Below are 267,500 nucleotides of genomic sequence, written 5' to 3'. Positions count from 1 at the left end.
GTTCTGACCTTTATTTCCTTTGTTTTGTATTTATTTAGTATGGTCAGGGCGTGAGTTGGGTGGGCAGTCTATGTTGGTTTTTCTATGTTTTGGGGCATTTCTATGTTTTCGGCCTAGTATGGTTCTCAATCAGAGGCAGGTGTCATTGGTTGTCTCTGATTGAGAATCATACTTAGGTAGCCTGGGTTTCACTGTGTGTTTGTGGGTGATTGTTCCTGTCACTGTGTTTGTTGTCACAGGATAGGCTGTATAGGTTTTCACGGTCCGTTTGTTGTTTTGTAGATTTTAGTTATTTCATGTATTGTTCAGTTTTCCATTAAAGAACATGAATAACCACCACGCTGCTTTTTGGTCCGCTTCTCCTCCTACAGACGAACGTCGTTACAGAAACCCAAGTATGATTCTCAATCAGAGACAACTAATGACACCTGCCTCTGATTGAGAACCATACTAGGCCGAAACATAGAAATCCCCAAATCATAGAAAAACAAACATAGACTGCCCACCCCGACTCACGCCCTGACCATACTAAATAATGATAAAACAAAGGAAATAAAGGTCAGAACGTGACACAAGGACAACAACCTCTCCCTCAACTTGATCAAGACAAAGGAGATGATTGTGGACTACAGGAAAAGGAGGACCGAGGGGCTGGAGCAGGTTGAGAGCTTCAAGTTCCTTGGTGTCCACATCACCAACAAACTAACATGGTCCAAGCACACCAAATAAGTTGCGAAGAGGGCACGACAAAACCTATTCCCCCTCAAGAGACTGAAAATATTTGGCATGGGTCCTCAGATCCTCAAAATGTTCTACAGCTGCACCATTGAGAGCATCCTAACTGGTTGCATCACTGCCTGGTATGGCAACTGCTCGGCCTCCGACCGCAAGGCACTACAGAGGGTAGTGTGTACGGCCCAGTATATCACTGGGGCCTTCCTGCCATCCAGAGCCTCTATACCAGGCGGAGTCAGAGGAAGGCCCATAAAAATTGTCAAAGACTCCAGCCACCCTAGTCATAGACTGTTCTCTCTGCTATCGCATGGCAAGCAGGACCGTAGCGCCAAGTCTAGGTCCAAGAGGCTTCTAAACAGCTTCTACCCCAAAGCCATAAGACTCCTGAACATCTAATCAAATGGCAACCCAGACTGTTAGTATTGCAACCCCCCTCTTTTACGCCGCTGCTGCTCTCTGTTATTATCTATGCATAGTTACTTTAATAACTCTACCTACATGTACATATTACCTCAATTACCTCGACTAACCGGTGCCCCCTCACATTGGCTCTGTACCGGTACCTCCTGTATATAGTCTTGCTATTGTTATTTTACTACTGCTCTTTAATTATTTGTTACGTTTATTTCTTATTCATACTTTTTCAATTGCATTGTTGGTTAGGGACTTGTGGTATTCAGCATTTCACTGTAAGGTCTACCTACACCTGTGGTATTCGGCACGTGTGACTAATACGATTTGATTTGATACGACTGAACCTCTTTAGCTGTACTCTTGATCATTTAAAAAGAACTCCTCTCCTGTCTGTGAGTTCTCTCAATATTCATCAAGGGGAGAGGGACTTGGGGCTTAGGGGGAGAGGAGGACTGGGGGTCTGGGCAAGAGGGGGACTAGAGGTTGGATAAGGCTTGAGATGGGAAGGGTTCCGGGCCTGGGAGAATATGGTGGACTGGATGGCCTGGTGCAGTCGAGGGGCTTATGGGGAGAGGGGGTCTGGGGGTGCGGATTGGGATGGGGCTTGGGATGTGGTTTAGGATTAGAGGGCCATGGCAGTAAATCACAGTGTGGTAAGGCCTGGACATGTGACAGGATATACACTCTTAGAAAAATGGGTTCCAAAAGGGGTTTTCGGCTGTCCCCATAGGATAATCCTTTTTGGCTCCAGGTAGAATTATTTTGGGTTCCATGTAGAACCCTCTGGGGAAGGGATTCTAAGAGTAACCCAATAGGGTTCTACCTGGAGCCAAAAATGTTTCTCCTATAGGGGACTCTGTGTGAGGGGAGGTCTGGAGGCTTATAGGTGGTTCTGAGAGGGAAAAGGGTCCTAGATGTGTGACGTGATTTGGTAATTAACAGGTTGGACTGATGCTTGGTCTTAATGTGACAGGGGGACTCCGGCTAGGGCCTGGGGTTTACTGGGAGAGGGGGACTGGAGGCTGGGGGAGGGCAGGGAGGGATGGACTGGAAGGTGGGAATGGGACTGATAGAGAGACTACTTGGGTAGATAGGCCTGTGTCTTAATGTAAGTGTATGAGAGGGTCTGGTGGTTGGATGGGGCTGTATGGGTCTAAGTGTGAGAGAGTGTTTAAAGAGTTTATAGCTGAGGAGAAAAAAAATAGCACTCTTTCCTCAAATAGCACCTAACCAAAGCTTCATGTCCACATCCTGGTTAAACTCTAACCCTCTATCACAACCCTTATCCTAACTTTAATCCTTACCATGTCCACATTCCTTAGTCTGAATCTTCTACAACCACAGCACTAACCCTATCCTTAGCCTGAATCTTCTACAACCACAGCACTAACCCTATCCTTAGCCTGAATCTTCTACAACCACAGCACTAACCCTATCCTTAGCCTGAATCTTCTACAACCACAGCACTAACCCTATCCTTAGCCTGAATCTTCTACAACCACAGCACTAACCCTATCCTTAGCCTGAATCTTCTACAACCACAACACTAACCCTATCCTTAGCCTGAATCTTCTACAACCACGGCACTAACCCTATCCTTAGCCTGAATCTTCTACAACCACAGCACTAACCCTATCCTTAGCCTGAATCTTCTACAACAACAGCACTAACTCTAACCTTAGCCTGAATCTCCTACAACCACAGCACTAACCCTATCCTTAGCCTGAATCTTCTACAACCACAACACTAACCCTAACCTTAGCCTGAATCTTCTACAACCACAGCACTAACCCTAACCTTAGCCTGAATCTTCTACAACTCCAGCACTAACCTTAACCTTAGCCTGCATCTTCTACAACCACAGCAATAACCCTAACCTTAGCCTGAATCTTCTACAACCACAGTATTAACCCTAAACTTAGCCTGAATCTTCTACAACAACAGCAATAACACTAACCTTAGCCTGAATCTTCAACAACCACAGCACTAACACCACCCTTAGCCTGAATCTTCTACAACCACAGAAATAACCCTAACCTTAGCCTGAATCTTCTACAGCCACAGCACTAACCCTAACTTGAGCCTGAATCTTCTACAACCACAGCACTAACCCTATCCTTAGCCTGAATCTTCTACAACCACAGCACTAACCCTAACCTTAGCCTGAATCTCCTACAACCACAGCACTAACCCTAACCTTAGCCTGAATCTTCTACAACCACAGCACTAACCCTAACCTTAGCCTGAATCTTCTACAACCACAGCACTAACCCTAACCTTAGCCTGACTCTTCTACAACCACAGCACTAACCCTAACCTTAACCTGAATCTTCTATAACCACAGCACTAACCCTAACCTTAGCCTGAATCTTCTACAACCACAGCACTAACCCTAACCTTAGCCTGAATCTTCTACAACCACAGCACTAACCCTATCCTTAGCCTGAATCTTCAACAACCACAGCACTAACACTATCCTTAGCCTGAATCTTCTACAACCACAGCAATAACCCTAACCTTAGCCTGAATATTCTACAACCACAGCACTAACCCTAACCTTAGCCTGAATCTCCTACAACCACAGCACTAACCCTAACCTTAGCCTGAATCTTCTACAACCACAGCACTAACCCTAACCTTAGCCTGAATCTTCTACAACCACAGCACTAACCTTAACCTTAGCCTGAATCTTCTACAACCACAGCACTAACCCTAACCTTAGCCTGAATCTTCTACAACCACAGCACTAACCTTAACCTTAGCCTGAATCTTCTACAACCACAGCACTAACCTTAACCTTAGCCTGAATCTTCTACAACCACAGAACTAACCATATCTTCATGTCTACATTATGGTTCAACCTTAATCCTAGCTTCAAAAGTAGTGCACTATACAGGGAATATAGAGTGCCATTTGGGACGTAAACGAAGAGGGAGATATTAATCAGCAAATGCTATGTCTGTTGGCTGTGTGGATGCTTCATCACATCTGGCCTGCTGCAGTGATTTACAGGAACACCTGCAGGTGCTGTTCTGCTTCACTCTGCTCCTCACAGCATTCTGGGGAAGAGGGAGAGAGGAGGAGAGAGAAGGCAGGCCCTCCATTCTGTGGCAGACAAAGGTTACATCCTAAGTGGCACCCTGTTCCCTATTTAGTGCACTACTTTTGACTAGAGCCCTATGGGACCTGGTCAAAAGTAATGCACTATATAGGGAATAGGGTGCTATTTGGGATGCAAACGAGAGAGGCAGTCCCCTTCTACAGTAAAGTGTGCCATATTTTTCCACATGATAAGGAAGGGAAAGAGGGAAAGGCAGGTCAGACACAGTGCTGGAGTCAACAGGCCCCTCTCTTCCTCTCTTTCCTCATCCCCCTCTCCTCCATGTAGATTTATGTGGGTATCTAAGGGGAGCAGAGGGGGTCTGAGGGGGACTCTGTCTGGGAACTGTGTCTGGGAACTGTGTCTGGGAACTGTGTCTGGGGACTGTGTCTGGGGACTGTGTCTGGGGACTGGGGTGCCTGGTCCAGGAGGATGTTATTCTAAACAGTATCTCAGGGAACTAGAGAAATAATGAACAGGACATCACATAGAAACAACTTCCTCTTTGGCTTTGTCCCAAATGGCACCCCATTTATTCTTTACACAGTGCTCTACTTATGACCAGAACTCTATGGGCCCTGGTCAAAAGTAATGCACTATACTGGGAATATGGTGCCATTTTGGATACAGTGTGAGTGTTTCAGCAGCACAGTATAAATTAGTCTGCTGATTGCAATCTACAAGGCAGTATATGTATAGTATACTGTGTGTTAGAGTAACATTACAGGAATCATCATCTCCCACAGGGTGCTCAGGGACTAGGGAGTGTGAATGTTGGGATTCCCCAGTAGAGTCATTAGCAGTGATGTAGTATTTAGGCTGCTGTTAAGAAGGGCAAGATCACTGGTTAGGAGCCTACCTGATATCATCTCTCTGATATGACAGTTATTTCCTACTGTACACTATGCATCAAAAATGGCACCCTATTCCCTATATTGTACACTACTTTTGGCCAAAGTTCATAGGGAATGAAGGGGAAAGGGTGCCATTAGAGACGCAGTGTATCACTGAATCTGTGGGCTCTCCATTGGAAAGTCTCCAAACTTGGTGTCAAAATAGCCACAAGTGTTAAGCACCAATGTACTCAACTGCAACACAACTCTACTTACCAAAACAGTGATGACTGAATTCCAAACTGCAATGTAAATGTTAATGTACAGTAGGACCATATTGTATGTTGTACATAAAAACATGTGCTGTACAAAAGTTTTTACTTGCCTCTGAGAAGTTGTTAAAAAGAACATGAGAAAACCTACTGTTATGGAGCAGCTGTAGCTATACAGTACTGTGCCTCAGACTTCTGCACATTCTATAAGAAATCAACTGGAAATCGACTGATTTATCCAAAATTCCCAGCTTGAATTGTTCAAAAAGTTTTGTTTTAATTCCATCAAATGAGATTCCAGGGTCTTTCATTTTCTGTTTCCCATTGGCAGTCCAAAGCTTCTATGGTTTTATCCACACTACTTTTTTTGCATTCCTCAGTCCAAGCAACACTACTACAGTATCAGTGGCTCGCAGTAAACACATTGCCATTGCTTCACTTCATTGAGATCCGTCTGTCAAAATACTTAAATTAACAGCGAGGTTTAGGTCTGTATTTGAACTCAGGAGAGGTTTGAGTGTGTTGTTTGTTATCCTCCTGAGGCCAGTAGCAATGCACAGTACAGCTGGTTCAATATTACTACTGGTACAATCCCTCTGACAGCTACTGTCTAATTGTAAGACCTCTGCCATGTTCTCGATCTCGGTTCCCAAACCAACTGCATGTCATATTGCTCTCCTTTTGAAACATGTATGTTCTCTGAGGAGCAGAACAACAGAAACAGAGCATATTTTTTCCCCAGACATTTCTATCAGAAGGATTTCAAGGAGAGTCTATCACTTCAGGTGGATCCTCATAGCTCAGATCTGTCTAAGGGGGTTCTGTCTAGTTTTCAATGAATATTCCACTGACAGTATTTCATAATAACTATCTTTCTTACAGGGATTTATGGAGAAGATAAAAAAAATACAATAATAGTCAAATGAATGTATTTTACCCAAATAGGATAGCATACACTCTAGCGTCCTTAGTTGGGCTAAATGAAACATGGTCCTTAAAGACTACGTTTGTAGCTTACACAGCACTGTGAAATAAGAATATCTGGGGGATCAGAGAGTGAAAACAGTGATAAACTTAACGTTAGAAAACACATAAAAGAACTAAAAGATCTACCTCTGCTGCTGCTGCTACGTGCATGCAGGGCCCCTGTTCACAACCCTCTGTGTGCCAACCACTGGTAGCTAGCTAGAGCTCACAAAAAAAACAAATTAAAAAGGGTTTTAACGCTTCAGTGAAAATGCCAACAGGCCCCTTGTGGGATTTACGACATCTAAATTGCTCAGTGTGTTTACTTGCGGCCGGCTTCTGACTAGTCATGGATCTGATGGTCTATTGCTGCAGGTGAATTTAATGGGTGTATCAAGGGGGGGAGGGGGGATGCTGGGGCAGCTGCTCTCCTACTGGTTGGTGAATTTCCTGGTTGGGTTTTATAGGCAGCAGGCTCGCACGGCATCCACAAGGTCAGACTGGCAGACTGACACAGAAAGCAGCCTGTGAACCACAGCAACACTCCTGTGAATGAGGAGGAACGGAGAGGAATTACACCGTATACCCTATATAGTGCTCTAATTTTGCCCTGGTCAAAACTAGTGCACTACATAAGGAATAGGGTGCCATCAGGGACGCATATAAAGTCTATGTATCCATAAGTTATTTTTGTCCTCCGAAGAGAATGGGTTAATAAAACATACTAAATAAATGTAAAATAGTCTTTATGCCCATTCTCTTTGGACCCACTCTCCAGCTCAGGCCTTCTCTGAGGTCCCAAAGAGGCCTGAAAAGATTCTGATGGTAAGAAGGAAGAAAAAAAATAGAGTGTGAAAAAGAGTGTGAAAGGCAGCACTTGGATTCCAACACTTTGGAGAGAGAAGATTTTTGCTTTTCATCCATATGATCTGTTTTCTGATTTTCTCACTTGTCAGGGAACTTAGGAAAGTGAAAACTCCCAGTTCCTCTTAACAGTTTTTTAATGGTTCTGGGCCTACACTGGAAAGAAGAAACCTTGAGAGAGGAGAGGATGAAAGGGAGAGAGAGAGAGAGAGAGAGCGAGAGAGAGAGAGAGCGAGAGAGAGACAGAGAGAGAGAGAGAGAGGATAAACAAACTTGAGTAAATACTGTTTCATATTTTCTCCTCTGCCAAAAGCAATTTTATTGCAATCTAAATAAACCAAAACAAAAACACCATATATTCCTTAAGGATGAGGTCTAGATTAACGAGTGCCCCACGTTGATATGCAAAGTACTAATACATTGGGTAGAATATGTTAAAATCTGTTCCCCTATCCAGTTTCTACTGGAGAGGATAAACGATGATGACAGATCAGAAGTATTTCCGTTCTGTTGATGGCTTCTGTCCATATAGCTAAACTACTACCAATGGGAACAGCTGATGTATTTCATTGCTAAAAGGAATACTTGAGTAGTACATCTGCAATCTACAACAAACATCTTAGCATATGTTAACAGCCTATCAATCTCTCAACACTTTGAGATAAACATATATATTAAGCTTGATACCTCGCTCTATACTCTATATATCAACTATACTCACTACTACTCAATCTATGCAGTGTGGTCTCATTGCTCTATTTTCAACCAGGTCAAGCTACCGGACTGTTTTGTAGCACAGATTGGAATATGTTACGGGATTTATCCGGCAACATTGAGGAGTTTACCACATCAGTCACCGGCTTAGTTAATAAGTGCATTGACGACGCCGTCCTCACAGTGACCGTACATACATACCCCAACCAGAAGTCATGGATTACAGGCAGCATCCAGTCTGAGCTAAGGGCAAGAGCTGCCACTTTCAAGGAGTGGGACACTATTCTGGATGCTTATAAGAAATCCCGCTAAGACCTCCGACGAGCCATCAAACAGGAAAAGCAACAATACAGGACTAAGATCTAATCCTAGTACGCCAGCTCTGACGCTCGACAGATGTGGCATGGCTTGCAAACGATCACGGATTACAAAGGGAAATCCAGCCGTGAGCTGCACAGCAACACAAACCTACCAAATCAGCCAAATGCCTTCTAAGCTCGCTTTGAGGCAAGCAACACTGAACCATGCATGACAGCACCAGCTGTTCCGGATTACTGTGTGATCTCACTATCTGTAGCCGATGTGAGTAATACCTTTAAACAGGTTAACATTCGTAAGGTCGCGCACCAGATACCAGGATATGTACTCAGAGCATACGCTGACCAGCTGGCAAGCATCTTCACTGACATTTTCAGCCTGACCCGGTCTGTAATACCAACTTGTTTCAAGCAGATCACCATATAGTCCCGGTGCCCAAGAACGCCAAGGTAACCTGCCTAAATGACTATCGCCCTGTAGCACTCACATCTATGGCCATGAAATGCTTTGAAAGGCTGATCATGGTCCACATCAACACATCCCAGAAAACCTGGACCCACTGCAATTCGCATACCACCCCAACAGATCCACAGATGATGCAATCTCTATTGCGCTCCACACTGCCCTCACCGACCTGAACGAAAGGAATACCTACAGCATTTAACACCATAGTCCCCTCCAAGCTCATCACCAAGCTTGGGACCCTGGGACTAAACACCTCCTTCTGCAACTGGATCCTGGACTTCCTGACGGGCAGCCTATAGGGAGGAGGTCAGAGACAAGGCAAGGTGCCATGACAACAACCTCTCCCTCTATGTCAGCAAGACAAAGGAGCTGATCGTGGACAGCAGGAAACGGGCCGGCGAGCAAGCCCTTATCCACATCGATTAGGCTGTAGTGGAGCGGGTCGAGAGTCCACATCACCAAGGACTTTAGATGGTCCACACAGTTGTGAAGATGGCCCGACAGCTCCTCTTCCCCAATAGGATGCTGAAAAGATTTGGCATTGGCTCTCAGATCCTTAAAAAGTTCCACAGCTGCACCATTGAGAGCATATTGACTGGCTTGATCACCGCTTGGCACGGCAACTGCAAGGCACCCAACCACAAAGCGATACAGAGTGGGATGAGTACGGCAGAGTACATCCATTGGGTGGAGCTCCCTGCCATCCAGGACCTCTATACCAGAGGAAGGCCCCAAAAATGATCAGACTCCTGCCACCTAGCAACAAGGCTGATGAATAGCTAATCAAATGGCTACCCGGACAACCTGCATTGACCTTTTTTTTAAAAGTAACTCTCTTGCACTGACTCTATGCGCACACACTAGACTCTACACACACACTTGCATATACTTACAGTGACACCCCAACACACACATACTTATACTTTCATACCCACTATGTGTGCTGCTGCTACAGCTCAGTCTACTATCTATCCTGTTGCCTAGTCACTTTACCCCTACCTATGTGTACATAGCTACCTCAATTACGTTGTACCCCTGCACATTGACTCGGTACTGGTATAGCCATGTTATTTTTCCTCGTTATTTTGTTTCACTGTGTATTTCTTCCTTGCGTCACTATTTCTATTTTATATATTTTTATCTTTATCTTTAACTCTGCATTGTTGGAAAATGACCCATAATGAAGCATTTCACTGTTAGTCTACACCTGTTGTTTACAAAGCATGTGACAAACACAATTTGATTGACTGAGTGAGGTCAACCAGTCTTTGGTATTAAAGCAACCCAGCACAGCAGAAGCAAACTGAGTGCAATTTGCATGCCAGCCAGCAGTGGAGTGGACTGCAGCCCCAGAGGCAGATAGTGTGAGAATAGCAGCAGGCAGCAGCATGAGTATTTGATTTGATTTGATTTGAGTAAATGAAAGCGGCGTGGTCTCACTGCCGCTACACCCCTCTTCCTGTAATTGTTGTCCTGACTGGAACCTCAGGAATCCAGAGTGATTACTATGGAACGGAACGCTCTGCATCTTGTTGCCATGGCAACACCCACATCTTCTGTCCAGCAGCCTGGACCTCACCTCTCACACCAGTGATCCATTAGTTTAACCACTGCCACAACCCTGAACCAGGTCAAGAATGGGTTGTGTTGCAGACATGAGTCGGGCTCCTTTTGGTCTAACCATCAACACGTTGTTTTTTTCCCATGGGAGACCCGGATTCAGGTTCCGTCGTGACAGTTGCGTCCCAAATGGTACCCTTTTCCCTTTATAGTGCAGTACTTTTGACCTGGTCCCATATGGCTCTGGGTGCAATTCAAGATGCACACATGGTCAATGCAACTGTGGGCAATAGATAACAAAGCATACAGGATCAAAGAAAACAAATTTACAGTCTACAGTAAGAATTTGCAGGCTAAAGTTTGAGGGAGTGTTGTCATTCTGTTCAGGTAGCAGGAAGTGGATGATTGAAAAGCTTTTGTATTGACTCTGCATGTCACGTCTGCCGTGCTCCATCCTCTCTTTCCTTCATCTGCTGTTTTCAAACCCTTGAGAAAACCACAAGGCTTTGATGGATATAAACGAAAATGAAAGAGAATAAATAATTGTCATTCATTCTATTCCTATCGTTGTCTTTTCAGGGTTTTTAAAGCTGGATGTCTACTACAGTCACGCAGAATATAGATCCATGATGATGATGTACTTCTCCCTCCCAGATACAACACTGATTAAACCACTGGGTGGAAAAACCCTTGACAGCTTGTTTGAAATGGCACATTATAGATACTATAAAAGGATCATCTCCATATGCTATATACTATAAACACAGTGCAGTGTTTGTAATTGTTTTCCCAGAGAATAATGACATAGCAGGCAAGACATCCACAGTGTGGTGTATTGCCATGTTTTTCTAAGGTTCTCCCTCCCTCCCTCGCTCGCTCTCTCTCTCTCTCCCTCGCTCGCTCTCTCTCTCTCTCTCTCTCTCTCTCTCTTCTCTCTTCTCTCTTCTCTCTTCTCTCTCTCTTCTCTCTCTCCGGTGCTCTGATTGCTGCAGTAGGAACACACACACTCTCTCTCTCTCTCTCTCTCTCTCTCTCTCTCTCTCTCTCCGGTGCTGATTGCTGCAGTAGGAACATAGAGGTCTGTGTCAGGACGGGTCGCCTGCCAACATCTGGAAGCGCGCTTAATGACCATTAAAACACTAGACGAACCCTTCACTAAAATGTCAGGAGGTAGGAGGACAGGGGGGGGCGGTGGTCGAGGAAGTCTCACGCTCCCCTCACATGCACTCAGGCAGCGGCTCCGTCAGCTCTGTGACATTGGCCTTCGCCAGGGCTCCATACATGAAGCATTTAAATTTAATAGGACCTTGTTCTCTGTTAATGGCTGCCAGTGAAATTGCTTTTCTCCTGTGTGTGGCTTTTTGTGTACAAGGTTAGCCTCAGAGCCATAGAGCCTGATACTGTATTTACAATGGAGATCATTGAGGTGTTCTGACTGTTGACTTTTACATTGAGATTGTGTTCTCAGCCTGGCAATATAAGCATTAGATAAATTCAATTAATAAATAATTTAACAACCAGGACTGTACAGTGTATTACTCATAATAACCACTATCATGCAATGTGATAAAAGGACAATTGGGACTATATCAACAATGGACTAATGAAACAAATACCAAAATATAATTTTGGGGTGGAGTTTTCCTTTAATACAGCAATTGCACTGAAACACACAGGATGAAATTAACATGATCATAACAAAAAACATGATCATAACAGAAAGGCATTTTGCTCTGCAGTTCTGGGTTTTACAGTGACATGCCAGTACAGCTGAGCATTTCTAGTTTCCTCTGGTCTTGTGCAACTCAGGCCAGGAAGGTAGCTCCTGTCCTGATCTCCTCTCTTCCGCTTGGAGAAAGCAAAACAACTGGTTTATCAATTCAGAGCAGCGAGTCCTTGAGAAGACGACCGGCGAGCGCACCTCTTTGTGGACCGTGAATAATGCTGGAGGTCAAGGGTGAGGTTAGAGGATGTTGAGTCTGTCACTCTCTTCAAACACTAAGTAAAAACATTCTACATGCATTTTTCACTGGCTAACACGGACGGAACTACTGGCTCGCAGGCAGTCGGACCTTCTAAACTCTTCCAAACACTCAACACGTGAAATGGTTTTAACATCCAGGTTCAAAACAGCTAGAAAAGAGACATTGTTTCATAGGCTTTTATTTCAGACACTCCCCTCAGGCTCCTGGGTATCTGTTTGTAGGAGCATTGTATACTGTATACTGTAAATCAGGGGTGTCAGATGATCCGGCACAAGGGTGGTTTTTATTAAAAACAATATATATAGAGTAATTCCTTGGGGGGAGAACAAACTCAAGATACTTTAAAATAACTAAAACCAAATCGAAACTGTGAAGAAATTATAATGGATCTACATTTATTCAATTACTTGATTGTCCAGCTCGCTAATAATCACTAAACAGTCAGGGAGCATCGAAGATTCCAAAAACGATGGCTAGAGAACTATTTTTTGCTCATTTTGACAGCAAGGAAATATCACACATTTTCAGGGTGGCCCTCCCTCGTTGAAGACCAAGTGGCCCTCCCTCGTTGAAGACCAAATGCGGCCCCCGGGGCAAAAAGATTTTGACACTCCTGCTGTAAATGCATAGGCCTACTTCTAACTATGCTCTACATATCAAAACACATGATTGCTGATGAGTAGCGTATTTATTAAATGTAAAGTCTATGGCGTCTCTAGGTCCTTTGCTTATCTGCTTCATGTTTTCTCCAATGATAAACATCCTGGACCTGGTATGTAAGGGTTTGTATTCTCTCTCAATCAGCATCCCAGTTTAAAGTCTCTGCTGGGCGTTTGCCTTGAAAGATGAGCTTCAGAGAGAGAGAATATGAACAAAGGAGACCTAGTTTGAGTCCCAAATGGCACCCTATTCCCTTTATTGGATATTCCCCTATAGGTCCTGGTCAAAAGTAGTGCACTATATAGGGAATAGGTTGCCGTTTGGGCCGCACTCCCAGCTTCTCTCTTCAATTGATATTAATGCATTTCAGTTCTGTAGCTTGTTGCTTTATGATGTTATAGAGATGATAAGAGGTCATGTTCCGGAGGAAGGCACCAGCACCAGCCAACTGTATCATCTACATTCATGAACAGACTGACTCACAGCGCAAAGCATATATGTCCCAAATGGCACCCTATTCCCTATGTAGTGCACTTCTTTTGACCAGGTTGATGGGACTCCGGGCAATAGTAGTGCACTATGCATGGAATAGAGTGCCATTTGGGACGCACCCCTGATAAGTCTCACCGACTGGGACTGGGGTTTATTCTGGGGTCGTTGAGGTGCTCTTGTTTTGTGTACTTTTTTAGGGTCGCTCCGATTTCTCGTCTGCTTAAACAGAACATTTATATCTTCAGGTCATACTGTTAAGGGGATGTATCAAAGATTTATCAAAGACAAGCGGATCTGTCCCTTGACAGCAACTAGGCACTTTCTCTATAGTACAGTCTTTTTTTTACTATACTTCCAGCATAAACTCCCTTCTACTTGGTTTGTCCTAAATGGCACCTTGTTCCCTTTTGACAAGAGTCCTATGAGCCCTGGTCAAAATAAGTGCACTATATATGGAATAGGGTGCCATTTGGGATGCGTCCTTGCTTTCTTCTCTGTGATAAAAGTAGTTTGTCAAGGTTTTGACACGTTTTGAACAGCTTCTCTCCTGACAAAAAGGTTGTCTTCGAGACTACTAGAAGACAGATTTTTCAGTCTTAACACCAGCAGCCATACAGCCATTTCCTGTTATGGGAAGTTCTTGAATTTCTACTGGAATATCTTTGGGTTGGCTAACCCTCAGTCTTGCGTGTGGTGTAGGGCCTGCAGTATTACAAAGCTCCTGACCTGTCCTGTGTCACTTAGTTGGTAGAGCATGGCACTTACGATGCCAATGCTAGGATTGTGAGTTTGATTCTCGCTGGGGACACACTTAAAAAAATATATGCTCATAAGACTGGATAAAAGCATCTGCTAAATGGTATTTATTATTCAGATTCTTACACAGTTGAAAACTTGGTCACCTCCATGTACCTTTCCAGGTCGTGCAACGGTAGCCAGAGGCTTCTTCAAACCTCTCTGCTTCTTCTGTTCACATCTGTAAACTTCATGAACTAGAACATTCAACAATAGGCTATGCCAAAGATGGTTCTGTGGCTATACTCCAGTCCAGTCATGTAAACCTCACATCCGTGACGGTATCAGATTTAAAAAGACACATTTTCACTGTATTCCCCGTGCTTACAGTGACACCCTCTGGCAAAGTTTGGTACCTTACTTACTACATTATTATTATTTTTTAAATATGACAGAGAATGAGACAACATAGAGTTTAAAAAATAATAATGATAATTTAACCTTTACTTAACTAGGCAAGTCAGTTAAGAACAAATTCTAATTTACAATGGCGGCCTACTAAAAGGCAAAAAGGCCTCCTGCGGGGATTAACAATTGAAAATAAAATTAAAATATAGGACAAAACACACATCAAGAATTGACAAGAACATAAAACAAAAACAAAACAAAAACAGAAACATTAGTTATGACAGTATAAGATCATGTGACAATGACGCTTATTCCGAAAATAATTTGTTCTAATATTGGACTGTAGACAAGCTTTTCTTATTATTTAGTAATTTTAGAGACTCAATTAAAAACCTAAAGTCTATCAAAAACCCTTTAAAGCAGGGGGTTGATTTAAAAAGTTGGTTTTGTGGATATAAGATTTACCAACCAACCAAAATCATAACATTAGTTATACATTTCAAAGAGTTCAGAGTACTGTTAAACAAGGATATAACATCATTGCATTTAATATCAATAGAATGACAGGTTTTCCTTCATATCTATCCAAAATCAAATCATGTACAAACAACTGTAAAACAAATGTGTCAGCATTTCAGGTTCATCATTGCAGAAGGTAAACTTGTTGTCAATGTCTGTAAACCTTGACACCATCGTGTTGGAGGGATAAATGTTGTGTAAAATCTATAGGTCCACCTCTCTAATCTTATTAGAAATACATTTAAAAGGACAAAGCCAAAAGGATTTCTATCTTGGTGTGATATTTATTTTGCTATAAAAAATATTATCTTATGTGTTTATTTGTACACTTGGGACTTTTGATATCAAAACCATTAATAAATAGATTAGGTTCTATTCGAAGTGTATCTTGAAAGCACATGACTTTTCATTAGCTGGGAAATACCAGAGGGAAAATCATTCACCACCAGGGTTGGGGAGTAACAAATTACATGTAAGGGATTACAAAAATGGTAACTGTAATCCGTTACATTACCAGCAAAAATATTGCAATCAGATTACAGATACTTTTGAAAAACTAGATGATTACTTCGAGCATTACTTTTAAATGATGAAAGGAGGTTTGTGAAAAAAATATTTGACACTTCGCTGTTTCTCAATTACATTCAAATCAGCATTGAAAAAAGGCGCAAGTTTAAGTTTGTTCCACCTGTGCGAGTCTGAACACAAGTCAGAGACTTAAGACGTAGAGTAGGTGAACGAATGATCTCCGCATGTGTGGTTCACACCGTGAAGCATGGAGGAGGAGGTGTGATGGTGTGGGGGTGCTTTGCTGGTGACACTGTTGGTGGTTTATTTAAAGTTCAAGGCACACTTAACCAGCATGGCTACCACAGCATTCTGCAGCGATAAGCCACCCCATCTGGTTTGTGGAACTATCATTTGTTTTTCAGCAGGACATTGACCCAACACACCTCCAGGGCTATTTGACCAAGGAGAGTGATGGAGTGCTGCATCAGATGACCTGGCCTCCACAATCACCCAGCCTCAACCCAATTGAGATGGTTTGGGATGAGTTGGACCACAGAGTGAAGGAAGCAGCCAACAAGTGCTCAGCATATGTGGGAACTCCTTTGAGACTGTTGGAAAAGCATTCCTCGTGAAGCTGGTTGAGAGAATGCCAAGAGTGGGCAAAGCTGCCATCAAGGCAAAGGGTGTTTTTATATATATATATTTGTATTATTTAACATTTATTTAACTAGACAAGTCAGTTAAGAACAAATAATTATTTACAATGACGGCTTACCCCCGCCAAACCCGGTACTTTGAATAATCTAAAATATATTTATATTTGTTTAACACTTTTTTGGTTACTACATGATTCCATATGTGTTATTTCATAGTTTTGATGTCTTCGCTAATATTCTACAATGTAGAAAATTGTAAAAATAAGAAAAACCCTTGGATGAGTAGGTGTGTCCAAACTTTTGACTGGTACTGTAGATATATAATTTTTAAGTCCAAAAATGGGTGTACTGTAGCAACTACAGATTGCCCCTTTAAGTCTATCCAAAGTGTGTGAGTTTGAGCATGTGTCAATTAGGCCTATGGATTTAAAAAAAATAATCAGCATGAATTAGATTGAGCAATAAAAGCCTCCCTTTTATTTCATAGGCTCGGACCCGCACTATGCAGCTGTTGCAAGAGCTCATTTTTCACTGGCTGTCCACTGGTTTCAAAAACAATGATTGATAGGCAGTCTAAACTTCTTGAATTGAACCATTATTCTGTTCAAATACACATTTAGATTTTTGAACATCCATCCACAACAACCACAATCCGTAAGGCGCAAATAGCTAAATGAGAGAGTAGCAGTGTGATTCACATCAATGCGCTATGTAGATATCAATAATAAGCGATATCCGTATCGACGTAGATACTGCTGTCATCCTTACCTCCAAGCTTTATTCAAATTTGATTATTTTTGGATGCAGCAGTCGCACCATTGGAATACATAGCTTGGACTGTAGCCTACAAAAGCGTATTCCTGCTCTTTTTCCTCGATCCATCAAACACATTTGCTGTGTCATCATATTTGTCTCTGATTTATGGTCAGACTCGCTCACGTTGAACAAATTTAAAATAGCGAATGTTTTCAATGCTGATTTGAATGTCATTGAGAAAACAGAGACGTGTCAAACATTTTGTTTTCACAAACATCCTTTCTGAATTTAAAAATAACCCTCGAAATAATAATTTCGTTTTTCAAAAGTATCTGTTATCTGATTACAATATTGTCGCTGGTAATGTAACAGATTACAGTTACAGTTTTTGTAATCCTTTACATGTAACGGATTACTCCCCAACCCTGCTGAGAACCATAAAGATGCTGGAGTTCAACCATTTAATCGTAAAACTATTATTCATATCCACAAAATCCAATAACTCAAAACCTCCTTCTGCCCTAGTTGCAGAGAGAACTTCATTTTTAAGGTGGTGATGTTTGTTTTTCCACACAAACCAAACAATCCAAATCACTAAATGGTTGAGGGCAGAAGGGAGTTGATGTCGTCAGCTGTTCGACGTGGCGACTTGACGTAGTTTTACGCGTAGCGCCAGAGGAAGGAAGGAGGGAGGGACTGGGCTTCAGGGATTTTATCTGCATACTGTGTCCGGTTCTACCGGGGGATGCTAACGGAATAACGACCACAGTCATGCGTTCATCAACATACGAAAAATAAACATTGCAACGGTGTCATTCCGTTCATAATAGTAATATTTGATGAAATAACGTGTGGAATAAGCAGCTATATTTGACATTTTGGGAGATTTGACTACTGCACCTACACAGCAGGTAACGTTAGCTAGCTAACTGTGATCATCATCATTTTCAGCAGCACCACCAGTTTAGCCAGCTGGCTAGGGACGCAAGGTTGGAGCTAGCTAGCTATGTGTTGTATTGCTGGGACTAACAAGCTAACTAGATACAATACGAATGATGATCACGAATAGCTAGCTATGGCTGCTATATAATGTGTTGTGAAATGTGATTGCTTGTTGTGAGAGCAGGTTATCGTTGCTTTCAGCACTGTAACTGTACCAGTGGACAGATCAGCCAGCTGGCTAAGGAATATGGACACTGCATATTTACATATCACAGCTGGCTAAGGAATATGGACACTGCACATTTACATATCACAGCTGGCTAAGGAATATGGACACTGCATATTTACATATCACAGCTGGCTAGGCTGGATATTATCCTGAATTAGGCAGATTTTACTCATATTTACATTGAAACCATTCCTATCATTAATGTGAAAAGCTCAGTGTGTGATGATCATGCTCTCTCTCTCTTCATCACCTCTCTTTCTCCATCTCTCCATCTCCCATCTCTTTGTCTCTCTCCCAATGCTCTCTCTCCTGCAGACGACCACCATGGCAGACAGTTTTATGGGCAAGGCGGCTACCATGGAGATTCCTATCAACAGCAATGGAGAGACCCTGGCCGAGGATGACAGTTTGGAGCAGGTGGGTCATATGGTCTGTGTCCCATGGGAATAGGGTGCTATTTGGGATACAGTTACTATGTACAGTATTTATATGTATACTGTGTGTGGTGACCTCTCGTTACATCAACTATTTGTTTGTGTATTTTATTGTACTGTATTATGTCTCACTTCTGTGCAGGCTGCAAAGATTCAGTGGACCTTAGATGAGAAGGTAGGGATATGCAGTAGAAGGGATGAGAGAGAGTGTGTCACGTCGTGGTTGGGGAACTGTAGATTTAGATGTAGTGTACGTGTTAACATGGACGACTTTCAGACTATAACCACAATAAACCTTCATCAATAGGTTTTCTCCTAATTGTTTTTCACCTAATCTACTGAACCATTTTCATGTGTGTGAGTGTCTGTGTACAACAAAGATTAGGCCTATATGGAAGGTCTTCGTCAGATTATCAATATACTCTACAGGAGCGTTACGCATTAGTCAGTCCCTCCAGGATTCGCATTTGTTTTTTGGCGCAGCAAAATCAAGTGTTTTTGGCCGCAAATATCATAAATCTCTGCAAAATCTGTGAGGGACTGATTAGAGTTAGGCTATATCTATTCTATTGATGTGTTGTGGCTTCACCTTAGGACCTGCAGCAGGTGATGGTGTCTGGTCCCAACCTGAATGAGACCAGCATCGTGTCTGGAGGCTACGGAGGACCTGCAGGGGGCATCATACCCACCTCCTCCATCAAAGGTACACACAGCTCTACTGCTCTCACTAGCTCCATTAAAGGTACAGACAGCTCTCTCTCGCTCCGTACTGCTCTCATTGCTTTGCATTACTGGAATGTCCACTTAATTATGTCCACTTAGGCCTTATTAAATCAATGAATTGCCTAGTCCCTTAAGCAATGTCTGTGCTGCTTGCTTGGTTTGTTAGCATTAAGAATGGTGAAGACTACATTTTCAACTGCCCCAATGTGGTTTGTCCTGATGGAATTAAATTCAGTTTTTTGTTTATTTTAGGAGGTTGCCTGCATGCTGTTCTGCATCAGTGACTCTATTTTGACCTAACCTTCTTTCTGATCTTTCAGGAGTCTATGAGTAGCAAACAGTCTCTCTACTGTATTGGCTATTTTGATTTTAAGATCTACTTCCTACTCTCTCTTACTGACTATCTTAACCAACCCTGTCCTCCAGGCCCTGCTATCCACTTCAACCCTCAGTAATGTGGACAGGAGACGTCCCCCTGCCCTGAACTGTGCCCTTGTCCCTGGAGCCGAACCTCAGCCCACAGGTGGCTTTACACTGAGCTCAATTGTTTTTTGTGAAGTCACACAAAGTATCTGCGCATGTGTACGGGTTTGTTTCATGCTGTTCACAGCGTGGAGGCCAGGGCACCAAGACAGCGGAGAAGTTGAGTCTCGAGCTTCAACACTCTTAGTTGTTGTGGAAATTGACCCTCTGTGCTGTTTACTCTCTGCATCTACGTCATATTGCTGAGTCTGCCTGTTTACAATTTCAAGGGTGTTTTCATTAGTTACTCTTTCATTCTGTGGGAGAATGAGCCCTGCCTGTAGCCTGGGTTGCTGTTTAACCCCAGACACTGTTGAAGTCCCTCACTTCAAGAACACGGTGTACCTGTTGTCTACAGATGTCACGGGAAAGAAGGGCATGCTGCTGTACTGTCTAATGCATACTGAATGCATGTCGGTGGATGTTAACAAAAAACTGGATATGTTTACTAACCTGATTGACTTCATTGCAGAGCTGTTTGATTTACTGTGTTATGTTTGCATGAATGTTTCTAATGATGACAACTGCATCCCGAATGGATAGGGCACTACTTTTGACCAGAGCCCTATGGCTCCCCCATAGGGAATAGGGTGCCATTTTGGATGCATACTATGTATGCAAATGTCACATGAAGTGGTTAACGAATGAAATATTGAGGTTCATTAAATCATGACATGTACATCATTTCATACTCTACTACTACTTATGTTCTCCATGTTCATATTTCATATTTTTCTCCATCTGCTTTTTTATTCTGTTGTTTTTTTGACATGGAAAACCTGTGTGACTCACTATCACATCCTCTCTAACACCTTCACCAACCTTCATCTATTCTCTCCATCTCATATATCACATCTCTTCTCCCCATCTCCTCCCCCCCATGTCCATTCCAGACCTGCGAATGAAGTCCAGGGCACAGGGTGTAGGTCTGGTCCCCAGCCAGTCAGCAGCCAGCAGGATAGCCAACCAGAACCAGACCGACCAGCCATTCACAGGTACCAGACAAGTAGGGTTGCAAAATTCCAGGTTCACCAAAATTTCCAGGTTTTCTAGAAATCCTGGCTGGAAGATTTCCAGAATTGGAAGGTAATTCTAGAATTACTATAAGCACTACATTTTGAATTCTGCAACCAGGGTTTCTGGAAAAAGTGGACATTTTACCTGGGAATGCTACTGGAACTTTCCAGCCCTACACTGGACCCATACAGCACCACCCTCCTTTACTCCACTTCACCTTGTTCACTCATTCATTTCATTCACTCTCAACCGATCACTCAATCACTGTCATACTATTTGTCTCGAAGACATACTTGGTACATGAAATTAATATTTCAGGTCTTTGCTTTGAGGAGTAGTGATGAGGAGAGTGCCCAAGGAAGCACTGATCTGCCTTTCTGTGTATCGCAGCGCTACTGACTGAAGCTGGTTTTGTGACGGCGGTCATAGTAAATGAGATGAAAGGTCCATCTTATTTACTATAGACTTTATCAACTAGGTCTCAGCATCTAACCACTTTAAGGAATCCTCTAAGAGTGAGAAGGTTATTTATTATCCTTTGTGTCAGGGTCGGGGATGCACCACAGTAACAGCAACCAGAACATGTCAGTGGAGGAGGCTAATCGTGGTGTGGCTGTGGAGAAACTAGACAGCGTTAAGAAGTGGGGCATCAACACCTACAAGGTACAGAACGGAACCTTTCTCCTGGGGAAATGTGTTGAAGCCATCCTTCATTGAATCCTCACTGTGTTCTATGGGTGTGATTGCGACAGCACTGGTATGATCAGTTGTCTTCATACAAGACTGGGAATAATTTCCTCCTTGGAAAGCAAGTAACTCTTCTATTCAGTTCTATTCTGATCACATCTCTCCATGTCGTCTTTATCCCAGTGTGCCAAGCAGATGTTCTCATCTCCTGTTCTCTCCTTTATCCTAATCACATCTCTTCCTCTCCATCTTTACACCAGTGTACCAAGCAGATGTTCTCTGAGCGGTTCGGCCGTGGTTCTCGGACGGTGGACCTGGAGCTGGAGGCCCAGATAGACGTGCTCAGGGACACCAAGAGGAAGTACGAGTCTGTCCTGAGACTGACCAGCGCCCTGACCAGCCACTTCTACAACCTGGTCCAGACCCAGCAGGCCCTGGGAGACACCTTCGCGGACCTCAGCCAGAAATCACCTGAACTACGGGTAAGAAAGACCTCTAACTCCTGACCCCTGACCTTAACCCGTAGACCTCAGCCCAGCCAGAAATCAGCTGCAGATGGCACACTGTGTGAAATTGGCCTCCAGAAATGTAGCCTGAAAATCCAGCCTGTCAGTTTCACTTTGGAATCCACGCTACCTTACTGACTGTTCCTCTAAACGAGATATTTATTGAGGATGTAAACGCAAGTGTTTGTGTCCACAGGATGAGTTTGGCTACAACGCGGAGACCCAGAAGTTGTTGTGTAGGAATGGGGAGGCTCTTCTTGGAGCCATCAACTTTTTTGTGTCCAGCATCAATACACTGGTCAACAAGACAATGGAGGACACACTGATGACCATCAAACTGTACGAGGCTGCAAGGTAACAACGAAGATGGGGAAGGTTAAAAAGATGCAGGGCGGCCGCCCCACTGCATCGCAGTCCTAGCTGTGCCACAAGAGAATCTGAGTTCGAGTCCAGGCTCTGTCGCAACCGGCCGCGACCGGGAGACCCATAGGGCGGTGCACGATTGGCCCAGCGTCGCTCGGGTTAGGGGAGGGTTTGGCCGGCAGGGATATCATTGTCCCATCGCACGTTAGCGACTCCTGTGGCGGGCCGGGCGTAAGGCACGCTGACACAGTCGCCAGGTGTACGGTGTTTCCTCCGACACATTGGTGCGGCTGGCTTCCGGGTCAAGTGGGCATTGTGTCAAGAAGCAGTGCGGCTTGGTTGGGCTGTGTTTCGGAGGACGCACGGCTCTCGTCCTTCGCCTCTCCCGAGTCCGTACAGGAGTTGTAGCGATGAGACAAGACTGTCACTACCAATTGGATACTACGAAATTGGGGAGAAAAAAGGGTAAAACATAATACAAAAATAAAGGTGCAGGGCCTGGAGATTCTGTAGTAGTTTCCTCCTTATAACAGTTTCAAATGATCATACTGACAAATTATGAGGTTTACAGTCTTTTTTTACAGAGATCTGTGCTCCTTAACACCATGAAAATGTGGCCCTATATCTATGATTGCCAGAGACATTATATAGAGTGTGTTTGACATGACATCATAGTTCTGTGTGTCAGGCTGGAGTGTGATGTGTGCCATGCATACCTGGAGGAGTTGAACCTGGGTTTGAGGGTTATACGTTGTTACAGGGTGTTATGTGGGTGTTTTATAGGATTGGGTGGTATACCGTATACTCTGAGGTATTTTTTTCTAAAAGCCACAGGGTGTTTTTTTTAATAGTCAAAACTATTTATTTTAAGAAATTTGAATATTTCTAGCTACTTTTTAAGTTAATACCTGCAGTCAACTTGTGCAATATGTTAGGAGATAAAGCAGATTGTGTTCTTCATTTCACCTGTCAAATTATTTTACATTATGAAGCTGCAGTTACTTACTGCAGTTCCCCAGAACAGTTAAGCCAGTCACGTGTTGGTTTATAAATAGCACAACGGGAGACAGCAGAAGCTGGTGAGTTGATAGCGTTCTTTATCTATCGGAGAGTCTCTGCTGTGCGGTGCACATGAGGTGATGAAGTTACACTTGTATGCAATTCACTATTAAATGTTTGCCATCAGTCATCGTATAACGGCTTTCTGCCAAAGAGCTCTGGATGGGTTGTCTGTACAGCTGCCTTATGATCCCTGTGCTTCTTACTAGTGTTTTTCCCCTCCTTTCTTCTCCCCTCTGCTCCATTTACACATGCTGCTCTTCCTTCAGAAAAGCATGCATCACAACTTTCGTAATTTGCACAATTTCTCTCGTTCACCTTTACTTGTAAATGTCCACACTCACTGAAAATGACATTCGGTAGCAAGTAGCTATACTTGTATAACTTTATGCCTCTCTGCAATTAGTTTGTTTTTGCTCATTAGCATTTAGCTAACAGCATCTGTGTGATTTTTGTTTTTTTGTTTGTTTTGTTGTGTTTTTAGTTCCCCCCTGTGTACTATGCTGGTAATACCATAAACCCGGGATGGCAGAAGAACTAACGGTATGACTGGATACCGCCCAAGCCTATTTCTTTACGCTGCCTCTCTTCCCCTCTCTCTCCCAGGCTGGAGTTTGATGCGTACAGGGCCGACCTGGAGGAGTTGAGTCTGGGTCCTCGTGATGCTGCCACCATGGTGCGTATAGAGGTGTCCCAGCAGCAGTACCAGGTGCAGAGAGACAAGTACGAACGGCTGCGCTCAGACGTCACCATCAAACTCAAGTTCCTGGAAGAGAACAAGGTAGGTTAGTTAGTTAGTTAGTTATTAGTTAGTTAGTTAGTTATTTGGTTAGTTAGTTTACAATAATGCTACATCTCTCTCTTTTTCTGTGTGTGTAGGTGAAGGTGATGCACAAGCAGCTGCTGCTCTTCCATAATGCTATCTCAGCCTACTTCGCTGGGAACCAGCAGCAGTTGGAACAGACACTGAGACAGTTCAACGTCAAGTTAAAGCCCCCAGGGTCAGACAAGCCCTCCTGGCTGGAGGAGAGCTAGAGTGATCAGCTCCCAGTCTCCTGGGCTTGTATGTATCAAGCATCTCAGAGTACTAGTACTGATCTAGGATCAGTTTTGCCTTTTAGATAATTATGAATCAGATTATATGGATAGGCAGGACTTGATCCTAGATCAGCACTCCTACTCTGAGATGCTTGATACATTTGGCCCCAGGTCTCAGTCAGGTCTCTGGTATATTAGGGACACAGATGGAGAGACACACTGGGGTTGGAAGAAACAAGAGGAATGGATGGATGAGTAGACGGAAGAACAGATCTATGAAACCAACACAAAGTGTATATACAAACCAGAGCTGGGACAAGTAGAGACTAGTGATGATCATACTAAGGGGGAAAGAACACAGTTCTTACATTTAGTTTTGCCAATACATTGCTCATTCGTTTATAGAATGTCTATTTTATGTTGATTTGTTGTGTTAATAATTATTCTCAACAGAGCGTCATTATGTTGTTGCTATGTAGCGTAACTTTTAATTTATCATACTTTGAGAAGTTATTCTAAGATTATAGTTTACACATAAATGTTATCATTATTTTCAAATAGTTTTCACTCTTTTGTAAAGCGTAATGTAAAGCATTCCAGAGGTCATCATTTGAAAGGTCAGTAAACTAGAAGATATTAAGAATAGGCTATGTATCTGGACCAGTTACATTGTTTGTACCTGGTGACGATTAGAGGTATATTTATTAATGAGCAAAGGGAGAAAGAAGCCTACAGTCTGTGGTATACTATTGATGACAGAAGTTATGGGATAAAGGGGCAATCTTGGATTTGTAAAAACAAAAAGCAGTCAACAATCAATGGCTATATATCATGAATTTAAAAGTCAAAAAATGAATTTGTACCAATCCCAGATTGCCCCTTTGTCTACCAATAATTTTGAGGACAGGAAATACAACTTTTGCATTTACAATAATCTCCCTCTGATTAATCCTGCATATCATTTAATTACACATGTATTGTCTTTAACATATCCAATATCTCAATAATCAAATAGAGTTAACATTTGTTCAGAAAAATACCTAGACTTGGGCCTCCCGAGTGGCACTGCATCGCAGTGCTTGAGGTATCACTACAGACCCTGGTTCGTTCCCAGGCTGTGTCACAACCGGCCGTGACCAGGAGACCCATAGAGCGGCGCGCAATTGTCCTAACGTCGTCCGGGTTAGAGGAGGGTTTGGCCCAGCGTCGTCCGGGTAAGAGGAGGGTTTGGCCCAGCGTCGTCCGGGTTAGAGGAGGGTTTGGCCCAGCGTCGTCCGGGTTAGAGGAGGGTTTGGCCCAGCGTCGTCCGGGTTAGAGGAGGGTTTGGCCCAGCGTCGTCCGGGTTAGAGGAGGGTTTGGCCCAGCGTCGTCCGGGTTAGAGGAGGGTTTGGCCGGCACGAATGTCTGTCTCATCTCGCATTAGCGGCTCCTGTGGTGGACCGGGCGCAGTGCACGCTGACACGGTTGCCAGGTGCACAGTGTTTCCTCCGACACATTGGTGCGGCTGAGTTCCGGGTTAAGTGGGCATTGGGTCAAGAAGCAGTGCGGCTTGGTTGGGTTGTGTTTCGGCAGACGCACGGCTCTCGATCCTTCGCCTCTCCCGAGTCCGTTGGGGAGTTGCAGCGATGAGACAAGATCGCAATTGGATGTCACGAAACTGATTCCATTTAAATGTATATGTTCTTGTTAGGTTTTTATTTTGTTTTCTCTCACATTTCCACATCAATGTTGTCTTGTTTTAAAACAGATATGGACCTGGTGTACAGTATATTAAATGGAGGTTTACAGTATATGGTTTGATATTTCCAGAGACTTGATGTTTCCCCACAGAAGCTGTACAGTAATAACAATCCGTCCCCTGAATATGTTGTTGTAGTCATCATCTGTATAAGTACTGTACCATATTGTGTTCATACATTACATGGCAATACAATCCAAAACATGGCTGAAAAGTGATTGGTACTTCCATCTGTGATTGTCTTCTTTACTGTTAATCAGGCAACGGTCCAGGCGTGTGTCCCGAGTGGCACCTTATTGCCTAAGAAACACACTATGTTTAAGTAGTGCACTATATAGGGAATAGGCAAGTTCTGCCAACCCTGCTGTAAGGGTTAAGATCAAGCTGAGTTTTATCTGATTTGCATTTGGTGAAGTCAGAGTGAGAGCTGATAACTGTCTGGTCTATTAAACAGCTTGTGAAGTTATAGATCTTTCATCGGTCTGTGGACAAACCTACTGTAACTCTTCCACCAGGTAGATGAGGACAGTAGACAATATTTGACACACAGAAAAATGTAAATGACGTTTTAATTGGAAGAATCCCAATCCAACCGCTACAATGGTCAATTTCCCTATAAATACGTAGTTTTTCATTATATTCATGCTCACTGTGATTCAGGAATGTTTCCTTTAGAAAACAAAAGTTTGGAGTATGTGACGTTCTTTGTCTGAACCTTGCTGTGTCTTGTGATTCACCTCTATGACGTATTACTGTGTGACAGTGGCTAGAGTGGTCTGATTAGCAAACGGTATGAGGACTCAAATGTTTGTCCCAAATGGCGCCCTATTCCCTACATAGAGCACTACTTTTGACCAGAGCCCTATAGGCCCTGTTCAAAAGTAGTGCACTAATGGAATAGTGTGCAATTTGGGATGTGCGCCATGTTTAATCACACAATATTGCTATTTAATCATGTCATACATGTCAACACCATGATCAGTGATGTGATGAATTCCACTGTCTTTATGTTGACATGTTTCACCTAAAAGTCTAGGGTGCCTGAAATGTAATATCCCGAAAGGTGGTGGTCAGGCCCTGAACCCCTGAATGTGTTCAGTTAATGATACTGAAAATGTTGTATAAAAACTCTGTATTAACACAAACTAGAAAAGGACATTTGATATAAAAGAAAATGTGTGCTTGCTAGTCTTGAAGTATTATGGTTGGGAAATAGTAGCAGTAATGGTAGTGACTGCAGTAGTAATAGGGTTGTCATAATCTACGAGTTAGTTAGAGTGAGTTGTTTTGGGGTGGTTTGTACGTGTGGCGATATTATAGTGGCTTATAGTGGGCACTATAGAGCATAATGTCGCTGTCTGATGAAAGCCTCTCCAAAACAGAAACTTTTCAGGAAGTTGAAAAATAGCCATGTTTTCCCATTAACGAACATACAGTTATTACTTCAGAGGCTATTTGTAATACATTTTCTTAGTCCTAGAGGCATGAAATGTTCAGAGTACATTGAGGGGAGTTACAGCTTTCAAAAAAATTGGCAAAAATGGAGATGAGGTTTTCATCAGACAGCGACGATAGAGTAATATGGCACCATAATCTATCAAATGTGTTTGTTTGAACATTCTGAAAGTTCTGTGGCGGTTGTTCTGCCATTGAAATGAATGAGGATACAACAAGCTTTATAGTTTATACAATAGCCTATGAATGGTATCAAAAAGATGTGTTGAAGCAATCTAAGTTGAGTCTGACTGCACATGTCAATGTTGGCTTGGTGTTTGTAGCATAAACGGTTCAAGAGCAGCGCGGATCCAACATCGAAGGTTGAATGGCTGTATGAGCATTTGTGGTGGTGGTTATGGGTCTGTTAGCGGAAATACAAAGCTTTGTTAGTGTGTTTGAAGCTTTTGGAGGTAGAAAGAAACGCTATGCTATTATGCTAGGTGGATACAGTGAAGCAGCTCAGGTGGAATGTATGGACAAAACAAATGTTTCTATTTGCATTACCAGTTTCACAGCTCCTGGCAAGAACACACTCTAGGCCAGGTATGGAGATCGCTTTAGTCAGGTTTCTCCACTCCACAATGTACAAATACAATGGAGTTAAGTGGTGATGAGTGTGGGAGGACTGCACTTCCGACTCATCGAGTTGCCTTCCTTGTACGTATGTTTGTCCTGTGTAAATGCAAGCTTTTATTTGGTTGCTGAAATCTGTCGTTTTTGATAAATGTAGCATTTTACGTGACCTCTACCAAGGGAACCATTATTTGTTAAAGGAGAAGGAGCAGCCTGTCATTGCACACCATCTTTTTTTGTTTTTGGCAGGGGACGCATAAAATGCCAAAACGATGGATTCCAAATATAACAATCAGGACAAGCACAGGTACACAGTAAGCCTTAAAGAATGGATATTTATAAAATGATGAAGTGGTAGTGCATGCTTAAAGTTGAAACTCTCACCTGGACTAGAGGGGAAATAACTATGTGAGAATGCTGTTCATAGACTACAGCTCAGCGTTCAACACCGTAGTCCCCTCCAAACGTATCACCAAGCTTGGGACCCTGTGACTGAACACCTCCCTCTGCAACTGGATCCTGGATTTCCTGACGGGTTGTCGCCAGGTGGTGAGGGAAGGCAACAACACCTCTGCCACGCTGACCCTCAACACGGGGGCCCCTCATAGATCTGTGCTTAGTCCACTTCTGTACTCCCTGTTCACCTACGACTGCGTGGACACGCACGACTCCTACACCAACGTCAAGTTTGCTGACCAACAGCGATGACACAACCTACAGGGAGGTCAGAGACTTAGAAGTGTGTTTCCAGGATAAGAACCTCTCCCTCAACGTCAGTAAGACCAAGGAGCTGATCGTAGACTATAGGAGAAAGAGAGGAGAGCAAGCCCCCATACACATTGTATGGGGCTGTAGTGGAGCGGTTTGAGTGCTTTAGTTCCTTGGCGTCCACATCACTAAGGACTTAACATGGTCCACACACACTCGTTCAGCCCCTGTTCCCCCCTCAGGAGGCTTAAAAGTTTTGGCATGGGCCCTTGGATACTCCGAAAGTTCTACAGCTGCACCATTAAGAGCATCTTGACTGGCTGCATCACCCTCGGAATGGCGCACATACACAATCCATGTCTCAATTGTCTCAAGAAATATTGAGACAAAAATATTCTTTAACCTGTCTCCTCCCCTTCATCTAAACTGAATGAAGTGCATTTAACATAGCTTTCACCTGGATTCAACTCGTCAGTTTATGTCATGGAAAGAGCAGGTGTTCCTAATGTTTTGTACACTCAGTAGCTTAATTATTGTGTATTTTATTCCTGTTGTGTTACTATTTGTATTATATATATGTGTGTATATATATATATATATATATATTTAACTGCATTATTGGGAAGGGCTCTTAAGCAAGCATTTCAAAGTCTACAGCTTTGCATTTAGCACATTTGATTTGAACTTCCTACTCCATTGGAAAACAGTGGATTACGTGGCACAGTACTAGTCTGACAGACATCACATAAATTCCTACTTTTATCAAAAACTACCGATTTCAGAACCCAAAGAAAAAATTGCATTTACACAGGACAAACGTAGGTACAAGGAAAGTATTAACAAATTACATTTTTACATGTATCAGCTGACAGTGACAAGATGAAGTCGGAGGTGCACTCCGCCCACACTGGTTTCCACTCAACTCCATTGCAGCCTACTTGTACATCGCATATGACCAGTTTTACACTGTTTACATCTCACTGGATTATATCAAGTAAAACTTTGGTATAATTCAGTAAGAACACTAGGCCTACTGTAAACTGACACATTTGGGTGGCCAGACACAGTGCAGATTTTACAGTACTGCTGTCAAAATGGAACATGGCACTGGCAGTTAGGGGATTAACAGGGCATCTGGCTCAGTCATTAATGTATATATACACTAGATGACTAAGAGTGGGCACTGTGTTGAAGCCACCGTACCTCGATGGCTTCTGGAACTCCAATATTTTCGAAGGTATAGAAATGCATTTATTAATGTTTACATTCGTTTTTGCCACACACACAGACACCTTAATGCATGCTTTTAATTTATATTATATTAGCTAAACATATATATATATATATTTTAAGGAAATGTGAAATTAATGTAGGAGAATATAACACATTTCATCTGGTAAAAGATAAAACAAATAACACCCCCCCCCCCCCCCCCCCCCACTCCCATCTTCTTTCAAATGCAAGAGAAGTGCCACAATTTAGATTCTGGCCACTAGATGGCAGCAGTGTATGTGCAACGTTTTAGACTGATCCAAATGTGCCTAATTGATTTAAGTACATAACTGTGCACTCTCCTCAAACAATAGCATGGTATTCTTTAACTGTCATAGCTACTGTAAATTGGAGTTAGATTAACAATAATTTAAGCTTTCTGCCCATATGTCTATGTCCTGGGAAATGTTCTTGTTGCTTACACGTTAGCTCAACCGTCCTGTGTGTGTTTTTTTTTTTTTTTTTTACCTTTATTTAACTAGGCAAGTCAGTTAAGAACACAGAGAACAGATTTACCGCTTCTTAGACAATGAGAATGACAGACCTATAACACACATTTCTACCTGAATTTGGTGGGGTCGCCCAAAAAGTGACATAGTGCAGCTTTTATTGAAAAACTGTATAATTTCGATCATTCCTATGGAGGACTGCTCCTACTTGGGAGTGCCAATATGGCCGACCGGTCTCTCAATGGCCAAAATGTTGTACCAGCAATTCAGGGTTTATATACATATTTAGGCACGTAAAGTTGCGACATACTTTTACGTCTCCTCTAACACCTCGGTCGTCACTAGTTAACACAGCCACAAAGTCACAATTATCGCTAAACCCCGCCCATTTCTACAATTGATCTTCTTCAAATCTGATTTTAAACCTTAATCCTAACCTGAACTACACTGCTAAATTTATTCCTAACCCTAACCTTAAATGAAGACCAAAAAGCATATTATATATGTTTTGGAAATATGCGATGTAAATGTGGCTGTGAAACCTGACTTTGTGGCTGAGTTATCTAGTGGAAACCTGACAGCACTGGTAGCAGACCAACTCAATTCACACGTCCGATGTTGAAGTTTGAAGAGGAAGGCGGCGGACTAATAACTCATGGATTCAATTGAATTGTAGTTTTTGGTGTTTCAAAATTGTTTTCACTCTTGGTGGAACGTTGCATATCGAGCAGGTAAGGTAGGCTACAGAATCCTATTCCCTTACTTTGAATGTTATAACACATTAGTAGCTTAAAGAGAAAACCTGATCAAAATAGGTAGCTTACTGTATTCAGTTTTTCTGGTGGATGTATTGTTTTGATTTGTAAATTCATACACGTATTTTATCATTAGGCTGCTTTCAATGTCTTTCGAATTAAGCATTTGTTGATACGTTGTCTCATTTGAGCACTTCAGCAACAATTGTCATGAGGCTTGTTCGGTGCTGGGCAATACAGTAAGTTCTGCTGCATGCCTACCATTCTCTGTTAAAAGTTCACCAGTACCATTATTTCTTATTTTCTTCTCCTCTTCTCTTGATCCCTCTTTACAGGAGGGATCAATCAAGGAAAAGGATTATATCACCATCTTCAATAACTGATTTTCAACACTAATCAAAGAACATTTCCGTGACACCTTGCAGGTACAAAATGGAGGTAATGATGAAGCAATAATGATGAGACCATGATCAGTTCCTGATCCTTGGTCCATCTAATTCTTTTCCACTAAAGATGGAATCAGCAGTCACTCCACCACCTCCTCCTCCACCACCACCACCTTCCCTCGCCCCCCCACCTCCTCCTCCTCCACCACCTCCTCCTCCTCCACCACCACCTCCCCTTGCCCCCCCACCTCCTCCCCCTGGTCCCCCACCTCCCCCTGGCCCCCCTCCCCCTGACCTGGACTTTGGGCTATCTAGAGGCCTCCAGCGCAGCGGCTCCAAGATGCGTAACTTCAACTGGGATGCGATCCCCAAACACGTGGTGGTGGGCAAACACAACATCTGGACTGAAGAGAAGACCCTGGGAGAGTATGAGCTGGACACTCAGAGGATTGAGGAGCTGTTCAGTCACAGCCGACATCAGGGACAGGGACAGGTGCAGAAGGCTCTGAACAGACAGAGTCTCAGAGGCAAGCCAACCAACGGTCAGGGAACAGAAGTGGTGAGTTGACCTAACCTACTGTACCAGGAAGCACTTCTCTAGTTTTATACTGGCAGCTGGAGTTGAATAGGATAAGTCAAGAGGTACCACCACATCAGCTATTTTGCTCCTCGATCAGATACAGTATAGAAGTCTGCAAGGCATACATATCCTATCTGGTCCCAGCCAAGGCCTCTCCAATGTCATGCAAAATTCTGTCATTATTTTCTTGCTCATGATTTCTCACCTGAGAGTTTGTTTTGAGCAGCTATACTTTCTGGTGGTAGACAAGAGACCGAAACAGTGTATTGAATATGAATATTTGTTCTGTTTATGACCAGAGATATTGGATATGTTGACATGTGTTCTTTAGACCCTAATTGATTTTCTTAGGGAGTGTGTGTAGTGTAGTTGTGGTGTACATCATATCATCACAGGGTGATGTGTTGTTTTCCTACAGCCTTTCTGTTGTAACAGGCTCGGTCATGTAGTCATAGTGGCCAGGGTTAGGGTTACGGTTAAGGTGGCTCGGTGGAGGTTGGGAAATACATCAATTCCAGAAGCCCATGACTCTTGTTTATCTCCATGATGATACTGTTTTTTGGTCTGGGCCCTGGTCAAAAGTAGTGCACTCTTAAGGGAATAGGGTGCCATTTGGGAAGCTGTCTCTCTATTGGTGTGGCTCCATCATGATTCTATGTGTGCCTCACTGGGATCAAACTCAAGTACATCAGGAAGCAACGATGTATTAGTGAAAATGTTGAGTTCAAAACAAACCAATCAGTATGAGCAAAAGTTGGAGACGATTCTACCCTAATATTTTTTTATATGATTCATTATCAATCTGTGATTGGAAGGCTGTGTTTCCTTTCTGTCCACATACCTATGAAGTCTATAACATCATCTGAATGCCAACTGCCAGAGTGCTTGATTTAACTATACTCTCAGAGAATAGATTGATAATAAATATTTGCCCTCTACAAGTAGCATTAGTTCACCAGCAGAGGCTATCTAATCGGATTTATAGATAAGCACTAGTTCCCCATGCAAAACTACTGTGAATAAGCAACACAATTGGACTAAATGAATGACCATCATTTTGCTATGTATCCATTTCCCTTTTTCATGTGTGATATTGTGTGACTTATTGGAACTATGACATGTTCCTCTTAATGCTCCTCTGCTTAACAAACATAGGATGTTTATGGAGTGGGGTTTCATTTAGGAATGCTTTGATGTATAAGCTGAAGGGTGGAGTCAATATAGCCTAACTATTCTTCATCAGTTTACCCAGGGAGAGTCAATTAAGCACTAATATTTGCTAATTGTTTCCATACAGTTGATACTTTTATGTATTGGTTAATGCTACCTCTATAACAAAGAACTGGGCTGTGGGTTCAGTTAAGATACAGTACTTCCCTTTCTGTAGGTGTCGGTTGGGATTTTACAGAACTGTTGTGAATCATTGTCCTGGTTTACAATGCTATTGTCATATTGACAAAGCTATTTCTGATCCTCTACTTGTTGTTTGCTAGTGAAACCACCCTGCTATCACATTTAGGCTACCTTGGCAGTACAATAAAGGTCAAATGTGGAGCTATTGAAACTGACCTTTAGTCTCTTACCTGTCCTTGTTCCTAACTCAGTATAGAGGAGCAACTCTTAGGAATGTCAGTATGTTGACAGCTGTTGCAATGGCTTATCATGGGCTCTCAAAAACAAGTCAATCAAACCAGTAAAACCTTAACCGTCAGAATCAGTTGTTTTTGGGGGAACGAGGATGTATTTGTGATAAAGAAGAAGACTGTGTTTAAGGAAAACGCTAAGCACCTGATAAACTCAACGCTTGTTATTGACCTACTGATATCTTCACGTGTGTGTCTGTGTGAATCTGTGTGTTCTGGAATGACCGACTGATGTTGGTGCGTTTGTGTGTTCTATTTTTACTGACTAACTCATGTCTTCATGGCTATGTGTCCCACCACCACCAGGTCTCCATTCTGAACTCCAAGAGGAGCATGAACGTTGGGATCTTCCTGAAACAGTTCAAGAGGTGTGTCAGAGAGAGGCAAAGATATCCTGAATTCCAAATGGCACCCAATTCTCTAATTGTGCACTACTTTTGACCAGAGTCTGATCTAAAGTAGGGCACTAAATAGGGAATAGGGTGCCATTTGGGACGTAATATAAACTGGAAGTGTGCTAAAGGTGTGGAGCTGTGGGTTTGTCAGAGCCACGTGTTTCAGGATAAAGATCACACAGTGGTTGAGTCTCAAATTGCACTGTCTTGCTATAGTGCACTCCTTTTGACCACATCGGGCTCTGGTCAAAGGTAGTCCATTAAATAGGAAATAGGGTGTAATTTGGGACAGCAAGGCTTGGTAGTCCTGAGGCTAGGCTGCTTGACATTCCCAGCTCTGTGTACAGCAGCCTGTCCCAACAGGTCGACTCGACATGATAACTACTGCAGGAACAGTGCAAACAGGTCATTCCACAGATTAACTCTTGAAACATGGCATTAATGTGTTTCTAAATGGTTTTCTCTGTAGGCCCACAGTATTACTGTGTTATATATTACAAAATTACTACATGCCATGGGCTACAGTGTCTAATTTTCTGAAGATTCTCGCAGTACAGAAAACTCAAAAAGAAATAAGTATAAAGCAATAAGACATAGAAGTATTATTATCCAAATGTTTTGTCATTACATTTATTTTTCATGTCCATGTATGGATGCACTTTTCTATTTTCTGTTAAATGTATTTTTGTGTCAGGGTTTTTGTCCTTGTGCTTCTGAGGAAAGAAAACATTGTTCCAGTTCAGCTGTAGTAGGTGTATACACTATGTGTAGCAGGTAAGGGCTTGTCTATGGTTGGTTAGGTGGAAAAATGCCGTAAGAGGGTGTTCAACCAATGAGGTAAGAAGGAGCCTTGCTTACCAGGCTTAAAGAAACATGGCAACGAGGAAATGAGCAACACCTTTAGAGACCCAACCCTAGAACATGAGTAATTCAGGAAAATAACCACATTGTGTAGTTGGAGATGAATGAATCACAGCTATTCTCCTTGACTAGTCCCCTAGGAGATTGAATGAATATTGAATGAATCAGTCGATGAAGTTTCCAAAGTCACGTTGGTTTTAATACAGTAACTGATCAGTGTCTGTGTCTCTCCCCAGGCCAGTGGGAGACATGATCAACGACATCAGTTCAGGAAACGGCCTGAAATTTGGGACAGGTAAACTGAAGGAGCTGTGTAAGCTTCTGCCAGAGAAAGAAGAGGTACAGTACTTCACACAGTCTTTCCCAGTAGACAAGCATAGATCAGGCCGCTGTCGCTTTGGCACCTGTGTTCTGCATAGGGCAAACTCCAGTTCGACCACCATTGTGGGAGCTGAGGCTTGCCGCCAGCTTGCCGCCATTGTTGATGCTAACTACCACAGTGAACTGATCATATTTAGCTTGAGAGACGGTTATAACAGTGTTCTCCCAAGTTACAACCCTTACCGTAATGCTGTGTCTTCCTAAGATTGTTCCCTGTTGCGTGTGTGCAGGTGAAGCAGCTAGTTGGGTTCAAAGGGGACCAGTCAGCTCTTCCTGAAGCAGACCTGTTTATGATGCTACTTATCAAGGTTCCCAGGTGAGTGAGTGTGTGTGTGTTGACCATCTACAAATGTCTAATTCACAGTTTTGTACAATTTTGTGTTTTCTGTGTCTTGAATGCCAGTTGTGTTCCAGAATGTGAATCATTATTCGTGCCCTTTCTTTTAGTTATGAGGAGCGCCTCAACAGTTTGGTTCTCAAAGAAGAGTTTTTCCCATTCATGGATGAAATGAAACGATCCATCGCCACCATGATCACAGCTGGAAAAGGTGACCTGCATGTGATCGGGATCGTAATAAGGTAAATATGTATCTGTACTAAGCTCAACTGTCTCATTTGTCTGTCTGTCTGTCTCTCCAGAGCTGTTAGAGTGTGACGACCTACACTCTGTGATCCGCCTGGTGCTGAAGACTGGAAACTACATGAACGCTGTGAGTGGGGGGAAAAATGATATCATAGATGATATTATATACTGTATACCTTTATCTATGGTGTAAACTAAGTTGTTGGCATCCGACGCTTTGAGTAAGCCCAAGAAAAATAAGAACTCATTCTACAAGTTTTGATTAATCCTCAGGTTAATTTGTCAGCCTGTCTGACTGTCTCTCACTTGTCCTCTGTGTGTCCTTAGGGTGGCTATGCTGGCAGTGCCATTGGCTTCAGAATGGCATCGCTACTGAAACTAGTGGACACAAGGGCCAACAAACCAGGCATGAACCTCATGCACTATGTAGTCATGGTAATTATAACCCTTATTTAAAGCTCATCCTTCATCTAGAATCTTGTTTGTCTCCGATGCAGTAGTTGTTCATGTGTATGTCGATTGTAGCAAGCTCAGAAGGTTGATGTGGCCATGCTGAAATTCCCAGACAAACTCACACACATCGCCGATGCTGCAAGGTACAGATACACAATGTCTTACGCACTTCAACAAAATGTGTAATATTGCTGTTTGCCCCACAATAAGGCATTCTATTGTAGTGATTGTGCTTTTCTGTATTGAGTGATTGATATTGGTGTTCTGCCCCCCTGTAGGATCCATAAGGAGGACATAGAGAGTGAGTTTCAGAGAGAGGTGAAGAAAGTAAAGGAGGCGAAGGAGGAGGTGCAGAAACAGGAGGAGCTACGGGCTCAGATGGAGAACTTTCTCAAGGTGAGGTAGCCTGCCTGTGTATTCTCTATGCCTTTCAGATCTTGTATCGCTACCTTCCCCTATACTGTATACCTATGTCATGTTTCCAGGGCCACAGGTTTTGCCTGACCACTTAACCTGAACAGGAAAAACTCTGGGCCCTTTTTATAGCCTTAATAATCTTTGGTGGTGAATCTACATCTCTAGGGCCAGTGATGAGGTTGTTGATGTTTGTGGTCCCCTGTAGTTTCAGAAATGTAGTCCGAGACCCTAATGGCACCCTTTACCTTTTTACGTATAGTGCACTACTTTTGACAAGGGCCCATAGGGGTTTATTCAAAAGTACTGCACTATATGGGGAATAGGGTGCCATTTGGGAGACAGCCTTAGTTATTTCTGTTCTGTGTGTGGTCCCCTGTAGGAAGCAGAGTGTCGTCTGGCTGAGACTGAGCTCTCTCTGCAGTCGCTGGGCTCAGTCAGTGACTCAGTGGCTGAGTACTTCTGTGAAGACCCCAGCAAGTTCAGACTGGAGGAATGCTGTTCCATCTTCAGCTCTTTCTGTGCAAAGTTCCTGAGGGCCATCCAGGTAAAAAACGGTTTAGAAAGTAGTCTACATGCTCCTTTTACATACTATTATTTATTCTCTCTGTATTACGGACTTTCATCTTGGCCCCCTTGGGAGCATAGCTTTCCATGTCACTCTTTTCTGTGTGAGGACTTTTGGCTGGCTTTTGTCTTCATTGAGTTACTCTTTTCTCTTTAGCCTTCCCTGCTTTTTTGTTAGACTGTTGCACACTGTCTCTGGCGTGTGTTATTGTGTTATTGTATCTGTTTGTAGGAGAACCGCGATCGTGAGGTGGCGGAGGTGAAGAGGAGAACCAGAGACAGACTGCTGAGTGATGCTGCTAAACGCCGTTCCACCGCCACCTGCTCCATACAGGACAAGGATCTGGAGGGTGTGGCCCTGGAGTCCGTACTACAGAAGTTTGACATACTTTAATGAACATCACTCTTTTGAACCTGTCTTTTGGAAATATAATCTGTTATCTAGCAATTTTCCTTTTGTATTGTATTTTTGTGTTTTTCATTTTTTCTGTAAAAGTGTTGTGACATTCATGTTTACTTTGAATGTTTACTTTGAATAAAGTTTGATTTGATTTGATTTAGGTTCCTGACCAGTCATGGGTCCCAAAGGAGAAAAGGCAAGGGCACACCTTCCTGCACCAGTAGCAGCCTATCGAAGGCCCCCATTCAAGTAAACCTCCCCTCGGCAGAACAGGGAAACCAAGGTTCTGTTAAGGCCACAGAGGTGTGTAAGGAGAATGAGTGGAACTCTGCCAGAGACCTGACTGGGACCTCTCAGAGCAACCAGAAGGACCAGTCCCACAGCAAAAATAACTGGAAAGAGAACATGGTTCCAAATCCAGAGGAGACACAGCAAAACCCTAAGAAACCAGAGCAGAACCACAGAGGTTCTAGTTCTGGTTCTACACAGCCAACCAGGAGAACCGGTAGCAGCAGCTCCTCCTCTTGCTCCTCCACAGGTAGACCCATCTCAGTGATGAAGGACAAGGAGGAAGAGGAGGAGGAGGGAAATGAGGAAGAAGCCCAGACGTTGCGTGAAGTGTCCAGGAAGGTTCTGAGGTATCAGAGCAGCCGTGGTAGTCTTTCGTCTGGAGAGTACGGCCTGGAGCAGCAGAAGGCTCCTAATGCCACCGATAATACTAACACCTCCACAAGATCACCCAACGCTACGACCACTAATGCTACATCCTCCACCATCTCCACCATCACCTCCACCTCCCCTCACCAGAAGACCTTCCAAGAGGACAGACAGCGGCTGCTGGGAGATGCATGTAGAGGCAGCGAGAGTCTGGCTAGATACCTCCTCAACCCTCACCTCTCCCCCAAGGGAATACTCACCCGCAGACACACCTTCACCCTCCTCCCTAAAGCCCCTCCTACTGAGGAAGAGGAGGAGGATGATCTGTTCATTTTTCCTACTACTCCTACTCTGGGGGTCATAGGGAGGATGAAGTCAGTAGACACTGGTCTGATGTCCCCAAAACACAAAGCCTCTGGAGGACCTAACCTCACCAAACTCCCTGGCCACTCTGAGAAGTCTTGTGTCCGAGACCTGGTGTCTAAGAGTCCCTTGTCAAAACACAACGTCTTGACAACAAGTCTCAACATCCCCAGGGACTCTGAAAACAGAGGCTTGGTGGTACCCACCACCCCTCGCCACTGTGAGACATCTGGTGTCCAGCAGGACACGGTGTCCAACAGCTTGTCAGCAGCAGAGAGACCTACACATGTAGAGCTAAGAGAGCTGAATCAAGACAAGAGCTCCTCTATAGTCAAGACAAAACCTCCCCCCTTACACCTAGAGCTCAACCACAACCAGGATGAGGAGATAAAGGAGTTTTCTCCCACCCCTCTCCAGACACTCGTCTCCCAGAAACCCAAGCAGGCTGACCCTCCTCAGAGCCCCAAACACAATATGGATAACCCTTCTAAGAGCCCGAAGCCCAAACCTTCAGAGACCAATGGATTCATGTCTTTCTTTAAACGCCTGAGAGAGAAGAGCAGGCCAATGTGAGGAATCTGGTGTCCAAGACCAGGTGTCCAAGAGTGTTAGCAGAGAGACCTACACACATAGAGCTGAACCAGGAGAAATGGACAAAGGAGTCTGTCCTGGACAAGCCCTGAGCCCAAACCAGATGGCTATGGATTCATGTCTTTCTTTGAACAACTGGGAAAGAAGAGCAAGCTTTGCTAACAACAAGGATATAGACTCTTGAGGTGCCCTAGACTCGTGATTCATCTATTTATTCAGATTCAGACTACTCAGACAGATGTTACATTGCCCTATGGACTATTGAATATATTTATATCCATCCATTGATTTTATAAAGGCTTAATTCAAGGGAACTGTTGAAGTGGATTTTTAGTGGTAAATAATGATCTGTTGAGACTTGGAGAATGTGTCCAAAAGACAAATGTAACTTTATTCCACTAGGTGGCAGAGTGAGACAACAATTTTTTTTTTATTTTTTATTTTACCTTTATTTATTTACTTTACCTTTTTTTATTTTACCTTTATTTAACCAGGCAAGTCAGTTAAGAACAAATTCTTATTTTCAATGACGGCCTGGGAACAGTGGGTTAACTGCCTGTTCAGGGGCAGAACGACAGATTTGTACCTTGTCAGCTCGGGGGTTTGAACTCGCAACCTTCCGGTTACTAGTCCAACGCTCTAACCACTAGGCTACCCTGACGCCACATGTAGTGTGCTGTAGGCCACCAACAAATCACTGTTTATTCATTCTTCCACCTCATTCCCCCACAGAAGAGCATGACACTTACTGTAATATGTTTACCAATGTCTTTAATAATAGTGATATATTTACATCAGTATTCTTCTGACTAAATAAAACCACTGTTGATCTTTACCTTGGAAAATACTGGAACTATCTTTGCCATATCCAGTGCTATTAAATGATATTTGCCGGAAGATATACTTACAGAGCTGTAGAAATGACATTAAATGACAGGCGAGGGCCTGTAAAGAGAAATACACAGTATTAAGATCAAATCATTTCATAGACAAACCTGTTAAATAATAAAAGTGTTTTGCATTACATTTATCACGTCATTTCAAATTTGTATTAAAGTGCTCCTCTTCTTAAAGTGCTCCTCTTCTTTTACTCATTTCATATGTATACAGTGTATTCTATTCTACTGTATTTTGCCAATGCCACTCCGACATTGCTCGTCCTAATATTTATATATTTCTTAATTCCATTATTTTACTTTTAGATGTGTGTGTGTTGTTGTGAATTGTTAGATACTACCACACTGTTGGAGCTAGGAACACAGGCATTTTGCTACACCCGCAATAACTGCTAAATATGTGTATGGGACCAATAACATTTGATTTGATTTGACAAACAACCAAACACTATTGTATTGCTCTTATTGGGGTCAGTGTTACAAAGACAGCCAGTCTCTTAGCCAGGCTGAATGGCAGGCAGCTCCATGGTGGGGAGGACGTCACTAATCCCAAACCAAGTGGTTGAGGTCTCAGTCTCAGAAATGAAGAGAGCCAGGCCATGAGCCCTTGTCAAAAGTACTATATAGGGAATAGGGTGCCATTTGGGATGCAAGCCCAAGATACCAGCACCTGGTGGCATAGCACAATGGAGGGAGAGAGCAATGGACCCAGCAAGTACTCCCCAAACTGCTTCAGTGTGTGGCCCCCAGCATCCCAGCCTCCACCTGCCTCCCCAAGGATGTACCCCCTGCACTCCAGCCAGCCTGCCGCTCTGCCAGTCCCAGGGACCACCCTGCCTCTCCTGGCAGCCAGGGCCTCAGCATGAAGCCCCAGAATGTACACCATGCATCCCCCTCTGCACCATGTGCCCCCCTGCCCACTCATGCACCCCAGTCTGCCATTCTACCAGGCATAGGGGCCCCCTGCCTACCCCCAGCCTACCCCCAGCTAGGTCAGGCAGGCCTGATCCCAGGGGGTGGGTGAGGGATTAACTTGTTGTGTTGCAGAGATCTCTGGGAGAGAGGAGTGAACGTGGCACTGTTTGTGACTTGAGTCGTGATGTATTATTTTGATAAACCTTTGTGATGGTCCTCATGAAAAAACACCAAACGATACCAAAAACCACTATATTAAATCTTTAGCTTTCCAGAAAGACATTATATATTGAAAGCTGTCCTCCTGCTCTAAATCCTGTGCTTGATAAGCATACAAATAGACAGACAGATGCGTGGATAAGAGCTTCCATTATGTAAAATTATCAGAGACAGTTATTGCTTGAACATTATATGCTTGCATTCTAAATGGGATCCTATTTCCTATATAGTGTACTACTTTTGACCAGAGGTAGTACACTATATAGGAAATAGGGTGCCATTTGGGACACAGATGTTATGTATGTGTAGCGGTAGTCTGTCTCTGTTATCTACTGTACAGTCTGGTTTCTGCTATCTGCGGCTGCTGTTGAGTCTGCCTGTCTGTCTGGCTGCCATCTGGGCTGGATGCAGTCTCCATAGCAACCCCATCTCTTACAATGCAACCCTGACAGGGCCGTCTATGCCCACCCCCACCCCTCCTCCACCCCCTCCAAACCTGTGTCAGCATAAACACAACACCTCCTATTACCACCATGTACATTATCTCCCTCCTCTCTCTCTTTCTATCTCCTCCACCTAGATGCACCAGTTTTCTAAACCCATTAATGAAGAACTTTATGGCTGTGGAGGAGAACAAAAGAATCGTGAGGATCACAAAGCCTTTGTTGTTGAAACACTAGAGACGATCCTGGTCTGAGTCCCAAATGGCACTCTTTCCCTTAATAGGGCATCACTGTATAGTGAGTTACAGTACTTACCCTATGGGCCCTGGTCAGAAGTAGTGCACCATATAGGGAACAGGATGCCATTTGGGATGCCACCTCTGGTCTTATTGGGTGTGTATATTACAGTGTGTGGATCGAGGTATTTTTAAACACCTCTTCTGAAAGCATCGCCTTGCATGTTCCACTGCACCCCACAAGTACCCCCATCCCTACCCCCAAACCCTAGCACCACCCTGTCCTCTTGCCTTTCACCCTTCAGGATACAGAAGTCCCAGCTGGTCTGCTCTACTGTTTTCACATCCCTCCATCACTCCCTCCACGTCTCTTCTCATCCTGTACTAACTTTGCATAAAGATAAGCCATTTCTACTGTGGGTTTATCCAACCCTAGATCTATTATTTGGAATCTTGTTTGGAATCCTAGTCCGAGTTCTTTTCTATAAAGATCACCCCTCATCAGTTGCTCAATGGGTAGGCTACATTTATTCATGGTAAATACAGTTATTAGGGCTTGGCCATTGTCTTCTCTACAGCTTCTCTATGTGTTCCTTATGTCTTAAATAGCATCCTGATTCAGACCAGAGGAAGCAGTGAAAAGCGACCCTTGTCCTTTTATGGGCAGGGGGCGTGGTTAAAAAAGGTCACACCCTATTGCAGTAGACAGTCTGTATCCCTCCATCACATTCTGAGGATGCTCTACATCATTTATATCTCATTTACATACGATATATATCATTGGACAACTAAACTCCTCCCACTGCTCTCTAGCCAATCCTCAAACAGTCTTTGTATGGGTCCCGCCTCTCCCCCCTTCCTTTCTCTTCTCCTTCGTCTCCGGTCTCTCTCTCCTTCTCTTCCCAAACACAGCAGACCCTGCCCTTTTATTCCTTTCTCACCGTTCTCTCTGTGGAGTCTGTTTTAACAAAGTAGGACTTAGACAATGGACAGCTCTCTGTGTGGACTTGGATGCTGACACTTCTCTCTAAGACTGCCTGGAAATTCATGTGAGTACAATCCTCCCATTCAGCCTCTCTCTCTCGCTGTCTGTCTTTCTTGGCTTTCTCCCCAGCCAACCGTAGTGCAGTGCAGTGCCATGTCCAGGATTTTTCGCTACATATGGATGCAAGGAAGCGTTTGAATAATTGATTACAGTATCTCGTCTGGCATCTGCCTCAGTTCAATGAATCTCAGAACAGGAACAGCAGTGGTTACTGACCACTAGGCTTCTCCGGCCCTTCTATTCATAACAGGGGGGGTGGCACACACACACACACACACACACACTTCTCCATTTTGGGTCCTGGCTGCTTGCTCTTCTCGGTGGCAGGTGGGCATCAATACTGCAGTCTATGGGCAGGGCTTGTGGCTGGAAGAGGTTACAGTATTTTGGAGAATTGATCATATATGTCTATATATGTTTGTTATGTTGAAATGTTAAGCTCTTAGGGAAAAAAAGTACTAAAATGGTTATTCAGCTGTCCCCATAGTAGAACACTTTGAAGAACCCTTTTTGGTTCTAGGTAGAACTCCTTTTGGTTCCAGGTAGAACCCCCTTACACAGAGGGTTCTACATGGAACCCTAAAGGGTTCTTCTATGGGGACAGCCCAATACCCCTTTTTTCTAAGAGTGTATGTTAGGTAATGTTATGTTTCAGTGTTATGTAATATAATAATGTTATGTTTCAGTGTTAGGTAATAATGTTATGTTGTGTTTTGGTGTTATGTAACCTAATGAATGATGTTTTGTTGTTTCAGTGTTAGGTAATGTTAGGTAATGGTACTGTAAGCTCATACTGTCAGACAGGAACATGCGAATCAGCAGGTTAGATCTATGTTCAAGTCATTCTATGGCTCATCATTTGGCATTGTATTGTCACAGGGTTGGATGTCTAGGTACCTCCCCTATTCTGCATCCAACATTATAGATGTCCAGTAGTGTTCCACAATGTTGATTGCCTTTCTTAGTGAGATGTGTTTAAGTTTGTTGCAGTGCTAGGTTATGTTGGGTTGTAGAAGACTACTTTGGATGCCGTGCATGTTTGACTACTGGGTAGACTGTGTTTGATGCTGTTCCTACTGCCTAAGGGTTGCATGTCTGACTGAGGGTTGCAGTCAGGTCTTATTAACGGTGGGAGCTGACTACAGCGAACAGCGGTTCCCAGATCTGTTAATATATTACAGTGTGCACTATTAGGGCACTGAACACAGCTAACAACTGATCTCAGGTATGTGTGTAGGGGAGCTGCCCACAGCCCTGGTCTTGCTCAGAGTAAGCAGCCCTGCATGCGTAAGATCAGACAGACATCAGCAGCCATGACACAGGCTGTTCGCTGTAGTCAGCGCCCACCGTTAATAAGACCTGACTGCAACCCTCAGTCAGACATGCAACCCTTAGGCATGGTCTGAAGCTAAGCATGGTCTGACTGGTTACAGGATGCTGTCACTACTACTACTACTACACTATTAATATTACACTATTACTGTAGTTTTATAATGTAATGCTGTGTACTAATACATAATTGTGCTGTGCTGTATTAATAATGTCATTAGTATGAGTCTTTGCTGTAATTCCATGCTGCTTTATGGGAGATTAATAGACAATAGTGCATTGTGACTGTGAATGCTGTGGGTTTGTAGAATAGAGAGAGAGAGAGAGTCTGGAATCTTGTTTGGAATCCTAGTTCAACCCCCGTCCCCCCCAGTGGCCTCCATCATTCTTAAATGGAAGAAGTTTGGAACCACCAAGACTCTTCCTAGAGCTGGTCGCCCGGCCAAACTGAGCAATCAGGGGAGAAGGGCCTTGGTCAGGGAGGTGACCAAGAAATGATAGAGTTCCTCTGGAGATGGGAGAACCTTCCAGAAGGACAACCATCTCTGCAGCACTCCACCAATCAGGCCTTTATGGTAGTGTAGCCAGACGGAAGCCACTCTTCAGTAAAAGGCACATGACAGCCCACTTAGAGTTTGCCAAAAGGCGCCTAAGGACGCTCAGACCATGAGAAACAAGATTCTCTGGTCTGATGAAACCAAGATTGATCCCTTTGGCCTAAATGCCAAGCGTCACGTCTGGAGGAAACCTGGCAAAATCCCTATGGTGAAGCATGGTGGCAATATCGGAATCGGCCCAATGTCTAGTTTAACGCCGATGTCAAAGCTGACGTGCGTACCTATATAATGTAGGTAGATGACGTGCGTACCTATATAACGTAGGTAGATGACGTGCGTACCTATATAACGTAGGTAGATGACGTGCGTACCTATATAACGTAGGTAGATGACGTGCGTACCTATATAACGTAGGTAGATGACGTGCGCACCTATATAACGTAGGTAGATGATGTGCGTACCTATATAACGTAGGTAGATGACGTGCGTACCTATATAATGTAGGTAGATGACGTGCGTACCTATATAATGTAGGTAGATGACGTGCGTACCTATATAATGTAGGTAGATGACGTGCGTACCTATATAATGTAGGTAGATGACGTGCGTACCTATATAATGTAGGTAGATGACGTGCGTACCTATATAATGTAGGTAGATGACGTGCGCACCTATATAACGTAGGTAGATGACGTGCGTACCTATATAACGTAGGTAGATGACGTGCGTACCTATATAATGTAGGTAGATGACGTGCGTACCTATATAACGTAGGTAGATGACGTGCGTACCTATTTAATGTAGGTAGATGACTTGCGTACCTATATAACGTAGGTAGATGACGTGCGTACCTATATAATGTAGGTAGAAGACAATGACGCCACGAAAAATACAGTGCTACACAGAACAAAAGCAGAAAAATACTAAGCGCACACTTCCAACAACTAAACAAGTTCAAGTCCAGCAGTCATCTGAGAGAGTAAGAGAATTTCAGCGAGACAACTCAAAGGCGAAATCCATTAACTCCAAGATAATGGAATTAATTGCCCTCTCATACGGCTGCTGCCATTTCAATGGCATTTAAGGACATGTTTGAAACTTGGAAACATGAACACACTCCTAGCGCCATTTGAACAACTGACTGGAGAAATAAACTAATCAACTGCGCATGCAGCAGGCGTGATACCCTCTGTCGTGGCATTGAAACGCCTGCTCAACAAAACTGACGACAGACCGTGGGGTTAAAACTTGCAAAGTACTCGAGGCTGTGAACAAGTGAATCGGTGGAATTCTCTCTGAGCCGCTTTACTGTGTCGCCACCATGCTCGATGCTAGGTACAATAACCGCTACTTCGATGCGGACAAGAAACAGGGTTTACGTGAAATATTACAGACACAGCTGGACAAGATGGAAACAGACACAGTGACAGTGCACACCGAGGAAGAGAGGCCACGGACAGACAGAGCTGAAACTTCACTGCTTGACATGTATGATGAAATCCTGGATGAGACTGAACAAATGAACGAAACAGTACAGCAAGTAAGTGAAATAAATAGATATTGATTATGTTTTACTGGTAATGGGGACATATGTAAATGCCAACAAAATAACTTTTTGTGTGAGTGTTTCAACTATTTAACTGTACTAGAGTGCTTAAAATTCCGCTAAAATTGTATTGGGTTTTTTGCAAGGAAAATATCGGATATCGGTATTGGCCAAAAGTGTCATATCGGTGCATCCCTAAATTTTACCACTACAAACTGGGAAGAATAGCATTGTTCCCCTTGTCACCTATGTCTGTAAGCCACAGGAACAGCTGTGTTCATTTTACTATGAAGTGAGTTGATTGGTTTACAATACACTAAAATATATGGTTTGACTTGATGTGATTTGTTGGAATGTTATTAGATTGAGTCTTAAACACTCTGAGGGCAGCCAGTAGGACTCATTCTTCCTAACTGTATTTGACCCTTACCACTATTAGTATCAACACATCACAGTCCTCTTTCTCTAGTCTCCAAGCAGGAAGGCACAGGCATAACGTTCCCATTAATGAGATGTAACAATAGTTTTCTGATGTAGGTTTGTGATCATCCACAGTAGAATAGTCCTGCAATGCATAACATTATGAATGGCAGTTCTCAGAATCAGTATCTACAGTGGTTCAGCATTGGTCTGATTGGGTGAGTCTCAGTGAAAAGCAGCATTTAACCTCGTCATCTGACCACCTTGGAGCGATTTTGCGCCTATGTTGGCCATGCATTCAGCATTGGTGTAGTCTTAGAAATCCCAGACCTAGGGCAACAGTTTTATGTATGTCAGAACATTGTTAATGTGGGAGGCAACCAGTATGCCTAGGGAAACTAGCATTGGTCTGATTGGGTGAGTCTCAGTGAAAAGCAGCATTTAATAGGCTGTTTCCGAGAGAGTGATTTTAATTTCCTGTAGCGTCATAGCTGGCTGGTTAGTGAGGTACTTTGTGCTCCTCCTGACCCCTGGCTCTGAGATAATGGACTATGTTCGCATCCCAAAAGGTACCGTATCCACTACATAGTGCAATTATTTTGAGCAGAGCCCTGGTCAATAGTAGTGCACTATGGAATTAGATGCCATTTTGGACACAGACATGGACTTTATTAGCGTTCTGAATTCATATAGACAGAGACACTGAGCACCAGGTTCACTATCTGTCTATGACTGTGCCTGTGTTGTATACCAGAATGTTTCTTTGTGTATGGAGAGGAGAGATGAGCCTTTTCCATTTGAATGTGTTGAGGCTGATTTGCATCTAGCCAATTTCATCCCACATGAATCAATAAACTCGAGTCAGGACTACAGTATGGGCTATTTCAAATGGCACCCTATTCACTATGTATTAAACTACCTGTGGCCAGAGCTATACAACATATTGTTTATCATTTGAGACAAAGTGGGCCTCCTATGGGCCCTGGTCAAAAGTAGTCCACTATATAGGGAATAGGGTGTCATTTGGGATGCTGACAGGGCCTATGTGAGTGACAGTAGTTAGCAGCAGATTGCAGCCTGGCTTGACAGGAGTGTGTGTGTGTGGGGGCCTTTTTCAGATCTGCAGTGCAAGGTATGTGTGTTTATGGATGCTTGCGGTGTGTGTGCAGGCGGTAGCCTCTTTTTAATATGCCACATACATAGGTGTATGTATCCTAATGAGCTGCTATTGTGCTGAGTACTGTGTTTTGATGCTGAGTAGGATAGCATATTTTGGGAATATTCAGAGGTGGAAACTTTCTGTGGGAATTAACGGAAATAGATGCAAATGAATATGAATACCATTTTAAAATGTAGATGTTTTTTGCATTGGATATATTTGCCATATCATATGGAGACAGAAACATAAACCTTTTACCTTATCATAAGTAGACATAGTTGCAAATGATTAAATTCTTCCAATAGAAATTTTTAAAAACAATTTAGTTACAAATTGAACTTTAATTAAATTAGTTGACTCTTCACATCGGATGATTTTACTGAACAACAAAAGAAAGGGAACATTGAATGATTCCCAAAAAATGTTTTCAACATACATAAAATTATAGTCTAGAAACTAAAGCTTTGGTTGTCTTCCTCTCAGGCTTCCATGTCTTCTCCCTGGACCTCCTCAATGTCCTCCTCTAGAACATCAGACTCTGAGGCCTCATCTTCACTGTTACTTTCCAACCTTGTTGAGGATGGCTCATTGTCAGGCTCAAAAGCCTCAAATTTGCCCGGATGGCCACCAATTTTTCAACCCTTGTATTGGTCAGCCTGTTGCGTGCTTTGGTGTGTGTGTTCCCAAACAAGGACCAGTTGCGCTCTGAGGTGGCTGATGTTGGTGGAACTTGGAAGATGATGGAGGAAACAGTGGAAAGAGCCTCAGATCCACAAAGCCCCTTCCACCAGGTGGCTGATGAGATATGTTGGCACGACTGCCATATTGCATCTCCATCCCAAAGCCCTTGTTTGGAAGTGTACTTCGCCAGACTGCCAAGAAACTTGCCCTCATCCACGCCAAGGTGGCGAGACACAGTAGTGATGACATCATAGGCTTTGTTGATCTCTGCACCAGACAGGATGCTCTTGCCAGCATACTTGGGGTCCAACATGTACGCTGCGGCGTGCATGGGCTTCAGGCAGAAGTCTTCACGCTATTTGATGTATTTCAGAACTGCAATTTCCTCTGCTTGGAGCAACAGTGAAGTGAGCTGGGCAGTACAGATTTCTTCTCTTGCATCTGCAAGCAGAGTCTGAACATCAGACAGGATGGCATTGTCTCCCTTAATCAGTGCAATGGCTACAGCTATAGGTTTCAGGCTGCTTACCACCCTCTCCCACAAATACATCATCCAGGAGGATCCTCTTGATGGGGCTATCCATATCGGCAGACTGTGATATGGCCATTTCTTGGAGAGACTCCTTCCCCTCCAGGAGACTGTCAAACATGATGACAACAACACCCCAACAGGTGTTGCTGGACAGCTTCAATGTGGTGCTCTTATTCTTCTCACTTTTCTTGGTGAGGTAGATTGCTGCTTAACTTGATGACCCTTCACATACCTAACCATTTCCTTGGCTCTCTTGTAGTGAATCCATTGTTTTCAGTGCCATGATGTCCTTGAGGAGCAGATTCAGTGCATGAGCTGCACTGGCAATGGGTGTGATGTGAGGGTAGGACTCTTTAGACCAAGCATTGTATGTCACCTTTGCAAATACCTTCTGTGGTCCAAGGTCATTGACTGCCTTCAGCTCATCTGCAATGTAGAGAATGGTGTGTCTGTTGTCCCTTGTCTGTGCTGTTGTAGAATACTGGTTGAGGGGTGGAGATTATATAGTTAATTATTCCTTTCCCATGAACATTCGACCACCCATTAGAGCTGATTGCAATACAGTCTGCTTTCTCTATGATTTGCTTGACCTTCACTTGATCTCTGCATCCAGCAAATTAGTAGATAAAGCATGTCTGGTTGGAGGGGTGTATGTTGGGCGAAGAACATTCAGAAATCTCTTCCAATACACATTGCCTGTGAGCATCAGAAGTGAACGAGTTGCATATATATATATATATATATATATATATATTTGTAATAAGGACAATTACAGCAATACTGAATGAACTTTTTTTATTTTAACTAAATATAATACATAAATAAAAATCAATTTAGTCTCAAATAAATAATTAAATGTGCAATTTGGTTTAAATAATGCAAAAACACAGTGGTGGAGAAGAAAGTAAAAGTGCAATATGTGCCATTTAAAAAAAGCTAACGTTTAAGTTCCTTGCTCAGAACATGAGAAAAGGAACTGGAACTGGTGGTTCCTTTTAACATGAGTCTTTAATATTCCCATATTACAAGTTTTAGGTTGTAGTTATTATAGGACTATTTATCTCTTTTGTATTTGTATTTCATATACCTTTGACAATTGGATGTTCTTATAGGCACTATAGTATTGCCAGCCTAATCCTGGGAGTTGATAGGCTTGAAGTCATAAACAGCGCTGTGCTTCAAGCATTGTGAAGAGCTGCTGGCAAACGCAGGAAAGTGCTGTTTGAATGAATGCTTACGAGCCTGCTGCTGCCTACCACCGCTCAGTCAGACTGCTCTATCAAATCAAAGACTTAATTCTAATTTAATAAACTCAAAGAAATATGAGCCTTAGGTCATTAATATGGTCAAAACAATAATTTTGAAAACAAAACGTTTATTCTTTCAGTGAAATACAGAACCGTTCCATATTTTATCGAATGGGTGGCATCCATAAGTCTAAATATTGCTGTTACATTGCACAACCTTAAATTATGACATAACATTGATGTAAAATTCTGGCAAATGAATTATTGTCTTTGTTAGGAAGAAATGGTCTTCACACAGTTTGCAACGAGCTAGATGACCCAAACGGCTGCATATACCCTAACTCTGCTTGCACTGAAAGCAAGAGAAGTGGCGCAATTTTCCAAGTTAATATTGCCAGCTAACATGAATTTCCTTTAACTAAATATGCAGGTTTAAAAATATATACTTGTGTATTGATTTTAAGAAGGGCATTGATGTTCATGGTTAGGTACATTGATGCAACGACAGTGATTTTTTTTCCGCGAAGGCGCTTGTTAAATCATCACCCATTTGGCGAAGTAGGCTGTGATTCGATGATAAATTAACAGGCACCGCATTGATTATTTGCAGGACAAGCTAGTTAAACTAGTAATATCATAAACCATGTGTAGTTAACAAGTGATTATGTTAAGACTGATTGTTTTTATAAGACAAGTTTAATACTAGCTAGCAACTTACCTTGGCTCCTTGCTGCACTCTCGTAACAGGTGGTCAGCCTGCCACGCAGTCTCCTCGTGGAGTGAAATGTAATCGGCATCCAAAAATGCCGATTACCTATTGTTATGAAAACTTGAAATCGGCCCTAATTAATTGGCCATGCCGATGTCAACCTCTAGTTGCTTGTGAGCGCTGAGGGAACTTTATGCACTTGGCCAGAATATTCTGCATCTTTGTTGCATTCTTCACATATGATTTGGCATAGTATTTGCAAATGTACACAGCCTTCCTTCTACATTAGCTGCAGTGAAATGTCTCTACACATCAGATAGTGCCCGTGGCATTTTCCTGTGAAGATTAGAAAAAAAGGAAACACTTTCATGTTTGTGGAAATGTGAAATGAATGTAGGAGAATATAACACATTTAGATCTTGTAAAAGATAATACAAACAAAATAACATGCGTTTTCTAGTTTTCGTTTTGTTCCATCTTTGAAATGCAAGAGAAAGGCTATAATATAGTATTGCAATTTAGGTGCAATTTCAATTTTGGCCACTAAATGACAGCAGTGTGTGTGCAAAGTTTCAGATTGATCCAATGAAGCATTGCAATACTGGACAATATTTTGTATCAAATGTGCCGAATTGGTCAATTGATACATTTTCAAGTACATGACTATAGAGAACATACATTTGTATTACCATATCATTTTTGTAAGTTTACACTCAGGAATGTCATACATGATGGATCATTAGCTTGTACACTAACTTTCACACATCTAGATGGCCGGGCAGAGTGGGTGGGGAGCCAGAGACAGCAGGGATTCAAACTGTAGAACCCAGTTCCTAAATTTGAATCTAAAAAGGAATTTTATCAAACAAAACTATGCTACATTTTATCTCTGGGACCCTCAGGATGACAAATCAGAGCAAGATCTAAGTACATTATTTACCTTCAGAGGTGAATGTATCAAATCAGTTGCGGTGATAGAAGTGTTTTGTTGTTGTGCACTCTCCTCAAACAATAGAATGGTATTTTTCACTGTAGTAGCTACTGTAAATTCTGCCCATATAAGACATGTCTATATCCTGGAAAGTTTGCTGTTACTTATAACGTCATGCTATTCACATTAGCGCACGTTAGCTCAACCGTCCTGGTATAGGGACACCAATCCCGTAGAGGTTAAAGTACAAACAATCTCTTTTTTTAAATAAAAAAAACAATTATAAATATCTCACTAAACAGGAATGGCTGGTGTATCCTTGTCTCTTAGCTTTAATAAGTCTCAATTCCTCTTTTATTGTCATTTCTTCACCATAACTGGAGAGAGGACACTGGCTTTTGGAGTTTTATCTCTAAAAAGTATTTCAGTAAAATGCTATAGTCATACACATTTTTGAAGTGCAAAAATAAAAGTCCCAGATTGTTTTGGTAAAGCTCTTATTCCAGGTCTGTGTCCGTTGCACTTACAGTATAGTGCACTACTTTTGACCAGGGCTTTTGGGCTCTGGTCAAAGTAGTGCATTATATAGGGAATAGGGTGCCATTGGGGACTCCGCTTTGGTGCTGTGCCGGTGTGCTACAGTATGTCTGCTGTATGAATGATGATCAATGGGTCGACTGAGAGCCAAGGCCTTTTCTCTACGGTGAAATATGAATGGCCACCATGCTTGAGTTACTCTTGGCTATCAGCTGTACCTTCCAATGACTCTTTAACATGAGCATCCATGTACTTTAAACTTGGGGTCAGCTGTGTTGACGTATTTTCAGCCTCTACATTGGGCTATAGAACAGTCCTCCAGCTCTGTAAACTAGGGCCGATTTTAAATAATACAGGAATCCAAATACTCAATTAGTGTTCAGCCATGCATGACCCAAGTACTGCAGACTATAGTCTTGCCTATGTGTTCCCTGTGTATTTCCTATAGCCTGTACAATACATCAATTCTGTCCACTAATGTGACTGATGACCATATGTTGGATATTCTATATGCTTGATGTGCTCTCTATGTATCCCCATTCCACTACCTTGACCTGGGTCAGGGTACGACCCCAAGGCACTGGGTGGGGAGTGGAGAGTTCAAATGTATGGCTAGTTGTTTTGGCTTTTTACAGTATATCGCTTTTCAGGAGACAGACAAAGTTAGTTTAAAAGATTGTGGTTAAGGTGAAATATCTGTGTCTTGCCAAATTGATGCATTCTTGTTTTTTTTTTTTTTACAAATGAGGGGGGTGTCCTGATTTCTACCATAACTTGTACATGGTTAGCTATCTGGAGCCCTGCACTCTACTCTTTAGCAAATGTAGCTCACCTACTGTTACTCAAGTCTCTCTGCTGTCATTCTTCCTTTTAATGACACCGACATATCACTCCCAGTGACAAATAGGAGAAACCGACGGCCTTGCTGTCTTTCTCACAGTGTTGTGATCTAGATTACTGGATGATGACATGCCCACAGCAACAGATGTAGCTGGAAACATAAACCAGCGTCTATATTTAAACACACTTAGAGAGCACTGTAGACCTACAGTACACATCCCACATTAGGTCACTCAGACTGTCATCTGCAGCCCACCTTCCAGCTGACTGCTCTGTCAGACCTATGATGTACAGACAGTATATAAACTATACAGTATCTTTACTGTATGGCTACGTAGTGCGCTGGGGCTTTGGTAGAATGTAGTGCATGAGATGGGGAATGTGGTGTTATTTGAGCCCCACACCAGGAGTTGTGACTCCCCTAGAGGAAAGAGAGAGACTCTAAGTGGAGTCTTCTGCTCTGTGAAAATGTCTGTCTACAACGGATAACATAATTTGCTATGCATTAGTCAGGCAAACAGCAGTAGGCCTATATTCACTTCTTCATCCTGAAATATTTACACAGTGGTGAGTCACTCGGATGATGAAAAAACTAAATGTAATATCACAAATGGACATTTTTGCCATCAGGGTAGATCTTCCTAACCCTGTGGTTACAGGGCAGTGGTGGTGTGCGTTAGGGCTGATGTGAATGCACAGATAGAAATTAAACTAGCCTATGGCTAGTACTTTTAAGACCGGGCTAGTAGAACATTTGCAAAATTAGCCTGCCAGGGAGATTTTGTCTTTTCAAATATCACAGATTTTGGACACGCATATGCTACCTGTGCTAGTGAAAATCACTTTCTACTGGCAAAGCTGGTCAGTCCCCAAAATCCTTAAATTCCATCCCTGTACGTGTTGTGGAGTAAATCCCTGCAGGCAGATTAAACAGAATGGATGTTTTGTGTGAATCTAAGGCTGCAGCGTGAGGTAGCAGATTAAACAACGTCCTGCAGAGGACGGTCTGATGATGTCGGGACATTAGAGAGGAATGAGAATCCAACCAGACAACTAGTATTCACAACGCCTTCTAAATGTTGCAGCATTTAGAATAGGGATTTTACTGTATATATTTACAGGAGGTTAGTAACATCTTATAGGTTATTCACACACCAACTCAGTGGCCCTATGGTTTCCGTCCTGTGATAGGAAGGTTGGGAGTTTGGTCCCGGGTCGAGTTACCAAAGACTCTAAAAATGCATCTCTGCATTAAGGAGATGGGTTGGAGGTAAGGCCCTGTCTCTAGACTAGCTTTCTATCCAAGGGGTGGTACTTGTACAGTACATGCTTCACGCTACAGAAACAGCAGTTGGGCTCCTGCCCATTGGGCCAGTCTGGCTTGGACAAGATGCTAAAGCCTTTACCAATGCCCATGTCCTGGCCAGCTAGGGTGTGGATGTGGGGCCTCTATGGTGCAGCTTTAATTTACTGTAGATGAGAGGTGACTAGACGTGTTAGTTACTGAGCGTCTGGGATTGTGTCAGTGGAGTCTGAGAGGCTGCGATCCAGACGGTGGACATAGCCCAGCACTGCAGGAGTCCGTTAAGCCACTTAGTGGAGAAAGAGAGAGAGAGTGGGTGAGATACCATACATAGAACGTATGTCTGGGTCTCAAAAATCATTTGGGGCTCCCCTCCCGCTCCAAAGCATAACAAGAACCCCTCACACACAAATCTATACTGACATCATGCTGACATTAAGGGAAGTATGACAGGGTTCTTGGGTGAGAATTACTGTAGACATGCATCACTCCTCACTGGATCAATCAGAATTAAGAATCAGATCTGACTGTGGTTATTATCTGATATGGTTCTGTGTCCCTAATGGCTCCCTATTCCCTTCATCGTGCAATGCATGACATAGGGAATAGGGCGCCATTTGGGATGGAATCTGAGTCTTCATAGAAGAACAAAATCACTTTCTGTTGTTTTTCCTTTTCTTTCCATGTATCATCTGTCAATCACATGTTGGTAGTTTTATTATATGACTGAGGGTTACACACTGTACAGTGTTTGAAAAACCCCTTTCATGCTGAAACGGATTCACCTTTCTGCATGAGGTTACAATTCTGTGTAAACCTTGGCTTAAGAATCTCCTTTTCACACCCACCGTTATATCTGCCATTCAACCCTTCTCCACGGACTTGTCAGAGTGCATTATTGAACAAAGCTGCTGTCTGGTGAACACACTGTTTTTTAAAGAAAGATCCTCTTTCTGTGGCGAAGCGAGTGGGAGGAACTGGGAGGGGGCTGCCGGGTGAGTGTATGTGGAGGGAGGGGAGGTGAGGGGAGGGGAGGGGAGGACTGCCGCAGGACTAGCGTTTCGACTAGTGAACATACAGAGAGATGGAGGAGGGAAGGCTGCTGCAGGCTTAGTGTAGCAACTAGCCAGCACACACACAGAGCAAAGAGGGAGAGAAAGGAAGGAAGGCTGCTGCAGGCTTAGTGTAGCAACTAGCCAGCACACACACAGAGCAAAGAGGGAGAGAGAGGAGGGAAGGCTGCTGCAGGCTTAGTGTAGCAACTAGCCAGCACACACACAGAGCAAAGAGGGAGAGAGAGGAGGGAAGGCTGCTGCAGGCTTAGTGAAGCAACTAGCCAGCCTGAAGCGTTTGTCTTGGCATGCTCCCTTTTGATGTCACCGTTCAGCTGCTATCATTCAGCTGCTGAGAAGAGAGGGAGAGTGCTACAGAGGGAGAGAGGGAGGGGGCTATGGCGGGAGAGAGGCAGAGGGAGGAAGGGAGAGAGGGGGTGTGGGGGAAGAGGGAAAGGGATCTGCAGAGATTCTGTCACAGGGTCTTGTAATCACTGGGCAGGAAAAAACAATGGACCCTATAGCCTAGCCTGCTGCTTCTTCTGCTGCTGGCTGAGAACAACTCCAACTGTATGGTTGTGTACCAAATGCACCCTATTCCCTACATAGTGCACTACTTTTGACAAAAGTGGTTATTATCTAATATGGTTTGTGTCCCTAATGGCTCCCTATTCCCTCTATAGTGCTAGGCAAGTTGCTGAGATCCGACTGCTACTGTTTCTGCTGCTGGGATGGTTTAGATGGGAGAGGGAGGGAGGGAGAGCTCAGTGCTCTCATTGTATATGTGCTGAAAGCAGAAGGAATGTGATTGTTTTGAGCTGCTCCCTGCAGCAGAGACAGATGCCTCTGGATGCGCTGCCTATTGGTCTGAGGGAGACTACAGCAGGCTAGCTCACCCTACTCTATCTCTCTGTATAGAAGCGAGCTCCCTGTGTATTTCTGTGTCTAGAGCTAGTTCATCTACTACTCTCCAAGAGTGTATAGGCTAGAGGTTGACCGATTATGATTTTTCAATGCCGATACCGATTATTGGAGGACCACAAAAAGACTATACCGAATAATCGACCGATTTCTAAATGTGTATAGAAGCTTGCTCCCTGCTTCTCTCTCTCTCGCCCTCTCTCTGTGTATAGAAGCTAGCTCCCTGCTTCTCTCTCTCTCTCGCCCTCTCTCTCTGTATAGAAGCTAGCTCCCTGCTTCTCTCTCTGTGTGTATAGAAGCTTGCTCCCTGCTTCTCTCTCTCTCTCTGTGTATAGAAGCTTGCTCCCTGCTTCTCTCTCTCTCTCTCTGTGTATATAAAAGCTAGCTCCCTGCTTCATTCTGTGTGTATAGATGCTAACTCCCTCTCTCTTTCTCTGTGTGTGTATATAGAGGTTGACCGATTATGATTTTTCAACGCCAATACTGATTATTGGAGGACCAAAAAAGCCGATACTGATTAATCAGGCAATTTAAAAAATAAAAGTTTTGTATTTGTAATAATGACAATTACAACAATACTGAATGAACAGTTATTCTAACTTAATATAATACATCAATAAAATCCATTTAGCCTCAAATAAATAATGAAACATGTTCAATTTGGTTTAAATAATGCAAAAACAAAGTGTTGGAGAAGAAAGTAAAAGTGCAATATGTGCCGTGTAAAAAATCTAAGGTTTAAGTTCCTTGCTCAGAACATGAGAACATATGAAAGCTGGTGGTTCCTTTTAACATGAGTCTTCAATATTCCCAGGTAAGAAGTTTTAGGTTGTAGTTATTATAGGAATTATAGGACTATTTCTCTCTATACGATTTGTATTTCATATACCTTTGACTATTGGATGTTCTTATAGGCACTTTAGTGTCGCTCCTACCTGGGCTCGAACCAGGAACACATCGACAACAGCCACCCTCAAAGCAGCGTTACCCATCGCTCCACAAAAGCTGCAGCCCTTGCAGAGCAAGGGGAACACCTACTCCAAGTCTCAGAGCGTTTGAAACGCTATTAGCGCGCACCCCGCTAACTAGCAAGCCATTTCACATCGGTTACACAGCCATTTTCCAGCCAAAGAGAAGAGTCACAAAAAGCAGAAAGAGAGAGAAAATGAATCACTAACCTTTGATGATCTTCATCAGATGACACTCATAGGACTTCATGTTACACAATACATGTAAGTTTTGTTCGATAAAGTTCATATTTATATCCAAAAATCTCAGTTTACATTGCCGCGTTATGTTCAGTAATGTTTTGCTTCCAAAACATCCGGTGATTTTGCAGTGAGCCACATCAATTTACAGAAATACTCATAATAAACATTGATAAAAGATACAAGTGTTATGCATGGAATTATAGATAAACTTCTCCTTAATGCAACCGCTGTGTCCAATTTCATAAAAGCTTTACGGAAAAAGCACACCATGCAATAATCTGAGTACAGCGCTCAGGCACCAAAACAAGCCATACAGATACCCGCCATGTTGTGGAGTCAACACAAGTCAGAAATAGCATTATAAATATTCACTTACCTTTGATGATCTTCATCAGTATGCACTCCCAGGAATCCCAGTTCCACAATAAATGTTTGTTTTGTTCGATAAAGTCCATAATTTATGTCCAAATACCTCCTTTTTGTTTGCACGTTTACTTCACAAATCCAAATTCATGAGGCACGAGCACCAGACGAAAAGTCAAAAAGTTCCGTTACAGTTCGTAGAAACATGTCAAACAATGTATAGAATCAATCTTTAGGATGTTTTTAACATAAATCTTCAATAATGTTCCAACTGGACAATTCCTTTGTCTTTAGAAATGCAATGGAACGCAGGTCGCTCTCATGGCCACGCGCGTGACCAGCTCATGGCCTTCTGCCAGACACCTGATTGAAACAGCTCTCAAGCCTGAAACAAGGTCCTAAAGACTGTTGACATCTAGTGGAAGCCTTGGGAAGTGCAATCGGACCAAATGTACACCATCTTGGATAGGCAAAGAGTTGAAAAACTACAAACTAGAGGTCGACCGATTAATCGTAATGGCCGATTTAATTAGGGCCGATTTCAAGTTTTTATAACAATCGGAAATTGTTTTTTAATAAGATAAATTTAATGCTAGCTAGCAACTTACCTTGGCTTACTGCATTCGCGTAACAGGCAGTCTCCTTCGTGGAGTGCAATGTAAGGCAGGTGGTTAGAGCGTTGGACTAGTTAATTGTAAGGTTGCAAGATTGAATCCCCGAGCTGACAAGGTAAAACTCTGTCGTTCTGCCCCTGAACAGGCAGTTAACCCACCGTTCCTAGGCCGTCATTGAAAATAAGAATGTGTTCTTAATTGACTTGCCTAGTTAAATAAAGAAAAAAGAAAAAACAATCGGCCAAATCGGTGTCTAAAAATACAGATTTCCGATTGTTATGAAAACTTGAAATCGGCCATTCCGATGAATTGGTCGACCTCTAGTATAGAAGCTAGCTCCCTGCTTCTCTCTCTCTCTGTGTATAGAAGCTATATCCCTACCACCATACTACTGTTATGTACCTACTACTGCTCCCAGACAGACAGATGGACAGACAGGCATGCAGAGAGAGACAGACAGACAGATGGACAGACAGGCATGCAGAGAGAGAGAGAGAGAGGGAGAGACAGACAGATGGACAGACAGACAGGCATGCAGAGAGAGAGAGACAGACAGACAGATGGACAGACAGGCATGCAGAGAGAGAGAGAGAGACAGATATACAGACAGGTGGTCCTCTCAGAGCTACTGTTATTCAGCTCTCTAGGCCAGCTGGAAGTCAGGCAGGAGGAGGTACAGGGGAAGGAACCAGGGAGGAATTTGGGGAGTGACATTTTAAGGCTTCCTCTTTTTACTCCTTCCTCTTTCAGCACCAGAACAACACAACAGAGAAAGGAGCTAACTGCCTGGAGAGCTACACAGAGAAGAGCTCTTTGCTTTGTCTACTGTGCCAAGTGACTAATCTCAGTCTGGTGTGTAAATAAATAACCACCAGAGAGAGAAAATGACAGCCAGGAGGGAGAACAGAAAGATGGGGTAAAGAAGGAGGGAATCGCAGCATTCATTGTGGTCTGTTTGTGAGCAGAGCAGGAGAGCTTTAAGAAAGCCCCAAGGCCCAGCGGTCTGCGGGTCCGCTGCTCCATCAGAACAGAACAGAACTGGACAGAGCAGAGAAGTCAGACTGAGAGATCAGTTGAATTGACTTGTCTCTGCGGAGAGATTACTGACCGAGCCTCAGTCAAGCCCAGCACATGAAAGATGAGTCCAGACTACAGTCCTACACTACAGGCTGTGGTGGTGGTGAAGATGTGAAAGGTGAGTGGACGTTTCTCTCTAAGGGAAGACTTGCGTTAGCTCAGCAGACTAACACAGTCTTGTATTCACGTTCATTCTCTGGATTAGTTGCATCAGGGCAGTGGTGGTAAAGATGTGACGGGTGAGTCACTGGACATTTCTGTAGAAACAAGGTTGAAGCGATTGTATAATTCATTAGAGTGGAAATTGGCGTCTTAGCAACCTGACTAAAAATGCAGGTCTATGACATCATCCACTTTAGTGAATTGTAGGATATCTATGTGTGTATGTTTCTCACATATCAGGGAGTTCCCCCCTGTCCCTGTATTCCATTCCCTGGATTAGTTTCTATCTAGGTCACTCACAGGCATGGCCTGAAACTGTATAGCATAATATTACCACATGTCCTTTTTTAACACAACATTTTCTCCAAAATTGGCTGTTTGTGATACAGTATTTCCTGCACTCAGTGAATACGTTATTTTAGACAGTGTGGGCATTGTTCTCTTATCACGCCTGATTTAAGGCCCATAGATTTAAGGCCAGTTTGTTATTTTGTAGCATACCGCTTTCTATCCCTGGTAACCTTCCATGTTGTATCACCCAGTAATGCTGAGTCCCAAATGACACTCTATTCCCTATATAGTGCACTACTCGTGACTGGAGCCCTATGGGCCTTGGTCAAAATGAGTGCACTGTATATGGAATAGGGTGCCATTTGAGATGCAGACTATGAATACCTGCTTTGAGATCTTTGCAACACAAATATCATTTCAAAAGTCATTTCAACCTGCTCGTTTTAAACATGATCTATACATAATCCTAGGTGTTACTGACAAAAATGGATTTGTGTTCGTACTTTGCAGAGCAGACAACCATCACTACGTAACAGGTTGTCGTATAAGAGAGTACAGACTTAGAAAAAAAGGTTCCAAAAGCGTTCTTCAGCTGTCCCCATAGGAGAACAGTTTTGGTTCCAGGTGGAACCCTTTTCGGTTCTAGGTAAAGAGAAAGGTTTGCAGAAAGGGTGCGACATGGAACCCTAAAGGGTTCTACTTGCAACTAAAAAGGGTCCTCTTATGGGGACAGCCGAAGAACTCTTCGAGTGGCACCTTTTTTTTCTAAGAGTGTAGTGAGTCATAAAAGGACTGGCTATTTCATTTTAAAGTAGAATGTACTTATTTTTTTTGAATCAATGCTGTCTGAGAGTAGGACCTAAACGGGGATGACATTACTCTTTAACAAGGAGCTTATGACTGCTTCTGCATAAGGACATACTTATTACCAAGCCTAATATAGAAGAATAATAAAATAAATGTAGAAGAATAAGACAAGCTTTTACATATGAAGCTAAAATAAAGCGTCAAGGTTATGGAACGGTTGCAGCAAGTGGGCGGATGTGTTGAGGTAGGCGTGTGGCTTGTGGGAACACTGGGCTGTATCAATGGGCTGATATGTGGTATACTATTACTGTACAGTAGCACTGGGTCTGATATGTGGTATAATAGTACTGTACAGTAGCACTGGGTCTGATATGTGGTATACTATTACTGTACAGTAGCAATGGGTCTGATATGTGGTATAATAGTACTGTACAGTAGCACTGGGTCTGATATGTGGTATAATAGTACTGTACAGTAGCACTGGGTCTGATATGTGGTATACTATTACTGTACAGTAGCACTGGGTCTGATATGTGGTATAGTTTACTGTACAGTAGCACTGGGTCTGATATGTGGTATACTATTACTGTACAGTAGCACTGGGTCTGATATGTGGTAAAATAGTATTGTACAGTAGCACTGGGCTGATATGTGGTATAGTATTACTGTACAGTAGCACTGGGTCTGATATAAGGTATAATAGTACTGTACAGTAGCACTGGGTCTGATTAAGCTGTGGGTAGGACTGTGGGTAGGACTGTGGGTAGGACTGTGGGTAGGACTGTGGGTAGGACTGTGGGTGGTTGTACTAGTGTGGTGTAGCAGTGGTCTGATACTAGTAGACCTTCGTCTCTCATCTCCACAGCGTCTATAATAAGGCCTGTCTGTATCAGGACCTCAGAGTGGCATGTGGCTGGTGTCACAGTGATCTGCTCCAGGCCATGCTGTGGTTGTGGCTCAGGCTCTGCTCTGTCCTGCTGTGACAATACAATAGGCCTACCCCATAATGTCTTTATGACCTGGCTCTCAGAAGACAAAGACCATACAGCATCTATCAAGTAGTCAACCCAAAACATGTTTATATATATATATATATATGCTAATATGGTGTATTTACAGATTGTGAGAGAAACTGCTGCTTGATTCGTGAATGTGAATTGACCATGTTAGAGCAGTATGTCTATGTACAGTTGTCACTAATAGTTACCACTTCATGGTAGTATGTTGTTGGTGATGTAGGGGTTAATCTGTGTTGTACAGCATGTCATCATCATGGCATCTCCACACTGTTAATCTGTGTTCATATAGACAGTACAGCATGGCATCTCTACACTGTTAATCTGTGATCATATAGACAGTACAGCATGGCATCTCTACACTGTTAATCTGTGTTCATATAGACAGTACAGCATGGCATCTCTACACTGTTAATCTGTGATCATATAGACAGTACAGCATGGCATCTCTACACTGTTAATCTGTGTTCATATAGACAGTACAGCATGGCATCTCTACACTGTTAATCTGTGTTCATATAGACAGTACAGCATGGCATCTCTACACTGTTAATCTGTGTTCATATAGACAGTACAGCATGGCATCTCTACACTGTTAATCTGTGTTCATATAGACAGTACAGCATGGCATCTCTACACTGTTAATCTGTGTTCATATAGACAGTACAGCATGGCATCTCTACACTGTTAATCTGTGTTCATATAGACAGTACAGCATGGCATCTCTACACTGTTAATCTGTGTTCATATAGACAGTACAGCATGGCATCTCTACACTGTTAATCTGTGTTCATATAGACAGTAATCTGGAGTTGACCCACTGATAAAAATCATTGTAATGCCAGCTCTGGCTTTATGTGCAGATATCCTATCAACATCATTACTGTCTCTAGGCCTACTTCAAACCGCTGATTTGTCAATTTACTATACCCTAAAAACGTAATATATAAATCAGAGAAACAAATCCCAAAAATGTGTTAATGGGATGCGTCCGAAATAGTACCATATTCCCTACATAGGGCAATAGAACCTGATCAAAAGTAGTGCACTATAAAGGAAATAGGGTACCATTTTGGGCTCAGCCATGTTCTCTTGTTACCTCTGACAGCGATCATCAGTCCAGACTTCTATGTCTGTGGGTTTGAGTGAAATGGTTCATTTCCTCACACTGGGTGATGAATGTATGACTGCTGCTGGTGGTGTGGATAATTAGATTGCCTTTGAGCTGAGCCCTCTGGCCCTGTGGCCCTCTCTGGCCCTGTGGCCCTCTGGCCCTCTGGCCCTGTGGCCCTCTGGCCCTCTCTGGCCCTGTAATCGTAATCACATGGATCCATTTGTCTCCCCAGTCATTAAGTCATGAAGTCTCAAATCAAATTTTATTGGTCACATACACATACATATATAGCAGATGTTATTGTGGGTTTAGTGAAATGCTTGTGTTCCTAGCTTCAACAGTGCAGTAGTATCTAACAGTTCACAACGATACACACTAATATAAAAGTAAAATAATGGAATTAAGAAATATATAAATATTAGATTGAGCAATGTTGGAGTGTCATAGACTAGAATACAGTAGAATAGAATACAGTATAACATATGAAATGAGTAAAGCAGTATGTAAACATTATTTAAACATTATTAAAGTAACTAGTGTTCTGTTATTAAAGTGATTCCAAGTCTCTATGTATATAGGGCAGCAGCCTCTAAGGTGCAGGGTTGCGTAACCGGGTGGAAGCCGGCTAGTGATGGCTATTTAACAATCTGATGGCCTTGAAATTGAGATTGAAAAACAGCTTCTATCTCTCAAATCCAGTTTTGATGCACCTGTACTGACCTCACCTTCTGGATGATAACGGGGTGAACAGGTAGTGGCTCGGGTGGTTGTTGTCATTGATGATCTTTTTGGCCTTTCTGTGACACCGGGTGCTGTAGGTGTCCTGGAGGGCAGGTAGTTTGCCCCCGGTGATGCGTTGGTCAGATCGCACCACCCCCTGGAGAGCCCTGTGGTTGTGGGCGGCGTGGTTGCCGTACCAGGCGGTGATACAGCTTGACATCTGTAAAAGTTTGTGGGTTTTAGGGGCCAAGCCAAATTTCTTCAGCCTCCTGAGGTTGAAGAGGCGCTGTTCCACCTTCTTCACTTGTCAGTGATGTGTACGCCGAGGAACTTGAAGCTTTCCACCTTCTTCACTTGTCAGTGATGTGTACGCCGAGGAACTTGAAGCTTTCCACCTTCTTCACCCTGTCAGTGATGTGTACGCCGAGGAACTTGAAGCTTTCCACCTTCTTCACTTGTCAGTGATGTGTACGCCGAGGAACTTGAAGCTTTCCACCTTCTTCACTTGTCAGTGATGTGTACGCCGAGGAACTTGAAGCTTTCCACCTTCTTCACTTGTCAGTGATGTGTACGCCGAGGAACTTGAAGCTTTCCACCTTCTTCACTTGTCAGTGATGTGTACGCCGATGAACTTGAAGCTTTTCACCTTCTCCACTGCGGTCCCTTCGATGTGGTTAGGGACATGCTCCCTCTGCTGTTTCCTGAAGTTCACAATCAGCTCCTTTTGTTTTGTTTACGTTGAGGGAGAGGTCATTTACTTGCCACCACTCCACCAGGGCCCTCACCTCCTCCCTGTAGGCTGTCTCATCATTGTTGATAATCAAGCCTACCACTGTTGTGTCGTCTGCAAACTTGATGATTGAGTTGGAGGCATGCATTGCAACGTAGTCATCGGTGAACAGGGAGTACAGGAGGGGGCTGAGCACGCACCCTTGTGGGGCCCCTGTTTTGAGGATCAGCGAAGTGGAGGTGTTGTTTCCTACCTTCACCACATGGGGGGCGACCCGTTAGGAAGTCCAGGACCCAGTTGCACAGGGCTGGGTTCAGACCCAGGGCCCAGAGCTTAAGGATGAGCTTGGAGGGCACTATGGTGTTGAATGCTGAGCTATAGTCAATGAGCAGCGTTTTTACGTAGGAATTCCTCTTGTCCAGATGGGATAGGACAGTGTGCAGTGTGATGGCGATTGCATCGTCTGTGGACCTATTGGGGCGGTAAGTAAATTGCAGTGGGTCTAGAGTGTCAGGTAGGGTAGAGGTGATATGATCCTTAACTAGTCTCTCAAAGCACATGATGATAGAAGTTAGTGCTACTGAGCGATAAGTCATTTAGTTCAATTACCTTTACCCACCCTCCTATTTCTACAATTTATCTTCTTAAAATGTGATTTTAAACCTAACCACACTGCTAACCTTATGCCTATCCATACCCTTAAAATTACATTTAAACCAAGAGCAAATGTTTATTTTCAGGAATACGATATAGACAATTTTGACTTTGTGGCTGTGGTAACCGTTCTGCATGTTCACACACGTATATGCCCTGTCAATGGCTAGAATAGTCCCACCTGATCTTGCCTCCTCCCTACTGCCTTCCTGCCATTTGTTAACATTTATTTACATTGTTAGAGTGGCCAATAGAGAATCTGGTCAATATAATGGATCGATCATCTGTGTTTATAGGGATATGGTTGGATAAACTAGGAGAGTACCCTTGACTTTATCTCCTAATGATGATGATGATACTGTTTCTGGTCATCAAGTAATTATTCTATACAATGACATCTTACTCCTGTGAAGCCTTGAACAGATTGTGATCCTGTCCTCCCTTCGTATGGTCAGGTGGGGCCTCCTCTTTCTCAATAGTTACACTATGATTTTCTATTAATTCACACCAATCCAATGCTTCGACAATCTATGAAGAAAAGTAAGCATGGATACCCTCCAGGGAAAAGAGTCTGTATTCGTAATGCAGCTTGTTTAACAGTGTTCTCACCTGCTCATCTCTCTTTCTTCAGGTGAAAAGGTGCTTGTGCTCCTTCTCCCTGTGAATGTCTGTCGCCATGGCGAAGCGTGAGACGGGCAGCACCAGCCCAGTGGTTCGGCAGATAGACAAACAGTTCCTGGTCTGCAGCATCTGTCTGGACCACTACCACAACCCTAAAGTCCTGCCCTGCCTACACACCTTCTGTGAGAAGTAAGTCTCTACCATACACCCACACCTAACCACTACCACAACCCTAAAGTCCTGCCCTGCCTACAGACCTTCTGTGAGAAGTAAGTCTCTACCATACACCCTACACCTAACCACTACCACAACCCTAAAGTCCTGCCCTGCCTACACACCTTCTGTGAGAAGTAAGTCTCTACCATACACCCACACATAACCACTACCACAACCCTGAAGTCCTGCCCTGCCTACACACCTTCTGTGAGAAGTCTCTACCATACACCCACACCTAACCACTACCACAACCCTAAAGTCCTGCCCTGCCTACAGACCTTCTGTGAGAAGTAAGTCTCTACCATACACCATACACCCACACCTAACCACTACCACAACCCTAAAGTCCTGCCCTGCCTACAGACCTTCTGTGATAAGTAAGTCTCTACCATACACCCACAACTAACCACTACCACAACCCTAAAGTCCTGCCCTGCCTACACACCTTCTGTGAGAAGTAAGTCTCTACCATACACCCACACCTAACCACTACCACAACCCTGAAGTCCTGCCCTGCCTACACACCTTCTGTGAGAAGTAAGTCTCTACCATACACCTAACCACTACCACAACCCTGAAGTCCTGCCCTGCCTACACACCTTCTGTGAGAAGTAAGTCTCTACCATACACCATACACCCACACCTAACCACTACCACAACCCTGAAGTCATGCCCTGCCTACACACCTTCTGTGAGTAGTAAGTCTCTACCATACACCCACACCTAACCACTACCACAACCCTGAAGTCCTGCCCTGCCTACACACCTTCTGTGAGAAGTAAGTCTCTACCATACACCATACACCCACAACTAACCACTACCACAACCCTAAAGTCCTGCCCTGCCTACACACCTTCTGTGAGAAGTAAGTCTCTACCATACACCCACACCTAACCACTACCACAACCCTAAAGTCCTGCCCTGCCTACACACCTTCTGTGAGAAGTAAGTATCTACCATACACCCACACCTAACCACTACCACAACCCTAAAGTCCTGCCCTGCCTACACACCTTCTGTGAGAAGTAAGTCTCTACCATACACCCACACCTAACCACTACCACAACCCTGAAGTCCTGCCCTGCCTACACACCTTCTGTGAGAAGTAAGTATCTACCATACACCCACACCTAACCACTACCACAACCCTAAAGTCCTGCCCTGCCTACACACCTTCTGTGAGAAGTAAGTCTCTACCATACACCCACACCTAACCACTACCACAACCCTGAAGTCCTGCCCTGCCTACACACCTTCTGTGAGAAGTAAGTCTCTACCATACACCCTACACCTAACCACTACCACAACCCTGAAGTCCTGCCCTGCCTACACACCTTCTGTGAGAAGTAAGTCTCTACCATACACCCTACACCTAACCACTACCACAACCCTGAAGTCCTGCCCTGCCTACACACCTTCTGTGAGAAGTAAGTCTCTACCATACACCCACACCTAACCACTACCACAACCCTGAAGTCCTGCCCTGCCTACACACCTTCTGTGAGAAGTAAGTCTCTACCATACACCATACACCCACACCTAACCACTACCACAACCCTGAAGTCATGCCCTGCCTACACACCTTCTGTGAGAAGTAAGTCTCTACCACACACACACACCTAACCACTACCACAACCCTGAAGTCCTGCCCTGCCTACAGACCTTCTGTGAGAAGTAAGTCTCTACCATACACCCACACCTAACCACTACCACAACCCTAAAGTCCTGCCCTGCCTACACACCTTCTGTGAGAAGTAAGTCTCTACCATACACCATACACCAGGGATCATCAAGTAAATTCAGCCGCAGGCCGATTTGTTATTGAGCAGATGATCAGGGGGCCGGAACATAATGAGACTGCTGATTGACCGCTAGAAGCCCAAACAGATATAATATTTGACTAAAACATCATAATTTCAAAACTTGCTTACATTTGTATATGATCACATATATCTCTATCATGCGTGGGAATACTTTGGAACAGATGTCCAAAATTAAAATCACTTGGGGCTGATTTGCTGGTGTTTTTACAGTCTTTTATGTCCAACAATTACATTTTTTTTTTAAATGTGATTTTTGGCTCGGGGGGGGGGCAAATACAATCACAGCCAGTTGGTGAACCCTACCCTACACCCTAACCACTACCGCAACACTGAAATCCTGCTCTGACTACACACCTTCTGTGAGAAGAGATTTGAACCCTACCTCTCCCTAACCTTAACTACTGGCACAATCCCAAGGTTCTGCTGTGGTCTGGTAGATCCTGCTGTGTGTAGGAGGAAATTAACTCAAATTAATGGTCTTTGCAAAACTACTTTACCAGATGTATTTCTCACTTATTTTAATCTAAGGAAAATGTATTTCCTGCCCTGCAATAGTGAGTTGTTGAACTAGGTCAGGGCATGAGGTCATGTTTGCGAGAGGGTAAGTTCTTGCGGCATAAAGTCATGAGAGTCATGTGTTATGGCATTAAGTCATGAGAGTCATGTGTTATGGCATTAAGTCATGAGAGTCATGTGTTATGGCATTAAGTCATGAGAGTCATGTATGTGTTATGTCATTAAGTCATGGGAGTCATGTATGTGTTATGGCATTAAGTCATGAAAGTCATGTATGTGTTATGGCATTAAGTCATGAGTCATGTATGTGTTATGGCATTAAGTCATGAGAGTCATGTGTTATGGCATAGTCATGAGAGTCATGTGTTATGGCATAGAGTCATGTGTTATGGCATAGAGTCATGTGTTATGGCATAGAGTCATGAGAGTCATGTATGTGTTATGGCATAAAGTCATGAGAGTCATGTACAGTATGTGTATGCCAGAGATATACCTTATCAGCTTGGCTTCCCAGTGACTTAAGGTGACAGGCAGTTTCCCCAGGCCTGGTGGAGGGAGAGCAGGGTGCATTCTCCTGAGGGTGCCAGGCTACTGCTGCTTCACCCATCCCACCACATATTCACATGAAGAGGAGGGGCCACAAGCACCTTTCAGCTAGAGATGGAGAGCGTGAGAGAGATGGAGGAAGAGAAAGGAGAACACAGAGGAACAGTGAGCATTCTCCTGATGGTGGCACAGTCCACAGTGGAGCTGCCAGCTAGCAGCTCTTTCCACCCCTGCTACTCTCACTTGACAGGAATGCTCTCATCAGCACTCTGCTCTCCATATTGCCAGACACAGCTCACTGACATCTGCTCTGTCCTCTGCCCTGTCTGTTCTGTTCACATCATCTTCTGGAGAGGGCTGCAGCAATGTTGTAAGCTCCTTGACTTGACCCTTTGTATTGGTGCCAATTGGTGAAAGGGTTGACATTTGTCTAAATGTGATGAGCACCATTAACTTGACATGGTTTATAACAAGCCATCCCTGTTGTTCTCCTGTCTTTTCCAGATGCCTACAGAACTACATCCCCCCTCAGTCCCTGACACTATCGTGTCCCGTGTGTCGTCAGACGTCCATCCTGCCAGAGAAGGGCGTGGCCGCGCTGCAGAACAACTTCTTCATAACCAACCTGATGGAGGTGCTGCAGAGGGACCCAGAGTGTTCTCCTCCAGAGGCCTGCAGTGTGCTGGAGTCAGTCAGTGCTGCTGCCGCCTGCCAGCCGCTCTCCTGCCCCAACCACGAGGGCAAGGTAGGCTTCTATTATCCCTCTGCTGCCCCAACAAAGTGGGAAAGGTCTGGCATCTAATTGATGACACATTGGCGTCGCTGACTGTTAGTGAACACAACTGATTTTAGATCAGTACCTGTATCCACAAAACATTTCAGAGCTGGAGGGCTGATCTAGAATCTGTCCATATAATCTGATTCATTATGATCTAAAAGGCCAAACTGATCCTAGATCATCACTCCTACTATGAGACGCTTAGTCGATATGCGCCATGGACTAGCTAAATCAGTACGTATCTGAGTTGAAGGAAGAATGTCTGAGGGCCGACCTTGCCAGTTTTTTATTGAAGTGAGCGTATTGTTCACAATTGTGGATTCACACCAATTACAAGCCCCTAAACATTGAGTAAATGTATCCATGTTTGACCTTGTCACTGTATGAACCTGCCTGGTCTGTGGTGAGTCATCATGTGTGTTGAGCTGTGCTGTGTGTTGCTCCCCTCCACCCCCTGCAGGTGATGGAGTTCTACTGCGAGTCGTGTGAGACTGCCATGTGTTTGGAGTGTACTGAAGGAGAGCACAGGGAACATGTGACTGTCCCTCTGAGAGATGTCTTGGAGCAACAGAAAGCAGCCCTGAAGACCCAGCTGGATGCCATACGCAACAGGTACTGGATGGTAAACCGGTCTATACTGCTCTGACTGTAATGATGGACGGTTTTAGGGTTGTTAAAGCCCTATTCTGAGTTCATTGACCACTGCGTGTGTACACACTGGATAAGTCTGGTAAGTGCAATGAGACAAAGTACCAGAGTGCAGTTTTCCAGTCTCTAGGTTTCAGCTTCTAATGGAGGACTGAAGATCGATGGAAATTGCACACACATTTAGTCAGTTCCTCTGTTCATGCCCGTTGGTTACTTGATCTGACTGTGAAGTTGTGACAGTATACTGTTTCCTCTTCCTGTCCCAGGCTGCCCCAGCTGAGGGCTGCTATAGAGCTGGTAGGGGAGATCTCCAAGCAGCTGACTGACAGGAAGAACGAGGCGGTGACAGAGATCAGCAGTACCTTTGAGGAGCTAGAGAGGGCGCTACACCTCAGAAAGACCACCCTCATCACTGACCTGGAGAACATCTGCTGCACCAAGCAGAAGGTACCTGCAACCGGATTAGGTCTGCTGTTCCAAATAACACCCTATTTCCTATTTAGTGCACTACTTTTGACCAGGACCTGATCAAAGGTAGGGCACTGTATAAGGAATAGGGGGTCATTTGGGACACATTGATGGTCTGTCTCTCTCTTGCTTCTGTGAATGACTATCTCTCGACTCTCTTTCTCTCACGGTCTTACCTCTTTTTCTCCCTTTCTCTTCACTCTGTTTCTGACTACCTACCTACCATTCTCTCTCTCTCTCTCCTCTCCTCCCTGTCTTCAACTATCCCTCCTTCCTCTCCTCCCTCTCTTAGCATCTCTCCTCTTCTCTCTGTCTGTAGGTGCTCCAGGCCCAGCTCTCCTCTCTCCTGCAGGGTAAGGACAACATCCAGAGCTGCAGTAGTTTTACGGAGCAGGCTCTGAGCCATGGCAGTGCTACAGAGGTTCTGCTGGTCCAGAAACAGATGGGGGAGAGGGTCAGCGCCCTGGCCCGACACACCTACCCAGAACAGGTTTGTGGACACGTTTGTTTGTTTCACATATTTCCATGCCTATATCATCATTGTATATGTCCCAAATGGGCCTCGGTCAAATGTAGTGCACTATATAGGGAATAGGTTGCCATTCGGGACGAAGCCATAGGGGTGCTGGTTAAACGTAACAAGCCTTCCCTTGCCCCCTCCCAGCCCCATGAGAACAGCCATCTTGACTGCCAGGTGGAGACAGAGGGTCTTCGTCGTTCCATCCAGAATCTGGGTGTGCTCATCACCACAGGAGCCGTAGGCCACACCTCCGTCGCCACGGGAGAGGGACTACGCCACGCCCTGGTTAGCCAGCACACCACCGTCACCGTGACGACCAAGGACAAGGACAGTGAGCTGGTGAAGACGGGCAACGCGGCGCTGCGGGCCGAGATCGTGTCGATGGACGGGGCGGTAACCACGGAGACAGAGGTGGTGGATAATAAGAATGGGACGTATGAGGTGAGGATAATTGTACTTTGTGTATGACATCTAACTTGCAATATATGTATTGTGTTAATGTATGTAACGTACAGTTGAAGTCAGAAGTTTACATACACTTAGGTTGTAGTCATTAACTAATTTTTCAACCACTCCACAAATGTCTAGTTTTGGCAAGTCGTTTAGGACATCTACTTTCTGCATGACACAAGTCATTTTTCCAGCAATTGTTTACAGACAGATTATTTCACTTATAATTCACTGTATCACAAAAAAAATCAAAAAAATGATGTCATGGCTTTAGAAGCTTCTGATAGACTAATTTACATCATTTGAGTCAATTGGAGGTGTACCTGTGGATGTATTTCAAGGCCTACCTTCAAACTCAGTGCCTCTTTGCTTGACATCATGGGAAAATCAAAATAAATCAGCCAAGACATCAGAAAAACAATTGTAGACCACAAGTCTGGTTCATCCTTGGGAGCAATTTCCAAATGCCTGAAAGTACCACGCTCATCTGTACAAACAATAGTACGCAAGTATAAACACCATGGGACCACGCAGTCGTCATACATTTCAGGAAGGAGGGCAAAAGTTAAAAGTGCACATCGATCCCAGAACAACAGCAAAGGACCTTGTGAAGATGCTGGAGGAAACAGGTACAGAAGTATCTATATCCACAGTAAAACGAGTCCTATATCGAAATAACCTGAAACGCCACTCAGCAAGGAAGAAGCCACTGCTCCAAAATCACCATAACAAAGCCAGACTACGGTTTGCAACTGCACATGGGGACAAAGATTGTACTTTTTGGAGAAATATCCTCTGGTCTGATGAAACAAAAATGGAACCGTTTGGCCATAATGACCATCGTTATGTTTGGAGGAAAAAGGGGGAGGCTTGCGAGCCGAAGAACACCATCCCAACCGTGAAGCACGGGGTGGCTTCATGTTTCATGTTGTGAAGGTGCTTTGCTGCAGGAGGGACTGGTGCACTTCACAAAATAGATGTCATCATGAGGAAGGACAATTATGTGGATATATTGAATCTCAAGACATCAGTCAGGAAGTTAAAGCTTGTTCGCAAATGGGTCTTCCAAATGGACAATGACCCCAAGCATACCCCCAAAGTTGTGGCAAAATGGCTTAAGGACAACAAAGTATTGCAGTGGCCACCACAAAGCCCTGACCTCAATCCCATAGAACATTTGTGGGCAGAACTGAAAAAGCGTGTGTGAGCAAGGAGGCCTTACAAACCTGACTCAGTTCCACCAGCTCTGTCAGGAGGAATGGGCCAAAATTCACCCAAATTATTGTGGGAAGCTTGTGGAAGGCTACCTGAAACGTTTGACCCAAGTTAAACAATTTAAAGGCAATGCTACGAAATACTAATTGAGTGTATGTAAACTTTTGACCCACTGGGAATGTGATGAAGGAAATAAAAGCTGAAATAAATCATTCTCTCTACTATTATTCTGACATTTCACATTCTTAAAATAAAGTGGTGATCGTAACTGACCTAAAACAGGGATTTTTACTAGGATTAAATGTCAGGAATTGTGAGAAACTGAGGTTAAATGTATTTGGCTAAGGTGTATGTAAACTTCCGACATCAACTGAATGTATTGTGTCAATTGTTTAATGTACAGTGTTTACTTTGTATACAGCAGGACTGTCTAGGACTATATTCCCCTGGAGGTGCCTGATAAGGTTCTGTTCCATAATATTCTGCAGGTGGGCTATACCATGCGCTCTGAGGGGGAGTTCTCCTTCTCTCTCCTCCTGTACGACCAGCCGGTGAGGGGCAGTCCGTTCCGGCTGCGTGCGGTCAAGCCCTCGGACGTCCTGCAGTCTCCAGACGATGTGAAGAGGAGGGTGAAGAGTCCTAGTGGGACAGGGGGCCACATCAGACAGAAGGCTGTGAGGAGACCCTCCAGTATGTACAGCACCACCAAGAAGAAGGAGAACCCCATCGAGGATGAACTCATCTACAGAGTCGGTAGGTGCAGATCATAGAGACATGTAATCCCTGTTTAATATTGGTCTAACTGTGGTACAGATGCTCATATTAACTTTTTAGTCATTTAGGTGATTATCTTTTGACTTAAAAGAAGTGGATTTAACTAAAGTCGGTAAGACAAGTCATATTGCAAGTAAACACATTTTAAAAACAGCTTTCTTTGCTACGCTCTTTGATAATCAGTTAAAAAACAGGCCATGGGGAAAGAAGGGAATACAACACATTGGTTCAATGCTCCTATCATTTTTTTAAAGCACTATTACTGATGAATACATTCACATTTGACTTGTTATTTTACTCTTGTATCCAGAGGCAGTGCATGCAACTGAAGTTGGTACAGTAAGACTAAAGTAAGACCACCACATATCACGATCAAGTTGGATAATAGCTCTCTTAGTTATCTCAAAGTGCAGGCTGCAGGGTACAGACAATGCTGTGGGAAATACTCACACTTTGTTTCACTGCCCTCAGCAATCTTACTGATGAAGATCTTTTGAGGTCTCTGTGATAACTCGTGACTCTGCTATTTAGCCCTTGGGCCCATGGACACAGACTGTGTTCTTACTGGATGTGTGATGGTTTGACTCATTCTTATTGGATGTGTGTATTTGACAGGAACCAGAGGGAGAGATAAAGCAGAGTTTACAAACCTCCAGGGAATCTCCACCTCCAGCAACGGACGCATCGTAGTGGCTGACAGCAACAACCAGTGTATACAGGTGAGACTACAACCAGTGTATACAGGTGAGACTACAGCCATACAACCAGTGTATACAGGTGAGACTACAGCCATACAACCAGTGCATACAGGTGAGACTACAGCCATACAACCAGTGTATACAGGTGAGACTACAGCCATACAACCAGTGTATACAGGTGAGACTACAGCCATACAACCAGTGTATACAGGTGAGACTACAGCCATACAACCAGTGCATACAGGTGAGACTACAGCCATACAACCAGTGTATACAGGTGAGACTACAGCCATACAACTAGTGTATACAGGTGAGACTACAGCCATACAACCAGTGATAGAAAGGTAACCATGTGTATAAGTGACAGTGTGCAGAGTGGAATGAGTGTAAACATGAATGGATGCAAAGCAGAAAATGTATTAAGTTAAGGCTAAACTTTCAATCATAGTATCACAGGTCAAACACATATTTCAGGGCAAATCTCAAATGCCACATTGTTCCTTATTGTCCCTTTTAGAAAAAGATTATCTCAAATCCAAATCTGTTTCTGAGTGTTGTTGTTGCGCTATTCTTATCCAGGTGTTCTCAAACGATGGGGCATTCAAGCTGAGGTTTGGGGTCAGGGGTCGGTCGCCGGGGCAACTGCAGCGCCCCACTGGGGTCACAGTGGATATGAACGGTGACATCATCGTGGCCGACTACGACAACCGCTGGGTCAGCATCTTCTCCTCCGACGGAAAGTTCAAGGTGAGAGGTCATCAGGTCACTCTAGGAGACTGGTCTTGAGAAAGACCTCGAGCTGAAACCTCAACATTAAACAGTCTCTACTATATCCCATCTCCTTGTATGTTCTATACATAACGATGCACTGAGCTTTCCCATAGCTGCTCCTCAGATCAGACTCCTCACATCTCTCCCTGTCCATCCCTCTGACCCTCCGTTTTCTCCCTCGCTCCCTGACAGAGTAAGATCGGTGCGGGTCGTCTGATGGGCCCTAAGGGCGTGGCGGTGGACAGGAACGGACACATCATCACCGTGGACAACAAGGCCTGCTGCGTGTTCATCTTCCAGGCCAATGGGAAGCTGGTCACCAAGTTTGGAGCCAGGGGGACGTCAGACAGACAGTTCACAGGTAGGGGAGACACTCCTTACTTGATCTGTCTGTGGGTTTGCAGTTTTGGAACAATTCCTGTGCAAGTATTTGACATGTACAGTATACTGTATTTGTACCAGGTCTGGGCACAGCTAGCACTGAGCAACGACACAAACCAATGTACTATACATTATATGCACTGAGCAACGACACAAACCAATGTACTATACATTATATGCACTGAGCAACGACACAAACCAATGTACTATACATTATATGCACTGAGCAACGACACAAACCAATGTACTATACATTATATGCACTGAGCAACGACACAAACCAATGTACTATACATTATATGCACTGAGCAACGACACAAACCAATGTACTATACATTATATGCACTGAGCAACGACACAAACCAATGTTCTATACATTATATGCACTGAGCAACGACACAAACCAATGTACTATACATTATATGCACTGAGCAACGACACAAACCAATGTTCTATACATGATATGCACTGAGCAACGACACAAACCAATGTACTATACATTATATGCACTGAGCAACGACACAAACCAATGTTCTATACATTATATGCACTGAGCAACGACACAAACCAATGTACTATACATTATATGCACTGAGCAACGACACAAACCAATGTTCTATACATTATATGCACTGAGCAACGACACAAACCAATGTACTATACATTATATGCACTGAGCAACGACACAAACCAATGTTCTATACATTATATGCACTGAGCAACGACACAAACCAATGTTCTATACATTATATGCACTGAGCAACGACACAAACCAATGTTCTATACATTATATGCACTGAGCAACGACACAAACCAATGTTCTATACATTATATGCACTGAGCTTTCCCATAGCTGTCTCTTTGATTTGCACCTCAGACAGTTTGCAGGTACTTGGGGTAGAATCTTGTATTCTCCTTCTTTTCACTCTTTGGTCAATGTGATTCTCTTCCATTTCTATAATCTTCCAATGATATGGCTCCACTAGCTACATGGAGAAACCTGTCACTCATTTCAATCTCATCTCTGACTTTGACCTTTTTATTTTTTAGAAAAAAGTGGTACAAACATTTCACTGGAACCAAAGCTGAGTAAATCTGGCCCTGCGTTCAGTAAGTATTGATGTATTCTATAGCAGTCTCTTCATGATACAACTGCCCATTGCCATGTCTTACGTTGTACATTGCTTGGTGTTTCCCTTTGTGGCTAGTGTTTCCACAGTCCTGTTGTGTACAATGTCCTAAAATAGTCTGGAACTTCCTCTACTGCACTGTTATGTTGATGACTCATCTTCTCTCCGCCTCCTCTCTTCCCTCTCCCTATCGCTTCCTCTCTCCCTCCCTTCCTCCCTCCCCTACCCTACCCTAGGTCCCCACTTTGTGGCGATCAACAACAAAAATGAGATTGTGGTAACAGACTTCCACAATCATTCGGTGAAGGTACATCTCACTATTCTCTCTTTCTGTGTGTGTGTGTTACTGTTGTCGTATCAGGTTGGTTTAAACTGCTTTGACTTCAGGCCTTGAGTGTTCTGTTGTGGCAGCTTTGTGTCACTCCCTCACTGGCATCCTGTAGTTACTGTACGTCACTGTGCCACAGGAAAATGTCCCACTTCCACTGTTGGCTATCTGATGTCAGTTTGAATCATTTCAAATGAAAGGAGTAGAAATCCACAAACTCTGTTATAGTCAATGTTGGATGTGCGTAGTAGACTACCTCTGAACTGTTTAGGTTAGGGTTAGGGTTGTGGTTTAAGGTTGTGCTTGAGGCTAGGGTTAGTGGATGTGGACATGACGCTAGGGATTTGGACATGAAGCTAGGGATGTGGACGAGGTTAGAGTTAGGGTTGAACATGGATTTGGACATGAGCTAGGGTTGAGGTTAGAGTTAGTTTGAACATGGGTTTGGACATGAGCTAGGGTTGAGGTTAGAGTTAGTTTGAACATGGATTTGGACATGAGCTAGGGTTGAGGTTAGAGTTAGGGTTGAACCTGGCTGTGGACTGTCGTGGAATAATCAGAATTTGTTTGTAAAATATGTAAGATGTTTTATATTCATCATATGTTTGTAAATTACTTCTCATCAAGAATGTTATTGTTGTATAATACTGTGGCAGGGTTGCAGTTATCTGTTCTATGTCAAGACTAAGTTGCATGGGCCGCAGAGAGGGGAGAGGTCAAGGGGTCATCATGTGTAAACATATCTTTTGCTCCACTGTGTTTGTGTGCCAGTTCACTCCCTACTTTTCCCATCGGGGAAAGGAGGATGGCAGTGTCTGGAATCATTCTATCCTCTCCGTGAGTTTGTCCAGGATTGGTTGTATTTAGAGTTGGTTGTATCTTAATGACAATTTGATATATGCCTGTTGATATGGAGGATTGGTTTATGGTTCTGAGTTTGAGAAAGGAGACAAAGCTGAACGATGAATTATGCCGATGCTGTCTTGTCCTGTGTGTGTCTTTGCTATAAAGGACCTCATTGGAAATGTAGAAGGGTCTCTCAGAGAATTCATGGTTAGACACTGAATTGCCTGAGAGTCACAGGATTGTGATAGAGCTGATATAATTAAAGATGGACTTTGATAACTAACTCTGACTTGTGTGTGGTTTGCGCTCATTATTTGGTAAATAGAGGAAATTTCCACGACAGGACATGAGCTAGGGTTGAAGTTAGAATTAGGGTTGAACCTGGCTGTGGACATGAGCTCGGGTTGAGGTTAGAGTTGAATCTGCCTGTGGACATGAGCTCGGGTTGAGGTTAGAGTTAGGGTTGAACCTGCCTGTGGACATGAGCTAGGGTTGAGGTTAGAGTTAGGGTTGAACCTGCCTGTGGACATGAGCTAGGGTTGAGGTTAGAGTTAGGGTTGAACCTGCCTGTGGACATGAGCTAGGGTTGAGGTTAGAGTTAGGGTTGAACCTGCCTGTGGACATGAGCTAGGATGGAGGTTCGGACACACTACTTCTGAACAGTTTGAATTCCTTCCCTAATAGGTGTACAGTGCAGACGGGGAGTTCCTGTTTAAGTTTGGTTCCCATGGCGAGGGGAACGGACAGTTCAACGCCCCGACGGGCGTTGCCGTGGACGCCAACGGGAACATCATCGTTGCCGACTGGGGGAACAGCAGAATACAGGTCAGTTATTGATGATCTTGATGACAAGATCAACAAGCAGCCTGTCATTATTTTTGGTTTGCCCTTTTGCGTTAGATCAAAAGTAATGTAACTTATGAGTACAGCTGACCCTGACCCTGACCTTGTATTATCTTGCAGGTGTTTGATAGTTCCGGGTCGTTCCTATCCTACATCAACACCACAGCAGACCCTCTCTATGGTCCACAGGGCCTGTCTCTCACCTCTGATGGACACGTGGCTGTGGCTGATTCTGGGAACCACTGCTTCAAGGTTTACCGCTACTTGCAGTAGCCATTGCTTTAGGGACAGTCTGTTGCAGGCCTACCACTACCAGGGTACGTCCCAAATGGCCCCCTATTCCCTTCATAGTGCACTACTTATTACAATAAACCCACAGGGCTCTGGTCAAAAGTAGTGCACTATGTAGGGAATAAGGTGCCATTTGGGATGTACCCCAGATCCAGGCCAGACAGACAAACCAACCACAGCCTGACTTGGGTCCCAAAAATAGGTCAAATACTTGAAAGTATTTGAGATGTGCTTGATTTATCTATTTATTTGAGTTTGCACTTTTGGGACTGTTTCAGGCAAACGAAATCAAGTGCAGCACTTGAAGTATTGGAAAGCATTTGATCTAATGTATGTATTTTTGCCCCCAGGTCAGAGCACATGTGCTATCACTGAGCAACGACACAAACCAATGTACTATACATAATATACAGGTGCAATGATCTTTCCCATAGCTGTCCCTTTGATTTCCACATCATCCAGTTAGTGTTCTCTGAACCCCCCCAACATCATGAAGTAACCATATAACCCCCGTTTACTCCTCCATGTGGTGTGTTATGGAGTTTACTTTGTCCCAAATGGCACCCTATTCCTTATGTAGTGCACTACTTTTGACCAGTGCACTACGTAGGGAATAGGGTGCCATTTGGGATGCTGCCTATGTGTGTAGAGTCTATTTACCTCTTTGTTCGGTCATTGATGTAAAACTATGAGGAGGTATGAAGTGTGTATATACTGTAACTGATATGAGACCTACACGACGTTCAGATCAGTGATAGATTGACGTATAATAGAGCCATGTTGTGAAGGAGCTGGTCCCAATGCATGAAGTTGTATCTTTACCTTGTCAGCTCAGACAGGATGACATAACAGTGGAGTTTATGAACTCATCAGTTGTTTCTTCTCCATAAGTGCAATGAACGATGTGCTTACAGTGAAACCAACCAACGCAAAAGCTTTTGAAACAATTTATTTCTCAGTTATCTAAGAACAAACTGACTTAATCTAAAGCCATCTCACATATAAAAGGTCATCACCATCTGTGCATTGATTTGCTGTATGTACTTTGTATGCATAACTGTGTAATGGATCATTATGCAGCTTTATCTGTGCATTGATTTTAAAACATATCTTTTGGTTATTCCGAGAACAGCAGTCTAGCATTCCAGCGTTTCTAACTAAGTATGGCAGCTGTCCTAAAGTGTGCTTTTTAAAACAGGAGTTCAGCCGGAGAAGAGATGTCATATGTGAGCAGCACAATTATTATAAGTACAAAAATGAAAAATGGAATTGGTCATTTATTTTATACACTAGCTCAGCATTTACAAATTATTTTTCTAATTTGTTTTATTTGTATTTTTTTGAAATTCACGCCTTTGTCATTTGTCTCAATATACAGAAAAAAAACCTAACCACTTGAGGGGATTTTTCAGAGTCGAACAAACAGTGCAGATTTAGAATTTGTAAGATTTGATTTGCCAAAAAATTGTTGGTTTTGTAATATGACAAAAGTTGGAGTACATATTGAAAACCAGTACGTACCCATGATTATATTACTTAGTGTTATTGAACATGCAAAACTACATTAGATTTGACTAACTTATGGTTTTCAATCTTAAATAAACACAGTCAACAGAATTACCGTTTATATAGTTGGTCTTCAGAAGCTGAAACCACAGTGTGAATGTTTCACAGCTTCAGTGTGTGTTAAAGGACTAGAGCTATGTTTCATTGCCTTATCAGGTTATAGCATTTCATTACCGGGTTATAAAAGTTCATTACCAACTTATAACTATTGTCCTGAGGGAAACATTAGCATTTGACGAGCTACAGTGGAACACCCCCTGGTTTTCATCACTGTAACAACACAACAGAGTCCCTATAACCTCTGACGTCATGAAGTCAAACAGCAGCCAGACAGATTGTAGCCAATCAGAGGCTATTTTATTAAGGAGTATTAGACACATCACAGTCTAACTTTGTTTCAACAATATGTCTCTCAATCTTCTTTCTCTGTGAATATGCACGGGTAATAAAAGCACATGGTTTATGGAGATACTGAGTGTGCTTTCTGCTTTCCTCTATACAAAAAAATATATCCTTCTCTGAATCACAGTCTCTCTGTTGATTCCCAGGACTGTTATCCTAGGTCAGGTGACATTCAGGAGGCACAACTTTCTGAAACGTTTCAGATAGAAATGTGTTGCATAGAGCCAACATATTTCCCTATTCTCAATGGCAGAAAAACATGTCTGTTCTATATAATTTATTTATATCTGGACGTTCACTGAAGGGAAGCCGTGGTTTAGATTGAACACTGGTTGAGCTCGTAATATACCATGAAGTCCTTGAGCATGTTGCAGGCTTTACGGTTCTTAGTAGCTTTACACTTCCTCTCCTCTGGAATCTCCTCCAACCACATCTTATTATCCAGGACATAGACAGGCCTATGGAAGATAGCATTTAGTTATACAGGACCTGAGGTGGACAACATTTAGTTATAGGGGCCTGAGGTGGACAACATTTAGTTATAGGGGCCTGGGTAGGACAACATTTAGTTATAGGGGTCTGGGTAGGACAAAATTTAGTTATAGGGGCCTGAGGTGGACAACATTTAGTTATAGGGGCCTGGGTAGGACAACATTTAATTATAGGGGCCTGGGGTGGACAACATTTAATTATAGGGGCCTGGGGTGGACAACATTTAATTATAGGGGCCTGGGGTGGACAACATTTGGTTATAGGGGCCTGAGGTGGACAACATTGGAGTCTCTCACTCAAACTGCACTGGAATAGTCTCATATTCTACACTGTACATATACTTTACATTTCCCAAAAGATAAATCACAATCTATGGCCCAAATAGTTAAATTTTTACAGAATCTCAATTCAAAGATATCCTCTCTGCTGTCTTTCTTACCTGGTGATTCCATGTATTATATCAATACCGTCTTACAATATATTGACACACATAGTTAGTTGAAAAGGAAGACTGTGTCCCAAATGGCACCCTATCAGTGGAAGCTGCTGAGGGGAGGACGGCTCATAATAATGGCTGGAAAGAAACCATATGTTTGATACCATTCCATTAATTCCGCTCCAGCCATTACCACGAGACCGTCCTCCCAATTAAGGTGCCACCAACCTCCTGTGCACCCTATTCCATAAATAGTTCACTCCTTTTGACCCTGGCTGTGACCCCACTCTTCGAGGGTGTCTCAGGGGGAGTTGAGATATGCAAAAAACACATTTCCAAACGAATTACACACACGTGTACATGTGAAATATCACAAATATAATAACACTCAACTAATGTATTATTTTTATAACATGGTGCACTACTTTGACCAGAGCCCTATGAACCCTGGTTAAAAGTAGTGCACTATATAGGGAATAGGGTGCCATTTGGAACACATCCCATCACTTACTTCCCACTGTGGTCAGTGGTGTGAGAGATGGTTCTATCTCTCCCCATGATCAGGTAGTTACTGTCAGTCTTCATGTCAAACTCATCACAGGCTTTACGCTTGATCATGTCTCTCACTGCTCCAGTCTGCATCACGTCTTTACCTGGCATAGCAGAGAACCAGCACAAGAATAATGTAAAGGAAATTATACTTCCAAGAGAATGTGTGCGTGCCAAATGGCACTCTTTTCTCTATAAAGTGTACTACTTTTGACCAGGGCCCTTCCAAAGTAGTGCACCATAGGAAATAGGGTGCCATTTGGGACGCACATTGTAAGGACCTGTAGAGCAGAGCACTCACCTGTCTGTAGGATTTTGGTCAGTATTGTGGTATAATGTTTAAAAACTCCGTCGTCGGATGAGTTGACAATCTTGACGATGTAAACTGTCAGAAGGACAACAGGATGGTGTTAGTACCGGCTACAGCACATTAGATTTATTTTGAATATTTGGGTTAGAGGTATGAACTCACCATAATTCGCAACAGGAAAGAAACAAGCAAAGGTTCTGCGAGTCTCTTTCTCCATTTGTTTACTGTACGTGACTCTCTTCTTTGGGCAGTCACCTGAGACAAAGCAAATAAAAATACATACACAATATAACTAATATATTGTGAACTAAATATGTATTCTGTCCAGACAATACAAGCTGTATGGAGTGCACATACCCTCTGCACAGGAGCACACATTGTCCTGACAGATCTTGGAGATCATGTTGCTCTTCTGCGGTGCGCTGTAGAACACAGTGCATCTCCTCTCTGTCGGGACATAGTTCAGCATTAGTCACTCAGACGATGGCTGTGTCCCATACGGCATCCTATTCTCTTTATTGTACACTACATTTGACCAGGGCCTAAACCCTCACCAGGCTGCACCAGCCCCATGGACCTTCCAGATACCTTACAACAATAGACATAACATACCCTAAACTAAAGATGGTGGTATACCTGGGTTGTAGTAGTCATAGACCACAGCAGCAGCGGGCTGCACCAGGCCCATGGGACTGATCTGTTTGGCCCGGAACGCTACACACTGGGGTTCCTCTGTGATCTGGAATACATAGCGACAATACAACGTCAGAGGCAAGAGAGGACAGCATTGGCGAGAACACGAGGTCTCAAGATATAACTTTTGTGATTCAATTTATATGAGATGTACAGTAGTCATAGCTGATACTCATTGACGTCATGGCTTTGGATACAAGAGGTCTTACCTTAGCGAAGTAGAGGAACACTTTATTTGGGGCGACGTCATAATGGTCAATGTACTTCTCAGTACCCTTCACATTCTAGAGGAGAGGAAAATAAAAAAGATGTCAAATTCCATAGTCTGACTGACAACATGTCACTAGACAGGTTTCCATTGACCTAGGTTGTCGCGCCCGATATGTTTAATGGAAACAGCAGATATGAGAAATGTTCTAAAGATGGAAAACATATTTATCTGTTCGAACAGGGGTGGATTTCTTTTGTCAAACTTTCTTTATTGCGACAAATGATGATGGAAACTGTGTTTTTAGAAGAAATGACATTTGCCAAATCATTTTGATGGTGCACACGGGACATGTGATTTCACCGTGTAAATGTAAAGCTATTTGTATACAAATATTCTTTCTTTGCAGGACAAGGAGGGTCCTGACTTTCAAGAATGCCTGAATTGCTTTTCCGATTGGCTGGCAAGTTTCACCATCCAATTATGTCAGATCTACAGGAGTGCAAGGTTCACCATGTCACGGACCGTGGCGATACGTTGGCACAGGAGAATTATTAGAATATGGCAAATATTTATTCATTATTGCATTATATCCATACTGGCTTTCGCAGGCTACCTGAGACATGAAACAGAGAGGTGGGAGGGCAGACATGCTACCTGAGACATGAAACAGAGAGGTGGGAGGGCTACCTGAGACATGCAACAGAGAGGTGGGAGGGCAGACAGGCTACCTGAGACATGAAACAGATAGGTGGGAGGGCAGACAGGCTACCTGAGACATGAAACAGAGAGGTGGGAGGACAGACGGGCTACCTGAGACATGACAGATAGGTGGGAGGGCAGACAGGCTACCTGAGACATGACAGATAGGTGGGAGGGCAGACAGGCTACCTGAGACATGACAGATAGGTGGGAGGGCAGACAGGCTACCTGAGACATGACAGATAGGTGGGAGGGCAGACAGGCTACCTGAGACATGACAGATAGGTGGGAGGGCAGACAGGCTACCTGAGACATGACAGATAGGTGGGAGGGCAGACAGGCTATTGCCATATTTATTATTGTGCAATTTGCCTAAATGGGTAATAGAAACACTTCAACCACTACATTTAATTAGTTTAGCTGTGGCGTCATTAAGTCACGCTGTTTTATCTTCACAATAAACGCACCCTAGCAGGCAATTGTCTGATATATTTTATTGTTAGTTAAGTTAATGGAAACAGCTAGTGTGAATGGTTAAAATGTGTTTTCTTCCCGGAACCAATTCTGCCATTTCAAAGGAGGGTCGCGATAACTGTGGTATATGGTTGTTTTTTCCTTTTGGAATCAATCCATAGTGTTGAAGATCCGCACTACAGCGCCACTGAAATGTAAAGGCAATTTCCAATTGAGCAGTCAAATGCAGCATTTACCATGAATGCAGTCTCAGTGAACACGGAAACATTGACTTTAAATTTAAATTGTGCTGTAGTGCGGATCTTCAGCACTACGGATTGAATCGAGCCCATAGATGAAAGCACTGACTGTGGATAAAAGTGCCTGCTAAATAACAAAAAAAAAGAATGTAAATCAATGTCAAATGTAGGCCTACTGTACCTCCTCCAGATCCTGCATGTTAGGTTTGAGTCCACTGAGAAGGGAGATGTCCACGATGACCATGCCTGTAGAATTACCACTGGTCAGTCTGTAGGAGAGGAGAGGAGAGATAGAACCATGTCTCCACTCATCCCACCCCATGCATGCATACACACACACACACACACACACACACACACACACACACACACACACACACACACACACACACACACACACACACACACACACACAATATACAGTGGGGCAAAAAAGTATTTAGTCAGCCACCAATTGCGCAAGTTCTCCCACTTAAAAAGATGAGAGAGGCCTGTAATTTTCATCATAGGTACACTTCAACTATGACAGACAAAATGAGAAGAAAAAAAAATCCAGAAAATCACATTGTAGGATTTTTTATGAATTTATTTGCAAATTATGGTGGAAAATAAGTATTTGGTCACCTACAAACAAGCAAGATTTTGGGCTCTCACAGACCTGTAACTTCTTCTTTAAGAGGCTCCTCTGTCCTCCACTCGTTACCTGTATTAATGGTACCTGTTTGAACTTGTTATCAGTATAAAAGACACCTGTCCACAACCTCAAACAGTCACACTCCAAACTCCACTATGGCCAAGACCAAAGAGCTGTCAAAGGACACCAGAAACAAAATTGTAGACCTGCACCAAGCTGGGAAGACTGAATCTGCCATAGGTAAGCAGCTTGGTTTGAAGAAATCAATTGTGGGAGCAATTATTAGGAAATGGAAGACATACAAGACCTCTGATAATCTCCCTCGATCTGGGGCTCCACGCAAGATCTCACCCCGTGAGGTCAAAATGATCACAAGAACGGTGAGCAAAAATCCCAGAACCAGAACCTAGTGAATGACTTGCAGAGAGCTGGGACCAAACTAACAAAGCCTACCATCAGTAACACACTACGCCGCCAGGGACTCAAATCCTGCAGTGCCAGACGTGTCCCCCTGCTTAAGCCAGTACATGTCCAGGCCCGTCTGAAGTTTGCTAGAGAGCATTTGGATGATCCAGAAGATTGGCAGACTGTCATATGGTCAGATAAAACCAAAATATAACTTTTTGGTAAAAACTCAACTCGTCGTGTTTGGAGGACAAAGAATGCTGAGTTGCATCCAAAGAACACCATACCTACTGTGATGCATGGGGGTGGAAACATCATGTTTTGGGGCTGTTTTTCTGCAAAGGGACCAGGACGACTGATCCGTGTAAAGGAAAGAATGAATGGGGCCATGTATCGTGAGATTTTGAGTGAAAACCTCCTTCCATCAGCAAGGGCATTGAAGATGAAACGTGGCTGGGTCTTTCAGCATGACAATAATCCCAAACACACCGCCCGGGCAACGAAGGAGTGGCTTCGTAAGAAGCATTTCAAGGTCCTGGAGTGGCCTAGCCAGTCTCCAGATCTCAACCCCATAGAAAATCTTTGGAGGGAGTTGAAAGTCCGTGTTGCCCAGCAACAGCCCCAAAACATCACTGCTCTAGAGGAGATCTGCATGGAGGAATGGGCCAAAATACCAGCAACAGTGTGTGAAAACCTTGTGAAGACTTACAGAAAACGTTTGACCTCTGTCATTGCCAACAAAGGGTATATAACAAAGTATTGAGATAAACTTTTATTATTGACCAAATACTTATTTTCCACCATAATTTGCAAATAAATTCATTAAAAATCCTACAATGTGATTTTCTGGAATTTTTTTTCTCATTTTGTCTGTAATAGTTTAAGTGTACCTATGATGACAATTACAGGCCTCTCATATTTTTAAGTGGGAGAACTTGCGCACTTGGTGGCTGACTAAATATTTTTTTGCCCCACTGTATACGCCCAGACACACATCGCTGTACTCACCCCACACACACAGTGTAGACTAGGGACTTCTCCCTCTCCTCATCCTCCTGTGGGGCATGTCTCTTCCTGCGTGTGCGCAGGTCAAACCATTCTACCCTGCTCATGGGCTCATCACTAGGGTTCCCGTCCCCTTCAGACTCATAGTTATAATAGTCGTCTAGCTCAGGACCATCGTCCGCGGTCTCTGTAACATTGCACATTATTCACCGTTACACATTTATACTGACAATGAATAGTGGTTTATACTTTCAAGCAGCACTCCAGCAAATGTGTTTCGTGTTTATAGATGCATTCTGACTGAAACTTACTTCTGTACTTAACCTCTCCCTCCACCGAGACTTTGAGACTGTAGAAATCACAGAACAAGTCCTTCTTCTCCAGAGTTCTGTAGGTCTGGACCACCTGATGACATATAACACGCACTGTGGACACTTCCACAGATTCAGACAGCCTTACAATGTTAGAATCATCATCACTTACTTTTCAAATTAATTTACTGAATTTACTTACGGATAAGGTCCCGTTTCCCTTCCCTATTGTGTTAATAGTGATCGGGCTTCCTGGGTTCACCTGACCAGACAACAGAGATGTAAAACAGCATTTGAGAAAGGAAATCAGAGTACTGCTGGAATTCTAAACTCAATCTCACCTGGAAGGCTGATAGGGTCAGGGCATTATGTTTCGTAAGATGAACTCCCTGCTTTCGGCCATTTTGGTGACACATCTCAACATTAAGATCCAAGTCTTCAACATCATTTTCCAGGATGCTGTACTTAGCTAGAGCCTCAAGAGCTACAACTGTATCCTGTTGGAAAGAGGGAGAGAGATAGAAAGTGGGAGAGAGAGAGAGCAAAAGAGAGTAGAAGAGAAAGAGGGGAAGACAGAGAGCGAAAGAGGCATAAAGAGGTATAAAAAGAGGGAAAGAGTGAGAGGGAAAGAGAGAAAGAGCAAGCGAGGGAAAGAGCGAGCAAGAGCGAAAGAGAGAGAGAGAGCGTGAGAGACGGAAAGAGAAAGAGAGGTAGAAAGAGTGGCAGGACGAGAGAGAAAAAAAGAGAGCGATTTGCACATTGTTACAACACTGTACATAGCCAATAATATAACATTTGAGTGTAATGTTCATTTTTTATTGTTTATTTCCCTTTTGTTTCTTGTCAATTTCACTTGCTTTGGCAAAGTAAACATATGTTTCCCATGCCCTTTGAATTGAGAGAGAGAGTGAGAGACACAGTGAGAGAGAGACAGCGAGAGAGAGACAACTTCAACAATATAAAAAACAAGAACAGGAGAAGAACAGAGCACGAGAGGAGAGGATCAGACTGCTGGAGGAGAGGTTGAGGGGGGTGGCTTGTGACAGAGAACAACCCACTAGAGAGGTGGCCACCCCCGCAGAGAAGCCAGCAGAACAGCCCACCTCAGTTCCCGACAAAAGTCTCGACACCACAGCAAAACGGTCCACACCAGACCCTGACCATAGCGCCGACATCACAGAAGAACAGACAAATGAAGAACCCCAAGCCCAGGGTCCCTCACCCCCTCTGAGCCACCCTGATAGCCCTCCTGACAACCCCCCCCCCCCCCCCCCCCCCCACCCCCCACACCCACTGAGGACATACACAAGACACAGATAGTACTACTTATGGACTCAACTGGGAAATATATACAAGACAATAAGTGTGTCTAAACTCTGGTGTCCAAACAGCCAGCGCGCCCTAGACCTTCTGTCTGAGGACCAAATAGGTTCACCTAGCCAGATAATAATACACACAGGCACAAACGACCTGAGAACACAGCAGGAAAGGGTGGCCACAGCACTGAAGGGAGTGATTGAAAAAGCTTCTACTTTCCCCAATGCACAAGTGACTATCTCCTCCCTGCTACCACAAAAATACTTCCACCCTGCTACCATACAGCGGGTAAACACAAGTATTTCCCGTGACTGTGCCTCAAAACCATGTTTTCCTGGCCCACCACTCCACCCTAGACTTGAATAGCCTCTATGACCAGGTCCACCTATACAAGGCAGCAGTGCCCACCTTCACCCGGACCCTAAAGGACATCGCTCTCAAACGTGGCCCCAACCCTTCACACAGGAGCAACAGATCAATAGACAGCCAGTCCAGACCAGCGAGAGACCCCCCCCCGGACCTGCACATAGAGGACCCATGCCGAGAGGACCTACTTCCAGACCACAACACCACCAGCCACATACACACCCCCACCCCACCAATCAACAACCCCCCAAGTCAACCATGCCCACACCCCATTTAGGCCCCCTCAGATCAGACCTATGCCCCTCCTGCCCACCCCATGCACCCCACCCCCACAAAGAGGGCCTCAACATGGAAGTCACACATACGCCAAGGCCGTGAGTGTGCAAACAGACCCAACCCCCACTCTTACACTAGCCCAAGCCAATGGCATGTACCAGATGCTCAGCAGGCTCTGTTCACACTTACTGGCCTGAGGCCAAACCACTGATCAGAGATGCAGCCAAGAGGCCCATGATCACTCTGGATGAACTGCAGAGATCTACAGCTGAGGTGGGAGACTCTGTCCATAGGACAACAATCAGTCGTATATTGCACAAATCTGGCCTTTATGGAAGAGTGGCAAGAAGAAAGCCATTTCTTAAAGATATCCATAAAAAGTGTCGTTTAAAGTTTGCCACAAGCCACCTGGGAGACACACCAAACATGTGGAAGAAGGTGCTCTGGTCAGATGAAACCAAAATTGAACTTTTTGGCAACAATGCAAAACGTTATGTTTGGCGTAAAAGCAACACAGCTGAACACACCATCCCCACTGTCAAACATGGTGGTGGCAGCATCATGGTTTGGGCCTGCTTTTCTTCAGCAGGGACAGGGAAGATGGTTAAAATTGATGGGAAGATGGATGGAGCCAAATACAGGACCATTCTGGAAGAAAACCTGATGGAGTCTGCAAAAGACCTGAGACTGGGACGGAGATTTGTCTTCCAACAAGACAATGATCCAAAACATAAAGCAAAATCTACAATGGAATGGTTCAAAAATAAACATATCCAGGTGTTAGAATGGCCAAGTCAAAGTCCAGACCTGAATCCAATCGAGAATCTGTGGAAAGAACTGAAAACTGCTGTTCACAAATGCTCTCCATCCAACCTCACTGAGCTCGAGCTGTTTTGCAAGGAGGAATGGGAAAAGATGTGCAAAACTGATAGAGACATACCCCAAGCGACTTACAGCTGTAATCGCAGCAAAAGGTGGCGCTACGAAGTATTAACTTAAGGGGGCTGAATAATTTTGCACGCCCAATTTTTCAGTTTTTGATTTGTTAAAAAAGTTTGAAATATCCAATAAATGTCGTTCCACTTCATGATTGTGTCCCACTTGTTGTTGATTCTTCACAAAAAAATACAGTTTTATATCTTTATGTTTGAAGCCTGAAATGTGGCAAAAGGTCGCAAAGTTCAAGGGGGCCGAATACTTTCGCAAGGCACTGTACCTTGGCCTAAACATCAGCGCCACAGGTAACTTCCACAAAGCTGTGAACGATCTGAGAGACAAGGCAAGAAGGGCATTCTATGCCATTCAACATACAAATTAGGATCTGGCTAAAGTTAAAGAATTAGAAGGGGGCAAAGAGAGAGAGAAAAAGAGAATAGTATAACTAGGGCCAGGAGTTTTTCCAAGTCACTTCAGGTGGTCAGTGATAACTCCTAGCTCCAGATCATAATGCTCTGATGGTCTACTGGTGTCTTGTCCTACAGTACCTACCCGTCTGTCTACTGGTGGCTTGACCTACAGTACCTACCCGTCTGTCTACTGGTGGCTTGTTCTACAGTACCTACCCGTCTGTCTACTGGTGGCTTGTCCTACAGTACCTATCCGTCTGTCTACTGGTGGCTTGACCTACAGTACCTACCCGTCTGTCTACTGGTGGCTACAGTACCTACCCATCTGTCTACTGGTGGCTACAGTACCTACCCGTCTGTCTACTGGTGGCTTGTCCTACAGTACCTATCCGTCTGTCTACTGGTGGCTTGACCTACAGTACCTACCCGTCTGTCTACTGGTGGCTTGACCTACAGTACCTACCCGTCTGTCTACTGGTGGCTTGTTCTACAGTACCTACCCGTCTGTCTACTGGTGGCTACAGTACCTACCCATCTGTCTACTGGTGGCTTGTTCTACAGTACCTACCCATCTGTCTACTGGTGGCTTGTCCTACAGTGCCTACCCGTCTGTCTACTGGTGGCTTGTCCTACAGTACCTACCCGTCTGTCAGCTGGTGGCTTGTCCTACAGTACCTACCCGTCTGTCAGCTGGTGGCTTGTCCTAAAGTACCTACCCATCTGTCTACTGGTGGCTACAGCACCTACCCATCTGTCTACTGGTGGCTACAGTACCTACCCATCTGTCTACTGGTGGCTTGTCCTACAGTACCTACCCGTCTGTCTACTGGTGGCTTATCCTACAGTACCTACCCGTCTGTCTACTGGTGGCTACAGTACCTACCCGTCTGTCTGCTGGTGGCTTGTCCTACAGTACCTACCCGTCTGTCTACTAGTGGCTTGTCCTACAGTACCTACCCATCTGTCTACTGGTGGCTACAGTACCTACCCATCTGTCTACTGGTGGCTACAGTACCTACCCGTCTGTCTACTGGTGGCTTGTCCTACAGTACCTACCCGTCTGTCTACTGGTGGCTACAGTACCTACCCGTCTGTCTACTGGTGGCTTGTCCTACAGTACCTACCCGTCTGTCTACTGGTGGCTACAGTACCTACCCGTCTGTCTACTGGTGGCTTGTCCTACAGTACCTACCCGTCTGTCTACTGGTGGCTACAGTACCTACCCGTCTGTCTACTGGTGGCTTGTCCTACAGTACCTACCCGTCTGTCTACTGGTGGCTACAGTACCTACCCGTCTGTCTACTGGTGGCTTGTCCTACAGTACCTACCCGTCTGTCTACTGGTGGCTTGTCCTACAGTACCTACCCGTCTGTCTACTGGTGGCTACAGTACCTACCCATCTGTCTACTGGTGGCTTGTCCTACAGTACCTACCCATCTGTCTACTGGTGGCTACAGTACCTACCCATCTGTCTACTGGTGGCTACAGTACCTACCCGTCTGTCTACTGGTGGCTACAGTACCTACCCGTCTGTCTACTGGTGGCTTATCCTACAGTACCTACCCGTCTGTCTACTGGTGGCTTGTCCTACAGTACCTACCCGTCTGTCTGCTGGTGGCTACAGTACCTACCCATCTGTCTACTGGTGGCTTGTCCTACAGTACCTACCCGTCTGTCTACTGGTGGCTTGTCCTACAGTACCTACCCATCTGTCTACTGGTGGCTTGTCCTAAAGTACCTACCTGTGTAGAGCGGAACCCTCCTCCATACTGCCTCTGCTCAGTGAGCCAGCGGGCAATGTGCGTCGCATACGTCACGTCTTCCTCCGCCACCGTCTGGAGCAGGGCGTAGGCCGTGGTCTCCACAGAGATGGCCTTTGCCTGGGGAACCCGATTGGCCCTCTTCTCCCCACTCAGCCTTAGAGCATCACTGGCCTCCCAGTGACATGTAGCTTCCTCTACAGGAGAGAGATAGCACCTTTTATCTAAGATTGTATCTAGACGGTTCTTGGGCTGTCCCCATAGGATAACTTTTTGAATAACTTTTTGGGGTTGCAAGTAGAACCTTTTTTGTTTCCAGTTAGAACCTTTTTTGTTCCAGGTAGAACCCTTTTGGGTAAGGTGGCAAAAATAACCACCATTGGGACAGCGCACAGATTATTTCTGTGAGCGCTGGTGTGCCATCCTGAACAAATGCTCTATTGATTTAATTACATTAATTGTTGACCAGTTGAAAAAGTATTTTATTGAAATGGATAACACAATTGAAGAGAAACGCACAGCTCTGCAAGGAGCTGGTCCCAGAACCCGCGGGACTGAATGTCTTTAATTTATCAAGCAAGATATTGAGCCCTGCCCATGTCTCCTTACTTAATAAAGGGTTATATTTTGTGCTATATTTTGATGTTAAGGTAGACACGTTTAAGTTTTTTAGAAACATCCATTTAAGGGAATACTTTAGCTTCTCTAATCGTAATATTTCTACTGAACCAGTAGTTTACTCACCTGCACATACTCCGACTCCTTTTAGATGTAAGAGTTATTTTATACCTCCAGCCAATCGCAATCATTCTATCGAGACATCGCAAACTCGACCAGCAGTATGATCTCTATTATTGAATCTCTCGATCCTCTCCCTGATAATACTTTGTTAGTTACTTTTGATGTTGAGTCGTTATACACAAATATTCCACACGAGGGCGGTATTGAAGCTCTGTAAAATGTTATTCTGCAACGTGACCCTAATGAACTACCTTCCAGTACCTGCATTATAACATTGGCTGAAATACTACTCACACAACTATTTCATGTTTCTAAATGATTTCTTTATTCAGACGAAGGGTACTGCTATGGGATCCCCCATGGTTCCGAACTATGCTAATGTGTATGTGGGCTACATTTTTTTTATTTATTTTACCTTTATTTAACCAGGCAAGTCAGTTAAGAACAAATTCTTATTTTCAATGACGGCCTGGGAACAGTGGGTTAACTGCCTGTTCAGGGGCAGAACGACAGATTTGTAACTTGTCAGCTCGGGGGTTTGAACTCGCAACCTTCCGGTTACTAGTCCAACGCTCTAACCACTAGGCTACCCTGCCGCCTCATGGAGAAACAGTCCATTTTCAATCCTCTCAAAAATGTTTTCTTGCCTAACATTATTATGTGGAAACGGTATATTGATGATATTTTTGTTCTATGGAGGGGTGATGCAAAACAGCTCCAGGCGTTCCATGCTTTTCTTAAATTCTGAGCATCTGAGATTTACTATACAATCTGACACATTTCAAATAAATGTCCTTGATCTTCTGATCTTGTGTGAAGATAAAGTTCTATACACTGATCTTTACAGGAAACCTACTGATCGTAACAGTTTGTTGAGGGCTGATAGTTGTCACCCGCTTCCCATGGAAAACAGTTTGTCCTACAGCCAATTCTGTCGAATCAAAAGAATTAGCAAATAATATGAAATAATATGCAAAGAAAAGTCAAGGAGAAGACGTACAAAAATGGTCAGACTAATACTGCCATTGAGAAAATTGAAAACAAAACGCGACATGATCTTTTTCAAGGTCAATCTCACAAAAATAAGCATTCTTGCGTTCTAACTACCCGCTATTCAAAGTGCTCTAAACAAATTAAGGGAATCTTCCACAAACATTGGCACATTCTAAGATCCGATGACAGTATCGGTAACGTTATTGTGTTTTCGGACCATCCTGTGGTCGTGTTCTCTCGGGGCAGAAATCTCAGAGACCAATTGGTACACTCTGATTTACCACCCCAAGATATTCCTGAACAACCTCTATTTGCGCCCCTACTGGATGGAAATTACAAGTGTAATGGCTGGGAAAACAGGGAAACAGATCCCATTCAAAGGTGTTATCACGTGCTCCGCTAAGGCAGTTATTTATCTTATAACTTGTCCTTGTGGTAAAAAGGATGTGGGTTAACAAAGCGCGAATTAAAAGTACGTACCTCAGAGCATCGTAGCACCATTAGGTGCAAAAACTTGACTTACCCAGTTCCGGTCTACTTTTTGGAAGCAAACCACTCGATTTCATCCCAATGTTATATTGGCACCGAACATGTCACTCTCCCTAGGAGAGGGAGTGACCTCGACAATTTATTGTTAAAACGAGAGGCTGCCTGGATCTTTAATTTAAAGACCCTTGCTCCCTTCGGTCTCAACGTAGACGTTGATCTGAAGTCATTATTGTGATTGTTCTGATGTAAATGTCTGTAGGCCTATGTAGCCAAATTGTATCTATGATCGTATGCTATCCATTCATGCTTTTGGTATGTTATTTTAATATATGAGAATTAACCAACGATATCAGGCCACACCCGGCCATGATTACAGACACCTGTGTGTGTCCTTTGACACTATATAAACTAGTCACCCGCAGTGTTCGTCATTATACCCTGATAAAGACTATGTCGAGATGTTGGATATTAGGTTATTGAAGTATTGCATCTGAGCTCCTAGTGTGCGGCTCCCCTTTAATTGTTCAAGTGTTCTACTCCGCGAGCCAGCACCTCGCCAAAATAGATGTGGGTTTCTTTCGCTTCTAGAACCCTTTTGGGTTCCAATTCGAACCTTTTCTAAGAGTGTACAGTAACTTTAAAGAGCGAGTAAGTTATCCTTTTGAAAACGGCATATGTGCCATCGATGAGTCAAACATGTATTCTAATGTCAAAATTGACCTGAATTTATAAATAGGATAATTTGGTCAGTGTTGTTCGAAACGGTCATTTGCGAGATGATAGGAAGAAAATGTTATGTCATGGAAAGCAGGGTACGGAAACAGTTTATTTGGTTGGGTCAAACATGCCCACAGCTGGCCTAACCCAAGTAATCAATTCGGAGTGCAGCTTCTCGCGACACGATCGTAATGCCCATGGTCAATTTGGTTTGACATTCGATATCCCTATGGGATTAGAATGTCAATGGCTCAACACAAACAAGACACCCACATTGAACCACCACCCCAAGACACGGCCGCTGTATTTCCTAATGACCAAGACGGAAAACAAGGCCAAATCAGGAAGTTCAGCCCCCACTTTAACAGCGGCATACTTTTGCAGGGGAGACAATCAGTAATCTGTCGCCCTCTGCTGTTTAAATATTGTCATTGTGTATATCTGCGTACTTCACTCAATATTCATACAGCCAAGGAAATCGTTGTCTACGCAGAATACCCTATGTAGACTTTCTCCAGCCACTACCTGTAATACTTTACATGAGCTATTTATCAAATCAGGTTTATGTCCAAAAGGAATTAATTAACAGTATTTATGTAAACACTTGTGGTAGACGAATATAGCCCTCTGATCTAGAGGACTACTGAAGTAATATGACAATTAGATAACCCATAGTCCCTCTTATCCAGATGACTAGTAAAGTTACAAGGTACTGACCGTTGTCGCAGTGTGCCAAAGCCCTGAGTTTGGTCTGAGCCGTGGAAGCAGCATCTCCACCAGGGGACGTTAGAGAGAGGGCATAGGAGGTGATGGATACAGCGAAGGGCCTCTCAAGGGAGTCCAGCTTCGACCCCAGGTAGACCTTAGCCTGCTCCATAGCATACCTCTAACATGGGAATGGTGGATAGATTTAGCATTATAATTAGCAATATGCATGAGCTTCATTCTGGTGTATACTGTTGCAAAACCTATTTGCCCATTTAGGATAATTCCACAACTTTTAGTCAGGTTAAGTCAGTGGTGTTAAGGTTAAGTCCATGACTTGAATGATGTATTACCACTTCTGAGTCTTGTCCTTCAGTGTACAGCGGCACAGCGTGGTGCATGGCTATCAGAACGAACGCTGTCAGGGACACCTCTCCCTCAAACCCTCCCACTCCACCCTGATGGGAATAGAGAGATAGCAGACAGGTAAAGACACAGTAATGTATTGTATGTTATGGTAGTGTACCTGCATGGTCCGGTCATGGAGAACATTTGGGTCATACATAGAGGTTAGAGGCGTGGGATTGCTACCGGAAATTTGCCAGTTCGAATCCCTGACGGGCTGAAAAAAATTGGACGAGACGACTAGAGGGTTGTTAGGTGACAAATCCTAGAAAGACGACATCTCCAGCTGCTGTGCCCTTGAGCAAGGCACTTAACCAATAAACTGCTCACCATGCGGCGCACTGTGGCTGCCCACTGCTCCAGCTACTCCAACCGAATGTGTTTTTGTGTATGTGTGTCTATATTGAAGTGGTTGGGTACAGCAGAAAACACATTTTCACACAGATGAATACAGAGCCCCAGGACATCAGCACAATTAGACCCAACCAAATCATGAGAAAACAAAAAGATAATTACTTGACACATTGGAAAGAATTTACAAAAAAACAGAACAAACTAGAATGCTATTTGGCCCTACACAGAGAGTACACAGCGGCAGAATACCTGACCACTGTGACTGACCCAAAATTAAGGAAAGCTTTGACTATGTACAGACTCAGTGAGCATAGCCTTGCTATTGAGAAAGGCCGCCGTAGGCAGACATGGCTCTCGAGAAGACAGGCTATGTGCTCACTGCCCACAAAATGAGGTGGAAACTGAGCTGCACTTCCTAACCTCCTGCCCAATGTATGACCATATTAGAGAGACATATTTCCCTCAGATTACACAGATCCACAAAGAATTCGAAAACAAATCCAATTTTGATAAACTCCCATATCTACTGGGTGAAATTCCACAGTGTGCCATCACAGCAGCAAGATTTGTCACCTGTTGCCACGAGAAAAGGGCAACCAGCGAAGAACACACACCATTGTAAATACAACCCATATTTATGCCAATTTATTTTCCATTGTATACCTTAACCATTTGTACATTGTTAAAACACTGTAGTTGAATTTTGTAAAGTACCGGTATATATTACTCAATTCCAGTACTGTATGACTTTTTCTATTTGTTTTTAGTGACATTGATTTCTTCTTATATATAATATGACATTTGTAATGTCTTTATTGTTTTGAAACGTCTGTATGTGTAATGTTTACTGTTAATTTGTATTGTTTATTTCACTTTATATATTATCTACCTCACTTGCTTTGGCAATGTTAACACATGTTTCCCATGCCAATAAAGCCCTTGAATTGAATTGAATAGATAAAGTATTCTTACCTGCATGGTGCGGTCATAGAGTGGGTTAGGGTCAGTGAAGGCTCCACTGGCCAGCTGTTTAGACACCAGGTAGGAGATGGACTGTTGGATGTAGGAGTCCTCCACTGAAATCACGTCCCTGCACTGGGACAACTCCTTGGCTATAAAGGCTGTCAACCAAACACTGCTTGGGGTTGACAGGAAAGCTCCATAGGATCCGTCTGTCTTCTTGAAGGTCAGGATTCTGCCGTATCCTTGGAAAGAGAAAGAATCAATTCATTTCAACTGTTTGATTCCCACAAGGGTAGATGTCTCAAAGTGATTAACTTAAGATGTCCCCGGTGTCCCCTCACCAGCCTGTATCATGGCCTGAGCTTCGTCTCTGCGTTCAGCCTTCAGGTCGATCCACTGACCCGTGGTGTCCAGGTATCTCATGGCGTGGATGGCTGGAGACATGGTGACCATTGTCTGCTCCGCACACCCCATGGGTAGGGAGATGAGCCGGTCCACTCCATCCAGGTTCAGACAGTTCTCCACGGACTCTCCCATCACGCCACCTACATGGGCACAGAGCTTATACATGGGACCATGAGGTTTCCCCCTTATAGTAGTTAACTAGACCTGGAGATTGGTCAGGGCAAACTGGTCAGGGAAGACTCCTAGTCTGAAATAATATCTCCTGGAACAATATATATATATTTTTAAATGTAAACATTCAGTACTTACAGACCCCACATGAACAGAAAGTCTGTCTAAAAGTGTGGGTAGAGCGAGTCTGTGGACCCTACTTACCTTTGACACTGATGTAGGCGTCAGATTCCAGTCCAGGTACAGCACTAGGAGGAGGTGGGATTTTAAGTTCGATTGACTTGGCAGCTGTGCGACATAGATAAGAAGTCGAGAACCTGTTTTAACTCAATGTCTGATTTGGCTTGTTTGCATCAATGTCCCTTTAACTACCGAGGTCTGATGTTCTGATAAACAACATTACCATTCCCATCAATGTTGTATTCATGTTGTATTGAGACCAGTTCCCCTTCCCCCTGTATAACAGAACAAAAGGTGAGAGTCTCATTCAGAATGGTTATACAGACATATACAGATGTAGGATCTGAATTTGAGCCTGTTCGCTACAGCAGGAAAATAATCCTGCAGTAGCAGGAAATTTGAATTATGACATTTTTGTAAGGGTTGCTCATTTTTTTTACATAAGGGAAAATCAAGTCTGAAATGTCAAAGTGGAAATTACAAACTCCAGACCCCTTTTAAACCTCAAAAACACTAGTTTTAAATGTCATGCCTGCAACAGGGTGATCAAATTAATTTTGTAAAATGGGAGAAAAATGGTAAAAAGAGATTAAAATCCACATGTTGCCAGTTGTGTTCAGCACAATAAAGAAGTGAGAACAGCATGTAGCCTAATGTACTATAGAGACATAGAGTAGAACTACTGCGTATTAGAAGGAGAAAAGTGATAGAAGTTGAAACATTTGTCAGTGGTGTGTTCATACCGTGACTTTGAGGTCCTTCTTGATCTGGTCGCGAGCGGTCTTAGTGTAGGCCTCTACCTGGATAGGGATGTTTCCTATGACCAGAGGAACCACGGTGAAGTAGACAGGGACAGCAGACTTACCAGGTACTGTCACCACCTCCTTGTCCCCTCTGTCTCCCCCTGCACTGCACAGACCCTCCACCCACGCCAGCTCTACTGTCACCTTCACAGAGAGAAACACATACAGTAGACATGGCAGTAGATGTAAGTATAGTCAAAATGTCTATCAAAGGAATCTACAGATGATAATGTCTGCAACTGCTGTTTATTTGAATAAATGGCTGTTGGGGGCATTTTGGATTTGAATATATTGTTTTGACATATACTGTTTTAAGAAAACAAGTTACCTCCATGCTGTCGGTTCTGTAGTTGTACACAACAGCTTTCACCTGCAGCTGTTCGTTTCTCTTCACAGAATAGGGCAGTCTGAGCGAGACAAAGAAGTCCTGGAACACCACCAGAGGCTTGGGCTCAGCTATACAAAACCCTGAAGGGAAAGCCATCACTAACATTAACCACTTGATGACTGTCCTCTGAAAGTCTAATGGCGTAATGATAACCTGAGCGCCAGTCTCTTTGTGTTATCATGACAACTTCTTGTCACTCGTTGTCATGGTTGGCTTGACAATCAATGTCAAACTGAGTTGGCAAGAGCACAAACAGATTTGGGACCAGGATAATGTAATGGTCTTAGGTTAGAAGGAAGAGTTGACCTGCCTTTTGTTTTAGAGATTCCCACTGCTTGAACCTCCCAGGTAGTGATGGAGTCAGGGACAGCAATACTGTGTCTGAAAATAATAACGTACAACATGATTTAACTACTAGTTACACTACAGTATATTGGCTTCCAGGTTTGACCCAGTCTGTTCACATGGTCAGGGAAAACTCTGGGCCCCAGTCATGACAGTCCTGGCTTGTGTCCCAAATGGCACCTTATTCCCTAGTCTACTAGTCAAAAGTACTGCACTATATAGGGAATAGAGTGTTGTTTGGGACGTGGCCCTGAAGTCCACGATGTTGCAGATTACCAGGTTACCTTACGAGACCAGAGGGCTCCACATCAACGATGTCCCACATCCAGGTCTGAGGGAAGTAAGAGCGCAGGTGGACAGACACCTCATCTATGGCCTCCTCCTCATCCATATCATCATCCACTAGACAGGAGGACAGGGAAGAGGACAGGGAGATATGCATATACTCAGAAAACATTCAAAAATGTTCAGCTTAATCAATGCAAAATATGTGCATATACTGTAGTACAACTAGTCTGCAAAAATACAAAAGTATTGATTTATCTAATACTGAATGCGCCACAATAATCTGTAGATTGTAAGATTCTTCTTAGATGTTATTGTCCAACTACTAATGTAATAATATAATAAGATAGTGTACTTCTAGCCAGGCTATATGTCTTCCTGGTCTTCTTGATGTTGTTCCTCAGCTTGGTGGCATCTCTGCAGCACTTGAGGAAGGCAGTGCGACAGGAAATAGACTTGTGGGTGGTTTTAGCATGACGACTCTCACAGGACAGACCCAGGCTGTTAAACCTGGCCCCATCCTGACAACACCTCTTCTCCATATTATCTGGGTACCTGTTGACTGCAGACAAGAACTCTGTGTCTAACTAATACATTATATACATGTCATTTGCTAAGGAATGTTTTTGCTGAAACATATCTGAACAATTGTCTAGGAAGGATTATTGAAAGATATCCTTTGGAGTGCTGTCCATCTTATATAACTAATAATAGTTGATACTCTCACCATAAGAGTAAAACTAGCATGCTCAGAGGATGGAGGGAGAATAGAAGTCCCACCAAACAGGGAACAGTCCCAGAACATTAGCTAAGATTCCCATTAAGTTCTAGATAGGGTTTGATCTAACATTAGGATTAAAAAAAAAAGTTAAATATCCTTGGAATGTTCTCCTAAAGTTCACTAAAATGTTTTACATGGTATCCAAGACTATGACTGATGATCTAGGATCGCTTTTGCCTCTAAGAAAAGGCTAAATGTATATTGGTGAACATCAATGGAATAAACGTCATAAAAACTGACCTATTTGGAAATTATTGTGCAACATTGTGGGAATGTTCTGTGCAACCTTTGTGAATATCATAAGAATATTTTTGCAACATCCAAGACTTAATTCATATGTTCTGTCAACATTCTTACAACATTAAGGGAATGTCCTGTGCAACCTAACTTAGACATTGTATGAATATCATCATAACTGAGCATATCCCTTGTAATGTACCCACCAGGTTACCACAAATGTTCTGGGAACCTTTAAAGAACTCAGAAAGGCTGTTCTGTCAACATTCTTGCAACATCAAAACAATGTTTTGTGCACCCTGATACAAACATTATCTGAATGTCAGCACAACTGCACAGTTGCCATATCCCCACAATGTTCCCAGAACTTAATGAAACATTCTGGGAACCTTTAAAGAACAGACAAAATGTCGTCTGGGAACAGCTTGTACGTTAGGTGAATGGTTTTCTTGCCCCTTAAAAGAAACATTGTAGGATCGTCCGCAGAACTGGATCGTTTTTGTGTTTTGGAAAGATATCTTTTGTGATGCCCCCACAATGTTCCAACCTAAAGAAACATTCTGGGAACCTTTAAAGAACATATGAAATGTGTTATAGGAATGATCTTGTATCATCAGGCAAATGTTTTATACAAACGTTCTATAATCATCAGCAAGACTGGACACTTTTGTGTTATGAGAACATTTGCTGCGACCTAAAGAAATTTCTGGGAACTTTCACAGAACCAATTTTGGTTTGCTGGGGTTACTGCTACACCTACTGATATCAGAGAAAGCCTGGTGATGGTTCAAGGCTCTCTTCTCTCTTCTGGTGTTACAGGAGTAATCTGATCAGAGGACAAAAGAAAAATCATTTTACAATATTGTGTGGAATAAATTCCATCAACAACAGCAGCAGCAGTGATGTGCTTTTACCAACCAGGATCCGTACATGTACTATTCACTCAACATTATAATGAGTTAAATGTCTGAATGTAAACCGTACCGTTTCTCACGTGATTCTCTGTATCCACCCAGTTGGTTATAAAGGCGAGCCCAGCGTCCTGTAACACAGACTGGGAGTTCCTGCCCCCTCCCATAGAACACGCAAGGTCATAGGAGTTCATGTAGGCAAACATCTAAGGAAGAAGATTACTTTATTGATCCATTTACTACATGAACAACAGATATTTGTCTTTTGCATATCCCATTCTCCCTGGTAGACAAACACATCCTGTCCTGTACATTCAGTAGATACATATAACAATACATACTGTCCTGTACATACAGTAGATAAACACAGTACATACACAGGGAGATACATTCTCAGGTATACTGTATTTTCACAGACAAACCTGCTCTCTGTGATACAGTACATTAGCTCAGCGTTTTCCAAACTCGATCCAGAGGACACCAAGGGGTGCACATTTTGGTTTTTGCCTTAGAACTACACAGCTGATTCAAATGATCAACTCATCATCACGCTTTGGTTATTTGAATCAGCTGTGTAGTGCTGGGGCAAAAAACAGAACGTACACCCCTTTGGGCCTCCAGGAATTAGCTTAGGAAATGCTCTATTAGCTGATACCAGGTCATAGCCTTGTGAAGCTGTCAACATACACCTGAGACTGAGCCAAAATCCAGACTAATAATGTTATGTTACTTTATCATTTCATCTTTATTTAACCCGGAAGTCACATTGAAATTGAAATATCACCAGCAGGCACACATACTGTATGTAGCTATTCATTCAACCTGGTAAGTGTGTGACAGACAGAGGTTCTGTACCTTCTGAGGAGTGAGTTTGTTGTTCTTGTTGAGGATGTAAACAGCTGTATCTACAGCAGCCAGAGCTACCTTGTCTCCCTGGTCTGTACGGACCACCACATTCACCAAGTCAGCTGGTTTATGCTCTTTAAATGGAAGGATCTCGATCTGAAAACAGAGCAACAAAGACACTGTCACAATCTGCCTCCATGCAAAACTAGATCACTTTGATTGATCTTTATTAGTCAAGTTAAAATCATAAAATGTGCCTTCTTGATGCACAGCACTGACAACAGGATAATACCATAACTGGCTAAGTGTAGTAAGAGTAGAAGTAGAGAAACAAGCGGTGACTATAGAACCTGTCCTTTGCAGATATCTTTGACATCGGCCCATACAGAGTCAGCCACAATGGTAGTCTTCTCTGGTGCCTGTGTGAAGTAGTAGGCCACCAGTCTGAAGGAAGGGACTAGGTCAAGACTGTAGGGCAGACTGAAGGTGGTCAGCTCAGTCCTCTGGACCCTGTTCATCTGGACCACTCTGCCCTTACTCAGGACCTGACACAGAATGGAAACAGAGGAAATAACACATTATTACTCTTCACTACAGATTTTGAAAATGTTAATTTCTCAACCCCAAAGTGCCTATATTGATGTTGGTTACAGCTATGACAACACCAGTCTACTGTAGTGTATGGAAACGTGAAGCTATGCACAGATAAAGTATGTTGCAGAAGTGGTAAATGGTTATCTCCATCCATTATTAGAATGGACTGATACTCCAATATGTTACCATATAGTAGATGTAGGCTGGTCGTGGGGTGCCTGGAGGGGTGATGTCTCTGAGAGTGACCGTCATGGTTCCTCCAGGCTCCAGGGTGACATGTTCTATCTCTACACTCAGGTAGCTGTTCCCCTCAGACTGGACTGCTGACACTGTCATTTTGGCATCACTCACTACTACCTCTTTATCCTCTCCCTCAGCAAACATCTGGAGAGACAAGAACATACAGTGCAAAGTTACAGTACGTCAATATTACCTCCCATGGAAATTAGAGCCACATAGAACACTTGACATAACTACAGTGTTGATTGAAAGTTGAAAGTTCTCTGTGTCTGTCCTGTACCTTTATATCCATAGACGTGGCCAGTTTGGGCACTTCGAAGGTGAGAACAGCCTCACCCTTAGAGTTACCGGATCCCTCCATCTTAGACTCCTGTGTGCCTCCTACAGAGGTCACTGACACTGAAGCCCTCATACGGAGGTCAGGGGCTGGGGATCCATCTGGGTGGGTGGTGGTGGCCTGAGAAGGAAACATGCAGCATACGCCCAGTAGACTATGTCTATAGATACAGTCATATTCTAAATGGTAAGGCCAATACAATTGATAACACCGATAACTATTGTACGTCTCATTTGGAAAAGGGATTTGTTCATCTCAATATGATGTCCTGAATGAATACAATTATATTTTACTCTGTGGCGTTAAAGTTTGTCTTAGAGTGCAGAAATGACCACACAGTACCAGAATAGAGAACTTTCCTCCAGGTGTGAAGTATTTCTTAGTCTTAGACATGTCAAGGATGTATGGAGACGTCACTATCTTTACTGAAGTGCTCTCAGCTTCTTCTAAATCTCCGCCTGAGAGAGCGAGAGACAAAGACAGACAGAGTGGCAGTTACTGTCACACAGCACAATATCCAAGAGAAAATACCTGAATCCGCTGGCATGGTCATGTTTTATCTGACTGAATGAAGGACTTACTTGCTGTTTCTAAAACTGTAACAGCTATGTACAGATTGTATCCCTCCATGTGTTGGATGTTTTGCTTTTCTGCTTTCCCACGTAGGTCTTCAGTTGGCAGGGTAATGCTGGCGACACCGTCTTGAATCTACATTACACCAGAAAAAAGTCAATGGAACTGGCCTGGATACAAAACAATAACTCTACAATCAGAAAATGTGACTTTAATTTGACATTTTTTAATGTACATTTTTAAGATGATAAAGTGAACTCACAGAAGTCTTGTTTTCTAGGCCAGGTAGATGTATTCTTTTGCCTTCTCTGTCTATTAGTCCAAATCTAACATAAGCTATGCCATTGACACCTTTGCCATAGGTGTACCTGCAATCAACACACATTTACTTGACATGCTATGAACAATTCACAAAACAGTCCATAAATACAATCTGCTTCAACAATCTCACCTTACAGAGACGCTGAATTGAAAGGATTCTTCTGTCACTAAATAATATGGCTTCAAAGCTGTTATCGTCACCTCAAAAGTAGGAAGAACTGAAAGAAATAGAGGTGAGCCTCACTTTGTTGTTGTTGGGCCGTATCATACGAGTCACGCAACCTATTTTTGATACTCACCATATTCCCTGACCTCAAACTCCACTGAAGAGTTGGACATGGGATGGTTGATAAAAGTGGCAACAATCTTCCAATGGCCAGCCCTGAAACATATTGACAGAGTAGTGGTCGGTGCTACTCATGTCCTGTGTTCCATAGATTTTATGTCAACATCCTACTTACGTCTCAACGTCAGGGATCATTATGTTCCTCTGAAGGAGTTTACTGGAGTGTAGAGCCTGGTTGTACACCAGCAGGCCTTTGGAGTTCTGCAGAGAGACAGTGAACGTTATTTTGAGAACAGAGATTCAATATAACACAATAATACAACTTTAACATACAGATAGATGTCTTGCAAACGTACAAATATCTTGACATTGATGCTTTCCTCGACAGGCAGCAGATAGTTGTCTAACGTGAAGACCCTGAAATTGACTGGAAAAGGACAAATTGGGATTATAACTAAAATCAGATATAATAGTCAACATTTTTTATTTGAGACTTTACCATTCTCTCCTGGATTGTAGATTGGTTTGTCTGTCTGGATGAAGACATAACCCTTTTTTGTTGACAAAAGGATCGTTTTTTTTTTTTTTAAGAGGTCATTACTCTCTGCGGCCAGTTGGATATATGGCACAATTGTCTTTGTTTTTCCTATGTTTTTGATTGCCTCTTCGTACAGGCTAGGAACGACCTGTAAAACATGATAATAGAGGCAGAATCATATAAATGCACATTCCAGTAGTTCCATAGGTTATGAAAGGAGGTTAGCCTTCTGCATACTTACGCTCATTTTCACCACCTCCTGATAGCCATTGGCTTCATTGAGAGTTACATGCTTTTTTCCAGACAGAACTTTATTATTGTCAGTTTGGTACAGAAAGTATAGTGTAATCTGTGTAGGCTTGATAGCTCCCTGGAGCTGTACTGTCACTGTCTCCTCTACTCCCAGGTGGACTATGTTGGGAGCAGTGATGAGACATCTGCAAACACACACAAACACAAACAAACACAAACACAAACAAACACACACACGAACACAAACAAACACACACACGAACACAAACAAACACACACACAAACAAACACATGCAGGAATAAGCAGGTGGGAGGATAATTTCATAAAAATAGTGAAACAGACAACAACAAAAAATCATTTTTATATAATACTTTACTAAATATATTCACATCACCAAATAATTGTTTAAAATACACTGCCAGAGGACAGCCAGCCAGAGGACAGCTAGCCAGAGAACAGCTAGCTAGAGGATAGGTAGCCAGAGGACAGCTAGCCAGAGGACAGCTAGCCAGAGGTGGAAAAAGAACCCAATTGTAAGACTTGAGTAAAAGTATAGATACCTTAATAGAAAGCTAGTCAGGTGAAAGTCACCCAGCAAAAAACTACTTGAGTAAAAGTCTAAAAGTATTTGGTTCTAAATATAGTTATGTATCAAAACTAAATGTAATTGCTAAAATATACTTAAGTATCAAAAGTAAAAGTAGAAGTATAAATCAATTCAAATTCTTTGTATTAAGCAAAGCAGACACCACTGCAGCTAGCTTCTGTCCTCCTCTGGATACACTGTATCACATTTAGGTAAGACCCAGATGCAGACAGTGTAGAAATAACAAGAGTTTATTACAACCACGGGGGCAGGCAAACGACAGGTCAAGGCAGGCAGGGGTCAGTAATCCAGGAAGGGTGTAATGGGTCCAGAACGGCAGGCAGTCTCAGGGTCAGGGCAGGAAGGGGTCAGTAATCCAGGAAGAGTGTAATGGGTCCAGAACGGCAGGCAGTCTCAGGGTCAGGGCAGGTAGGGGTCAGTAATCCAGAACGTGGGGTAAACTACAAAACGGCAGGCTGTCTCAGGGTCAGGGCAGACAGAACGGTCAAAACCGGGAAGGACTAGAAAACAGGAGCAGGGAAACAGGCAGGAGCAGGGAAACAGGCAGGAGCAGGGAAACAGGCAGGAGCAGGGAAACAGGCAGGAGCAGGGAAACTGGCAGGAGCAGGGAAACAGGCAGGAGCAGGGAAACTGGCAGGAGCAGGGAAACTGGCAGGAGCAGGGAAACTGGCAGGAGCAGGGAAACTGGCAGGAGCAGGGAAACAAAGGCTGGCAGGTTTTACGAACAAAGCAAACTGGCAACAGACAAACCGAGAACACAGGTATAAATACACAGGGGATAATGAGGAAAATGGGCGACACCTGGAGGCGGGTGGAGACAATCACAAAGACAGGTGAAACAATACAAAACCTAGGAGGCTCTTGGTTCTCACCCCTTTCCATATACTTACACAGTAATTATGAATACTCCAACCTATCTGAGCTCTTACAGCATGAACTGACATGTTGTCCACCCAATCAAAGGATCAGAGAATGAATCTAGCACTGAAAACATAAGCTACAGCTAGCTAGCACTGCAGAGAAAACAATATGGTGACTAGTTGACTTAAAGAGAGAGAAAGGCAATAGTTGAACCGTTTTGTTAAGTCAAGTTAAGCTTTTGGTTTACACTGTACACTGTACTGCATGATTGTAGCGGGTTTACTAATGCTCTAGTTCTAGTAGCTATGTTGACTTGACGTTAGCTAAAATGGTGACACTGATGTAGACTGTGCATAGCGGTTAGAGGCTATGATATGAAGGTCTGGCTTGGAAAGGTTTTATCGCCTGGTCATAGACAGCTGACGTGTTGTGTTGTCCACAAGCGAATGGAAATGGTGAGAGGAGGAGAGCGTGTAGATGCGAGAAGGAATTATCCAACGATCAAAGGGATCATGCGGATTTATGTGGCTGCTATGAAAGTGAACTGTGTTTGTGTTTGATCAGGGGTGTATCCTTCCGCCGATTTTGTTGAAAAACGTTTCATAAACGAAAGCAAACATAACGAAACAGGGATAAACATACATGTATTTGTCAAATAGAAACTGTTGTTTGCAACTGTTGGACTAATGATTACACCCTAGATCAGCTAGATGCAGGCAAAATTGTGCAAGGCGATATTGAATGTATCCGTGTCTGTCACCTTGATTGCTCAAATTTCTCTCGGCCTGTGCAACTACGTTGTAAAATTACATTCATAGACTAGGTTACAGAAACCTCATGCTGGGTATAGGGAAAATGTGAGTATCATGCACTAACCTAAATCTATCGATGTTACATTGATTTGGGGGAATGGAAAGTGAATGACAGTCATCCAATATGCTGTAATAGAAATAAGGCCATGCTCATCCCCCAAAATATTGTCCTCCCTCATCCTTAAAGTAATCAACCGCCACTGACACACACACACACACCACACACCACACACACACACACACACACACGCTGTAGTAATATTTGAGAACATGACAGAAAATTAAATTATTATCTACAAAGAATTAGCATGGATAGAACATAACTCACATTGGGTTCTGCTCACTAACTGCAGTCAGTGCAGCCATGATCAGAAGCAGTGTGTTCCTCATCTTTCTGCTTTACCGTCTGATCTGTATCATGCCACTGGAACAAAAGTCTTCTTTTCTTGTCTCAACCCCAAAATATTTAACAAAATACTGTAGAAGTTATCTGTAAAGCAGCTATGTCTGTAATGTTCCAGTTTGTGAGTGCAGCTGCAGCTCACAGAGAACAGGGTGCAGGATCTCAAATTGCACCCTATTCCTTACATAGTGCACTACTTTTAACCAGGGCCCATAGGGAATAGGGTGCCATTTGGGATGCACACAGCATCAACACCTCCTCTAGCCCACCTAACTCTCCTCCTCTCAGCTTCTCTGACTCTAGTCTTGGCATTGGAGAAGGAACGTTATGAAATAAATCACGTGTTTTCCCAGAAACAAGATTTTGCCTGTGTCCCAAATGGATTCCTATTCCCTACATAGTAAACTATGTTTGATCAGAGCCCTATGGGCCCTGGTCTGAAGTAGTGTGATATACAGGGGCTCTGGTCAAAAGTAGTGCACTATGTAGGGAATAAGGTTCCATTTGGGAAGTAGCCTTTCCCAAAAAGCCCAAATACATACACAACATCTGTTTTTCAGACAAGACAGCAGTCTGATTTTCTTCAAAACACTTTATTTGCAGACCACTTTGTGCTTTAGGTCTATGTTACAAATACTTACAGCACATATGCCTTTAACATTGACAATTCCCAAAACATCCAAACGGTATATTTATTTGCATTACATATGTGTGTATATATACAGTACCAGTCAAAAGTTTGGACAAACCTACTCATTCAAGAGTTTTTCTTTAGTTTTACTATTTTCTACATTGTAGAATAATAGTGAAGACATCAACACTATGAAATAACACATATGGAATCATGTAGTAACCAAAAAAGTGTTAAACAAATCAAAATATATTTTATATTTGAGATTCTTCAAAGTAGCCACCCTTTGCCTTGATGACAGCTTTGCACACTCTTGGCATTCTCTCAACCAGCTTCACCTGGAATGCTTTTCCAACAGTTTTGAAGGAGTTCCCACATATTCTGAGCACTGCTTTTCCTTCACTTTGCGGTCCAACTCATCCCAAACCATCTCAAATGGGTTGAGGTCGGGTGATTGTGGAGGCCAGGTGCTCTGATGCAGCACTCCATCACTCTCCTTCTTGGTCAAATAGACCTTACACAGCCTGTAGGTGTGTTGGGTCATTGTCCTGTTGAAAAACAAATGATAGTCCCACTAAGCCTGATTTATGCAGTCTCCCCTGAACAGTTGATGTTGAGATGTGTCTGTTACTTGAACTCTGTGAGGCAATTATTTGGGCTGCAATCTCTGAGGGGTAACTCTAATGAACTTATCCTCTGCAGCAGAGGTAACTCCGGGTCTTCCATTCCTGTGGCGGCCCTCATGAGAGCCAGTTTCATCATGGCACTTGATGGTTTTTGCGACTGAACTTGGAGAAACTTTCAAAGTTGTTGATATTTTCCATATTTGTTTAACACTTTTTTGGTTACTACATGATTCCATATGTGTTATTTCATAGTCCTGATGTCTTCACTATTATTCTACAAAGTAGAAAATAGTAAAAATAAAGAAAAGCACAGGAATGAGTAGTTGTCTCCAAACTTTTTACTGGTACAGTACATGTTTCTGTGTATATAGATATGTGTGTGTGTATGTGTGTGTATACACTCACACAGGCATTAAATGCATTCAACAAAATCCTGAAATCATAATGGTGATGGTAGTAACATGATTTAAAATCAAGATATAAAATCAGCAAAACATAAGCATATTAAAATATAAAGAAATATTGGTATTCAATACTACTTTAGCAGTATGATATTGTAAGTTGCATAGCATTTATGTTTAAAAAAATAAAACAGCAAACAATATACACATCTGAAGTTTATAAAGCAGTGGGTATATGTATTCAGCATCTATCGATACAGTGTGGAGGTCATTGTATGTTATCTTTGTATTATGACTGGAGCATCCATTGACAAGGGGATGGTCTATACCTTCCCTTTATGCATCATTTCAGTGTAAACGTGGCAACCATGTCTGTAACATATTTTATGGGGTTTGTGGCTAAATAGAACATTATCTATAGAGGGAAACAAATATTAGATCTTCATTATTGGCAATCCCTATGGAATATGTGATCAAATAAATAGATATTTCTGTAATGTTGTAACGATAATATCTCTAAAATCCGTGACTTAGATCGTAGTCGCTCATAGTTGGCTTCCCTTTAACTGCATTGTGATAAAACATATTCTGCAGTCCCAAATTGTGCCCAGTTCTCAATATCGCACAATACATTTGGCGAGGGCCCCGCTGGTCAAGAGTAGTGCACTATAAAAGTAGTGAACAATAAAGGGAATAGGGTGCCATTTGGGACACACTCGTCTTCATGGATCATTAAGAATGTTTTTATCATACGATACAAAATATGATGTAAAACCTTTGGAGGACATTCAGTACAGATCAGTCACCTTGTAGCCCTGTAGAGAAATAGAGTGTGCCCAGAATGGCATGGTGCCTTTTGGGACGCAGACATAGACATAGCTATGAGTTCTTACCACTAAGAATCACTGACCAAAGAAATCCCTGACCAAAGAAATCCCTGACCATGCTGAACAGATACAGACACAGAACATAGAAGTACAGTACATAGAACAGACTATCTATGCTGTTTGTGCCTAGTGGATCCATCCAGAGCTGCAATAAACTGTAGATTGCAGACCAGCTGTCTTTAAAATCAACTCACTAGGGGAGAGTGTGGTAAGTTGAGCCACCCTTGTCTCTAGGAAACCACACACAAAATGAATCATTTGACCAAATATTTGGGAAGAGATCATCATTTCATGAAGTCTGTGAAGGAAGAAACCACATGGAAAAAGTGGTAAGCAAGTTAGATCCAAAAAACAGATTTTCACCAAGTCATATTAATTTATTGTGTTAAGAGTTAAGAGGTTTCATGATAGTTGTAACTTAACCAAAGTCGATCATTTAATTTTTTTTCTATACATCAGTTGGGGTGTCTATAAGCTTCAATATGAGGTCCTAAACCTAGCGTGAAAGTGCATCCTTGTACGTAGCTGTGTGGGCTAATAAAGTCTAAATGTTTACCATGGGGTAAGTTGAGCTTATTTCTCTCACATTTTGTGCACAAATTTGTTTACATCCCTGTTAGTGAGCATTTCTCCTTTGCCAAGATAATCCATCCACCTGACAGGTGTGGCATATCAAGAAGCTAATTAAACAGCACGATTATTACACAGGTGCACCTTGTGCTGGGGACAATAAAAGGCCACTCTAAAATGTGCAGTTTTTTCACACAACACAATGCCACAGATGTCTCTGTGGCAGTTTTGATGGAGCGCGCAATTGGCATGCTGACTGCAGGAATGTCCACCAGAGCTGTTGCTAGAGAATTGAATGTTAATTTCTCTACCATAAGCCGCCTCCAATGTCATTTTAGAGAATTTGGCAGGATGTCCAACCAACCTCACAACAGCAGACCATGTGTTACCACGCCAGCCTAGGACCTCCACATCTGGCTTCTTCACCTGCGGGATTGTCTGAGACCAGCCACCCGGACAGGTAATGAAAATTAGGAGTATTTTTGTCTGTAATAAAGCCCTTTTGTGGAGAAAAACTCATTCTGATTGGCAGAGCCTGGCTCCCCAGTGGGTGGGCCTGGCTCCCAAATTGGTGGAATTATGCCCTCCCAGGCCCACCCATGGCTGCGCTGCCCTGCCCAGTGTTGAAAATCCATAGATTAGGGCCTAATTAATTCATTTCAATTGATTGATTTATATGAACTTATATGAACTGTAACTCGTTAAAATCATTGAAATTGTTGCATGTTGTGTTTATATTTTTGTTCAGTATAGATATCTTTGTTAGAAAGAATACTATATTTCCCTTGATGGAGTGATGCTGAATGTAAAAAAATGGGTCAACTTACCCCACTCGTCCCTACAGGGTATACAGTACCTTTTCTCATTAGATCATTAAATTCAGTGCTGTACTGTATGTATGCAAATACAGGACCACACTGATATAGCTTGTGTCCAAAATGGCACCATATTCCCTATATGGCACCCTAATTCCTTATGGACACTGAACAAAAGTAGTACACTAAATAGGGAATAGGATGCCATTTGGGATGGCCCCATAGAAAGTCATTACAACCATGATTTTGAGACTATTGAGAGAACAATTATCCGAAAAACTGTGTGAGATAAACTTGGAACTCTGGATAGAAAAAGTCTGAATTACCTACAGTAGATTTGACACATTTTCCCCCACAATTTCACCCAAACCTGCTTTACATAGTATTATACGAGTTTATACAATTATAAAATCAAAGGCAGGCACAAATGATAGATAACCATTAATACATACAAAACAAATAGAAAGTGTTTCTTTAGCACCTACTGTAGGGGTCCTATATATCACATTGTTTCCATCACATGGTTATTCTATCTAAGCACTTGTCCCAAATTACACCATATTCCCTAAATAGTGCACTACTTACAGTGGAAAATAGGGAATAGGGTACCATTTGGGATGCATGTTACAGTATAACATCCAGTGGATTCTTAGGCACCTGTTGAACTTCAACATGAATCAGTCTCCATACTTCAGTACAGAGAGCAGACCTGGGTTCAAATACTATTTGAAATCATGTAAAATACTTAATCTGTGATCAATTGAGCTTGCCTGTTGTAATGGAACCAATTTAAAAGTCCCACTGGGCACTCCAGGCAGGCTAAAGCAAATATATTTGAACGATTTCAAATAGTGTTTGAACCCAGGTCTGACAGAGAGCTACAATAGGACATTACAGTAGGACATTACAGTAGGACATTACAGTAGGACATATTCCCAGTGTTAGCAGACTATTGACAGTGGCTTGACACGGGATAACAAAACACACGTTAACAACTATGACAGTTCTATGCCAATTTTGCGTTCATACTGAATACTGAATACCAGGAATACCGGTATTCGACTCTGGGCCTGGAAGGTAGAAACACTTCTGGCTTTCATTCTTTCCTTCTAATCAGGAACTGATTACATTGTGGGCCTCTCTAGCCAATCAGTAACATTAATCAATCAATCAGTCAATCAATGAACTACAAGGTAGAAAAGACAACCATCAGTGTTGCTGCCCTACAGGCCTGGAGCTGAATAGCCCTGCTTACATGGTCTTTTACCAACTCACTGGACCACCATCCATCTTACAGAGGCATCTGCTGCTTTAGCACCTTTGGACAAATCATAAACGTTTTTGGGATCAAGTGTGACATCATAAAACAAAGCAATAATAAAACGTGGGCAAGTGCCTTAAACAGAACAGGTTACAGGTACTTCCCTAGTTGGGGCTGTCTCCCCATATAGATAGATTGTTTTACCTCTATGGTCTCCCCTACAGCAGAGCAGAAGAGCTGCAAGATTTCAAGTAGGTTTTTGTACAGAACTAAACTCTCATTGTTGATTGTGTTGTTTCAGTTGTCCCATCCCTTTCTTTTTGTCCCAATGTAAAAAAACAAAACAAATAGGCACATAAAAAATATATCTGTCAGCGTTTATTTTTATGTGGTGAATGTCTGTCTGTCAGTCAGTCTGTCTGTCTCAGTGGTCGTGTCGAAGGAAGTCTGTCTATCAGACCTCTGAGCTGTCCAAGCCACCGCTAGTGAACCCTGATGTTATCATGGGCTCAGTGGAGCATGACGTTGCCGTGGGAACCTCCATCTTCTTCTTTTCCTGTCTGGACCGTACGGTTAGCACTATGACAATGATGATGAGGATGGTGAGGAGGAGGCCCACCAGGATCCCTATGATCAAGACCAGGCCGTCCTCGCTCTCCACAGGATGGTTCAGCTCCCTGGGCACCACACCCCGAGTGAGGACCTCCCGGTCAGGGCTGGTGCGGCGCTGGCGGCTAAGGTCCAGGGAGATATGGAGAATATTGGTGCCACGGTTGTTGTCCAGGCCGATGTCCTCTGTTAGGTCTGGCAACCCGTTTGCTGACCGCCTGGAGCGAGACTGGGACTGGGACAGGGACGGGCCTCCTGCAGACATAGTTTGACGCTGGGTTTCTCTGTCCATGCTGCTGTGTTGGGTCAGGGAGTGGCCTCCTGCAGACATACTGCTGTGCTGGCTGAGTGTGTGGTACTCCAGACTTCTCTTCCCGATGCCCCTGTTGGCATTCTCTCTGGAGCGGACAGTGTAGATGGTGTGGATGAACCACTCTCTCCCTGCTGACACCTGGACACCAGAGGAACAGGGTTAGTCATAAGGGCTGGGTAGTTTACTTGACAATGAAAGGAACCATTTCTGGTCCTACTGCTGATCATTAAAACTAGAGTCTTTCATTGAAACAATAACAAAGCAACACCCTGCCTCTGTTTTGGGCCTGGAGAAATGTAATGACTAAAATTCATCAACAGTTGAACTAAGCTCATGAGGCATAAGTTATATTCGTCAAGAATCAATGGGTGTATATCATTCATTTACAAATTAAATCAGTGGAAGAGAGTGTTAGAAATAGGAATTAGACAGGGCTGTTTCTTCTCCACTATTCTTTTCACGCTTGCTATAGAACCACTGGCAGACAGAATACGTCAAGATTCAAAGATAACAGGAATTGTCATCGATAAATAGTGTGGTGTAAATAAGCAGGATGTGTGTTGTGTTCTGCTGCGTAGGGTCCAGGAGACCTACCTGGAACAGTGCTGTAGAGTCCATGCTGAAGCCGTCAGATCCAGGCTGTCTGACCAGGGCCAGGGCCTGAGGGTCGTCTACAGCCAGCAGAGCCCTGAACCCCACGTTACCAAATGACCTGGCCTGGGTCTCTGGCTGGGCCTTATCCTGGAGGAGGAGAGGGAAACACTAGTAAACACTGTACCAACATTGGACCATGTCAAGGTCTATAGGGTATTTATGTGAATTTACCCTGTACTACTTCCTTGTCTGCATCTCAAATGATCCCCACATAATGCACTACGGGCCCTGTACTGTACAGTACTGTACTTACGATGATCTTGAATCTATAGAGCAGCGAGGGAGCATCAGCCAGACAGCCATACTCATTGTTGTTGGGGTTGTACTTGGGCACGTATCCATCCGCGCCGGTGCACAGGAACACCTTCTCTATGTTACAGATAAAGGAATCTCCCAGGTTCTGGACTGGATCCACCATCACTCTGCCATAGATCATATCCCCTGGGAGGAGATCAGCTGTGAGTTAATACAGTAATGAATGAATCAAACAGATAGCCCCATTTACTATCTCCATCCCAAATAGCACCCTATTCCCTATGTAGTGCACTACTTCTAATCAGGACCCATGAGAAGGTGGTGTGTGAGAAGGCGGTGTTGGTTTGTAACGTTACAATACCTTGTGAGAAGGCTGTGTTTGTTTGTAACGTTACAGTACCTTGTGAGAAGGCTGTGTTGGTTTGTAGTGTTACAGTACCTTGTGAGAAGGCGGTGTTGGTTTGTAACGTTACAGTACCTTGTGAGAAGGCGGTGTTGGTTTGTAGTGTTACAGTACCTTGTGAGAAGGCTGTGTTGGTTTGTAGTGTTACAGTACTCTGTGAGAAGGCAGTGTTGGTTTGTAGTGTTACAGTACTCTGTGAGAAGGCGGTGTTGGTTTGTAGTGTTACAGTACCTTGTGAGAAGGCTGTGTTGGTTTGTAGTGTTACAGTACCTTGTGAGAAGGCGGTGTTGGTTTGTAGTGTTACAGTACTCTGTGAGAAGGCGGTGTTGGTTTGTAGTGTTACAGTACTCTGTGAGTAGGCGGTGTTGGTTTGTAGTGTTACAGTACTCTGTGAGAAGGCAGTGTTGGTTTGTAGTGTTACAGTACCTTGTGAGAAGGCAGTGTTGGTTTGTAACGTTACAGTACCTTGTGAGAAGGCGGTGTTGGTTTGTAGTGTTGTGTTTGTTTGTAACGTTACAGTACCTTGTGAGAAGGCTGTGTTGGTTTGTAGTGTTACAGTACCTTGTGAGAAGGCGGTGTTGGTTTGTAGTGTTACAGTACCTTGTGAGAAGGCGGTGTTGGTTTGTAGTGTTACAGTACTCTGTGAGTAGGCGGTGTTGGTTTGTAGTGTTACAGTACCTTGTGAGAAGGCAGTGTTGGTTTGTAGCGTTACAGTACCTTGTGAGAAGGCGGTGTTGGTTTGTAACGTTACAATACCTTGTGAGAAGGCGGTGTTGGTTTGTAGTGTTACAGTACCTTGTGAGAAGGCGGTGTTGGTTTGTAGTGTTACAGTACCTTGTGAGAAGGCGGTGTTGGTTTGTAGTGTTACAGTACCTTGTGAGGAGGCGGTGTTGGTTTGTAGTGTTACAGTACCTTGTGAGAAGGCGGTGTTGGTTTGTAGTGTTACAGTACCTTGTGAGGAGGCGGTGTTGGTTTGTAGTGTTACAGTACTCTGTGAGAAGGCGGTGTTGGTTTGTAGTGTTACAGTACTCTGTGAGAAGGCGATGTTGGTTTGTAGTGTTACAGTACCTTGTGAGGAGGCAGTGTTTGTTTGTAGTGTTACAGTACTCTGTGAGTAGGCAGTGTTGGTTTGTAACGTTACAGTACCTTGTGAGAAGGCTGTGTTTGTTTGTAGTGTTACAGTACCTTGTGAGAAGGCGGTGTTGGTTTGTAGTGTTACAGTACCTTGTGAGAAGGCGGTGTTGGTTTGTAGTGTTACAGTACTCTGTGTAGGCGGTGTTGGTTTGTAGTGTTACAGTACCTTGTGAGGAGGCGGTGTTGGTTTGTAGTGTTACAGTACTCTGTGAGTAGGCGGTGTTGGTTTGTAGTGTTACAGTACTCTGTGAGTAGGCGGTGTTGGTTTGTAGTGTTACAGTACTCTGTGAGTAGGCGGTGTTGGTTTGTAGTGTTACAGTACTCTGTGAGTAGGCGGTGTTGGTTTGTAGTGTTACAGTACCTTGTGAGAAGGCTGTGTAGGTTTGTAGTGTTACAGTACTCTGTGAGTAGGCAGTGTTTGTTTGTAGTGTTACAGTACCTTGTGAGAAGGCGGTGTTGGTTTGTAGTGTTACAGTACCTTGTGAGGAGGCGGAGTTGGTTTGTAGCGTTACAGTACCTTGTGAGGAGGCGGTGTTGGTTTGTAGTGTTACAGTACCTTGTGAGAAGGCGGTGTTGGTTTGTAGTGTTACAGTACCTTGTGAGAAGGCGGTGTTGGTTTGTAGTGTTACAGTACCTTGTGAGGAGGCGGTGTTGGTTTGTAGCGTTACAGTACTCTGTGAGTAGGCGGTGTTGGTTTGTAGTGTTACAGTACCTTGTGAGGAGGCGGTGTTGGTTTGTAGCGTTACAGTACCTTATGAGGAGGCGGTGTTGGTTTGTAGTGTTACAGTACCTTGTGAGAAGGCGGTGTTGGTTTGTAGTGTTACAGTACCTTGTGAGAAGGCGGTGTTTGTTTGTAGTGTTACAGTACCTTGTGAGAAGGCGGTGTTGGTTTGTAGTGTTACAGTACCTTGTGAGAAGGCGGTGTTGGTTTGTAGTGTTACAGTACCTTGTGAGAAGGCGGTGTTGGTTTGTAGCGTTACAGTACCTTGTGAGAAGGCGGTGTTGGTTTGTAGCGTTACAGTACCTTATGAGAAGGCGGTGTTGGTTTGTAGTGTTACAGTACTCTGTGAGTAGGCGGTGTTGGTTTGTAGCGTTACAGTACTCTGTGAGTAGGCGGTGTTGGTTTGTAGTGTTACAGTACCTTGTGAGAAGGCGGTGTTGGTTTGTAGTGTTACAGTACCTTGTGAGGAGGCGGTGTTGGTTTGTAGTGTTACAGTACCTTGTGAGGAGGCGGTGTTGGTTTGTAGCGTTACAGTACTCTGTGAGAAGGCGGTGTTGGTTTGTAACGTTACAGTACCTTGTGAGAAGGCGGTGTTGGTTTGTAGCGTTACAGTACTCTGTGAGAAGGCGGTGTTGGTTTGTAACGTTACAGTACCTTGTGAGAAGGCGGTGTTGGTTTGTAGTGTTACAGTACCTTGTGAGGAGGCGGTGTTGGTTTGTAGTGTTACAGTACCTTGTGAGGAGGTCGGTGTTGGTTTGTAGTGTTACAGTACCTTGTGAGAAGGCGGTGTTGGTTTGTAGCGTTACAGTACCTTGTGAGAAGGCGGTGTTGGTTTGTAGTGTTACAGTACCTTGTGAGAAGGCGGTGTCGCTCTCCTGTCCGAAGCCCATGGATCCATCAGACAGCCACAGAGATCTTTTAGACAGCAGCAACATCTGAGTGTTCAGACTGAACTCAGCCGCAACCGGGTCACTCACCTGGAATAGGACAAACACAATACAAAGTTTTACCATCTTAGGATAGGGCAACACATACCATTCAGTTACCATCAGAGAACAGACCAATCACAGTGTTACCATCAGTCTACACCTCCTAAGCTGTTTCCCACTAAAGTACATCTCTGTGTGAACTCAAAGATTGTCATCTCACAGACACCTTTAATGGCATGACATTGATGTACACTCTTAGAAAAAAGGGTTCCAAAAGGGTTCTTCGGATGTCCCCATAGGAGAACCCTTTTTGGTTTCAGGTAGAACCATTTTTGGTTCCAGGTAGAACCCTTTTGATTTCCATGTAGAACACATTCTATAGAGGGTTCTACATGGAACCCAAAATGGTTCTACCTGCAACCAAAAAGGGTTCTCCTATGGGGACAGCCGAAGAACCCTTTAAGGTTCTAGAAGATAGCACGATTGTAGTAACGTTAATCCTAGAGTGATCTGACCTGCTGGAAGCGTATGTCCAGGTCGAAGGTGACAGGTTCTCTGGGGTTACAGACAGGAGGCAGGGAGTACTCCAGACTGGGGGGAGAGGTACAGGGCAGCAGCTTCACTGTGTAGGTACCTGAGTAGTCACGCACCTGGGAGAGAGAGGGGATATAAGACACAGTTATTTACTTCGGGTCGAAGCTTTATTTAATCAGGTCATTTAGAACAAATATTATCTTTTTACTTTTAGTTATTTTACACTAGTGCCGATAACACACTACGACTTAAGAAAGAAATTCTGTAAATGGCATATGCTAGTCCCAAGTCCTTACACTAAAGACACAGAGAAACCAGATTTTAAAATACACTGCTCAAAAAAATAAAGGGAACACTAAAATACCACATCCTAGATCTGAATGAATGAAATATTCTTATTAAATACTTTTTTCTTTACATAGTTGAATGTGCTGACAACAAAATCACACAAAAATGATCAATGGAAATCAAATGTATCAACCCATGGAGGTCTGGATTTGGAGTCACACTCAAAATTAATGTGGAAAACCACCCTACAGGCTGATCCAACTTTGATGTAATGTCCTTAAAACAAGTCAAAATGAGGCTCAATAGTGTGTGTGGCCTCCACGTGCCTGTATGACCTCCCTACAACGCCTGGGCATGCTCCTGATGAGGTGGCGGATGGTCTCCTGAGGGATCTCCTCCCAGACCTGGACTAAAGCATCCGCCAACTCCTGGACAGTCTGTGGTGCAACGTGGCGTTGGTGGATGGAGCGAGACATGATGTCCCAGATGTGCTCAATTGGATTCAGGTCTGGGGAACGGGCGGGCCAGTCCATAGCATCAATGCCTTCCTCTTGCAGGAACTGCTGACACACTCCAGCCACATGAGGTCTAGCATTGTCTTGCATTAGGAGGAACCCAGGGCCAACCGCACCAGCATATGGTCTCACAAGGGGTCTGAGGATCTCATCTCGGTACCTAATGGCAGTCAGGCTACCTCTGGCGAGCAAATGGGGGGCTGTGCGGCCCCCCAAAGAAATGCCACCCCACACCATGACTGACCCACCGCCAAACCAGTCATGCTGGAGGATGTTGCAGGCAGCAGAACGTTCTCCACAGCGTCTCCAGACTCTGTCACGTCTGTCACATGTGCTCAGTGTGAACCTGCTTTCATCTGTGAAGAGCACAGTGGCGAATTTGCCAATCTTGGTGTTCTCTGGCAAATGCCAAACGTCCTGCACGGTGTTGGGCTGTAAGCACAACCCCCACCTGTGGACGTCGGGCCCTCATACCCCCCTCATGGAGTCTGTTTCTGACCGTTTGAGCAGACACATGCACATTTGTGGCCTGCTGGAGGTCATTTTGCAGGGCTCTGGAAATGCTCCTCCTGCTCCTCCTTGCACAAAGGCGGAGGTAGCGGTCCTGCTGCTGGGTTGTTGCCCTCCTATGGCCTCCTCCACGTCTCCTGATGTACTGGCCTGTCTCCTGGTAGCGCCTCCATGCTCTGGACACTACGCTGACAGACACAGCAAACCTTCTTGCCACAGCTCGCATTGATGTGCCATCCTGGATGAGCTGCACTACCTGAGCCGCTTGTGTGGGTTGTAGACTCCGTCTCATGCTACCACTAGAGTGAAAGCACCGCCAGCATTCAAAAGGGACCAAAACATCAGCCAGGAAGCATAGGAACTGAGAAGTGGTCTGTGGTCACCACCTGCAGAACCACTCCTTTATTGGGGGTGTCTTGCTAATTGCCTATCATTTCCACCTGTTGTCTATTCCATTTGCACAACAGCATGTGAAATTTATTGTCAATCAGTGTTGCTTCCTAAGTGAACAGTTTGATTTCACAGAAGTAAGATTGACTTGGAGTTACATTGTGTTGTTTAAGTGTTTTTTGAGCAGTGTATATACTCTATATTGATAACCCAATAACCCAGTTGTCCTCACAGCGAAGTCTGATGTAAAGGTCCACTGCTGCATGGGCTGGTTGTAGGTGGGCTCGCTCCTCACCAGGCTGAGGTTAAAGGTCACCCCAGGGTGGTCCGCACACATCACCATGGACGACAGAGAGGACGCTGGGTACAGACACAGGTAAGGCTAATAGAGAACTGAAGGGGAATATGTACAGATTCAAGCGTGTCAGAGTAGGAGTGCTAACTTAGGATCAGTTTTACATCACAATGTTTAAGATTACATGGACCTGATCCTAGATCAGCACTCCTACTCTGAGACACTTGATACATACGGTGGGTTACTAGTTTAAGCCCATGGATGTACTGTATGAAAAGAGTAGATAATGTGAACATACCAGAGTGTGATATGACAAACAGTCCTCTGAATCGAGCCTCTGTTCTGAAGTTGACCACCAGACGACCCTGTTCGTTGATACGCATACTGGTGGGGTACAGGGCTCCTACAGAATACAGCCGGTCAGTCTCCCTGTCACACCGACCTAACACATCCCTACTAGTATAGCCCACCCATTGCGAAAGGTGCAGTAAAGGCCACCTGCAGAATGCACCCCGTCGGTCTCACTGTCACACCAAACTAACACATCCTCATTCATTGCTGTAACATAACAATATCATCTGTGCTCGAAGCACACCAGACAGTGTTGTATTTGTTTGTTTGTTTTTGCCTCATTCTGTAAAGAGTGAAATTACTTTTGAATATATTTAATTTGATGTGAGACTTGCCTTGTAGCTCAGCCTCAGGAGGGCTACCGATGCCGTCCCGCCACAAGATGGCAGTGTCGTATACGAAGGTGAGTCGTAGCTCAGACTGCAGGTCAAAATGCTGCCAGCCCCCTGCCCCCACCGGGGAGTGGAACACATAGGAGACATGGAGGGGCACCCGGAGGGTCACATAGGACTGGACCAGGTTCAACACCTAGAGAGAGACATACATCAAATCAAGCTGTATTTAACATGCATTTAAACATCAATATACTTTACAGTAACACAGAATACTAGCAATAGTAGGTAGGTTCAAGCTACAGAGAGACAGGAAAAAGAGGGAGAAATAAAGAGAGAAAAATAGAGAGAGGAAAACAAAATAGTGAGAGAAAGAGAGAAAAATAGAGAGAGAGAGAGCGAGAGAAAGAAAGAGAGAGAGAGCACACAAACAACTATACATACAGTGCCTTGCGAAAGTATTCGGCCCATACATAAAGATATAAAACTGTATTTTTTTGTGAAGAATCAACAACAAGTGGGACACAATCATGAAGTGGAACGACATTTATTGGATATTTCAAACTTTTTTAACAAAATTGCGTGCAAAATTATTCAGCCCCTTTACTTTCAGTGCAGCAAACTCTCTCCAGAAGTTCAGTGAGGATCTCTGAATGATCCAATGTTGACCTAAATGACTAATGATGATAAATACAATCCACCTGTGTGTAATCAAGTCTCCGTATAAATGCACCTGCACTGTGATAGTCTCAGAGGTCCGTCAAAAGCGGAGAGAGCATCATGAAGAACAAAGAACACACCAGGCAGGTCCGAGATACTGTTGTGAAGAAGTTTAAAGCCGGATTTGGATACAAAAAGATTTCCCAAGCTTTAAACATCCCAAGGAGCACTGTGCAAGCGATAATATTGAAATGGAAGGAGTATCAGACCACTGCAAATCTACCAAGGCCCATGATCACTCTGGATGAACTGCAGACATCTACAGCTGAGGTGGGAGACTCTGTCCATAGGACAACAATCTTTGCACAAATCTGGCCTTTATGGAAGAGTGGCAAGAAGAAAGCCATTTCTTAAAGATATCCATAAAAAGTGTTGTTTAAAGTTTGCCACAAGCCACCTGGGAGACACACCAAACATGTGGAAGAAGGTGCTCTGGTCAGATGAAACCAAAATTGAACTTTTTGGCAACAATGCAAAACGTTATATTTGGCGTAAAAGCAACACAGCTGAACACACCATCCCCACTGTCAAACATGGTGGTGGCAGCATCATGGTTTGGGCCTGCTTTTCTTCAGCAGGGACAGGGAAGATGGTTAAAATTGATGGGAAGATGGATGGAGCCAAATACAGGACCATTCTGGAAGAAAACCTGATGGAGTCTGCAAAAGACCTGAGACTGGGACGGAGATTTGTCTTCCAACAAGACAATGATCCAAAACATAAAGCAAAATCTACAATGGAATGGTTCAAAAATAAACATATCCAGGTGTTAGAATGGCCAAGTCAAAGTCCAGACCTGAATCCAATCGAGAATCTGTGGAAAGAACTGAAAACTGCTGTTCACAAATGCTCTCCATCCAACCTCACTGAGCTCGAGCTGTTTTGCAAGGAGGAATGGGAAAAAATTTCAGTCTCTCGATGTGCAAAACTGATAGAGACATACCCCAAGCGACTTACAGCTGTAATCGCAGCAAAAGGTGGCGCTACAAAGTATTAACTTAAGGGGGCTGAATAATTTTGCACGCCCAATTTTTCAGTTTTTGATTTGTTAAAAAAGTTTGAAATATCCAATAAATGTCGATTCACTTCATGATTGTGTCCCACTTGTTGTTGATTCTTCACAAAAAAATACAGTTTTTTATCTTTATGTTTGAAGCCTGAAATGTGGCAAAATGTCGCAAAGTTCAAGGGGGCCGAATACTTTCGCAAGGCACTGTACTTCGGCCTAAACATCAGTGCCACAGCTAACTTCCACAAAGCTGTGAATGATCTGAGGCAAGTAGGGCATTCTATGCCATCAAAAGGAACATCAAATTCAACATACCAATTAAGACCTGGCTAAAAATACTTGAATCCGTTATAGAACCCATTGCCCTTTATGATTGTGAGGTCTGGGGTCCGCTAACCAACCAAGAATTCACAAAATGGGACAAACACCAAATTGAGACTTTGCATGCAGAATTCTGCAAAAATATCCCCAGTATACAACGTAGAACACCAAATAATGAATGCAGAGCAGAATTAGGCCGATACCCCATTATCAAAATCCAGAAATTAGCCGTTAAATTTTACAACCACTTAAAAGGAAGCGATTCCCAAACCTTCCATAACAAAGCCTTCACCTACAGAGAGATGAACCTGGAGAAGAACCCCCTAAGCAAGCTAGTCCTGGGGCTCTGTTCAAAAACACAAACACACCCCACAGAGCCTCAAGACAGCAACACAATTAGACCAAACCAAATCATGAGAAAACAAAAGATAATTACTTGACACATTGGAAAGAATTAACAAAAAAACAGCTGCACTTACTAACCTCCTGCCAAACATATTTCCCTCAGATTACACAGACCCACAAAGAATTCGAAAAGAAATCCAATTTTGATAAACTCCCATATCTATTGTGTGAAAGACAGTACCACAGTGTGCCATCACAGCAGCAAGATTTTCACGACGACAGCGATCGTGACAATTTGAAATGTTTTTTTTTGGGGGGGGGGGGGGGGCTTTGTGAGTAATGTTTACTGTTCATTTTTTATTGTTTATTTCACTTTTGTCTATTATCTATTTCACTTGCTTTGTCAATATAAACATATGTTTCCCATGCCAATAAAGTCCATACATTGAATTGAATGGAAAGAGGGGGAGAAAGAGAGAGAGGAGAGAGAGAGAGAGAATTGAATGGAAAGAGGGGGAGAAAGAGAGAGGGAGAGAGAGAGAGAAACAGAGACTAGAGACTGATAGAAGTACATACATTACATCAAACTTTGCTAAATGCATTTAAGCATCCACACACTTAAACATCCAACAAGCAGGTTGTTTACAAAAGGTCCCTAGTACTAGTTAATATATAGGCCTATACTAAACATTCACAAGCTGCCTATCTGTATGGAGCTCGCAAATACCTCATGGGAACAGTATTCAGACCCACTCATAACTTAACAAATACCTCATTGTAACAGTATTCAGACCCACTCATAACTTAACAAATACCTCATTGGAACAGTATTCAGACCCACTCATAACTTAACAAATACCTAATTGTAACAGTATTCAGACCCACTCATAACTTAACAAATACCTCATGAGAACAGTATTCAGACCCACTCATAACTTAACAAATACCTCATTGTAACAGTATTCAGACCCACTCATAACTTAACAAATACCTCATCAGAACAGTATTCAGACCCACTCATAACTTAACAAATACCTCATTGTAACAGTATTCAGACCCACTCATAACTTAACAAATACCTCATGAGAACAGTATTCAGACCCACTCATAACTTAACAAATACCTCATTATTCAGACCCACTCATAACTTAACAAATACCTCATGTATTCAGACCCACTCATAACTTAACAAATACCTCATGAGAACAGTATTCAGACCCACTCATAACTTGATGTATGATTATGGCTTGGTCTTTATCTATATTCTATAGATTCATGTGATTATGTATGTAATACATATAGCAGGTGACATATAGAGGGTGTTACGGTGGCTGACGTAGTGCTGAAGTATAGCGTGATCAATAAGTGTTCCTATCAGCAGACAGCATCGTACCACTTAATATACACTGAGTGTACAAAACATTAAAAACACCTGCTCTTTCCTTGACACAGACTGACCAGGTGATCAGGTGAAAGCTATGATCCCTTATTGATGTCACCTGTTAAATCCTCTTCAATCAGTGTAGATGAAGGGGAGGAGACAGGTTAAAGAAGGATGTTTAAGCCTTGAGACATGGATGGTGTATGTGTGTAAATGGGCAAGACAAAATCTTTAAGTGCATTTGAACAGGGTATGGTAGTGGGTGCCAGGCACACCGGTTTGTGTAAAAAACTGCAACGCTGCTGGGCTTTCAAGCTCAACAGTTTCCCGTGTGTTTCAAAAATGGTTCACCACCCAAAGGACATCCAGCCAACTTGACACAACTGTGGGAGGCATTGGAGTCGACATGGGCCAGCATCCCTTTCAACACCTTGTAGTCCATGCCCTGACGAATTGGGGCTGTTCTGAGGGCAAAAGGGGGTGCAACACAATATTAGGAATGTGTTCCTAATGTTTTGTACACTCAGTGTATATACACAGTGCTGTACTGTATGGGCTGTACTAGTACTACTGGAGCTCTTCAAGAGGGTTTACATTGACTCTGAAATTTACACTGGCCACATTTCAGAGAGATGATATCTTTCCAAAAGAGTTGAATCCAGATATATAGCAACAATAGCAAACCATTACATTTACAACTGGTGAATGTTTGGTTGTGTTATTCAATTATTGATTTGTCAACAATGAGGATAAAACCATCCCATTCTGAAGTTAATCATCCTATCAAGACATAACAATCCAGGCGGTTGATTTGTTCTATTGTACTTGGAACCCTTAAACAACAGTTAGACTACAGCAAGACAAAGAACCAGAGAGAAAGAGAGAGAGAGAGCGAAAGAGATAGAAATGGCGGGAGAAAGAGAGAGAGAGAGCGAGAGAGACAGAAAGAGATAGAAAGGGAGGGAGAAAGAGAGATAGAGACAGAAAGAGATAGAAAGGGAGGGAGAAAGAGAGAGAGAGAGACAGAAAGAGATAGAAAGGGAGGGAGAAAGAGAGAGAGAGAGACAGAAAGAGATAGAAAGGGAGGGAGAAAGAGAGATAGAGAGCGAGAGAGACAGAAAGAGATAGAAAGGGAGGGAGAAAGAGAGAGAGAGAGAGAGAGACAGAAAGAGATAGAAAGGGAGGGAGAAAGAGAGAGAGAGAGAGAGACAGAAAGAGATAGAAAGGGATTGAGAAAGAGAGAGAGAGACAGAAAGAGATAGAAAGGGAGGGAGAAAGAGAGAGAAAGAGATAGAAAGGGAGGGAGAAAGAGAGAGAGAGAAAGAGATAGAAAGGGAGGGAGAAAGAGAGAGAGAGAAAGAGATAGAAAGGGAGGGAGAGAGAAAGAGAGAGAGCGAGAGAGAGAGAAAGGGAGGGAGAAAGAGAGAGAGAGCGAGAGAGAGAGAAAGGGAGGGAGAAAGAGAGAGAGAGCGAGAGAGAGAGAAAGAGATAGAAATGGAGGGAGAAAGAGAGCGAGAGCGAGAGAGAAAGGAGAGAGAGCGAAAGAGATAGAAAGGGAGGGAGAAAGAGCGAGAGAGAGAGATAGAAATGGAGGGAGAAAGAGAGAGAGCGAGAGAGAAAGGAGAGAGAGAAGGAAGGAGGAGAGAGAGAGTAAAGGGATTTGAATGGTATCTGCTCCATCTGGTGACCTACGAGAGGGGTACCTGTCTGCACTAGCTCTCCCTTCATGCTGGGACCTGCCTATGCCCTGGGCGAGAGAGAAGGGGGGGGGGGGGGGGGGGGGAGAAAGAAGAGGAGAAAAGCGAGCGAGAGAGAGAAAGGAGAGAGAGAAGGAAAGAGGAGAGAGAGATCGATCTCAGAGAACTGGTAGAACCCAGAGAGAGTTGAGGCAGATGATTTGCTGTATGACCCTGGCACTGCCTGCTGAGACCTAATGGATTCCTGTGGTCTGATAAGCTGGGGACAAAGCCTCTCACCATGACACACAGACACAGTGACAGAGTCAGTCCCAGTGAGAGGCCAGTCTGGGGCCCCAAGCTTAGTCGGACTCAGTCTCTCTGTACTCCTCAACCTCTCCACTCAGCCCCCCAGTCAGTCGATCAGACCCTTAAGGGCCTCTCAGGTCAGAGACAACACAGGGGCACAAATAATGTTCCTCTAGACAAGAGCTATTGAGTCTTTCCGTTTGTTCTTACTGGCCAAACTGATTGAAGCTTACAGTACAACTCATATGGATGTGACACAGGCAGACCCTGCAGTAGGGGTATAGGGTTTCTGGGTGAATAGAGACATGTCTGTAGTACCTGGCGGGGTCTCATTCTCTCTCTTAGTTATGGATCTTACTTAAAACAACACAGTGATGCTTAATGCACCTTAGTCTCTGGCTATTTATCGAATGGCAACTTATTCCCTATGGGCCCTGGTCAAAAGTAATGCATTACAAAACAAAGGGAATAGTGTGCCATTTGGGCCAGTGATACTTAAAGCACCTCAGTCTGTTGTCACATGGCTGCCAGGGACTAAAAACAGCACGTCAAATCTGCAGATAGGAGGGACATTGACCAAGTTAAACCAGTGTTGGTACACAGTACTAAGGCAGACCCTGACATTCAGGATTATCAAAGTGCTGATCAACTCCGACCTCTCCCACAAAGCTCTGTCTGGTCAGAATATGAACTTATTTCAGTTTCAGGGTAAACAAATGGGCTAACGCTGGATTACAACCTGTCAGACGGAAAGTCATAAAGTGTGGAGGAAGTTTACTTTAGAAGAGAATGATGATCACCGCCTCCATAAAATATTATCTTATACTTCCTATGTATCTTAACTCATCCATGTTTGCATGCAATATCCATTTACAGTATCATTTATCTTGCAAAATGGAATTTCACTTTATATAGAATGTAATGATATTCCATGGAGTTGGTGACTTTTCAACCATACAATATGCTTAACCTTAATTTGTGTTAGTAGTTAGCCTCTCATAAATTCTACATGCACTGTTGATTTCTTTCCTTTACACACGCACGCGTACGCACACACACACACACACACTGCTAGGGAGCGTCTAGTTGATGATCTACAGCAGGGAGGATCTGTAGCGTGAGGAGACCTTTACCACAACATGTCCTTAGCTCCTGTGTGTGTGTGTGTGTGTGTGTCTGTGTGTGTGTGTGTGTGTGTGTGTGTGTGTGTCTAGCGTGAGGAGACCTTAACCATACCAAGACCTTTGCTCTCTCTCTCTCTGCAGGCAGCTCTTCTCTCTGCAGGCATCTCTCCTCTCTGTAGGCATCTCTTTATGACCGCAGCCTGCTTAATTAAGTGCTAGTGAACTAATAGACTGACTGGGGTTTAACTACACTGAAGTGACTGGAGGTTTCCAAGGGAAATCTACATGACAGGAGCACTGAACTATGTGACCAGGGTTTGAGGGGGAGAGAGGGAGAGAGAGAGGGGGAGAGAGAGAGAGAGAGAAAAGTAGGGAGGGAGTTTAAGACCTGTAAGAGCGGACCCTCCCTCAACACAGCAGCAGCTGTATAAAGAGCAGAGCACATGTGAATATTGGAGAAGCCATTTTGACAAGATAAATAGCAGGCCTTGTGATGAGTTGTGGGAATCCATAAAGCCCTGTGTTTGGTTAGTTATTAGTGGTGAGGTTAAGATGGGCTTTAGAAGAACAACGTCTGAGAGGGGTAGCTACAGTGGGGCAAAAAAGTATTTAGTCAGCCACCAATTCTGCAAGTTCTTCCACTTAAAAAGATGAGAGAGGCCTGTAATTTTCATCATAGGTACGCTTCAACTATGACAGACAAAATGAGAAAAAAATCCAGAAAATCACATTGTAGGATTTTTTATGAATTTATTTGCAAATTATGGTGGAAAATAAGTATTTGGTCAATAACAAAAGTTTATCTCAATACTTTGTTATATACCCTTTTTTGGCAATGACAGAGGTCAAACGCTTTCTGTAAGTCTTCACAAGGTTTTCACACACTGTTGCTGGTATTTTGGCCCATTCCTCCATGCAGATCTCATCTAGAGCAGTGATTTTTTGGGGCTGTTGCTGGGCAACACGGACTTTCAACTCCCTCCAAAGATTTTCTATGGGGTTGAGATCTGGAGACTGGCTAGGCCACTCCAGGACCTTGAAATGCTTCTTACGAAGCCACTCCTTCGTTGCCCGGGCGGTGTGTTTGGGATCATTGTCACACTGAAAGACCCAGCCACGTTTCATCTTCAATGCCCTTGCTGATGGAAGGAAGTTTTCACTCAAAATCTCACGATACATGGTCCCATTCATTCTTTCCTTTACACGGATCAGTCGTCCTGGTCCCTTTGCAGAAGAACAGGCCCAAAGTATGATGTTTCCAACCCCATGCTTCACAGTAGGTATGGTGTTCTTTGGATGCAACTCAGCATTCTTTGTCCTCCAAACACGGCGAGTTGTGTTTTTACCAAAAAGTTATATTTTGGTTTCATCTGACCATATGACTTTCTCCCAATCTTCTTCTGGATCATCCAAATGCTCTCTAGCAAACTTCAGACAGGCCTGGACATGTACTGACTTAAGCAGGGGGACACGTCTGGCAATGCAGGATTTGAGTCCCTGGCGGCGTAGTGTGTTACTGATGGTAGGCTTTGTTACTTTGGTCCCAGCTCTCTGCAGGTCATTCACTAGGTCACCCCGTGTGGTTCTGGGATTTTTGCTCACCGTTCTTGTGATCATTTTGACCCCAAGGGGTGAGATCTTGCGTGGAGCCCCAGATCGAGGGAGATTATCAGAGGTCTTGTATGTCTTCCATTTCCTAATAATTGCTCCCACAATTGATTTCTTCAAACCAAGCTGCTTACCTATTGCAGATTCAGTCTTCCTAGCCTGGTGCAGGTCTACAATTTTGTTTCTGGTGTCCTTTGACAGCTCTTTGGTCTTGGCCATAGTGGAGTTTGGAGTGTGACGGTTTGAGGTTGTGGACAGGTGTCTTTTATACTGCTAACAAGTTCAAACAGGTGCCATTAATACAGGTAACGAGTGGAGGACAGAGGAGCCTCTTAAAGAAGAAGTTACAGGTCTGTGAGAGCCAGACATCTTGCTTGTTTGTAGGTGACCAAATACTTATTTTCCACCATAATTTGCAAATAAATTAATAAAAAATCCTACAATGTGATTTTCTGGATTTTTTTTCTCATTTTGTCTGTCATAGTTGAAGTGTACCTATGATGAAAATTACAGGCCTCTCTCATCTTTTTAAGTGGGAGAACTTGCACAATTTGTGGCTGACTAAATACTTTTTTGCCCCACTGTAACAGAGATGTGGCTGTAAAGGATTCTGTTGGTGAATAGGAAAATTACAAGAACTGTTACAGGAAAGAACTGGAGGTCAAATACTGAGCAAGTAAATCCTGACATCTCTTCCCAAGAAATCATCACAACATCTCTTCCCAAGAAATAATCACAACATCTGTTCCCAAGAAATCATCATGACACCACTTCCCAAGAAATCATCATGACACCACTTCCCAAGAAATCCTCATGACACCACTTCCCAAGAAATCATCATAACATCTCTTCCAAAGAATTCATCATGACACCACTTCCAAATAAATCACCATGACACCACTTCCAAAGAAATCATCATGACACCACTTCCAAATAAATCACCATGACACCACTTCCAAATAAATCACCATGACACCACTTCCAAAGAAATCATCATGACACCACTTCCAAATAAATCACCATGACACCACTTCCAAATAAATCATCATGACACCACTTCCAAAGAAATCATCATGACACCACTTCCCAAGAAATAATCATGACACCACTTCCCAAGAAATCACCATGACACCACTTCCCAAGAAATAATCATAACATCTTTCCAAAGAAATCATCATGACATCTCTTCCCAAGAAATAATCATGACACCACTTCCCAAGAAATCATCATGACACCACTTCCCAAGAAATCATCATGACACCTCTCCCCCTACTTATTTTGCAATTGGTCAGGGGTCTGGTGGGATGGGGCAGCTCACCTGTCTGTCTGTTCTGATAGTGCCCCCACAGGCGCTCACACACACACACACACACACACACACACACACACACACACACACACACACACACACACACACACACACACACACACACACACACACACACACACACACAGCTCTCTCACCTGTCCGTCTGTACCGATGGTCCCTCCACAGTCTGACAGTAGCTCAGACATGTCATAGTAACTAGTGAACTCCCATAGACAAGCCTCTAGGTTGAGGTTCCTGTAGAAGCGCAGTATGCTGGATCCCCTTAGGGGGGCGCTGTACTGGTAGGGAGAGGTCTCCCCGATCACCTCAGGGTTCTTGGTGGCGTCTGTAATGAAGCCGTGGCGGGTCTTGACCTCGGTGAAGTCCAGCAGGTTAGAACAGCGGTGGTTCCCCACACGAGTACCATCAGGACTCAACGTCAGCTCAAAGTTAGACAGAGGACGGGTGGAGACCACAGGGAGCATGCCTGGGAGAGGAGAGGAGAGGAGAGACAAGGGGTTAGGAGAGAGAAAGGCAGGGGCGGGAGATAGAGTGAAATAGAGAGTGAGAAAGAATGACAGAGAGAGAGAGAAAGAGTGTCAGAAATAGAGCAAGAGAGAAAGAGAAATAGAGAGAAACAAGAAGTCTCTGTATTCCTCACCATCTATGTGTGGCATGGTGACAGTGATCTTGATGAGGTTGGGGTGGTCTGGGTCCTCTGCTCCGGTGTAGCGTAGCTTGGCAGAGAAGGGCTCAGCGCCCACTGTACCCACCACACGAGGCTGGCACATACCATTCTCTATACTGATGGAGACTATGGAGCTGCTGAGTTCCAGGCCCTCGTCTCCGTTAGAGTTCACAGCCCGGCCTGCACACTGCACCCTAGAGCCAGCCTGGAGGGAGAGACACACAGCTCACATCAATACAGTCAACTGGATCATTCACTTAGTAGTGGTGGGCATCTCACATCAATACGGTCATCTCAATCACATCAATACAGCCTTCTCAATCACATCAATACAGTCATCTCAATCACATCAACACAGCCTTCTCAATCACATCAATACAGTCATCTCAATCACATCAATACAGTCATCTCAATCACATCAATACAGTCATCTCAATCACATCAACACAGTCAACTGGATCATTCACTTAGTAGTGGTGGGCATCTCACATCAATACAGTCATCTCAATCACATCAATACAGCCTTCTCAATCACATCAATACAGTCATCTCAATCACATCAACACAGCCTTCTCAATCACATCAATCTCACAGTCATCTCAATCACATCAATACAGTCATCTCAATCACATCAATACAGTCATCTCAATCACAACAATACAGTCATCTCAATCACAACAGTCATACATCAATACAGTCATCTCAATCACATCAACACAGTCTTCTCAATCACATCAATACAGTCATCTCAATCACATCAATACAGTCATCTCAATCACATCAATACAGTCATCTCAATCACAACAATACAGTCATCTCAATCACAACAATACAGTCATCTCAATCACAACAATACAGTCATCTCAATCACATCAATACAGTCATCTCAATCACAACAATACAGTCATCTCAATCACATCAATAAAGTCATCTCAATCACAACAATACAGTCATCTCAATCACAACAATACAGTCATCTCAATCACATCAATACAGTCATCTCAATCACATCAATAAAGTCATCTCAATCACAACAATACAGTCATCTCAATCACATCAATACAGTCATCTCAATCACATCAATACAGTCATCTCAATCACATCAATACAGTCATCTCAATCACATCAATACAGTCATCTCAATCACATCAATACAGTCATCTCAATCACATCAATACAGTCATCTCAATCACATCAATACAGTCATCTCAATCACATCAATACAGTCATCTCAATCACATCAATACAGTCATCTCAATCACATCAATACAGTCATCTCAATCACATCAATACAGTCATCTCAATCACAACAATACAGTCATCTCAATCACATCAATACAGTCATCTCAATCACATCAATACAGTCATCTCAATCACAACAATACAGTCATCTCAATCACAACAATACAGTCATCTCAATCACATCAATACAGTCATCTCAATCACATCAATACAGTCATCTCAATCACATCAATACAGTCATCTCAATCACATCAATACAGTCATCTCAATCACAACAATACAGTCATCTCAATCACATCAATACAGTCATCTCAATCACATCAATACAGTCATCTCAATCACATCAATACAGTCATCTCAATCACATCAATACAGTCATCTCAATCACAACAATACAGTCATCTCAATCACAAATACAGTCATCTCAATCACATCAATACAGTCATCTCAATCACAACAGTCATCTCAATCACATCAATACAGTCATCTCAATCACATCAATACAGTAATCTCAATCACATCAATACAGTCATCTCAATCACATCAATACAGTCATCTCAATCACATCAATACAGTCATCTCAATCACAACAATACAGTCATCTCAATCACATCAATACAGTCATCTCAATCACATCACATAAAGTCATCTCAATCACATCAATACAGTCATCTCAATCACATCAATACAGTCATCTCAATCACAACAATACAGTCATCTCAATCACATCAATACAGTCATCTCAATCACATCAATACAGTCATCTCAATCACAACAATACAGTCATCTCAATCACATCAATACAGTCATCTCAATCACAACAATACAGTCATCTCAATCACATCAATACAGTCATCTCAATCACATCAATACAGTCATCTCAATCACATCAATACAGTCATCTCAATCACATCAATACAGTCATCTCAATCACATCAATACAGTCATCTCAATCACATCAATACAGTCATCTCAATCACATCAATACAGTCATCTCAATCACATCAATACAGTCATCTCAATCACATCAATACAGTCATCTCAATCACATCAATACAGTCATCTCAATCACATCAATACAGTCATCTCAATCACATCAATACAGTCATCTCAATCACATCAATACAGTCATCTCAATCACATCAATACAGTCATCTCAATCACATCAATACAGTCATCTCAATCACATCAATACAGTCATCTCAATCACATCAATACAGTCATCTCAATCACATCAATACAGTCATCTCAATCACATCAATACAGTCATCTCAATCACATCAATACAGTCATCTCAATCACATCAATACAGTCATCTCAATCACAACAATACAGTCATCTCAATCACATCAATACAGTCATCTCAATCACATCAATACAGTCATCTCAATCACATCAATACAGTCATCTCAATCACATCAATACAGTCATCTCAATCACATCAATACAGTCATCTCAATCACATCAATACAGTCATCTCAATCACAACAATACAGTCATCTCAATCACATCAATACAGTCATCTCAATCACATCAATACAGTCATCTCAATCACATCAATACAGTCATCTCAATCACATCAATACAGTCATCTCAATCACATCAATACAGTCATCTCAATCACAACAATAAAGTCATCTCAATCACAACAATACAGTCATCTCAATCACAACAATACAGTCATCTCAATCACAACAATACAGTCATCTCAATCACAACAATACAGTCATCTCAATCACATCAATACAGTCATCTCAATCACATCAATACAGTCATCTCAATCACATCAATACAGTCATCTCAATCACAACAATACAGTCATCTCAATCACAACAATACAGTCATCTCAATCACATCAATACAGTCATCTGGATCACATCAATACAGTCAACTCAATCACATCAATACAGTCATCTCAATCACATCAATACAGTCATCTCAATCACATCAATACAGTCATCTCAATCACATCAATACAGTCATCTCAATCACAACAATACAGTCATCTCAATCACAACAATACAGTCATCTCAATCACATCAATACAGTCATCTCAATCACATCAATACAGTCATCTCAATCATTCACTTTAGGTCTTTTCTTTGACTGAGCCAGTCTAAACTCACACTCAGTTCACGGATAATGTGTTCTCTACCTGGAAATAGACAGAGTCCAAGGTGATGATCTTGGAGGAGGAGAAGAAGGTATCAAAGTCCACCTCTCTCATGGAGCTGGTGACCCCGTCCAGGCTGGTTGGAGCGCTGACCAACCATCGATAGCGTGTCAGCGTGTCATTGATGTGCTCGCTGATGCAGATGGAGCCAGTCTTGTCATAGTCAGGGTACTTAGGGTTACAAGCCTGAGGGAGAGAGAGAGGGAGGAGGGAGTGAGGAGAGAATGAGGAGGGAGTGGGAGAGGGAGGGAGGAGAGAGGAGACAGTGTTTGGGAATGAGGCAAAATATACTGTAATATAGTCCAAGGGAAAATGTGCATTGTCCATCAACATCACTCACCTGTGCTTCAATATCAAATTAAATCCTAATTGAATCCTAATTGACATATTCCTAAACCAAAGAAACAACTTAGTTTTTAAAGTAAATTAAGACCAGACAGTGAATGCAATGATGCCTTGGCCTTCATCCTAAAAGGTATCCTATTCCCTATATAGTGCACTTCCCCATGGGACTCTGGCCAAATGTAGTGCACTAAACTGAGATTAGGGTGCCATTTGGGACGAACCTCTGGACTGGGAGGTTAAAAGTCCCTGACAAACCATTCTCCGTACCGTGACACAGACGACGGGGTAGCCTGCCACCAAGGGGGTATTTCTGGCCCTGGAGGTGTCGTCATACTGCAGTAAGGAGAACACCTGGGGGACGGAGGGGAAGGTGACGTCCGCCATGCTGTTGGTCTCCTCTATGTAGATAATGGCCTTATTCATCTGAGGACAGACAGAACAAAAACAGATCAAACATAGAAGTGTTGTTAAAGGTAGTGATGTATCAGGGGCGACTAACGCAACAACTAAACTTCTCTCTTGTTCTTGTCCCTCAGCTATCACGTTGAAGGTAAGTGAAGCGCATCCTGCTACTTGTGTCAACGTCATATTGCTGAGTCTATGTGATGTTATTGTTCCAGTCCTCACCTGCGTCTCAGCCACCATGTTCTCATCAGGTTTCAGGTGGACAGTGAATGCTTCTCTCATCTCTCTGACTCCATCATACAAGATCTCCACCTCGATGTAGTGCTCTGTGTCACCCTCCTTGAACTCAATGTCTGGGGTAAACAACAACAACACGGCTCTAAGTTAGAGAGGAAACATCTAAACACTGCAGATACCGAGTTACCTTATCAAGAGCATTATTTCCATAGGGTCAGGATCCCAATCAGATCACCCTGTCTGGAAAAACTCATGGCCGTATTGATGTGAGAGGTTGTGACATTTCTCACCTTCAGATACAGGATGGTAGTCCTCTCCGGAGGTGGCTGATCCATCCTTGGTGTGGACGCGGACCACAGACACCTTGGAGGTGTCTCCTACCCTCAGCACTGGGATCTTCACCATGGACACCTGACCTGCCCCACTAGGCTCACTCACGCTGAACTTAGTCTCCCCAAACTTGATGATGGCCTCTGGGGATAACATGGATGGGAGTCACAGAGTCAGACATGGAGCAGTGTGAACTCAGCAATGTTACAAACAGACACACAGAGTAGAATGAGTTGAAGACACACACCCCAAAACAAATGAACAAGATGCAGACTAGCAGATTATGAACTTGAGAAAATAAGGGAAGTAATGCAATAAGTATCTGGGACTATTATAGAGTGAGCAACTTTTATTTTCTACAGATGAAATGATTACATCTATGAGTCAGTCAGTCTTACTGTCTGCCTCGTCCTTGATCTTGACCAGAGTCTCATTCTGTTTCCCGATGGACGCTCCGAACGGAGACTCACTGCGGGGCGACCCCAACACCAGCCTCAGCTCCTCCTCCTCCTCATGCTCCGTGTCATCAACCAAGGACAGAACACACGGCTTCTCCACCTCCCCTGGAAAGAGAGGGAAGGGATAGAGAGATGGAGATGGGAGGAAAAAGAGAGAGAGAGAGAGATTGAGAGAGATTAGCAAAAAGGGGTAACCAGGTGTTGAAAAAAACGATATGTTCCTTGTGTCAGTGTGTTACCAGTTTTTTTCCAGTGTTTTACAGAATAGTTTTCAGTGTTACCAGTTTTTTTCCAGTGTTTTACAGAATAGTTTTTAGTGTTACCTGTTTTTTTCCAGTGTTTAACAGAATAGTTTTTAGTGTTACCTGTTTTTTTCCAGTGTTTTACAGAATAGTTTTCAGCGTTACCTGTTTTTTTCCAGTGTTTTACAGAATAGTTTTTAGTGTTACCTGTTTTTTTCCAGTGTTTTACAGAATAGTTTTTAGTGTTACCAGTTTTTTTCCAGTGTTTTACAGAATAGTTTTCAGTGTTACCAGTTTTTTTCCAGTGTTTTACAGAATAGTTTTTAGTGTTACCTGTTTTTTTCCAGTGTTTTACAGAATAGTTTTTAGTGTTACCTGTTTTTTTCCAGTGTTTTACAGAATAGTTTTCAGCGTTACCTGTTTTTTTCCAGTGTTTTACAGAATAGTTTTTAGTGTTACCTGTTTTTTTCCAGTGTTTTACAGAATAGTTTTTAGTGTTACCTGTTTTTTTACAGTGTTTTACAGAATAGTTTTCAGCGTTACCTGTTTTCTGACAGTGTTTTACAGAATAGTTTTTAGTGTTACCTGTTTTTTTTACAGTGTTTTACAGAATAGTTTTCAGTGTTACCTGGTAGGAAGGTGATGATGGAAGCGTCTGTGTTGGGTCGTTCGTTGAAGTCCATCATGACCTGAGCGGTGCCCTGTCTGGTGTAACAGCGGACCGTTGACCTGTAACTGATGTCACCACTACGATACACCACGACTGAGATCTGACCGGAGTTCTCATGCCCCATGTACATGGCATCATGGAACTGCACCTTGGGCACTGTTAGAGGACAATCACATCAACAAATCATCTACATTAGATCAAGTGCATAGAGAAACAGTGTTGATCATAACCATGACATAATGCTCATAACTGTCTACTGTCTTATAATGCACTATAAGCCTTTATAAAGGCTTTATAAATGCATTTATATGGACACTTACAGTAATGTACTACCAACGTTTTAATTGGCAGCATTGTTCAATCGTCTTTACTGGTGTTGGTATGTTTCGGAGATGCCCTGTTTTGTCAGAGCAAGGTATGATATGTTTCTCAACTTCTGAATGAAATGCCAGTGCCCGTTTTAATCTATATTTATAGTTCATTGATAATTAGATGCATTCTGACAAATCAGATGCGTGGTGACTAAATCAGCTAGGTTCACTCACAGTCAGATATGTTGTGACTCGAACTGTGTCCCGAATGGCACCCTTTTCCCCATATAGTGCACTCATTTTGACCAGATGCTATGGGCCCTGGTTAATAAAAGTAGTGCACTACATAGGGAATAAGGTGGCATTTGGGACACAGTATATCAGCACGATTCACTCACGGTCAGAGACGGAGTCGTTGATGAGGATGGTGGCCTTCCCCGGTTCTCCCAGGATGCCGTTCATGGGCATGCGGAGGATCAGCTCGAATGTCTCGGTCCCCTCCAGCACCGGCTGACCCAGGTCATCCAGGATGGTAACCCTGAATGTCTGCTGGCTGACCCCCGGGGCGAAGTCCAGGTTCCTGCTGATACCGACGTAGTCCACACCGGCTAGAGGAGAGGAGAAACAGTCAATACCCACTAGAGGAGAGAGAGGGACTGAGCACTCCTACTCTGAGACACTTGATACATATGGGCCTAGATCTCCTATGACTCTATAATTCACAGGAGTATCATCAGTAGAGGTGAGTTAGATGAAAGGAAATACCACAACATGTTGATCAAATGTTGCTTCCTCTCAACAGTACATACAGTGAGGGAAAAAAGTATTTGATCCCCTGCTGATTTTGTACGTTTGAAGTTGTCCTATCCCCTTAGCAGAAAAACACCCCCAAAGCATAATGTTTCCACCTTCATGTTTGACGGTGGGGATGGTATTCTTGGGGTCATAGGCAGCATTCCTCCTCCTCCAAACACGGGGAGTTGAGTTGATGCCAAAGAGCTCCATTTTGGTCTCATCTCAACACTTTCACCTAGTTGTCCTCTGAATCATTCAGATGTTCATTGGCAAACTTCAGACGGGCATGTATAAGTGCTTTCTTGAGCAGGGGGACATTGCGGGCACTGCAGGATTTCAGTCCTTCACGGCGTAGCGTGTTACCAATTGTTTTCTTGGTGACTATGGTCCCAGCTGCCTTGAGATCATTGACAAGATCCTCCCGTGTAGTTCTGGGCTGATTCCTCACCGTTCTCATGATCATTGCAACTCCACGAGGTGAGATCTTGCATGGAGCCCCAGGCCGAGGGAGATTGACAGTTCTTTTGTGTTTCTTCCATTTGCGAATACTCGCACCAACTGTTGTCACCTTCTCACCAAGCTGCTTGGCGATGGTCTTGTAGCCCATTCCAGCCTTGTGTAGGTCTACAATATTGTCCCTGACATCCTTGGAGAGCTCTTTGGTCTTGGCCATGGTGGAGAGTTTGGAATCTGATTGATTGATTGCCTCAAGTGACAGGTGTCTTTTATACAAGTAACAAGCTGAGATTAGGAGATATCTCCCTAGGTCACCAGGAGAGTGTAAACATGTTCTTCATCCACTCAGAGCTATGAAGAGGCAGGGTGTTGATGGCATGGCCTTTACCCCCGACTGCTTCCAACCCTACAGTAGCTATGAACGTCTGACCCACAGACCCAACTATGTGTTTCTGAACCAGCTTTGTGTGTCCCTCTGCTTGGAACTGCTTTATAAAGCTACAGTATGTGTGTCTACTTGGGATGGCAGTTTAGATGGAGAAGAGATAATTAAGAAGTGAGAGGGAAAGAGAGACAGTGGGGAGGGAGAGAGAAAGGGAGGAGTGAGGGAGGAGGGGAGGAGAGAGAGAGGAGTGAGGGGTTAGGAGGAGTGAGATAGAGAGAGTGCGAGGAAGATGAGTGTCACGGCAGATTTCCTCCTCTTCCTCTGAAAAGGTGAAACAAGGATCGGACCAATACGCAGCGTGGTAAGTGTCCATGGTTTTTTAATTAGAAAAACTCAACCTGACCACAAATACACTAAACGTGACCTAACCAAAACAGTCCTGTGTGGCACAAACACTGACACAGGAAACAATCACCCACAACATATCCAAAGAATATGGCTGCCTAAATATGGTTCCCAATTAGAGACAACGATAGACAGCTGCCTCTAATTGAGAACCAATCTAGGCAACCAAAGACATACAATTTACCTAGACAGGAAACAGCCCCATAAACATACAAACCCCTAGACTAGTCAAAACACATAAAACCCCCATGTCACACCCTGACCTAACCAAAATAATAAAGAAAACAAAGATAATTAAGGCCAGGGCGTGACAATGAGGAGTGCTCGGGGCAGGAGATAAGAGGAAGGCTGCAGGCAGGGGGAAGGTTTTAGTTTCAGGAGATATATAGATGCTCTCTTTATCCAGACTTATACACCAGTGTGTGAGGGATTCAGTCTACATTCCTCTGTCTTTACTCAATCCAGATTTATTCCCAACACTGTCCCTCCCAACCTTGTCCCTCCCAACCTTGTCCCTCCCAACCTTGTCCCTCCCAACTCTGTCCCTCCCAACATTGTCCCTCCCAACTCTGTGCCTCCCAACCTTGTCCCTACCAAACCTTTGTCCCTCCCAACCCTGTCCTTCCCAACCTTGTCCCTCCCAACCTTGTCCCTCCCAACTCTGTCCCTCCCAACCTTGTCCCTCCCCACCTTGTCCCTCCCAACTCTGTCTCTCCCAACCTTGTCCCTCCAAACCTTGTCCCTCCCAACCTTGTCCCTCCCAACTCTGTCCCTCCCAACCTTGTCCCTCCCAACCTTGTCCCTCCCAACACTGTCCCTCCCAACCTTGTCCCTCCCAACCTTGTCCCTCCCAACTCTGTCCCTCCCAACTCTGTCCCTCCCAACCTTGTCCCTCCCAACCTTGTCCCTCCCAACTCTGTCCCTCCCAACTTTGTCCCTCCCAACCTTGTCCCTCCCAACTCTGTCCCTCCCAACTCTGTCCCTCCCAACCTTGTCCCTCCCAACTCTGTCCCTCCCAACCTTGTCCCTCCAAACTCTGTCCCTCCCAACCTTGTCCCTCCCAACCTTGTCCCTCCCAACTCTGTCCATCCCAACTCTGTCCCTCCCAACCTTGTCCCTCCCAACCTTGTCCCTCCCAACCTTGTCCCTCCCAAACTCTGTCCCTCCCAATCTTGTCCCTCCCAACTCTGTCCCTCCCAACTCTGTCCCTCCCAACCTTGTCCCTCCCAACCTTGTCCCTCCCAAACTCTGTCCCTCCCAACCTTGTCCCTCCCAACCTTGTCCCTCCCAACCCTGTCCCTTCCTAACCCTGTCTCTCCCAACTTTGTCCCTCCCAACCCTGTCCCTCCCAATCTTGTCCCACCCAACCTTGTCCCACCCAACCCTGTCCCTCCCATCCCTGAAGGCCTACCCTCCTCTGCACCTTCCAACAGCTACCAGACTGGGGTTAAATACCAAATGGCACCCTATCTGCTATGGGTCCTGGTCAATAGTTGGGGCTGAGCAGAGCACTGTTTACATTCCAGAGGTCATATAACATCCCAACACATCCAGCCTGCGTTGCTCTGGGCGTTCTCTCTGCTTCCACACCACCAGAGTGACAGACAGACAAACCCTGAGGAGGACTCTGGGCGTTCTCTCTGCTTCCACACCACCAGAGTGACAGACAGACAAACCCTGAGGAGGACTCTGGGCGTTCTCTCTGCTTCCACACCACCAGAGTGACAGACAGACAAACCCTGAGGAGGACTAAAGCATATTGTTCCACCTGGTTAACCTTCCCTAAGCTCAAAATGGCTCTTTATAAATACAGTGTTAAAGCCAGTGTGCTGTAACACAAAGACAGTGTATTGTAGTACAGTCCCCTGTGTGAGAGCAGTGCGTTGTATTGTAGGGACAGGAACACTGACCTTCAGTAGACAGTGTGCTGTCATAGACATACAGTGTGTTGTGTTGTGTTGTATTGTATCTACCTTCAGCAGAGACAGGGTCTGTTTTCCTGGAGCGTACAGTGACCGTGGCTGTTTTAGAGAGGTCAGTGCCTGTCCTATACACCTTGACCTCCACATAACCATCACTCTCATCCACACGGTAGTCTGTGCCTCCGAAGTAGAATACTGGAGCTGTGGAGGAGAGGAAACACAGGAAGATGTTAAACATCAGGATCATGTTTCAGTCAGTTTCGCAGCTCAGTCTGATGTAATTATTGAGTTGAATTTGTAATAACCCACTTTCAACTACAATTGCTTCTGAGGACAGAACTAAATGACAACACAACACTAGTATTTTCTAGCCCTTAAAGCACCTGAATTACAGTATAGTACATTTGAGTGGATGTTACTCTGTAAGATGTACAGAATGTAAATGCAAAGACTCGAAGCCTGAAGGCATCACTCTATTTCTGTGTCTGGTTGAAAGCTCTATTTCTGTGTCTGGTTGAAAGCTATTTCTGTGTCTGATTGAAAGCTCTAATTCTGTGTCTGGTTGAAAGCTCTATTTCTGTGTCTGGTTGAAAGCTCTAATTCTGTGTCTGGTTGAAAGCTCTATTTCTGTGTCTGGTTGAAAGCTCTATTTCTGTGTCTGATTGAAAGCTCTATTTCTGTGTCTGATTGAAAGCTCTATTTCTGTGTCTGATTGAAAGCTCTATTTCTGTGTCTGGTTGAAAGCTCTATTTCTGTGTCTGATTGAAAGCTTTATTTCTGTGTCTGGTTGAAAGCTCTATTTCTGTGTCTGGTTGAAAGCTCTATTTCTGTGTCTGATTGAAAGCTCTATTTCTGTGTCTGGTTGAAAGCTCTATTTCTGTGTCTGATTGAAAGGAGCCGGTGCAGTGTAGTGGACTCTGGTAGAGGAGTGTGTTTGTGTTTGTGTGTGCGAATGTAGAGGAGTTGGAGGAGTTCAGGCCTGCCTGTCTGCAATTAGTATTTTCCTGAGCCCAGATTCCTCTAGAGTCAATCTCCCCCACACTGTTCTGTTCCTCTCACACGCTCTCACTTTCTCTCGCTTTCTCTCTCTCTTTATCCCTCTCTCTATCTCTCTTTATCCCTCTCTCTCTCTCTTTATCCCCCTCTCCCTCTCGGTACCTTGCGTGCTGTGAATAGGGCTGGTTCTTGGGAAGTTGCTGTCAACTAACATCACAGCTGACTCAAACAACCAGAAACACAGGAAGGGTGTTGATTGAGCGTAACGGCCCTCACAGTAGGAGCAGGACCCTGGGCTCATTTACTGTACATTCTGGGAAAATAAACAGCTTTGAGGTAAACTGGAGTGGCAGTTGTTGGCTCTGAATTATATGAATTATATGAGCGCTTTACTCATTTTTTTGTGTGTGAAAATGGACCAAATCAACCCATCTCTCCAGACTACTGAACAGTAGAAACCTGGTCCTTCACAGAGGAACAAGATATAGGCTCGGTCCCAAATGGAACCATATTCCCTATACAGAACACTACGCAGGGAATAGGATGTCATTTCAGACACAGCCATGGTGAATACATTAATGAATTTAATGGTGGTGATATCGCCACAGGCATAAACCCTGTTTCCATGACGATGATGATCACACCTCTAGGCTGGTCTGGTGTTTCTCATCTCAAAGTGACACAGATAAATGGGAAGATAGGAGAGGAGGAAAGCAGAGAGAAGGAGGAGAAGAGGCTAATACTGGATGAAAAATACCTCTGCATAGAACTAATGTGTCCATCTGATAAAACAGTACTGTAGTAACTCAGCCAAATACTCATTTGATCTGATGCATTCATTTAATCTAAATAAACACTGTAAAAGGAAATTATACATGAACAGCTTTTCAAAGCATGCTAAATAAGATAGATATCTGTTACTGTATACTGTGTTCAAGCAAAACACCTGATATCTATGTTTATCAGACAGGCTGATATCTATGTTTAATAGACAGGCTAATATCTATGTTTATCAGACAGGTGTAAAATTATATCCCTTCTAACACCTTACTAAATCACACATAATCCTTGACTCAAAGAATACCATAACACTTTTCAACTATTTAAACAGGGTTGGATATCATCATCTCACAGTATTAGCCAGTCAGACAAGCTGGGAAAACTGTTGCTTTAGACAAAGCCTGAGGATTTGTGGTTGAAGGCATTGTTGTCAGGTACAGTATGAAAGTGCCTTGAATTGGTAATAGGCTGACAGGGTGCACAAACAGGACAAATACACCTGTCCTCCTGTATCTAGGTCGAGAACAAACCGAGAGTGTTTGTGGAGAACAAACCAAGAAATGGCACCCTATCCCTTATACAGTGCACTACTTTTAAACAGAGCCCTGTCCAGGAGTGCACTATGTAGGGAATAGGGTCCCATTTGGGATGTAGACAAAGTGTGCGACAAGATCAAACCTAGACAAAGAGTGTGGGGATTCAGGGTTTATGCAGCTGCCATTGTCTTTCCCTACAGACAAATCAAACAGGGCAGGCTTTAGACTGGCTCAGCTCCATCTCTGCGCTAGTGGGGTAATCAGATCTGTGTGTGGAGTCCCAGACCTGCAGTTGTAGTAATCAGATAAGGTTGGTTTGTACAGCAGACAAACACCATCTTCAAAGAGGCACGACCCATTAGGTGTAAGATAAAACCTGGCTCCAGGCCTGAGGGAGGACCCACCTAGACACAGCACCACCACACCCCAGGGCTTACCTTTCTTCTACCCAGACCCAGGCACACCTCTCTCTGGGTAGAGTTACCTGAGGTCAAGGCAGGTGGAGGTTTAAATAAGTAGCATCCTAAATGGGACACAAACAAGGCTCAAGCTGTAGCCAAAGACAGACTCCAGTGGTAGAAGATTGTTGCAGCCTTATTTCTCACCCAGGACAAAGAGGACTAAGTAAGTCATCTAAAATTACACAGATTTGGAAGAATAGGGTGTCATTTCTGAAGAACTAAATCTGTTCCCACCAGACAGTGAGGTGCCATTTATAATCTTTGGAAAACAAACCTTTGTTTAATAGGAAGTATAATAATATCCTTGAATTTTACAGAGTGAACTTTGTAGTGTAAAGTAACCTCTGAACATGAGATCAGAATACAAACGACATGTTACAGTAAAGCAGTGGTGTTAATGACTGTATGTGTGTGATGACAAGTGACACACACACACACACACACACACACACACACACACACACACACACAATAGCTGCGACAATAAACCAAAAATTGTCAACATGGACCACACCGATCACTTATTGTAGGCATTTTGCTGATATCGTTCATTATGATAAGTAGCCTATACCAGAGAAATGTGAAGTTTGAAATGAAATAAGTTTGCTAATATGGGTGATTGTTAATGGGACAATTGATGCCTACAACCATCAAACTAAAGGATCATTTTAAAATACTGTGGTGCATATTTTTGTTGTTAATGTTTATCGTTATCGCATCATTTCAGGCAATTTATCGTGTGTATTTTTGTCCATATAGCCCAGCTTTAACAAACACGTGCACGCACGCACGCACGCACGCACGCACGCACGCACACACACACACACACACACACACACACACACACACACACACACACACACACACACACACACACACACACACACACACACACACACACACACACACACACACACACTCCTCCATCGTCACCTCCTTAAAGGGACTCTTGTACTCCTCCAACTACACAAGCTGCTTGATCAGTGTTGAACTTTAGATGGCAGTCCCACAGCGCTGAATGCCTTATCTAACAGAGGCAGCATGGTTACTGCTACTCTGCCTTCTGTAGAACACTAATCCCAGTTCTCTAATAGCAGCAGCTGCATATCAAACATAAAGTCATCTAAAGTTATACTGGATAATTCAATGACCTACTATAATGACACTGAGCAAAAATATAAACACAACATGCAACAATTTCAAAGATTTTACAGAGTTACAGTTCATACAAGGAAATCAGTCCATTTAAATAAAATATAGGTCCTAATCTATATATTTCACATGACGGGGAATACAGATATACATCTGTTGGTCACAGATACCTGAAAAAAAAGGTAGGGGCGTAGATCAGACAACCTGTCACTATCTGGTGTGACCACCATTTGCCTCATGGAGCGCGACACATCTCCTTTGCATAGAGTTGATCAGGCTGTTGATTGTGACCTGTGGAATGTTGTCCCACTCCTCTTCAATGGCTGCGTGAAGTTGCTGGATATTGGTCGGAACTGGAACCCGCTGTCGTATACGTTGGTCCAGAGCACCCCAAACATGCTCAATGGGTGACATGTCTGCTGAGTATGCAGGCCATGGAAGAAGTGGGACATTTTCAGCTTCCAGGAATTGTGTACAGATCCATGCGACACGGGGACGTGTATTATCATGCTGAAACATGAGGTGATGGTGGCGGATGAATGGCACAACAATGGGCCTCAGGATCTCGTCATATTCAAATTGCCATCGACAAAATGCAATTGTGTTCTTTGTCCATAGCTTATGTCTGCTCATACCAATGTTGACATCAGCAAACCGCTCGCCCACACAATGTCATACGTCTACCAACGTCTACCATCTGCCTGGTACAGTTGAAATCGAGGTTCATCCGTGAAGGGCACACTTCTCCAGCGTGCCAATGGCCATCGAAGGTGAGCATTTGCCCACTGAAGTCTGGTACGACGCCGAACTGCAGTCAGGTGTCCGGGTGGCTGGTCTCAGACGATCCCACAGTTGAAGAAGCCCTGATGTGGAGGTCCTGGGCTGGCGTAGTTACAATTGTTCTCCAGTTGTAAGGCCGTTTGGACGTAATGCCAAATTCTCTATAACAACTTTGGAGGCGGCTTATGGTAGCGAATTTATTATTAAATTCTCTGGCAACAGCTCTGGTGGACATTCCTGCAGTCAGGATTTGCACGCTCTCTCAAAACTTGAGACATCTGTGGCATTGTGCTGTGTGACAAAACTGCACATTTTAGAGTGGCCTTTTATTGTCCCCAGCACAAGGTGCACCTGTCTAACAATCATGCTGTTTAATCAGCTTCTTGATATGCCACACCTGTCAGGTGAATGGATTATCTTGGCAAAGGGGAAATGCTCACTTACAGGGATGTAAACTATTTGTGCACAACATTTGAGAGAAATAAGATTTTTATGAGGTTGGAACATTTCAGGGAGCTTGTATTTCACTTTACATGTTGAGTTTATATTTTTATTCAGTATATATTATACTTGAAAGTAGTCAGATTTGTAGGCCCACTCTGTGAGTGCATCCCAAATGGCACCCTATTCCCTATATAGTGCACTACTTTTGACCAGAGACTAATGGGGTGTATATGGAATAGGGTGCCATTTGAGACACATACTCTTTCTGCCACGTTGGCAGACCTGCAGGCAGCGCTGGTCTCGTGGAGATAGTAGTGGATGTTCTTAGTACAGACACACACACAGACATGAATGTACAGACACACACACACAGATGTGAATGTACAGACACACACACACAGACATGAATGTACAGACACACACACACAGACATGAATGTACAGACACACACACACAGACATGAATGTACAGACACACACACAGACATGAACCTACAGACATACACACAGACATGAATGTACAGACACACATACACAGACGTGAATGTACAGATACACACACACAGACATGAATGTACAGACACACACAAAGACGTGAATGTACAGACACACACACAGACTTGAATGCAGATTTAGAAGCACGGTGCCAAGGAGTTTTTCCTAGCCACCGTGTTTCTACACCTGCATTGCTTTCTGTTTGGGGTTTTAGGCTGGGTTTCTGTACAGCACTTTGAGATATCAGCTGATGTAAGAAGGGCTTTATAAATACATTTGATTTGATTTGATGAATGTACGGACACATACACAGACATGAATGTACAGACACACACATAGACATGAATGTACAGACACACACACAGACATGAACGTACAGACACACACAGACATGAATGTACAGACACACACACAGACATGAATGTACAGACACACACACAGACATGAATGTACAGACACACACACAGACATGAACGTAGACACACACAGACATGAATGTACAGACACACACACAGACATGAATGTACAGACACACACATAGACATGAATGTACAGACACACACACACAGACATGAACGTACAGACACACACAGACATGAATGTACAGACACACACACAGACATGAATGTACAGACACACACACAGACATGAACGTACAGACACACACAGACATGAATGTACAGACACACACACAGACATGAACGTACAGACACACACAGACATGAATGTACAGACACACACACAGACATGAATGTACAGACACACACACAGACATGAATGTACAGACACACACAGACATGAATGTACAGACACACACACAGCTCTTCTACATGCACAGACAGCTATCCCCATAACATCCAGGGAAGTACCACGTCCACATGCATATATTTACAGTATGCAGTACGCCTGCCTGCCTGCCTGCCTGCCTGCCTGCCTGCCTGCCTGCCTGCCTGCCTGCCTGCCTGCTTGCCTGCCGTAAGTATGACAGGACTTGTCCTTTCACGCACAGGTAATTGCTGTTTGATAGAGACTCAATCGCCCGTGCATGCCACGCATCCAGACGCACCGGAGGGAAGGAGAGGTGTGGTATGGAGCCACCGGGGCGGGGAGTGGGACAGTAAAACATGAGAATGCTTGTAGAGCAGAATTACAGTCTTGTATTTATGCAGTGATGTCACTGGTCTGTAAATATCAGGAACACTCTAAGGTCTGTAAGGTATGATTATGGTTCTGGTGAGAGTGGGGCATGGGGCGGGTCTGGGTCCTGGACGAGGATGAGAAGTTGGCTGACCCTAAACCCTGTTATTACCTCCCTACCGCCCCATCTGGATTCACCAGGATTCCAGGTCACACAACAGATGTGCTGCAGAATTTTAGGGAGAGATAGTGTAGTGTTAATTGTAGTGTTAACTGTAGTGTTAACTGTAGTGTTAACTGTAGTGTTAACAGTAGTGTTAACAGTAGGGTTAACTGTAGTGTTAACTGTGGTGTTAATAGTAGTGTTAACTGTAGTGTTAACTGTAGTGTTAACAGTAGTGTTAACAGTAGTGTTAACTGTAGTGTTAAATGTAGTGTTACAATTACACCTACAGGGCTAGGCTGCATGTTCAGCAAGCTCTACAGTAGGTCAGTATCATTTCTGTATTCCAATAAAACCTGTCGCCCGTCTGTTAAACACATGATCCTAGTAAATCATGATTATAATCAGGCAGGCAAAGGCAGCTCCTGTCCACGTGGGCCTGATTATCTGCAGGACATTTTTGTTCTATTTCAGAGCAGCGTTTTAAACCTGGGGCAACTCCATGAGCAATCATATTTCTGGCGATAAAAAGTGAAAAGCAGCAGACTCCAAGTACCAGAGTTGCCCTTCACTGATTGAGATCATAAACAGTCTACAATCGGTACCTATAATACAGTTTTAGTTGGGTTGTGTCTCTGGTTGTGTTTGGATAGAAGGGACACTGGCTACATCCCCTTAATGTCCAGCTCTAATGTACATCCTTTTCTCTCTGGAAGTGGATGGGCTGGGGGGGAAACAGTCACCTCCTAAGACTGTTTAATGGGACTGGGTCAGTCCAGACGGGACAGAGTGTGCGTGCGCATGTGTGTGTTTGGCGGGACAAGGTCAGTCCATTCGGGACCGGGTGCAGCTGCCAGCTGCTGAAACCTCAGCCCACCCAGAGAGGCACGGCAGGACCATCACAGGGCCATCACATCCATGCACGTACCATCCCAAAAGACCACCACTTCAACAGTACAACACACAGAGGAGAAATACTGATTCCATGCTCTGCCTGTATTGCCTGAGTATATGTGTCACGTGTGGAGGAAAGGAAGCAGGATTACATGCTTATAATCCCTTGTACTGTACAGTACACTACTTTTGACCAGGGTCCATAGGGAATACGGTATCATTTGGAATGTACCCATGGTCTGGGAGAACAGTAATATATATTGATTTATTACTTAACTATGATATGACATCTATTCTTTTCATTGTGAATTAACTGTGCATTAATGTTTAGATAGCAGGTCAAGGATGTTTGAGAGGCCGGTACGACGGTAACCAGGGAAGACAGATTCCCTATAAACACCCTGAGATGAGATTAGCTAACTGGGTTTTCTGCCGACGTGAAGTGTTCTCAGAGGAACTGAGTTGAAGGGTCAACAGTTGAAGATGGTTACAGGCACAAGGCATTTCCTACCTGTCACTGTGTACCCACTGAATAGTCTAAATTGTATCTAGCATCATAGAAGGTGTCACGGCACTGATATGCAGCTGTGAACTCCCACTACTAGCCTTGTTCCACATCTACATGTGGTTTAGCTAACTGTACTGACAATCATCACCATGCTATACATACTACATCGCCCTTTGGTCACAGTTTGAGAGAGTGGGCTGTAATCTGTGACTGACAGGCAGTGTCCTGGCCATATTGGTACAACAGCCACTGTGTCAGTTTAAGACAATCACACTACAGACTGGAACAGAAACTTGTTCTAGAAAGTAAAAAATATAAAATAGATAATTCCAAATGTCTGTAACTGAAGTTCCTCTTGGCGTGAACTTAAGTTGTGGCATGTTTTGTGTCTTGGTATAGAACACTGTCAATGTTCTAGTTAATTAACAACTTAAACAACAAGAGACAAGCCTTAATACGTCCAATGTCCTGAGATTAGTTTACCTCAGACAAAGAGGCTCCCCATGCTAACAACAGTCACAGTCTCTACTCTAAATTTTCCTTCAGTACTTATCTATTCGACATCATCGTGTTCTCAGAGCCGTGGCCCGGGGCCTCAACAAGGCATCTGACTGACAACCAGGATCCTTTCCCTCCTGCATATCAGTTGGTCGGATGGAGTGGTTAATACGGGTTCATGTATAGAATGACACACACACACACACACACACACACACACACACACACACACACACACACACACACACACACACACACACACACCATAGAAGGGGTAGGGGGAAATACATACTTTGTGGAAACTTGCTTTGTGTACAAACGTATTGCTATCTTAGAATGGGATCCTGATTCTGTCTGCATGGCGTCAAGAATCAGATGAAGACAAAGGGTCAGAGAAGAAACCATAGCCTGAAGCTACTGTCTGACAAGCGGCCTAACCCCCCCACTAGTGACGTCAGGAGCTGTAACCTGATCAACACAAAGAGGGCATGAGGTAAAACAGTGAGAAACCTCCCAAGAGCATCCTGGATCAGGTGTTGAGGGGGTTTAAGGTGCCAGGATATGATGAGATGGAAGGATGGAGAGACAGAGGGATGGAAAGATAGTCCTGGAGAGACAGGGCTGATGTCAGCCTATAGATAAACTTGTCAAGAAGGAGGTGATAATAGAATGGACTGTGCTCTGTTACATAAACTAAGGAGGAGAGGGAGGAGAGGTAGAAAGGCCTGTCTGTTGAAGGAAAAGAGCAGTACTGTAGATTGATTACCTGTCAGATCGTACCTACAGTAGGGAATAAGGTGTGATTTGGGATGCACCCCAGATCATTGCTAAGGCATGTGTTAGAGTGTATGTTAGAGTGTGAGTGAGAGAGTCTTATGTTCATACTGACCGTGACAATTCTGTGTGTTGTCTAGAAACCAGCTCCCCACTACTACAACACTTCCTACTGAAAGGAACCCTGTTTCATTGGGAGAAACACTGTGAAACTGTGACATTCTGAACATGATTAGAGGTGAGTTACATTCTATGGCTGTTATAAAGGGTACAGACTATTATAGGGTTGTTATCTACGGGTACAGACTATTATAGGGTTGTTATATAAGGGTACAGACTTTTATAGGGTTGTTATACAGGGGTACAGACTATTATAGGGTTGTTATATACGGGTACAGACTATTATAGGGTTGTTATATACGGGTACAGATTTTTATAGGGTTGTTATACAGGGGTACAGACTATTATAGGGGTGTTAATTCAGAATCGGTGGGTCCCCCACGGGACGGTTGAGCTAAAGCAGGCTAATGCGATTAGCATGAGGATGCAGTAACAAGAACATTTCTCAGGACATAGACATATCTGATATTGGCAGAATTTACAGTAGCTATTACAGTGAACGCATGCCATGCTATTGTTTGAGGACAGTGCACAGTTATGGACTTGAAAAGTTATTAATAAACCAATTAGGTACATTTGGGCAGTCTTGATACAGAATTTTGAACAGAAATGCAATGGTTCATTGGATCTGTCTAAAACGTTGCTGCTGTCATCTAGTGGCCAAAATCTAAATTGCGCTTAGGCTGGAATAATACATTAAGGCCTTTGTATTTTCTTTTACCAGATCTAATGTGTTATATTCTTCCACATTCATTTCACATTTACACAAACTTCAAAGTGTTTCCCTTCAAATGGTATCAAGAATATGCATATCCTTGCTTCAATTCCTGAGCTACAGGCAGTTAGATTTGGGTATGTCATTTTAGGATAAAACATTTTTTTTAAAGCGGCGTATCCATAAGAGAACAGGGGTACAGACTATTATTGGGTTATTATACAGGGCTGTTATACAGGGGTACAGAATATTATAGGGTTGTTATACAGGGGTATAGACTATTATAGGGTTGTTATACAGGGGTACAGACAATTATAGGGTTATTATACAGGGCTGCTATACAGGGGTACATACTATTATAGGGTTGTTATACAGGGGTACAGACAATTATAGGGTTATTATACAGGGCTGCTATACAGGGGTACAGACTATTATAGGGTTGTTATACAGGGGTACAGACAATTATAGGGTTATTATACAGGGGTACAGACAAGTATATGGGTGTTATATAGGAGTTGTTATACAGGGGTACAGACTATTACAGGGGTTTTATATAGGAGTTGTTATACAGGAGTACAGACTATTATAGGATTGTTATACATGGGTACAGACTATTACAGGGGTTTTATATAGGAGTTGTTATACAGGGGTACAGACTATTATATGGCTGTTATATAGGAGTTGTTATACAGGGGTACAGACTATTATATGGCTGTTATATAGGAGTTGTTATACAGGGGTACAGACTATTATATGGCTGTTATATAGGAGTTGTTATACAGGGGTACATGCTATTATATGGCTGTTATATAGGAGTTGTTATACAGGGGTACATGCTATTATAGGGTTATTATTCAGGGGTGTTATTTTTTTAATAAATGTTTTATTTAACCTTTATTTAACTAGGCAAGTCGGTTAAGAACAAATTCTTATTTACAATGATGGCCTACCGGGGAACAGTGGGTTAACTGCCTTGCTCAGGGGCAGAACGACAGATTTATACACTGTCAGCTCGGGGATTTGTTACTGGCCCAATGCTCTAAACACTACGCTACCTGCATACAGGGGTATAGACTATTCAAACCATTGACCCTTTAGTTCAGCGTCCCAACAGCTGCTCTGACACTGAGGGGAATACCAAGGAATAGTAGGGGTTAAAGATCTTATGCACACACTGGTAGAGGTCCCTGTACACCATCTTAGGTTACAGAGGAAGGAGCTACTGTACAGTAGAGAGCCATCTCAAGCGTGCCTCCTGTGGCAGTCAGGTCTCACACATGCACACACACACGCACACACACACACACACACACACACACACACACACACACACACACACACACACACACACACACACACACACACACACACACACACACACACACACACACACACACACACACACACAGTCTTTAAGTATTGCGTCTGCCTCTGTTCCCAAAGAGGCTATAAGAGTACCTGTAACCCGGTCTGAGTAATGCAGTGGGACCACTTATCATTCACTAAGCTCTCTTTCCCACAGTTTCAAATATGTAACATCATTTCCTGCCAGTGTCATTCAGCACAGAGGCACATGATGCTGAATGACAATGTACCCTGGGAATATGTGACTAAGAACATCACTACGGTCTGAGATTCAATGGCTAAGAAACTATTTAGACATTAAACAACGAATGCTAGAATAAATACATGCCCCAAAGTATTCGGGATACTTGACTTGGAGATCTAAGGCTGAAAATAAATCAATTTGTTTCTATTCTACAAAATCAGGTTGTTTAAAATAAGAGGTAACACAAAATCACACTCTCAAACAATGATTAAGTGGAATATCTATCCAATGGGATAATATGTTATTGAATATGTCATACAGTCTATCCTTTAAATAGCGCATTTGATTTTTGACTAGGGAGTGAAGCTCAAATATAATTTACTATCCTGTCGATGGCAGGTTGATGAGCGGGACTGACTGTTAGAGAGACATGTTTGGTAAGAGACATGTTTCCTGTCCAGGTGGTCTACCCTGTGAGAGAACATCTGGTGAATCTTCACTCAGTCTGTTGGTAGATCAGACCAGTGCTACGTCTCAAATGGCACGCTATTCCCTACATAGTGCACTACTTTTGATGAGGGCCCATTGGGCTCTGAGCATATTAAGTGTACTATATAGGGAATAGGGAGCTATTTGGCTATTTGGGACGTGGGCAAAAGTAGTGCACAATTTAGGGAATGGGGTGCCATTTGAGATTCCCCCCTGGTGTAGATATAACCATGTTTACTGTATCTTAATGATCTGCATTAAAAAATGTTTTCTTTCCACCTACAGGCCTCCTGCATTACTTTTAGAACTCAATTAAACTCCTGCAGTGAGGTTTTGAAATGCTGAGAGTAGAGTTGCATCACCCCAATTAGTTCTGTTTCAGATGGACTTTTTGATGGTGTGTTTGTGTGCAGCTTTGATGAACGTTTGAAAAGGAAGATTCAGTGATTATACCAAGGGATTTTAACATCCACTGTTCCCTGCCTGCCACCCCTTCACAGCGGTGCTTCCTTTAGATGTCCAGGGTACATACACACACACACACACACACTCACACACCCACATACCCACACACACACACACACACACACACACACACACACACACACACACACACACACACACACACACACACACACACACACACACACACACACACACACACACACACACACACACACACACACACACACACACACACACACACACACACACAGAGCCAGGGTTTATAGGGAGAAGGGAGAGAGGGAACTAGCCAGGCAGATATGGAAAAAAGGAATGCCCAAGAGGTGCTGTTGAACAAAGGCTGTTTGGAAGATATGAGATACAGGAGACTATCAGATGTGGATATGAGCCTTGCGATAAGGCCTTCCCTCTAGCAAGAGGACACTCACAGGGGCTGTGTCCCAAATTGCACCCTACTCCTTACATTGTGCGCTACTTTGGACCAAAGCACTATGGGACCTGGTCACTCACATGCACATGCACATACACACACTTACACACAAGCCACTATTCCTCTATTGCAGGTATTCCCAAACTGGTGTATGCGCAATGCCCCCAAAATGTTTTTCTTCGCATTTTCAAACATTTTCAGTTTTTTTTCTCGCCTGAGTAGCCTCGTTTCACTGCCAAAAATAAAATTAAAGCATCTAGTGTTCAGCGAAACAACAACACTATGTCAAATACAGGTAGTCACATAATTAATATCCAATCACATTAACCGTTACTCTCTTTTGGAAATGGAACAAGCGTGGAGGAATAAGGGTGGCAGGGAGAGGGCGGATGCGTGGAGGAAGACAAAGAAGACAAAGAGCTGTTATTTCAGATGAAATAAGGGCTACACTTATAGGATTGAGAGAGGCACGGTTGAGGGTGCAACCCAATCTTCCACTAACTGTAGTCCATGTATGTGGCAACACTCAAAATATTTACAGTAAAAAAAAACACTAGCATTTCTACAGTAAAACTGTGCACTTACTGTTTTTCAGAGAGTAATGGAGGTGGAAGCACTGGAAAGACCACATTCATTTGTATTTATCGATGAAGCTGGATTTAACCTTGCCAAAACACGTGGCCCCCAACTGCTTTTAAATGACCAAATGTCTCTTTTGCTAGGGATGGATAAACTTCCCCAGTGCATGCTCTTGGCCTGATGCTACCGATTTACTGCCCGTAATTCAAATTACTACCTCAAACTGCTAATTTTCCCGACTAGCATCACTACCCTAGACAGTTCTGACCTAGAATATGTGGACAACTACAAATACCTAGGTATCTGTTTAGACTGTAAACTCTCCTTCCAGACTCACATTAAGCCTCTCCAATCCAAAGCCTCCTTCACTCATGCTGCCAAACATACCCTCGTAAAACGGACTATCCTACCAATCCTTGACTTCGGCGATGTCATTTACAAAATAGCCCCCAACAATACTCAGCAGACTGGATGCAGTCTATCACAGTGCCATCCGTTTTATCACCAAAGCCCCATATACTACCCACCACTGCGACCTCTATGCTCCAGTTGGCTGGCCCTCACTACATATCCGTCGCCAAACCCACTGGCTCCAGGTCATTTATAAGTCTTTGTATATTGCACTGGTCACCCCCAAAGCCAATACTTCCTTGGCCGCCTCTCCTTCCAGTTCTGTGCTGCCAATGACTGGAACGAATTGCAAGCTGGAGCTGGAGTCATATCTCCCTCTCTAGGTTTAAGCATCAGCTGTCAGAGCAGCTTACCGATCACTGTACCTGTATACAGCCCATATGTAAATAGCACACCCAACTACCTCATCCCCATATTATTACTTACCCTCGTGCTCCTTTGCACCCCAGTATCTCTACTTGCACATCATCATCTGCACATATATCACTCCAGTATTAATGCTAAATTGTAATTATTTCACCTCTATGGCCTATTTATTGCCTTACCTCCCTACTCTTCCACATTTGCACACACTGTACATAGATCTTTCTATTTCAATTGTATTTACTGTACGTTTGTTTATGTGTAACTCTGTGTTGTTGTTTTTGTCGCACTGCTATGCTTTATCTTGGCCAGGTCGCAGTTGTAAATGAGAACTTGTTCTCAACTGGCCTACTTGGTTGAATCAAGGTAAAAAATAACAAGTATGTAGCCAAACGTAGCTGCTGCTCATTCCGTTTGCTAGAAAATTGATTAATGGTTCAAAAAAGTAGGGCCTGCGTCCATAGAGACAGATACCAGCTCTACTACCAGCAGTACTACACCTGCACATGTCGACGACACAAGTTGTTCTGCTTCCATGAGCACATCCAATGCTAGCATCAGTAATTCTACATTTGTTGTTAGCCCAGCTAGCATGGACACTGACAGTTGTGAATTTGATGCAGCCGAAGAGCTACTGCCCCCTTACCCGGAAAACCACCGAACAACAGACAGAGACGTTGGACCATCGAAGAGATGCAAATATGATGAGAACTACATTGATTTGGGGTTCACATATATTGGAAGTAGTGCCTTTCCTCAGCCGCAGTATGTTATATGTGCGAAAGTACTATCTCACAACTCAATGAAACCATCACTCTTGCGCTTACATTTAGAAAAATAAAACATGCCAATTTGAAAAATAAGCCATGGGAGTTTTTTGAGTGAGAATTATGATGACTTTCGAGTAGTAAGACGTATACAAGCAACAGATACCATTAATAAGAAGCGTCTTATATGGTGAACTACCGAGTGGCTAGGACAGGCAAGCCCCATACTATTGTGAAGGACTTAATTCTTCCTGCTGCCACAGATATGGCTGGGACAATGCTGGGGGAAAATACCCCAAAAACTATACAGACAATATCTCCATCAAACAACACTGTTTCACGACGCATCAGTGACATGGCAGGAGATGTTTTGAAACAATTACTGCATCACATACAAGCCAGTGAATTATATGCGTTACAGCTGGATGAGTAAACAGACGTAGCGGGCCTGGCACAGCTCCTGGTATATGTCCGTTACGTTTATGGGAGGTCAATTAAGGAAGACATCCTCTTCTGCAAACCACTGGAAACCAGGACAACAGGAGAGGATATTTTTAAAGTACTGGACAGCTTTGTGACATCAAATGGACTTTGGTGGTCAAGATGTGTTGGTATCTGTACTAATGGTGCAAAGCCATGACAGGTAGACATAGTGGAGTGGTAACGTGCGTGCAAGCAGTTACTTCCAACGGCACTTGGGGACACTGCAGCATTTACCAAGAGGCTCTTGCTGCCAAGGGAATGCCTGACAGCTTGAAAGACGTTTTGGACACTACAGTGAAAATGGTTAACTTTGTTAAAGCAAGGCCCCTGAACTCTCATGTATTTTCTGCACTATGCAGCGACCATGTAACGCTTTTACAACATACAGAAGTGTGCTGACTATCAAGGGGCAAAATAGTGTCCATTTAAAAAAAATTGAGAGACGACCTTAAAGATTTCTTTACTGACCATAATTTTCACTTATCTGACCGCTTGCATGATGACGAGTTTATCACACGACTGGCCTATCTGGGTGAATGATCTGAATCTAGGATTACAGGGCCTCTCTTCAACTATGTTCAATGTGCAGGACAAAATTGAGGCTATGATTAAGAAGTTGGAGCTCTTCTCTGTCTGCATTAACAAGAACAACACACAGGTCTTTCTATCATTGTATGATTTTTTGTGTGCAAATGAACTCAAGCTTACAGACAATGTTAAACGTGATATAGCGAAGGACGTGAGTGAGTTGGGTGCGTAATAACGCAGGTACTTTCCCGAAGCGGATGACACAAACAACTGGATTCGTTATCCTTTTCATTCCCTGCCTTCAGTCCACTTACCGATGTCTGAACAAGAGAGCCACATCGAAATTACAACAAGCGGTTCTGTGAAAATTGAATTTAAATCAGAAGCCACTGACAGATTTTGCTCAGAGTATCCTGCCTTGGCAAATCGCGTTGTTAAGACACTGATGCCCTTTGCAACCAGGTACCTATGTGAGAGTGGATTCTCGGCCCTCACTAGCATGAAAACTAAATACAGGCACAGACTGTGTGTGGAAAATGCTTTAAGACTGAGACTCTCTCCAATACAACCCAACATTGCAGAGTTATGTGCATCCTTTCAAGCACACCCTTCTCATTAACCTGTGGGGAGTTATTCACAATTTTTTGATGAATAAATAAATACGTTTTATATGTAAGATGGCTAAATGAAGAGCAAAATTATTGATTATTATTATTTGTGCCCTGGTCCTATAAGAGCTCTTTGTCACTTCCCACAAGCCGGGTTGTGACAAAAAATCACACTCATTCTTATGCTTAATAAATGTATGGTATAGTGTGTGTGTGGCAGGCTTACAATGATGGCAAAAAACAACACGTGAGAGTGTGCTGACCCTGGTGCTAGAGGGGGTTGTTGGGGAATAATCAGAATTGGTAACATAGGTAAGATGTTTTATATTCATCATATGTTTGTAAGTTACTTCTCATCAGAATGTGTTTGTATAATACTGTGGCGGGGTTGCAGTATCTGTTCTATGTCAAGACTAAGTTGCTTGGGCCGGAGAGAGGGGAGAGGTCAAGCGTGTATCTCTTGGCTCCACAATGTCTGTGTGCCAGTCAGTGTGTCTCTGTGATCTTGTCAAGATAGGATGGATTTGATATATGCCTGTTGATATGGAGGATTGGTTTATGGTTCTGAGTTTGAGAAAATAATATGTTTTAGGAGACAAAGCTGAACGATGAATTATGCCGATGCTGTCTTATCCTGTGTGTGTCTTTGCTATAAAGGAACTAAGTTGAAATGTGGAAGGGACTCTCAGAGAATTAATTGATAGACACTGAATTGATCTGAGAGTCACAGGGTTGTGATAGAGCTCATATAATTAAAGATGGACTTTGATAACTAACTCTGACGTGTGTGTGGTTTGCTCTCATGATTTGGTAAATAGAGGAAATTTCCACGACAGGGTACGCAGCTGGAGGTTGAATGTTTGAAGGGGAACGGGACTATAAAAAGTTTGGGAACCATGGCCCTCTTGGTTTCATTCAGCTGGTACTACATAATTTCTGTACTTCAAGTTTACCTGTATCCGTCAGCATAGTACCACATAAATCATTAATTATACCAATTATTTTTTATTTCATACGTTTTTTTAAAGTTTAGAGTTTTCTGTTCATCTAAAGGATACAATGAACCAATACAACAATACAAAACCACATCCAACCGATGGGAGCCTGCTTCTATTGGTCAAGTCATGAATTCCCTTTGCCTGAGGTGTATAGGTGTGTGTGTGTGTGTGAACCTTTCGAAGGTCCCCTGATCTATCTGTCCTAGATGTTTCATGAATTCCCTTTGCCTGAGGTGTATAGGTGTGGGTGTGAACCTTTCGAAGGTCCCCTGATCTATCTGTCCTAGATGTTTCATGAATTCCCTTTGCCTGAGGTGTATAGGTGTGTGTGTGTGTGTGTGAACCTTTCGAAGGTCCCCTGATCTATCTGTTCTAGATGTTTCATGAATTCCCTTTGCCTGAGGTGTATAGGTGTGTGTGTGTGTGTGAACCTTTCGAAGGTCCCCTGATCTATCTGTTCTAGATGTTTCATGAATGCTATTAAAGTGTAAATGTACCTTTTTACACAACATCTCAACTGTCTCCTTTGCGAACAAGCAAAATGAAATAACAACACGTCTGCTAACATTGTTGTCTTAACATAATCTGCCAGAGGTGACAGGACAGGAGCAATCTTTTTTTTCTTACTCTCACATTGTGAAAAATAAATTACCCAGATGGCATCCTATTTCCTATTAAGTGAACTACTCTGGTCAAAAGTAGTGCCCTACATAGGGAATAGGGTGCCATTTGAGATGCAAGCCTAGTCTATTCAAGAGCGATATTAACACTTTCCTCAGCTGGTAACTATTATCCTGTCCTCCAGGCGAGAGGTTTGAAAGGTCAAAGGTGAAAAGTGAAGGGCCATCTTACCGTCGTCCAGGTCAGGTATGATGGTGACCCTGGCAGTGTGGTACTCCTGTCTCAGACGGCCTCCCATGGGCATACTAAGGGTAACGTTGAAGCTCTCCTCCTCTTCATACAGAGAGTCATCTATGATCACCACACGACAGGAACTCTCTGTCTCGCCCTTATCGAAGCGCAGGACACTGTTGTGTTCCTCAGGTCTGGATATGTAGTCAGAGTAGGACAGGACTGTAGAGGGGATGGTCCCTGTAGCTGTGGCTGTAGGAGAGAGGAAAGGAGAGAGGGATGAGAAGAGAGGGAGGTGTGTGTGTGTGTGTGTGTGTGTGTGTGTGTGTGTGTGTGTGTGTGTGTGTGTGTGTGTGTGTGTGTGTGTGTGTGTGTGTGTGTGTGTGTGTGTGTGTGTGTGTGTGTGTGTGTGTGTGTGTGCGTGCGTGCGTGCGTGCGTGTGGACTGTACCTTGCTGTGTGTAGCAGATGACCATGAGTTCCTGTGTGACGTCACCACTCCTGCGCACTGGGATCAGCAGCTCCCCGATGTCCTCCTCTATAGAGTAGACTGCAGACTGGATAAACACTGTCGACTCTGGGGAGGGGGGAGAGAGAGAGAGAGAGAGATGGGGACAGAGAGGGAGATAGAGAGAGAGAGAGAGAGAGAGAGGACAGAGAGAGAGAGAGAGAGAGAGAGAGAGACAGAGACAGAGAGAGACAGAGACAGAGACAGAGAGAGACAGAGAGAGAGAGAGAAAGAGGGGGACAGAGAGAGAGAGAGAGAGAGAGAGAGACAGAGACAGGGAGAGAGAGAAAGAGGGGGACAGAGAGAGAGAGAGAAAGAGGGGGACAGAGAGAGAGAGTGAGCGAGAGAGAGAGAGAGAGAGAGAGAGAGAGAGAGAGAGAGAGAGAGAGAGAGAGAGAGAGAGAGAGAGAGCGAGAGAGAGAGAGAGAGAGAGAGAGAGAGAGAGAGGGGTGGGGACAGAGCGAGAGAGAGAGAGAGAGAGAGAGAGAGAGCGGGGGACAGAGAGAGAGAGAGAGAGATAAACCATCACATCCTTCTCACTGTGTACATACTTATTTCATTAATACAGAAGTTATGCGGATGACAAGAGGGTACAACAACGTGTTGAATATTTCTGTCCATTACAATATGTTGCTGCTGGTGCTCTGGTCCAGGCTCCTCCCTGAGGACAGAGGTCTCAGTGAACTGAGGCAGAAGACATAGTCTGCGTCGCAAACGGCACCCTATTTCCTATATACAGTAGTAGACTCCTTTTGACCAGAGCCCTATGTAGGCCCTGGTCAAAAGTAGGGCACTATATTGGGAATAGGGAATCATTTGGGATCCATCCAGAGGATATGATGACTAACATCAGTGGTTGGCACAGACAACTACCCAGAAGCCTCTCTGATTTGACAGCTGACGCACAGGGACCAATATACATTTAGTGAATTGTTCATAGGAAAATTCCAGCTTCCGTACTATAGACTTTGAATGTGAAGAAGGACCATTTTGATTTATTTTACCTTTATTTAACTAGGCAAGTCAGTTAAGAACAAATTCTTATTTTCAATGACGGCCTAGGAACAGTGGGTTCAGGGGCAGAACGACAGATTTGTTCCTTGTCAGCTCGGGGATTTGAACTTGCAACCTTCCGTTTACTAGTCCAACACTCTAACCACTAGGCTACCCTGCCGGCCAGTTAAAGTGGGCCTAGATAATAAACCTGACGTGTCTTGATTCTGTTAGCAAGCAGAGACCTGCTCAAACCATTGGTCTTTTTTAAAAGTTTGTGTTAGTCACTCCCCCTGTCCTGTCCTGTCCTTTCCTCTCCTTATCTCCTCTCCTCCTTTACTCTGCATAGCGAGACTGTGTCTAAGTTACTAGACCTGAGTTACATCCCAGCGGCCTACACTAAGAAGTACAGTGCCTTGCGAAAGTATTCGCCCCCCTTGAACTTTGCGACCTTTTGCCACATTTCAGGCTTCAAACATAAAGATATAAAACTGTATTTTTTTGTGAAGAATCAACAACAAGTGGGACACAATCATGAAGTGGAACAACATTTATTGGATATTTCAAACTTTTTTAACAAATCAAAAACTGAAAAATTGGGCGTGCAAAATTATGCAGCCCCTTTACTTTCAGTGCAGCAAACTCTCTCCAGAGGTTCAGTGAGGATCTCTGAATGATCCAATGTTGACCTAAATGACTAATGATCATAAATACAATCCACCTGTGTGTAATCAAGTCTCCGTATAAATGCACCTGCACTGTGATAGTCTCAGAGGTCCGTTAAAAGCGCAGAGAGCATCATGAAGAACAAGGAACACACCAGGCAGGTCCGAGATACTGTCGTGAAGAAGTTTAAAGCCGGATTTGGATACAAAAAGATTTCCCAAGCTTTAAACATCCCAAGGAGCACTGTGCAAGCGATAATATTGAAATGGAAGGAGTATCAGACCACTGCAAATCTACCAAGACCTGGCCGTCCCTCTAAACTTTCAGCTCATACAAGGAGAAGACTGATCAGAGATGCAGCCAAGAGGCCCATGATCACTCTGGATGAACTGCAGAGATCTACAGCTGAGGTGGGAGACTCTGTCCATAGGACAACAATCAGTCGTATATTGCACAAATCTGGCCTTTATGGAAAAGTGGCAAGAAGAAAGCCATTTCTTAAAGATATCCATAAAAAGTGTTGTTTAAAGTTTGCCACAGGCCACCTGGGAGACACACCAAACATGTGGAAGAAGGTGCTCTGGTCAGATGAAACCAAAATTGAACTTTTTGGCAACAATGTAAAACGTTATGTTTGGCGTAAAAGCAACACAGCTGAACACACCATCCCCACTGTCAAACATGGTGGTGGCAGCATCATGGTTTGGGCCTGCTTTTCTTCAGCAGGGACAGGGAAGATGGTTAAAATTGATGGGAAGATGGATGGAGCCAAATACAGGACCATTCTGGAAGAAAACCTGATGGAGTCTGCAAAAGACCTGAGACTGGGACGGAGATTTGTCTTCCAACAAGACAATGATCCAAAACATAAAGCAAAATCTACAATGGAATGGTTCAAAAATAAACATATCCAGGTGTTAGAATGGCCAAGTCAAAGTCCAGACCTGAATCCAATCGAGAATCTGTGGAAAGAACTGAAAACTGCTGTTCACAAATGCTCTCCATCCAACCTCACTGAGCTCGAGCTGTTTTGCAAGGAGGAATGGGAAAAAATGTCAGTCTCTCGATGTGCAAAACTGATAGAGACATACCCCAAGCGACTTACAGCTGTAATCGCAGCAAAAGGTGGTGCTACAAAGTATTAACTTAAGGGGGCTGAATAATTTTGCACGCCCAATTTTTCAGTTTTTGATTTGTTAAAAAAGTTTGAAATATCCAATAAATGTCGTTCCACTTCATGATTGTGTCCCACTTGTTGTTGATTCTTCACAAAAAAATACAGTTTTATATCTTTATGTTTGAAGCCTGAAATGTGGCAAAAGGTCGCAAAGTTCAAGGGGGCTGAATACTTTCGCAAGGCACTGTACCTACCCCACATAGACAAGTTTACGATATTCTCTCTATCACTGTTATGCTTCTTCTTAAAACCTATTCTTTACTCTAATTGTGAATCTGGTCATCTGTGCTAATAAGGTGACAGTGTGCCAGCAGGGCCTGAACTCCCACAACCCCCAACAGTCCCACCTGACCAATTACTGTCTGACCAGGACACTGGACCAATGGCTCCCTGCCCTTCCCAGCCTGGTCTTGACTAAATAAGTAGATGTTCTACCTCCTACTCAGGCTAGCATACAAGCTTATAGCCCTTAATAGCAGCTCCTACCAAGGCTCATACCAAGGCTGACAGGCCTTCGTGTGGAGAGCTTCTCCTCTCTCTCTCTCTCTCTCTCTCTCTGACTTAATTTGAACTCTTCTGATAGTTGAAGAGATTCACATTTAAAGGAGCTGCTAGAACCTGGGTCAGTTGTAATGTTGTTGTAATGTAAGTCCCAAATGGCACCCTATTCCATATGTAGAGCACTCATTTTTACCTGGGCCCGTAGGACTCTCGTCAAAGTAGTGCACTAAAAAGGGAATAGGGTAACATTTGAGACACAGATGTATTCTGAGAAGCTGGGAAATCATGGAAATCTAAAATAGCATGTTGATATGTTAATGTGTAAATATACATGTTTGTGGTCATGAAGCAAAACTATATGTTAATGTGTAACGGCCAAATCATAATATTGATATTACAGCTGCACCATCGAGAGCATCCTGACTGGTTGCATCACTGCCTGGTATGGCAACTACTCAGCTTCCGACCGCAAGGCTCTACAGAGTGTAGTGCGTACGGCCCAGTACATCACTGGGACCAAGCTTCCTGCCATCCAGGACCTCTATACCAGGCGGTGTCAGAGGAAGGCCCTAAAAATTGTCAAAGACTCCAGCCACCGTAGTCATATACAGTAGTTCTCTCTGCTACCGCACGGCAAGCGGTACCGGAGCGCCAAGTCTAGGTCCAAGAGGCTTCCAAATAGCTTCTACCCCCAAGTCATAAGATTCCTGAACATCTAATCAAATGGCTACCCAGACTATTTGCATTGTCCCCCCACCTCCACTTTTACTCTGCTGCTACTCTCTGTTTATTATCTATGCATAGTCACTTTAATAACTCTACCTACATGCACATATTACCTCAATTACCTCGACTAACCTGTGCCCCCGCACATTGACTCTGTACCGGTACCCCTTGTATATTGCCTCGCTGTTACTATTTTACTGCTGCTCTTTAATGATTTGTTACTTTAATTTCTTATTGTCACGACTTTCGCCGAAATTGGTTCCTCTCCTGGTTCGGGCGGCATTTTGGCGGTCAGCGTCGCCGGTCTTCTAGCCATCATTGATCCATTTTTCATTTTCCATTTGTTTTGTCTTGTCTTCCCACACACCTGGTTTCAATTCCATCATTACATGTTGTGTATTTAACCCTCTGCTCCCCCCATGTCCTTGTCTGGAATTGTTTATTGTAAGTGCTTGAGCACGTTATGTCTGGTGTGCGACGGGTTTTGTACCCCTTGTATTGATTGTTCTGTTTACGGTGATTTTTATTATTAAACTGCGCCGTTGTAACAGAGTTTTTGTTCTCCTGCGCCTGACTTCTCTGCCGCCAGTACGCACTCATTACACTTATATATATAAAAAACTTTTTTTACTTTTCTATATTAGTGTATCATTTATTTTATTTGTTATTTTTTCTCCATCTAAAAATAAGTTTTCTTTAAAAAGTATATATATATATATATTTTTTTGTTTAGGTATTTTTTTCCTAAAACTGCATTGTTGGTTAAGGGCTTGTAAGTAAGGATTTCACTGTAAGGTCTCCCGCCACCTGTTGTATTTGGCACATGTGACTAATACAATTTAACTTGACTTGATAGCGGCATGTTATCTTAATTTCCCTCAAGGGACTAGTGTTTTGTGAGACAAACAATACCATCCTCCATACATTTTAACCAATGTAAGTTGTTGACAGATTATTCCTCCTCTCACACAGGGGGACCCCAGAGGGGGAAGTAGAGGAGAGGCATCATTTATATGTACATTATGCAAGAGCTCCCTTCCTCAGACTTCCAACTACAGTATCACAGGGGAACGAACGGCTTAGCTGCTGTTTTTAAAAACCTTGTTTGTCTGAACTGTATTTAGATACTTTGACTACTGTACGTCCCTAATATCTCCCTATTCCCTATGTTGTGGGAATATGGTGCCATTTGGGACACAACCGTTGTGTAAACAACATGAGAAGCCTGGGAAGTCTCCAGTCTAGTGTTCTCCATCCATACCCTGGGTCTGACCCTAACCTTGGGATTCTCCATACCCAATTAACTATATTTATTTATTTAACCGTGTTAATTTACCTTTCTGGAGGAAACAACTTCCCATATGGACTATTGTTACAGTGTTACTGATCACTAAATCTAACCTGGGGTTACAGAACTCCGGTAACTGTTCCAAAATTCCCAGGCTCTGGAGCCAGGCCAGGGATTGATAAGAGGCAGAGAGCAGCTTCACTAACAGAGAGCAGCTTCACTAACAGAGAGCAGCTTCACTAACAGAGAGCAGCTTCACTAACAGAGAGCAGCTTCACTAACAAAGAGCAGCTTAACTAACAGAGAGCAGCTTCACTAACAAAGAGCAGCTTCACTAACAAGGAGCAGCTTAACTAACAAAGTGTAGCTTCACTAACAAAGAGCAGCTTCACTAACAAGGAGCAGCTTAACTAACAGAGAGCAGCTTCACTAACAAAGAGCAGCTTCACTAACAAGGAGCAGCTTAACTAACAGAGAGCTGCTTCACTAACAGAGAGCAGCTTCACTAACAGAGAGCAGCTTCACTAAGAAAGAGCAGCTTCACTAACAGAGAGCAGCTTCACTTACAGAGAGCAGCTTCACATACAGAGAGCAGCTTCACTAACAAAGAGCAGCTTCACTAACAGACAGCAGCTTCACTAACAGAGAGCAGCTTAACTAACAGAGAGCAGCTTCACTAACAGAGAGCAGCTTCGCGTACAGAGAGCAGCTTCATGTACAGAGAGTATCTTCACGTACAGAGAGCAGCTTCACGTACAGAGAGCAGCTTCACTAACAGAGTGCAGCTTCACTAACAAAGAGCAGCTTCACTAACAGAGAGCAGCTTCACATACAGAGAGCAGCTTCACTAACAGAGAGCAGCTTCACTAACAAAGAGCAGCTTAACTAACAGAGAGCAGCTTCACGTACAGAGAGCAGCTTCACTAACAGAGAGCAGCTTCACTAACAAAGAGCAGCTTCACTAACAGAGAGCAGCTTCACTAACATAGAGCAGTTTCACTAACAGAGTGCAGCTTCACTAACAGAGAGCAGCTTCACTAACAGAGAGCAGCTTCACTAACAGAGAGCAGCTTCACTAACAGAGAGCACCTTCACTAACAGAGTGCAGCTTCACTAACAGAGAGCAGCTTCACTAACAGAGAGCAGCTTCACTAATGAGGCTGACGAAGGTATTAGGTATTTTATTAGGATCCCCATTAGCTGTTGCAAAAGCAGCAGCTACTCTTCCTGGGATCCACACAAAACATGAAACATTACATAATACAGAACATTAATAGACAAGAACAGCTCAAGGACAGAACTACATACATTTGTTTTTGTAAAGGAACAATACAGTACATTCGCACAAACTATCTAGGTCAAATAGGGGAGAGGCGTTGTGCCGTGAGGTGTTGCTTTATCTGTTTTTTGAAACCAGGTTTGCTGTTTATTTGAGCAATATGAGATGGGATGGAGTTCCATGCAATAATGGCTTTATATAATACTGTACACTTTCTTGAATTTGTTCTGGATTTGGGGACTGTGAAAATACCTCTGGTGGCATGTCTGGTGGGGTAAGTGTGTGTGTCAGAGCTGTGTGTAAGTTGACTATGCAAACAATTTGGGATTTACAACATAATTAATGTTCCTTATAAAAAGAAGAAGTGATGCAGTCAGTCTCTCCTCAACTCTTAGCCAAGAGAGACTGGCATGCATAGTATTTATATCAGCCCTCTTATTACAATGAAGGTCCATGTTTTGTTATACACTGACCTGGATGTTCTCACCCACCTACTATACAACCCTGCCTCACCCATAGAGATAACCTCAGACCAATCATCTCTGCTAAGACTGATGAATAACCTACCTGTAGTAATGACTTATCAACCGTTAGTCATTTGAACACAACACTGTTTAGACTGTTAAAACAAGCTACTCTGGATCATGGACCTGTAGTACATACCATCAGCTGGGTCGAGGATCTCCACAGTGGCTGTGTCAGGGAACTCCAGGGCAGCCATGACAGGTTCTGACAGAACAATCTGAAAGGTCTCAGACTGCTCGTACACTCCATCCTGCAGGATCCTCACCCTCCATGTGGCCGTGGTCTGACCTGGGTTAAACTGGACCTGCTTCTGGGCTTTACCACGGAAGTCCTTATCCTTCTCCGCCGTACCATCTCTGGTGCTGATGCCTGGGCAAGGAGGGAGGAGAGGAGAGAGGGGGCATAGAGGAAGAGGAAATGATTACATGTACTGTACACAAAACTTTTGTTCTTACAATGTGGCATTCAACAAGATAAGATCAGAAGGCAGCATCCAGATATAAGAACCGGTCAATAACAGAGCCCAGTCAGAGATGGGTCAGAGAAGCAGTCAGTGTTAGATGAAGTTGTGATGTGTCAGCTAGCAGATGGCCCTGACGTGGACCAGGAGGAGGGGGTGGTAATCAGGACGTCACTCTCGATCTGGCCCCTAGTGGTCTGACTGAACACAGAGGACACTGTAATACATATTCCTAGGCCAGCAGCATACCACCCTGCATACCAGTGCTGGGTTGCTTCTGAAGCTAAGCAGCGTTGGTCCTGGTCAGTTCCCGGATGGGAGACCAGATGCTGCTGGAAGTGGTGTTGGAGGGCCAGTAGGAGGCACTCTTTCCTCTGGTCTAAAAAATATCCCAATGCCCAGGGCAGTGATTGGGGTGCCCTGTGTAGGGTGCTGTCTTTCGGATGGGATGTTAAACGGGTGTCCTGACTCTCTGAGGTCATTAAAGATCCCGTGGCACTTATCGTAAGAGTAGGGGTGTTAACCCCGGTGTCCTGGCAAAAAATTCCCAATCTGGCCCTCAAACCATCACGGTCACCTAATACTCTCCAGTTTACAATTGGCTCATTCATCCCCTGTAACTATTCCCCAGGTTGTTGCTGTGAATAAGAACATGTTCTCAGTCAACTTACTTAATAAATAAATAAAATCTTACCAAGGTCAATTACCTACCATGCCACATTGGGAGATCATTTTGCTTCCTATCAAGCTACATTATCTTGACACAATTAAGCTATATTGTGGGTAAAGCAGAATCAACTTAAAACAAGGTTGTCTATGCAGGTAGTGTAGAAGTATTGGTAGATTGACATTGTTGTTACTGCCCAGTCTACTGAGTCTAGCCTGCCCAGCTTGCTGGTGGTAGTTTGTGCCAGTGCTGTTTGATCAGACCTGCTGTCACTGAGGGCTGGTGATGATGGCAGGACTCCTTCTGTTCAGCTAGCTACACAACCAGCTAGCTACACAACCAGCTAGCTACACAAGCAGCTAGCTACACCACCAGCTAGCTACACAACCAGCTAGCTACACAACCAGCTAGCTACACAACCAGCTAGCTTCACTGGCTGGCTCACTCTGAGATAGACCAACACAAATATGAATTATTTAATTCATTAATAATAATAATAACAACAAACAAACACATAAATTAAGAAGCTAGATAAAGATAAAAGAGCAAGAGAGAGAGAGAGAAAGAGAGAAGATAACACTAAAGAGCTTCAACGGTGCACAGATGGAGGAGGAAATGTATGAGTTGGGGAATTGGACCAAAATTACCATTTCATTCTTTGAAGTGAGCTTTGATATGCCTACACCAAGAAGGGAAATGGGCCCTGTACGTGTTCATGGGGCTGCTACAGTTCTTGCTGACATGTGTTCATAGATAACATGGATGAGCTCAACAGAGCCGGAATATATATCACCTGTCTTCAAAGAGCAGGCAGAGAAGCAGCTCCCTAACTCTGTCTAAATCCCAAATGAGACCCTATACCCTACATAATGCACTACTTTTTACCAGAGCCCTATTTGGGTTCTGGTTAAAAGTAGTGCACTATATAGGGAATAGGATGCTATCTGGGACTCACACTCTGTCTCTCTCACAGCAGAAGGAGGACTACAGCTCCCTGATCCCAGAAGCAGCTCTGAGGCCTAGCAGCAGGCCTGGGTTTAAATACTATGACATTTTTGCTTTAGCCTATATAGCAGCAGGCTAGCTCTACATAGCTGCTATACTAGCACCTCCCCTGATTCACACAACTTTACCAAATGCCTCACAACGTCCAATAAAGAACCAGGCATCCAGTTGAAAGTAGTGCGCTATATAGGGAATAGGGTGCCATTTCAGATGTATCCTAGGTCTTGTGATCAGGGCTAGCTCTGGCAGGCCAGCAAGCAGGGCTGGGATGGAGCAGATATCCTCTGTCTCCTCACTGTGTGAAGCACTGGCCTGAGATCAGTCAGCATGTCATCTCAGTACCAAGGCAGATGGGTAGTGGGTCTGTCAGACTGATCTGATGCCTGTGAGTCTGGTTCATCTGAAGGCTTGGCTTTCTCTTTCCATCTCCCTTCATCCTTTGAGGTTTGTGATCCATTAAACACATTGAGGAGCAGAAAGGACTGCCAGTGTGCGGTGTGTGCTTCTAGAGGTTTTCTGTGTCCCTAATGACACCATATTCCTTCTATAGTGGCCTACCATAGGTCTCTGGTTAAAAGTAGTGCACTACCTAGGGAATAGTGTGCCATTTGGGATGTAAACCCACATTTCTCCTGTTCTGTCCTGTTCTAACCTCCTATAAGCACACAGCTGGAGAGCCAGAACATTTCACTGATGCAATGATGTTCGTTTGAGAAATATATCCATGTACTCTCAAATATTAATATCTTCAATATTTTTTAAAAACAGCTTCAGAAGTTTCCACAGTATGGAATTGAGTTATTTATCGTCGTAATCAGAAATGCTAATCAGTCAACCCATTAGAAGGGGGATAGAACCCTCTTCGTTGTGTTCTCCAAGAACAGTTCCTTAACTTGAATTATCTCTTGAAGAGGGCAGACCCTTGAGATAGTCTAATGGTCATATTATCTGCATATTATCTGCATATTATCTGCATAGTCCCCTGAGAGAGAGTGAGATAATTAGCTAGCAGAGACACAGGGCTGCTTCCCAATTGATACCCTATTCCCTATGTAGTGCTGTACTTTAGTCCAGAGCCCTGTGGCCAACAATGGGCCCTGGTCAAAAGTAGTGCACTATATAGAGAATATTTCAGGCCATTTGGGATGCACACAGGAACAATGCACCACAGCCTCAACACTAGCAAATACACAGTGAGACACAGCTAGGGACAACTCAATACACCCGACCCATCTGATCTGACCTCAGACTTCAGCTATTCAAACTAGCACAGCTTTATTGACATCTCGAACGTATTAGGATTCTAGACAAAAACAATGAAAACAATACCAGTGGCGCCAGTAGTAGTCAGCCATAAAACCTTTGTTATAAACCCTGTGTATAAAATGAGTGTTATAAAACTAAGGTTTAATGTTGTTATAAACCCTGTGTATAAACTTTGTGTTATAAAACTAAGGTTTACTGTTGTTACAAACCCTGTGTATAAACTTTGTGTTATAAACTAAGGTTTACTGTTGTTTTAAAGTTTACTGTTGTTACAAACCCTGTGTATAAACTTTGTGTTATAAAACTAAGGTTTACTGTTGTTTTAAACCCTGTGTATAAACGTTGTGTTATAAAACTAAGGTTTACTGTTGTTTTAAACCCTGTGTATAAACGTTGTGTTATAAAACTAAGGTTTACTGTTGTTTTAAACCCTGTGTATAAACGTTGTGTTATAAAACTAAGATTTACTGTTGTTTTAAACCCTGTGTATAAACGTTGTGTTATAAAACTAAGGTTTACTGTTGTTTTAAACCCTGTGTATAAATGTTGTGTTATAAACTAAGGTTTACTGTTGTTTTAAGGTTTACTGTTGTTTTAAACCCTGTGTATAAATGTTGTGTTATAAACTAAGGTTTACTGTTGTTTTAAGGTTTACTGTTGTTTTAAACCCTGTGTATAAACGTTGTGTTATAAAACTAAGGTTTACTGTCCCATCGTTTGTTGCACTGGGTTTACTTCAGTCCAGGACAGTAAAATTTAAGGAATCTAACTAACTCGGCGACAGCGGGCGTCTTTCTGATGACCACCAACTCTGCGTAACCTCTCCCATGAGCCCTTGCTGTCCCCAGGAGGGTTGGCTAAAAGGGTAAATCCTGCCCTGAGAAGAGGGGTCAGGGAAGAAAGGTTGTGACCTGTATGACCCTGAGGTTGTCTGTCCCTCCCCTGCTCTGTCTGAGTCAAGAGATTGACCCCCCGCTATTTTTGGTGTGCATCCCAAATGGCACTCTTCTATTTGTTCTCCAAGGCTATGTTCCAAATGGCACATAGAGTGCACTACTTTTGTCAGGACATCCATTAACATCCCTTTCCTTTAGAAAATGTGTGAATTGGACCAGGAGTGACAGTTGGCTAACTCAGCCATCTGCTACATGAACATGAAAGGCTGAAAAGCTGTGGAGCTTCCCTGGAGGGATAGAGCCAAGGATGTCATGATGATGTCTATGGATGTCCTGACTCTAATGGGAATAGAGTGACATTTGGGATCAATGTGTATAAGGATGTGTATAATAAGGTAGTTTGACTCACTGACGAAGGATGTCTCTCCCAGGTATCCTCGTCGTTTGAGGACCACCTCCAGGTACTTAGCCTCCTCGTCCAACACATAGTACTCTTTCTCCAGGGAGACCCAGGCCCAGTTCAGCCTGAACACCTGGTTCTTCAGCCTGTTGCCTCCTAAACACACACACATAGAGTCAGTAGTCTCAGAGAGGATCACTTAATAATGTGTCTTATGTGCCACTTAGCAGACAAGTGAATGACAGTACAGTGAGTACAGGAACACCCCCCCCCCCCCACACACATACACACATTTGGAAAACTTTATTAGAATCCACAGATTACATTATATTAGGTGCTAGTGTTGTTCTGTGCAGATGTTTGTGTTTGTAAACAACAAAAAAAATGAAGATCGACATGAGAGATAATTCATTCAGCAAAGACAACGGTAGCGTATGAGTTTCTGAACTCATTATTTGCACTTCAAAACATTTATAACGGAAAAGCTGTTTGTTTTCAGGACATGTTCCTATCTCAACATCTTGTCATTAGAATAATTACCTGGCGGTTTTATGGGTGCCTGTAGGACAGCTAGGCTGCCTGCCTATATTCGTTGGGAGGCATCAGTATCAGTACAAACACACGCTCATGCATGCACCCACACACAACCTCCCTGCCAGTATATTCAGTGGGAGGTATCAGTGCAGAAGAAGGTCTAATCGGCTTCATTGTAATTAAGAGATAAAGGTTAGTCTGTGTGTGTGTGTGTGTGTGTGTGTGTGTGTGTGTGTGTGTGTGTGTGTGTGTGTGTGTGTGTGTGTGTGTGTGTGTGTCAGGGTTGTTTTATCAGTCCTGTTTGAAGTGGAATTCAAAGCTCTGTATTCCTGGAGGACAGCACTGCCTGTTACCGTATCGACCACAGAGAGAGCGACACCACACACAGACATCAAACACACACAAAATGACAAGTCATAGCACGTAGGCGCTTACACACACACACACACACACACACACACACACACACAAGCATGAACGTGCATGCATTCAAGCACACACATACACACACACATACTATTGCCATTAACAGCAGGGTTATAACAGTGGCTCCAAGCCCCTCAGCCTAAACAGAAGAGTGTGAAATGAGGGATGATGGGAATGGAGTGAATGAAGGGAGAAAATGGAGAGGAGGGAGATGGAGGATTTCAGGGAGAGGAAGGATGAAGAGAGAAAAGAAAACGGAGGGGTGAAGAGGGAGACAGACCCAGGTGTTTCTACAGTACAGCTGGACAGCTGGCAGATGTGAGGTGGGAGGAATGAAAGAATGAAAGAGAGACCACAAGGAGGGTCTCAACCTGAGTCCCGAATGGCACCCTATCCCCTATATTCCTCAAATTCTCATTTGGACATCGAAGCCAGTTCCACTTCTTTTTTTATATTCTTCCCCTCTAATCAGGGACTGAATTAGGCCTGGGACACCAGGTGGGTGCAATTCATTATTAGGTCGAACAGAAAACCAGCAGTAGTCCCTATGGGCCCTGATCAAAATAAGTGCACTATATAGGGAATAAGGTGCATTTGGTACACATACTGAGGGTACTGTTCTGGGTTTACAGACAGCTGAGTCTGTTTGGGGTTGGCACCACTACTGAGGCCATAAACTCTCTCTCTCTCTCTCTCTCTCTCTCTCTCTCTCGCCCGCTCTCTCTCGCGCGCTCTCTCTCTCGCGCTCTCTCTCTGCCTCCATTCTGCCATCCCCCCACTGAGCCTACCCTCCCTCTCTCTTTCTCTCTCACCTCTCCTCCATTCTGCCCTCCCCCCACTGAGCCTACCCTCCCTCTCTCTTTCTCTCTCTCCTCTCCTCCATTCTGCCCTCCCCCCACTGAGCCTACCCTCCCTCTCTCTCTCCTCTCCACTCCTCCATTCTGCCCTCCCCCCACTGAGCCTACCCTCCCTCTCTCTTTCTCTCTCTCCTCTCCACTCCTCCATTCTGCCCTCCCCCCACTGAGCCTACCCTCCCTCTCTCTCTCCTCTCCACTCCTCCATTCTGCCCTCCCCCCACTGAGCCTACCCTCCCTCTCTCTTTCTCTCTCTCCTTTCCACTCCTCCATTCTGCCCTCCCCTATCCCCCAATGAGCCTCCCGTCCCTCTCTCTCTCTCTCTCTCTCTCTCTCTCTCTCTCTCTCTCTCCTCTCCTCTCCTCTCCTCCATTCTGCCCTCCCCCTTCCTCCACTGAGCCTACCCTCCCTCTCTCTCTCTCTCCTCTCCTCCATTCTGCCCTTCCCCTCTCCAGTTGTCATGGTCAGGAAATCTGTCATGTCCAGTCGACCTCTCTGCTATGTAGCCTTTTCTTTTTCAAGAGAGTGAAACCTACACATTCACAAGGGTGTTATTGTTTTATTGTGTGTGTACGTGTGTGTGTGTCATACCAGGTCCAGCAGAATAAACACACAGTAGAGGTCAGAATAAGAAGAGAGAAGAAGAAGAAACTGTAGTTCTTCGTTCACAACTAAACTCATTAGACACTTATTAACTCATCCTGATTCTGTCAAGAAGACTCTGCGGAAGAAAACATAACTATCATGAACCAACTCAGACGTCACTGCCTAAACCATGGAGTAAACTATACTGAACCACAACATGGCCAAAAGGACAAAGAGAGAGAACTGGAGGAGAGGAGACAAAACTCATCAGATCTGATTCTGTCAAGAAGACTCTGTGGCAGATGACTTTATCATGAACCAATGAACCAACTCAGACCTCACTGCTGCCTGAACCTCTACCTGTCTTCTTCTGAACAGAGAGAATAACGTGAAAATGACAAAGATACGGCTAAACTAACAGAGAAGATGAAGGTTAACAAAGTGAAGATGACAAAGGTACAGCTAAATAAAGTGGAGATGATGAGGATACGGCTGAACTAACTCAAGGGCTGACGGTTTTCTGGCTGATCCTCAAAGTCTGATTGTTTCCATGGTAATGGGTTCCGTCTACACGGTTCTAGGTGAAAGAGAACAGAGAAAACAGGGGTATCCTAGAATTACAACCCAGTGACAGCTGCTAATGGTTCGGTACTACAGTTGAATTCGGAAGTTTACATACACCTTAGCCAAGTACATGTAAACTCTGTTTTTCACAATTCCTGACATTTAATCCTAGTAAAAATTACCTGTTTTAGGTCAGTTAGGATCACCATTTTATTTTAAGAATGTGAAATGTCAGAATAATAGTAGAGAGAATGTTTTATTTCTTTCATCACATTCCCAGTGGGTCAGAGGTTTACATACACTCAATTAATATTTGGCAGCATTGCCTTTAAATTGTTTAACTTGGGTCAAACGTTTCGCATAGCCTTCCACAAGCTTCCCACAATAAGTTGGGTGAATTTTGACCCATTCCTCCTGACAGAGCTGGTGTAACTGAGTCAGGTTTGTAGGCCTGCTTGCTCGCAAACACGTTTTCAGTTCTGCCCACACATTTTCTATGGGATTGAGGTCAGGGCTTTGTGATGGCCACTCCAATACCTTGACTGTGTTGTCCTTAAGCCATTTGCAACAACTTTGGAAGTATGCTTGGGGTCATTGTCCATTTGGAAGACCCATTTGCGACCAAGCTCTAACTTCCTGACTGATGTCTTGAGATGTTGCTTCAATATATCCACATCATGTTCCTGCCTCATGATGCCATCTATTTTGTGAAGTGCACCAGTCCCTCCTGCAGCAAAGCACCCAACATGATGCTGCCACCCCCGTGCTTCACGGTTGGGATGGTGTTCTTCGGCTTGCAAGCGTCCCCCTTTTTCCTCCAAACATTGGTCATTGTAGCCAAACAGTTCTATTTTTGTTTCATCAAACCAGAGGACATTTCTCCAAAAAGTATGATCTTTGTCCCCATATGCAGTTGCAAACCGTAGTCTGTCTTTTTTTAAGGCGGTTTTGAAGCAGTGGCTTCTTCCTTGCTGAGCGGCCTTTCAGATTATGTCGATATAGGACTCGTTTTACCTGTTTCCTCCAGCATCTTCACAAGGTCATTTGCTGTTGTTCTGGGATTGATTTGCACTTTTCCCCACAAAGTATGTTCAACTCTAAGAGACAGAAGGCGTCTCCTTCCTGAGCGGTATGGCGGCTACGTGGTCCCATGGTGTTTATACTTGAGTACTATTGTTTGTACAGATGAACGTGGTACCTTCAGGCATTTGGAAATTGCTCCCAAGGATGAACCAGACTTGTGGAAGTCTACAAAAAAAATTCAGAGGTCTAGGCTGATTTCTTTTGATTTTTCCATGATGTCAAGCAAAGAGGCACTGAGTTTGAAGGTAGGCCTTGAAATATATCCACAGGTACACCTCCAATTGACTCAAATGATGTCAATTAGCCCATCAGAAGCTTCTAAAGCCATGACATCATTTTCTGGAATTTTCCAAGCTGTTTAAAGGCACAGTCAACTTAGTGTATGTGAACTTCTGACCCACTGGAATTGTGATACAGTGAATGATAAGTGACATAATCTGTCTGTAAACAATTTACTTGTAACAAAGTTACTTGTGTCATGCACAAAGTAGACGTTCTAACCGACTTGCCAAAACTATAGTTTGTTAACAAGAAATTTGTTTTAATGACTCCAACCTAAGTGTATGTAAACTTTCGACTTCAACTGTATATGAACATAAACCAAGCAACTACATCCCTGCCACCGGACCCATGTTTCCAGAGCCTGTCCATTCTCAGGAGTTAAGGCCATACTGGGAGTTGGGTCTAATCTCTCTCTCTACTTTAATAACTCCTGCAGGTAGGACGTCTGCTGGAGCGAAAAGAGCTTTTCCCCTGTGTGTGTTCTGCTTGACCCTGCTGGAACAGAGGGGTGTGTGTGTGTGTGTGTGTGTGTGTGTGTGTGTGTGTGTGTGTGTGTGTGTGTGTGTGTGTGTGTGTGTGTGTGTGTGTGTGTGTGTGTGTGTGTTAGATCTCTCTACCTTGTACTAGGGTTTAGAGGGAGAAGCTAGACCCATGCCACAGGTAAGCACAGTGTGTGTGATCTCTGAGTCGTGAAGTCTACTGGTCTTAATCACCTGGCCCTCTCCCACCACAGATCTCCCACCCATCTCTTTATGGAAAACTTCCACAAGGTCCTCATTTCCTTCCAGAACTCAGGAGAGTTGTGAAGGCTACTGGCCTTATCCCTACCACATGAATCACCCGGCTCTACCCCACCACAGCAGTCATAGACAACCACAGAAACTCTGCTACAAGCTCCTCGTTTCCTTCCAGAACTCCGTCAACAACCCGTAGAGTTACAGAACTATGCTAATAACCACGCACAGCTGTCGTAAGAGACTTCTAACCGACTAAAATGACATTAAGAGAAGACGGATCTTCCTAACTTCCTGGGTATGCTGGATTAAAGTTAGGATCTTGTTGTGGAAAGCTTGGCATCGTCTCTATGTTTACACAACATTGTTAATGTTAGCTTGATACACATCTGAGATGAGAGGAGATGAATAGTAACATTAAAGGCTTTGGGTTCCCTATAGTGTACTAAACTCAGCAAAAAAAGAAACATCCTCTCACTGTCAACTGGGTTTATTTTCAGCAAACTTAACTTGTAAATATTTGTATGAACATAAAAAGATTCAACAACTGAGACATAAACTGAACAAGTTCCACAGACATGTGACTAACATAAATGGAATAATGTGTCCCTGAACAAAGGGGGGGGGGGGGGGTCAAAATCAAAAGTAACAGTCAGTATCTGAGGTGGCCACCAGCTGCATTAAGTACTGCAGTACATCTCCTACTCATTGACTGCACCAGATTTGATTGTTCTTGCTGTGAGATGTTACCCCACTCTTCCACCAAGGCACCTGCAAGTTCCCGGACATTTCTGGGGGGAATGGCCCTAGCCCTCACCCTCCGATCCAACAGGTCCCAGATGTGCTCAATGGGATTGAGATCTGGGCTTTTCACTGGCCATGGCAGAACACTGACATTCCTGTCTTGCAGGAAATCACGCACAGAATGAGCAGTATTGCTGGTGGCATTGTCATGCTGGAGGGTCAGCAGGAAGGGTACCACATGAGGGAGGAGGATGTCTTCCCTGTAAGGCACAGCATTGAGATTGCCTGCAACGACAACAAGCTCAGTCTGATGATGCTGTGACACACCGCCCCAGACCATGATGGACCCTCCACCTCCAAATCGATCCCGCTCCAGAGTACAGGCGTAACGCTCATTCCTTCGACGATAAACGCGAATCCAACCATCACTCCTGGTGAGACAAAACCGTGACTCGTCAGTGAAGAGCACATTTTGCCAGTCCTATCTGGTTCAGCGACGGTGGGTTTGTGCCCATAGGCAACGTTGTTGCCGGTGATGTCTGGTAAGGACCTGCCTTACAACAGGCCTACAAGCCCTCAGTCCAGACTCTCTCAGGCTATTGCGAACAGTCTGAGCACTGATGGAGGGATTGTGCGTTCCTGGCGTAATTCAGGCAGTTGTTGTTGCCATCCTGTACCTGTCCCAGGTGTTCAGATGTACCAATCCTGTGCAGGTGTTGTTACACGTGGTCTGCCACTGCGAGGACGATCAGCTGTCCGTCATGGTTCCCTGTAGCTCTGTCTTAGGTGTCTCACAGTACGGACATTGCAATTTATTGCCCTGGACACATCTGCAGTCCTCATGCCTCCTTGCAGCATGCCTAAGGCACGTTCACACAGATGAGCAGGGACCCTGGGCATCTTTCTTTTGGTGTTTTTCAGAGTCAGTAGAAAGGCCTCATAGTGTCCTAAGTTTTCATTACTATGTGTCACGCCCTGACCTTAGAGCTTGTTATGTCTCTATTTTGGTTTGGTCAGGGTGTGATTTGGGTGGGCATTCTATGTTCCTTTTTCTATGTTTTTGTATTTCTTTGTTTTGTCCGGGTATGGTTCTCAATCAGACAGTTGTCTATTGTTGTCTGTGATTGGGAACCATACCTAGGTAGCTTTTTCCCACATGGTTTTTGTGGTTAGTTCATTTCTGTTTAGTGTTTTGCACCTTTCAGGACTGTTTCGGTGATTCCCTTTTGTTATTTTGTTATTAGTGTTCAGTTTTAATAAAGAAAGCATGAACACTTACCACGCTGCGCTTTGGTCCGATGATTCCTCTTCTTCAGACGACGAATACCGTTACACTATGATCTTAATTGACTAACGTCTGTAAGCTGTTAGTGTCTTAACGACCGTTCCACATGTGCATGTTCATGATTTATTTATGGTTCATTGAACAAGCAAGGGAAACCATGTTTAAACCCTTTACAATGAAGATCTGTGAAGTTATTTGGTTTTTACGATTTATCTTTGAAAGACAGGGTCCTGAAAAAGGGCCATTTATTTTTTTGCTGAGTTTACTTTTGTAGTGCACTATTAAGGGAACAGAGGTACAATTTGGGATGCACAGTTTGACTTCAGTGTCAGTTACCCACAGGGACGTCCTGAGACCATGTATAGGTATAATACCACACCAGTCTGCCTGTGCCCCGGTCATACGTCTCATTGTGAACATTACATGGTGGCATGATGTCTAATCATTTACATTACGCTGGAGACATAAACATTCACATCAAGCTAGGCTTTCTACATTATGCACTTTAAAGAAGACCTGCTTGGGATCAGGAATAGTAGCCAACGTGGAGAGGGAAAAATCCAAATATGTGCAATGCCTTCAGAAACATACTTTTGACATTCATAATTAATGACTCCGTGAATACATTCTTTATCATACGAGAGAGTCATCATCAGGTTTGGGAAGCCAAAATAACCCCACCACTGGTGCTTGTGTCAGGCAGCATAGAGGTGTGTTGGTGCAGGTAGCCAGAGGTCCATTTCCCTCCATAACGTTTCCTTTCTCAGTAATTAAGATAAGCAGGAGTTGAAGTAGGAACACTTCAAAGAGGCCCTAGAAAAACATCTCAGTTAATCTTTAACCGCTGCCCAGGGTCAATCTGCTGAGCTAGAGGTTGGTTGACTAAATTGGTTTCCCATATTCCTCCTCATTCCCAGCCAACGGATAAGCAGTCACTAGACACTTTTTTTCGAAAGTATACACCAGACTAAAAACCAAACTTAGCTAATGTCCTCTGTTGCCAGTTCCAGAGTAACTTTAGATTAGACTATTGATCTATGTACAGTGCATTCAGAAAGTATTCAGACCTTCAGTATTCAGACACCTTTTCTACATTTTGTTACGTTACAGCCTTATTCTAAAATGGATTTTTGGTTTTCCTCATCAATCTACACACAATGCCCCATAATGACAAAGCGAAAACAGGTTTTTAGAAATTGTAGCAAATTCATATTAAAAAAAAAACGTAAATAAATATTCAGACCCTTTGCTATGAGACTCGAAATTGAGCTCAGGTTCCATTGATCATCTTTGAGATGCTTCTACAACTTAATTGGAGTTCACCTGTGGTAAATTTAAATGACTGGACATGATTTGGAAAGGCACACACCTGTCTATATTAGGTCCCACCGTTGACAGTACATGTCAGAGGAAAAAACAAGCCATGAGGTCAACGGAATTGTCTGTAGAGCTCCGAGACAGGTTTTTGTCGAGGCACAGATCTGGGGAAGGGTACCAAAAATGTTTTGCAGCATTGAAGGTCCCTAAGAACACAGTGGCCTCCATCATTCTTAAATGGACGAATTTTGGAACCACCAACACTCTTCCTAGAGCAGGCAGCACGGCCAAACTGCTCAATCGTGGGAGAAGGGCCTTGGTCAGGGAGGTGACCAAGAACCTGATGGTCACTCTGACAGAGCTCCAGAGTTCCTCTGTGGAGATAGGAGAACCTTCTAGAAGGACAACCATCTCTGCAGCACTCCACCAATTAGGCCTTTATGGTGGAGAGGCCAGACGTTAACCACTCCTCAGTAATTATTATATATATATTTTTTTATGTAACTTTTATTTAACTATGCAAGTCAGTTAAGAACCAATTCTTATTTACAATGAGAACGACCCTGGGACAATTGTGTGCCGCCCAATCACAACCGGTTGTGATACAGCTTGTATTTGAACCAGGGTGTCTCTAGTGACACCTCTAGCACTGAGATGCAGTGCCTTAGACCACTGCGCCACTCGGGAGCAGTCTAAAAGGCACATGACAGCCTGCTTGGAGTTTTCCAAAAGGCACCTTAAGGACTCTCCAACCATGAGAAACAAGATTTTCTGGTTTTATGAAACCAAGATTGAACTCTTTGGCCTGAATTCTAAGTGTCACGTCTGGAGGAAACCTGGCACCATCCTTACAGTGAAGCATGGTGGTGTCAGCATCATGCTGTGGGGATATGTTTCAGTGGCAGGGACTGGGAGACCAGTCAGGATTGAGGGAAAGATGAACAGAGCAAAGTATAGAGAGATCCTTGATGAAAACCTGCTCCAGACCTCTCAAGACCTCAGACTGGGGAGAAGGTTCACCTTCCAACAGGACAACGACCCTAAGCACATAGCCAAGACAAACACAGGAGTGGCTTCGGGACAAGTCTCTGAATGTCCTTGAGTGACCAGCCAAGGTTTAAAACCAATCTAACATCTCTGGAGAGATCTGAACATAGCTGTGCAGCCATGCTCCCCATCCAACCTGACAGAGCTTGAGAGGATCTGCAGAGAAGAATGGGAGAACCCCCCCCCCCCCCCCCCCCCAAACAAAAAAAAATACAGGTGTGCCAAGCTTGCAGTGTCATACCCAAGAACACTTGAGGCTGTAATCGCTGCCAAAGGTGTTTCAACAAAGTACTGAGTAAAGGGTCTGAATACTTAGTTTGCAACAATATCTTAAAACCTGTTTTGCTTTGTCATTATGTGGTATTGTGTGTAGATTGATGAGGAATATATTTTTTTAAATCAATTTTACAATAAGGCTGTAAAGTAACAAAATGTGGAAAAAGTAAAGAGAACTGAAAACGTTTCGATCTGCACTGTAAATGGAGCCACACTGTGATCATTATAGAGGGACGGTCATGTTAATTGAAAAGAAATGAGATTAAATGAGTTAATTCACCTATTCTTCCATGTCACTCTAGCTGTATTGTTGATACCAAGGTGTGTCAGCGTGAAGCCGTCATCGTGGTATTGTACTGTTAACAGTAACTGTATTGGGCTGTGTTGTAATGGACAGGAGAACTCTGTGAGGGAGGCCAGTTAATATAGGCGGCTGACCTGAGTTGTGCCACTGCCAACTTTGTGCCCTTGTCTCCCACACAGACTCTCTCTCTCTCTCTCTCTCGATCTCTCTCTCTGTCCTTGTCTCTTGTCTCCACACACAGCAGACGGTCCTTATTTGGTCACCCTGGGGGAGCTGGGGGCCAGGATGCCCGACGGGTCACTCCACTATCTCTCTCTCTCTCTCTCTCTCTCTCTCTCTCTCTCTCTCTCTCTCTCTCTCTCTCTCTCTCTCACCAGCCGGCAGGCAGGTCCTCCTTCACTCAGTCATCCTATATACACTAAGATGTTTACCTCGAGTGAGTAATGGACCCTGGTCTAAAGTATTGCACTATCTAAAGGGAATAGGGGGCCATTTGGGCCATCACCAAGCTCTGAGGACATCACTCTCTGTTACATTCATTATCATGCTCCACTGTTTAAAACTCCCATTACTCTGAGGACATCACTCTCTGTTACATTCATTATCATGCTATACTGTTTAAAACTCCCATTACTCTGAGGACATCACTCTCTGTTACATTCATTATCATGCTCCACTGTTTAAAACTCCCATTACTCTGAGGACATCACTCTCTGTTACATTCATTATCATGCTCCACTGTTTAAAACTCCCATTACTCTGAGGACATCACTCTCTGTTACATTCATTATCATGCTCCACTGTTTAAAACTCCCATTACTCTGAGGACATCACTCTCTGTTACATTCATTATCATGCTCCACTGTTTAAAACTCCCATTACTCTAAGGACATCACTCTCTGTTACATTCATTATCATGCTCCACTGTTTAAAACTCCCATTACTCTGAGGACATCACTCTCTGTTACATTCATTATCATGCTCCACTGTTTAAAACTCCCATTACTCTGAGGACATCACTCTCTGTTACATTCATTATCATGCTCCACTGTTTAAAACTCCCATTACTCTGAGGACATCACTCTCTGTTACATTCATTATCATGCTCCACTGTTTAAAACTCCCATTACTCTAAGGACATCACTCTCTGTTACATTCATTATCATGCTCCACTGTTTAAAACTCCCATTACTCTGAGGACATCACTCTCTGTTACATTCATTATCATGCTAAAACTCCCATTACAGAGGATCCTACTGCTGAAGGAGAGAGATGCAGAAAGAGTGAGAGATGCAGTCTAATCAGACTAAACTCTATATAAGCAGTAGCGAGAGAGGAGGAGGAGGTAGAAGAGGAGGATAGGGGTTGAATTAGAGAGGAGGTGGGTATGGGCTGAGAGATTTACTGCTAATCTGTTTTCACTGTTCACTAGCACAGCCGTTCCCAACCTTTTCCTATCCAGGTGCCACCGGATCACTGTCAAAAGCTTGAGGACCACCATGCGTTGAATCAGAGATTCTGTTTTACATAAGTCACATGCATCATTGAATGAGGTCAGATTAAAGAGCTATTATGTTATGTTTATTAGACAATTGTGAACAAAGGCTACATATCCTTAACCGTTGTCCACAGGCAGGACTAAAATACCTTAACCCTTGGTCACTAGCTTTAACTCTTTAACCCTTGGGCTTATAGGCTTTCCGAGCGTAGGACAGACATAAATCAGACATAAATCTGGATTTGCGTCTGGACTATTTTGACATTTTAGTCATTCAAGAGGACACTCTGGCCTTTGGTACAGAGGTAACTCTGAGTGACACTTTTTCCATTTGATTTGAAAAAGTTGCAAAAAAAGGCACGACCTGTTTCTTAAGGTACAAACAAATTCACCATTGGAATCCAATGAGAAACGTAAGAAACAGGAATTTTCATTTACCAGAAAATCTACCTCAGATTTCTTGAAAAACATCTAAATTAAACCTCTCAAACAACAACATCTTGCCTCTGACTGTTGATGTTGTTTGAGAAGCTCAAAGCACCCATCTTTTCCTGTCCTCTCACACTCTTCTTTGATTCCAGATTGCACTACAAGGTTGTTGTGGAAACCACTTCTTCCTGGGTCACAAAGGCAGGAGCCCCTCTCTTTAGGGGGAGGCAGGGAGGAAGCAGGGGGAGGCAGGGGAGAGGCAGGAGCCCTTCTCTTTAAAGGAGGAATTGCCAAGCTTTGATTTCAGATGGGGCTCCTTTATTTGAATCCCAGGGAAAAGAGAGGGAAGAGGGGGGAGACTAGAGGGAGAATAGCATGGGGGATTGCGGGGAAATACAGTGTGTCCAACATGAGTTAAAATTATATTTGAAATCTTTCAAATACTTTGAGTGTTTGCTCTAGCCTTCCTGGAGTGTCAAACTGTAAACCTACAAGGAGGTTTACAGTTTTCAGGATTTTCTGTTGCTCAATTGTGCCAGGCAAGCTCAATCAAGCACAGATACATTTTTTGAAATCATTTCAAATAGTATTTGAACCCAAGTCTGGTCCTGGGAGTCTGCTGCTCCATGCTCCAGCTACCTCACTGATGACACCATTCACCACACACTGGATAAACTCTCCTACACAATGGGTAGAGGAATACATGCTATGGAGAGTGTTAAGTAAATACTCCACTCTCGAGTTATCCAGAGCAACTTACAGTAATGAGTGCATACATTTTTGTACTGGTCTCCCGTGGGAATGAAACCCACAACCCTGGCGTTGCAAGCCAACTGAGCCACGCGTTAGCCTCGGACGTCCAGGCTTTGCTTAGTTCAGTCAATGTGACTGAAACTGCTCTCTAGTCAGTTTTCCAGGATTGAATGAGATGAGAAATATTATGAAAAGCATATAAAAATAAGTCAAATAGGCTGATTTCATATAAGTATGGATGAGAAACCAGTAGAAAACGTTTCCCTAAACATGCAGCACAATCTGCTAAAGTATCCTGTATGTTTAACCTTAAGGTACTTTGGTAAAGGACAATGCGTTCAATGTGACTGGAAATGTGCACATACAGTGGGGCAAAAAAGTATTTAGTCAGCCACCAAATGTGCAAGTTCTCCAACTTAAAAAGATGAGAGAGGCCTGTAATTTTCATCATAGGTAAACTTAAACTATGACAGACAAAATGAGAAAAAAAATCCAGAAAATCACATTGTAGGATTTTTTATGAATTTATTTGCAAATTATGGTGGAAAATAAGTATTTGGTCACCTACAAACAAGCAAGATTTCTGGCTCTCACAGACCTGTAACTTCTTCTTTAAGAGACCCCACTGTCCTCCACTCGCTACCTGTATTAATGGCACCTGTTTGAACTTGTTATCAGTATAAAAGACACCTGTCCACAACCTCAAACAGTCACACTCCAAACTCCACTATGGCCAAGACCAAAGAGCTGTCAAAGGACACCAGAAACAAAATTGTAGACCTGCACCAGGCTAGGAAGACTGAATCTGCAATAGGTAAGCAGCTTGGTTTGAAGAAATCAACTGTGGGAGCAATTATTAGGAAATGGAAGACATACAAGACCACTGATAATCTCCCTCGATCTGGGACTCCACGCAAGATCTCACCCCGTGGGGTCAAAATGATCACAAGAACGGTGAGCAAAAATCCCAGAACCACACGGGGGGACCTAGTGAATGACCTGCAGAGAGCTGGGACCAAAGTAACAAAGCCTACCATCAGTAACACACTACGCCGCCAGGGACTCAAATCCTGCAGTGCCAGATGTGTCCTCCTGCTTAAGCCAGTACATGTCCAGGCCCGTCTGAAGTTTGCTAGAGAGTATTTGGATGATCCAGAAGAGGATTGGGAGAATGTCATATGGTCAGATGAAACCAAAATATAACTTTTTGGTAAAAACTCAACTCGTCGTGTTAGGAGGACAAATAATGCTGAGTTGCATCCAAAGAACACCATACCTACTGTGAAGCAAGGAGGTGGAAACATCATGCTTTGGGGGTGTTTTTTCTGCAAATGGACCAGGACGACTGATCCGTGTAAAGAAAAGAATGAATGGGGCCATGTATCGTGAGATTTTGAGTGAAAACCTCCTTCCATCAGCAAGGGCATTGAAGATGAAACGTGGCTGGGTCTTTCAGCATGACAATGATCCCAAACACACCGCCCAGGCAACGAAGGAGTGGCTTCGTAAGAAGCATTTCAAGGTCCTGGAGTGGCCTAGCCAGTATCCAGATCTCAACCCCATAGAAAATCTTTGGAGGGAGTTGAAAGTCCGTGTTGCCCAGCAACAGCCCCAAAACATCACTGCTCTAGAGGAGTTCTGCATGGAGGAATGGGCCAAAATACCAGCAACAGTGTGTGAAAACCTTGTGAAGACTTACAGAAAACGTTTGACCTCTGTCATTGCCAACAAAGGGTATATAACAAAGTATTGAGATAAACTTTTGTTATTGACCAAATACTTATTTTCCACCATAATTTGCAAATAAATACCAAAATACCAGCAACAGTGTGTGAAAACCTTGTGAATACTTACAGAAAACGTTTGACCTCTGTCATTGCCAACAAAGGGTATATAACAAAGTATTGAGATAAACTTTTGTTATTGACCAAATACTTATTTTCCACCATAATTTGCAAATAAATTCATTAAAAATCCTACAATGTGATTTTCAGGATTTTTTCCCCCTCATTTTGTCTGTCATAGTTGAAGTGTACCTAAGATGAAAATTACAGGCCTCTCTCATCTTTTTAAGTGGGAGAACTTGCACAATTGGTGGCTGACTAAATATTTTTTTGCCCCACTGTATAACCTGAAACCTACAACCTGATTTTGGAGAAAATTACCTGGAAAGATTTCTACTACCAAAGATTCTTATTTCCAAGGTCTATACAGCAAATGTTCTGGCAAACCAACAACCAGCAAAATAAGCACAAGAAAAATAATTTATTAATAGTGAAACTTAGCAAAAACAATAAACTAATAATGAAACGTGACGACAATGGAGTGCTGACAAACAACTACCCATAAACAAAATACAATATCCCACAACCCACAGGTGGAAAAAAGGCTACGTAAATATGATCCCCAATTAGAGTCAACAATTACCAGCTGCCTCTAATTGGGAATCATACAAAATCACCAACATGGAAAAACAAAACTAGAACCCCACATAGAAATAATAAACTAGACTAACCCCCCAGTCACGCCCTGACCTATTCCACCATAGAAAATAAGGACTCTCTATGGTCAGGACGTGACAAACCTAGAACTGAGTGAGTAATGTTTAGTCTGAAGCTGCTTTTAAAGCCAAGAAGAAAAATGAATTACAATGATATATTTGACTTTATAAGGACTGAATGCTAAGTTAAGGCTACCAAGCTTGCTAGGACAGAACAGATCAGATCAATTAGCACTGAGGTGTGAAGGTGTCAAAGCCCAACAATGGCAGCAGAGTTTCACAGCCTCCCCCACCCATATGCAGAGACCTTTGAAGCCCCCTCCATCTGTCATTAGAATACAGTACCCCTGGATTCATCTCTATTTTGAACTGATATGCAGCCGGACACTTCAAGTGTAAATTACCTCAATAAGAAACAATATTGTTGCTTTGATCACATCAGAAGATATCCTCCCCACAATCTCCAAAATACAACCGCCACGGGACAACTTTGTTTGGACGTTGTAAAGGACCATTTGCGGAAACTGAAGAAATTACCTCCTTTTCCATGTGAAAAAAAAACGGTGAACAGAGACTTGCTAACTACTTAGCTAGCTAGCTGGAATTTTCTACAAGGGATCTGCCTCCCGAAAAAAGCTTTTCCAAAGTGGGTGTTACACCTACTCCCGTTGCCTGCTGCACTGCTGCTTGGATTCCACCTGGCGATCTGTTCACCGTCTGCCCTGGCCTGTCTCCCCCTGTCTGGTACAGGTACCCCCGCCACACTCCCCCCTCTCTCCCGAGCTTTCGCTAGCCTCCAGCACATACGCACTGTTGGGGTGAGTGACTCTGAACTTACAATGGCTAGCCCCAAGTAGTTATACATTTTTTTTATTGTGCTTTATGCTATTTGCCTCATGACTCCTTTGTGCTTTGTTGACTATGAACTTTCTTGTTTACCCATCCGTGCGACAGACTATGTTTGTTCCCACACTCGGGACTCTGACTCTCTATTGGTCACACGGACTCTTGGCCTCCCATCCTATTCTAATCACCTCTCGCCAGCTTTGTATTTATGTTATCTGATGATATTGCTGTGCCATCTAATGCACATTCAAATGTCATAAATCAAAACTGCAGAGCTCTCACTGCCCTCTGCTGTGCCCTGATTGTAATACTGCTGATTATATCTTGAAATGTGCATGTACACCCTGGCCCATCTACTGTTACTAGCCCCAATCCTGACTTGTGCTGTGATTTCTGCTCTAGTAAAAGCCTGGGTTTTCTGCACGTTAACACTAGAAGTTTATTACCTAAATTTGATCAATAGAAAGTGTGGGTTCACAACTCCAATCCAGATGTGTTGGTCATTACTGAGATGTGATTAAGAAAGAGTGTTTTGAACACTGATGTTAACCTTTCTGGGTATAACCTTTTTTGGCAAGACAGATCTTCCAAAGATGGTGGAGTAGCAATATTTACAAAGAAATACCTTCATTGCTCATTTGTCTCCACCAAGTCTATCCCCAAACAATTTGATTTGCTGGTTTTAAGCATTACACTTTCAAATAACCTTTTGTTGACTGTTGCTGGGTGCTATCATCCACCATCAGTACCAGCCTGTACCCTAAATGTCCTAAGCTCTCTCCTGGCCCCTTACACTAAGTATGAATTTGTCCTGCTACGTGACCTAAACTAGGACATGCTAAAACCACCAAGTCCTAAAGCAATGGGAATCCCTCAATATTTCTAAGATTATTACCAATCCCACAAGGTATGACTCCAAACACACAGAAAAAGCTACTCTCCTTGATGTTATCCTCACAAATAATCCTGATAAGTATCCGTCTGTTGTTTTTGGTAATGACCTTAGTGATCACTGTTTTACAGTCTGAGTTCGTAATGGCTGCTCAGTGAAACGACCTGTCCTGATTTGTCATAGACGCTTGCTAAAAAACTTGAATGACCAAGCCTTCCTTCATTACCTGGCCTCTGTAAATTGGTATAGAATCAGCTTGATCCCCTATGTTGAAGACACTTGAATCTTCTTTTTTGATATTTTCAGAGGTATTGTTAAGAAACCATAAAGAAAATGAGAATTAAACAGGTCCAGCCCCTGGTCCGACCATGATCTGGCAGAGTTACTCCACCTCAAGAATTCCATTTTGCGAAAGGCTCGGCACACGCATTCAGGCAAATGAGAAATAAGTGCACTCAGGCTATCTGGAAGGCCAAAGTTAGTTACTTTGAGGTGCAGTTCCCTCTCTGTGTGTCTAACCCCAAGAAGTTCTGGAAAACGGTTAAAGATCTGGAGAATAAACCCTCCTCTTCACAGCTGCCCATGTCCCTTAAAGTTGATGATGTGGTTGTTACTGACAAGGAGCACATGGTTGAGCTCTTTAGTCACCACTTCATTAAGTCAGGATTCCTATTTGACTCAGCCATGCCTCCTTGCCCGTCCAACATTCCCTCATCTCCCACTCCTCCTAATGCGACTATCCCCGATGCTCTTCCACCTTTTCCCCCTGCCCTGCTACAAAGTTTCTCCCTGCAGGCGGTCACTGAGTCTGAGGTGCTGAACGAGCTCCTTAAACTTGATGGTTTAGACCCTTTCTTCTTTAAGGTTGCTGCCCCTATTATCGCCAAGCCTATCTCTGACCTTTTTTACCTTTCTCTCCTCTCTGGGGAGGTTCCTTTTGCCTAGAAGGCAGCCACGGTGCATCCTTTATTTAAAGGGGGAGATCAAGCTGATCCTAACTGTTATAGGATAATTCTATTTTGTCCTGTTTATCAAAAGTGTTGGAAAAACAATAATCAACTGAAAGGCTTTCTTGATGTCTATAGTATTCTCTCTCGTATACAATCTGGTTTCCGCACAGGTTATGGATGTGTCACTGCAACCTTAAAGGTCTTAAATGATGTCACCATTGCCCTTGATTCTAAACAATGTTGTGCTTCTATTTTTATTGACATGGCCAAAGCTTTTGATACGGTAGACCATTCCATTCTTGTGGGCCGGCTAAGGAGTATTGGTGTCTGAGGGGTCTTTGTCCTGGTTTGTAACTACCTCTCTCAAAGAGTGCAGTGTGTAAAGTCAGAAAATCTGCTGTCTCAGCCACTGCCTGTCACCAAGGGAGTACCCAAAGGCTCAACCCTAGGCCCCACTATCTTCTCAATTTACATCAACAACATAGCTCAGACAGTAGGAAGCTCTCTCATCCATTAATATGCAGATGATACAGTCTAATACTCAGTGGCCCCTCCCCGGATTGTGTGTTAAATGCTCTACAACAAAGCTTTCTTAGTGTCCAACAAGCTTTCTCTACCCTTAATCTTGTTCTGAACATCTCCAAAACAAAGGTCATGTGGTTTGGTAAGAAGAATGCCCCTCTTCCCACCGGTGTGATTACTACCTCTGAGGGTTTAGAGCTTGAGTTAGTCACATCATACAAGTACTTGAGAGTATGGCTAGATGGTACACTGTCCTTCTCTCAGCACATATTAAAGCTGCAGGCTAAATGTAATCTAGACTTGGTTTCCTCTATCGTAATCGCTCCTCTTTCACCCCAGCTGCCAAACTAACCCTGATTCAGATGACCATTCTACCCATGCTAGATTATAGAGATGTAATTTATAGATCAGCAGGTAAAGGTGCTCTGGAGCGGCTAGATGTTCTTTACCATTCTTCCATCAGATTTGCCACCAATGCTCCTTATAGGACACATCACTGCACTCTATTCTCCTCTGTAAACTGGTCATCTCTGTATACCCGTCGCAAGGCCCACTGGTTGATGCTTATTTATAAAACCCTCTTAGGCCTCACTCCCCACTATATGAGATACCTACTGCAGCCCTCATCCTCCACATACAACACCCATTCTGCCAGTCACATTCTGTTAAAGGTCCCCAAAGCACACACATCCCTGGGTCACTCCTCTTTTCAGTTCACTGCAGCAAGCGACTGGAACGAGCAACAACAAACACTCAAACTGGACAGTTTTATCTCCATCCCTTCATTCAAAGACTCAATCATGGACACTCTTACTGACAGTTGTGGTTGTGTGGTATGATGTATTGTTGTCTCTACTTTCTTGCACTTTGTGTTGTCTGTGCCAAATAATGTTTGTACCATGTTTTGTGCTGCTACAATGTTGTGCTGCTACCATGTTGTGCTGTTGCCATGTTGTGATGCTACCATGTTGTTGTAATGTTGTGATGCTACCATGTTGTTGTAATGTTGTGTTGCTGCCATGCTGTGTTGTTATTTTAGGTCTCTCTTTAGGTAGTGTTGTGGTGTCTCTCTTGACGTGATGTGTGTTTTGTCCTATATTTTAATTGTATTTTTAATCCCAGCCCCCGTCCCCGCAGGAGGCCTTTTGCCTTTTGGTAGACCATCATTGTAAAGAAGACGTTGTTCTTAACTGACTTGCCTAGTTAAATAAAGGTTAAATAAATAAATAATAAATAAATATAAAAACCCTGCATGGCTTTTACACATAATCCCATTAGTCCTGCTCCACAGCTGCAGCTGTCTCAAATGAAACACTATTCCCTTTATAGTGAACCTCTTTTGACCATTGCCCATAGGACTCTGGTCATAAGTAGTGCACTATATACGGAATAGGGTACAATTTGGGACACACCCTAGCTCTCATAGCAGGTTATACAGAACACCTTTTGGATAAGACAGCCACTCCACACTGCAGACTGCAGATGATTGGGTCTGTCGAGAGACATCCAGACCAGACTGGTCCAGACCAGACCAGGGGCACAGTGTGTCCTGCCAAGCCCCAAGGTCAGGGCTGATCCCTGGCCAAACCCAACCCATCATTTTGGTCTGTTTTATCCTTTACAGCTGCAGGATTAAATCCTTCAGACTTGGGTGGGCACGAGATATTCAACAAAGTTCTCCTTCTTTCTCTCTCTCCTTCTTTCTTCTTGGGTTTCCTCTTACAAAGCTAATGTTACCTGAACAAAAATATAGAAAGTGTTGGTCCCATGTTTCAAGAGCTGAAATAAAATATTCCAGAAATGTTTCATATGCACAAAAAGCGCATTTCTCTCAAATGGTGTACACAAATTTGTTTACATCCTTGTAAGTGAGAATTTCTCCTTTGCCAAGATAATCCATCCACCTGACAGGTGTGGCATATCAAGAAGCTGATTAAACAGCATGATCATTACACAGGTGCACCTTGTGCTGGGGACAATAAAAATACACTCTAAAATGTGAAGTTTTGCCACACAGCACAACGCCACAGATGTCTCAAGTTTTGATAGAGTGTGCAATTGGCATGCTGACTGCAGGAATGTCCACCAGAGCTGTTGCCAGAGAATGTAATGTTTATTTCTCTATCATAAGCCGCCTCCAAAGTCATTTTAGAAAATTTGGCAGTATGTCCAACTGGCTTCACAACCCGCAGACCTTTTACATATTCTTTTTTTTTTACCTTTATTTAACTAGGCAAGTCAGTTAAGAACAAATTCTTATTTTCAATGACGGCCTAGGAACAGTGGGTTAACAGCCTGTTCAGGGGCAGAACGACAGATTTACACCTTGTGTAACCACGCCGTGCCAACCCAGAACCTCCACATCTGGCTTCTTCACCTGTGGGATTGTCTGAGACCAGCACCCGGACAGCTGATGAAATTGAGGACTATTTATGTCAATGATAAAGCCCTTTTGTGGGGAAAAACTCATTCTGATTATCTGGGACTGGCTGCCACCCATGGCTGCGTCCAAACCCAATCATGTGAAATCTATAGATTAGAGCCTAATTAACTGATTTCAATTTACTGATTTATATGAACCATAACTCTAACTAAAATCAATGAAATTGTTGCATTTTGTGTTTATATTTTTGTTCAGTATATAAGGGTTTGCTGAGTGACTCAGGATCATGATTATTTTTGTAAATAACTCATCCACAATAACAAAAACAACAGCAGTGTCTCTCCGGGCTCAAATAATAATTCAATTTCCTAGACCTAGATTTGAGGAGCTAAACCAATACAAGTGTGCATGTCATCACCTGGGGCAGAGCTGTGTGTGAATGCTGAGGTTAGGAATAAAAGCCCTTGAAGGCCGTCCTCATCTATCAGAGTCATTCCCCTGAGTTGGTGCAGACAGTAGAGAGGAGAGGCCTGAATCTTAACGCACGTTGGAAACAACAACCAAGAACTACATGGTTTAGTTCCTCTAGGAATGCATCCCAAATGGCATCCAATTGCATAATGGCTCCCTAATCGCCCTGGTGAAAAACAGTGTACTATATAAGGAATAGGGTGCCATTTGGGATGCATTCCTAGCTCCCACCCATAAAGGTCACTGCAGGTTAAATATTGAGAGTCTCTCGAGCTGCTCATTACCAGTCAATTATGCATGAGGGCTCTTAGCCTCACAATGACCGCTCCTACTGTCCACAGCCATTGCTCCTGGATGCAAATAAAATTCTCCTCAGAGACCCTATGGACACAATATGCTAAACAACACTCCAGCTAACACACACATGCAGGCCAGAGAAATTGCTTACAATGTCTGTCTATTCACCATCTTATAAATCCAACCACTACATTCTTAGTAAAAAGGGTTCCAAACAAGTTATTATTTCCTCATAGGAGAACCCTTTTTGGTTCCAGTTAGAGTCCTTTTTGGTATTGGGTATAAAAGCCTTCTGGGTTTCAGGTAGAACCCTCTGGAAATGTTTCTACACTGAGTATACCTTACATTAGGAACACCTTCCTAACACTGAGTTGCACCCCCTTCCCCCTTTTGCCCTCTGAATAGCCTCAATTTGTTGGGGGCATGGACTCCACAAGGTGTCAAGAGTATTCCACAGGGATGCTGGTACATGTGATTCCAATGCTTCCCAGAGTTGTGTCAAGTTGGCTGGATGTACTTTGGATGGTGGACCATTCTTGATACACAAGGAAAACTGTTGAGCGTGAAAAACCCAGCAGCGTTGTAGTTCTTAACACAAACCAGTGTGCCTGGCACCTACTACCATACCCCGTTCAAAGACACATACATATTTTGTCTTGCCCATTCACCCTCCGAATGGCACACATACACAATCAATGTATCAATTGTCTCAAGGCTTGGAAATCTTTCTTTAAACTGTCTCCTCTCCTTCATCTGCACTGATTGATGTGGTTTGAACAAGTTTATCAATAAGGGATCACCTGTTCAGTCTATGTCATGGAAAGAGCAGGTGTCCTTAATGTTTTGTACACTCAGTGTGCGTGGAACTCAAAATGGTTCTACCTGAAGCCAAAAAGGGTTCTTTAAAGGGTTCTCTTATGGGGACAGATGAATAACACTTTTAGGTTGCACTTTTTTTCTAAGAGTGTACGCACCTTTACCCCAAGATGAATCCACTTTATTTATTAAAAACTACAGATCGTACCGATCTTCCTCTTTCATTAAGAACTACTCTAGATCATTTAAACAGACACCTGATTTGTTGCTCAAAAGCAGAATATGTTACAACCCCTGGGGATGACTGGCTTGCAAAACAAACAACATCTTTCAAGTTACGTCCAACACATTTATCATAGTTCCCACTTGTAGAGAAGACAGGAGAGGAGTTTAATGTAGTCAGTAGCCTGTTGGAATAAAGGATGTTTACCATACCAGAGGGTACAAAGCAGCATATTGTTACTAACACAAGTGTGAAAGATGTTTCAACTCATGGAAAAAGAAAGAGAGAGAGAGAGAGAGAGAGAGCGAGAGAGAGAGAGAGAGAGAGAGAGAGAGAGCGAGAGAGCGAGAGAGAGAGAGAGAGAGAGGAGGGGGAAAGAGGGGGAAAGAGAGGCAGAGAGAGAGAGAGGGGGAGAGAGGCAGAGAGAGAGGGGGAGAAAGAGTGAGGAGAGGGAGGTGGAGGCTGTGATGAGAACAGAAGAGAAGAACCAGAAGGTAGGGGGTGTGAAAACAGGGGGAGAGATAAAGCGACAGAATGACAGCGCAGGGAGGATGAAGAGAATAAGTGACAAAGAGAGAAGGATGTGCTTATTGTCTTGACCTCCTTAATGATGCCTGTTTGCTCTCTTGTCAGTGGGAATAATGGTGTGCAGTTTCCTGAGGAGAGGAGAGCTGCTGTGTGAGGGAGCAGAATATAAAAACTCCAGACCCTACAGGCTACTAAGTGTGCATCCCAAATGGTACCCCTTTTTCCATACGGCTCTGGTTAAAAGTAGTGCACTATATATTATAGGGAATAGAGTGTCATTTGGGATGCAACCCTAGAGACTCTGGTCTCCATACTAATGGAGCAGGCTGTTTGTTGAGCTTGTCTCCTTTCACAGGGCTCAGAGCCGGCCCATAGGGCCCCACAGCTTTCATTTAGTGCAGCATGTCTCTACAGCATTGCACAGTTGTTACAGTTGTCTGCCAGGCTGCTAATCCTCTAGAACAGGAAGTGGAGAACACTCTGGTGAGCTGCATCTGAATGCGTCCTAAATGGCACCTTATTCCCTATAGTGCACTACTCAGCATTTTGGGACGCCACCAGTAGTTCCTAAGGAGCTGATAAATGATCTGAGGTTCTTTGTTTATGACCGGTAGAGAGGGAACTTCTAGTAGAAGCGTGCAAACCTGTCTGTTTGAGATAAGCATGTTAGTGTTTCTGAAGTAAAGAATTAAAGGGGCAACCTGGGATTGATTAATAAATGTTTGGGATTTATTTTAATCTTATTGTTGGGCAGTCCTGCATCCATAGCTCCATCTATGAATTTGAGTGTGGTTCCATTTCTCCAGCGCCACCCTCCCAGATTGCCCCTTTAAGGCAGGTGTGTGCTGTAACTGTCTGATGGGTCAAGGCTCTTACTAACTGAAGTGTTTTCAGTCTTAGTGCAAAGGAATGGAAATACTAACTGCACTGTAAAAACCGTAGTCTTTGTAAATACTGTATGTTGCAGAGAGATTACAGTTAAAGAGACTGTTCTAACTTCTAACAACCGCAGAGCTGTTTTCACGTTCAACCACGGCAAGGATATATCCTTAATGGCACCCTATTCCCTACAGTGCACTACTTCTGACCAGGGTCCATACGGTGCCATCTGGGACGTAGCCCCTGACAGATTATTCCATTCAGCTACAGTATGTCAACAAGGTCATCTATAGACATCTCACTATGATCATTCAAAGTTACCAAATATATGTGTAAACATCATCACGGCGGAACCAAATCATCTCACTATAGTTGCACATTGTCCATTGAGCCCTTTGGACAGAGGGTGGAGGGAGAGGGAGGGAGAAGAAGGGGTACACTCCCCAGAGTCCTACCATGCTAGCTCTGGGAACACAATGATGGGAGCTCAGGTATCTCTCTCTCTGTGTTATTCTGTGTACTATAGACTGGGTTTTTGAGGTCAGCCAACTATGTACTAGCTCTATGTGCGTAGGCCTCTGTGTATACTAGGACTATGAGGTCCACTGCTCCCTGCACACCCCAAGACATCCCCCCTCTCCCTCAGCCTCCCTCTACCTTTCACAGTCTCCCTCTGCCTCCCTCTACATTTTACAGTCTCCCTCAGCCTCCCTCTACCTTTCACAGTCCCCTCAGCCTCCCTCTACCTTTCATAGTCTCCCTCAGCCTCCCTCTACCTTTCACAGTCTCCCTCAGCCTCCCTCTACCTTTCACAGTCCCCTCAGTCTCCCTCTACCTTTCACAGTCCCCTCAGCCTCCCTCTACCTTTCACAGTCTCCCTCAGCCTCCCTCTACCTTTCACAGTCTCCCTCAGCCTCCCTCTACCTTTCACAGTCCCCTCAGTCTCCCTCTACCTTTCACAGTCCCCTCAGCCTCCCTCTACCTTTCACAGTCCCCTCAGCCTCCCTCTACCTTTCACAGTCTCCCTCAGTCTCCCTCAGCCTCCCTCTACCTTTCACAGTCCCCTCAGCCTCCCTCTACCTTTCACAGTCCCCTCAGCCTCCCTCTACCTTTCACAGTCCCCTCAGCCTCCCTCTACCTTTCACAGTCTCCCTCAGCCTCCCTCTACCTTTCACAGTCTCCCTCAGCCTCCCTCTACCTTTCAGTCTCCCTCAGTCCCCTTACAGTCTCTCAGCCTCTACCTTTCACAGTCCCCTCAGCCTCCCTCTACCTTTCACAGTCCCCTCAGCCTCCCTCTACCTTTCACAGTCCTCAGCCTCCCTCTACCTTTCACAGTCTCCCTCAGCCTCCCTCTACCTTTCACTCCCTCAGCCTCCCTCTACCTTTCACAGCCCCCTCAGCCTCCCTCTACCTTTCACAGTCCTCCCTCTCCCTCTACCTTTCACAGTCCCCTCAGCCTCCCTCTACCTTTCAGTCCCCTCAGCCTCTACCTTTCACAGTCTCCCTCACCTCCCTTACCTTTCACAGTCTCCCTCAGCCTCCCTCTACCTTTCAGTCTCCCTCAGCCTCCCTCTTACCTTTCACAGTCTCCCTCAGCCTCCCTCTACCTTTCACAGTCCCCTCAGCCTCCCTCTACCTTTCACAGTCCCCTCAGCCTTCCTCTACCTTTCACAGTCCCCTCAGCCTCCCTCTACCTTTCACAGTCTCCCTCAGCCTCCCTCTACCTTTCACAGTCTCCCTCAGCCTCCCTCTACCTTTCACAGTCCCCTCAGCCTCCCTCTACCTCCCCTCAGCCTCACCTTTCACAGTCCCCTCAGCCTCCCTCTACCTTTCACAGTCCTCCCTCTACCTTTCACAGTCCTCAGCCTCCCTCTACCTTTCACAGTCTCCCTCAGCCTCCCTCTACCTTTCACAGTCTCCCTCAGCCTCCCTCTACCTTTCACAGTCTCCCTCAGCCTCCCTCTACCTTTCACAGTCTCCCTCAGCCTCCCTCTACCTTTCACAGTCTCCCTCAGCCTCCCTCTACCTTTCACAGTCTCCCTCAGCCTCCCTCTACCTTTCACAGTCTCCCTCAGCCTCCCTCTACCTTTCACAGTCCCCTCAGCCTCCCTCTACCTTTCACAGTCCCCAGCCTCCCTCTACCTTTCACAGTCCCCTCAGCCTCCCTCTACCTTTCACAGTCCCCTCAGCCTCCCTCTACCTTTCACAGTCCCCTCAGCCTCCCTCTAACCTTTCACAGTCCCCTCAGCCTCCCTCTACCTTTCACAGTCCCCTCAGCCTCCCTCTACCTTTCACAGTCTCTTTCTCCTAGCCAGCCCTCCTGACTAGAGGCCTAGGCCCTGCAGGAGTGCATCACAAACGACACCCGATTCCCTATATAGTGCACTACTTTTGACCAGGGCCCATGTCCCAAATGACACTCTATTCCCTACATAGTGCACTACTATTGACCAAAGCCATATGGGCCCTGGTCAAAAGTAGTGAACTCAATAGGGAATTGGGTGCCATTTGGGATACAGACCATGGCTCTCCCAATAGCTAGATCTTTCTGTCTGCATGTCTCTCTATATGCTAGAGGAGCAACAGGTCTGTATAGAGATGTCTGTCTGCACTAGGCCACATTCTTGGGAGTGCTGGTGCCATAATGCAGAGTGGTGAGGGGGAGTACAGGGGGGAGACGCTCTCTCGCTCTCTCTCTCTCTCTCCCTCCTCTCTCTTGCTCTCTCTGGGCTCTCTCTCTCCTTCCCTCCACCATACTGACCTCACACCCCCATTTATTGAACTAAAACAGAGAACACCCAGAGACTAAGAGAGAGGAGTCAGGGTCAGTCATCCACTACTGATCCCCACCTCCACTCTAGCCAGCTATAGAAATACTTCTCAGGCCGCTATACAGTACATAGTAACTACTAATTACATTGAATGTTTTGTTGATTCATGAATAACTATTTTCACTACGATTATACTTCCAGTATGTTTCAATAATGGGAATTCTTCAATAAGTGTAAAAATACATACAGTACTACATTTCAGGTATACAATAATGCAGTATTTTAATCACCTGTAGGAATAGTCTAAAACAAGTCTATGTGTGTCACGCATTCTCTATGTTTGGTTGGTCAGGGTGTGATTCAGCTGGGAAACTCTATGTTCTTTGTTTCTATGCTTTGGCCGGGTATGGTTCTCAATCAGGGACAGCTGTCTATCGTTGTCTCTGATTGTGAATCATTACTTAGGCAGCCTTTTTTCCTTTTCTATTTGTGGAATGGCCAATCCACTTTATGTAGTTACCGCAGAGAAAACCATTTAGTAACTCAGCTGGCCCCAAACGGACAATTACACTGTCCAGGAATAGGGCCAGAACAGCGCTATATACCCTGCCTATAGTCTGATTCCTCAATCATCCAACACAACATTCTCAATTATTAATAATTACACTGTCCAGGAATAGGGCCAGAACAGCGCTATATACCCTGTCTATAGTCTGATTCCTCAATCATCCAACACAACATTCTCAATTATTAATAATTACACTGTCCAGGAATAGGGCCAGAACAGCGCTATATACCCTGTCTATAGTCTGATTCCTCAATCATCCAACACAACATTCTCAATTATTAATAATCCACTGGATTAAAGCGCCTTTCAGGGACACTGTATAACAGAGAAAAAGCCAAGGATAAAACAATGAAAGCAGTGTAGCTGAGCTAGGGGCTAACCTGTGCTGAAGGGAAAGCCAGACTGAAGAGGTGGGTTTGGAGTTGGCTTTGTGAATAACATGACTTTATAACCTGGAAGATGAGCCACTAATAAAAAGAGAGGTGTTACAGACCAGCTATCTGCTGATAGGGTCTGAGCTCTAACAGATTACAGGGGGGATTAGGAAGCAGAAGGATACAGCTGTATTGTTGCTTCGGCGTCAAGTCCTTTCCCCTCATTGTCTCTCTCTCTCTGTCTCTCTGTTTTCTTTTCTGTTCTGTTATTTCCCTCCATTTGCTAATGTAACTCCTCTCCCTCTCCGCAGCCTGTGCTGCTGGGTAACTGCTGTGTATGTAGTGAGATAAGCCCAGGCACGGACTGACAGGTTCACTTCAGACATACAGAGAGAGAGAGAGAGATTCCTCCTGAGACACATACCTCTATAGAGGGAGGGTTGAGCCATAGCTTTGGGCCAGGATTAGCCATTTAACTTAAGTATAGCATATAGAATAGCCCTAAGGGGACAAATGATGTTGTTTGAATTACAAGTCCGATGATTCTGCTGTGAGAACACGGCTATAGAAGTTCTCTGTTGGTGGAGATAAAATGGTATGTCCACACGCTCAGTGTTCAGACGTGAGGCTGTGCTGCCTACAGCCCTATAAAAGGTGTCAGGGTTAGTTGGACTGATTTTCACATAGGTGTCTAAATTTACAGGCAGACACAATTGGTTTTCACTCTCCCTCTATCCGGGTCACACAGATGCACACACATGCACGAGCGTATACACAGACGGATCTGTCTGTCTGTCTGTCTGTCAGGGTCGGTCTGTCAGGGTCTGTCAGGGTCTATCTGTCTGTCTGTCTCTCTGTCTGTCTGTCTGTCTGTCAGGGTCTGTCTATCTGTCTGTCAGGGTCTGTCTGTCTGTCTCTCTGTCAGGGTCTGTCTGGGTCTGTCTGTCTGTCAGGGTCTGTCTGTCTGTCTGTCTGTCTGTCTGTCTGTCTGTCTGTCTGTCTGTCTGTCAGGGTCTGTCAAGGTCTGTCTGTCTGTCTGTCTGTCGGTCTGTCTGGCAGGGTCTGTCTGTCTGTCTGTCTGTCAGGGTCTGTCTGTCTGTCTGTCTGTCTGTCTGTCTGTCTGTCTGTCTGTCAGGGTCTGTCTGTCTGTCTGTCTGTCTGTCTATCTGTCTGTCTGTCTGTCAGGGTCTGTCTGTCTGTCAGGGTCTGTCTGTTAGGGTCTGTCTGTCTGTCTGTCTGTCTGTCTGTCAGGGTCTATCTGTCAGGGTCTGTCTGTCTGTCTTTCTGTCTGTCTGTCTGTCAGGGTCTGTCTGTCTGTCTGTCTGTCAGGGTCTGTCTGTCTGTCTGTCTGTCTGTCTGTCTGGTCTGTCAGGGTCTGTCAGTGTCTGTCTGTCTGTCTGTCTGTCTGTCTGTCTGTCTGTCTGTCTGGTCTGGGTCTGTCTGGAGACTCCAGGACAACATCTCTGTTTGGTTGCTTGTAAAAACCTGAAGTCTCCGGTCATTAAGTGAGAGTAATAACTTATACACAGACGGATCTGTCTGTCTGTCTGTCTGTCAGGGTCGGTCTGTCAGGGTCTGTCAGGGTCTGTCTGTCTGTCTGTCTCTCTGTCTGTCTGTCTGTCTGTCTGTCTGTCTGTCAGGGTCTGTCTATCTGTCTGTCAGGGTCTGTCTGTCTGTCTCTCTGTCAGGGTCTGTCTGGGTCTGTCTGTCTGTCAGGGTCTGTCTGTCTGTCTGTCTGTCTGTCTGTCTGTCTGTCTGTCAGGGTCTGTCAAGGTCTGTCTGTCTGTCTGTCTGTCGGTCTGTCTGGCAGGGTCTGTCTGTCTGTCAGGGTCTGTCTGTCTGTCTGTCTGTCTGTCAGGGTCTGTCTGTCTGTCTGTCAGGGTCTGTCTGTCTGTCTGTCTGTCTGTCTGTCTGTCTGTCTATCTGTCTGTCTGTCTGTCAGGGTCTGTTTGTCTGTCAGGGTCTGTCTGTCAGGGTCTGTCTGTCTGTCTGTCTGTCTGTCTGTCAGGGTATATCTGTCAGGGTCTGTCTGTCTGTCTTTCTGTCTGTCTGTCTGTCAGGGTCTGTCTGTCTGTCTGTCTGTCTGTCTGTCTGTCAGTGTCTGTCTGTCTGTCTGTCTGTCTGTCTGTCTGTCTGTCTGTCTGTCTGTCTGGGTCTGGGTCTGTCTGGAGACTCCAGGACAACATCTCTGTTTGGTTGCTTGTAAAAACCTGAAGTCTCCGGTCATTAAGTGAGAGTAATAACTTCAAGAAAATGATCAGCCAGACAGGAGAAAAACATGTTACATGTTCTCTATTCATCTCTTAAAACAGACACAGTATTCTAATCTACGAAGTAGGAAGGGAAACCTAGTCTGGTACACAAGATTTGCTCCCTACAAGCCAGAGAAAACCTTTAAAACCATTGCATGTGTTCCCTGGTCAAAAGTGGTGCACTATATATGGAATAGGGTGACCTGTTGGACTCAGCTATGGTCTTCATTTAAGGCCTGTGTTGGTGTGTTTCATTCTGTCTCCATGAGGTCTGTAGGATCCCTTAGAACGTGCCTCTACAAGCCTGTTTAGAGAGTAGAGCTGCACTTCAGCACATTATTAGCATGGCTACAGGCTGCAGAAAACACACGTACACCAGGAAAAACCTCCAGTCCAGTCTGCACCTTTCATCTCCTACAGTCTGCTCCTCCCTTTCACTTCATTTCCCTACCAGATCAATCGCCACCTCCTGCCTACCAATCTCCGCTTGGGGAGGAGAGGAGGAAAGAGAGAGGGCAGGAAGAGGAGGAAGAGGAGGAGTGGAGGAAAGGGAGAGGACAGGAAGAGGAGGATGAGGAGGAGTTGAAGGAGTAAATCCCAGAAGATGATCGACACCACCTCCTCCTCCACACAAACCCTTAGGGGGCATGCTGTCTGTCTGACTTCCAGTGTGAGTCTCCTGTGCCTCCCTCCACTCTGCTGGAATAGCCAGGAGTTTAGTATTGCATCACAAATGGCACTCTATTCTCCATGTAGCACACTACATTTGACCAGAGCCCATAGAGAATAGGGTGCCATTTGGGATGGAAGCAGTGAGTTAAAGATGCCATCCTCAAGAGACTACAAAGATTCCCTTCATACCTTTTCATTATCTTGGCCTTCAGCCCATCATATTAAAATCCCTAAATGATGTAGTCTAGTTGGGAACAGCTAAGTAGACAAAATTACAGCACACAGATCAAGCACTGTGACTATTTAATATCAAAGACCTCGCTGTTATTAAACCAAAGTGTAGTTGGTGGACTAATGTGTCATGGCAGTGAGGCCCAGCAGGAGAAGAGAGGGCTGCTGACCGACCAACCCAGCTGTCAACAGTTTCTCAAAGAAGGCTGTCCAGCCCCACCACAGCCCAGTGTGTGTGTGTGTGTGTGTGTGTGTGTGTGTGTGTGTGTGTGTGTGTGTGTGTGTGTGTGTGTGTGTGTGTGTGTTAGCAGTGTGCTGCCAGAGAACCACCAAGCACCACTGCGGGGAGCCAGGGACCTAAACACATTATCCTCGCTGATTTACGGAGCCAAAGCTGCTGTGAAGACAGAAATGTCAGAGAGCACCAACCACACAGGACCCGCTAGAAATTGATCATCGCCCGTTTCAGTCGCAAACCATGATTCGAGGGTGTATGTCTGGGTCCTTCACAGAGGCTGTGAGAAACAGCCTGAGAGGGAGAGAGGTCTGCGTCCCGAATGGCAGCCTGTTCCCTATTTAGTGCACTACTTTTGACAAGTAGTGAACTAAATAGGGAATAGGATGCCATTTGGGATGCACACCTTGCATTTCTATCAGTGTCTCTCTTTCTGCTGTTTTAATCCAAGGACAAAGGAATGCACAGCCTTCTCTGCTACAGAGCTTAACTGTGCAGTCTGAACAGTCCTGAACAGCCGGTGTTCTGCTAGAGTGACATCCTAAGGCTGGATGACGACACACGTCATCCTCCCCAGAACAGAACAGGCCTGGACTGGACCTTCCATCCACTGGGGAATTTAGGCTCCCTACATGTGAACCCTAGCTGGCTCCAGTCCCTCTCTTCTCTCTCTGGTAGATCTCTCAGTCTATGTGCTCACACACACACACACACATTATGCACTCATCGAGTCACACATACACACACCCCTGACACACACACACACATTCATATAAATACACAATCCTGACACACACATACACACTGATGGGGTTGCACTCCCTAATAGAGGTACAGTGTTAGTACAGCCAGAGGACCTTGACAGGTCTCAGCACCTGTCTCTCTGCTCTTCAGATAACTGGGTCAGATGAACACCATGGCTACATCCCAAATGGCACCCTATTCCCTATATTGTGCACTACTTTTCATCAAGGCCCATAGGGCTCTGATCAAAGGTAGTGCACCATACAGGGAACAAGGTGCCATTTGGGATGCAGAAACATGCCACCCAGGTTATAACAGAACATGCCAGTCTCCCTCTCTCACTTTAATCCATATTCACACACTAATATCTCACTCTGCCTCTGTCCCTCGAGGCTCCATGATTGGCACTCTGGCAAGGGGAAGAGGGCAGGAGAAGGGGTGAGGGAAGAAAGGGGAGGGAAGGAGGGGGAGGAGGGGGGAGAGGAGGAAATGAGGAGAAATACAGTGCAGGGAAATAAATGTTTAATCTGATCTAACTCTCTCCAGCTTGGCATGGAGAGCCCTGTCGATGGACAGAGGACAAGAGGAGGAAAGAGGAGAAAAGAGGAGTGTTGACCTGGGGAGGAACGAGAGCGAGAGAGAGAGAGAGAGAGAGAGAGAGAGAGAGAGAGAGAGACAGCCATGCCCTTGGTGCCAGATCAAGTCTTTCTTATTGCCAGACACTACAGGTACAGCCAGCTCTGGAAGCCACCCAGAACGTTTCTCCCTGCTGAACTACTTACTATCATTCATCTGTCCTGGTCATTGACCTGTGTTTATGTTATAGTTGAAGAGAGGGTAGTGTTTAGGAAACAGTTGAAGCAGAGAAGACAAACGGGTTGAGTGTGTCACTGTACAGAAAGTATTGAATGTTTAGGAAACAGAACAGATATTTAACTCTCAGACAGCAACTCACCTCTAACTGAGGAGCTATGCTGAGCTACACATTAAATCAATTAGAGGCCTTTAAACTCTGCTGGGCTGGAGGAGAGTATGATCAGCATTAACTCAGCATGGGGCCGTATCATAGAGTAGACAGACATGCCAACACATTATGAATCACGTTGTTTCCTGGTGGGCAAGTGACAGACTCTACCACAAACAGACTTCTTTCCAACAGAATATTTATTTATCTGCGTTTTAATCTGTGCCTTTGATAGTGAGAGAAGAGGAGAGGAAGTAAAGGCAGGGTAAACTGTGTGTAGTGGAGCCACTGGTTCAGGAGCAGAGCAGCTGTTACTGTGAGCATCAGTCTGTAATCAACACACACTGTTCCACAACACAGGATCACTAACCAAACGGTTAAAGAAGGACAGACAGACAGATAGACAGCAGCACAGGTGGGGTGTGAGGGGAGACTGACATCTTCCACATCTTAAAACAATATCCTGGCTGGAACGTCGTAAAAGATCTAGAACGATCCTTACCGTGTAATTTACTCCTTACTGTGAAGCCCAATAGTGATGTTTTATTTTCTGAGAACACATACACGCTCCATTAGTGTGTGTGTGTGTGTGTCAGGGTTGTTTTATCAGTCCTGTTTGAAGTGGAATTGTGTGTGGTGGTTTAATTAATTATGGAATAAAAAACATGAAGGGAATGTTGCAGAGTCATTGTTCTCCTGGGCTGAGGCGAGTGGATTACACACACATACACAAAAACAAACCCACACACACACACACACACACACAAACACATACACATTCCTATTATTCCCCCATCCCACACACACTTCCTGACCTCCTGCTGGAGTGTGAGTGCTTGTTCCCTGTAACCTGCAGCATGGCATGCAACCAGATACCAGACAAAATACCCTGAGATTACACAGCCAGAGACAGACAGAGACAGTGATTACCAGTGATCAGACAGTACCAATGTCAGCCTCCAAAATGGTACCCAAATGGCACCCTTGTCACGCCCTGGTCTTAGTATTTTGTGTTTTCTTTATTATTTTGGTCAGGACAGGGTGTGACATGGGTTTATTATGTGGTGTGTTTTGTCTTGGGGTTTTTGTAGGTTTTGGGATTGTGGTATAGTGGGGTTGTCTAGAAAAGTCTATGGTTGCCTGAAGTGGTTCTCAATCAGAGGCAGGTGTTTATCGTTGTCTCTGATTGGGAACCATATTTAGGCAGCCATATTCTTTGAGTGTTTCGTGGGTGATTGTTCCTGTCTCTGTGTTTGTTGCACCAGATAGGCTCAGTCATTTGTTTTTTTCTTTTCACTTGTTTTGGAAGAGAAGAGAACGAGCGCCATTCTCCTTGCGGAGATGGTGCTAAATACATCAACACGGTCGGTCCCTGGGATTGGGCTGGCTAACACGATTAGGTTTGCTTGGAAGGAAAAGGAGATGGAGCCTTTAGGACGGGAATCTTTTGGAAGGATAATATTGATGGGGATTCTAAAGCTGACGGTGAAGGACGTGTTTTGTTTCCAAGGCAACTCGTTGGAGGGAGCATACGACGTGGCACTATATACAGAGGTAAAACACGATGATATCCTGAGAAGGGCAAGAGCAGTGGGAGGTGAGAGGCCGATGTGCCACTACGAAATAACAAGCCTGGCGAAGAATAATTTTAGGGTTGTAACTGTCAACATTTACAACCCTTACGTTAAGGACGAAGAGGTGAGGGCTTTTCTGGGGAGATATATGGATAACGTCTCCTCAGCAAGGCACCTCAAAGACTCCCTTGGGTTTTGGAATGGGAGGAGAGGTTTCCAGGCCCTCCTCAGAGAGGACCCAAAGGGACATGGTGGCTACCTCCATCCTCCTGCTATGTTCTCCCTAGGGGCTGACAAGGGGACGTTGTTTTATGCACGTCAGCCCCCATTTTGCAGACGCTGTATGGCCTACGGTCACATATTCGCCTCATGCAGTACAAGAAAATGCAGATTTTGTGCATCTGAGGATCACGAGGCGAGGGATTGTGACAAGCCTAAGACGTGCCATGGGTGTGGCTCGTCAGCACACCTGTGGCGGGGGTGCCCGGCCCGTCAGCGGTCATATGCGTCTGCGGCTGGGGGGGGAGCAGGGGCGGGGGATGGGGGAAGAAGAGGAGGGGAAGGAAGCACGCCTCATGATCAGAGTACAGGTCCAGAGGGGAAGGCCACAAGGAAGGAGGAGGAGCAAGAAGCGGCGGAAGGAAGAGAGAAGGAAACGGAAGGCACGGGAGTAGGAGAACCAGGAAAAGCGGCGGAAGAAGGCAACCGAGTGGAGGAGCATGAGAGAGAAGAAAGCGATGGAGGAGTGGTGGAGAAGGAGACGGTGGAAGAGCAAGTGGACTGGGGGGAATGTGCCCTGGTGGAAGAGATGAGGGGTATGGTGGAGGAGCTGGCGGGGGGGGGGGGGGGGGGGTGTGCATCTCTCCACTGCCGTCATCACCAAAGAAGAGAATGAAGAGGAGGGAGCGATTGGCCGACAGTGAGAGGGAGGGGATGGCCAAGAGAGTGATGGGGGTGGGAGAAACCTCTGGGTTGCTGCTGGTTTCCACAGGCTCTCAATATCTGTTGGGTGGGGACACACCTAACAAGACTCAGGACTGGGTACAGGAGGAGGTGGGGAGTTTTTTGTTTGGGGACTCAGCCTCCCCGAATTTTTTCCAATCCAGCTGCAGCACTGGGGAGCCCGGAGCCAAACACTATTCCTGCATCCTGGGTTGGTGAGATGGAGGAAGAGGGGGGGATGTTGGGAGTACAGATGGTGTTATCACCGGTAGATATGGAGCAGGGGAGCATCGGGTGAGTCTCCTGTTTTTGTTTTTTTCTGTCTGGGTTTAGAATTTGAGTGTATTACATGTTTTTATTTTATTCTTTCATGGGGTCTGATTTTACTTTTGTTAGTTTAAATGTAAGGGGTTTAAGGGATTGTGTTAAGAGGAGGGCGGTTTTTAGTTATTTGGAGGGTGTGGGGTTTGATTTTTGTTTTTTACAGGAGGTTCACCTGAGGGATGGAGGGGATGTTAATAGGTTTAAGAGGGAGTGGGACAAGGGGGAGTCGGTTTGGGGTGTTGGGGGGGTGCACTCATCGGGGGTAGGGATTTTGTGTGGGCACAGGGAGGTTAAAGTGGAGGATTATTTTGTGGTAATGCAGGGGAGGGTTATAGGGGTGGATGTCACGATAAGGGATTGTAATTTTAGATTAGTGGTGGTGTATGGACCACAGGTGGTGGCAGACAGGAGGGAGATGGTGGACTGTCTGACGCCCCTGTGTGTCACAAATAGGAAATTAGTGATAGGGGGGGATTTTAATACAGATTTAGGACGAGGGGGGGATAGCAGTGCGGGCGCCATTGCCAGGCTAATGGCTTGCCATGGTCTGGTAGATGGTGGTCTGCACACTACTCCGAAAATGGACGGTCCTACATGGCGCAACTCCAGGGGGGTTGAGCGGAGGCTCGACTATATTTTTGTACCCAGGTCTTTGGGTAAGTTGTCTGGGCGGCTGTTGCCTGTTTTCTTTTCGGATCACGACGGGGTGCTCCTGCAGGTGGGGTCGCCAGTCTGCCTCTTTGGTAGGGGGTACTGGAAGCTAGATCGGGATGTGCTGGAGGAGCAGGCTTTTGTTGACGGGTTTTATGGTTTCTTTTGGAGGCTTGAGGGTCTCCGGTCCATGTGCGAGGGGGTGTTAGAGTGGTGGGAATTAGTTAAGGTGAGGATTAGGGCTTTTATAATAGGGTATTGCAAGAGGAAAAAAAGGGAGGAGAGGAGGGAGGTGGATCGTATCCAAAGGTTAATTGAACTCGAGTACGAGGCAGGCAACCTCGGCGGGTCGTTTGACTGGGAGAGATCCGCAACCCTAAAGGCGCAGCTCAGGGAGTTGCAGGAGCGGAAGGCTCGAGCTTTCCTGGAGCGTGCGCATAGTGGCTTTCTAGAACACAATGAGACTTGTTCTGCTATGTTCTTTAAGTCGGTTAGGGCCAGACAGAGTAGGAAGGTAATGCATGGCGTTAGGGAAGAAAATGGTAGTATAGTTAGAGAACCAGAGGATATGGTCAGGGTGACAACTGATCATTTCCAAGGTTTATTTAAGGAAAGGGAAATAGATGTAGAGCAGGGAAATGTGTTTTTAGAACACTTGTCCAGGCGGTTGCCGGAGGACATTAGAGAAGTGATGGAGGCCCAGATCTCACTAGAAGAGGTTGAGAGCGCTCTTAGGAGGATGGGAAAAGGGAAGGTGCCTGGGATAGATGGGCTGCCGGCTGAGTTTTATCTCAAGTTTTGGGGTATACTTGGACCAGTGGTCCTCGAAGTCTTGAAGGCCATCCTTGAGACGGGGGTCCCGGGGGGATCAATGGCTGTTGGTGTGCTGTCACTTTTATATAAGAAGGGGGAAGTAACAGACCTTGGCAACTGGTGGCCGTTGACCATGCTGTGTGTAGATTACAAGCTACTTGCAAAGGTTTTAGCAGACCGGTTGCGCACAGCCCTTCCCTACGTCGTCCATGAGGATCAGACGTGCGGGGTAGAGGGCCGCTCTATTAGATGGAACCTACAGTTAATCAGGGACTCCATCGCTTGGGTTGAAGATAGAGGACTGCCTTTAATGGTAGCAGCGCTAGATCAGGCGAAAGCCTTTGATCGCGTGAATAGATCATTTTTATTCAGAGTGTTAGGTCGATTAGGATTTGGGGAGAAGTTCATAGGATGGATTCGTACATTATATGACGGAGCGGGGTGCCGAGTTAGTGTAAATAGTCACTTGGGTGACGTTTTTGACCTCTCGTCTGGGGTCAGGCAGGGGTGCCCACTCTCGGCTCTCCTCTTCGTTCTGTACATGGAGCCTCTGGGGGCTGCCATTAGGTCAGACACAGGGGTGGAAGGCTTGTTGATCCCTGGAAGTGGTGGGCTGCGTGTTAAGATGACGCAGTACGCCGACGACACTTCCTTGCTGCTGTGCAAGGACTCGTGCCTGACAAGGTCCCTTGCCATCTTTGGGGATTTCACCCGAGCGTCGGGAGCAGTTCTGAACCATGCAAAGTCTTCCGTCAAGTTTTTCGGAAGATGGCGCGGTAGAACGGATGTGCCCGGGGGGTTATCTCTCTGTGAGGGGGCCCTGAGGATTCTCGGGGTCCATTTTGAGACCTCCGGCTCAGCGACGCTAAACTGGAACATGCGTATCGCAGTGGTACAGAGGAAGCTAGCAATGTGGAAGGCTAGGTATTTGTCTTTTATGGGCAAAGTCCTGGTTCTAAAGGTGGATGTGTTGCCGTCTCTTTTGTATTTGGCGTACATCTACCCATTGCCGGCTAGTCTGAGGAGGCCTCTAGTGAGGCTTGTGTTTCAGTTCATGTGGAGTGGCAGGTGCGAGTGGGTCGCCAGGGCACGCATGCTTTGTCCCATTGGGGAGGGAGGTACCACATTTCCCCCTCAAGCTGGACGCAATTTTTGTTTCTTTCTTGTTAACGGAGCTTGCTCATCCAGTGATACACCCGTCCGGTTACCTCCTGCGGGTGTTCTTCTCGTATCAGGCGAGAAGCGTAATGGTGTGGTCTAACACGGGTCCTCGGGCGGAACAGCTGCCGTGGCACTTTGGTCATGCGGCCAAGTGGCTGCGTGCGCACCCTGAGGTTGAAGTTGCCCGAGTAGGTTTAGATCACAGGCACCTGTACGAGGAGGTCAGAAAGGCAGGGAGTCCGGCGCCTGTAGTGGGTATCTCGGAAGTGGTCTGGGAGGGAGTGCAGGCGCGGGGTCTGGACAACAGGCTCAAGGACCTGAATTGGTTGAGCCTCCATAAGTGCTTGCCGGTACGTTCCATCATGTACCGGTATAGTTTGGTGCAATCCCCCACCTGTCCAAGATCTTCTTGTGGCAGGGAGGAGACTGTGCGCCATGTCTTTTGGGACTGTGCCTTTGCCGGAGTAGTATGGGCTAGGGCTCGGGTGTTGTTAGGTTTGGTAAGGGGGGATTTTGTATTGACGTGGGCCAGGTTAGAGAGAGGTGTAGGGAGAGTGAGAGGGACGGATAGGGACAGGTTTCTGCTCTGGCTTCTCATGAGTCTCTTTAAACGGGGGCTGTGGGAAGCCAGGCAGAACATGGTGAAGACAGGGAGAGATTGGGGGGTGGAAGGGATAGTGAGGAGGGTGGAAGGAGATTTGAGGGGGAGGATGAAGAGGGAGGAGAGGAAGTGGGGGCAGCATGCTGCCCGGGAGAGGTGGAAGGGGGGTTTAGGGCTGGGTGTCATTTAGATTTGTAAGGGGATAGATTAGGGACGGGGAGATAGGGAAAGGTAGTTTGTAGGATGACGGGGAGGGAAGATGCTCCCCTGAGGTTTTGTTTGGGGTTTTTGTTTTGTTTAAATTAAAATACCACTATTTGAGTTTGTATGGAAAGTTTGAGTTGTAAAGAATGAATGGTATTGATGATAATAAATTATTTTTTATAAAAAATAAAAAAAAAATAGGTTGTTTAGGTTTTCACGGTACGTTTGTTGTTTTGTATTGTTCGTGGTTTCATCTTTATTAAAGATGTATACAAATAACCACGCTGCATTTTGGTCCTCCTCTCTTTCGACGGAAGAAAACCGTAACAGAATCACCTACCACAAAAGGACCAAGCGGCGTGGTGACAGGCAGTGGCAGCAGGAGCAACAAGGTCTGGATTATACGACTTGGGAGGAAATAGACAGGGACCCAGGGAGAGTGCCGGAGCCCGCCTGGGATTCGCTGGAGCAGTGCGAGGAAGGTTATAGGAGAATGGAGTTGGAGAGACGAACACGGCGGCGTGGAAGGAAGCCCGGGAGTCAGCCCCAAAAATGTATTGGGGGGGGGCTCAGAGGGAGTATGGCGATGCCAGGTAGGAGACCTGTGCCAACTTCCTGTGCTTACCGGGGGGCTAGAGAGACCGGGCAGGCACCGTGTTATGCTGTGGTGCGCACAGTGTCTCCAGTGCGGGTGCATAGCCCGGTGCGGTACATACCAGCTCCACGTATCGGCCGGGCTAATGTAAGCATCGAGCCAGGTGTCATGAAGCCGGCTCTACGCAGCTGGTCTCCAGTGCGTCTCCTTGGGCCGGCTTACATGGCACCAGCCTTGCGCTCGGTGTCCCCGGTTCGCCTGCATAGCCCAGTGCGGGCTATTCCACCTCGCCGCACTGGCAGGGCGACCGGGAGCATTCAACCAGGTAAGGTTGGGCAGGCTCGGTGCTCAAGAGCTCCAGTGCGCCTGCACGGTCCGGTCTATCCAGTACCACCTCCACGCACCAGTCCTCCGGGGCAGCTCCCCGCACCAGGCTTCCTGTGCGTGTTCTCGGCCCAGTACAACCAGTGCCAGCACCAGGCTTTCAGTGCGCTTCACCTGTCCAGCGCTGCCAGAGCCTTCCTCCTCTCCAGCGCTGCCGGAGTTTCCCACCTGTCTAGCGCTGTCAGAGCCTTCCTCCTCTACAGCGCTGCCGGAGTCTCCCGCCTGTCTAGCGCTGCCAGAGCCTTCCTCCTCTACAGCGCTGTCGGAGTCTCCCGCCTATTCAGGGCTGCAAGGAGCTGCCAGTCTGCAAGGAGCTGCCAGTCTGCAAGGAGCCGCCAGAGCTGCCAGTCTGCAAAGAGCTGCCAGTCTGCAAGGAGCCGCCAGTGCCGCCAGTCTGCATGGAGCCGCCAGAGCCGCCAGTCAGCATGGAGCAGCCAGAGCCGCCAGTCTGCATGGAGCAGCCAGAGCCGCCAGTCAGCATGGAGCAGCCAGAGCCGCCAGTCAGCATGGAGCAGCCAGAGCCGCCAGTCAGCATGGAGCAGCCAGTCAGCCAGGATCTTCCAGATCCGCCATTCAGCCAGGATCCGCCAGTCAGCCAGGATCTGCCAGAGCCGCCAGTCAGCCAGGAGCTGCCAGAACCACCAGTCAGCCTGGATCTGCCAGTGCCATTAACCTGCCTGAGCTACCCCTCAGTCCCGAGCTACCCCTCAGTCCCGAGCTACCCCTCAGTCCCGAGCTGCCCCTCAGTCCAGTGGGGACCTTGGCGAGGGTTACTATGCCAAGGTCGGCGGCGAGGGTCGCCAATCAAAGGACGCGATGCAAGTGGACTAAGACTTTGTTGGAGTGGGGTCCACGTCCCGAGCCGCCACCGTGGACAGACGCCCACCCGGACCCTCCCCTATGGGTTTAGGCGTGCGGCCGGGAGTCCGCAGCTTGGGGGGGGGGGGGGTTCTGTCACGCCCTGGTCTTAGTATTTTGTGTTTTCTTTATTATTTTTGGTCAGGCCAGGGTGTGACATGGGTTTATTATGTGGTGTGTTTTGTCTTGGGGTTTTTGTAGGTTTTGGGATTGTGGTATAGTGGGGTTGTCTAGAAAAGTCTATGGTTGCCTGAAGTGGTTCTCAATCAGGGGCAGGTGTTTATCGTTGTCTCTGATTGGGAACCATATTTAGGCAGCCATATTCTTTGTTTTGTATTGTTCGTGTTTTCATCTTTATTAAAGATGTATACAAATAACCACTCTGCATTTTGGTCCTCCTCTCCTTCGACGGAAGAAAACTGTAACAACCCTGGTCAAAAGTAGTGCACTGTGTAGGGAATAGGGTGCCATTTGGGACATAAACAAGGTTTTGGCAGACCTTGCAATAGACATCAGCTCCTGAACGGTTATGAGAACCAGGGGAGGAACATCAAGGTGTTTATGGTGGTGATCTGAACATATCCAGCTTCACTAGGTAGAATTTAGGAACACCTAAAACTGGCCTGCTGGGACTGTCGTGCAGTGGTAACTGGATAGGAGAGAGACAGATTCCTCTTTTTATCAGGTGCTGTGTGTACAGATCAATGGTCTAGTTTGACATGTACTTTCTGCTTTACCCAGCAGCCCTACTCTATTAGACAACTCAAAAATCCTTAGTTAAAGATTTAACACACTCGCTGTAACACTTGTATTCTCATAGCTCACCTTGAAGACTCTTAGCTGTATTCTCATAGCTCACCTTGAAGACTCTTAGCTGTATTCTCATAGTTCACCTTGAAGACTCTTAGCTGTATTCTCATAGTTCACCTTGAAGACTCTTAGCTGTATTCTCATAGTTCACCTTGAAGACTCTTAGCTGTATTCTCATAGTTCACCTTGAAGACTCTTAGCTGCACCTGGGAGATGATGTGCATACAGTTGACTGTGACTTAAGGCAGGTACTGGTTATGAAGTCAGTGAAAAGTCTCAAAGACCTGTCAGCTGAGCCCAGGCTAAGAGGGAGGGAGAAGGAGAGAGTGTATGCTCTGAAGAGAGGGGGGGAAAGTATGCTCTGAAGAGAGGGGAAAAGAGAGAGAAAGAAAAGAAGAATAAAGAAAGAAAAACAGAAGTCAGGGCAGGGTGTGTGTCTGGGACAGACAGGGACAAACAGGGAGCCAGTTCAGTTCAGCTCAGTTCCACAAACCCTCTCCTGTCTGGGAATGAGAGATGCTGCCAGGGCCTGTGTGTCTGTGTGCTCAGGTAAGCCCACCTGAATGCCCTGACAGATGAATAGGTGAAGGAACTCCAAAACACAACAATTAACCGGCTTAAATATGACAGGTGCTCATCCCCCTCTCTACCACCCTCATGTCCTGGTCTAAAAACAGTTCTGACACTTCACAAGTAATTAAAGCAGTTTCCTTTTGCTGGGCATCATCTCTCTGTGTGTGTGTGTGTGTGTGTGTGTGTGTGTGTGTGTGTGTGTGTGTGCGCGCATGCGTGTCTTTGAAAGGAGAGGAAAACAGCTGAGAAGTTTCTCCAAACAGAAAAAAAACACGAAGCCACAAACAAATGTGTGTCACTTGAAGCATCAGTGATTATTCATTCAAAACCTTGACAAGCCTGACACCTCGGTGGCTGTGACCTCTGTCACCTCTTTTAGCTCAGGGTTCAGCCACTGCAGAAACAAGACTAAAGACGCTCTGTGCTTCCTTTATTTCATAATACTAAAGGAAAGGTTTCCAGATGGAAAGTTCAGACAATGAATGGTTAAGCTCCTATTCTTTTCATGAAGGATGTGTTTGTAAACCTCTGAGGTTTGTTCTTGTCAATGGGGTTAAGAACACCAATAGATTATCCACACAGTCTCTCTGACAAACACACACAGATACATACAAACGCACACAGACACACACATGCAGAAGTTTATCAATGTAGGTAAAAGAGGCAATAGTAACGATATGTTATTATCTTTATCAAGACCAAGGTTTATACAACCTTATAACGCATTTCAGCTGGGTGATATTTACATTCACCTTTTGGGCATTTAGCAGTGACTTACAGTCAGTGCATTCAACTAAGTTAGGTAAAACAACCACACATATTTAGGTTATCTAAAGCCCCAATCCCCCAAAATCTCCCCTGCAAGTTGGGCAGTGTTCATCCCCTTTCAGGATGACATCAATCACTCAGCAGGGACGGCATATGGCAGCGACCCAATTCTAACCAGTACAAAGGTTACAAGTACAACCTTACCTGGATAAACACAGACACACTGCATCTTACCATCTTTATGTAATACATGCATCACTAGCCACTTTAAACAATGCCACTTTTATATGTTTACATACCCTACATTACTCATCTCATACTGTATGTATATGCTGTACTCTATACCATCTACTGCATCTTGCCTATGCCGTTCTGCACCATCACTCATTCATGTATCTTTATGTACATATTCTTCATCCCTTTACACTTGTGTGTATAAGGAAGTTGTTGTGAAATTGTTAGGTTAGATTACTCGTTGGTAATTACTGCATTGTCGGAACTAGAAGCACAAGCATTTTGCTACACTCTCATTAACATCTGCTAACCATGTGTATGTGACAAATAACATTTGATTTGATTGGACATATACTGTACACACAAATAGGCTAGTACACGCACATACATGCACGCACACACACACACACGCATACGCTCCCCAATGGATAGAATTAACTACATAGTGCCAGCATTCCTTGGCATGCATCTGACAAGAACTCCCAGTATATTATATATCACACAACTCATCAATAGTCAGCTCATCCCTGCCAGGTAAAATATGTGGTCAACTCCCAGCATAAAGTGGCATCATTTATCAATTGAATGCATTAATTTATGGAACTGAAGACTTCAACTTTACCACGATTAATAGCCCTGTGGCTTCATGCAAACAAGAACTAGCATCAGTCTTGTAATACAGCATTATGGAAAGCTCGGAATTTCACAAACATTCTACCACAGAGGGGAGAAAGGAATCGACGTGAAGCAAATGAGAGCACTAATGCCTTGTAATGAGTTCTGTGTGTGAGTGGGCTTCGGCTGCTGCATGCTTTCTGTGGAGGTTTACGTTGTCTGTGAAAGCAGTAACACACAAACACACACACAAACAAACACAAACACGCACAAACACACACAGGGGAGGCAGCCTCCAGCACTACTCAGATCATTACTAAAACCACTCATGAAAGATAAGCAGCAAGTGAACAATTATTGACTGCATTTGACATTCACCTACTCCTTGTTGGTGCCTGTCTGACTGCCAAATGACTGATGAAACAAGCTCAGCTAATGAATGAGACTGAAAGACAAGGAGCTGACAGAGAAACTCTTGCAGTGTTTAGAGGGGAATAGAGAAAATCGTTCATGGTTTATAAGACGAGATAGAGAACGAGAGAGAGAGAGAGAGAGAGAGAGAGAGAGAGAGAGAGAGAGAGAGAGAGAGAGAGAGAGAGAGAGAGAGAGAGAGAGAGAGAGAGAGAGAGAGAGAGAGAGAGAGAGAGAGAGAGAGAGAGAGAGAGAGAGAGAGAGAGAGAGAGGGATAGAGAAACACCTTCATGGTTTATAAGACGAGATAGAGAACAATAGATATATTGTTGTATATATATATATATATATAGAGAGAGAGAGAGAGAGAGAGAGAGGGAGGGGGGAGGGAGGGAGGAAGGGAGAAAATGGGAGCAAGAGAAGGCCCAGATCCATGCCATTTGCGTGAAGAAAATACGGAGGAAAATGGGCCGCGGATCGGGCAGCCTTCTGAGAATCCGTAGGCGAGCGAGTAAACTCCCACTGCCATCCATTCCTCTTGCTAACGTGCAATCATTGGAAAATAAAATTGATGACCTATGATTAAGATTACCCTAGCAACAGGACATCAAAAACTGTAACTTCTTATGTTTCACCGAGATGTGTCTGAACGACGATACGGATAATATAGAGCTAGCGGGATTTTCCATGCACCGGCAGAACAGAGATGTTACCTCTGGTAAGACGAGGGGTGGAGGCGTGTGTCTATATGTCAATAACAGCTGGTGCGTTCTGTGATGTCTAATATTAAAGAAGTCTCGAGGTATTGCTCGCCTGAGGTAGAGTACCTTATGATAAGCTGTAGACCACACTATCTACCAAGAGAGTTCTAATCTATATTATCTATATATCTATATATTTACCACCACCTTTGCTGGCACAAAGACCGCTCTCAACCAACTCTATGAGGCCATAAGCAAAGAAGAAAATGCTCACCCAGAAGCTGCGCTCTTAGTGGCCGGGGACTTTAATGCAGGCAAACTTAAATCAGTTTTACCAAATTTTTACCAGCATGTCACATGTGCAAACAGAGAAAGAAAAATCCTAGACCACCTTTACTCCACTCATAGAGATGCATACAAATCTTTCCCCCACCCTCCATTTGGCAAATCTGACCATAATTCTATCCTCTTGATTCCTGCTTACAAGCAAAAACTAAAGCAGGAAGAACCAGTGACTCGCTCAATACGGAAGTGGTCAAATGACGCGGATGCTACACTACAGGACTGTTTTGCTACCACAGACTGGAATATGTTCCGGCATTCATCCAATGGCATTGAGGAGTACACCACCTCAGTTATCAGCTTCATCAATAAGTGCATCGACGACATCGTCCCCACAGTGACTGTACGTACATATCCCAACCAGAAGCCATTGATTACAGGAAACATCCGCATCGAGCTAAAGGCTAAAGCTGCCACTTTCAAGGAGCGCTTATAAGAAATAGCGCTACGCCCTCAGATGAACCATCAAACAAGCAAAGTGTCAATACAGGATTAAGATAGAATCCTACCACACCGGCTCTGATGCTCGTCGGATGTGGCAGAGCTTGAAAACTATTACAGGAAACGCAGATGCGAGCTGCCCAGTGACGCGAGCCTACCAGACAAGCTAAATGCCTTTTATGCCCGCTTCGAGGCAAACAACACTGAAGCATGCATGAGAGCACCAGCTGTTCTGGATGACTGTGTGATAACGCTCTCGGTAGCCGATGTGAACAAAACCTTTAAACAGGTCAACATTCACAAAGCCGCTGGGTCAGACGGATTACAAGGACGTGTACTCAAGGCATGAGCAAACCAACTGTCAAGTGTCTTCACTGACAACTTCTCCCTGACTGAGTCTGTAATACCTACATGTTTCAAGCAGACCATCATAGTCTTTGTGTCCAAGGAACCGAAGTTAACCTGCCTAAATGATTACCGCCCCGTGGCACTCACATCGGTAGCCATAAAGTGCTTTGAAAGGCTGGTCATGGCTCACATCAACAGCATCCTTCCGGAGACCCTAGACCCACTCCAATTCACATACCGCCCCAACAGATCCACAGATGACGCAATCTCAATCGCACTCCACACTGCCCTTTCTCACCTGGACAAAAGGAACACCTATGTGAGAATGCTGTTCATTGACTACAGCTCAGCGTTCAACACCATAGTGTACATGAAGCTCATCACTAAGCTAAGGACTCTGGGACTAAACACCTCCCTCTGCAACTGGATCCTGGACTTCCTGACGGGCCGCCCTCAGGTGGTAAGAGTAGGCAACAACACGTCTGCCACTCCGATCCTTAACACTGGGGCCCCTCAGGGGTGTGAACTTAGTCCCCTCCTGTATTCCCTGTTCACCCACGACTGTATGGCCAAACACGACTCCAACAACATCATTAAGTTTGCTGACGATACAACAGTGGTAGGCCTGATCACCGACAGCAATGAAAAGGCCTATAGGGAGGAGGTCAGAGAACTGGCAGTGTGGCGTCAGGACAACAACCTCTCCCTCAATGTGAGCGAGACAAAGGAGTTGATCGTGGTACTACAGGAAAAGGCGGTCCGAACAGGCCCCCATTAACATCGACGGGGCTGTAGTGGAGCGGGTCGAGAGTTTCAACTTCCTTGGTGTCCACATCACCAACGAACTATCATGGTCCAAACATACCAAGACAGTCGTGAAGAGGGCACGACAAAACCTTTTCCCCTTCAGGAGACTGAAAAGATTTAGCATGGGTCCCCAGATCCTCAAAAGGTTCTACAGCTGCACCATCGAGAGCATCCTGACCGTTTGCATCACCGCCTATGGCAACTGCTCGGCATCTGACCATAAGGCGCTACAGAGGGTAGTGCGACCAACCCAGTACATCACTGACGCCAAGCTTCCTGCCATCCAAGACCTATATACTAGGCGGTGTCAGAGGAAAGCCCATAAAATTGTCAGAGACTCCAGTCACCCAAGTTATAGAAGTTATTTCTCTGCTACCGCACGGCAAGCGGTACCGGAGCACCAAGTCTAGGACCAAAAGGCTTCTCAACAGATTCTACTCCCAAGCCATAAGACTGCTGAACAATTCCTAAAATCGACACTGGACAATTTACATTGACCCCCCCCCCCCCCTTTGTACACTGCTGCTACTCGCTGTTTATTATCTATGCGCAGTCACTTCACCCCTTCCTACATGTACAAGTTCCCTCAACTAATCTGTACCCCCGCACACTGACTCGGTACCGGTGCCCCTTGTATATAGCCCCGTTATTGATATTCTTATTGTGAAACTTTGTATTATTACTTTTTATTTTAGTCTACTTGGTAAATATTTTCTTAACTCCCCTTGAACTGCACTGTTGGTTAAGGGTTTGTAAGTTAGCATTTCACAGTAAAGTCTACACTTGTTGTATTCGGCGCATGTGACAAATACAGTTTGATTTGATTTGATACAGAAGAGAAAGAGAGAGGTATATCCATGACATTAAGCCAACTGAGATGATAATACAGGTATTGACTGAACTTGACTCCACAGCGACGGGAAGGACTCTGAATTGACTTGACTATCACCAGCATGAGAAAAAGCCATTCAATCTTCTCTATGATAAAACCTAAAAAGTATTGCACTTTATAGGGAATGGGGTGCCATTTTGGGAGGCCTAGCAGGTTTTATCATAGAGAAGATTGAATGGATGACACCAGTTAACACCCCCATAAGCTCCTCATGCAGCCACACACAGAGTGACAGATTGCTGTAATGACCTGTGTATTATCTCACTGAACCCCCTGATGTAATAACCTGTGTATTACCTCACTGAACACCCTGATGTAATAACCTGTGTATTACCTCACTGAACCCCCTGATGTAATAACCTGTGTATTACCTCACTGAACACCCTGATGTAATAACCTGTGTATTATCTCACTGAATCCCCTGATGTAATAGCCTGTGTATTACCTCACTGAACCCCCTGATGTAATAACCTGTGTATTACCTCACTGAACACCCTGATGTAATAACCTGTGTATTACCTCACTGAACCCCCTGATGTAATAACCTGTGTATTACCTCACTGAATACCCTGATGTAATAACCTGTGTATTACCTCACTGAACCCCCTGATGTAATAACCTGTGTATTACCTCACTGAACCCCTGATGTAATAACCTGTGTATTACCTCACTGAACCCCCTGATGTAATAACCTGTGTATTACCTCACTGAAGTCCCTGATGTAATAACCTGTGTATTACCTCACTGAGCCTCACTGAACCCCCTGATTACTCCCAGGTCGAGGGTAAGGGTGGGTGGGGTTGGTGGGGGGGGGGGGGGGGGTGTACAGGAGGTGTTTAGAGGCCCAGAGAAGAGCCTGTGGGAAAAGAGGCCCTTGTCTGAGGACCTCTTTGTATTCCATCAGACCGTCACGGCCGTGGAAGAGCAGAAGAATGAATACACTGTCAGCCACTCTACTTAAACTAATCACGAAGCACCAGCCGCATCCAACACCATTTACACCGCCTCACACGGCACCCTATTCTCTATATAGTGCACTACTTTTCACCAGGGCCAAAAGTGGTGTCCTATGTGGGCAATAAGGTGCAATTTGGGACGGAACCACTATCTCTCATCGCAGACAATGCCTCTCATCGCAAACCGAGCTCAAGGTGAGAGTATTTTTCGGCTAATTCAAGCGGCCCAATGAATGTTACTTTTATTACATTGCTGAGAGGTGTTCAACAGGAGTCCTGTGAACTGGACTTGTGCTACATAATGATCCAACATACTGTACGTATACAATTCCAGCCTGCTTCCACATCCCCCTTAGAGAAACCTCACAGTGCTGTAGGCCTACATGCTAAACGAGATAAAATCATGCCCCAACAAGCTGCTGGAACAACTGAAGATTCCTTCCTGCCTCAAAGAACAGTTCCTGCCTTAAAGAAAATGTTGTCGACATGTTTTAAACAGATTTCTGGCCTCACTCAAGCAGAACTTCAAGCGGGGAGGACGTCAACATTGTTTTATATACTGCTGTTGTAGTTTAAAGGGATTTACCTGCTGCTCGGTTCTATACCACTATGTTATATCTAGAGCCCCATTCATTCCAATGCACTCATCTACTGCAGCTTAGATTTTCTCCTTCACTGAAAAGATTAAGGCTACAACTGGAAAATCCTCCATCCACAATGTTGGCTCACAAAAAGCCTCTCAACAATTAAAATAGTTAGATGTGGTATTATTTGATGTAAACAAGCACCATCAGTAAAACATTTCTAGAATGACTTACCATTGTCCTCAATGGAGAAAAAGAAGATGTCGCTCGTAGCATTGTGGCCATCCCTTAGCACGTAGCAAATCTTCATGTCATCAACTTCAGCTGAAAAACAAAATCAGATTGATGTAATTTACTCTTCTACTCGTTTAGAAACATATTGCGCTTGAATGTATAGTTTATGCCTTGCATGTTGCCTAATAGACTTAAGAAAGACTGAGAAAAGGAATGACGCTGATAAGGTAGGCATAATACAATACAACATTCCATTTGATATGCATATCTGTGATGAACAGTTGTTCTCTGTTATAGCTTGTCTGATGTGGCTTAAGACTACTTCCACATATCATATCACTGAACTACTACAACCTACCTGCCTGGTGTGGCAACTGCTTGGCCTCAGACCGTAAGGTACTACAGAGGGTAGTGCGTAAGGCCCAGTACATCACTGGAGCCAAGCTTCCTGCCAACCAGGGCCTCTAAACCAGGCGGCGTCAGAGGAAGGCCCTAAAAATGGTCAAAGACTCCAGCCACCCAAGTCATACACTGTTCTCTCTGCTACCGCACGGCAAGCGGTACCAGAGCGCCAAGTCTAGGTCCAAAAGGCTTCTTAATAACAGCTTCTACCCCCAAGTCATAAGACTCCTGAAAAGCTAATCAAAGGGCTCCCCAGACCCCTCGTTTATGGTGCTGCTACTCTCTGTTTATTATCTATGTATAGTGACTTTAACTCTACCTACATGAACATATTACCTCCATTAACTCGGCAACCAGTGCCTCTGCACATTGACTCTGTACCGGTACCGCCTGTATATAGCCTCCACATTGACTCTGTACCGGTACCGCCTGTATATAGCCTCCACATTGACTCTGTACCGGTACCGCCTGTATATAGCCTCCACATTGACTCTGTACCGGTACCCCCTGTATATAGCCTCCACATTGACTCTGTACCGGTACCCCCTGTATATAGCCTCCACATTGACTCTGTACCGGTACCCCCTGTATATAGCCTCCACATTGACTCTGTACCGGTACCCCCTGTATATAGCCTCCACATTGACTCTGTACCGGTACCCCCTGTATATAGCCTCCACATTGACTCTGTACCGGTACCCCCTGTATATAGCCTCCACATTGACTCTGTACCGGTACCCCCTGTATATAGCCTCCACATTGACTCTGTACCGGTACCCCCTGTATATAGCCTCCACATTGACTCTGTACCGGTACCCCCTGTATACAGCCCCGCTATTGTTATTTTACTGCTGCTGTTTAATTATTTATTTTTTATTTTTATATTTTAAATTTTTTACTTAACACTTATTTTTCTTTAAACTTCTTAAAGCATTGTTGGTTAAGGGCTTGTGAGTAAGCATTTCACCGTAAGGTCTACTGCTGTTGTATTCGGCGCATGTGACAAATAACATTGGATTTGATTTATACACTGTTGGACAACTTATATGGATGAAGCCTCACCGGTAATAAAGAAGAAGAACACGGGAGAGGAGAGATGAATTAACTCAGGCTGTTTAGTGTCTGTCTATCTATTAGTCTGCTGAAAGACAGAGGCGGACTGCAGAAGCTACACCACATCACATCACGTCTGTCTGCCGCATCCGCTAACAACGCTATGCTGGAGTGGGTTCTTAAGACTGATACTATCTAGGAGGAGGGTTGGTTCTGGAGTGGCTTCTTGATAGGTCGGGAGGCTGCTATCAGGGAGGAGGGTGTGAGGTGTTTTACTGCTGTCTTCTATATTTCATGTCAAAACATTTCCCTTCAAAGCGGCCGGCTCATAAAAATGGAAAGCCAGTTTTGGGACACTGCCGCCGGCTATGCCGGATAAGCTAGAGTTATTTACTGTCTGTTTACCAGCGATGGTACTGCCTGAAATATTTAACAGGTCTGCAGAAGGAGAAAACAGCGGGAGGAGAATGGGGATGAATGGGGGTCAGTAAATAAAGGAGAGAATGGGTCTACTACGTCCAACCCAAATGGCACCCTATTTCCTATACTGTATAGTGCACTACTTTTTACCAGAGCCCATAGAAGTGCACTATATATGGAATAAGGTGCCATTTGGGATGCAAGCATATAGATTTCGATCTAATTCATACATTCCTTACTGACTGTGTTACTATTTACTTACCCTACCTTTTCATTTGTACTGTAGACTGGGCTGTATGTATGTAGTTGTTCTATACTATAGCTATTTCTGCGGCTTAAACAAACGTTGGCCTGCTGTCCCTGTGAGTGAAGTTAACACATCTCTCTCTCTCTCTCTCTCTCTCTCTCTCTCTCACACACCCTCTCTTGCTATCTCTCCCTACCTTTCTCTCTCCCTCTCCTCCACTCTCTCTCTACTGTATCTCTCTCTCTCTCTCTGCCTCACTCTCTCTCTCTCTCTCTCTCTCTCTCTCTCTGCCTCTCTCTCTCTGCTTTTCTCTCTCTGCCTCCTTCTCTCTCTCTCTCTCTGCCTCTCTCTCTCTCTCTGCCTCCCTCTCTCTCTCTGCCTCTCTCTCTATCTCTGCCTCCCTCTCTCTCTCTCTGCCTCCCTCTCTCTCTCTCTCTGCCTCCCTCTCTCTCTCTGCCTCCCTCTCTCTCTCTGCCTCCCTCACTCTCAGACAGGGTATTCATGTTCTCACTCTCTATTCTTCATGTCTGTGGCCCCCTACCTTCATGTAAGGTCAAATCTACTGGTATTTACTCAAGAGCTATAATACCCTGTAGAAGATTACTAGACGAGGTTTGGGGTAGGAGAAACCACTGCCCTGTGAAAACCTATCTTTCTGTTTGAAGAAATTGGTGAACGCCATTCAAAAACACCTCTAGAAAGACAAAAGATTTATCTGGCAAATTAAGCTTAATTTCTGAACACCACTGTGCATTTGCAGCCAATGACCATACTACAGTAGTTACATAGTACCATTATACAGGTAAGTAAGCTCTTAATCCATTATAAGAGCAACAGCGCTACAGCTCTAAGTGAGAATTACTCAACAGCTTATGAAGAATGAAAAAAAAACACATTGGACAATAAAGTTATATTGTACTTGTAAAAGACTAAAGTATAGTAGAGTATAACTTTTTATTTAAAGTAACGGTCGTCTTACCTTGAGTGAATGTGGTGACGGTAGCGTTGCCTGTACCCAGATTGATGAGGTATCCATGTTCTGGTCCCACGGTGATCTTAAAGGTGACAGATAGCGGAAGACTATCCCTGTCCTTGGCCTTAAGAGTCTTAGAGGTGATGAGGAACCCCAGGTGACCCGTCTCTAACACCCTCAGGGTGGGCCCCCCTTTATTCACCACGATCTGGGGCACCCCGTTATCCACCGACAGGACCGTGATCTTCATCATCTGGGGGCGTCGCGTCTCGAACACGGTGTCTGGGAACACATAGAAGTCGGTGTGCGTCCCGTCAGTCACGATAAAGGAGAAGGAATCCTTGGAGGACTCAGTACCGTCGTGTTTGTAGCTGATGAGGTTCTCGTTCAGGTCCTGTTTGGTGAAGGAGGAGACGGGGCGGGTGTTGTTGAAGAGGAGGTGACCGTGGACAGGGACCTGGGTGACTGTGAACTTCAGGAGGGGGTCAGCTGTGTCGCGGTCCTCTGCGGTCAGCTCGAAGGGTGTGATGAGTTTGTTCTCTCCCTCGTTAACCACAAGGCTGTGAACCGTTAGAACCGGTTTCTTGTTGTCCACGTCGGTGATGGAGACACGGAACGTGCGGAACACAGGGTTGTAACCGTCTGTGACCTCGAACTCAAAGCTGTCCATCTTCACCTCATCATCGGCCGTGTGTATGTAGTACACCTTAATTATTATGAAAATTGCACACATGAAAAGACAAAACAATAAGCCATTGAAAATCTTTACAGAAAAAAAGGATAAAATCATGAGTATTTAAAAAAATTGTTGAGAATAACACAAAGGAAAAAAAAACATAAGATCGAAGTACCTTGCTCCCAGCTAGCTGGAGCTGGGTAAAGGAGGAGATGGGCATACCAGGGCCGTCGGTACACTCCAGATGGCCTCTCTGTGGGGCTCTGGTGATGGTGAACACCAGGTGTTCGTCGGGACTGTTGAGGTCGCTGGTGCTGAGCAGGTCTGTGGTCAACGTTACTCTACCGCCTTCTTTCAGAGAGACCCCCTTACTGACCACGTCAGGGAACACCATGTCGATGCCGCTCACCGTCACGTAGAAGTACCTGTCAAAAGACAAAAAGAATATAACCAATAAACAAAACAAATAATTGCAAGGCGATCCATTAGGAGACATCCTGACAAACTGAAATGTCATACCTAGCAAGAATCATCATAATTTTTTTTCAAGTTGTTTATTCTATTGTTGTAGCTGTAGTGAATTGTTTGTATTTTAGAAAACCTCAATAAACACATTTGTAAAAATGAAGTACCTGTCGATCAGAGGGTTGATCCCGTCCGTCACGTCAAACTTGATAAGGTCCCGGATTCCTTCCTGCCCATTGTGGATATAGACGATGAGAGCCTGGTCCACCTGGTACTGGGTGAAGTTCATCCCCACTGTGATGTTCTCTAACGTCCCGTAAGGGGTTCTCCTCTGTAACAACCCCTGGCCCGGCCCGTAGCGAACAACGTACGTCAGAGTACTATCCTCTGAGTCCAGGTCGGTGGCTTTTAAAACATTGTTATCGATCACTTTAACGTCTCCTATCTCTATTTCCAAACCGTCGTTGATGGCCATCCTGGGTGTCTCGTCATCTACAGGGATGATCATAACAATGATGGTCTTCTCCACGGTATATTTACCGTCCGTCAGGATTAAGTCAAAGCTGTCCTCCTTGGTCTCAGAGTCATCGTGTTCATACACTATACTGGAGGCTTCCCTGATCTGGTCCAGGGTGAAGTTGGTGACTGTGACGGTGCCGGTTGTCAGCTGGTTGAGGATGAAGCCGTGCTTTGGTGGTTTGGTGATGATGAAAGTGAGTTCGTCCGAGGGGATGTCCGCGTCGGCTCCGTTCAGGATGGGCGTATCGATGACAATATTCATCCCTTCCATGACGACAAACTCCCTCATATAGATCTCTGGCTTCTCATCGTTGGACGGGATGATAGCGATGGGGAAGAAATGTCTCTCGGAGAAGTTAATGCCGTCAGAGCATCTGAACGTGAACCTGTCCTCTACCGGCTCCACTCTTTTATGGATGCTTTGGACGTAGTAGATGTGGTTTTGTCTGATGTCCTTGATGGTGAATGCACTGATTGCAGTCCCAGACCTGGACTTCTCTGAACCTGGGGCCGGGGAGATGTTCTCTACGTAGCCTGATGTGGGCTGGACAATGATGGTACAAAGCAGGTCATCATTAGGAGTGTCAATATCATCAGCGCTAATGTGAAAAATCTCTATCACATTCTTCTCTCCCTCTACGACAGTGAACTGTGGGCCTATAAACACCTCTGGAGCCTGGCTGTCCATGGGGAGGATGGTGATCTGAACCCTGACCCCCGTGACCCTGTTGCCCCCTACCGTCCACTCATCAGACATGTCTGTCAGCGTCAGATTAAAGTAGTCGTATTTAGTGGTGAGTCCGATCTCTCCGCTGGTGTGGGCGTACACCACCAGTCCGTTGATGACATCAGCCTGGGTGAAGCTTCCTGACTGGACCCCGTTCACCAGAATCTCCCCGAAAACCGGTGGGTCCTCCAGGATGAAGGTCAAACGGAGGTCGTCTGTGTCCTCGTCCCGTCCCTGGATGACTTTAGTCGTGATCTCAGTGGCTCCGTTCTCCAGGACGTCAATGTAGGAGCCGATGGTTCCGGCCGGCAGGCTGATGGTCGGGGTCTCATCATCAATGGGCTTCACGATAACCCTTATGGTGATGGTCACAACATGGACGCCGTCACTGACATCCAGCTGGAAGAAATCGCTGGTGGACTCGTCTCCGTTGTGGATGTAGGAGATCCTGTCGTTAGCGATGTCCAACAGGTTGAACGCGTCTCCTTTGGTCAGGTCGGTGAAGGTGTACTGGACCGTGCCGTGCTGAGGGGGCTGAGTTAGAGTGAAGGAGATCTGGCTACTGTCCGTGTCTAAGTCCACAGTATGCAGCTCAGCTCTGGTGATTTTGTGTGTTCCCCGCTCGAATATAGTGAAGCCAGTGTTGGTTATCTGAGGCGGCTTGTTGTCGACAGGCTGCAGAAATATAGAGAACGTTCCGATGACAGTATTCCCTGACGTATCCTCCACCGTGTACTGGACCTGCAGAACGTGGGCTGTGATCCCCAGCTCCAGGTCAGGTGGGTTGTATGATATCTTATGGTGGTTGACCTGAGCCTGAGTAAACTCAGTCACTACAGTGTCTGGACTCTCTGTTAACACAATAGAGCCCAGTACCACAGGGCTGTTCTCGTCTGTGTCTGTCGGGGGCTGGGTGACGGTGTACTTCAGATCTCTGTCCTCCGAGTCCAGGTCAGTGTAGCGGAGAAACTTCTTCCGGAAGTAGGTGAGCTGGTACTCGTGTACGGTCATCTGGAGGGTGGTACCAGGATACAGCTCAGGGGGGATGTCATCCACAGGCAGAATCTTGATGATGAACGAGCTCTGTTCTGATTGGTTAGGGGGGTCATTATCATCCTGGACCCGGAATACAAACTGGTCCATGACTGTGTCAGTGCTGTGAGGCCCTGTGTGTCTGTAGAACAGTTTCCCATCTGTGATATCCTGCTGCAGCCACTCTGTAACCTCTTTCTCATACAGCTCATCCTCAGCGTTGAATTTCCAGGTGGAGGGGTCCTCTGGGGCCTCTGACTGCCTCAGCAGCACCTCCCCTATAGGCGAGAACGGTGCCTCTATGGTGAACCTGATAGTGGAGTCCTCAGAGTCGATGTCTGCAGCGCTGAGTGTGAGTGGCGAAATGAGCATCATCTGGTTCTTGAAGAGGATTAACCCCGTGTTGGCATTGATAATGGGCGGCTCATCATCCGTGGGAACGATTGTCAGGGGAAACAGGAACTCCACCTCGTGCTTCCCATCCGTCATCCGGAAGATAATGTTGTCACTGTACGTGTCGCTGCCGTCGTGCTGGTAGATGACCACGCCCCCGTCCAGATCAGCTGGGGCGAAGAACTTCCTGCGTGACCCGAGCACTGTCAGCTGGCCATGCCGCAGCCCGTCGACCACCGTGATCTTGACATCATCCAGGTTGTCCTCGTCACTGACCTCTAGGTTGTGAGAGCTGGACAGTGGTCTGGACTGACCCTCGTAGAGAAGCTGACCCGTATTCCTGGTGACTACTGGAGCAAGCGTGTTCATAGGTTTCACTACAATCATGAAGGCGAACGGATCAGACACAGCCCCCTCAGTGTCCACCACCTCAAACTCTATCTGGAAGATACGTTCTGTCTCAGAGTCCACAGACGGAGGCTTGTAGGCTATCTTTAGTTCTTTGAGGTCTCCCTGGTAGAAAGAGGTGATGGGCAGGTTCCGGTCATCTGTACTGACTATGTACCCCTCCTCGAAGGAGAGGGGGGAGGTGATGTTGAAGATAAGGTTGTCAGGGTTAGACTCAATGTCCTCAGCAGCCAGCATGTCAGGGGTGATGGCTGTCATCACAAACTGATCCACCTCCATCATCATCATGGCCACGAAGCTGGGTTTAGGAGCCGTGTTCTCCTCTCCATCCTTTATACGCACCATCACCTGGAAAAACTCCTGCTTCAGCAGATTACCCTCTTTATCTTGTAATTCCACAATCATTGGGAAATAATCTCTATTGGGTGATTTGTGTGCAAAAGTGTGCTGATAGCGGGTATTCATTTTAATAAATTTGTCACAGTCAACCATTTTTCCAAGTTTTCCCTCATCCACAAGTTTCCCATACCTGGGTAATGCACTGCCACTAGAGAGAGACGTTATTTTACACTGATGTTCACTTCTATCATAGGTGAACTCCAGAATCTTACTGTCAATGGGGTTACTAGTACCAAGCAGTTTGTCAACAGTCAGAGGCATATTTCTGGTTAACACTTCCAACTGTGTAAAAATCACCTCCACTTCCATCATAAACGGGATGATTATGGTGTCGGTATGAGTGTCATATCTGAGCTGTAGCCTCACCCTATCCAGCGGGGGGCTCCTGGACCCGAAGTGAGAATACTTTACGTCATTGGGACCAAATTCACAGGGAAACTTTTTGGGAGAGAGCTGCCCTGGCCTCTGGGAGAGCGGGTCGTTATCCAGAACCGTTATACTACATCTGTCTCCCGGTTGTACTTGAATTACCAGATCATTGATAGGATCAATGAACACTGCTCTCCCGAAAGGCACGCGTATTCCATTGTTGGCCACCAATATAGCATCCTCTGACAGTTCCGATCTCAACGCGTATGATAACCCATAACTGTCGAAAACCTGCGCAGCGGAGTCCTCTGTCACAATCACCGCGATCAAAGCAGAGAGCAAAACAACAGCGCCAGTACCAGTCCCTTGGCGTTGCAACAGCGGAGGAATAATCCAAGCCATTTGGAGAGAGAAGCCAATGCAAAGATGTGTAGAATTTTGCACATAAAATCCAGAAAGAAATACGAGCAGTTCAGCTAAAGTTATGAGTGTTGATAAATATCTCACTCGCATCCGTGCTGAGGTGTACCATTCTCTCTCTCCGCTGCTCTCTTCTGTTCAAGATAAACTTCATGCACTTGGAGCCCCAGAGTGAGAGATACGCCCTCTCGTCCGCCGATTGGAGGATATTTAGGCTGGAATGCGTTCATTGATTTTTGAATGGAAGGGAAAGATGTCAATCAAAACCCGAAAACGCTCGTGCATGGGTTGGATTTGAAGAAGCAGGTTGAATAAGGTGCAAATAAGGTGCGAAATTCTACCGAAAAATACATTTAAACTTAAATAGGAATGATGTGTGCAGTCAGGTAGGCCTTAATAAACCACTTTACCTTAAATGGGCAATCTGCAGTTAAAACAATGACAAAGCAATCGGGCACCCCCGCCACTGATTTCGTAAATAGCTGCGTGATGGGGTTGGAGACATTTAACCACTCAAATTTCATAGACAGCTATGGGTACAAAGACTGACCATCCATGAGATCAAAATGATCGTTTTAACCATGTTTCGAGGCGATACAGTGTTTGTTTACAATTACTTTGTTTACAAACAAAGGAGTAAAACAAGCTTATATTTTAACACAATTTAACTAAGGTCGAGGCATGTATACACTGTTTTTTTCAAAGGGTCAATGGGTATATAAATAGATAGGCATATGGGCATTTAAAAGTCCACAAATGGATATAGCAATCGTAGATTGCCGCTTGAATCTCTTTCTTTTGTAATTAGTTGACAGTAGGCCTAAACACAAATGTCCAAAACATATTAGGCTTAATTGGACCTCTTCAACAGCAATGGAAACGCTGTAGGTAAATCGGTTATTATTGCAATAATAAGCCTATATATAACAAGTCAACACAGTATATCAATAAATAGGATTTAAATATGCTACATTAACATAACGAATCTCCATCAGCATTTCATGAATATATTTTTACAAAACATTTCGATTTGCATCAAATAGTTTACACATTATATCCTAAAATAGAGGATTATATCTGAAACCAATATATGGTAGAGTTTAAGGAAACATGTTCGAGCTCCCTCTTGTGGTGTAATAGAATTTATTGTTTTGGGTAGCTCTGGTCCATGGCAAAGCCATCTATGGTATACACTACCGTTCACAAGTTTGGGGTCACTTAGACCTGTCTTGGTTTTTGAAAGAAAAGCAAATTTTTTGTCCATTAAAATAACATCAAATTGATCAGAAATACAGTGTAGACATTGTTAATGTTGTAAATTACTATTGTAGCTGGAAATGGCTGATTTTTAATGGAATATCTACATAGGTGTACAGAGGCCCATTATCAGCAACTATCACTCCTGTGTTCCAAAGGCACATTGTGTTACCTAATCCAAGTTGATCATTTTAAAAGGCTAATTGGTCATTAGAAAACCCTTTTGAAATTATGTTAGCACAGCTGAAAACGATTATTCTGATTAAAGAAGCAATAAAACGGGCCTTCTTTAGACTAGTGGAGTATCTGTAGCATCAGCATTTGTGGGTTCAATTACAGGCTCAAAATGGCTTGAAACAAAGCACTTTCTTCTGAAACTTGTCAGTCTATTCTTGTTCTGAGAAATGAAGGCCATTCCATGCGAGAAATTGCCAAGAAACTGAAGATCTCGTACAATGCTATGTACTACTCCTTTCACAGAACAGCGCAAACTGTCCCTAACCAGAATAGAAAGAGGAGTGGGAGGCCCGGTGCACAACTGAGTAAGAGGACTAGTACATTAGAGTGTCTAGTTTGAGAAACAGACGCCTCACAAGTCCTCAACTGGCAGCTTCATTAAATATTACCCGTAAAACACCAGTCTCAATGTCAACAGTGAAGAGGTGACTCCAGGATGCTGGCCTTCTAGGCAGAGTTGCAAAGAAAAATACATATCTCAGACTGGCCAATAAAAAGAAAAGATTAAGGTGGGCAAAAGAACACAGACACTGGACAGAAGAACTCTGCCTAGAATGCCAGCATCCCGAAGCTGCCAGTTGAGGACTTGTGAGGCGTCTATTTCTCAAACTAGACACTCTAATCTTAATCTGTCAATCACCGTATATATATATACCTTTTAAATACCTTAATTTTGTAAAATAAATGTTTAATCAAAATGGAATCACTTGTTTTTTAAGCTAATAGATAAATATAACAGCAGAACATTGTTACCAACTAGCAGTGTTGGGGAAGCTACTCTGAAAATATAGTTTACGCTACAGTACCAATAACTTCTCACTGGAATAAGTGAAGTTACACTAAAGCTACCCATAAGAAAAATATAGTTTACTTAACTAAAGTTACTTTGAAGAAAGTAGTTCAGAAAACTACTTCGTAAAAAATTATCATATCTAAATCTGAAATGTCAGACTACAAATTGCAAGAATAGTTCCCTCTGGGGTCAGATGTTGTCAGAATGTGTGGTTTAGCCTATTAAATACAAAACCATACTGTATGTTTTAAGTGAGAATTAGGCAGGTCTGATGCCGAAAAAGAAAGGAAATCGTTGCCTACATCACCCATATTTTATTTTATTTTTTCAAAAGAAGTAGAGTGTAGTTCCAGTAGTTACCTACACAGCTACATGGCAAAACAATTATTAACTACTGAAACCACCACCTAGATTTCAATTTAGTTTAACTACCACCAAGCTACTGCAAAGTTGAACTACATGTAGTTCACTATTCCCCAACACTGCTAAATAGGCCTACTGTATAAGGACATATTGCACATACAAATTCATAATACTAATAATTCCTTATACCAATACACATATATATATTCCTCATTCTACATATTCCACATACTAGGCGGACATTATGACCCAATGGGTCTAACCCAGGACAATCATCTGAAATATGTGATATGGGATATGTGTCGTTGACTGACATGTAATGTATAGCATTGCATAGCTTTGTACAGCAAATCTGAGTGGAGAAGGCAGCTAGCTGCTTATAATGAATGTGAGCGAGAACATGGACAACAGGCTGATGTCAATACCATCAGAAAGGGAAGTATTGAGTGTTCTAGTCTGCTGGCACACAGTTGATTAATGTCTCTATTCATGCATCCCCAAATTGCACCTTATTCCCTACATAGTGCACTACTTTTGACCAAAGCCCAATATCATTAGTTGTTGTTGATTTACTCTATCCTGCAGATTTTAGCAGTGCTAAGAGCCATGCAGTGACTTCCTCAATCTGTGTCCTTCCTCCCTACCTCCCTCCATCCGTCTCTCTCATCACCCAGGTATTCTAGCTATCAGATGTTTCCTAAACAGAGCATTCTGCTCCGACAGCTGTCAGGCACGGTCAGGGTGCCTCTACCTCTCTCCACACCCCTGAACTTTCTCTCTTCCCTCTGCTAATCTGATTCTCCACTCATCTCTCCCCATTCTCCCCCAGTCAGAATGTCTCTCTCTCTCTCTACACCCCTCATCTCTCTCTCCACACCCATCGGCTGGTAGCTGAATATTGATTGAGAGGCTATAGTCAGTCAAAGACAATGGTATGATACTGGTATGATACTGGGATGAAAGTATGATATGATACTGGGATGAAAGTATGATATGATACTGGGATGAAAGCATGATATGATACTGCCAGCTCATTTAAAATAGCTCATTAGCTCAGTGCATGCAGAGAGGAACCTGGTGGTTATAGATATAGATATTATAGATAGGCCCACAGTTGTTTTGGGTCATATTTACTTTGCAGTTTAGTTTTAGTACGCAGTATAGCACATGGGTATAACATTTATTAGTTCAGCAAGTCAACAGTGAGCAATGCAAACACAAAATACATACAACACTCAAACAAAATGTGCATTCCTCTATGAGCTTAATGTCTTAAAATGACAACATTTTCAGAGCTTAAGTGTACCCTGAGGCTGGAGAAGTGTAGCCAACAGACCAGAGGCTGTTACATGTCCATTGACATGCTGGAGGGAGGCTTTTAGACATAATTGCACGGTTTAACGAAGAAAAGGAGACTGAAGAATATTGATGTATATTGAAGGCTCTATCTGATGCTAAAAGTAATCGAGTTAAACAATGATATAGTGTTCCAGTCAGTTTGAGAGTATACTTACTGTATGAGTGTCAGCCAGGTTGTCATTCACCACCTCATCCACTGTGCTCTACCGTACATGTAGAGAGGGCCCCACCCTGTCTATCTCCTATATAGTGCACTACTTTGACCAGGGCCCATAGGTAGTATACTTTATACAGTAGTGGATAAGGTGCCATTTGGGATACAGACTATCTACTTAGATGAATGGTTCTACCTGTCACCAGAGGGCAGCAGAGACCATCCTAAAGACATTGATGACACTCAGGTGTGTCCTATATACTCATTATGATTTCCCTGTTAAAAGAGATATGTTTTCTGTTGTCCTTTGCTGAAGCTTGAATTATGTGCTGTGTGTGTTTGTTTCCTGCGTGAGTTTTTGAAACTTAGTGTTTGTTGTTTTCCCAGTGTTACTGTGATCCATCCGTTACCATATCTCAGTAAAGTATTATGTTTATCCTCAACCGTTGATTCCTCGTCTGGTCTCTTCTCTGACTTCGCCAGAGAATTACAAATTTCCTGCATGAAATGTCCCATCCCTCTGCAGATTCAAGCCCTCCATGGACGCCCCATTGGCTCCAGGCCAGGTGGAATATCAGATCAAGCCCATTCTACTGCAAGTTGGGGTGAAATACTCAGAGACTCTTAGTTTTATTTTGATCACAGCAGGATGGAGGTCTGCGTCCCTGCATCAGCTACAGAGGGCTGAATAGGATCCCGATTAAGAACCGATTAAGAATCGTTACCGTTACCCCTGATGTCCGCTGCCTTGGAGCTGGCCCAGGGGGCCCAATTCTTCCCCAAGCTGGACCTCCGCAACACTTACAATCTGGTGAGAATCAGGGAGGGAGATGAATGGAAAACTGCCTTTAACAGCCCTAGTGATCACTATGAGTATTTAGTCATGCTATTCGGATTATCGAACTCACCGGCAGTCTCCCAAGCATTGGTCAATGACACTCTTAGGTATATGTTGAATCGGTTCATCTTTCTTTACCTCGCCGACATCCTGATCTTCTCCAAGACCCTTCCGGAACAAATCCTGCACATCCGCAAAGTCCTGAGAAACATCCTGCAGAGTCAACTATACGTCAAGATTGAGAAGGGTGAGTGCCATGCATCCCAAGTCTCTTTCCTGGGCCACATGATCTCTACCGCCGGTATCCAAATGAAACCTGTTAAGGTTAGGGCGGTCACTGACTGTCCCCGTCCTGCCTCACTCAAACAAGTCCAGCAGTTCCTTTTACAGCCGTTTTATACTGAAATTTGGTACGTTGGCAGCACCTCTCACAGCCCTAACCCGCAAGTCCCAGACTTGTTTTTGTCTGGACCCGGGCTGACAGGACATTCATGGAGCTCAAGGGACGTTTCACCTCCAGACCCATCGTCGTTCATCCTGATCCTACTCGTCCCTTCATGGTAGAGGTGGACACCTCGGAAACCAGAGTAGGGGCGGTCCTTCCACAGTGGAACGAGGGGGACAAGAGAATGCACCCACGTGCCCATCTTTTCAAGTGATTCTAGCCAGCGGAACACAAATACGATGTTGGCAACTGGGAGCTCTTGGCAGTCAAGTGGGCCCTTGAGGGGTGGAGACACTGTTTAGAGGGGGCACCTCATCCTTTTGTGATCTGGATGGACCATAAGAACTTGGTCTCCATTCAAGAAGCCAGGCGGTTGAATGCTTGCCAGGCTAAGTGGGCTCTGTTTTTTAACAGGTCCAACTTCACTCTAGTCTATTGCCCGGGATCCAATAATCACTATACGACAAGCCCAGACCCGGCGGGGGTCTCACTAGCAGACTTTATGTTCTGCTATCAGCCCGTTCTCGAGTGCTACAATGGGGACACTCCTCTAAATTAACTGGCCATCCAGGGGTTAATCGGACACAAGTTCCTGAGGCGGAAATTCTGGTGTCCTAACATGATTGAGGATGTGAGATCCTTTGTTGCGGCCTGTTCCACCTGTGCCCAAAGCAAGTCCTCACGACAGCGACTGGCTGGGTTGCTCCAACTTCTGCCCATCCCCAGCCGGCCCTGATCCCACCTGTCCGTAGACTTTACCACAGGGTTACCTCCATCCCAAGGGCTTACCACTATCCTGGCGGTCGTTGACCGGTTCTCCAAGGCAGCCCATTTACCTTACCCAAGTTGCCCTCAGCGAAGGAGTCGGCTGAGCTCATGATTACCCATGGCTTTTGACTACACAGACTTCCCCAGGACATTGTCTCGGATCGTGGGCCCCAGTTCGTCGCACGGTATTGGAAAGCCTTCTGCTCCCTGTTGGGGGTGTCGGTGAGTCTCTCCTTGGGGTTCCACCCCCACCTCGAGGTTCCAGTCGAATGGGCAAATGGAGCGGGTCAACCAGGAGAGTTCCTACTCTATTTTGTCTCCACCCAGGCCAGCAACTGGAGAAAGTTCCTCGTCTGGGCGGAGTATGCTCACAACACAATGCCGAACTCGTCCACTGGACTGTTGCCATTCGAGTGTCAGTTCAGGTTTGCCCCCCTCTTGTTCCTGAACAAGAGGCCGAAGCAGGGGTGCCATCAGCCGAGGCATTCATTCGATGATGTCGCCGCACCTGGATCTGAGCGCCATCCTCCTTGCTCCGCTCATCTGCCCGACATCAACACCAGGCAAACTGGCACCGAAGGCCTCTTCGGCTCCTCCGACTGGGTCAACGAGTGTAGTTGTCCACTCTCGCAGAAGCTCGCTCCACGCTACATATGACCATTCAAGATCCTGAGTCGCATCAGCCCAGTCACCTGGGTGGTATGAGTGAGTTTTTGAGACTTAGTGTTTGTTGTTTTCCCAGTGTTACCGTGATCCTTCCGTTACCGTTCCTCAGTAAAGTATTATGTTTATCCTCAACCGCTGATTACTTGTCTGGTCTCTTCTCTGCACCTGGGTCCAACCTCACAATGTCACACATACCTTATGCTTCCCTCCGGTTGGAATGTCCCTGCAGCTTTAGATGAGCTGAGAAAGTTTGGCATAAAATATGCCACCACTAAAGGAGCTGTCACTGGGCTGTGGCTCCACTGTGGCTCCTTGGCTTCCATTTGGAGAACTGCCATTTCATCCACTGGCTCCAGGGTTCAGCCTCTCTGTCTGGCTGGCAGGAGTGATGGACATGGGATTTAGACAATGTGATCCTGGATTATGGAGAATGTGCTTTGTTTATGAACATATCTGACTGCTTTACAGAAGAGACATGCATGACAGATGGCACCCTATCCTATCATGGAGAACCTACAACATTTATAAACCTATTTGACTGCTTTACAGAAAGCAGATAAACTCTTTCCCAACTAACACGTGTTGAATTGTATATATCAGAACACATTAGGATGTTAGGAAGGAACACACCATGGGGGCTTCAGGCCTTTCCATCAGGGCCCAATTAAAAACACATGAAAAGAGGTTGACTGCAGAGCGAAGCCCCGAGCCATACAGGGCCTGGAGGAAAAATCTAGATCGAGAGAGGGTGGGAGGGAAGGAAGAAGAGTAAATAACTGTATTGTATATAAATAACTGTAACTCACAGGTGCTGAAGACAGAGAAATATGGACTGGTGCTGTGCAGATGTTGTACAGGAAGATTGTTCCATTTATGACATTTAAAAAAAATTACTGAAGCGCAGGTGACCTATTTGTTCACCAATATCATGAATGGACAACACATACATGGGCTACATTTACAATAAGAAAATATTGTCTTTTATTTTTCGGTAATGTCCTTAAATAGACACGTTTGTGTTCAAAGTGGGTCATACAAGACTACGCTACAGTACATCACCCTGTAATCACCCCACTAGTATGTTTGGAACCATTCAATGCTGTATACTATGTTTAAGCTATGTTTCTACACACACTATCTGTAGACTAAGTATACAGCTCTGTCTCTGAATGCAACGGTGATGGTTAGTGGATGAGCCCCATGAGGAAGAGGCATAACCAGTAACCAGGAGAGGGTTGGCATAATGCACCACACAACCACAGCACCATACATGGGCACCTATTCATAAAGCATCTCAGAGTATGAGTGCTGATCTTGGATGAGTTTTGCCTTTTAGATCATAACGGATGGACAGGGAGGAATCTGATCCTAGATCAGCATTCCTACTCTAAGAGGCTTTATGATTACGGGCCCTGGAGATAAACATGTTGGACTTGATAGTAACTAAAGTCATTATCTAGTCAACAGTTGAGGTGCAGTGGGTCACGGCAGACTGGTAGAGAACCACCGCCTGGCACCTCTTCTAGAATACCTCTAAAACATCAACTCTGTTACAGTCAAATTAAAGTGAGCCCTGTCATCCTTTTCATTTAACTTCAAGCACTGGTTAAAGTGTATCCACGATAATAACAGACAAACAGAAATGGGTGTGTTGTCTGTGGTACTGTTTAAAGCATGTGTGTTCTCCATCCCTGGTATTGTTGAATGTTTAATCTGGGTTGTCTGTGGTATTGTTAAAAGCATGGGTCTGTGTGTTGTCCATCCATCCATGATTTATTGAAAGCTGTAGTAACATGACAGCAGTCTCCCCTCTCATAGAACTGTATCCAAAATGGCACCCTATTCCTTATCTAGTGCACTAGGGTGCCATTTGGGACGGGGTCTAGATCTTCCTGCTGAAATCTATTCCTGTTAATTGTCCCCCCAGGCGTCAGCCCCACATTGCCTTCAGTGTAAAAGTCATTCATGTTGATTCCAGTGGAATAATAGTTGGAGCTTATCAGATCTATTTTAGCTGCTGGGTTGTTAGAAAGACAGGGCTGGCTGGGCCCCACTCTGCTCATTACGGCTATTTCACTTCTTTACTTCACAGTCAGGGACCAGGCTTTATCACTAATGCTGGTGGGGTTGACACACAAGCACGCTCACTCACACACACACACAGGCATGCACACACACACAGGTAACCTACAGCTGTACCATAACAAACAGGGGGCAGAATCCAACGACCCCTGATGAGTTAGAGGGGTGTGCCATTTGGGACGCACACAGGGGTAGATAAGGAAAAGTGGTGCTATTGACCTGAACAGTGTACTACTTTGATATTGAGGCTTGGTCCTACATACGTTTCATTGTCCAGGGCAATAGTTTAGTTTATTCAGATACCCATTAGTACATCAGGACTGATATTTCTGAGGTCATACTGACACACTATCCAACACGATGCAATACATGAAACACAAAATAGACTCATTTGTAGCAGAAAAAAATAAAATGGAGTGGAGAGAGACAGATGTATACAGCTGTAGATCTGTCATAACACACCATGTAGTAACTTACTCTGATAGATTCCCTGCTAGCGGCAGTAAAAATGTGTGGATTAAAACTTGATTATTGATTATCTTTATCAACTGTTCAGAAAATGAGTTGCAATAAAACAAAACCCTTAACAAGTTCTTCCCAGCTAAAATGGTGGGGGTGTCACGCCCTGACCTGAGAGTCTCTATTTTGGGTTGGTCAGGGTGTGATTTGGGTGGGCATTCTATGTTTCTTTATTTCTATGTTTTGGCTGGGTATGGTTCTCAATCAGGGACAGCTGTCTACCGTTGTCTCTGATTGGGAATCATACTTAGGTAGCCCTTTCCCTCCTTTCAGTGTGGGTAGTTAACTTTGTTAGTGGCATTATCACCCAGTTAAGCTTCACGGTTGTTTCTTTGTTTTGTTGGCGACATTCATTCAAATAAAAGGAATATGTACGTTCACCACGCTGCACTTTGGTCCACTTCTTACGACGTCCGTGACGGGGGAGTTGATATAAATGACAGATTCCCAGATTCTCTGGCAGAAAAATGTTACAAGATATACTTCTATAAGTGTTCTAGTTAAAGCTCAGAATGCCAGTAAAACTATACTAACGGTCACACCAAAACCATTCATGAAGTCTTCACCCTTTTATGGTATACAGTACATACGTACAATGTTTGGGTGTGAGGCATGTAGTGGACAATTCATAAAAGATGAGGCATGCAAGGAACAAGACAGCTGTTCTGTTGTGATGGAATTATCAATTTTCCTGTCTCTTTACCCCACTCCTGGTATGCTTTATATGGATCTCACACAGCCATTTTAAGACATAGGACTTTAAGTAAAGGCAGCCAGATCAAACAGACAGAGTAGTGTATAATGCTTATTATTATGAACCGAGGTGCCTCAACATGAACACAGACATTAGACATTTCCAGGGCAAGTACATGCAACACTAATTCTTCTGATATCTTTAATAACAGGGGTAGGGGTAAATGATATGAGAGCTCCTCTTCCAAATCACATCACTCCGTCGGTGGGTGTTTCCCAAATGGCACCCTATTCCCTATATAGTGCACTACTTTTGACCAGAGCCCTACGGGCCTGGAGCCCTGGTCAAAAGTAGTGTACAGCATTTGGGATGCAACCCCAGCCTCTCAGCAACTAGTTAAACACCGGAATGTGAGGAGGGTAGTTGTGAAATAACTCTTTTCCCTGTCCTTGGTGTTTCTAGTAAATCCCTCTGATTTAATAGATGGTTAGGGGTGAATAGGGATGGGCAGCCAGTCAGTGGAAATAGTTAGGATGTAGCTAACAAGGTATTTCTTTTTTCAGGAAAAAGCAGGTGTATGTGGTTGAGTCCAAAATGACACCCTATGCCCTTTATAGTTCACTATAATGGGTTCAGATCTGTGTGAGTAATCGACAGGGCCCAGTCAAAAGTAGGGCACTACATGCATAGGGAATAGGGTGCTATTTGGGATGTAGCCTGGGTTAGGGTAATAAAGATCCTGCAGGGTCTAAATGACTGACTGCATCAATAATGTCACTGCTGTGACTATTCAACCACAATAGAAAACAGTCTGACTCTTGCCCAGAGCTGTGAGCTTTTATAGAACTTATTCAAAAGTTCCTGAGGTTTTTCCTGCTGGGCTGTAGTCACCTAGAGTTCAGAGGTCACTGTGTTTAATCCGGTTTGTGCCAGTTCTGCTTAGATCCCACACAGGCTGCTGATGAGTTTTAAACCCCAAGACCTTAACCCACAGGCCCACTTTATGGCTGTACCAAGCCCAGACCATCCCTTTAACATACTACAGGATCGTAATTTGGTCACCTGTTGTTGCAGGAAATTTGCACAGCAGGACTTGTAGTGTATTCAAGGTTTAAAAAGGCTTATCAAGTTTGCAATTTCCAACTGAAAATTCCAGACTTGGTTTGCCCTAGCTGAGGATTCTCAACTCCACGATACTAAAATATATGCGGTTGTCACGACTTCCACTGAAGTCGGGTCCTCTCCTTGTCCGGGCGGCGCTCGGCGTCGCCGGGTTTCTAGCCATCGTCGATCCATTTTCCATTTGTTTTGTCTTGTTTTTCCACACACCTGGTTTCAATTCCCTCATTTACTTGTTGTGTATTTAACCCTCTGTTCCCCCCATGTCTTTGTGTGGGATTGTTTATTGTAGTGCTTGTGCACGTTCCCCGTGAGCGCACAACGGGTTATTTTTGTGCCCATTTATCTTGTTGTTCTGGATGCCGTTGGTTTTGCTTAATAAATCTCCGGTTGTTACCCAGTTCTGCTCTCCTGCGCCTGACTTCTCTGCCGCCAATTACGCACCCCGCTACAGTGGTGAAATGACTGGGCTGCTCCTTCGCCATTAACAAACAACAACTCCGTTGGCGGAGGCTGCGTAAAAAGCTATTTTAATCAAAAACTCTGGATTAAATAAAATAAACATTTTAAGTAATGACTGATACCGACTCGATGTAGTCGGAGGTACACTCAGCCAAATCTCATCACCACTCAATTCCATTGTGGGATTGAGAATTCTCAGCTAGATTTGCCGTAAATAAAAATGTATCAACCCCTACAAAAATGTCCATTAATTATAATCCACACAATAATTCACAATCCCTGTTGCTGCAGGATTATTTTCCTGCTGTGAGAAACTGGTCAAATTAAGATCCCACACCTGTACGTCATACAATGAAAAGATAACACTGTCTTTGTCATTAAGAATCACACCTCTACTTGTGAAAGTAGAGTTTCATAATTCCTGGTCGGAGGACTGCAGTAGTCTGAGCAGCTTTACATGGATCTGTGTTTGGTTCACAACCTGACACTTCTGTGTCACACACTATAACAATAACAACAGCCTTCTGGAAATTGTCAGAAAATTAATGGAATATTTGCATCCAAACTGTGGTGGTTTCTGGGTCTACAGAGAGAGCTGCTGGCTTTGAGATTCATATTGGTTAACAATGATTCTACTGCATAATGGCATGAGATTTACTCTTCATTGCTCTCTCTGTGTGTCTACAGTGCCTTGCGAAAGTATTCGGCCCCCTTGAACTTTGCGACCTTTTGCCACATTTCAGGCTTCAAACATAAAGATATAAAACTGTATTTTTTTGTGAAGAATCAACAACAAGTGGGACACAATCATGAAGTGGAACGACATTTATTGGATATTTCAAACTTTTTTAACAAATCAAAAACTGAAAAATTGGGCGTGCAAAATGATTCAGCCCCCTTAAGTTAATACTTTGTAGCGCCACCTTTTGCTGCGATTACAGCTGTAAGTCGCTTGGGGTATGTCTATATCAGTTTTGCACATCGAGAGACTGACATTTTTTCCCCATTCCTCCTTGCAAAACAGCTCGAGCTCAGTGAGGTTGGATGGAGAGCATTTGTGAACAGCAGTTTTCAGTTCTTTCCACAGATTCTCGATTGGATTCAGGTCTGGACTTTGACTTGGCCATTCTAACACCTGGATATGTTTATTTTTGAACCATTCCATTGTAGATTTTGCTTTATGTTTTGGATCATTGTCTTGTTGGAAGACAAATCTCCGTCCCAGTCTCAGGTCTTTTGCAGACTCCATCAGGTTTTCTTCCAGAATGGTCCTGTATTTGGCTCCATCCATCTTCCCATCAATTTGAACCATCTTCCCTGTCCCTGCTGAAGAAAAGCAGGCCCAAACCATGATGCTGCCACCACCATGTTTGACAGTGGGGATGGTGTGCTGCTTTTACGCCAAACATAACGTTTTGCATTGTTGCCAAAAAGTTCAACTTTGGTTTCATCTGACCAGAGCACCTTCTTCCACATGTTTGGTGTGTCTCCCAGGTGGCTTGTGGCAAACTTTAACCAACACTTTTTATGGATATCTTTAAGAAATGGCTTTCTTCTTGCCACTCTTCCATAAAGGCCAGATTTGTGCAATATACGACTGATTGTTGTCCTATGGACAGAGTCTCCCACCTCAGCTGTAGATCTCTGCAGTTCATCCAGAGTGATCATGGGCCTCTTGGCTGCAACTCTGATCAGTCTTCTCCTTGTATGAGCTGAAAGTTTAGAGGGACGGCCAGGTCTTGGTAGATTTGCAGTGGTCTGATACTCCTTCCATTTCAATATTATCGCTTGCACAGTGCTCCTTGGGATGTTTAAAGCTTGGGAAATCTTTTTGTATCCAAATCCGGCTTTGAACTTCTTCACAACAGTATCTCGGACCTGCCTGGTATGTTCCTTGTTCTTCATAATGCTCTCTGCGCTTTTAACGGACCTCTGAGACTATCACAGTGCAGGTGCATTTATACGGAGACTTGATTACACACAGGTGGATTGTATTTATCATCATTAGTCATTTAGGTCAACATTGTATCATTCAGAGATCCTCACTGAACTTCTGGAGAGAGTTTGCTGCACTGAAAGTAAAGGGGCTGAATAATTTTGCACGCCCAATTTTTCAGTTTTTGATTTGTTAAAAAAGTTTGAAATATCCAATAAATGTCGTTCCACTTCATGATTGTGTCCCACTTGTTGTTGATTCTTCACAAAAAAATACAGTTTTATATCTTTATGTTTGAAGCCTGAAATGTGGCAAAAGGTCGCAAAGTTCAAGGGGGCCGAATACTTTCGCAAGGCACTGTATCTGTCTGTCTGTCTCTGTGTGTGTGTCTCTTTCTTTGTCTCTCTTTCATTCTCTCTCTCTCTCTGGGTTTATTCTATGACAATGCTGCTCTCATGGTGAATTGTTTTTCTCTGGATTGAAACCGTGGAATCATATGAACTGACAGTTAGTTTTACTGTTAAACCAGAGGACAAACAGACATCAACCATGTAAAACATTATTTTTAGGAGGTTATTATCAGTTACTGTACTTTTACTAAAATTATTCTCAGACTATCAGGATGAAATGCACTCGCAACTGCTGCCAGAATCAACCCCAAATAATGACAATGCCTGCTTCCAAAATGGGACTCTATTTCTTATATACTGCACTACTTTTGACCAGAACCATGTGTACTGCACTATTGCCCTGGACAGCAGCCACCTACTAAGGGCCCACTCAGGTCCCACTGGGGCAGGCAGTCAGTGGCTGTGTTTCAAATGGCACCCTGTTTCCTATGTCGTGCATGAAGTTTCTATACAAACTGCTAATGTACTTGTACTTCATGCTCGATGCCAGAAGGTGGCAATGTAACATTTTATATCTTTGTTGTATCATGTTTTTCACTTCAATCTACTTTTCATTTCTAGATAGGAAGTGATGAGCCTGTGCCTTCATTACTATTTTACTCAAATGTATTTCCAGTAAAATCCAATATGAGATATCTGTTATTAGTAGAGGTCGACTAATGGAAAACTGAGTCAGATTGGAAAGCTATAGAGCACCAAGCTGTTCAAGTCTCTGAGAGACCATAAGACATGCCTTTAAGCACCATTAGTATTTGTATGTGTCCCAAATGGCACACTATTCCCAAGGGCCTATGGGTCCTGGTCAAAAGTAGTGCACTATAAAGGGAATAGGGTGCCATTTTGGAAGCATTCCTTTATCATCACTGGTTGGTTTTACAGAGGAACCTAAAGGCATCTCAGAGAGTAGCGGAGGAGTAACAGTCTGAGTGTTACAGACTAGCTGATCCAGTCTCTCTCTGAGCTCTGTGGTTTTCACTAATCAATGTCTGTTTGGTCAGAGTCCGACCGCTAATCAATTTCTGCAGTCTAACAGGATAGTGGAAGACAGACAGGTAGTCAGAACGAGAGAGAATGAGGTAAAGAGAGAGAGAGAGAGAGAGAGCTAAACAGAGTGAGATCATTTGGTTTGCTGGCTGTGTGGGTTTATATTAGCCGCGGGAAAGACATGGGCAATTTAAGAGTCACATGCACCCCTTTTGACCAGAGTCTTATGCGTTCAAAAGTAGTGCACTATTAAAGGAATAGGGTGCCATTTGAGACATGCCTCAGATCTATCCTGTAGTCCAGTGTCACCACTCTGCTTGTATCAACTTTCTGCCAGGAAGAACATGGTTCACACTGGCCTGCACTCCTCTGTGTTTCTTCTCTGTGCACACAAGGAGATACTTTCACAGTAATGCAGTATGTCTGACAAACTATATTAAGTTTCATAACTCGGCGAAAAACTGTACCTTGTGAAGTCTGAATTGATGTTCTGAGCTGGAGTACTGCGTCAGGGCACTTTGAGTGTTCATTTGCTGTACCGAACCTCTCCATGCTCCACAGTACATTTAAAACGTCTAATAGTCTGATGATTAAAACAGCTCAGGACAGGACAGGACCCCATGGAAAGGAAAGCTGGTCCCTAGAGTATAGCATTCCATATAGAAACATGAATTATGAGATTTCTATGTGCACAACTAGGTCTGAGGAAGCAGCCTCTGTGATATCTGAGAATAGATGGTTTCCATGGGGAATCTGGTGTGTTTACATTGACCTATACAATATTGTATTCCATTAGTTTTTTCCAAAGAATTCCATACTCTATATCATTTATAGGATCTATGTGGTCTTTGAATCAACCATTATGGAGAGAATACAGAGATAATATATTATAGACTGTATAAAGAGAAATAATATATACATTCAGTTCTAATACTGTAAATCTCAAACAGCAGGAAGTGGTAATGTGGCTGCAAAATGTATTTTATGCAAACTATACAGAATATTGATATTGATTACTGCATTGTTGAGAAAAGAGCACGCAATAAAGGAAGTCCACTGGGCACACAGTGGTTGAATCAACATTGTTTCCACATCATTTCAATAAAATTACTTTGAACCAACGTGGAATAGACGTTGACTTGACGTCTGTGCCCATTAGGATTTCACTGTACTAGTGCACGTGACAATAAAACTTGAAACTTGAAATCAACCAACTATTCCCAGTCATGATATATGATCCACCAAGACTCTTCCTAGAGCTGGCTGCCAGGCCAAACTGAGCAATCGGGGGAGAAGGGACTTGGACAAGGAGGTGACCAAGAACACGATGGTCACTCTGACAGAGCTCTAGAGTTTCTCTTTGGAGATGGGAGAACCTTCCAGAAGGACAACCATCTCTGCAGCACTCCACCAATCAGGCCTTCATGGTCGAGTGGCCAGTCGGAAGCCACTTCTCAGTAAAAGGCACATGACAGCCCGCTTGGAATTTGCCAAAAAGGCACCTAAAGGACTCTCAGACCATGAGAAACAAGAGTATCTGTTCTGATGAAACCTGGATTCAACTCTTTGGCCTGAATGCCAAGAGTCACGTCTGGAGGAAACCTGGCACCATCCCTACGGTGAAGCATGGTGGTGGCAGCATCATGCTGTGGGGAGGTTTTTCAGCGGCAGGGACTGGGAGACTAGTCAGGATCGAGGGAAAGATGAGTACAAAGAGATCCTTGATGAAAACCTGCTCCAGAGCGCTCAGGACTTCAGACTGGGCGGCGAAAATTCACCTTCGACCAGGACAACAACCCTAAGCACACAGCCAAGACAATGCAGGACTGGCTTCGGGACAAGTCTCTGAATGTCCTTGAGTGGTCCAGCCAGAGCCCGGACTTGAACCCGATCTAACATTTCAGGAGAGACCTGAAAATAGCTGTGCAGCGAAGCTCCCCATCCAACCTGACAGAGCTTGAGACGATCTGCAGAGAAGAATGTGCCCAAATACAGGTGTGCCAAGCTTGTAGCGTCATACCCAACGAAGATTTGAGGCTGTAATCGCTGCCAAAGGTGCTTCAACAAAGTACTGAGTCAAGGGTCTGAATACTTATGTAAATGTTATATTTCAGTTTTCAAAATTGTTCCAAAAAACAGTTTTTGCTTTGTTATTGTGGGGTATTGTGTGTAGACTGATGAGGTGGAAAAAACTGTTTAATCTATTTTAGAATAAGGCTGTAACCTAACAAAATGTGGAAAATGTCTAGGGGTCCGAATACATTATAAGTGACTGGGACACAGTTAGAGTCGGTGAGTTTAGTTTCCCTTGAAAAAGTTACTGCATATACAGTACTGTTAGCTGCAGACACAACTTCAGAGGAAGCTATAAATATTGATGACAAAGTATTATGTAACTGTAGAAAACAGTAGGTATTCCCAAACTCACTAAATCAGCAAATAAAATATTCTGTTTGTCTTTTTGTCTCTCCCTCTCTCTCTCAAACATACCCTATACTTTCACTTGTCAGATCCAAACACATTATGGAAATGTAAATCACCAAAAGCGAGAAAAGGATGTCAAATGGAACAAACATCATATTCTTTTTTTTAAATGTGTTTATTTTAATTTGATTGAACCTTTATTTGACTAGCCACGTCAATTAAGAACAAATTCTTATTTACAATGACTGCCTACGAAGAGAGACACCAAAACACTACATAAAGAGAGACCTAAAGACAACAACACAACATGGCAACAACACATAACAACACAGCATGGTAGCAACACAACATGACACAGCATGGGAGCAACACAACATGACACAAACATGGTACAAACATTGTTAGGCACAGACAACAGCACAAAGGGCAAAAAGGTAGCGATAACAATACATCAAGCAAATCAGCCACGAGTGTCAGTAAGTGTCCATGATTGAGTTTTTTAATGTAGAGATGGAGATAGAACTTAAAACTAAAGAAACTAAGATCAGCCTTCACTTCAGTTCAATGAAACACGCTGTCCTTACAGTACACCTAGCAGCAGCAAACGCAACAGTTGTTAGTAACAAGCAATGTTCCCTAAAAAATATTTTGGAACTGAGCAAACTTCAGGTCGACAGAGCGCAAACTTGAATGTTGTGAAAATTCTGTGCAACTTCCTGTGCGCGTTTACTGTGAACACTGAGGCTGTACCCACTTTAATTGAGTGTTTTATAACAGTGGCCAAGTAGGCTACTGTGACTATTTGATCATAATGTAGGCCTACCAGAGTGTCCTACCATATAAAACAATGGAGAAAATGCATCACCTAACATTTTAACATGGAAATAGCGGTTCTATCATTCAGCCTACAGTAGCAGCCAATATGTGATATTCAATGTAGGCCTATATTCCATGAGACTTTTGGGGGAAAAAAACATGCAGGGCTTGACATTAACCTGTTTATTCACTGGTCCTTCAGACAAGGAGGTGACTGAACATTTTGTTGTGTTCTTTGATGCAAGAAACGACTTTACAAAATAAAATGCATTATTATTCCTATACCATTATTACAGAGAATCAGACAAATTATCCTACCCTCTGCCTATTGGCTACTTAGCGTATTCAAGCCTGTCTCAAAATACAACACTGCCCCCTTAAGAGATAAAAAAAAAAAAAAAAAAGCTCTTTACCCTGACTCGCTTTTCAAAGATGGATAGAGATGTTCACGTTTTGTGCTCTTTACAGGAAGCAACCACTCCCACATTTCTGACTACAAATTAGTTATACCTGGGCTAATAACTCACTAACTAGAAAATAATATGAACAAATGTGCACAAGTGGCTAAATGCAGCTCTCTCTCTCTTTGATCTCAAAACAAGCAACGCATAATAATCGCAACCACTGTAAAACAGTCCAGTTCAACGTGAACGGCACAAATCCAAATATGGCCATGCTCTATTAGCATATAATCCTACTGCAGCTCTGATTGGTTATGGCGCACCAGTCTGTGTAGGGTAAGGGTGGGCATTCCGGCTCTTTTCCGTGAGCCGGCTCATTCCGCTCAGCTCACCAAAAAGAGCCGGCTCTTTTGGCTCCCAAACGGCTCTTTAAAAAAATATGTTTTGTATTTTTTCAAGTCAAACAGTTTGCGATATTTCGACTATGATTGGTGTTAAAACAATTCTAATTAAAATATTAATTTAAATCATACTCTACCTCAACCACAATGTATTTAAAAATGCATTGGTTGGTTATGAAGAATAATACTATTAAAAATGTGCATTTAAAGTACAACTTTTTAATGTATATAAACAAAGTGCATATAAATGTAACAATTCAAAACAAATACAATCTGAACAACATAATAATAGAATATTGCACCACATCAAAGAAAAATAAATAACAATGTGCAAAACTGCAGCATCCCACTTAAAACATTCAACTGGTCCCTCTTTTCTCTCTCTTCTTTATTGCCATGTTATAACCAGCAGCACACAGCAATGCTGACCATATTTTGCTTTTATGAGAGATTTGCATTCAGAAATACAAGCTGCCTCACTTTCGAGGGGCTGATGCGGTTTCTTCTCTCAGTAATTATTTGTCCCGTTTTCGAGAAGAACCTCTCAGAGGGAACGGATGTGGCCACTATGTAGAGTCTCCCTGTCATGACTTTAGTAAGCCATGGGTAGACAGAGGCCTTGTTCTTCCACCAGCTCAGAGGATCTGCAGATCTTTGACGGATGGACTCCTCAAAATAGGATCGGACCTTCATTATGGCATCTGCTGAGGGATTCCTTCGTGCTGCATCCCCAGTTGCTCTCTCGTCAAACAGCATCCAAACAGCAGACTAACCAAACAGGTTATTCTTTGAAGAGCCTCATCAATCGCTCTGGCATCACTGAAGGCTAACTTCTTAAACCTGGGGTCAAGTGCAGCAGTTTCTGATAGCACGTGATTATATTCCAATCTGTGGCGGCAGGGTAGCCTAGTGGTTAGAGTGTTGGACTAGTAACCGCAAGGTTGCAAGTTCAAACCCCCGAGCTGACAAGGTACAAATCTGTCGTTCTGCCCCTGAACAGGCAGTTAACCCAGGCCGTCATTGAAAATAATAATTTTTTCTTAACTGACTTGCCTAGGTCAAATAAATAAAAATTGATGAACATAGGGTGTCCATCAACTCTGTCACATGTCCTGTAGTTACATTTGCTTCTCTCTGGTGGCTGGCTGTGATTCGCTGCAGACCCTCACACAGGAGTATCATTTTTGAGGCTGTCACATAGCAGGTTCATGTCTACTGTCTACTAATACTGCAGGTTCATGTTTTGTCTACTAATACTACATTCTCATCTACTGCTCATATACATATATAATACTGGATTAAATAATGATGTAGGAATAACTGCTTACTGTACCTCTCTCCACTGATCTCCACAGTGACCTGCTCAAAGAGTTCCAGTACATTACCTCCACCAGGACTCCTCCATTACCTCCAAAGCATCAACAGGTGCATTGATAATGGCCAGGGTAGAGATGATGGCATCCTTTGACTCAAGAAACCGCTTCAACATATAAAATGTTGAATTCCACCTTGTAGTGCAGTCTTGTTTAGGCCTCAGCTCAGGCATCCCCATCTGGCGTTGTGTAGACTTTAGTTTTTCAGCATCTACTGTGCTCCTGTGGAAGTTTTCCACAGCTGCTTTCACTTTGTCCACAGTGGGCTTCATCACCTTCAGAGCATCTCTTACGATCAGGTTGATTGTGTAGGTAAGACATGGATAATGAGTCCATTTAAACATTTTCATGGCTTTGGTTATGTTAGCTGCATTGTCGCTAACACAACAGACAACCTTTCCATCTACTTGCCATTCTCTGGCCACTCTCAACAGTTCCTCTTCCAACTTCTCTGAGATCTGTATGTGGCTGAACTCAAAGTAGTCCAGAAGACAGCTAGACATCGACAAATCTTCAATGAAGTGACATGTAACCGACATGTAAGAAGTTGTTACCCTTGATGTCCAGCAGTCAGTGGTAAGGCAAACTGCAGTAGCTTTTTGGACTCTTTCCCGCACTGAAGCCTGTGTGCTCTCGTACAGTTGTGGAATAAGTGATTTTGAAAGGGTTTTCCTGCTTGGAATTGTGTACATTGGATTTAGACTATTGCTATAATTTCTAAAACCTCTGTCCTCCACGATCGAAAATGACTGGATATCGGTGGCAGTCATTTTAGTCAATGCAAGATTAATTTGGCCTTGTTTTGCTACAGACATAGACTTTGGCATAAACTGGTCCATAGAAGACTGTGTTTCTGTGGGTCGCGGAGTAGGCCTACTTGACTGAGTGGATACATCTCCACTTCCACTAGCAGGCCCTCTAGTTTCTCGAAGCTCCACTACAGCTAGCTTCACAGTTGGGTGCACAGTTCGCATATTCTGGTGTAGGTTGTGCGGAAAACCGGCTTTATATGAGATTTTGTTTTGGCAAATTCTACGCAGTGCTCTAACATTGTCTACATTATTCAAATACATCCAAATGCTACTGTGCTTCCGACTCATTTTCCAGCTGTTGTTTTCACAGCTGTCCTTCCTCTCTCTCCTCGGCTGCTAAGTGTGTGACTGTGAGTGAGCTGGCTCGGCTCTCCCTCACACATCTTTGGTTCATTGGATGACACTGCGTGTTTGACTGACAGGAACAACAGGTGAGGCTTTTAGTCTGAGCAGACAGTCAGAACGAATGTGTGTGCGCTTGAGCATTTAGGCCTATATTATTATAAAAAAAAATCGTTCTTTGAATTAGTTAATTCTATTCATTTAAATCTTTTGATTATTCATATCTTCATTTTGTTATGTTTTCATGAATAGATTTGGGCTCTTCTGATATGCGAGCCGGCTCCCAACGTTCACCTACAAGAGCTGGCTCGTAGAGCCGACTCGTTAGCGAACAACCCATCACTAGCCTGAGTCATGCCTGTCAATCCTACTCCGATGCGCTCTACCTACATATGTTGCATTTAAAGTGGCTAATATTGCGTTGATTTGATCACATTTCCCACAGTAAAAGGAAACGTTGATAGTGCTAACTAACAGGGAAAAATTGAGAAAGTCGAGTGTTCAATCTCCTGCTCAGGCTGATATTTCTTCTGGTCTGGAAGTCCTGGGGGAACTGCAGCGCAGTTTAGAGGGAACATTAGTAACAAGCATAACCTGCTGCATTAGTCAGGTTATGCATCGAGAGCATCCTGACTGATTGCATCACTGCCTGGTATGGCAGCTGCTCGGCAAAGCACTACAGAGGGTAGTGCGAACGGCCCAGTACATCACCGGGGCCAAGCTTCCTGCCATCCAGGACCTCTGAACCAGGTGGCGTCAGCGGAAGGCCCTAAAAATTGTCAAAGACTCCAGCCACCCGAGTCATACAATCAAATGTATTTATATCAATCAAATATATTTATAATGCCCTTCTTACATTAGCTGATATCTCAACGTGCTGTACAGAAACCCAGCCTAAAACCCCAAACAGCAAGCAATGCAGGTGTAGAAGAACGGTGGCTAGGAAAAACTCCCTAGAAAGGCCAGAACCTAGGAAGAAACGTAGAGGAACCAGGCTATGAGGGGTGGCCAGTCCTCTTCTGGCTGTGCCGGGTGGAGATTATAACAGTACATGGCCAAGATGTTCAAATGTTCATAGATGATCTGCAGGGTCAAATAATAATAATCACAGTGGTTGTCGAGGGTGCAACAGGTCAGCAACTCAGGAGTAAACGTCAGTTTGATTTTCATATCCGATCATTCAGAGTATCTCTACCGCTCCTGCTGTCTCTAGAGAGTTGAAAACAGCAGGTCTGGGACAGGTAGCACGTCCAGTGAACAGGTCAGGATTCCATAGCCGCAGGCAGAACAGTTGAAACTGGAGCAGCAGCACGGCCAGGTGGACTGGGGAAACAAGGAGTCATCAGGCCAGGTAGTCCTGAGGCTAGGTCCTAGGGCTCAGGTCCTCAGAGAAAGAAAGAATTAGAGAGAGCATACTTAAATTCACACAAGACATCGGATAAGACAGGAGAAATACTCCAGATATAACAGACTGACCCTAGCCACCCGACACATAAACTACTGCAGCATAAATACTGGAGGCTGAGACAGGAGGGGTCGGGAGACACTGTGGCTCCGTCCGACGATACCCCCGGACAGGGCCAAACAGGCAGGATATAACCCCACCCACTTTTCCAAAGCACAGCCCCCTCACCACTAGAGGGATATCTTCAACCACCAACTTACCATCCTGAGACAAGGCCGAGTATAGCCCACAAAGATCTCCGCCACGGCACAACCCAAGAGGGGGGCGCCAACCTGGACAGGAAGATAACGTCAGTGACTCAACCCTCCTAGGGACGGCATGGAAGACCACCAACGGCTCAGACACGAGAGGTATGTGGCAGGGTCTACAGTCAATCACGGACTACAAAATAAAAACCAGCCCCGTCGCGGATCAGACAGACTAAAAAGAGGACAATACAGTGCCACTGATACCAAAACCTGCGGGCTCTCCTTCACTGTAGCCAATGTGTCTGGGTCTCGACCCCACCCTGTGCAACTGGGTCCTGGACTTCCTGACAGGCCACCCCCAGGTGGTGAGGGTAGGTAACAACATCTCCACCCCGCTGATCCTCAACACTGGGTCCCCACAAGGGTGAGTTCTCAGCCCTGTCCTGTACTCCCTGTTCACCCACGACTGCGTGGCCATGCACACCTCCAACTCAATCATCAAGTGTGCAGACGACACTACAGTGGTAGGCTTGATTACCAACAACGACGAGACGAGATGATTGAGTTGGACTTCAGGAAACAGCAGAGGGAGCAGCCCCCTATCTACATTGACGGGACTGTAGTGGAGAGGGTGGAGAGTTTTAAGTTCCTCGGTGTACACATCACGGACAAACTGAAATGGTCCACCCACACAGACAGCATGGTGAAGAAGGCGCAAAAGCGCCTCTTCAACCTCAGGAGGCTGAAGAAATTCGGCTTGTCACCAAAAACAATCACAAACTATTACAGATGCACAATCGAGAGCATCCTGTTGAGCTGTCTCACCGCCTGGTACGGCAACTGCTCCGCCCATAACCGTAAGGCTCTCCAAAGGGTAGTGAGGTCTGCACAATGCATTACCGGGGGCAAACTACCTGCCCTCCAGGACACCTACACCACCCGATGTCACAGGAAGGCCAAAAAGATCATCAAGGACAACAACCACCCGAGTCACTGCCTGTTCACCCCGCTATCATCCAGAAGGCGAGATCAGTACAGGTGCATCCAAGCGGGGATCGAGAGACTGAAAAACAGCTTCTATCTCAAGGCCATCAGACTGTTAAACAGCCATCACTAACATTGAGTGGCTGCTGCCACTTTAATAATGGAAAAATGTATGTAATCAATTTATCACTAGTCACTTTACATTATATAATGTTTACATACCCTACATTACTCATCTCATATGTATATACTGTACACTATACCATCTACTGCATCTTGCCATCTTGATGTAATTAAATGTATCACTAGCCACTTTAAACAATGCCACTTTATATAATGTTCTCATACCTTACATTACTCATCTCATATGTATATACTGTACGCTATACCATCTACTGCATCTTGCCATCTTGATGTAATGTATCACTAGCCACTTTAAACAATTCCGCTTTATATGTTTTCATACCCTATGTTACACATCTCATATGTATATTCTGTACTCTATACCATCTACTGCATCTTGCCTATGCCGTTCGGCCATCACTCATTTATATATTTTTATGTACGTTTTTATGTACATTTGAATTCGTTCCTTTACACTTGTGTGTATAAGGTAGTTGTTGTGAAATTGTTAGGTTATATTACTTGTTAGATATTACTGCATGGTCGGGATCTAGAAGCACAAGCATTTCGCTACACTTGCATTAACACCTGCTAACCATGTGTATGTGACAAATAAATGTGATTTGATTTGATTTGATAAGCCAGTGACTCAGCCCCTGTAATAGGGTTAGAGGCAGAGAATCCCAGTGGAGAGAGGAGAACCGGCCAGGCAGAGACATCAAGGGCAGTTCGTTGCTCCAGTGCCTTTCCGTTCACCTTCACACTCCTGGACCAGACTACACTCAATCATAGGACCTACTGAAGAGATGAGTCTTCAATAAAGACTTAAAGGTTTCAATAAAGACTTAATTAAATACACTGTTCTCTCTGCTACTGCAGCGGCAAGTCTGTGACCCCCAAGCCATAAGACTGCTGAACAGTTAATCAAATAGCTACACAGACTATTTACATTGACCCCTTATTTTATGATTATTTTTTATGTTGTTTTGCACTGACTCTCTTGCACAGGCTCAATGTACACTCACTGTACTCCAACCACACGCACACACACACACACACACATGCATATTGATGACACACACACACATACATTCATATTCTTTCACATTCTTCACATGAGCTGCTGCTACTCTCACTTTACCCCTACCTACATGTACTTATTACCGCAATTACCTCGACTAACGCGTAGCCCTGCACATTGATTTGGTATTGGGACCCCTTCTATATAGTCTCATTGTTGTTATTCTATTGTGTTACTATTTTTCCTTGAATTTATTTAGTACATTCTTATTGTTGGTTAGGGGCTTGTAAGTAAGCATTTCAAGGTAAGGTCTACAACTGTTGTTTTCTGTGAAAGTGATAAATAAAATGTTATTTTATTTGACTCATTTTCTGGCTTGCAGAGAGGACCTTTTCCAAACAATTCTATGTCTTTGTGTCAGATAGTGAATGGTGCTACCTGTCACCAGATGACTAGCAGGCATAGAAATTGGGTGTTATTCTGCTGTGAGGTCTATCCTATGGTTCTGTCTGCCATCTGTACTGACAGATGCTTTGCGTCATGCCTAAGAACAACTCTTAGCTGTGGTATATTGGCCATATATCACAACCCCTCGGGCTTTGTTGCATAAATATTGCATAGCCGGTAAAGCCTATCTGGGTACAGAGTGGTTCTCAAACCACTAAAAGCTGCCATGATATTATGATACTAATGTGGTTGTAGCACTAGAAGATAGAAGATAATATAACACGGAGTGAAATCTGACTGAGAATACAGAGTAAAAGTGTGTAGAAATGGCCTGGGTGCCATTTGGGATGCAGAGATGGAAACATTGCAGCAATTTAAATCTGATCACCTGGTCATAGTGCAAGAGTACCTCTGGAGTCGTTGTGTGTTTCGATTGGGTATACCCTACCTTCACAGAGCTTAGTAACACAAGGCCCAAACAACTGTCATTCTGCTCACATACACACACGGCTTCCAATGCTGTGGAGGAAAGACTGGTTCAAAACTGGGCTGAGTAGATGTACTGTAGGCCTCTATTATTCCATAGAAATAAAATAATAAAATATACAAAACTGCAGTGTGCTTTTAACATTGTGGGCAATGGGTATATCAAGGCCACATTACTGCAGTGAATGCCCTGATCCTCTATATCAATCTATGTCAATTTGATTGGAGAACCTAATGGACATTATTTGTGGTAGATCACAAGGTCTTATACATTTTGTTTAGGCTAGTTCCATGGTTTTAGATGCATAGGAAGAACAGATGTCGGAAGGCTGTTTTAAGGACCGCTGTTCTTTCAAACATAAGGTCAATTACAGTCGCGTCCCAACTGGGACCTTATTCCCTATGTAGTGCAATACTTTTGACGATACTATTCCCCATTATGTAGGGAATAGGATGCCATATGGGACGCAGCCTAAGAATGACGTTGTGGGGTGGTAATGGATATGAAGAAAACAAGTTCACATCAGTTCCGGCTGATCAAATTATCATTTGATCAAATTATGTGTAAGAACGACAATTATATAAAGAAGACTCCAACTCATCATTGCAACTGCTCCTTGGCTGGTATTCAATCTGTGGAGCACTGTCGACAATGCACCGTTTAAAGGCAATGCTCATGCCTTCACAGATTAAAGATGCAGTCCGGGATCTTAAGGACAACAAATTTGTGACATAATGTACAAATTGGATTCGTAAACACACACACGCATGCACACACAATCGCACTACACACAAACACACACCTCATGTTCTCCTCTCCTCATTACAGTACCAGAGATGTCTTCTTTAGAGTTATTTGACATCAGCTCGTGCCTGTGTTATAAAGTACTGTTATACTTAAAGCCTTAACAGAGAAGAAGCCTATTATAAACATAGATTGACATGAAGCACACAAGGTGGCACTTTGTTTCAATCTGGAGAGTGCCATGTTATAGTCAATGCAGAAGAAGTGAGATGCTGGAGACCTACAGTACATCAGCATTTGTTATGATGCTGGAAATATACGGTAGCCTGGTCCCAGATCTGTTTGTGCTATCACGTTAACTCCTTGCTATGCCAAAAAAAAATGACAATGTGTGGCAAGGAGTGGTATGATGGGACAAACAGACTGGTGCCCAGGCTAAATATACCAACACATCACCATTTATTATAATCATATAATTAGAATACAATATGATGGGCCCCCCGAGTGTCGCAGCGGTCTAAGGCACTGCATCGCGATGTTGAGGCATCACTACAGCCTGGGGTTCGATCCCAAGCTGTGTCACAGTCGGCATTGACTGGGAGTCCCATACGGCGGTGCACAACTGGCCCAGCGTCGTCCGGGTTAGGGGAGGGTTTGGTCGGGGGGGGGCTTTCCTTGGCTCATTAAACTCTAGCGACGTCTTGTGGCGGGCCGGGCGAAGCTGACTTCAGTCATCAGTTGAACGATGTTTCTTCCGACACATTGACGCGGCTGGCTTCCGGGTTAAGCGAGCAGCAATGAGACAACATTTGATTGCAACTGGATGTCACGAAAAAGGGGAGAGGACTGTCATGTGGCTGAGAGAGAGAGAGAGAGAGAGAGAGAGAGAGAGAGAGAGAGAGAGAGACAAAGGACACTGTCATGCCTTAGTACCCATATCAAGCTACAGAACATAATACAACCCTAACCTAAACCAATCCGTCATACCCAGTTGGTGTTCTTGACCGTTACTAACGACGTCAATGGATCAAACTCCTCATTCTGTCTCCTACTGCCTCTGACAGAGCTGTGGGAGAGGGACTCCTGACTCTGTCTCCTACTGCCTCTGACAGAGCTGTGGGAGAGGGACTCCTGACTCTGTCTCCTACTGCCTCTGACAGGGCTGTGGGAGAGGGACTCCTGACTCTGTCTCCTACTGCCTCTGACAGGGCTGTGGGAGAGGGACTACTGACACTGTCTCCTACTGCCTCTGACAGAGCTGTGGGAGAGGGACTCCTGACTCTGTCTCCTACTGCCTCTGACAGGGCTGTGGGAGAGGGACTCCTGACTCTGTCTCCTACTGCCTCTGACAGGGCTGTGGGAGAGGGACTCCTGACTCTGTCTCCTAATGCCTCTGACAGGGCTGTGGGAGAGGGACTCCTGACTCTGTCTCCTACTGCCTCTGACAGGGCTGTGGGAGAGGGACTCCTGACTGTCTCTTACTGCCTCTGACAGGGCTGTGGGAGAGGAATTTATAAAGGAGGCAGTCTAAGAGATGGAGCATGTGCCACATCAACTTACCTCTCCTGTCCCCTCCTATTCTCTCTTGACTCTCAGCTTGTTTAAAGATCGTCTTGACGATGGGAAATGTTCACCAGAGTCTCCTCTGTCCTCCTGGCTGCCCTTAGTTTTTGAAGCTGTGCAGTTTGCAGAATCATGGCCCTGCTGCCGGGCTGATGGGAAACATTCACAACTCATGCATCTGCTTTGTCTCACTGTCAATGTTACAACTGATAGTGAGGAGAACAAAACCTAATGTTGCCGTATGTTTACATGAGCTTGTAAAACAAAGTAGGTTATCAATTATGTTGGACCAAACTGTATACTATAAGGATTGGTTGTACAGTGTTTAATCTTGTATAAGTTTTTCTACAGAAAAGCTTCTCCAATTTTTATCTTGTGGGGACTTGATGAGTTGCTCTTAGATGTTCACTAAGATTGTGAACACATCTACATGCGGAAGGTAAATGCTGTAAGGATGATAAAAACGGACAAATAATAATGAAGATTTTAGGAGACACTGAACACACATAAATGTCCTCAACTGAAAGCTCCACTATCAGGAAGTTCATTAATCCTTCTGTTGCTCAGTACTCCTAACTAAACTAATTGAATGTAACTCAATCATATGCTTAATATTAATTCAATTAAAGTCAACTACCCCTCTTCAGTTCTACTCTAATGTGATACAGACAACTGTTCAGCAGGGAAGTATGTTAACCTGTCAGACACACTGCAAATGTAACACCATGTTCAGTCCCTGTCCTCCTGCACTGAAGTGAGTGTCTGTCTCTGTTTGTTTCAGGATGAACATCACCTTGGAATTCACAATATTATTTACAATATTAAGTTCCCTCAGGAATGTTCTTCAGTCCCCTCTTCATCCTCTCTGTTGAGTCTTCCTAACTCTACCCAGAGGCTCTAACTAAAGCATCACAATTCTCTTAGTTCTACTTTATTCAGATGGAGCCTAATGAAGATATTGATTTTATGGTGCAGAATAATGTTGTTCACAACGTCAGCTAAATCAACCTTTTATTACAAATTCAATGCCACGTGTTACACCTCACGAGATATTTCAACCTTGTGTTTTTCTCCTCTAAATGTATTGTAAAAGGTTTGCTTAAATGAGAAAAGGATCGTTGAGTTTAATTTGCAGTGGTTTGTATATTCCTTGCGATGTTGCCATGTGCAATGTTGTCTCTGGCTGGAACAACCTTTTACGTTAAATTATAAAATAAATTAAACCAATCAATCAATTCACATGGACATGCATCTCAAAGGAAGATAGCGGATTGCGCTTCTGTATTATCCCTGCATGTGTTTCTTCTGCGACCATACACACTCCTACTGAGTCACGAGAAGCTCCTGCAGTCTATCAACCGAAGAGCGCGCGAAGCTAGAGGCAACGAAGAGGATGCGTGCGTCTCCGGTGGACTTGATTGCTTGCTTGGGAATGTTTTTAACGAGTTGGATTTCCTACTCTTGAACAAATAATTGTTTCCCAAGATCACACCTACTGAATTGAATGGTTATGAGTCCCGAGAATGTTCAGGGAATTGTTGGAAAATCTGGAAAATGATTTTTTTTGCATGTTTGATCGCGACCAGAGAGGAAGATAGTATCCGCTTGCTCTAATTATAACGCTGTTGCTTTAGGTTACATATTCCGTATAGGCTACTTCTGTCAACTGGAATACCCAAAGGAACAAGGTGGAATAGTTTTTCTTCGTCCTATTTCTGTTCTGCAACCCACAGAAGCCCTGCTGTAGTAGGCCTATGTGTTTCAAGCAATGAAACAGAAGTGTATAATTATTTGACAGTCAAATGTCATAGTCAAAACGTACTGGACTGAGACGGTAAGTTTAGCTGTGTATTTTTGTTTGCTTGTCAAATGCGTTTGTATAGTATATTGACATTGATGGGATGATCTGCAAACAACCACATTGAACGTTTGTGGATATTAATGGTTTCACCAAATTCAGTTATTACCAGCAGTTGTTGTTATTATATTCATTAAAAAAATATGTATATTATCCAGAAAATGTATGTAAATGCTTTGCTGACTTTGTTGTTAGCCTTTGGATTTTTGTTGATTTAGATTCCGCTGGACTTTTTCTTTACTGCCAGGAACGTTGGAATTAGTCAACCTGCCCTCAGGGCAATTAATACGATTTGGTATGTAAATCTCATCCACTCCATTGAGCATGACACATTACAAATCTGATTCCCCCTGTCTCTGTCCACTGCCTCACCAAAATGTAGATTACGGGTAATCAATGTTATCCAATCTAACCTGTCTAGGTGAGTGAGATTGCCTAGCAGTAGCAGCGATGTCTCGACTGTACTACAGGAGGACAGACAACTCCTCCTACAGGGACCGGATCGCTCTGAGGATTGTCAGGGCCGAGTCTGAACTGTCTGTCCTGGAGAAGAACTACCTGGGCGCAGTGGAGAAAGGAGACTACGCCTCAGTCAAACAGGCTCTAGAGGTAGGGATGAAGGGAGGAGAGGAAAGGAGGAGGAAGGAAGGAAGGGAGGGGATGGAGGAGAAAGGAGACTATGCCTCAGTCAAACAGGCTCTAGAGGTAGGGATGAAGGGAGGAGAGGAAAGGAGGAGGGAGGAAGGAAAGGAAAGGAGGGGATGGAGGAGAAAGGAGACTATGCACCTCAGTCAAACAGGCTCTGGGAGTAGGGAAGAAGGAAGGGGAGAGGGAGGGTTGAAGGAGTAAGGGGGAAGGGAGGGAGAAAGACTCGGAGAGAGGGAGGAAGGGGGGGAGAGAAGGGAGACAGGGAAAGTATACTACACTTCCCTCCAACAAGCTTTAGAGGTAGGGATGGAGGGAGGAGTGGGAGGGGAGAAGGGGGGAGGAATGGAGAGAGATGGAAGGGAGGGAGAGAGAGAGGAAGAGGGAGGAGTGGGAGGGGAGAAGGAGGGAGGAATGGAGAGAGATGGAAGGGAGGGAGAGAAAGAGGAAGAGGGAGTAGTGGGAGGGGAGATGGAGGGAGGAATGGAGAGAGATGGAAAGGAGGGAGAGAGAGAGGAAGAAGGAGGAGTGGGAGGGGAGGAGGGAGGAATGGAGAGAGATGGAAGGGAGGGATAGAGAGAGGAAGAGGGAGGAGTGGGAGGGGAGAAGGAGGGAGGAATGGAGAGAGATGGAAGGGAGGGAGAGAGAGAGGAAGAGTGAGGAGTGGGAGGGGAGATGGAGGGAGGAATGGAGAGAGATGGAAAGGAGGGAGAGAGAGAGGAAGAGGGAAGGGTGGGAGGGAGGGATAAATAAGTCTCAGTTCAAGTACAACATCAATAAACATGATACAATTTGCTATCATGATACCATATAACTAAGTAAACATCCGTTGTAATTCCCTCTCCCACCTGTAGGAGGCAGAGATCTACTTCCGGATCAACATTAACTGTATAGACCCGTTGGGCCGCACAGCTCTGCTGATCGCTATTGAGAATGAGAACCTGGAGATTATAGAGCTGCTGCTCAGCTATAACGTGTACGTCGGTGACGCTCTGCTACACGCCATCCGTAAAGAGGTGGTGGGGGCCGTGGAAATGCTGCTCAACCACAAGAAGCCCAGCGGGGAGAAACAGGTAGAACAGTCACAGAGTGCTTCCCAAATTGCACCCTTTTCTTGAGTGTTGGCTATAGACACTTGGAGGAGGGGTTCACCTGCATACAGCACAACACACTGTCCTTGTGTTATCACCTACATACCAATAGGCTACCTGCTTTACAATCAGATTGGTCTAGAGAATGGCCTTAGACCAGACATGTCGATATAGAACAGTCTCTACTATATGCCCTCTTCTTGTTTTCCTGTGTTTTACACTACCCCATCCCCTCCCAGGCACATACTCATTCCTATAAGGATTACTTCAACCCTATTTTATTTTTCATGGAATAGATCAGCTATGAAATTAGCAGATTTGAGTCTATTAAATAATATTACTAGCATCACTTCTAATCCCGCCCCCTTCTTATATATAATGCCCCAACCCCCCTCTCCCCTGGTTAGGGGACTCGGTGGAAAACATTAACATTCAACCCAAACTGAAAGCTACAAGGAGAAAATGTACATGTGCAATTTAGAAATGTTTCTCCATGCTATTACACACTGTATATTTGAACCATTCGATGTTGGTGAATTGCATATTTTTCCTCCTCACATCTCTTGCTTCAGCACAGTGTCTCTCTCTTCTGCACATAATTCCATTTTCACTTCTCTCTCTGTATGTGTTGGTCTACTCTAATGAACTAGTTCTCTCAGGACTGAGATACGCTACTCTGGGCAGTTAACACATTTTCCCCATACACTTGCACTCTGGATATTGGAACCATAATTCTTACTATATATTCTCCACAGCCTCTCTTCCCTCTCTGTGTTGATCTTGGTTGTGTCCCAAAATGGCACCCTATTCCATATTTAGTGCACACAACCCTATAAGCCCTTATCAAAATGAGTGCACTTATATAGGGAATATGGTGCCATTGAGACTTAGCCATGAACAGGTGAACAGAGGTATGATAAACCAGACAGGGGGAGGCTTTACTCTGCTCATCACTTTAAATCACTGCTGATCCACTAAACTAGATCCTCCTCATCACATCACCTAGCCCTCCCGTGATTCCTCTGTTTGCAGTCTGTTTACTTATGCACTCGCTTCGTAATATGTTAATCATCTGATTTACATGTCTGTTGATCACTATAGCAAACGAGTCAACAGGCAGGTACTGTCTTTCATTTGTATGGGCTACTGTATTTTTCTGATTTGTGTGTACAGTGACACATCTGTAGCCTATTGACGACATCTGGTTATGTGAAACTGTGACAAGGTTACATGGTCTCACCAGTGCTAAGGGCAGGCAGGCAGTCAGTAGGAAAAGGATAAGGTGCAAAAATGTATTTGTCTAAATAACGGTAGTGATGGTAGAATAAATAAACATGTTGGGAAAAAACAAACGAACTAGGAGGAAAAATGTATTTCCCCGGTGCGCCAGGTAACCTAGTGGTTAAGAGCCTTGGCACAGTAACTGAAAGGTTGCTGGTTCACTGTCCTGTATGCTCTGAAGGGGGGAGTAAACATATGTGGGTGGGGAGCGAGGGAGCTCCATGAAGCAACACACAAGGACACGGT

General features: G+C 44.1%; 6 protein-coding genes across 13 annotated transcripts in view; 4 read left to right on the top strand and 2 right to left on the bottom strand.

Annotated features, from left to right (window-relative positions):
• The first annotated feature begins 16,818 nt into the window (after positions 1-16,818).
• On the top strand, positions 16,819-26,436 carry LOC139386147 (arfaptin-2-like). 5 transcript variants are annotated; one of them, XM_071131598.1, is made up of 10 exons: positions 16,819-17,873; positions 18,449-18,562; positions 18,710-18,742; positions 19,162-19,270; positions 20,706-20,807; positions 21,377-21,492; positions 21,777-21,998; positions 22,219-22,376; positions 24,051-24,225; positions 24,324-26,428. In XM_071131598.1, the coding sequence occupies exons 2-10, from the start codon at positions 18,458-18,460 to the stop codon at positions 24,477-24,479; spliced, it is 1,176 nt and encodes a 391-aa protein (XP_070987699.1). In that variant the 5' UTR covers positions 16,819-17,873; positions 18,449-18,457; the 3' UTR covers positions 24,480-26,428. The 5 variants fall into 5 exon arrangements, with proteins under 5 accessions (XP_070987699.1, XP_070987700.1, XP_070987703.1 ...); XM_071131599.1 differs by having other exon boundaries at positions 17,537-17,873; positions 18,449-18,550; positions 24,324-26,436; XM_071131602.1 differs by lacking the exon at positions 20,706-20,807 and having other exon boundaries at positions 17,661-17,873; positions 18,449-18,550; positions 24,324-26,434.
• A 4,900-nt stretch (positions 26,437-31,336) lies between these two features.
• LOC139386295 (inverted formin-2-like) lies at positions 31,337-40,164 on the top strand. Of its 3 annotated transcripts, none has more exons than XM_071131794.1 (13): positions 31,337-31,450; positions 31,810-32,419; positions 34,390-34,451; positions 35,576-35,678; positions 35,951-36,036; positions 36,168-36,268; positions 36,360-36,430; positions 36,631-36,738; positions 36,829-36,899; positions 37,035-37,152; positions 37,553-37,717; positions 37,970-38,115; positions 38,299-40,164. In XM_071131794.1, the coding sequence occupies exons 2-13, from the start codon at positions 31,988-31,990 to the stop codon at positions 39,728-39,730; spliced, it is 2,895 nt and encodes a 964-aa protein (XP_070987895.1). In that variant the 5' UTR covers positions 31,337-31,450; positions 31,810-31,987; the 3' UTR covers positions 39,731-40,164. The 3 variants fall into 3 exon arrangements, with proteins under 3 accessions (XP_070987895.1, XP_070987896.1, XP_070987897.1); XM_071131795.1 differs by having other exon boundaries at positions 31,339-31,450; positions 31,900-32,419; XM_071131796.1 differs by lacking the exon at positions 31,337-31,450 and having other exon boundaries at positions 32,390-32,419; positions 35,173-35,678.
• Positions 40,165-43,332: 3,168 nt separating this feature from the next.
• LOC139385456 (tripartite motif-containing protein 3-like) lies at positions 43,333-81,921 on the top strand. Of its 2 annotated transcripts, XM_071130510.1 has the most exons (15): positions 43,333-43,506; positions 66,657-66,835; positions 70,252-70,492; positions 70,986-71,137; positions 71,440-71,620; positions 71,961-72,131; positions 72,306-72,602; positions 74,315-74,579; positions 75,216-75,319; positions 75,878-76,045; positions 76,262-76,430; positions 77,501-77,560; positions 77,817-77,887; positions 79,439-79,579; positions 79,718-81,921. In XM_071130510.1, the coding sequence occupies exons 2-15, from the start codon at positions 66,690-66,692 to the stop codon at positions 79,868-79,870; spliced, it is 2,319 nt and encodes a 772-aa protein (XP_070986611.1). In that variant the 5' UTR covers positions 43,333-43,506; positions 66,657-66,689; the 3' UTR covers positions 79,871-81,921. The 2 variants fall into 2 exon arrangements, with proteins under 2 accessions (XP_070986611.1, XP_070986612.1); XM_071130511.1 differs by lacking the exons at positions 43,333-43,506; positions 66,657-66,835 and adding an exon at positions 68,571-68,616.
• On the bottom strand, positions 81,788-110,244 carry LOC139385455 (complement C4-B-like). Its single transcript, XM_071130509.1, has 40 exons — positions 109,849-110,244; positions 107,229-107,424; positions 106,949-107,135; positions 106,806-106,876; positions 106,625-106,710; positions 106,463-106,545; positions 106,294-106,381; positions 106,105-106,210; positions 105,851-105,977; positions 105,612-105,727; positions 105,213-105,389; positions 104,879-105,076; positions 104,449-104,643; positions 104,108-104,254; positions 103,326-103,458; positions 103,102-103,167; positions 101,679-101,885; positions 101,323-101,440; positions 101,004-101,074; positions 100,634-100,773; positions 100,246-100,449; positions 99,726-99,777; positions 99,527-99,610; positions 99,088-99,291; positions 98,756-98,988; positions 97,378-97,482; positions 97,037-97,205; positions 93,362-93,576; positions 88,656-88,811; positions 88,517-88,576; positions 88,315-88,408; positions 88,007-88,190; positions 86,141-86,228; positions 84,546-84,620; positions 84,280-84,382; positions 84,001-84,090; positions 83,806-83,898; positions 83,635-83,718; positions 83,296-83,437; positions 81,788-82,314 (listed from the first exon to the last, which is right to left on the bottom strand). The coding sequence occupies exons 1-40, from the start codon at positions 109,908-109,910 to the stop codon at positions 82,173-82,175; spliced, it is 5,151 nt and encodes a 1,716-aa protein (XP_070986610.1). The 5' UTR covers positions 109,911-110,244; the 3' UTR covers positions 81,788-82,172.
• Positions 110,245-113,044: 2,800 nt separating this feature from the next.
• LOC139386133 (FRAS1-related extracellular matrix protein 2-like) lies at positions 113,045-233,686 on the bottom strand. Its single transcript, XM_071131566.1, has 27 exons — positions 229,603-233,686; positions 229,146-229,395; positions 228,301-229,000; positions 225,200-225,289; positions 175,553-175,699; positions 170,988-171,218; positions 163,638-163,763; positions 163,188-163,439; positions 144,265-144,414; positions 140,649-140,858; positions 139,898-140,095; positions 138,968-139,132; positions 138,530-138,712; positions 138,225-138,355; positions 137,865-138,020; positions 137,235-137,438; positions 133,811-134,042; positions 133,305-133,636; positions 123,351-123,543; positions 122,963-123,067; positions 122,602-122,729; positions 120,648-120,782; positions 120,054-120,180; positions 116,944-117,131; positions 116,631-116,777; positions 116,057-116,174; positions 113,045-115,975 (listed from the first exon to the last, which is right to left on the bottom strand). The coding sequence occupies exons 1-27, from the start codon at positions 233,682-233,684 to the stop codon at positions 115,569-115,571; spliced, it is 9,387 nt and encodes a 3,128-aa protein (XP_070987667.1). The 5' UTR covers positions 233,685-233,686; the 3' UTR covers positions 113,045-115,568.
• Positions 233,687-263,692: 30,006 nt separating this feature from the next.
• Positions 263,693-267,500, top strand: part of LOC139385645 (short transient receptor potential channel 4-like) — a 17,437-nt gene continuing 13,629 nt past the window's right edge. The window contains exons 1-4 of the mRNA XM_071130876.1: positions 263,693-264,213; positions 264,485-264,532; positions 264,659-264,846; positions 265,737-265,955. Coding sequence (XP_070986977.1) covers positions 264,688-264,846; positions 265,737-265,955 — 378 coding nt within the window. The 5' untranslated portion in view covers positions 263,693-264,213; positions 264,485-264,532; positions 264,659-264,687. The remainder of the gene's footprint in view (positions 264,214-264,484; positions 264,533-264,658; positions 264,847-265,736; positions 265,956-267,500) is intronic.

Source organism: Oncorhynchus clarkii, chromosome 27, assembly GCF_045791955.1.
Source record: "Oncorhynchus clarkii lewisi isolate Uvic-CL-2024 chromosome 27, UVic_Ocla_1.0, whole genome shotgun sequence".
Lineage (NCBI taxonomy): Eukaryota > Metazoa > Chordata > Actinopteri > Salmoniformes > Salmonidae > Oncorhynchus > Oncorhynchus clarkii.
The sequence above is the reverse complement of the archived record's forward strand: the minus strand, read 5'-3'. Positions and strand labels throughout refer to the sequence as shown.

What these genes read in the sequence shown, in the direction of transcription:
- LOC139386147 (XM_071131598.1), top strand. Translation starts at nt 18,458, where the DNA reads ATGGCAGACAGTTTTATGGGCAAGGCGGCTACCATGGAGATTCCTATC. An exon ending in GGGGCATCAACACCTACAAG is followed by an intron (nt 21,493 to 21,776) that starts GTACAGAACGGA and finishes TCTTTACACCAG; the next exon opens with TGTACCAAGCAGATGTTCTC. An exon ending in AAACTGTACGAGGCTGCAAG is followed by an intron (nt 22,377 to 24,050) that starts GTAACAACGAAG and finishes TCTCTCTCCCAG; the next exon opens with GCTGGAGTTTGATGCGTACA.
- LOC139386295 (XM_071131794.1), top strand. Translation starts at nt 31,988, where the DNA reads ATGGAATCAGCAGTCACTCCACCACCTCCTCCTCCACCACCACCACCT. An exon ending in CTACTTATCAAGGTTCCCAG is followed by an intron (nt 36,037 to 36,167) that starts GTGAGTGAGTGT and finishes CCTTTCTTTTAG; the next exon opens with TTATGAGGAGCGCCTCAACA. An exon ending in CACATCGCCGATGCTGCAAG is followed by an intron (nt 36,900 to 37,034) that starts GTACAGATACAC and finishes GCCCCCCTGTAG; the next exon opens with GATCCATAAGGAGGACATAG.
- LOC139385456 (XM_071130510.1), top strand. Translation starts at nt 66,690, where the DNA reads ATGTCTGTCGCCATGGCGAAGCGTGAGACGGGCAGCACCAGCCCAGTG. An exon ending in TCTGCTGCACCAAGCAGAAG is followed by an intron (nt 71,621 to 71,960) that starts GTACCTGCAACC and finishes CTCTGTCTGTAG; the next exon opens with GTGCTCCAGGCCCAGCTCTC. An exon ending in TGAACTCATCTACAGAGTCG is followed by an intron (nt 74,580 to 75,215) that starts GTAGGTGCAGAT and finishes TGTATTTGACAG; the next exon opens with GAACCAGAGGGAGAGATAAA.
- LOC139385455 (XM_071130509.1), bottom strand. Translation starts at nt 109,910, where the DNA reads ATGAGGAACACACTGCTTCTGATCATGGCTGCACTGACTGCAGTTAGT. An exon ending in CGCCTACATCAGTGTCAAAG is followed by an intron (nt 99,292 to 99,526) that starts GTAAGTAGGGTC and finishes GTGCCCATGTAG; the next exon opens with GTGGCGTGATGGGAGAGTCC. An exon ending in CTATGACTACTACAACCCAG is followed by an intron (nt 84,091 to 84,279) that starts GTATACCACCAT and finishes ATGTCCCGACAG; the next exon opens with AGAGGAGATGCACTGTGTTC.
- LOC139386133 (XM_071131566.1), bottom strand. Translation starts at nt 233,684, where the DNA reads ATGGCTTGGATTATTCCTCCGCTGTTGCAACGCCAAGGGACTGGTACT. An exon ending in CACCATGCCACACATAGATG is followed by an intron (nt 133,637 to 133,810) that starts GTGAGGAATACA and finishes CTCCTCTCCCAG; the next exon opens with GCATGCTCCCTGTGGTCTCC. An exon ending in TCTATAGATTCAAGATCATC is followed by an intron (nt 116,778 to 116,943) that starts GTAAGTACAGTA and finishes CTCCTCCTCCAG; the next exon opens with GATAAGGCCCAGCCAGAGAC.